The sequence below is a fragment of the Muntiacus reevesi genome, chromosome 9 (genome assembly GCF_963930625.1).
Source record: "Muntiacus reevesi chromosome 9, mMunRee1.1, whole genome shotgun sequence".
In the NCBI taxonomy this organism is placed as follows: Eukaryota; Metazoa; Chordata; class Mammalia; order Artiodactyla; family Cervidae; genus Muntiacus; species Muntiacus reevesi.
In genome coordinates this window covers 73270676-73533715 of record NC_089257.1, presented here as the reverse complement: position 1 = coordinate 73533715, position 263040 = coordinate 73270676, and the positions used below count along the sequence as shown (strand labels likewise).

The following is a 263040-nucleotide window of genomic DNA, read 5'->3' as shown; positions in this document are numbered from 1 at the left end:
AGAACTGTGCAAAAACTGTCTAAATGGCCCATATAGCAACAGTGGTGTGGTAACTGACCTAAAGCCAGACATCCTGGACATTAGGAAGCATTACTATGAATGAAGCTAATGGAGGTGACAGAATTCCAGCTAAACTATTTAAAATCCTAAAAGGTGATGCTGCACTCAATACGCCAACAAATTTGGAAAACTCTGTGGTGGCCACAGGATTGGAAAAGATTAGTTTTCATTCCATTCTCAAATAAAATGCCAAAGAATGTTCAAATTACTGTACAATTGCACTCATTTCACATGCTAGCAAGATTATGCTCAAAATCCTTCAAGCTAGACTTCAGCAGTATGTGAACCAAGAACTTTAAGATGTACAAACTAGATTCAGAAAAGGCAGAGGAACCAGAGATCAAATTGCCAACATCCACTGGATCATAGATAAAGCAAGGGAATTCCAAAAAATACCTGCTTCATTGACTACACTAAAGCCTTTGACTGTGTGGATCACAACCAAAGGAAATTCTTATAAAGAGTTGGGAATACCAGACCACCTTACCTGTCTCCTGAGAAACCTATATGCAAGTCAAGAAGCAATAGTTAGAACCTGACATGGAACAATGGACTGGTTCAAAATTGGGAAAGGAGTACATCAAGACTATATTTTCACCCTGCTTATTTAACTTATCATGCAAAATGTGGGGCTGATTGACTCACAAGCTGGAATCAAGATTGCCTAGAGAAATAACAACCTCCGATATGCAGATGATACCACTTTAATGGCAGAAAGCAAAGAGACACTAAAGAACCTCTTGATGGAGGTGAAAGAGTAAAAACTGGCTTCAAACTCAACATTCAAACAACTGAGATCATAGCATCCGGTCCCATCATTTCATGGCAAATAGATGGGGAAAAAATGGAAACTGTAACAGACATTTTCTTGGGCTCCAAAACTCTGGACAGTAACTGCAGTCATGAAATTAAAGGGCTCTTGCTCCTCAGAAGAAAAGCTGTGACAAACCCAGACAGGCTATGTTGGCAAAGGTCCATATTGTCAAAGCTGTGGTTTTTCCAGTAGTCATATACAGATGTGAGAGTTGGACCATAAAAAAGGCTGAATGCTGAAGAATTGATGCTTTCAAAATTTCGAATTTGATGCTTTTGAAGATTCTTGAGAGTCCCTTGGACAGCAAGGAAATCAGACCAGTCAATCCTTAAGGAAATCAACCCTGAATATTCATTGGAAAGACTGATGCTGAAGTTCCAATACTTTGGCCATCTGGTGCAAAGTGCCAACTCCTTGGAAAAGACTCTGATGCTGAGAGAGATTGAGGGCAAGAGAAGAAGAGAGGATGAGAGGTTGGATGGCATCCCTGACTCAATGGACATGAATTTGAGCAAACTCTGGGAGATAGTGAAGGACTGGGAAGTATGGCATACTGCAGTTCACGGGGTTGCAAAGAGTCAGACACAACTTAGAGATTGAACAACAGCAATCTAAAAGAATGACAGGAAGTTTCTAAAAGTAACTTCTCTGGGTGTACTGAGGTTTGCCATTTTCACTTAATGATAAATGAGGGGTTTTTTTTTTGTTATTGTGGTTGCTGAAACAGACTGATACTACTTACAAGTTCCTTCAACAGTGTTTGATGTTTGAAGGGTAGCAGTGGGAACTAGGAAGGCAGAGATTACAAGAGCCAACTTTCAATGAGCCAGATTTGAAAATTAACACTCCTGGTTAAGAGACTGTCATTCTCGTACCTCTAAGAAAAGGTGGGGCAAGGGACTATTTTTACAAGGCCTTTTCCTATGGCTGCTAAGTGTAATTATCCTTCCCCCTACTCTACCTTGGCTCAGTGGTAAAGAATCCGCCTGCAGTGCAGGAGACACAGGTTTGATCCCTGCATTGGGAAGACCACCTGGAAAAGAAAATGGCATCACACCCCAATATTCTTACCTGGAGAATCCCATAGGCACAGGAGCTCAGCGGGCTGCAGTGCTTGGGGTCACTAAGAGTCGGACACGACTGAGCAGCTGAGCATGCACACACCCTACCTTACCTCCTCCATTCTCAGCAGATGACTTTACTTTGAGAAAATAAGAAAAGAAAATAAGACTTTCAGACAGGCACTTTCATAACCTGCTTCTCTACCTCTAAACTTTACCTCCGGTAATGCACATCTTCATCAGCCTACCTATCTCAGAGGAAGGACTGCCTCACTTCCTACTCAAGACCAACTGTTTTTATGCTTTCACTGAAGTGCTTCTGTGTTTTGCTCCAAAATACTTAACATTTCCTATATCTTCCAAATATCCTTCTATTGATTATTTCCTCCTTAGCCTACAACAGGGGTTCTCAAAGTTTTAGTCCACAGACCAACAGCGTTATCATCACTTAAGAACTTGTTGGAAAAGCGAAGTTCTTGAGCTCCACCCCAGACCTACCATTCAGTGTATGGGGGGCCAGGGAGCAATCTGAATTTTAATAAGCCTTCCAGGTGAGAGGGTGATGCACTAAAGTTTGTGAATCATTGGCTTACAAACATGAAATTCAAGTATCCACCATCCTTAAAAAAAATTTCTCCCACTACCTTGGTCATGTTATGACCTTGTTTTCCTCCTTCCTCCATTTTCTGCTAAACGTCTTGAAAGAATAGTACGGTCTGTCTCTATTTCTTCCACTTATTACTCGTTGGCTTAGGTCCCACTGGTCCTCTTGCCAAGGTCATCAGTGATCTCCTATTGCTTAGTCAGAAGTTCATTTTCAATCTTCCTTTTACTTGATCTCCTTACAGCATATGCACCTTGAACACTCCTGGTTGTTCAATTTCTTTCATCTCTTGACTTCAAAAGATTCCATTCTCTCCTGGTCCCACATTTATCTCGCTTAGCTTTCTCATTCTCTAGCTCTTCCTGCACACCCCAGAATTTCGTTTCCATTTCTACTCTTACTGAGCTACATGCTCTTCCTGTGTGATTTTATCTACCACTGTGGCTTCAACCTCTATCTGAATGTTGATGCACCAGACTGTCCCCAATCGCTCCCAACCCATCAACATGTATTTCCAGCTGTTTCTTAAACATCTCATCATTTGTCACAGACTTGCTCCACTTAATAACTGTTCCCATCTCCCAGGTTAGCAACCATCATGTAACTGATTATTGCTTCCCTCTCTGTACCGTATTATTGGTTCTACTTATGTAGTATTTCTAGAACCTGACCTCTGTTTGTGTTCATTTCTACTGTATTCACTGAATGAATAGGAACATTTCATAGTATGTGTATACCAGGAGAAGTTAAGTGGGGACTAGCTGTTGGGTTGCTTCTTGGCCTATGTTTGGAAGTAGACTAAATGTACAGAGTATAGGTTGTGGTCAGCAAGATGGTTTGCTTTAAATCCATGGCATTTCTGGACCACTGGCCTAGGTCTAATTTTTCTCTTGAGTTCATACCTCAATGGCTGAGGCCTAAGATGCCAGCAGATATGAGTTGAGTTATTCCTTTTAGCCTATGGCTGAGGAGCCACCCCAATCTAAAACATAAAAGATTTTCATCATTTAAAAAATTTCCCACATTTTTAGTGCAGTTCCTTGTTCAATGGGTTCCTACTGCTTGTAAATTGAAAGGCTTGGGAGCCACTGTTGAGCAGACCAAACCATCCTCAAATGTGTAGGAATATGGAACAAGCTCAAAAGTCATTCTTGGGACAAGTAGGATTTCTGTCTTTAACTCATTAAGAATTTTCTAAAATATCTTATTTTGTATCTTTTTCTAAATTCCAAGATAAATCATATGAAAGTTACTTCTAGGAACTCGCTACTATTCTGCATCTTCCTATTGTAATCATTTTCTTACTCAAATACATGTCAAATGACAAAAATAAACTTAATAACAAGTTCGATATTCTTTATTCAAGAGAAAACTTGCAGTTGCTATGGATTAGGGGAGTAGAGTGCCTCACAAGCAGTGGACCACTCTTGCTGAGGGATTTGGGGCAGGAGCAAGTTCTATAGAGCTTTAGAAGTGGCAACGTGGAAACCACATGATTGGCTTGGTGGTCAGAGATCTCCCTATAAGGCTATTAGGTCAATCAGGTAATAAGGAAAGAGCATTTGACTTAATTGTCTGAGGTTGCATATCTGTTCTTACTTAGAAGAAAGAAGTTATTAAAAATTCTTGGCAATTGGGAATTTGCTGGCTTGATATACTCTATTTCTGGACAAGTGGAGCATTTATAGGGACATGAATATTATCTAAGTTTCAGTTAGCTGATTTGGCACCCAAGGCAGGAGTCCAGAGAAGGCAATGGCAACCCACTTCAGTATTCTTGCCTGGAAAATCCCATGGACAGAGGAGCCTGTTAGGCTGCAGTCCATGGGGTCACTAGGAGTCGGACACGACTGAGCAACTTCACTTTCCCTTTTCACTTTCATGCATTGGAGAAGGAAATGGCAACCCACTCCAGTGTTCTTGCCTGGAGAATCCCAGGGATGGGGGAGCCTGGTGGGCTACCATCTATGGGGTCACACAGAGTCGGACACAACTGAAGTGACTTAGCAGCAGCAGCAGCAGCAGGAATAGCCTCACACTGGGCTTAGAAAATTGTTTCAACAATGGGGTACAAACATTTCCAGAGGTCTGATGAAGCTTTTGACTCTGTCCTTGCCAGGATTTCACAAAATGTGGGTTATGGGTTATATAAATAGAAACAATAAGGGTTGGTTTCCTATGGCAGCCATAACTAAGTACCACAAACATAGTAACTTAAAACAACAGAAATGTGTTTTTTCAGAGTTCTGGAGTCTGGAAGTCTGAAATCCAGGTGTTGACAGAGGCGGCTCTTTCTGTAGGTTCTAAGGGAGAATCTATATTCCTTGCTTCTCTCCTAGCTTCTGGTGGTGGTTGGAACTCCTTGGTGTCTCACTTTTTGTAGGTGAATCACTCCAATCTGCCTCCTCCACATGGCCCTCTCATTTGTGTGTGCCCTCTCTTGTTATAAGGACATCAGTCGTTGTATTTAGGACTATGACCTCATCTTTATTACATCTGCAAAAACCTTATTTCTGAATAAAGTCATTCACAGGCAGGATTTGTGGGGGACACTGGCCAACCTAGTACAATGAGTTATTCCAACAGACTAAGTATAATAGAAGTTACTTGTTTGACTGCGCTGGGTCCTTCTTGGGCATGCAGCCTCACTAGTTGTGGCGCCTGGGGGCTCTAGAGCATGTGGGCTCAGTAGTGGTGATGCCTGGGCTTAGTTGCCGTATGTGGGATCTTAATTCCCTGACTAGGGATCTGCACTGGGAGTACAAAGTCTCAGCCACTGGGCAACTAGGAAAGTCCCAGAAGTTACTGGTTATAGAAGAATTTAATTAGAAATGAATAGCAAACATCTTTGCATTGTGAATCTAGCACTCACCTTTTTCTAAACTCTTAAATTTTTGTTACTTTCTGCTTTGTTTCCTGTTATGGATGTTTCCTGTTCTGATATTTCTAAAACTAACTTATACTTCTACAAAAGCACCCTGGATCTTATGACTATAGTTATGGATGTTTTCAAAGAGGAAGAGGCCAAAAAATTTATTTTATCAATACTGATAGTATACTTTCTAAGACATAAGTCTCCACTTAACTTTTTGGCTAGATTAACAACAGTAGTTAACTTAGAATCTAAGATGAGGTACATTTCAAAAGATGTAGCTCTTTATTAGTGACTCTCTGTCCAAACACTGTGTTATCTACTGTGACAGGAATAACTCAAAGTTCATATATGCAAAAAAAAAAAGCTTTAATTCTCTCTAAACTGAATTTCATTTTCTCTTTTAATTATCAAAAGCTTTGTTTGTTGCAAAGCAATTATCCTTCAATAAAAAATAAATTTTAAAAAAAGCTTTATTTGTGCAGTTAAGGGGTAATGCCCAATAAAAACAAACCAGGGCCTTGGCTCAAATCTTAAAACTGCAGAATGGAAAGGATTCACATTGTGCAAGCTGTATATCAGTCTGTGATTCAGAGGCTCTTACTGTGCCAAAGGCAACATCGGTGTGAAAAGTAACTTGTCCAAAGGTTACTATGGATCAAAACACAAAGAAAACCAAAGCTCCAGTCTTGAAAATTCTTGTCACTTGCCTTTCCATGTTTTATTTTGGCTTCTTTGTTATTGTTTAGTTGCCAAGTCTTGCCCAACTCTTTGTGATCCCATGGACTGTAGAGGAGGCCTCTATAGAGGACAATAGAGGAGCCCACCAGGCTCCTCTGTCCACGGAATTTCCCAGACAAGAATACTGGACTGGGTTGCCATTTCCTTCTCCATTGACTTAATTGTTTTTATTTAAGCACTTCATTTCTATCTCATGGAAGAAATGTTAGTCTAGTCATTTTCACATAAACTCAGTCAAATTCAGTTGTCTTTTAATAAATTCTAGGTTAAAGGTCGCTTTGAAGATTGTTTGCTTCACCTCTTCTATCCTGGGCATCGTACCATCCCAGTCTGTCTCATATCCAGCATGGTAATGGCTCCAGACGTGCAGGGTGAGACCCAGTTTCCCAGTAGTGGAGGCTCTTGAGGATCATCAGCTCCAGTTCAGCTAACTTCTGCACTCTTCACAGCTATAACAGAAAAATCATCCATTTAGCTGTTTGGGGGGCTTTTGGTGTCATGAGGACTTTCTGTAAGGCTACCTTAGGCTCCTCATATCCAAACACCAAAGGCAACCACCTCAGTCTTCCATTTAACCTTGAGTGCTCATGTGGGTTACTTTTTCAAATAAGCCTGTTTGGATCAGGGAACAGATCTCCTCTCCCTCATAATCCTGAATGTATCCTCTGTGTGTGTGTGTGTGTGTGTGTGTGTGTGTGTGTGTGTGTGTGTGTGTGTGTGTGTGTGTGTGTGTGTGTGTGTGTGTAGAGGGGATGGTTCTGTCGCATTCCCCAGTGTGTGTGTGTGTGTGTGTGTGTGTGTGTGTGTGTGTGTGTAGAGGGGATGGTTCTGTCGCATTCCCCAGTGGCTGGACTTTAGGAGGAGACAGGGATCATGGCCTTTTCTTGGGATACTCATCAGTGGCTGATCCTCCCTCTGACTTCCTCTCCAGCTCTAGCCTTTCTCTCCTGAATTCTACTTAACTAGTATTGGGTAGGGGTAGGAAAAATGGATTTTCAAATATTTCTTGTCTTCTACCTGAACTGTGACTTCAGAATTTTGGAATAAAAAATTTAGCATCCCGTTGTCTGTTTTCTTCCATTCTGTTTCCCCCTCAGGGCGGTTACTGCTTCACATCCAAGGTGTGAGTGAGGGATTGTCACAGGTGTGTAAAGAAGTGGACGTGGAGAGTGCAGCATGACTTAACTCACAGAGTAATCTGGTTCTCTGACACCTTTCTTTTTATAATTCTTGCTCCATCTACTCTGGTAAGTCCTCTTCCTCCACCTAAAAGTAGGTGTTCCCCAGGTTTTTTTCTCTGTAGACTCTTTGGATAATTTCATCTACCTAATACCTTCAGTAATTACCTCTCTGCCCTAAGTCCCAATTTTATGCTTTAATCCTGAATTGGTTCCCAGTGAATTTTTTTTGATTAAATAAATAAAGATCAGCATTAGTTTTTTATTTACCTAGGTTCTAAGTGTAAAGCACTCAAATGCTTACACTTGTGTTGCAGTGATTTTCCCTATTTTCTTACAAAAAATTTGACTTTTCAAAATCCTAGACTCTTAAATGAAATTGTTAACTACATTTTGGCCTTCTGCTCATATTTGTGTTGAATCTGCTCATATTTTGACGTTTGAAGGAGTTATCTACTGTAGATCAGGAGCATATTTGCTATTTTTCTCTCCCCACTGCCCCTAAGTCTCTTTGAACTGCTCTAGAAGTCATCCAGTCCAACATAGAGGCAATATTTCCTGATGGTGCTTTTGATAACAGAATTGCCAAGTCAAAGTTGACCCTCTGTGCTTCTAAGGGAATTCTCCTAAGGCACAGCTAATGTAGAGATTAAGTCTAGTCCTGGCAACCAGACAGTTTGGGTTCAGATTGTAGCTCTGTTACTAATTACTTGCTCTGTGACCTTGGACAATTTATATAACTTATCTGTTTCTTTATAGAAATGTGAGCAATAAAACTCCCTAATTAATGGAATTTTTGTGAGGATTAAGTGAATTACCTGGTGAAAGAAATGCCCCATACTTAGAAATAATAAGGAGCTATTATTATAACTAGTCATTTTTTACTATTTTTCCATGTCTACTTATCAGCCTTGGCCTTTGTTTATTAGGCCAGACTAGCTGTTTAATTTTCTGAGTTCTTTAAAAATTCAACTTTTTCAGATAAAGATCAGATAGATATATCTCGTGCATTTCACACACACACACAAACACAATTAAAGAACTGGTACACATTGTAATGATTTCAACAGGTATTAAAGCAATAGCTATGAAAATGTTTGTGCTTGGCCTAGAGTAGTGTCAGCAAGAGAGGAGACTTGAGTGTAACATTCAAAGGAAGGAAGCAGGATTTGATGGCCTATTGATACACAGAGGCATCACACCTCACTCTAAGGGACCAACCTTGGGTGATTGGGGAAGTTAGGAGTGCTGTATTTATCTATTACTATGTAAAAATGACCCCAAAATGTACTGGCTTAAAACAATAGCCATTTATTTTCTATCTTTGTTCCCGTGGATCATGAGTTCAGACAGGGCACAGGAAGGGATGGCTGGTCTCTTCTCCATGATGTCTAGGGTCTCAGCTGGGAGGCTTGGAGTCTGAGAACTGGAATCATTAGACAAACTTCTTTATCCATATTTCTGTCTAGACCTAGCCTGGAAGGAGAGAACACAGACCCCACCTCTACTTGGAGGAGTGAGCATAAGTCACATTGAAAGCAGAACTTGTAGGGTGAGCTAATTGTATGATTAAGCTACCCAAGATGGCTGCTGTCTTGCTGGCTGTACATCCCCTTCACAATCAGACCCTGCTTCAGCTACATCCTACTCACCTGACTGATCTTGCCTCTTAATCATAGAACCTGATCAGTAAAGGCCTACAGAGTTGCCCCCACCCCAGCTACTGACTGTTGTGATCTTAAAATCAGAACAACTTCACAAAGATGGTTTATCAAAGGGGCAGTGAGGGTTGTGCTCCTCTGCTGGTTTCCCTGGTAACCAATGAGCCATCCTGATATCAATTTCCTCTGTAACAATTCCCTCTTCTGACAGGGAAGACTCATGCCACGGCCAGCCTGCCATCTGCCACCCATTAGAGTATGTCTCTGTAGAACCCTCTTGCTTCTGGTGTAAGATCCCCTATCCAATAAACCATTGATGTCTCTTGCTAACTCTGTGTTCCTTGCATCTTGAGGCTGAGCAATCAAAAGGCTTGCAGCCCTGCCCGGTGCAGGTCAACCTTATCTTTAAATGTGACCAACTTTGAAAACTACAATCTCCCACTTGTTACAAAACATAGTTAAGGGTGGGGATTTTACTTTAGGAAAAATATGGGTTTGCCTTGGGGTAAGTAAAGTCCTCTTGTCACTCCTGTCTTCTGTGTAAAATAAATAATAGAGAATTCATTGGTCTGCCAATGGTTAGGACTCTGCACTTTCACTACGAAAGGTCTGACTGGCTTCAATTCCTGGTTGGTGAACAAAGATCCCACAAGAGGCACAGACCACACAGACCCCCGCCCCGAAAAAACCCCAGACAACAACAACAACAACAAAACAAAAGAAATAGAAAAAAAATTTAATAAAGAAAAATAATGTTACAAAGTTTTGCTTTCTCCAGCTGAAGATCCAAAATTAAGCAATGGGTTCCCCAAATGTCAGAATAATCATAGTTAACACTATTATCATTCTCCGGAAATATGTATAAGAAAGCAACATCACGTAATGATTCCAGTCCAGACGCCAGTTCTACCACTTTCCACGCAATCATGGACAAAAAAAATTAACTTCTTTGTATCTCAGCTATCCCATTAGTTAAAGAGTAGATAATAACATGTAGTTTATGGAGTTTTCATGAAGGTTAATATAATCTTGCTAATTGTTCAAAGTTAGTCATTCATGTTTTCTATTCCTCTTCGTCCTCCTACTAAGAAGCAATTGAAAAATTATAAGTGAAAAGCTAAACTGGATTGCTTAAAAATATTTTCATAAATTTCCTTTGAGCTTTGCGTGTATAAGTGAGAAAACCAGGCCCAGGTTACACATCAACCACTGGCCTCAGATAGTCAGAGTGGCGGGGAAGCGAGCCAGCGCCACTTCACGAGGCTTCTGCACTAGCTTCTCCGGCCGAGGGCCGCTTGGCGGCTCCGGCGCCAGGCCCCGCCCGACCCCTCCTCCGCTGCCGGCCAATGGCCGCCGGCCGTCGCGGTCCGAGGCTGCTATTGGAAGAGGCGGCGCGGTGGGAGGAGCTGAGTCGGGGCCCCGCCGCGCCGCGCCGCGCCGCGCCGCGCCGCCCCGCACTTCTAAGCCAGAGAGAGAAGTCGGAGATCATGCCTGTGTTAGCGGCCCTTCTGCGGCGCGGCGCGCGCGGGCGCGGCCCCCTGCTTCAGAGGCGGGTACAGGTGAGAGGGTTTGGGACTCGCCTCGCGAGGCCTTGGCCGCGGCCGCGCGGCCGGAAGGAGCCCTCAGTGCGGGCCTTGGGAAGACCCCCGCCCCGCGCCCAGACACGCAGGCTCCTACGCAGCGTTTCCGGTCGCCGCGGCCCTGTCGGCGTATAGCCGCCGCTTTCTAGTGTCAAAGCGGGCAGGTGTTTTGACGCGCAGAAAGGCCCGGGGCCTGGTTTCGACCTTGCCCCACGGGTAGGGAAGTCCTGTAAAACTGCTTCCCAGCTTTTCTTCGAAACACATTTGTGAACGTTACAGTCAGGAGGTTTTAATTTCATGCCGTAGGTAATCATTTTGGGCTTACAGAGTGATGATAAATCGATGTGCCAACTCGGAGCAACTTCAGACCTATTAGGGAAAATAAGTGGCTCCTCGGTTTCTTGATGCGTGGCGCTTACGTACCAAGGGCATCCAGAGCCTTGTTTGTGTTGTGAACACAGGAGCGACAGCCTTGGAAGAATCTACTATTTTCCATCCATCAGAGCGAGCTAGCTTGCACAACAGCTTTAGGGTCTGGCAAAAGCCAAGGTCGAGAGTTTCAGGGTGTGGTGGTGAGGCGTGACTTTTCTAGTTTGGGTGGAGCAATAAAATTTGAAATCTAGTTCTATTGTTAAGAGTTTAAATTTGACTTAAGTCATTGAGGACCGTTTATATTTTTGTTATTGTCATAATTAGAGGTCTAGGACGGTTGAAGTCGGGGGGAAATATCTTGCATTATGCAAGAGATTGTGAAGGAATAAATGTAGAACTTGTCAAATGCAGAGTGAGGATGGAGAACCAAGGGAAAAGGAAAAGTCTAAAATTAATCCTGGGGGACTGAGATAATAAAAGTCAGGAGGAGTGGTTTTCCAGGAATCATGAGTTCTTCGTGTATTTTTTAGTTTGTGGTAAATCACAAAAATGTGACCAGGACATCCTGAATTTCAAACCAGAGTTTACTAGGTAATTAGGTGAAAACTAGATACTTAAGTTTGTAAAAAACAAAACATAACGAAGTGCAGAACCCTCTTAATTTAGTTTAATTAACAGCTCAAAATCAAACACAAATGTTGCTGATGAGAAAAATGAAGCTGTAGATTATATAGCGTGTGATTTGTGGTGTTCGTTTGTTACTTAAATTAAGTGGTCATTTACTGAAGCATGGAGATACAGTTTGTTTTAACAGGATTTTCAGTGTTCCGTGCCCCTTTGTGGAATGAAACGTAATCTCTAGCCTATTAAACTGGCTTTTTCTCGTTTGCCTTCAGAAACACACAGGTCTCCCTTAATCAGCAACAAACTTATGGCCTTAATCAGAGCTTTTTGCTTTTCAACTGGAGTTGCTTTTTTCATATGGTCAAAAGAGTAGTCCTTGTCACCCTTGTTTACATCCATTTCTCTTGAAACCTCTGCAGTTAGATTTCTATTCTACTCAACTGAAGGCTACCAGTCCTTTTCATTTCCTGTGTTTCTTCTTCTTGACCTTTCTTTATGCTGTGTTTGATGATGTTGATGGGGCTTCCCTGGTAGTTCAGTCCATAAAGAATCTGCCTGCAGTGCAGGAGATGTGTTGAATCCCTGGGTCAGGAAGATCCCCTGGAGAAGGAAATGGCAACCTACTCAAGTATTCTTGACACTGTTGATTATTCCCTCCTTTAAACTCCTGTCTTGCTGTTTTGAAACAAGTTAATTTTCTTTTCTTTTTTTTGTAACTTTAAGCCTTTTATTTTGTATTGAGGTATAGCCAGTTAACAATGTTGTGGTAGTTTCAGGTGAAGAGCAAAGGAACTCAACATTGCATATAGGTGTATCCATTCTCCCCCAAAGCCCACTCTATCCAGGCTGGCACATAACGTTGAGCAGAGTTTCATGTACTACAAAATATGTCTTTGTTGGTTATCCATTTTAAATACAGCAGCATGTACATGACCTTCCCAAAGTCCCTATCTATCTTCTCCCACCCTCCCCTCTGCAACTGTAAGTTCATTTGCTAAGTCTCTTGAGTCTCTTTCTGTTTTGTAAGTAAGTTCATTTGTATAGTTTATTTTTGGATTCCATGTATAAGGGATGTCATATGATATTTCTCCGCCTCTGTCTGACTTACTTTTAGGTCTATCCATGTTGCTGCAAATGGCATTATTTCATTCTTTTTAATGGCTGAGTAATATTCCATTGTACCACAATGTACATTGTACATATGTACAGTGATATATGTACCACATATATGTATATGTGTACCACATCATCTTTATTCATTCCTTTATTGACAGACATTTAGTTTTCTTCCATGTCTTTACTGTTGTAAACAGTGCTTCAGTGAACATTGGAGTACGTGTATCCTTTTGGATCATGTTTTTCTCCAGATATATGCCCAGGAGTGGAATCGGAGGGGCATATGGTAGTTCTAGCTTTAGTTGTTTAAGGAACCTCCATACTATTCTCCATAGTGGCTGTACCAATTTACATTCCCACCAATAATGGAAGGAGGGGTCCCTTCTCTCCATAACCTTTCCAACATTTGTTTTTTGTGGATGTTTTGATGATAGCCATTTTGACTGGTGTGAAGTGATATCTCATTGTAGTACTGATTTGCATTTCTCTAATAACTAGCAACGTGAAACATCTTTTCATGTGCCTATTGGCCATCTTTATATCCTCTTTGGAGAAATGTTTATTCAGGTTGTATCCCATTTTTTGAGTGGGTTGTGTTTTTGAAGCTTTTAAGCGTCCTAGGCTGTTTGTAAATTTTGGAGACTAATCCCTTAAAGGTCACATCACTTGCTCATGTTTTCTCCCAGTCTGTGGGTTGTATGTTCATTTTGTTTATTGTTTCCTTTGCTGTGCAAAAGCTTTTGAGTTTAAGTAGGTCCCATTTGTTTATTTTTGTTTTTTTCCCCATTTTATGGGAGATGGATCAAAAAAGATGTTGCTGTGAATTATGTCAGACAGTGTTCTGCCTATGTTTTCCTCTAGGGGTTTTATAGTGTAAAACTATACACTCACATTTAGCTCTTCAATCCATTTTGAGCTTATTTTTGTGTATGGAGTTAAGGAATGATCTAATTTCACATTTAGCTCTTCAATCCATTTTGAGCTTATTTTTGTGTATGGAGTTAAGGAATGATCTAATTTCATTTTTTTACATGTGACTGTCCAGTTTTCCCAACATCATTTGTTGAAGAGATTCTTTCCAACATTGTGTAGAATTGTCTTTGTCATAGGTAAATTGATCACAGGTGCATGGGCTTATTTCTGGGTTTTTTATCCTGTTCCATTGATCTATATTTCTATTTTTATGCCAGTGCCATACTGTTCTGATGACTGTAACTTTGTAGTATAGTCTGATGTTATGAGTCTGAGTCCTCTAGCTCCCTTTTTCTTTTTCAACATTGCTTTGACTATTTGGGGTCTTTTATGTCTCCATACAGATTTTGAGATTTTTTTTTTTCCTAGTTCTGTGAAAAATGTCATTGGTAATTTGTTAGGGATCTCATTGAATCTGTAGATTGCCTTGGGCATTAGTCATTTTGACACTGTTGATTCTTCCTATCCTCTAAAAGGGTATATATTTCCATCTGTGTATATCTTCTTTAATTTCCTTCATCAGCATCATATAGTTTTCAGAGTACAGGTCTTTTGTCTCCTTAGGTAGCTTTATTCCTAGGTATTTTATTCTTTTTGATGCAATGGTAAATGGAATTGCTTCTTGAATTTCTATTTCTGATCTTTTGTTGTTAGTATATAGAAATGCAACAGTTTTCTGTGTATTAATTTTGTAACCTGCAATTACCAAATTCATTGATGAGTTCTAGTAGTTTTCTGGTAGCATCTGTAGGATCTTCTATGTATAGTATTCTGTCATCTGCAAGCAGTGACAGTTTAACTTCTTTTCCAGTTTGGATTCCCTTTACCTCTTTTTCTTTTCTGGTTGCTCTAGCTAGGATGTCCAAAATTATGTTGAATAAAAGTGGTCCTTTTCATGTTTGTCTTGTTCTTGGTCTTAGAGGGAATGTGTTCAGCTTTTCACCACTGAGTATGGTGCTAGCTGTAGATTTGTCATATCTGGCCTTTATTATGTTGAGGTATATAGCCTCTATGCCCACTTTCTGGAGAGTTTTTATCATAAATGGGTGGTGAATTTTATCAAAAACTTTTTCTGCATCTGCTAAATGATCATATGGTTTTCATTCTTCAATTTGTTGATGTGGTGTATCACATTTATTGATTTGGGGATGTTGAAAAATCCTTACATCTCTTGGATGTAAAATCATCAGAGATGATGATCTCTGATCATGGTGTATGACCTTTTTAATGTATTTTTGGATATGAATTGCTAGTATTTTGTTGAGGATTTTGGACTCTATGTTCATCAGTGGTCCTGGCCTCTAAATTACTTTTTTGTGGTATCTTTGTCTGGTTTTGGTTTTGGGGTGATGGTGGCCTAATAAAATGAGTTTGGAAGTTTTCCTTCCCCTGCAACTTTTTGGAACAGTTTCAGAAGGATAGGTGTTAACTTTTCTCTGAATATTTGATAAAAATTCACCTGTGAAGCTGTAGGGTCCTGGACTTTTGTTTGTTGGGAGGTTTTTAATCATCATTTCAATTTTAGTGCTTCTGATTGGCCTGTTTATATTTTCTGTTTCTTCCTGGTTCATCCTAGGGAGACTGTACCTTTCTAGGAATTTGTCCATTTCTTCCAGGTGTCCATTTTATTGGCATACAGTGTTCACAGTGGTATTTATGTGGAGTCCGCTGTAGCTTCATTTTTTTAAATATACTGATTTGAGTCCTCTCCCTTTTTTTGTTGATGAGTCTGGCTAATGGTTTATAAATTTTCTTTTTCTTTTCAAAGAACCAGCTTTTAGTTTTATTGATCTCTGAGAATTTTTTCTTTGTCTCTATTTTATTTAATTCTGCTCTGATCTTTATGATTTCCTTCTTTCTACTAACTTTATGTTTTGTTTGTTCTTCTTTCTCTAGTTGTTTTAGGTATGAGGTTAGATTGTTTAGTTGAGATTTATCTTGTTTCTTGCAGTAAGATTTTATTGCTGTAAACTTCACTCTTAGAACTGCTTTAGCTGCATCCCATAAGTTTTGGACCATTGTGCTTTCATTTTCATCTGTCTCTAGGATTTTTTCTTTCCTTCTTCTTTGATTTCTTCAATGATCCACTGGTGGTTTAGTAGCATACTGCTTAGCTGCCAGGCGTCTGTGTTTCTTAGAGTTTTTTTTTTCTTGTTTATTTTTAATCTCATCGTGTTGTCATCAGAAAAGATGCTTGATATGATTTCAGTTTTCTTAAATTTACTAAGGCTTGCCTTGTGGCCCAGCATGTGATCAATCCTCAATAATGTTCCTTGTGCACTTGAGAATGAGTAGTCTGCTGCTTTTGCATGGAATGCTGTATAAATATCCATTAAGTTTAATTCATGTAAAATATCAATTAAGGCCTGCATTTCCTTATTGATTTTCTCTGGATCATCTGTCCATTGATGAAATTGGGGTATTAAAGCCCACCCTATTATCATGTTACTGTTGGTCTGTGCCTTTATGTTTGTTTGTATTTACCTTATATATTGAGGTGCTCCTATGTTGGGTGTATATATATTTATAATTGTTATATCTTCTTCTTATATTGAACCCTTGATCATTATGTACTGTCCTTCTTTGTCTCTTGTAGCAGTCTTTGTTTGAAAGTCTGTTTTGTTGGTTATGAATATTGCTGCTCTAGCTTTCTTATTATTTCCATTTGCACAAAATACCTTCTCCCATCCCCTTACTTTCAGTCTGAAAGTGTCCATAGGCTTGAGGGGGGGTCTCTTGTAGACAGCATATATATGGGTCTTATTTTTTTAATCCACCCAGCCAGTCTATGTCTTTTGGTTGGAGCATTTAATCCATTTACACTTAAGGTAATTATTGATATGTATGATCCTACATACATAGGACTTCCCAGGTGGCTCAGTCATTAATCTGCCTGCAATATGGGAAACCTGGGTTTGATCCCTAGGTCAGGAAGATTCCCTGGAGGAGGGCATGGCAACCCACTCCAGTATTCTTGCTTGGAGAATCCCCATGGACAGAGGAGCCTGGCGGGCTGCAGCCCATAGGGTCGCAAAGTGTCAGACGTGACTGAGTGACTAAGCACACATAGCACATGATCTTGTTCAGTTCAGTCATGTCCCACTCTTTGCAACCCCATGGTCTGCGCACACCAGGCTTCCCTGTCCATCCCCAACACCCAGAGCTTGCTAAAACTCATGTCCATCGAGTCAGTGCTGCCATCCAACCATCTCATCCTCTGTCATCCCCTTCTCCTCCTGCCTTCAATCTTTCCCAGCATCAGGGTCTTTTCCAATGAGTCAGTTCTTCACACCAGGTGTCCAGAATATTGGAGCTTCAGCATCAGTCCTTCCAGTGAGTGTTCAGGACTGGTTTCCTTTAGGATTGACAGGATTAATCTCCTTGCAATTCAGGGGACTCTGAAAAGCCTTTTCAAACACTGCAGCCCAAAGGCATCAATTCTTCGGCGCACAACTTTCTTTATGGTCCAAGTCTCACATCCATACATGACTACTGGAAAAACCATAGCTTTGACTATATGGACCTTTGTTGGCAAAGTGATGTCGCTGCTTTTTAATACGCTGTAGGTTGGTCATAGCTTTTCTTCCATGTGTCTTTAATTAATTTCATGGCTGCAGTCACCATCTGCAGTGATTTTGGAGCTCAAGAAAATAAAGTCTGTCACTGTTTCCATTGTTTCCCCATCTATTTGCTATGAAGTGATGGGACAGAATGCTATGATCTTAGTTTTTTGAATGTTGAGTTTTAAGCCAACTTTTTCACTCTCTTCTTTCACTTTCATCAAGAGGCTCTTTAGTTCTTTTTTGCTTTCTGCCATTAAAGTGTTTTTGTTTGCATATCTGAGGTTATTGATATTTCTCCTGGCAACCTTGATTCCAGCTTGTGCTTCATCCAGCCTGGCATTTCACACGATGTACTCTGCATATGCATGAAAAAAGCAGGGTGACAGTATACAACCTTGATGTAAACCTTTCCCAATTTGGAACCAGTCCATTGTTCCATGTCTAGTTATAACTGTTGCTTTCTGACCTGCATACAGATTTCTCAGGAGGCAGGTAAGGTGGTCTGGTATTCCCATCTCTTGAAGAATTTTCCACAATTTGATGTGATCCACAAAGGCCTGGCGTGCTGCGGTTTATGGGGTCGCAAAGAGTCAGACACAACTGAGCGACTGAACTGAACTGAACAAAGTCAAAGGCTTTAACCTAGTCAATAAAGGAGAAGTAGATGTTTTCCTGTAAGTCCCTTGCTTTTTCTGTGATTCAGCGGATTTGGCAATTTGATCTCTGGTTCATCTGCCTTTTCTAAATCCAGCTTGAACATCTGGCATTTTTGGTTCACGTACTGTTGAAGTCTGTCTTGGATAATTTTGAGCATGACTTTGCTATCGTGTGAGATGAGTGCAATTGTGCTGTAGTTTGAGCATTCTTTGGCATTCCCCTTCTTTGGGACTGGAATAAAAACTGACTTTTTCCTGTCCTGTGGCCACTGCCGAGTTTTCCAAATTTGCTGGCACATTGAGTGCAGCACTTTAACAGCATCATCTTTTAGGATTTGAAATAGCTCAGGTGGAATTCCATGACTTCCACTAGCTTTGTTGCTAGTGATGCTTCCTAAGGCCCGCTTGATTTCACACTTTGAGATGACTCGCTCTTGGTGAGTGATCACACAGTTGTGGTTATCTGGGTCATTAAGGGATAAGGCAATGGCAGCCCCCTCCAGTACTCTTGCCTGGACAATTCCATGGATGGAGGAGCCTGGTAGGCTGCAGTCCATGGGGTCACTAGGAGTCAGACACGACTGAGCAACTTTACTTTAACTTTTCACTTTCATGCATTGGAGAAGGAAATGGCAACCCACTCCAGTGTTCTTGCCTGGAGAATCCCAGGGATGGAGGAGCCTGGTGGGCTGCCGTCTATGGGGGTCGCACAGAGTTGGACACGACTGAAGCGATTTAGCAGCAGCAGCAGCAGCAGGGTCATTAAGACCTTTTTTGTATAGTTCTTCTGTGTATTATTGCCACCTTTTTAAAATATCTTCTGCTTCTGTTAGGTCTGTACACCATTTCTGTCTTCTATGTGCCCATCTTTGCATAAAAGTTTTTCTTGGTATCTCTTAATTTTCTTGACGAGATCTCTGGTCTTTCCCATTCTACTGTTTTCCTCTATTTCTTTGCATTGTTCATTTAGGAATGCTTACTTGTATCTCTTTGCTATTCTTTGGAACTCTGTAATTAGGTCGATATATCTTTACTTTTCTCCGTTTCCTTTCACTTCTCTTTTTTTTTTTTTCAGCTATTTGTAAAGCCTCAGACAACCATTTTGCCTTTTTGCATTTCTTTTTTTGGGGTGGGTTTTGATCACTTCCTTTTGTACAGTGTCAGGAACCTCGTCCATAGTTCTTCAGGCACTCTGTCTATCAGATCTAATCCCTTGAATCTATCTGTCACTTCCACTGTATAATCGTAAGGGATTTGATTTAGGCCTTAATGGCCTAGTGGTTTTCCCTACTTTCTTCAACTAAATCTGAATTTTGCAAGAAGGAGTTTATGATCTGAGCTACAGTCAGCTCCCAGTCTTATTTTTGCTGACTGTATAGAGCTTCTTCATCTTTGACTGTAAAGAACATAATCAATCTGAATTTGGTATTGACCATCTGGTGATGTCCATGTATCGAGTTGTCTCTTGTGTTGTTGGAAGAGGGTGTTTGCTATGACCAGCACATTCTCTTGGCAAAACTCTGTTAGCCTTTGCCCTACTTCATTCTGTACTCCAAGGCCAAATTTGCCTGTTACCTTAGGTATCTCTTGACTTTGTACTTTTGTATTTAGTCCCTTATGATGTAAAGGACATCTTTTGTTATTGTTGTTATTTCTAGAAAATCTTGTAGGTTTTCGTGGAAGACCTTCAGCCTCTTCAGCATTAGTGGTTGGGGTATAGACTTGGATTACTGTGATATTGAATGTTTTGCCTTGGAAATGAACAGAGATTGTTCTGTCATTTTTGAGATTGCACCCAAGTACTACATTTAGGACTCTTGTTGACTGTGAGGGCTACTCCATTTCTTCTAATGGATTCTTGCCCACAGTAGTAGATATAATGGTCATCTGAATTAAATTCTCCCATTCTGGTTCATTTTAGTTCACTGATTCCTAAAATCTTGATGTTTGCTGTTGCCATCTCCTGTTTGACCACTTCCAGTTTACACCGATTCATGGACCCAGCGTTCCAGGTTCCTATGCAATATTGTTCTTTATAGCATCACACTTTACTTTCACCACCAGACACATCCACAACTGGGTGTTGTTTCTGCTTTGGCTCAGCCTCTTCATTCTTTCTGTGGTTATTTCTCTGCTCTTTTTCAGTAGCATTTTGGGCACCTCCCGACCTGGGGAGTTCCTCTTTCAGTGTCCTATCTTTTTGCCTTTTCATACTGTTCATGGGGTTCTCAAGGCAAGAGTGCTGTAGTGGTTTGCCATCCCTTCTCCAGTGGTCCACGTTCTGTCATATGTATGTATACGTAGACTATATCTATCCATAATAGGGCGATGCTGCTTGGGTTTGAAATCCCATGTCTGCACCTTGTTGGCTCTGGGACTCTGGGCAGGTTGCCTGACCTGCCAGTGCTTAAGTTTCTTCACCTGTAAGATAAGAATAGTGATACCCACCCATTAGCTTGTTCTAGATATAAAACATGCTCCGTATCCATCTGTTTGTATCTGCCCCACTTGCGACCTCCCTAGCGTTTGCCACGTGAGCTCTCGCCCAGTCTCCTTCCCCTTTTTACTTCTGCTCATACATTCTGTCCACTTCAGCCAGAGTGGTCTTTTTATAATAGTAAAGCCTTCAGTGGCTTCTCGTTATACAGACTAGAATCCAGACTCCTTCTCAGGCCCTATTTGGTCACTCCTTGCTTTTTTAGTCTCAGCCAGACTGTGTGTTCTCTTGAGTATGTGACTTCTGCTACACTAGTCCACTTTTTCTACTTGGCATGTGTTAAGTTTGTTCCTAATTCAAGGCCTTGTCCTAGTTCTTCCTAATGCCTCAGATGCTCTTTCCCTAGACTTTTCCCAGGCTGACTCTTAATATTAAATTTCTCAGCTCCAGTGACATCTCCAGAGAGCCCTTTTCTGAATATCCTATGTGAAACAGGCCCTCGATCTGTAACTCATTATCCCATTTTGTTGACTTCAAAATGTACTCACCCTACCTGAAATGTTTTTCAGAGGTGCTAGTAAGACCAGACTTTGTTTATTTGTTAAGTGTTCCTTGCCATCATTGGGATAAAAAAATAAAATTAGTCTCTTCTTGAAACTCACAGTCTGATAGGGAGACACTGAGGCCAGTGAGGGAATTATATGTTTTGGAAAAATAGAGCATGGATAGGTGTGCTGCAGAAGCTAAGATTGAAGTGCCTGCCTGCATTGTCAGGGGTGGTCTCTAGAGTGCTTGGAGCAGATGGGCTGTCCTTGAAAGATGATTGTGACATGCAAATAAAATTTATTGGCCATGTTCATTCATCACATGTCTTGATCCTACTATAATTTTGCCATTCCTGGCAAAATTTAATGAGCTTTAGGCATTATGCCAAGTGACAAGGATATAGCAGTGAACCAGGAAGGAGGCAGGTGAAAGAGAGGATTGCTTACAGGAAGCTTGTATTATATGGAGAGAGCATAAATATGTATACCTTGTATTTACACAGTGTGAGAGGTGCCTTGAAGGAAATAATCATGTTGAAATAGAAGCTGACTTAAAAGTAGCCACAGAGAGGTGCTGTGCGGTTGTGTTGTTTGAGCCGAATCCTGAAGAACAAAAATGAACCAGGCAAGTCAAGTTGGAGAAGGACTGTTAACTGGTAGAGGCACACAGTAAAGAGCTTGAGGTGGAAATGGGTTCAGAACAAAGAGGAGACCAGTGTGGCTGGCACAGAATAAGAGTCGTATGAATGGAAAGAAAATCAGGAGCCAGATCATACCATCCAGGTCATCAGGAGCTACAGTTCCAAGAGCCAGGAATTTGTAGGGTAAGGGATAAACTTTGGATATCATTCCAAGAGCAGTGGAAAGCCATCACAGGATTTTAACCAGGGGAGTGATACAATCTGATTTATGTTTTGCGTGCATGTGTATGTGTGTGTTTTGATTTTGTTTTTTTGGTCCGTACCATGCAGCTTATGGGATCTTAGTTCCCTTGGGATCTCAATTTCCTGATCAAGGATTGAACCTGAGCCACAGCAGTGAAAGTGCCAAATTCTAACCATTGGACCTCTAAGAAACTCCCTGATTTACGTTTTAAAAACGAGATGCACTAAAGAAGGGAAGTTGGGAAGTTGCAGGAAGTGAAGTAGAGGCTGTTACAGTGGCAAGAAACGGTGGCGGTGCAGATGAAGTAAAGTGGAAGAATTCAGGTATATTTTAGACACAGTATTTCAGTACCTATGATAGAATATCTCTGGGTATTAGGCAAAGATGGAAGGTGAGTCCTTAGATTTTTGGCTTAGCTCCTGGGCAGATTGTGATGTGATGTCCTGAGGTGGGAAATACTGGAAAGAAACTAGTGTTCTTAAAAAAAAAAGAAAGAAACTAGTGTTCTAGGGTGACAATTGAGAGCCCTGTGTTGGAGAGTAATATCAGGCTAATCAACTTGGCACTTGAATATATGAGTCTAGAGGTCAATTGAGTGGTCAAAACTAGAGATAGAAATTTGGAAATCATCAAGACATAATTGCTGTTTAAAACCATGGGGCTAGATACGATTATGGAGACAGTGAAGTTTGAAAATTAAAAGGGGCCTGGAACAAAGCTCTTTGATTTCGAGGAAAAATATCCACAATAGCTAAGTAGAAAGTGGCTTTTTTGAAGATACACACTAGGTAAGCTCTTGGACATCCAAAGTTAGGAAATAAAGTGAAGCTGGCTTTGGTGTGGAAGCCTAGCTAGAAAATTATTAACTAGGTTACCTTGTTTTGTCTCTTGTCGTATGCCATGGTCTTTCCTTCCTTTCTGAGTGTATATGTTATATTCCCTTGGTTCTCTGCTTTCTCATGGCTCTTCTCTTTGCTGTAACCTCTGCTTTTACATGACATTGCTGACTGACTCCAGCCCCTTGGCCCTTTCACTTCCAGTGCCCATCATCCAGTTGATCAGGTTTCTCAGAGTGCTAGCTTAGTTCATTCCATACTTGAAATGGGGCATAGTTCATTCCGTTTTTGGTCCATCAGGTCTGGCCACTGGGAGGAGGATGGGAGTCACCTTGTAGGTACTTAGGGCTGTCCCTCTCAGACTCTGAGTAAGGGGCATGGTTGGAAAGACAATGACTGGCATGTTTACTACAAGTAGAAACTTTTAATTCAAAGTTCGGTCACAGATAATATGCTCAAATCTTTTAGTATAAGGAGGTTATATAAGCAGCAGCCCAGTTTGGGCTTACTTAATTTAGAACTCAGAGTTAATTTAAAATTACATTTTACAAAGTTTATACTTAAAAAGGATTAGAAACTTTAAGATGATAAACTTATCAGAAGTTAAAACATGCATTTCCAATCAATAGTTAATCAGGTAAGAGTATTGCAAGAGTAGTAATATTTAAATTTCAACAGTAATATATGCTAACTGGAAAATTTAGAAATAAAGGTATAATGCAGAAAAAAGAAATTGCCATATTCCCATTGCTGAGAAATATAAAGTGATATAGATTAATATTTTTTACATATTTACACATTTACATTACACAAAAACACATTTACATCTGTTTTTACATAACAGATATTTATATTACAGGAAATAAGGTATGCGGAGCGAAGTTATGTATCAAAACCCACTTTGAATGTAAGTATAAATTTAAATGTGCTTTAAGGGAAATGTAGTCAATTAAAAACTGCATATTCTTACTGCATGTATAGGTGAGTGCCAACTTGATAGTTAATTATTGAAACATTAAGTCAAACACCCTTATTAACATAAAATTCTTTAGAGCTAGTGCCCTGCATAATTTCTGCTTCTTCCCCGATCACTGTCTACTGTAAACAGCCATCTCTAAAATTAGACAGTGTTCTTCCTTTATTCTCAGGGACCCCCGGTATATTGTACTGGTACATTCCAGAGGCCACATGGAAGATACTAGAAGAAAGAGGCTGAATGAGCTGGAGATTAGACAAGAAGAACTTTACTTGATCACCTAATGCTTTCTGAGGGATCCTGTCTTTGTTTCATAAGGATTCCTAAAAAGACTTAGTAATAGCCTCCAACCAGAGTCTACGAAATGGTTCTCTTATTATCTATGAGAAATTATGTATGTATGTATGTATTTAAGAGAAAGTAGAAAGCAAGTGTAAGGAGAAAATTGTTAAAATAGTGTTTTGCAGGGTTTAAGAGAGCTTTTATCTTTTTTTCCTTCAATTTTATGTTGTTTTATTAATAGTTTAAGAAATTATGGCTGTGAGACTTCCCTGGTAGTCCAGTGGTTAAGAATCACCTGCCAGTGCAGGGTACAAGGGTTTGATCCCTGGTCTGGGAAGATTCCACATGCCATGGGGCCACTAAGCCCGTGCGCCGAAACTACTGAAGCTCGCATGCACTGGAGTGCAAGCTCTGCAACAGGAGAAGCCGCTGCGGTGGGGAACCTGGCACCGCAGCTCGAGGGCATCCCCCATTCACCACAGCTAGAGCATGCCTGTGTGCAGCAGCAAAGACCCAGTGCGGCCAAATACAAAGAAAATAAAAAGAAATTATGGCTCTGGCTGTGTCCTAGTGAAGCGGTGTGGCCCCTACTAGCATGTAGGTTCTTGGTTCCTAGCCTAAAGTTTCCTTTCAGTAAGGAAGCCCTTTAATTAGGATTGTTTATTACGCAGTTAACAAGGGTAAAGTATTCATTTCTTAAATTTTGACTGAGGAATAGAAACTTAAGCTTCTGGTCTATGCCTATTTTAGTACTGGTTTTTCTTAGCTTTCTATTAGGTTTTAAGTCATAAAGTACTAGCATTATACTGGTTTTAGTGCTGTTCAAATACTGAGATTATTTTCACCTTTGATGAGTAATTAGTCACTTATAAAAAGTCTGTTTCTTGAATAATATATCTATGAATTATGCTTATTTATGGAAAGATGATTTTGATAAAATATTTACATGTAATAATTGTTACCGTCTTCTGTCTTGCCAGGAAGTGGTCATAGTAAGTGCTACAAGAACACCCATTGGATCCTTTCTAGGCAGTCTTTCGTCTCTGCCAGCCACTAAACTTGGTTCCATTGCGATTCAGGGAGCCATTGAAAAGGCAGGTCAGTAGTTGCTTTACTTTTTGTGTTGAGGGGATAGTGATTCATTGGAGCAAATGTTTATTTTGCACTTCCTGTATACGTAACACTTAGAAATGGATTAATGAAATGCATTTTTGAATTCTCTTGAAAAGAAGTCCTTGGACTAACAGTGTTAGTAATGAAACTCAAAACTGACAAAAACCATTCCTGCTTTATAATTAGTCAGGTACTTTACTAGGTAATTACTAATTGTTGAGTTGAATAAAATATGGAAATGTTTCTTGATTTTTTTAAAAAAGGGATTCCAAAAGAAGAAGTGAAAGAAGCATACATGGGCAATGTTCTACAAGGAGGTGAAGGACAGGCCCCTACAAGACAAGCAGTACTGGGTGCAGGTACTAGGAATGCATTTTTGCTTTTATATTTGAATGTTTGACGTGGCGAAATGGAGGTCATTTCAGCTTAAATAGAATATAAATACATAATAGACTTACATTGACTAAAGAAATGTTTCAGATTATGGTTTAACATGCTCTATTTTATTACACTTGTGTTTGAAAAGAATCTGTTTTTTTCAAAAGTATGATTTATATTGGTTTTAGGCTTACCTATTTCTACTCCGTGTACCACTATAAACAAAGTTTGTGCCTCAGGAATGAAAGCCATCATGATGGCCTCTCAGAATCTTATGTGTGGACATCAGGTAAGAAGTACCTTCTTTTCCACTTTATAATTAAAATAATATGCGGTGCTAAGAAAACACTTAAAGCCTAAACATATTCATACTTTAGAAGTGAAATTCTTTCTCGTAAGTGCAGTTTCTGTGTTGTTTCAGACACTGAGGTGTGTTTGGATTTGCCAGTTAACATTTGAAGTAGAGGTTAGAATGATAGCTGAAGTGTCTTGTATTAAAAGTAGTTTCCAGCTAGGATGTTTTAGTGCCCCTTCCACTTAGAGTTTCTGGGGGATTTAAGACATCATAAATGTTGTATTTGCTAGATTGAGAAGGGCTTTCATTATAAGTGAAAATAAGGTGCTGACCCTGGGGATCAAATCGTTGACTGAGCCCAGAATTGATGACTGATTTGTTGTGCCTCACGTCCAGATTTGGCTGTAAAAATGTGCGGCATTCTATTGGCCTTGATGATTTTGATCTTGTTTGAGACTGGGCAAGAGACAGGCTGCTCAGCAAATTATATGTTAGGAGACTAGACCTGAACTCATAGAACTAAGAGTTTATCAGATCCAAGCCCTTTTATCAGTTGAAGAAAGAGGTTGAGATGACTACAAACATACAGGGCTTAAATTAGAAAACAGGTGTCTCTGTCCCTGTGTAGTGCATTCTGGCCTATCAGGGCATAATACACCAAGATAAAAACCAGTTGTGAGGTGTTTGCAGATTATTTCTTATATATACATAAGAATCACAGTTTTGCATACCCTTGCTATTACTCGTCCCTTGCCTTGTTTCCAGGCAAGGCAAAGAGGGAAGAAAAAAAAGAGTGATACCTGATACATATGCTAAAAACTGAAACAGTATAGAAAATTATAAAATGAAAAATATTTCTTCTTACCCTGCTTTAAGTGTCTAATTTATTCATCACTTTCTTGTATATTCTGCCACCTAAGAGCAGAAAAACTTTGGGCAAGTTGCTTAACTTCTGTGCCTCATGTAATGTATTGGAGATCTTTCTGTATCAGCACCTGAGATAGTTTTCTATTGAACTGAACAAGTATAATATATTTTGGGGGTCCTTATTGAATGGATATCTAGGTTGTCTCCAGTTCTTCTCTATTTTAAAGAATGCTCCAGAGAGTACCCCTATGTGTGTATCTTTGTCTACTTATAAATGATTAAATCAACTCTTAGTTCACTATACTAAGCATTATAATGTAGTGGTTAAGAACAGAAAGTCTGGAGCCAGACTAATTTCAAATCCTAGCATTGCCTGTCATTCGCTGAGGAACTATATATGGACATTCACCAGAGACAGGTGAATAAAACATTAAAAAAATCTTACCATGTGTAGGTCTTTCTTTTGGAAAAATTTCTAAGAGGAGAATTTCAGAGTCACAGATTTAAAAATTTGGATATTTTCAAATACTTTCCATAAAAAAGTTATACCAGTTACATATTTCCCAAAGATTGTGAGACCTTGTTTGCTTATACATAAGGTAACACTGACATCAGGTATTACCAAACCAAATCCTAGTCAAACCAGTGGGTAAAAAATGGTCATGAGATCGTTAGGTGTTTGAAAACTGAATGACAAGGATAATTTTGTCTCAGTTGATTCTCTTGTGGTTCTCTATAAAATGCTTTTAGTTAATATTCTTTGATTCATGTCTGTATTTTTAAAATTATCTGACTTAGACGAATACTAGGAATTGCCTTCGGAGAAGGGAATGGCACCCCACTCCAGTATTCTTGCCTGGAAAATCCCATGAACAGAGGAGCCTGGTAGGCTACAGTCCATGGGGTCGTGAAGAGTCGGACACGACTGAGTGACTTCACTTTGACTTTTCACTTTCATGCACTGGAGAAGGAAATGGCAGCCCACTCCAGTGTTCTTGCCTGGAGAATCCCAGGGACGGGAGCCTGGTGCCATCTATGGGGTCACACACAGTTGGACACGACTGACGTGACTTAGCAGCAGGAATTGCCTTATTTTGAATATTACCTACTGATCAATTTTATTTAACACTGTAGAATTGATAATGATTTCTGTCCCTTATTTTCATCATCCCCAGGAAATACTCAGTATTTCAGGATAACAGAATAAAACTTATATAAGAACTATTTGAGACTCTCCATATTTCACAATAGGCTAAGTATTTAGGTTTCTTTGGTATGGAATTTCTCTTTGTCTTTATTCCTGATTAAAGATTGTGAGACTATAACGTTAGTTTTAATTTTGTTTACATTAATCTTTTATTTTAAACTTTGTTTCAAATTAGCCTTTATAATGCAAATGAATTTTCTCTTGTTGATCTGTAATTACAGGTTAGTTGATTAATATTTACTAAACTTCTACTATATATGCCAGGCACTAATTACATAAAAATATATATGACAAAGTTTCTGTCCTCAAAGGAGCCAGAAAGGCCTCACTAGTTCAGTGAAAAGGGTTGACATATAAATATAGCTACATTACTGTGTAATATTATTAATAAAAGGAATACACAATAATTGAGGAACACAAAAGAAGGAAGGGAGACTGTTCCAAAAACGGATAGGGGAAAAAAAAGTGATAGAAGTAGGTAGTCAGGGAAAGTGGCTGACAACCAATTTGTTGGGTTGAAGGGGCTGTGTCTCAATTAGTTTTAAAGGAAATACGGTGTTTTCCTTGTTGGTGAATAGGTCAGAAGTGCAGAGGTGTGTGAATTAGCATGGTGTCTTTGAAGACCTTGATATTTTTTTTCCTTCTTGGCCTTACGGCATGTGAGATCTTAGTTCCACAACCAGGGATTGAGCCCATTCTCCCTACCGTGGAAGTGCAGAGTCTTAAGTGCTGGACCACCAGGGAAGTCTGTTTGAAGACCTTTAAACAATTCTGTATGACCTCCACTCGTGTAGGTCCAGGCATGAGACTGCAAAGGGAGTGAAAAGCCAGATTGTAAAGAGCCTTATATACTGTGCTGGGGAGTCCTTTACGGAGTGCAATGACCAGACTTAGTCTAGCCAGAATGACTCAGATGAGTGTAGATGACACTTGGATGGAAGGAAAGGCTTTCTGTCAGATGACCAAGTTAGAAAGTTGTTATAGCTGTTTGGGAAGAGTTGATGAGGAGGATCACAATCAAGGAACTAGGATTATTTCTGAGAACTGAGATTATATTTTTGGCAGTGTCAGTGAAATGAAGGATTTAGAAGAATTTCAGAAGATGGTTTTACATTAAAGATTCCTATTACTGTCTGATTCTGATCTTAATTACCATTACACATTTCAGACCATTTCCTTTTACCAGCATCAAGAGAGTACTTCTTATATTGACTGTATAGCGATGTTTCATAAAGTTCGGGTACAATCCTTGTTGCTGTGTAAAGGGTATAATGGATTTACAACTACAGTTGACCCATGAGCATAGATTTGAAGTACCTGGGTCCACTTAATGCACAATTTTTTTTCAATAAATACGTACTACAGTTGAGTCTGTGGATCTAGAACCATGGATAGGAAGGGCCAACTGTGAAGTTGCTCCCAAATTATCAGGTGTAGAGGATTGATGTTCCTAACTATGGTGTTCAAAAGTCAGTGGTACCATTTGAATTGATGCTGGGTTTTTATGTGTTGCTGAGCAGGACGTGATGGTGGCAGGTGGGATGGAGAGCATGTCCAATGTCCCCTATGTAATGAACAGAGGAGCAACACCATATGGTGGAGTAAAGCTTGAAGATTTGATTGTAAAGGATGGACTCACTGATGTCTACAATAAAATTCATATGGTGAGTATTGCTTTTTTAATGGAGAAATGCCATCTGCTTGATTAAAAAAATATATATATTTTTTTCCAGAAACTGAAGAATATAAATGTTGATTTAGCCATTCATTTTCGGAAAATGTTTTCTATGCTCATCGTATCAGCTTGGCTCAATTTTGGAATAGATTGCCCCACACTGACATAGTGCATTTTCTGACTTCTAATAATGCATACCATAACTGTTTAATTATTTGTCCTCAAAATAGCAACTTCTGGGCTAATTCAGGTAGCTGAGATGTGAGTGAGTTACTGAGTACAGAAAGAAGTATATTTCAAGAACTAAATTTAACTGCTAACCACTGTTTTATGTTATAAAAAGCTAATATTTTATAAGTTTTGCAGAGTTACTTAGATTTTTTAAAAATTCCAACTTTTATCAGGGCAACTGTGCTGAAAATACTGCAAAGAAGCTGAGCATTGTACGAGAGGAACAGGATGCTTATGCTCTTAATTCCTACACCAGGAGTAAAGCGGCATGGGAAGCTGGAAGATTTGGAAATGAAGTTGTTCCTGTCACAATTACAGAAAAAGGTTGAAGGATTGTGTTCCAAAATAGATTTTAATTTTTAATAGACTTCACATGTTCCTAAGCTTTTTATGTTTAAGTTTTAAATTGGTACTTTTAAAATTTCAACTGAAGATGCTGACACTGTTGCTAATGGTTAGTAAAGAGAATGTTGCTAGTTCAGAGATAATTCAACCCAATTTAATATCTGATTCCAACTCAATTGCAAATTCCACTATGCGTATTCTTTTTGAGAAGTGTATTTATTAGAACTCTTTCTAATATAACTGATAGACTGTTGAACACGTTAAGTGAAAAGGGGGTGTTTACTGGAAGGCTAGTTGGGGGTTCGTCCCAGAACTGAAAGCTGTACGGCATTAGCCAGTCAGCGCCGGGAGCTGCAGGGATTGGAAGAGAATGGGCAGTGCCGTTAGGACATGCTGTCGTGGCTTCTCAGCTTCCTACACTGCTGCCGCCATCTCCAGAGTCCGTCTGTAGGGCTCTCAGTCACAGAGGAAAGACACCTTCTCACCAACTGCAGCAGAATGAATCCACAGTAAAGACTCATTAACTTGGTTTAGTTTACATTTCCATTCTAGAAATAATTACTGTAATGAGAATGATGGAATACCCGAACTTAACCAAACTTACCCAGCCTACGTCTACATTGGACATGTACCCGTGGGGTTAGAAGAATGTCTGTGATCATAGAATGAGCTCAAGAGAGAAGACAGTGGGATGTGGCTGAATAGAAGATTTAAATTGCATCACGCTACTTAATAAACTCTTCTTTAAGACACTAACAAATTATAGGTGGTAGATTCTTGAGTGGAATTTACTTGGGATGGTATAAGGTATATGGGCACACAAAGGAAAGCAGAGACTATCAGGAACCTTTTGCACTGTTTCTTACTGAGCAAGTAACTATTATCTTTACTGCAAAGATTACTTAATTTAAGATTTTTGTTTTAGGTAAACCAGATGTAGTGGTAAAGGAAGATGAAGAATATAAACGTGTTGATTTTAGCAAAATTCCAAAGCTGAAGACAGTTTTCCAAAGAGAAAATGGTTAGTATTAAGAAATGAAGCATATGAAAAAAAGACAGTCAGTATACCATATCTAGTTGTAGAACTGCCTAAGGATTTTTTTTTTCTTTTTTCTTTTCTCTCTTTTTTTTTTTTTTTTGCCTAAGGATTTTTAAAAAGTAATTCTAGAAAACATCTCGATGTTATTTAACATTTTCAGTGTATTAGGCTCAAATGAAATTAACAAAACATTTATCCAAAGTATATTTAAAATTGTATAATAATTCTTTGTTTTTGTATAAATGTGTTTGAAGTTTTTTAAAATTATTTTTTATTGGAGTATAGTTGATTTACAGTGTCGGAGTAGTTTCTGCTGTGCAGCAAAGTGAATCAGTTTTATATGTGTATATATATATATATATTCATTTTTAGATTCTATTCCCATTTAAGTCATTACAGAGTATTAGATAGAGTTTCCTGTGTAATACAGCAGGTTCTTACTAGTTATCTATTTTATATAGTTAGTACTTTTAATAATGAATATATATAGCCTCTGAAACAGATTGTAGAATGACTATATAATTCAGTTTTTCATGTGCATTTCATCTTGAAGTTTTTTTGTGATATGAAAGCCAAGTTTACATATTATGTTAAATATCTGTAAGCCTCTGGAGGACTAAGCTGATAGCTCTTTTTTTAGTGTTGTATCTCTGGTCCTCAATAAATAAATGTATCTAAATGGGGTTCCAGGGTTCTAAATCCTTTGAGGAGAAAAGATCACTTCTGCTTTTAACATTGACTGTATATAGCTGTGATAATAATCTGAAATAACCTTTTTCCCCTTTTCTGACTGAATTTCTCAATGCGAGCTATAGGAGTGGATCAATGTTTTGTTTTTTTTTTTAAATATTGTAAGGAATTTTCTTACAAGTTTATATTATAAGGAATTTTCTGGCAGTACAGTAGTTAGGACTCTGTGCTTCCACTGCAGGGGACATGGGTTCAATCCCTGGTCAGGAACTAAGATCCCGCAAGTCTCGTGGCTTGACCAAAAAAAAAAACTTATATTGCCAAAGTATATTTTTATAATTTTGACAGCAGTCTATAATAGTATCTTCATTGGTATTTATAAGGAAACAGCTTAATTAACATATGATTTGTATACCATAAAATTCTCCTGTTTAAAGTGTATAGTTTAGTGATTTTTAGTATTTATTTAACTTCATGTGATTGTAGAGAAGAAGTAGTATGATTTTGACACCGATTTGCAAAATGTATGAGTGTCTGCTCTGTTGTGGATAAGGGAAGATGTAGGGTTAGGAGAAACGTGAAGAGGTCCTTATCTTTGATGAATTATAAACCAGAATCTATCCAGTGCCATTATGCATGCATTTTGAGCTGGCTTTGAATAAACACAAAAAACTAATATAAAAAGACATACATACCTTAACTGTGTTATACACTTACACGTTGAGTTATGTATATATCCTTAGGGCAGGACTGACTTCCATCCATATTTTCATGCATCTAGCAACCCAGGCAGTCTTCTGTGGGAATTTGTTAAATTGACCCCAGTGAATTCAGTGTGAAAGAATGTTCTGATGTCATGCTCACTGACACTTTCAGGAACAGTGACAGCTGCCAATGCCAGCACGCTGAATGATGGAGCAGCCGCTGTGGTTCTGATGACCGCAGATGCAGCCAAGAGGCTCGGTGTTAAACCACTGGCAAGAATAGCAGGTAGAAAGTGTTCTGAACTGGTTTATTCCTAAACCCCTGTGAACTCTTCTTGATATTGAGATTCTTTATCAGTAATACATAGAAGTTGGTGATTTTTATCTGTCTTACATTGTGACATAATTTAGTACATGTTTTAATTGGGATAGAATCTCCTTTAATATTTTCATTATGATTTGTTTTATATAAGGGAAAGTTTTCAAACATCTTTTCCTATTCTGAATGGTGGGAGAGTACGAGGTACAGGTTTTCCTCTGGCATTGTCAGGTAGAATAGAAAGGATATGAGCTTAGGAGTATGAAAAACGTAACAGTACTGGCATTTATTATTAACTACGTGGTCTCAGAAGATCCTTCCCTGGTGGCTCAGAGGGTAAAGCATCTGCCTACAATACGGGAGACCCAGGTTTGATGCTTGGGTCGGGAAGATCCCCTGGAGAAGGAAATGGCAACCCACTCCAGTACTCTTGGCTGGAAAATCCCATAGACGGAGAAGTGTGGTAGGCTACAGTCCATGGGGTCACAAAGAGTTGGACACGACTGGGCGACTTCACTTTATGTGGTCTCAGCATTTCCTCAGTCTCCTGAAGCATATTTGTAGCTGTAAAGTCTGCCTTGCCTTCTTCATAAGGAGTTAAAACAGTTGCCGTTTTGTTTAGATCATGGTTTCTTAACCTCAGCAAAACAAATAATTGTGTTGTAGGGCCTGTTCTATGCATTGTAGGATTTTTAACAGCATCCGTGGCTTCTGTCTATTAGATACTATAATAAGTGGCATTCTACCTGTTGCAAAAACCAAAAATATTTCTAGATAATGCCATTGTCCCAGGAGGCAATTCCCTCTAACTCCCTATCTGTGAAAATCAATGGCTTAGATGATTGGTATAATTTTATAAAGTATAGAATCTTAGAAAAGGCACAAACACATTTAAATATTTTACAATTGAATTTTTGCATATCATATGAGTTGTTAGATATAGCTTTGGGTATTTGTAAAAAAGATTTTAATGATCTATTTCTTTTTTATATAAAGCATTTGCTGATGCTGCTGTAGAACCTATTGATTTTCCAATTGCACCTGCATATGCCGTTCCTAAGGTGAGAACAAAATAATATAGATCATATCTCATTCTGCCAATTTCTGGTTTTGCTTATACCAAGGTTGCATGTTTTAGATTTTAAATGTTATTCATCTGCCAAAGCATAGCAGTAGCTTAGTTTCAAATCTCACTTCTCCTGAAAACAATGAAAGCAGCAAGGATAACAGCAAAAGTAAAAGAGCAACACACAAACTGTATCTTCAGTGGAGCAGATAAAAACTGTGTAATTGAATTCCTTGTGCTGAACTCACACACAGAGAACGGTAACCACAAAGGAGGAAGTTGGTACGGCAGAGAAAGGGGAATGCTGAGAGTCCAGGGTTCCAGAATTCAAAGCAGATATGCATTACTTAGAAGGAACAGTCTTCTAACAGGGGAACTGCTGGTAGCTGGTGTTAGAGTAAAACTAAAGATGGCGAGAACTCTACTCCAAACTGTCAGTTTGAGTCTTTGTGGGAAGTAACTAAGGGGTCACATGAAAAGACACAGTGTTGTGCTGGTTTAGGGGTTTAGGGATTTCAGAAGACTGCAGCACATATTCCTTTTCAGAAGTAGAAGGCCACACCCTGAGAGAGAACTTCTGGGGGTAACATCCAGACTTAAAGAAAAAAAAACCAGAGGGGAGTAGGATAGCGAAGCATAAGGAACCGGGAGTGATGACGCTCTGTCCAGAGGTGGCAGATCTCAGAAAACAACACAGTTATACAGCTTCTGAAAGTGAACGCATCACACTGGAAAGGAGGGTGATGAACATTTCTCAGCTAGATTCTGAGAGTGAGAAAAGTGGCTACACGTAGCTACTTGTTTTATCTTGTGTTGTTGGAACTAGAGGAAGCTGTTTGAGCTTTACAGCTCAGAAAGCTACCTGAGCTTGCTGTTGAAGAAAGCAAGGGGGGAAAGTTCATGTTAATTATTCTGTTGCTCAGAACTAAAAATGTTCTAAAGATAAAGGACTCTAGCAATGTTTTATAAAGATAAAAGCTTAAAGATAACATCTGCAATAGCTGAGGAACTATCAGAACAAGAAATCATAATAAGACTTTAAATAAATCATTCACAATGAAGACACAATCACTCTGAATGGCTGTGCCCCAAATAACCCCATGGCACCTTTTATAAAGCAGAAACTCTAGGGGATGCAATGAAAACTTATTAGAGATTAATGTAATTCTTTGACAGATAAGGGCTTCACAGGTGGTACAGTGGTAAAGAATCCTCCTGCCAGTTCAGGAGACACAAGAGTCATAGGTTTGATCCCTGGGTTGGGAAGATCCCCTGGAGTAGGAAATGGCAACCCACTCCAGTATTCCTGCCCGGAGAATCCCATGGACAGAGGAGTCTGGTGGGCTGCAGTCCATGGGGCACAGAGTTGGACACGACTGGGTGACTGAGCATACACACACACACAGAGTACACCTCTTTCTTTGACAGATGAAAGAATCTAGAACTAAGCAGCATATAATCAGTAAAGTAGATCTTAAGAGTATATGTCAAGTATGTACCCCCAAATAAAGAGTATGTGTTCTTTTCCATGGAATGTTCAAGATTCATGGAATGTTCAAGAAAATCAAGTTTTCTCTTTTCAAAATAGAAATATGATAATGCAAACAAAGATGAGAAATTAAGGAATTTCCTGGTGATCCAGTGGTCAGGATTCCACACTTCTACTGCTGGGAACAGGGGAGACACAAACAAAAATTGCAGAATTTTGAGAAGATAAAGTAAGTTTTGACTTAATTATCTGAACATAATCTTTATTTTTTTTAAATTTAGGTTCTTAAAGATGCAGGTTTGAAAAAAGAAGATATTAGTATGTGGGAAGTAAATGAAGCCTTCAGTCTGGTCGTACTGGCAAACATTAAAATGCTAGAGATTGATCCCCAAAAAGTGAATATCAACGGAGGAGCTGTTTCTCTTGGACATCCGATTGGGTAGGTAAAATCATAAAGAAAAAGAAAGCTAGATTAATGGCTATCTTTGTATTTCTCTCTAAAGTTAAACTGCTTCATGATAATTCTGTTGGCCTTGTTTACCATTTTTTCTTCCTACCCGTCCTTCATAAGGCAAACACCATTTCTGATAGAATCCCCACTGAACACAGAGATCTACCACTCTAGTTACTTGAAAACTAATGTTGTTTTATGATGAAGATAATTTAAGATTCAAGTCTATGTTCGGGCTTTTGTGGGGCTTCCCTGGCTGTCCAGTGTTTAAGACTCCACTCCCACTGCAGTGGGTGGGGCTCAGTCCCTAATTGGGAAACCACGGTCCCAGATGCTGCTCAGAGTGGCCAAAAAAAAAAAAAAAAAAACTGTAACCATTCTCGAAACAAGGCTCCCCAGTTAAAGTGGTTAACTTCAGCTATAAGTCATGGCTCATTTGGTTATTCACACAGTCTATAAACCATTAAAATACCACAATGCTTTCTTGATCCTAGGATGTCTGGAGCCAGAATCGTTGTCCATTTGGCTCATGCATTGAAGCAGGGAGAATATGGTCTTGCCAGTATCTGCAATGGAGGAGGAGGCGCTTCCGCCATGCTGATCCAGAAACTGTAGACGACAGCTGTGGTCTAAGGCAACAGCCCTATGTAGCCAGAAAGGTCTGCTGTAATCAGGGTGACTTGTGTCAGAATAATCGCGTCCTCCAAAATCAGAACAATCTATTTAAATTTTTATTATTTTCAACTCTTTTTAAAAAATAAGGTAAAAAGATCAAATCCCAAAACCTTTGAGATTATAGAATTTTATTCTTCTTCTTTACATTTTTTATAATGTTGAACAGATTTTTGTTATAAAGCTATACTGTTTGAAATACCATTGTGCCTAATTATATTAGTGACTTACAAGTAGAAGCTTCCATGTTAGAGAATAAATCTTAATTTACATTTTTGAGGATTGTTAAAGATTAAGTGAATATTACCTGTCACTAATTTAGACTTAATAGACCCTTCAAAGTGAGAGTAGTTATTCTGTGCAAACTAGGAATACCTTATATTATTAGTCAAGAAGCCAAAGACATTGTGTGTAGTGTTGCTAGAAATAAGAGGAATCCATGTGCTCAGGTCTGAAGTGGGTGCAACTTCTCATAAGCTCATCATTCAGAGTTTGTTGGGGGTGAGGTTAGGGATTCTGTTTTCATGAATACAGCAGCACAGAGAGTAGGAAAGAAGGTGGAAACTAAACCGACCAACTGAATGGATTTATGAAGAGAAGAGATTGTCATATTCAGTATGCTACAATGCCTGTTCTTAAGCAGATAAAAATGCAGCATAAGTGTCCTGAGTTGCATCCTATCTAGAAAAAAAAAAAAAAAAACACATTGTAGGCAGGGTCGATGCACACCAACCTCAGCTGTAGTTCAGAGAAGGGAAAGCTTCTGTCCAAAATCATACTGACAATAGTGGGGGACTGAGGGGACAGAAATGTGGCATTACAGATCTCGTGTGGCAAGTAAGTCACAGTGAATCCTTATCTTTGAAGGAAAAAAAGGTAACATATGGAAAAAAACTGTTCTGAGGACTATGACAAAGGCTACTTTAAAAAATTTCTGTATAGTAGTTACAGCTAGCTCCCTTTTGCACAGACTGATGTTGCAGCTGGAACTCCGATACTTTGGCCACCTGCTGCGAAGAGCTGACTCATTTGAAAAGACCCTGAAGCTGGGAAAGATTGAAGGCAGGAAGAGAAGGGGCCAACAGAGGATGAGATGGTTGGATGGCATCACCGATTCAATGGACATGGGTTTGAGTGGACTCCGGGAGTTGATGATGGACAGGGAGGCCTGGCGTGCTGTGGTTCATGGGATCGCAAAGAGTTGGACATGACTGAGTGACTGAACTCAACTGAACTGATGTGCTAAGTACTGACCTAGAAGCTTTATTTGTATTAATTTCCTTAATCCTTACAAAAATTCAATAGGGTAGGTACCATTATTATCCCTCCAATATAAATAAGGAAATTGAGGCATGGAGTGGTAAAATAAATTCCCAAGGTCAACTACCTGGTAAGTAGCTGAGATGGATTCAGTTCCAAGCAGCCTTACTCCACAGCTCAAGTTCTTAATTCACTATGTTTGTCTTCTCAGTACTTTCAAATAAGTGTCTGTCCTAACTATAACAGAAACTAGGTAAAATACATGGGGGGTGGGGTGGGAGGGGAACTAATATAGAATATTTCACTGAAGATAAGCATAATTAACATTGAATCCAAAAGTCAGTCATCTGGAAAACATCTGCAAAACTCTCTAAAATCTGGGGGGAAAAAAATGAAAGAAAAAGACAAAGAACCAACAAGTAAATGGTATTTATTAAAAAGAAAAACAAATGGTACTCTAAAGCAGTAATTACAATATAAGAGAAAAACTTAAGATTTTTACTAACTGGGCAGACTTAGAAGGCTTTGTTTCGTTAAGGTCTCTTCATTAAAGAGATCAAACCAGTCAGTCCTAAAGCAAATCAACTCTGAATGTTCATTGGAAGGGCTGATGTTGAGGCTGAAGCTGTAATACTTTGGCCACTTGCTGCAAAGAGCCGACTCTTTGGAAAAGACCCTGATGATGAGAAAGATTGAAGGCCAAAGGAGAAGGGATTGGCAGAGGATGAGATAGTTAGATAGCACCACTGACTTAATGGATATGAACCTGAGCAAACTCCAGGAGATGGTGAAGGACATGGGAGCCTGGTGTGCTGCAGTCAGTGGGGTCACAAAGAGTCAGACATGACTTGGTGACTGAACAAGAACAACTTCATTAACAAAGTTAGCAGAAATGTTAATGTTCTGGGGAAACAAAGGAAAGAAAAAATTCTTCAAACATCTAGGTAGAAAAATTGGAAGGCTTACTCCTTGTTTCTGTTATATTAACTGTCAGAAGACAAGTGAACAACGTCTACATATTTTTAATGGAATAAGAATGATGAAGATGCCAGAAGGAGTATCAAGGCATGCAGTAGCTTAGAAAATATAGTACTCTGCTGTTGCCTTCAAAAATGCCAAAGGCTTATACCAGTACATGGAGAGAGTAATCATGAATTCTGGAATATGAAAGTTAAACTTTTAAAAAATGATTAAGGACTGACTAGGCAGCAAGGGAAGGTAATGGTAAAACAGGGGTAAAAAGTACGCTAGATCCAAATGCCAGTGGAAGGAAAAAAGGAGTTCCACATTTTAAATTACTGTGGACGATAAAAGCTGAAAAACCCAGTAAGTAAGAGAAGACTGGCATATATCATCAATTATTAGACAGCAATGCAGAAAGTGTTAGAATAGGACAAGAACTATTCTGTATAAGGACAATTACTCAAAATGAAGTTATGGAGAAACCGAAGATGGTCACAGAAGAATTGGCTTTTATGAAGGATGAAACGAGAATTTAGCATGCATTTAGGAGCTGATGGGAACCCTCCCTGGAGACTGGGGAAGCCAGCAGATAACATACCATCTATACCTTCTCACTTAAACCCACTCAAGTTACTGTTAGTCACTCAGTTGTGTCCAACTCTTTGTGACCCCCATGGACTGTAGCCCACTGGGTTCTTCTGTTAATGGAATTCTCCAGGCAGTAATACTGGAGTGGGTAGCCTTTCCGTCATCCAGGGATTGCACCTGAGTCTCCTGCATTGCAGGCAGATTCCTTACCATCTGAGCCATCAGGGAAGCCCTTTAGCCCACTTGTTGTTCAGTCGCTCAGTTGTGTCTGACTCTTCGCGACCCCATGGTCTGCAGTATGCCAGGCCTCCCTGTCCCTCACTAGCTCCTGGAGTTTACCCAAGTTCATGTCCTTTGCATCGGTGATGCCGTCCAGCCAGCTCATCCCCTGATGCCCTCTTCTCCTTCTGTGCTCAGTCTTTCCCAGTGTCAGGACTTCTCCAATGAGTTGTCTGCCCACTGCACATTGACAGTATCTCACTAAAAGGAGTTTACACATGTCTGCTGCTTCCACTTCTGTAGCTGCCATGGAAGGGAGAGGCCCCTGGATCACCTGGCTCTAATAGCCAGCAGGTTTTATGTTTACAGTGCCATGGATCTGTAGCAAACAATCAGTTATAAATGGGTATAGCAGTCCTGCCCACACCTCACAAGGGTCTATACCTGGGCTCAGTGTAGAGGGAACATGCAAAAAAGCCCATCACCCTGATTTCTCCTTGGGAGAGCCCTGACTACTTTCCCTGTTGCTGCCTACAGTACAGCTTTCAGTCAGCTTGTATCCAAGTACTAACTGCAGTCTTCCTCTTTAGGATGCTGACAGGTCTTACACATTCTGAACTACTGCAAGCCACTAAGAACAAAGGCAGCATGGAAAATCACAGAAGTTTAAGACAGGAAGGAGCTCTGGCCAAGCTGATGTATAAGATTCCCTTACACAAGATCACTCTGTCAAGACTGAGAGAGTAGCTCTTTCATCTAAGATACAGAAGCCAACATAAAGAGTCAGTGAAAATGAAAAATGAGGATATGTTTCAAACAAAAGAATGAGATGAAACTCCAGAAAGAGACCTTAATGAAACATAGATAAATGATTTATTTAATAAAGAATTAAAAATAATGGTCATAAAGATGCTCACTGAAATCAGGAGAACAATGTTTAAACAAAGTGAGAATTTTTTAACAAGGTAGAAACTATAAGAAAGTACCAGACAGGAATCACAGAGCTGAAGATACAATAACTGAAATGGAAAACTCAGGAGAGGAGTTTAGCAGCAGACAAGTAGAAGAATGGATCAGTGAACTCACAAGGCAGTGAAAATTCATCCAATCAGAGGAACAAAAGGAAAAAAAATGAGTAAAAACACCTTAAAGGACTTACGTGACACCATCAAGTGAACAAACATGTGCATTATACGGGGTCCCAGAAGTAGAAGAAAAAGAGAAAGGGGTAGAAAGCTTAGTCAAAGAAATATCACTGACAATTTTCCTAACCTGGTGAAAGAAACAGATACTGAAATTTAGGAAGTACAGAGAAATCCCCGAAAGATAAATCTAAACAGCCCCACATTGAGACACATTATAATTGTGAAATGTTACAGGAGAAAACCTTAAAAGCAGCAGGAGAAAACATGTTATGTACAAAGAAGCCCCCATAAGACTGTCAGCAGGTTTTTCAGCAGAAACTTTGTAGGCCAGAGGGGCGTGACGTGATACATTCAAAAGGATGGAAAGATTAAAAAAACCAAACAAAAACTGGCAATCAAGAATACCTAGCAAAGCTGTCCTTCAGAACTGAAGGAGACGATTTCCCAGACAAGCAACAGCTGGGGGAGTTCATTACCACTGGAGTAGCTTTACAAAAATGTTAAAAGGCACTTCATCCACTTGAATCAAAGGATGCTAATTAGTAACAAAGAAACCTTTGAAAGTATGTCTCACTGAAAAATATGTAGTTAAATTCTTGTAATAGTTGTGGGTAAGTCCTTGTAACTCTAGTATGAAGGTTAAAAGAGAAAAGCATATTAAAAATAAGCATAGCTTAGAATTTTTAATGTATACACAAGGTTAAAGTATGTAAATTGTGACACCAAAAACATAAAATGGAAGGAGGAATAGAGTGTAGAAATTAAGTATTTGAAGTTGTTATAGCTTAAAATACATTGTTATAAATGTGAGATATTTTTTATAAGCCTCCTGGTAACCACAAAGCAAACACCTATACTAGATACACAAAAGATAAAGGAATCTGAGCACACCCCTACCAAAAAAACCCAAAAAAACAAAACCCATCAAATCACAAAGAGAGCAAGACATGAAGGAACAAAGGAATTACAATGCAGCCAGAGAATTATGAACAAAATGGCAATAATAAGTCCATATCTATCCATAGGAACTTTAAATGAACTAAATTCTCAAAAGACAGACTGGGGGTGCAGGGGAGAAGAACTGGACTGACTTGGTAGTGCAATGGGTAGGAATCTGCCTGCCAGTGCGGAGGACATGAGTTTGATCCCTGGTCTGGGAAGATTCCACACGCACACTAAGCCCATGTGCCACGACTGCTGAACCTAGGGCCCACATCCTGCAACTGCTGAAGCCACAAGCCTAGAGCCCGTGCTCCACAAGAGACGCCCCCACAGTGAGGAGCCCACGCACCGCAGCAGAGAGTAGTCCTGCTTGCCATAACCGGAAAAAGCCTGCACAAAGCAAGTAAGACTGGGCACAGCCAGAAACAAAAGACCGGATTATATGCTGCCTGCGTGAGGCTCACTTAGGCTTTAAGGACATATACAGACTGAAAGTTGAAGGAATGGAAAAAGATATCTCATGAATGGAAACCAGAAGAAAGCAAAGTAGCTATATTTATATTGGACAAAATAGACACAGAATATAATAATCTATAAAGGTCATTATAGTTAAGGGGTCAGTCCAACAAGAGAATAAACAATTGTAAATATTTATTCACCTAACATTCAGTTCAGTTCAGTTCAGTCACTCAGTCGTGTCCGACTCTTTGCAACCCCAAGAATCGCAGCACGACAGGCCTCCCTGTCCATCACAAACTCCCGGAGTTTACTCAAACTCATGCCCATTGAGTCGGTGATGCCATCCAGCCATCTCATCCTCTGTCATCCCATTCTCCTCCTGCCCCCAATCCCTCCCAGCATCAGGGTCTTTTCCAACGAGTCAACTCTTCACATGAGGTGGCCAAAGGATTGGAGTTTCAGCTTCAGCATCAATCCTTCCAATGAACGCTCAGTACTTAATCTCCGTCAGGATGGACTGGTTGGATCTCCTTGAAGTCCAAGGGACTCTCAAGAGTCTTCTCCAACACCACAGTTCAAAAGCATCAATTTTTCAGTGCTCAGCTTTCTTCACAGTCCAACTATCACATCCATACATGACCACTGGAAAAACCATAGCCTTGACCAGACAGACCTTTGTTGGCAAAGTAATGTCTGCTTTTTAATATGCTATCTAGGTTGGTCATAACTTTCCTTCCAAGGAGTAAGCGTCTTTTAATTTCATGGCTGCAATCACCATCTGCAGTGATTTTGGAGCCCCCCCAAAATAAAGTCTGACACTCTTTCCACTGTCTCCCCGTCTGTTTCCCATGAGGTGATGGGACCAGATGCCATGATCTTAGTTTTCTGAATGTTAAGCTTTAAGCCAACTTTTTCACTCTCCTCTTTCACTTTCATCAAGAGGCTTTTTAGCTCCCCTTCACTTTCTGCCATAAGGATGGTGTCATCTGCATATCTGAGGTTATTGATGTTTCTCCCTGCAATCTTGATTCCAGCTTGTACTTCTTCCAGCCCAGCGTTTCTCATGATGTACTCTGCATAGAAGTTAAATAAGCAGGGTGACAATATACAGCCTTGATGTACTGCTTTTCCTATTTGGAACCAGTCTGTTGTTCCATGTCCAGTTCTAACTGTTGCTTCCTGACCTGCATACAGGTTTCTCAAAAGGCAGGTCAGGTGGTCTGGTATTCCCATCTCCTTCAGAATTTTCCACAGTTTATTGTGATCCACACAGTCGAAGGCTTTGGCGTAGTCAATAAAGCAGAAGTAGATGTTTTTCTGGAACTCTCTTGCTTTTTCAATGATCCAGTGGATATTGGCAATTTGATCTCTGGTTCCTCTGCCTTTTCTAAAACCAGCTTGAACATCTGGAAGTTCTAGGTTCACGTATTGCTGAAGCCTGGCTTGGAGAATTTTGAGCATTACCTTACTAGCGTGTGAGATGAGTGTAATTGTGCAGCAGTTTGACCATTCTTTGGGATTGCCTTTCTTAGGGATGGGAATGAAAACAGACCTTTTCCAGTCCTGTGGCCACTGCTGAGTTTTCCAAATTTGCTGGCATATTAAGTGCAGCACTTTGACAGCATCATCTTTTAAGATTTGAAATACCTCAACTAGAATTCCATCACATCCACTAGCTTTGTTCATAGTAATGCTTTCTAAGACCCACTTGACTTTACATTCTAGGATGTCTGGCTCTAGGTGAATGATCACACCATTGTGATTATCTGGGTAGTGAAGATCTTTTTTGTACAGTTCTTCTGTGTATTCTTGCCACCTCTTCTTAATATCTTCTGTTTCAGGAGTACCTAAATCTATAAAGCATATATTAACAGACTGAAGGGAATTCCTTGGTGTTCTAGTGGTTAGAAACAGTCGGTGCTTTTTAAGAAAAAAAAAAAACCTGGTGCTTTTAAAAAAAGTTTAGTTATTTGGCTGTCTGGGCTCTTAGTTGTGGCATGCAGGATCTTCTGTTGGGGGCACGGGCTCTCTAGCTGTGGTGCACTGACTTAGTTGCTCTGTGGCACATGGGACTCAGTTCTCTGGCCAGGGGTCGAACTTGCGTCCTCTGCATTGCAAGGCAGATTCTTAACCACTGGACCACCAGGGAAATTCCAAGGCTTGGTGCTTCACTGCTGGAGCCTGAGTTCAATCTCTGGTTGAAGAACTGAGATCCTGCAAGCTGTGTGGTGCTGGCAGGAGAAAAAACAAAAACAAGAAAAAACAGACCTAAGGAAGGAATAGATAGTAATCCAATAATAGGGGACTTCAACATCCCACTTTCAACAATAGATATTTCATCCAGATTGAAAATCAGGAAAAATTAGATTTAAATGATATGTTAGACCAGTTGGACTTAGATATATTAGAACATTCTATCCAAGGGAAACAGAATACATGTTCTTCTCAAGTGCATATGGATCACTCTCCAGGATAGAGCATACATTAGGCCACAAAAGAGGTCTTAATAAATTTAAGGAGACTGAAATTGCATCAGGCATCTCTTCTGACCACAAAGGTATGAAACTAGAAATCAATTATAAGAAAAGTGGAAAATCAACAAATATGTGGAGATTAAAAACCATGCTACTGAACAACCAATGGGTCAAAGAAAAGCAAACAAATAAAAAAATATTCTGACACAAATGAAACAGAAATGCAACGCACAAAAATATACAATGCAGCAAAGCCGCTCTAATAGGGAAGTCAAGAAAGGTCTCACACAAACAACCTACATTCACACCCCAAGGAACTAGTGAAAGAACAAACTAAGCCCAGAGTTAGCAGAAGGAAGGGAATGATAAAGATCAGATCAGAAAGAAATGAAACACAGATTGAAAAGATAATATAAAAGTGAAGAGCTGATTTTTTAAAAAAAGAAAACAAATTAGAGTTACAATGAAAAAGGAGAAGCCTCAAAATTACAAATGAGATATAACAACTGTTATTAGTACCACACAATGAATTGCAAGAGAGTATGCTGAACAGTTATACACTAAAAGACTGCACAAACTAGAAGAGATGGAAAAATTTCTAGAACCATACAGCCTAGCAAGACTAAAGCATGAAACAGAAGAACATCTGAATATACTAATTACTAGTGAGGAGATTGTATCTGTCATCAAAAACCTTCCAGTTAAGAAAAGTCTGGGACCAGATAGCTTCATTGATGGATTTAACCAAGCATTTAAAGAATTAATACCAATTCTCAAATTCTTCCAACAAATAAAAGAGGGATGAATCCTTCCAAACAATTTTATGAGAACATCATTACCCTGATACCAAAAGCAAAAAATCCACTAAACAGAAAACCACATGCCAATATCTCTGATGAATATAGATACAAATATCCTGAGCAACATATTAGCAAACCAAAATCTACAGCACACTAAAAGAATTATGCACCATAATTAAGTGGAACTTATTCCAGGGATGCGATGATGGCTCAGTATCCATAAATCAATGTTATTAACCAGTTAACAAAATGAAGGATAAAAATCATAAGATCTCTCAAGATGCAGAAAAAGCATTTCAGCCTTTGATAAAATTCAACATTCATTCATGATAAAAGAAGAAAAACTTCCAATGTATGAGGTGTAGAAAGAATGAGATTCAACATAATATATGTATGACAAGCCCACAGCTAACATCATACTGATGAAAAGCTGAAAGTTTTTCCTCTTAAGATCAGGAATATGCACTGGGAAACAAATTTGCGTGTAGTGGTTTGCTTTTTTTGCAATGTCTGGAACTGAACCTTCGGTATCTGAGCTATGCTTGTATTGAGATTTTCTGTCCTTTTTTTTTTTTTTTTTTTAAACAAATTGAAGCTTTATGGTAACACTATTGAATATTAAGCAAGTCTATCAGCATCATTTCTCCCGCAGCATTTGTTCACTGGGTGTCTCTGTGTTCCATTTTTAATTCTTACAATGTTTCAAACTTTCCATTATTGTTATATTTCTTATAGTGATCTGTGACCAGTGATCTCTGATGTTATTATTGTAATTGTTGTGGGGCACTACAAACCTCACTGATAGGAAGATCAGTGTGTGTGCTCAGTCGTGTCCAACTCTTTGGAACCCCATGGACTGTAGCCCGCCAGGCTCCTCTGTCTGTGGGATTCTCCAGGCAGTAATACTGGAGTGGGTTGCTGTGCCCGCCTCCAGGGGATCTTTCCAACCCAGGGATCAAACTCACATCTCTTTATGTCTCCTGCATTGGCAGTCTGGTTCTTTATCGCTAGTGCTACCTGGGAAGTCCTCTGATTGCTCCACCAACCAGCAAGTTTTCCATCTCTCTCCTCCCGGAGGGGAGAGAATACGCCTCCTTATTCCCTGAAACAATATTAAAAGGAAGCGAATTAATAATCCCACATGACCTCTAAGTGTTAGAGTGAAAGGAAGAGTCACATGTCTCACTTTAAATCAAAAGCTTGGAATGGTTAATCTTAGGAAGTCATGTAGAAAGCCAAGACAGTCTGACAGTCTGACAGCCTTTTGTGCCAGTTAGCAAGCACTGCTCCAGCGAACTCAGGCATGTGAAGAGTGAAATAGCCTCGTTGCTAACAAGTGGCAAGTCTGGGTAGAAGATCAAACCAGCCACAACATTCCCTTAAGCCAACTGCCAATCCAGAGCAAGGCCCTAGCTCTCTCAAGTTCTACAAAGGACGAGACAGGTCAGGAAGCGGCAGAGGAAAAGTCTGAAGCTAGCAGAGATGGATTCATGAGGTTTAAGGTAAGAAGCCATCTCTATGGCATCAAAGTACAAGGTTATTAAGTCAGTAAATGCTGATGTAGAAGCTGCAGCAAGTTATTCAAAAGATAATTCATGAAGGTGGTTCCACTAAATGACAGATTTGCAATCTAGAAGAAACAGGATTCTGTAGAAAGAAGATGCCATCCAGGACTTTTATAGCTCGAGTGGAGAAGTCAATGCCTGGATTCAAAGCTTCAAAGGACAGGCTGACCATCTTGTTAGGGGCCAGTGCAGCTGGTGACTTTAACTTGAAGTCAGTGCTCATTTACTGTTCTGAAAATTTAAGACCTTTAAGAATTATGTTAAATCTATTCTGCCTATGCTTACATATGGAACAACAAAGTCTAGATGACAGCACATCTGTTTACAACATGATTAGCCAAACATTTTAAGCCTGGTATTGAGAAATGCTCGAAAACAAAATTCCTTTCAAAATATAATTGCTCATTGACAATACACTTGGGCACCCCAAAACTCTGATGGAGATGTACATTGAGATTAATATGGTTTTAAAGTCTGCAGACAGCATCCATTCTGCAGCCCATGGTCAAAGAGTAATTTCAACTTTTAAGTCATATTTTAAAAGTATATTTTGTAAAGCTATAGCTGTCATTGTGATTCCTCTAATGAATCAGGGCAAAGTCAGTTGAAAAGCTTTTGAAAAGCATTCTCTATTCTAGATACCATTAAGAGCATTCTTGATTCATGCCTTTAGGTCAAAACATCAACATTAACAGAAATTTGGAAGAAGTTGATTTTAACTCTCATGGATGACTTGAAGAGTTCAACATGTTAGTGGAGGAAGTAACTGCAGATATGGTAGAAATAGCAAGACAGCTAAAAGTGAAGCCTTAAGATATGACTGAATTGCTACAATCGCAAGATGAAACTTGGGCAAATGATGAGTTGCTTGATACGGATGAGAAAAGGACATGGTTTCTTGAGATGGAATCTACTTCTGGTAAAGATGCTGTAAAGACTGTTAAAATACAATTAAAGATTTAGACTGTAACATAAACTTAGTTGATAAAGGAGTGCCAGGGTTTGACAGGATTGACTCCAGTTTTGAAAGAAGTTCTACTGTGGGTAAAATGCTACAGAGAAATTGTTTGTAAAAGCAAGAGTCAAGTGAGGTAGCAAACTTCACTGTTGCATTAGAAACTGTTACAGCCACCCCAGCCTTCAGCAACCATCATCCTGATCAGTTAGCAGCCATCAATATAGAGGAAAGACCCTCCACCAGCAAAAAGATTACAACTTGCTGAAGGGTCAGTTTTTTTTAAATGTATATTTATTATTTATTTTAGATTATTGGATCTACCTTTTTCCTTTTTCTTTTTTCTGGCTAAGTAGCATGGTTTGCAAGATCCCAGTTCCTCAACTAGGGACTGAACCTGGGCTATGGTAGCAAAAGCCTGGAATCCTAACTACTAGGCCACCTGTGTGTGTGACTCTTCGTGACCCTATGGACTGTAGCCTGCCAGGCTCTGTCCATGGGATTTTCAAGGCAAGAATAATGGAGTGGGTTGCCAGGGGATCTTCCCAGCCCAGGCATCGAAGCTTCATTTCTTATGTCTCTTGCATTGGCAGGTAGGTTCTTTACCACTAGCTCTACCTGAGAAGTCCTGGCCACTGGGGACTCCCAGCAAAAAAGTATTTTTATTTTTTAAGAAATATTTTGTTTACTTTGTCTTCATCGCTGCATGTGGGCTCTCTCTAGTTGCAGTGAGCAGGGACTTCTCTAAGTTGTTGCTCAGAGGCTCCAGAGCACAGGCTCAGTAGTTGTGGCACAAGGCTTAGCTGCCCTCGGGCATGTGGAATCCTCCCAGACCGGGGATCAAACCCACGTCCCCGCACTGGCAGGTAGATGCTTAACCAGTGAACCACCAAGGAGTTTCAAGTATTTTTAAATTAAGTGATGTACATTTCTTTTTTAAGACATGATATTTTGTTATAGGCTATAGTCTGAAGATAACTTTCATATGACTGGGAAACCAAAAAAATTTGTGTGATTGTGTTATTGTGATATTTGCTTAACTAGGGTCATCTGTAACTGAACCTGTAATATTCCAAGGTATGCCTGGTACAAAAACCTTTTGCATTTATATACACTAACAATGAACTATCAGAAAGAGAAATTAGGAAAACAATCTCAGTTGCAGCTGCATCAAAAATAATACATCCTAGGAATAAATTTAACCAGGGAGATGACAGATCTGTACACTGAGATGTATGACACTGATAAAATAAATTGAAAACATAAATAAATACAAAGATATTTTGTGCTCATGGGCAGGAAGATTATTGTTTAAATGTTCCTACTATTCAAAGTCACCTGTAGAGTCAATGCAGTTCCTACCAAAATGCCAATGGCACTTTCTCAAGAAGACTAATTCTAAAATTTGTATGGACACAAAAGACTCTGAATTGATAAAGTAATCCTGAGAAAGAACAAAGCTGGAGAAATCATGCTTGTTGATTTCAAATTATGTTATAAAGCTACAGTAGTTAAAACAGTATGGTATTGGCATAAAAACACAGATCAGTGAAACAGAATAGAAAGCCCAGAAATAAATCTATGCATATATGACTGACTAATTTACAACAAAGGAGCCTAGAATATACAGTGGGGGAAAGGACATGCTCTTCAACAAGTGGTGCTGGAAAAACTGGGCAGCCATTTGCAAAATAATGAAATTGGATCCCTATCTTACATGATTCACAAAATCAATTCAAAATGGATTAAACACTGAAGTTTAAGACCTGAAATCGTGAAACTTCAGAAGAATACATAGGAGGTGATGTCCTTTAGATGCATCTTCATTTTTTTTTTTTAAATATTTTACACCAAAGGCAAAAATAAGTACAACTAGATCAAACTAAAAAACTTCTACACAACCAAGGTAATCATAACAATGAAAAGGTATCCTCTGGAATGGGGAAAAATATTTGTAAACTATCTACAGACAGGAGGTTAACATCCAAAATATGTATTAGAACTGATATAATTCAATAGCAAAAAAGCAAACTGATGAGAAAATGATCAGAACATGAGAATATCTTTCCAAGGAAGACATACAAATGACCAGAAGGTACATGAACAAGCAAGTACATAAAAATTCTTTGAGCTAGGCTTCAGTGGTGTGTGACCCAAGAGCTTCCAGATGTACAAGCTGGGTTTAGAAAAGGCAGAGGAACCAGAGATCAAATTGCCAACATCTCCTGGATCATAGAAAAAGCAAAGGAATTGAAAAAAAAAATCTGCTTCAAAAGCCTTTGACGGTGTGGTCACAACAAACTGTGGAAAGTTCTTAAAGAAATGGAAATACCAGACCACCTTACCTGTCTCCTGAGAAACCTGTATGCAGGTCAAGAAGGAACAGTTAGAACTGGACATGGAACAATGGACTAGTTCAAAATTGGGAAAGGAGTACGTCAAGTCTGTATATTGTCACTCTGCTTATTTTACTTCTATGCTTCATGCCAAATGCCATGGTGGATGACTCACAAGCTGGAATCAAAATTGCTGGGAGAAATATAAAAAACCTAAGATATGCAGATGATTTCACTTTAATAGCAGAAAGCAAAGAAGAACTAAGCCTCTTGATGAATGTGAAAGAGGAGAGTGAGAAAGCTGGCTTAAAAACTCAGCATTAAAAAATGAAGATCTCAGCATCTGGTCCCATCACTTCATGGTAAATAGATGGGGGAAAAGAGGAAACAGTAACAGATTTTATTTTTTTGGACTCCAGAATCACTGTGGATGGTGACTGCAGCCACTAAATTCAAAGACTCTTGTTCCTTGGGAAAAAAGACAAGACAAACCTGAACAGCGTATTAAAAAGCAGAGACATCACTTTGCCAACAAAGGTCTGTATAGTCAAAGCTATGGTTTTTCCAGTATGTATGTATGTATGTATGTATGTGATGTATGTATGTGAGAGATGGACCATAAAGAAAGCTGAGCACTGAAGAATTGATGCTTTTGAACTGTGGTGCTGGAAAAGACTTTTGAGAGTCCCTTGGACAGCAAGGAGATCAAATCAGACAATACTAAAGGAAATCAACCCTGAATATTTATTGGAAGGACTGATGCTGAAGGTGAAACTCCAATACTTTTGGCCACCTGATGCAGAGAGTCAATCATTGGAAAAGACCCTGATGCTGAGAAAGACTGAGGGCAAGAGAAAGAGGCAACAGTGGATGAAATGGTTGGATGGCATCACTAACTCAATGGACATGAGTTTGAGCAAACTCCGGGAGATAGTGAAGGATGGGGAAGCCTAGAGTGCTGCAGTTCGGGGGGTCTCAAAGACTCAGACATGACAGCAACTGAACAACGTGAAAAGGTGTTCAACATTAGTAGTCATCAGAGAAATGCAAACCTAAACCAGAATAAGATATCACCACACACATACTAGAATTCAAAACGACAAAAGGTAAGTGTTGAAGATGTGAAAAAAGAATCCTTATGCATTGCTGGTGGAAATGTAAATTGGTGCATAAAGTAGGGAAAACAGTATGGAGATTCCTCAAAAAATGAAAAATTGAGGGATTTCCCTGGTGGTCACTGGTTAAGACTGCCTTCCATTGCAGGGGGTGGGTTTGATCCTTGGTCGGGGAGCTAAGATCCCCCCTGCTTTGAGTCCAAAAAACCAAAACATAAAACAGAAGCAATGTTGTAACAAATTCAATAAAGACTTTTAAAAAATGGTCCACATAAAAATCTTTTTTAAAAAATTGAAAAAATATGATTCAGCAATCTCAGCTCTGGGGATACAGCAAAAGAAACTTTATATATATATATATATATATATATATATATATATATATAAATCTACATGTCCATGTTCATTCCAGCATTATTTGCCATAGCCAAGATATGAGAACACTTAAGTGGTAGTCTACAGATGAATCAGTAAAAGATAGGGTAAATACATACAATAGAATATTATTTTGCCAATGAGAAAGAAGGAAATCTTGCCATTTGTGACAACATATATGGCTCTTGAACGAATGATGCTAAGTGAAATAAGCCAGGCAGAAAGACACATATTGCATGGTAATTATTTACACATGGAATCTGGGGGGAAAAAAAACCCAAAAAGAAGCCCCCAAACCAAATCAGTAGGAAAACTAGGGGATGGGGGTATACAAGAAAAATAGGAAGAGGTCAAAGTATACAAAATTTCAGTTATAACATGAATAAAGTCTGAGGATTTAATGTATATCATGGTGACTGTAGATGATAATGGGCTTCCCTGATAGTTGGTAAAAAATCCGCCTGCAATGCAGGAGACCCCGGTTCAATTCCTGGGTCATGAAGATCCTCTGGAGAAGGGATAGACTACCCACTCCACTATTCTTGGGCTTCCCTTATGGCTCAGCTGGTAAAGAATCTGTCTACAATGCAGGAGACCTGGGTTTGATCCCTGGGTTGGGAAGATCGCCTGGAGAAGGGGACGGCTACCCACTTCAGTATTCTGGCCTGGAAAATTCCAAAGAGTGGGACACGACTAAGTGATTTTCACTTTCACAGATGATAATACTGTAATATAAAACTGAAATTTGCTGAGAGTAGAACTCAAATATTATCCCCCTCCCAAAATTAAAGATGAATATGTGAGGTGACTGGATGTGACAAATACTAGATGGGCCTTTCATAATGCATATATAGATCAAATTATGATATACAGTACACTTCAAATATCTTAGAGTTTTGCCAATTATATCTCAGTAAAGGTAAAAAAAATGAAGTTATGCTACTTATAGACTACACACTAATATCAAACAACTTAAAAACTATATCCAAGATAATTATAATGGGAAATTAAATCTTTATATCGTGTTAAAAGCAAAGTTAAATGGGATTTGATAGTAAACAATTAAATATCAAACTGTGTACCTTTATAAACATAATCCTGTTTTTAAGCACCCATAAAACACTTTAACCTATCTTTTAGCCACACAATAAAAGTACTATAATGTTTAAATTAAAAAGCATGCTACCTTATTATGAGTAAAGATAGAAAAAAAATGAAAATACAATGATAGTAACTTATTTTTCAATTTTGATATATAAAGTTGAAATCAGAACTAAATTCTTAGTGTTTGTTGACTAAATGCTTAGGAAAAATAGGAAACAATAAGCAATTAGTGAATCGGAAAAATATATTATTTTTAAATGTCAAGAGGTGATTTTGTTAGAAAAAAATAACATGCAATTTATAGAGAACAAAAGCAAAAATTAGAAAATATTACTTAATTTAGTAAGAAACTCATAAGTCTGACAGACAATCAGATTGAAAAAAAATTAGGGGAAAATAAACTGAACTGAGTCTGCAAAAGCCTTCAGGCTTAGATGATTTATTGGTGATTTAGTTTCAATTTTGTATTCCATTCTAAATAAACTGTTACACCAAGATATGGAAGCAACCTAAATGTCCGTCTACAGATGGATAAAGAAAATATATATATATACATTAGTTATTAAAAAGAATGAAATCATGTTGTTTGCAGCAACATGCATGGACCTAGGAATTATTATACTAACAGAACTAAGCTGAGAAAGAGAAAGACAATTATATGATATTGTTTATATGTGAATCTAAAAAAAGAAACACTAATGAACTACAAAACAGAAATAGACCCACAGACATACAAAACAAATTTATGGTTACCATAGGGGAGATTGTGGGGGAGGGATAAATTAGGATTATAGGATTAACATATACACACAACTACTAATAAAAGAGATAACAAACAAGGATCTTCTATATAGCCCAGGGACCTATACTCAATATATTGTAATAAGCTGTAAGGGAAAAGAATCTGAAAAAAATATATATTCACACACACATATATATAATGTATATATATGACTGAATATTTTGCTGTACACCAAAACTAACATAACACAGTAAACCAACTATCCATTTAAAAAAAAAGTTGCAGAAAATAAAAATCAGCATCAGCGAGAGTAGCGGCTAGATGTTACAATGCTTATTATGTTCCAGTGACCTAAATGCTTTACATATATTGTCTTCTTTAAGTATCACATTAAAAATAGGTACTCTTTATTATTCCAATATTCAGATAAACTAGAAAGTTTCAAGTTCATGTAAATTATTGGAATAAGCTTGAAACCATCACTAAATATTTAAATAAATATTGGGCAAGTCAAATTTAGTTCTGTTTAAAGAAACACTAAGATTGCAAAGTATACAATATTAGGGTTAGAAATATAAAAAGAAATTCTGGATTTAATTTTTAGTTAATAAAAATAATTGATATTACAAGAGCATCCAGCTAGGCTGAACAGATAATCCTGATTTAATTTTTTAACTTTTTTTCTTGGCTGGTGGCTCATAGGATCTCAGTTCTCTGACCAGGGATTAAAACCAGGCCATGGCAATGAAGGCCCAAAATCATAACCACTGGGCTACTAGGGAACTCCCCTGATATAAATTCTTAAAACACTACAAACAAAAGCCAAAATTATACTCAACATTCCTATTAAAGAATAAGACAAGAAAGCCTACTTTGATCATTATTAGTTGTAACAGAAATAACTATCAGTGTTGTAAGAAGAAATTAAAACTGAAAAGAAAGGAAGCTGAAGTCGATCAGTTCTATGAAGACCTACAAGACCTCCTAGAACACCAAAAAAAGATGTCCTATTCATCACAGGGGACTGGAAGACAAAAGTAGGAAGTCAAGAGATACCTGCAGTAACAGGCAAGTTTGACCTTGGAGTACAAAATGAAGAAGGGCAAAGATTAACTGAGTTTTGTCAAAGGAACACACTGGTCGTAGCAAACACCCTCTTCCAGCAACACAAGAGATGACTGTATACATGGACATCAAAAATAGTCAATAGGGAAATCAGATTGACTACATTCATCCTTTGTAGCCAAAGATGGAGAAGCTCTATACAGTCAGCAAAAACAAGACCTGGAGCTGACTGTGGGTCAGATCATCAGCTCCTTATAGCAAAATTAAGGTTTAACCTAAAGAAAGTGGGGAAAACCACTAAGGCAGTCAGGTACGACAAATAAAATCCCCTATGGATATTAAGTAGAGGTGACAGATAGATTCAAGGGATTAGATCTAGTAAACAGAATGCCTGAAGAACTATGGACAGAGGTTCATAACATTGTACAGGAAGGTGTGAACAAAACCATCTGAAAGAAAAAGGCAAAGTGGTGGTCTGAGGAGGCTTTACAAATAGCTGAGGGAAGGAGAGAAGCAAAAAGCAAGGGAGAAAGGGAAAGGTACACCCAACTAAATGCAGAGTTCCAGAGAATAGCAAGAAGAGACAAGAAGGCCTTCTCCAATGAATAAAGCAAGGAAATAGAGGAAAACAACAGAAGGGGAAAGACTAGCCATCTCCAAGAAAACTGGAAATACTAAAGGAAAATGTCACTCAAAGATGGACACAATAAAGGAGAGAAATGGTATAGACCTAATAGAAACAGAAGAGATCAGGAAGAGATGGCAATATACAGAAATGCACAAAAAAGATTTTAATGACCCAGATAAGCAGGTGGGTCATTCACCTAGAACCAGACATTCTGCTGTATGAAGTCAAGTAGGCCTTAGGAAGCACTGCTGCCGATAAAGCTAGTGGAGGTGATGGAATTCCAGTGGAGTGGTTTAAAAATCCTAAAAGAAGATACTATTAAGGTGTTGCACTCAATACGTCAGCAAATTTGGAAAACCCAGCAGTGGTCACAGGAATGGAGAGGTCTTCAATCCAATTCCTAAGATTGCACTCATCTCCCATGCTAGTAAGGTTATGCTCAAAATCCTTCAAGCTTGGCTGGCTTCAGCAGTAATATGAACCAAGAACTTCCAGATGTTCAAGCTGGGTTTAGAAAAGGCAGAGGAACCAGAGATCAAATTGCCAACATCTGTTGGATCATACTATATATACTGACAGAATAGCATCGAAACATGTCTATTATCCAGTGTGAAACAGATCGCCAGTCCAGGTTGAATGCATGAGACAAATGCGCAAGGCTGGTGAACTGGGATGACCCAGAGGGATGGCTTGGGGAAGGAGGTGGGAGTGGGGTTCAGGATGGGGAACACATGTAAATCCATGACTGATTCATGTCAATGTATGGCAAAAACCACTACAATATTGTAAAGTAATTAGCTTCCAACTAATAAAAAAAAAAAAAAAAAGCAAGGGAGTTTCAGAAAAACTTGTACTACTGTTTCATTGACTATGGTAAAGGCTTTGATTCTATGAATCGTAATAAACTGGAAATTTTTTAGAGATGGGATACCAGACCATCTTACATGTCACCTGAGAAACCTCTATGTGGGTCAAGAAGCAACATTTAGCACCTTATATGGACCAATTGACTAGTTCAGAATTGAGAAAGGCGTACAAGGCTTTTTATTGTCACCCTGTTTATTTAACTTATACAAAGCACGTCATGTGAAATGCTGGGCTGGATGAGTTATGGGCTGGATCAAGATTTCCGGGAGAAATACCAATAACCTTAGATATGCAGATGATACCACTTTAATGGCAGAAAGGGAAGAGGAACTAAAGGGCCTCTTGATGAAGATGAAAGAGAGTGAAAAAGCTGGCTCAAAACTCAACATTCAAAAAACTAAGATCATGGCATCCAGCCCATGACTTCATGGGACATAGAAGGGGACAAGGTGGAGGCACTGACAGATCTCCTGCTCTTGGGCTCTAACGTCAATGTGGATGGTGACTGCAGCCATGAAATCACTTCTCGGCAGGAAAACTATGGCAAACCTAGACAGTATATTAAAAAGCAGGGACATCACTTTGCGGACAAAGGTCCATATAGTCAAGGCTATAGTCTTTCCAGTTGTCACGTACGGATGTGAGACCAAGACCATAAAGAAGGCAGAGCCCCAAAGAATTGATGCTTTTGAACTGTGGTGCTGGAGAAGAATTTTGAGAGTCCCTTGGACTGCAAGGAGATCCAATCAGTCAATCTAAAAGGAAATCAACCTTGAATACTCACTGGAAGAATGGATGCTGATGCTGACGCTCCAATACTTAGGTCACCTGATGTGAAGAGCTGACTCACTGGAAAAGACCCTGATGCTGGGAAAGACTGAGGGCAGGAGAAGGGGGCAACAGAGGAAGAGATAGTTGGATGGCATCACTGATTCAATGGACATGAACTTGGACAAATTTCAGGAGAAGGTGAGGGACAGGGAGGCCTGGCATGCTGCAGTCCATGGGGTTGCAGAGTTGGACACAACTTGGTGACTGAATAACAAAGAAGAGATTAGAAAATAATTATATTGAAACAATGTATCTTTAGCAAATGAAAAAATAAGCATCAGCAACATCACTTGCTCGATAAAAGTCCATTCCGTAAGGGGTGCAAATGGAAAATAAAACACAAAATAGACTTCCTATAGTACTTACGGTGTATCTTTACAAAAACAGACCAATGAAAGAGATTGGGAGTATAGAAGCAAATCCAAAGATACTCAGTTTACTAGCTTATGATAGCATAACATAGTACAACATATTTGGGAAAGGATAATCTTTCTCAGTAAATGTGCTGTATATGCTGTGTTGTTCTAAATCCTGTCTCTCGGCCACCCTATGAACTGTATCCCACCAGGTCTCCCTGTCCTTGGGATTTCCCAGGCAATGATACAGGTATGGGCTGCCATTTCCTCCTCCAGGGGATCTTCTTGACCCAGGGATCGAACCCACATCTCCTGCATCAGTAGGTGGATTCTTTACCACTGCTCCACCTGGGAATCCCTCTCAACAAATGGTAGTGTGTTAAGTGGATATTCAAATGGAAAATCCATTATAGAAGGATAATTTATGGAAATATAAAAGGTTGAATAAAAGAAGAAAAAATGGCAAAATATTCAGACTTTAGATGTCCAGTTGAAAAAGAACTTGTATCGACAGTGACTGACAACTGGAGCTTTCCTTACGCTGCTGACAGTCATATAATTCAGTACAGCCACTCTGCAGACTGAAGACTCCTGAGTAAGGTTAGACACATGCAACCATGACCCAACACTCCCCTCCTAAACATATATGTACACACAAGAGACTGTGTAATGCATTCATCAAAACACATGTACAGGGCTATTCACAGCAGTACTATTCAAAACAGCTTCAAACTGGAAATAATCCAAATGTTCAAATACACGAGAGAGTGACGGTGGTACAGTACAATGTGGATAAATACAGTGAAAAATCACTACAATGATGACAACCGAATTAGATACAACATGGATCTCGATTTTGTGCAAAAGCAGTAAAACTCAGTATATCCTGATAAATCTATTTGTGCAAATTTAGGAAGAGCTGAAACTAAAGTTTTAGAGGTCAGAAAAATCACCTGTGGAGTTAGCAGTTAGTTACTGGAAGGAATATGGGGGGATTCTAGGGTACTGATAATGTTCTAGTCTTGATCTTGGTGATCTGTGTGAATTTGTGTACTTTTAGAAAATTCACTGAACTATGTAACAATATTTTATGCATTTTTTCCCTTTTATGTTTCCATAAAAATTTTACTTAGTTAAAATACTGGAATGCAGAGTTCCCTAAAAATAGAAAAAAAACACCATAATATCCAGTTTAACAAGAAATTTATGAGAATAGGGATAACTACAAAATTATGGATATATACTATATTACTATTAGCTTCTTTCAGTATCAGTTAACTCATAGGGTTAATGTACTTCAAATGAATATTCAAGTATCATTTTAACTTGGAAAAAATACAAGTGATTCTAAAGTTAGGCTGGAAGCATAAGTGATGAATTCTTGAAAAAAAATCAGAATAGTTACAATAGACACAAAGCTATAATGCTTTCATCAATGGCACAAAATAATCTATACAATATACTATATACTGTATTTATGTGTATAAATTTATTAATAATATAGGTATAAAACCTTTATTTTATAACTCTTTGGTTAGCTTGTACCAGTATTCAGAATATTTAGGATTTTTTAGAAGTAACACAATGTATGTATCAAACACCTTTAGCTGAGTCTGAAACAGTGTACTAATTAAGCACATCACTATTTTTCCAGAAAAATATGAATATTCGTATCAAAAGAGATAAAGATTCATGTAGCCTCAGGTCAAACCAGGTCAGGTTTTGCCTTGAAATGAATTTTGATGCTAAACTTAAGGGAAAAAATTAGTTGTCAGAACAGTTTGGATTTTAGAATTGTGAATAAAAAGAGACTGGGAATCCATGTAGGATAAGAGGCACTCACTATACATGTGTGTGAGGAGAGAAACCTTATTTTAAGCAGTTATATATGAGTCAAGTGTTAAAAATTTAGGGAAAAATGTACTGATTCTCTTTTCATATCAGGTATCAAAACAAATTACATATAGATGAAGAGCTTATCCTAATTTTAACAAATCAAGAAATAAGAAGTCAATAGAAACCAATGATACAGTTGAATATTAACCTGTGGTAAGGGATACGCATATGCTATGGAAGAAATGACAATTTCCTGGCAGGAATATAAACTGAAATAAATTTTCTAAAGAATTTGGCAAAATGTATTGAGATCCTTGAAAAGATGTACACTAACTTTTTGACTTGGTAATTCCATTCTCTAAAATACTGCCTAAAGGAAATAATCGAAAACATAAATATTTATTTACAAATATGTTCACTGCTAGTTATTTTTTAATAAGAGCTAAAAACTGGATAATGCTTGATATTATTTGAAGTAAAAAAAAACTAGGAAGTTATATTTATAGTTTTAAGTTCAATTATGTAGAAAAAACAATTTAGAACAAAAGACCAGAAAGTATGCAAAAATGTTATCCAATATTTAAAAAAAGAGGAAATTCTATTAAAAGAGAAAGCATAATACTAAAGTCAAAATCTGATACATAATTTCAGTAAGTTAAGTCTGAGACTGAGAGATGGTGGCTTGAAAAATGATGAAATAGAATATATGACAACATGCTTTTAAAATTACTCCTTTGATCAAAGCTTAACCTTGGTCTTCCTACTAGTCATGACATCTAGCCTTTGGCTGAATGCTGATGGATGTTAACTTACGTACAATTTCAACCTACTTACTAAATGGTCCTAACAATATACAGGGCTAAAACAATCAAATATTTTAATCACAAGACTTCTAAGATTTGGCATACAACCGAGTACACTAAGTAATGTCCAAAGAAACAGTGGATCCTTACATGTAGTTGCAAAAATAGAGTGCCAGGTACAGCAATTAAGTCCAGTACATTTTGACTTTTAAGGTAAAATGGGAATTACGGTTTTGCTCTTGAACATAAATGAAAGCTCTGAATACAGACTGCTTTCGTACTATATCTAGTAGATCCTGGCCAACTGAACAAAGAATCCTGAAGAAAGTGAGTTTATTTTACTAGTATATGAATTCTTAGTACTTAGCATATACAAATTAACTGAATGAGAAGAAAATTTATAATCTTCAGCATTACGTAAACTTCTGAAAACAAGAACTGACTTGCAAAGGGATTTATTAAAAGTATCTAAACTAGAATAACTGCCAATATCAAAGAATTCAAACTTTTGAAGTTAATGAAAATATTTATTCAAACCTAACTGTACAGTATCAAGCTGAGTTAAATAAACATTAACTGTATTAATTATCCCTGGTTCTTTAGAAACAGACCACTTCCACATCATAAAAATTTATTACAACACAAATTTCTGCAGTAAGGTTTGGCAAGTAAGACGTGATTTCCACATTGAAAACTGCTGCGTTAAAGTAGAATGTTAAAGGCCCAGTATTAAAAAAAAATGGTTGAGGAAAATGACTCATAAATATAGACATTTTCAGAAAAAACTTTGCATATACTGATATTAAACAAAACAGAAAGCACTTAAGAGAACATACTTTAATATCTAGGCACAATTGGTCAAGTATGAATTATCATTTCTATACTCATTTAAAGGTTTAAACCAATTCTTCAACTTGGCTAATGTGTGTGAGTCTAACATACAGAAGGCACCTCTTTCATTCTCCTTAAGGACCTTTTTGAGAGTAACTCTATAATCTTTTAAGGGGTACAGAGACAATATCCTCTATCCAAGTGTAACACAGCCCATTTTAGGAGAAACTAAATTAAAATAGAAAACTATGATTTCTCTTTTTACATCTTATGATGGACATGGCTTTCTAAAAGGACAACAGAAGATAATCCTCCATACAAACTTTAACACAGAACACAAGATTTAAATTAAATGTGCATTGGTCACTACTATGTAAAAAGTTCATGAATTAGTGCAATTCTTTAAATCCCCAGTATTCAGGGGAGAAGTATATACATACCAAGAAATGTCAACTACTACATAACCAAACTTTTTATGGCTCAATAGTCTAAATGCTTAAAGTTTTGTAAAAGATCTTACAAGTTATAAATGAAAGATCAGAACACTCGAATGGTGTTCAAATGGCATTAATATTCTCTCCTTAAAACAAAGAGACCGGAACAACCAGAAGAGACAAAGTGTAAAATTTTAGGAACACAATCTTTACTGCAATTGTAAGGAGTGGCAAAGTATTCACTCTAGAAAAAAAACCCAAATTGTTAATTTCTGGTTACTTTATTACCATTTGAATTCCTTATCACTTCTGTACTAATTACTGGCTGTCTTCAGATGTCTTGTAGGACAATTACTGAAGGCAATTTATAAGGAAAAGTGTAATTTTCCCACTCAAAGTGAGCAACTATTCCAGATGAATAAGTTTCAAAATTAGAGATCATAAGAAACCAAAAAATAAAAGAACATCAGGCTGATTTAACCTCTTATTTCAACAAGATTTACACAATATTAACAAGATGCAATTGTTAAAGCTATACAGTCTTGCAGATTGGCTTTACTTACATTTCTGCAAATGTTTTTTCCACAATACCAGGTACATCTATTTACAAATTAGGAAGCTGCTTTAAAACAGCATGATTTAGAAATAAAGTGAAATTTCAATACAATGGAAGAAAGTGCAGGTCATGCTCTCAGATTCTGTCAGTATCTCATTCCCTACACTCACAGTTTAAGGAATCGTAGTTTTAAATAGCTACTGTTCTTATATGTTCAGAATATTTACTCATCATAATGCAATGATAACAAAAATTTGTCCACATCCATTCCAGCTGGAAATGAACTGGGTAGCTTCTTTTTCTGTCAAAAAAAAAAAAGAAAGAGAAAATGAAGTAAGTTAACATATCAAACTTAAACAAGGTCAAAAAGCTAGCTTTCTTATTAAGTCATGTAGAACTTAATATACTACCAAAGTTTTTGTCAAAACAGTTTAGTTCATCAGAATTTTAGTTATACAGAAAGGTAGACACAACTTTTTATAAATCCAGGTTTAATAAACTATACTTCAATGGTACCTCAACATTATTTTAGAGCACAAAACATTATACAAATTCAGAGTATATGAATGTTGAAAGAGACAAGATAGAACATGCTTTTTATATATGGTACTCATTATTGCTAAACCATAAACCTCAGTAAGCTTTACTAAGATTTTAAGAGTAACAAGTACTTTTCAAGTCCCAAATATTTAATATACTCTAGGCACTCTACAAACACTACATTTAGTCTCACAGCCATTGGGTAAGATGTGTGTAACCTCACGTCCAATGATGCAGCTAAGACTCAAGAGATGTTACAGGCTATTTAATAATGGTAATAGAACCAATATGCAGGAGATGCAGGATTCAGTTCAGGCTTAGAAACCAGGATTCTTTCCTTGATATACTTCCTTTATGACATTTTAAGTCTTTCTATTCACATTCCACTCACTAAATGGCTAAACAGGTTGAGGAGAGATGACTTTTAATTTATCAGTGATAACCCTATATTACTTTCCTCAGGTAAGCATGGTTAAAGACAGGTAAATTTAATTTTTACATTGCTCCAACATATTAACATGTGTAAGAATCTATCGAAGAGATGGCAGGACATGGGAAAGAAACCTAAGATGGAGGAGCTGCACAGCAGTGTTCAGCTGATAATTACAAATAACAGTGGTTTCCCAATTTTTCATGTTATGTCACTCTTTCCGCCACACCTTGGGTCCTACCATGACAGAAACTAAAAACACCTTTTCCCAAGGAAGATGTTTATAAATAAATGCCTTAGCAATTATTTGGAAAATGTTTCACCTAGTTAACTTCTGAGTACCACAATGGCTGAAAGATACTGCTAGAGAATGCATTTTGTCAGTCAAAACCCAAGGCTATCTTGATTAAATGTTAAGTAGCTACGGCAAAAAATGGTGAGACCTTTAACCTGAGCATTGAAAGGAGGACAACGTGTGGTTTTGAAATGAAATACTTTCAAACTTGCCTTAATTTTCTTCTTTTTCATTGGCATTGACGAATTTGCAAGATTTTTATTAGAAGTGCGGGAGTTTCGCTCATGCTCATCTAATTCCTCAATTTTCCGCTTTTTTGTGGTGCTCCTTGAAGATGCTCTAAATTGCTGGGTATTGTCTTTTAGAGGAGTAGATGAAGTAGTCCTAGAGATGGCTGCTCTGGAGAGAATCATTAATGTATGGGCAGCCATGTTCACACTGTTTTCACTCCCTGTTTCACTGGCAGGGCTGCAGGCAGGCAAGTCGGGCGTGACAGGAGGGACCATTACTTTGGGTGTGCTGTCTTCACCAAAACGCCTACCAGAAGGGACCTTGATACCATCTGAAGGTTCTTCTTTAAGTTTTTCCCCTGCTCCTGAGACAGATGTTCGGGGTACAGGTAAATCAGTACTATCTGGGGGGCGATTTACTGGGCTATGCCACTGAAGATCTTGTAACATTTCAGTGGGATGTTTGGTGAGTGGGTTAATCAAAGAACTGGTAGACCTGCTTTGTTCTTGTTTCAAATCCTTCGCAGGTGCACCTACTGAAAAGACATTTTTACTGTTTGAGGATGTGCCTTGTTTTCTGGTCAGCTCTTGAAGTGAAGTTACAGTTTTCTCATTCCTTACACCCCCATTTTGCTGCCCATTAGACAGTTTTGAAGTTTCTGGATTTTTCTGCCTTTCCACATCACTGCACAGTTCATTCTCCTTATTAGCTGTTGCTTTATGGAAAGATTCAAGTATAGTTTCTGTTGGTGAAACTTTCTTTTCTGACTGAGTTTCTTTTATGGTGGCATGTCGGCCAGTGGCAGTTTCTGATTTAGATAAAATTTTAGGCACAGAAGGTTTCTCCCGCTCTCTTTTGACAGAACTATTAGAAGAGGTTTTTAAGGTGGAGGACACAATGGGTGAGTCAAGGTTAGAAAATGAAACGTCATTCCTTTCTTTGCTTTGGGACACCAACTTTTGATTTGTCCCCTGTGTATTTGCCACAGGAGAAGCAGTGCTATCAAAACAGAGCACACGTCTGTGGCTTTCAAACGGCTTGCTAACTGGAACTGTACTTTCTACTGAGAAGGGAACTGTGGTTTCTTCCAATTTTTTCCCAAGATCTGTGCCCATAATCTTGTCAGAAACTTCAGTTCTATAAGAAAGAAAACTCTTTTTATTAGCCATATAAAGAAATTCTTTTTTAACTTGAGCATTCAAATACTCTATGACAGAAACTACTTTTATGCTCACCGCTGTGCATGACATCCAACTAAGTGACTTGATGAATCCACCAAATTATTTACCTGTTTCCCTGGAATTATAAATAAGTTAATTAGAAAAGAAAAACATTCCTGAAAGTACATTTCTCTGAAAGAAAAGATCACAGAATCTGACATCTTGAGAAAAATTTAAGCTATGGCTAATGTACAAATGAAATACTTTCACATACTGGATCTAAAAAAACAGCTTGGTAGTATATACAAAATGATCATTCATCCATTTTACTGAAGAAATATAAATATGTAAGAAATAACCTGCTTCAACTTCAGGGAAATATGAATCTAGTCTTCAATCTACAAATTACAATTATCTATGTAGCAGTTAAGGGCATTACTTAGATCCAAAAAGTTACTTAAAGAAAACACTATATTATTCCTATTTAAAAATTGTGCCTATTTAAGGTGTCATGTTTGCAAGCTATGTCACTCAGAGGACATGCTCTGGAGTTTTAATATCCATATTTTAATTTCCAAGGACTTCTGAGTTTACGTGGAAGGGCAGCAAAATATGAAGCTGGAAGGGAAAGCAAAGATGATACTGTGAAGGACTTTGTGTATTATTCAAAAGGTTTCATAGAGAATCTTTTAAGAGTTTTAACTAGAGATGATGCATGAATAGATTTGTTTTAGGAAGTCACTCTGGCGACAGTACAGAAGATGAATTAGAAATAGGAATTCTAGTTAGATGGCTATAAATATTAGAGGTAGAAGATGATGAACGTCTTACAGATGGGCACTCGCACAGATATGAAGAATAAATGAGGAATACATGTTGACACTAACCAAGAGGGAAAAGGTAAGCAGAGGAGGTTTTTGAGGAAGAAGTGAGACTTAGATCTATGTAGAGTATGTAGATCTTAAGTTACATAAAATGAGAAAGGGATGAATGCATTCATTCTAGAAGCTACCAACAGTATCAACTGTTAGAGGGAAGTAAAGTAAGGTAAGAATGGAAAACATCCAATGCATATGGCATTATTAGGAGGTCACTGGTGACTGTAAGCAGTTTTAGTAAAAATATGAGAAAGGACCTAATATGGATGAAGAAAGACTGGGAGATAAAGAGGGCTGGGGATAAAGGGTTGGCAGGTGGAAAAAACCTAGAGGAATGGTGGGAATGATCCTTGTATCCATAGTTGAACAGCCACGGAGGGAAGGAGCCAAAAAAGAAAAGATGAAGATACACAGAAGACAGAAGGTAAACTGTATTAACCTTAGAAAGAATCAAATATGTCTCTAAGAAAGAAGGAAAAAGGGAAGAATAATTTTAGATGAACAGGTACATATTAACTGGGAGTGATGTGAAAAAATGTACTATTGATAAAAATCAAAATCACTGGTTTAGAGTGAGGATAGTAGTGACTGAATAGATGTGAGAAAAACCTGTGGAAGTATGAAATAGTGTGAAGGAGAAATGGGAGAGAAAGAAGACAGGTAGACACTTAAAATGATCACTAAGTGGCAGTAAGGGTGAGAAAATTTTACATGTTACTGAATAGCATCACTTCTGCTGTTGCTGTTCAGTCATTAAGTCGTGTCTGACTTTTTGCAACCTCATGGGACTGCAGCACATCAGGCTTCCCTGGCCTTCACTATCTCCCAGAGTTTGTGCAAATTCATATCCACTGAGTCAGTGATGTTATCTAATCATCTCATCTTTTGCCACCCTCTTCTATTGCCTTCAATCTTTCCCAGCATTAGGGTCTTCTCCAATGAGTCGGCTCTTTGCATCAGGTGGCCAAAGTACTGGAGTCTCAGCTTCACTATCAGTCCTTCCAATGAATATTCAAGGGTTGATTTCCTTTAGGATTGACTGGTTTGATCTCCTTGCAGTCCAGGAGACTCTCAAGAGTCTTTCCCAGCACAATTCAAAAACATCAATTCTTTGGTGCTCAGCCTTCTTTATGGTCCAACTTTCACATCTGTACATGACTACTGGAAAAACCTTAACTTTGACTATATGGACCTTTGTCAGCAAAGTGATGCTCTAAAGCAATGCTAAGAAGCCCAAGTGTAAAGGCAGAGAAATCGTTGGCTGCATAGATCCATGACTAGAGGGTCAAGTGGACCTGTTAGAAGAATGTGAATATGAAAGTGTTTAGGAATAGTGGGAAAAGTGGCTGATGTGGTAGATTGTGGGGGTTAGCCTGGATAGGGAAGGAAATGAACCCAAGTGAAAATTCAGGTAAATGTAAGGATTCAAGTACTAAGAGCTCTCACTGGTTGAAGAGAGATTCAATGGTACATCCAAGAAAATGAGAGTATTTTGAGAGAGGTTACTGACTGTTAAAAATTACATGGGTCTTATAAAAAATTAGAGGTAAAGGTATCGGAGAGATTGGCTGAAAAAAATATTAAAAAGACTTAGAAATGAAATGAGTCAAAAGTTCTGAGGGTTAGGCATTTTGTCACCCACAAAGATTAAAAAGTCTGAGCTAGAGAAGTCTGAGGACTCAGTACAATATTCAAAAAGGTTTTGAATGAAAATCTCATGTTACTTTGCATATGCTGTCTTTTGTTGTACTAAAAATCATTAACTTTAGAGTAGTTAACATTATCAAATTTTTTCCATTTATAAATTATTCTTTTTTCATTTTTCAAAAGCAATCCTTTATTTCAGCCCTCATTAGGATTCTTCTTCTATATTTTCTTTTATTATTTGCTTTGCTGTTCACTTTTTACCTGTGAACTTTTACCTTCTTGGAATTCCTAATTTTATATATAGTGTGAGGAAGAGATTATCTTTTCTCTGTAATACATAATAGCCGGTAGATTTCATTTATTAAACAAACCATCTGACAAAATGTGGTCCACTAGAGAAGGGAATGGCAAACCACTTCAGTATTCTTGCCTTGAGAACCCCATGCTGCTGCTGCTGCTGCTAAGTCACTTCAGTCGTGTCCGACTCTATGCGACACCATAGACGGAAGCCCACTAGGCTCCTCTGTTCTTGGGATTCTTCAGGCAAGAATACTGGAGTGGGTTGCCATTTCCTTCTCCAATGCATGATAGTGAAAAGTGAAAGTGAAGTCACTCAGTCATGCCTGACTCTTAGTGACCCCATGGACTGCCGCCTACCAGGCTCCTCTGTCCATGGGATTGTCCAGGCAAGAATACTGGAGTGGGGTGCCTCCCATGAACAGTATGAAAAGACAAAAAGATACGACACTAAAAGATGGAACTCCCCAGGTCAGTAGGTGCCCAAAATGCTACTGGAGATCAGTGGAGAAATAACCCCAGAAAGAATGAAGAGATGGAGTCAAAGCAGAAACAACACCCATTTGTGGATGTGACTGGAGATAGAAGCAAGGTCCGATGCTGTAAAGAGCAATACTGATAGGAACCTGGAATGTTAGGTCTATGAATCAAGGCAAACTGGAAGTGGTCAAACAGGAGATGTGAACATTGACATTTTAGGAATCAGCAAACTAAAATGGACTGGAATGGGTGACTTGAACTCAGATGACCATTCTATCTACAACTGTGGGCAAGAATCCCTTAAAAGAAATGGAGTAGCTATCATAGTCAACAATAGAGTCCGAAATGCAGTATTTGGATGCAATCTCAAAAACGACAGAATAATCTCTGTTCGTTTCGAAGGCAAACCATTCAATATCACGGTAATCCAAGTCTATACCCCGACCAGTAATGCTGAAGAAGCTGAACGGTTCTATGAAGACCTAGAAGACCTTTTAGAGCTAAAAGATGTCCTTTACATTATGGGGACTGGAATACAAAAGTAGGAAGTCAAGAAACACCTGGAGTAACAGGCAAATTTGGCCTTGGAGTATAGAATGAAGCAGGGCAAAGGCTAAAAGAGTTTTGCCAAGAGAACGCACTGGTCATAGCAAACACCCTCTTCCAACAACACAAGAGAAGATTCTACACATGGACACCACCAGATGGCCAACACCGAAACCAGATTGATTATATTCTTTGCAGCCAAAGATGGAGAAGCTCTATACAGTCAGCAAAAACAAGACCAGGAGCTGACTGTGGCTCAGATCATGAACTCCTTATTGCCAAATTCAGACTTAAATTGAAGAAAGTGGGGAAAAACACTAGACCATTCAGGTATGACCTAAATCAAATCCCTTACGATTATATAGTGGAAGTGAGAAATAGATTTAAGAGACTAGATCTGACAGACAGAGTGCCTAATGAACTATGGACAGAAGTTCCTGACATTGTACAGGAGACAGGGATCAAGACCATCCCTAAAAAAAAGAAATGCCAAAAAAGAAAAATGGCTGTCTGAGGAGGCCTTACAAATAGCTGTGAAAAGAAGAGAAGTGAAAAGCAAAGGAGAAAAGGAAAGATATTCCCATTTGAATGCAGAGTTCCAAAAAATAGGAAAGAGAGATAAGAAAGCCTTCCTCAGTGATCCGTACAAAGAAATAGAGGAAAACAAAGGGAAAGACTAGAGATCTCTTCAAGAAAATTAGAGATACCAAGGGAACATTTTATGCAAAGATGGGCTTGATAAAGGACAGAAATGGTATGGACCTAACAGAAGCAGAAGATATTAAGAAGAGGTAGCAAGAATACACAGAAGAACTGTACAGAAAAGATCTTTATGACCCAGATAACCAGGATGGTTTGATCACTCACCTAGAGCTAGACATCCTGGAATGTGAAGTCAAGTGGGCCTTAGAAAGCATCTCTACGAACAAAGCTAGTGGAAGTGATGGAATTCCAGTTGAGCTATTTCAAATCCCAAAAGATGATGCTGTGAAAGCGCTGCACTCAATATGCCAGCAAATTTGGAAAACTCAGCAGTAGCCACAGGACTGGAAAAGGTGTTTCCATTCCAATTCCAAAGAAAGGCAATGCCAAAGAATGCTCAAACTACTGCACAATTGCACTCCTCTCACACGCTGGTAAAGAAATGCTTAAAATTCTCCAAGCCAGGCTTTAGCAATATGTGAACTGTGAACTTCCAGATGTCCAAGGTGGTTTTAGAAAAGGCAGAGGAACCAGAGATCAAATTGCCAACATCTGCTGGATCATCGAAAAAGCAAGAGAGTTCCAAAAAAACATCTATTTCTGCATTATTGACTACATTAAAGCCTTTAAGTGTGTGGATCACAATAAACTGTGGAAAATTCTTCAAGAGATGGGAATACCAGACCACCTGACCTGCCTCTTGAGAAATCTGTATGCAGGTGAGGAAGCAACAGTTAGAACTGGACATGGAACAAAAGACTGGTTCCAAATAGGAAAAGGAGTATGTCAAGGTTGTATATTGTCACACTGCTTATTTAACTTAGATGCAGAGTACATCATGAGAAACACTGGGTTGGATGAAGCACAAGCTGGAATCAAGATTGCCGGGAGTAATATCAATAACCTCAGATATGCAGATAACATCACCCTTATGGCAGAAAGTGAATAACTAAAGAGCCTCTTGATGAAAGTGAAAGAGGAGAGTGAAAAAGTTGGCTTAAAGCTTAACATTCAGAAAACTAAGATCATGGCATCCAGTCCCATCACTTCATGGCAAATAGATGGGGAAACAGTGGCTGACTTTATTTTCTTGGGCTCCAATATCACTGCAGATGGTGACCGCAGACATGAAATTAAAAAATGCTTACTTTTTGGAAGGAAAGTTATGACCAACCTAGACAGCATATTAAAAAGCAGAGACATTAGTGCCAACAAAGGTCTGTCTAGTCAAGGCTATGGTTTTTCCAGTGGTCATGTATGGATGTGAGAGGCTGGACTATAAAGAAAGCTGAGCGCCAAAGAATTGGTGCTTTTGAACTGTGGTGTTGGAGAAGACTCTTGAGAGTCCCTTGGACTTCAAGGAGATCCAACCAGTCCATCCTGACGGAGATAAGTCCTAGGTGTTCATTGGAAGGACTGATGTTGAAACTGAAACTCCAATACTTTGGCCACCTGATGCGAAGAACTGACTCATTTGAAAAGATCCTGATGCTGGGAAAGACTGAAGGTGGGAGGAGAAGGGGATGACAGAGGACGAGATGGTTGCATGGCATCACCAACTCAATGGACATGAATTTGTGTAAACTTTGGAATTTGGTGATGGACAGGGAGGCCTGGCATGCTGCAGTCCAGGGGGTCATAAAGAGTAGGACACGACTGAGTGACTGAATTGAACTGAATCCTATTTCTTCTGACTTCTGATGTTATCTCTACTACATACAAGTTCCTATAAATACATGATTTCTTTCTAAATTCTGTTCTGTTCCATTTGTCTTTTTTTCTAATTATTGCAAAAAACTTAAGCAAAGGTTGGATAATCACCTGTTAGGAAAGCTATTAGTATTAAAAAAACAAAAAACAAAAGATTACATAAAGTTGACATGAATAAAACCATACCTGTACAAGGTTTGTTTTTAAGTCCCTGACTCTTCAAAGATTTTTGAGGGATAGGGAATTGAGGGATACTTCTATTGCATACAGGTGCTGCCAGAGGCATATGAAGGACCTAGAAGAGAAGACTCCATTAATTATATCTTGTTTGAAAAGTGGTACTGAGCCATTTTCAGTTAATAAATCTTACCTGCCTAGGAGGAGCAGAAAAGCTATTTCCATTCTGTCCAACCACAGATACAGGAATCATTCCCACCATTCCTTGAAGTACCGGTTGGACTGGAGAAGCAATTATAATGGCAGATCCTTCAAAAACAACGATGACAACAAAAACAACAATTCTCAATAAAATGGGATTTTTCTCTTATAAATATAAGGCACCAAAGTAATTATTAATTTGAAATAAATTCTATACAATTATAAATTCCTTTTTATATAAATCTACTTTCCTTAAAAAATTAAATTAGGGACAACAGCAAGGCTAACAAATTGAGAAAAAGTCAATCTGAAGTAAACTATTCTACGGCATTTAGTGAAGCTAAACATCATGAGTAAGCCTAAGACTCTAGCAACCTAGAGTAATCAAGGTTACTAGATTACCTTGTAAGGTTACCTAGTAATCAAGGTTACTCTAGTAACCTTGATTCCCCTAGGGAAAACAGTGAAATTGATTGAAAAGTTGGTAGTATGGTTTCAAGTCTGAATCTTTTACCATCAAATTAGGTCCTACCTAACTGAAAACTGACTAAGACTTACTCACAAACCCAAGCTATTATTTCACTTGTATTTGTCCAAAAAGGTCCAGATAAGTGAGCAACCAGTCAAAACTGTGGGGGAAAGTACAATGTTTACATGGAAATGTCAACAATATAGTCTATGGCTATCATAATTCATTTAACCCTTTCCTGTAAATGAATCTTTTCCTAATAAGTTCATTAAGTGCTCCTACTAGCTTGATCTCCTCACCTTCATGAACACTTTCAAGTCTCTCAAATACCTATCTATCCTTGTGCTGCTTAAGATTCCCTTCCTTTTACTCCAACTACTACTTATTTCTCTAAACTTCAGCTGAAGTCCCACACGGCCTACTAATTCTGACCCTTTCTTTAACTTTAGATCCATCAGTCTTGATACTTAACTGCTGATATTTACTCTGCTTTAACTATGCCCAAATGTAAAAAAAAAAAAAAAAAAGCGGCAAGAGAAGGGAGGAGAGCTTGGGAATCTAAGAAGTGTAAATGAATGCGCCACAAAGTCCACCTTTAAAGAACATACAATCAAGAACGACCACTAAGAGAGGCATTCAATTGAACTACATATAAAATGAATGTAGTAAATGCCATAAGTCCTCCTATAAGCAAACAATTCAAAAGACAGGTGTCAATTTTCAAAGTTGGAAAACAGTGAGAAATTACAAAGGGTATTACAGAGGAAGAAATTCAAGTTCTGTCTTGGAAGTCTGTCCAAACAGGTAATAAATTTCTGGAAAACCAAGACTCTAACAGCTATTTAAGAAAAATCTCCCACAACACTGAGTTTTAGTAGGTATATAGCTTTTTGATGAATTAGCCTCCCCACTGCTCTTTTTCTTATAGCTTAGACATGGATTGAGAAGTAAGTGTGGAAAGAAAAAGAAGTGAAAAATTAAACCACTGAATTCCACAGCTGAGCAGTAGATTAAAAAAGAAGTGTGACTGAATTCTCTAAAGTAGAGACGGCATAATCACAAATTTCTGAATCTTATACTATCATCCATGGTTTATTATTACCTTCTAGCCACTCACTACACACACAAACAAAAGTTGATCCCATCCCAGAGCAATGAACTTCACTACGATGTTCTTAGTTACCTTGTGAAAAGTTGGGTGACACAGCTTGATTGACAGCAAATACACTGTTTGATCTTGGGGGTGTCTGTAATTGAGACAGTGGAGGTTGAGCAGTCATAGGTGCAGAATTTCCAGGCAACACCACAACATTTGACTGACTGACAGTTGTTCCTAAGGCTGTTGGATCAGTTACACAAGTAGCTATCAAAATATTACTTGAATTGCCAAAAGTTGTGCTCGTAGCTGGCATTAACTGTATGTATCCTCCATCCTTGGAAACACATGGTGTAACATTGGTTGAAAGAGCAATGCTGTCTTCATTCTGCATGTTGTTTACTGTACAGTCTTCAGGTTTGAGTGCTAAAAGGCTCTGTTCCATTGAGGCTGAATCTCCGGTTCCTTCAGCAGATGAGACAGCACCTGTGGTTTCTTCTAAAGACAGGCATTTAACCAATTCTGCATTTCTGGCAGGTGATTTAGCAGGAGAAGACAAAATTATAGTTGGCAAGTTTTCTCCGCTGATACTAGAAACTGCACTGTTAAGTTCGGTATCTGAGGAAACAAATGGATCATCACTGATGATAATTTTGAGAGAGACTATATTTGATGCATCTATCTCTGTAGGTTTGTCCTTAGCAGATTTATTATTAGTGTTCTGGGACTCGGGATGAGACTCCCTCACTGAAGAACACACAGATTCTGAAGGAAGAGAATGTCTATCTTCTATAGGATTACTTTCTGAAGGCATCAATGTAACTTCTTCACAGTTATTTTCACCTAAAGAGAGAAAAATACTATCTCCATCTTCTTTTACAGAAGATGAAGGCTCTTGTGAATCCAAAGCAGCTTTCTCAGACTTGGAGCACTGAGTTTCATGTATTGCATGAGTTAGCTCAACAGATGATGAATCATTAGAAGGCTGTTTAATTGAAGATACTGAATCTTCAAGGTGAATTTCTACTTTTTGTTCAGATACAGTTAAACCTGAATTTTCAATAGATGCAGGTAATATCTGAAGTGAAGAATTATCTTGGCAATCTGCAAGTTGCTGTGATGCAACCGGTAACACATTATTAATTTCAATTTTATTCTGACGGATTTCTCTAGAATCTAGTGACTTGGAATCAGGGAAATCAGCTTTAAGTCTTCTTGTATCATCAGAACTTTCACAAAACTGACCTTTTTCAGATGCCTTTCCAGCTAATGGAATATTTTGGGGTAAAAGTTGAGAAGTTTTTCCAGAAAGAATTAAGTTCTCACTGTTAGTTTCACCACCAAGGGAAACAACTGAACTTATTGGTATAGGAGACTGGTCAGGCTGTAACTGAGATTCATTCTGTACACTTGGAGACAAAGAATTCTTTTCAACTTCCAGAGCCATTTCAGCCTCAGTGGACATCTGACTGGCGTATAATTCAGCACAATGCTGATTACATTCAGCATCAGAGTTTACTCTTTCGTTAAAGTCACTCAAACTGGGCACAGACTCAAAGGTAATATCAAGGTTACACTTCTGTTCAGTAGATACAACTGTTTTAAACGTCTTTTTCTGGATGCTAGAGTCTATGTGGGAAAAATGTTCCTGGGCACATTCCTGTCTAAGCTCATCATGGTTGCTGCCATTCTTCAAAACATTTGAAGTGTCTTCATTTTGATAGGAAGTACAAAATGAGGGTTGACCAGATGGATCATCTGCAAAATATTAGGATGGCAGAAACATATGGTGAGTGTGTAGAACAGCCTGAGGTAGGCATCTTTAGTGTTAAGCCTATTTTGCCAAGGAGATAACTAATCTTTGATATGCCAGCACATGGAAATATATTAAATTCTCTCATTTTTTGAGTATCAAAAAACTTACGGATACTTTTCTTATCACTGATGCCTATTTATACACGTGTCAAATTGTTTTTCAAGCTTTTTAGAAAACAGATGACACGTGAAGAAAAAAACATATACTCTTAAGAACATTTAATATATATCAACATATAAAAATCGGCTACACAGTTTTTTCAAAACAGCTGACTTTTCAACTTCTACCATACTATTTGATATATTCATTAAGAAGATGCAATGGGGCCAAGTACATTTTGCATAACCAATATTTGATGTTACTGTGTACTGTTTAACATTTATTACACATCATATATCAATCATATGATCAGTACTGGGATATAAAGGTGAATGATCCAATTTGCCCTTGGTGATCTAGAAAGGGAGGCAGATACAGAACAGAAAGTCATAATAAAACATGCTAATAACTGTAACAGTATAGGAACAAAAGGCATCTCTTCAAGCCTATGGAATGTGAGAAAGTGTTAAAAAAGAGGTATGGCATGAGGAGACCTTGACAAATAAAAAAAGTGCAATAGTGAGGAAAAAAAGGCATTTGAGAAAATACTGATACACTGTCATACAACATTCACAGTTTAGGAAATATTAACAATATGAAATATATAATGGGAAAAATCTAGAAAAATGTATAGGAACCATCACCAAATTCTGTTAATGTGACACTGGTAACATAATAGTGGGTATGGAGTGCATGAAAATCCTTATTGTGGGGAAATCAGTAGAAATTATATCCAGGTAGTCAGTTTCAATCAAGTGGGAAGAGACCTTTTTAGAAAATAGGATTTCAAGTTTCATTTTGTGCAGGGCAGGGTACAATCTTCCACATATAATATATATGAGAAAGACATTCTACTACAATTCAAACCTAAGAAGAAATGGAGGATTGGGCTTGGATACAGGCAAAGGACTTTCAGTAGGAATATAGTCTGACATATTCCAAAACTAGGTTTTGGAAGACATAATGTGAAACTTGGGAGTCATGAGGTTTTTTGACAGAGCTGGAAGGAGTAATGGCATTTAAGAACAGATGAACAAAAAAGATTGCGTTGGCATACCTTGGTGTAGACAGAAATGGACAGAGTGGTACCAAACAGGCATAAAGTTTAGCAAGTGTGAGATGCCAGGATAACATGAGAGAAGCCAGGATAATGGTTATGAAAGGAATAGTGGTTGGGAAGGGATACGAACAGATGTTTTTGTGGTGCTGGCGGTATTCTATTTTTTGACCTGAGAGATTGTTATGTGGGTGTTTGCTTGCTGATAATTCAATGAACAAAGTACATTTTTATTGTACACTTTTGCAAGTCTTAAGGGATTCCCAGGTGGTGCTAGCGGTAAAGAACCTACTTGCCAATGCAGGAGATTTAAGAGACATGGGTCTGATTCCTGGGTGAGGAAGATCCTCTGGAGAAAGGAATGGCAACCCACTCCAGTATTCTTGCCTGGAGAATCCCATGGACAGAAGAGTTTGGCAGGTTACAGTCCATGGGTCACAAAGAGTCGGACATAACTTGAAAAGCGACTTAGCATGCATCACAAAAATGAAATTTTAAAAAACTTGGCAAAATTTTAAAAGATCTAAGACAGACATATTCCCTGCCTGTCCTCAGTTACTGTAGGACAATTATGTGCCATACTGGTATTCCATGAGAGGCAGAAACATAAAGTGACTTAGTAAAGATACAGGAATATGACCTAAAACCTCATAAAATCTATTAATTCAGGACCATCAGCAGAGTATACAATTTCCTCTAAATAAGAGGTATAGATACTGAGCACTCAGTTTTATTTGCTTACTAGGCTGGATGATTAATACCACAAACCAACCTTACATATTAGGGATTTATTCTGAATATGTGTCTCAAAAAATTATGTTTGAAGTTATAGACTTTGGTTGAATTGGTCAACACCAGTCACACCAAATTGTGCATGTCAAGTCTATTACATCATGAAGGAACATGTAATAAAAATTCATCTTTTAATCAAAGTACTAAGAGCATGGGAATAATTCAAACAATTTTCAAATTAAACAACACTTTGTGCCTTAGAGATTTTGGGATTGATATTAGACTGATATTAACAAAATCAAATTCTTACCAGATTCTTCTGTTTCAAAAGTACCTTTAACTGCTAGATGAGTTTCACCTGCTAAGACTACACTGGGATTGGTTTCCATATGCTGACTGCAGATGCCTTGGGATATATTTTTACTATTCTTTGTTTTACCTGTTAAAACAGGAATAGGGAAACAATTGGTTAAATGACCAAAATAAAAATAAGCACCAATTAATACATCTCGACAGTGGTCAGCAAATATTAAAGTTTGGTTTTAATTATAGTCCTTTGATTACAGTTTTTAACATGTTGTCTTATATATTATTGATAAGTATGATTTTTCCTCTAGACCAATAGTTCTTATACTACTGTATATCATGGTATCATAAGTATCACTTATGATACTGTATATCATAATATACAGATCCAAGAATTTGCATTTTTAACATGTTCTCAGATAATTCTGATCTGCTAGTTTGGAGACTATACTTTTAGCACTACTGCACTAGGCCGTAAGATGGAAGGCAATGCCAATATTTTTATTTCTTGTGTATTATCCAACTGTGTTTAGTATAATGTATGCATAGCAGTAGACCACAACACATTTTTGATGACTGGAAATATTGCCCACCACTCTCCCTCTCACCCACAAGACTGCTCTCTATTTTTATAGTTAAAGTATCTTTAGAAAAATAAGACTTTCCTGGTGGTCCAGTGCTTACGAATCAGCCTTCCAATGCAGGGCATGTGGGTTCGACCCCTGGTTGTGGAACTAAGATTCCACATGCCTCAGAGCAACTAAGCTTACATGCCACAACTAGAGAGCCCCACACACCACAGTGAAGACCCAGTGCAGACAAAATTAAAAAGAAAGAAAAAACTCTTTCATATGAAAAAACAGGAACTTTCTCCAGATACTCTGGGAAATGCTATTTCACTCTTTAAGCTATTTCTCTAAAGAAACTGGAGAAACATTTTTTCCAAACTATCTTGAAAGAAATGGTTTACCTACCATAGTCAAAGAGATCAAAGAGTGCCTGAAATGCTGGATCTGATTCTGTCTGCTCCAATATATCCTGTATAGCTTCTTCAGACATGTGGATCTCACTCTGCAAAAACAAAACAAACAAAAGTGATTCCAATTGAATTGATATGGTTTAATACCAGCAAAGTAAATTAGAGGACATCTATTCCCTTCCAAGAAAATTTCTTCTCATTATAACACTATTCACTTAAATTAAAACAAGACGACTAGCAAATAGAAAGTGAATGTTCCCTAATTCTACTATTTAATCACTTTGGTGACTATATTCCCAAACATTAAAATAAAATAAACATATGAATATTTATGTATACAAAGTAAAATCAAGCTGCTCTGTTATTACTTGACATACACCACTGTGTACGCTTAAGTTATACCGTGTAATGAGTTGACATACATACACTGTGAAATGATTACCAAAGGCTTAGTTAATATTCATCATCTCATATATATTTTTTATAAAGAAAACTTTTTTTTCCTTGTGAGAACTCTTAGGATATATCCTCTTAACTTTCAAATACTGTTGACCCTTGAACAACATAGGTTTGATCTGTGCAGGTCCACTTATATGCAGAATTTTTTCAATAAATATGTACTATAGTCCTACAAAATCCAATTTTGGCTGAATTTATACTTGTGGAACTGATATATGAAGGGCTGATATAACGTTTGAAGTGCGCTCTTGATTGCATATGGGGTCAGCACCCTAACCTCAAGCTGTTATAGTAGTGTTAACTGTAGTCAATGTGTTGTATATTGCATCCCCTGCACTTATAACTGAAAATTTGTACCTTTTGACCACCTTTGTCCAATTCTTCCACCTCATATCTCTTTTTCTATGAGTTTGGTTTAATAATGTTCTTTAATCAGCTTTCTTCATATTAGTTTGTTGTACACTGCTTTCTAGATCCTCTAATATAAATCTATCTCACTCTTTTTATCTGCCTGTTTTTGTCTCTTCATTTTATTTTTTAAAATTTTTGATTTTTTTTGGCTGTGCCACGAAGCATGTGGGATGTTAGTTCCTTCATCAGGGGGGAACCTGTGCCCCCTGCAGTGGAAGCAAGGAGTCTTAACTCCTGACTGCCAGCGAAGTCTCTGTATCCATATTTTAAATACTTCCTCTAAATGTTGGACAATCCCTGCTTATATGCTCATCCTTAAAAGCAGCATGCCAAAAGCTACCTTTAAATTCTGTTTAAATTCTTCAATTTTGGTGAAGCATACATTTGGATCCCAAGGGAGAGGAAATTCATGTGGAGCAAGAGATAAGGTGGAACTCTCATGAAATGATTAAAAGCTTGCATTTTTAAAATGAAAATGGCCATCAAATGAAAAGAAAAACTAAAGAACCACATAACCTTGGCAGTGAAAATGTACAGAGAACATCAATAATTCTTGATGAAATGTGACTTAGAAGAAAGCCAGGAGTTTGAACAAATATTTCTTTATCTATGAACTTGAAAATCTATCCTAGTGTAAATAATGTCAAGAGTCAACAATCCAATGTTAATCAAAGTATGAAGTGGTGCATACCCTCTTAGAAAAGTTACTGCTGAGGAAAAACATTTTTTTAGTAAATTTCTCATTACATTCAAACTTTAAAAATCATAATTGAAAGAATCCTGAAATACATGTTCCAAACTTCTCGGCCTGCCTTTTAGTTTTCATTAATGCTTTTTTAAAAATAATTTTTAAAACTTAAAAAAATTTTTATTTTTTATTTTTGGCTGTGTTGTGCTGGTGCTGCACAGGCTTTTCTCTAGTTGCAGCGGGGAGGGGGCGGGCACTACTCTCTAGCTATGGTGCACAGGCTTCTCACTGCAGCGGCTTCTCCTGTTGTGAGGCACAGTCTCTAGGCTTCAGTACTTGTGACTCATGGGCTCAGCAGTTGCAGCTTCTGGGCTCCAGAGCACAGGCTCAGCAGTTGTGGTGCACAGGTATATGGGACTGGTGGATTCTTTACCACTGAGCCACCAGGGAAGCCCCTTTAATGTTGCTTTTGACAAGCACTTTTTTTGAATTTAAGGAAGTCTTAAAAAAAAAAAAATCACAGTTAGTGATTTATATAACCCAAGATATCCTGCCTATCCCGAGGTCACAAAGATGTATAAAAATATTTTAAAAATTTACCTATTTGTACAAGTGGCTCTGTCCTCTTAGTGAAGCTGATGCATGTACTACTCCATTGCTGTTCTTTCAAACTTATTGAAATCTGAATTTTTAACTTTTCCCCAATATACAATATTAATAATACCATGAACAGAGAGCTGTGTCTCCATTTTCTTATAACCTCTCACAGTATCTAACAGTGTCTTGATTACAGTAAGCACCTGATGTATTTGTGGAGAAAATATAAGCAAGGAGTTGAAGATTATAAAAATTTAGAATAGGGGATATGTTAAATTTTAAGACAGTGGAAGATTGCTAAATAATTTAAAAAGTGAAAGTTGCTCAGTTGTGTCTGACTTTGCCACCCCATGGACTGTCCAGGGAATTCTCCAGGCCAGAATACCGGAGTGGGTAGCCTTTCCTTTCTCCAGGGAATCTTCCCAATCCATGGATCAAACTCAGGTCTCCTGAATTAGAGGCGGATTCTTTACCAGTTGAGTCACAAGGGAAGCCCAAGAATACTGGAGTGGGTAGCCTATCCCTTCTTCAGCGGATATTCCCAACCCAGGAATCAGACAGGGGTCTCCTGCATTGCAGGAGAATTCTTTTACTAACTGAGTTATCAGGGAAGCCAGGCTGCTTTCAAAAAGCTTTTTCATATTTTGTTAAAATTTATTGTATTTCACTATAGGAAAATGTATAAAAAGTTTTTTTTTAAGTATTCTGAAGGAAGTGACAGAAAGAAAAAAAAAAAAACTCAGTGGTTTTACTCGGAATTCATTATCTGAAAGTAAACTGCTATCATGAATTCATTATTATGAATTCATTTTGTGGTAGAGCAACAAAATGACTACATTATCTCAGAGTCTAAGTAAAAGCATATGCAACAACCACAATTTCAGCTGTTCTTCAAAAAGATATTTGCAAATCTTAAAACACATATTGTTAAACTCTTCCTTTACCAGCTCATCCTCTTTCATCTTCACTGGTCACTGAACAGCAAGTGACTATAGCCCCTATTTAGATTCTCTCAGCAGTAAATCTCAAGACAAATATTCATTCAGTTGGTAACTTCTTTTGAAAGTGTCTTGCTCACTTTTTGTTAAATATTACTTGGATTCTTCACGTAAGTTTAACATATCATTTCATTGTTTCTTTATATTTTTATATAGTTTGTGCCAGTGCAGAAGAAATGTAATTTATTTTATATACACTGTACAATACTGCTTAATGAGCAAAAATACATCCACTAATGATGAATCTTTAATCATTAAACATGAAATGCATGTTTATGAAATACATGATTGGTTGTTGTATGGATGCCGGAAAATCTTAGATAGCTGCAAGAACTGGTTACAATTACCAGACTGGTTAGGAATGTCTTATTCTACCATCTCAATAAAGCAATTTTAACATATTTAAATCAAATCATTGTACCGCATGCCTAAAACTTATACAGTGATGTATGCAAACTATTTTTTAATAAAACAGGAAAAAATACTGCAATTTTCATGTTGAAAATTCGATAATGAAGGAAATCTGTATTTTAATTATTATTTTAAAGCATCTTATACATATGGTTAGCAATGGTTTTGAAATGAAACCAGAATACTATCAGTTTTAATGATGAGTATATCTACTACACACACACACACACACACACACACACACACATACACACACCCCCCTCCCACCTTAACCGTACCTGAAGTCCCAGGAGTTCATCAATTGAAGTCTCTGGTTCAGTAGGGTTGCTATCTGTTTGCTTAGGTACTTGAGCAATACTATTGTCACTGTAATACACAAAGGAAAACTTTTATCATAGTTCTTAACTAGGCAAAAACAAGTAGGTATTTTAAACACAAATATTTTACCTAGTCAAAAATTTATTAATGTTTTCTGCAAGCTTTTCTTGAAGAGACTTGTTGCTTAGTATCTTTTCTCGTGCATTTTCAATAACCATTTGCTGAAAAAGAAATCAGTATTAGCAAAAGCACAGGATAGAGTATGTTATTTGTTTAAAAAGAATCAATGGAAGCTGGACAGTTTTAATAAATCTAGGTAGAAACTCACAAGTTATGGTGGTGCCTTCCATATTAACACCAGAACTACATTAACCACTTCGAAGTATTTTCACAGATCCTTCATCAACTTCTTTTTCACTTTGGAACTACACAGTTTCAAACTTTTTACCTTTTCATACAAGGTTTTAAGTAAGCTGACTCTATTCTGGGAAAATGTCCTATTATATTGCATAATCCAGCAACAGCAATGTATTTACAGTTTCTTAAACATACTTCTGTTTCTCACTTGGTGCATTTGCATGTGTTAGCTATTCTGACTGAACTGTTTCTTACTGGTAAATATCCCTACAGTCTGTTGCTGTTCTTCAGTCCCTGAAGTTGTGTACTATTCTTTGCGCCACCAAGGACTGCGGCATGCCAGGCTTCCTGGCCTTCACTATCTCCCGATAGTGAAGTTTGCTCAGATTCATGTCCATCAAGTTGGTGAGGCCATCTAATCATTTCATCCTCTACTGCCTCTTCTCTTTTTGTCTTCCATCTTTCCCAGCATCAGGGTCTTTTCTAATGAGTTGCCTCTTGACATCAGATGGACAAAGTATCGAAGTTTCAGCTTCAGCATCAGTCCTTTCAATAAATATTCAGTGTTGATTTCCTTTAGGATTGACAAGTGTGATCTCCCTGCAGTCCAAGGGACCCTCAAGAGTCTTCAACATCACAATTCGAAAGCATCAGTTCTTTGGTGCTCAGCCTTCTATATGGTCCAACACTCACATTCATTTGTACATGACTACTGGAAAAACCATAGCTTTGAATATACAGACCTTTGTGTCTGTTTTTTAACATGCCGTGTAGGCATGTCACAGCTTTCCTTCCAAGGAGCAAATGTCTTTTAATTTCATGGCTACAGTCACCATCTACAGTGATTTTGGAACCCAAGAAAATAAAACCTGTCACTGTTTCCACTTTTCCACCTTCATTTTGCCATGAAGTCATGGGCTGTATGCCATGATCTTAGTTTTTGAATGTTGAGTTTTAAGCCAGCTTTTTCACTCTCCTCTTTCACCTTCATCAAGAAGCACTTCAGTTTCTCTTCACTGTCTGCTATTATAAGTGGTATCATCTGCATATCTGTGGTTATTGATATTTCTCCCGGCAATCTTGATTCCAGTTTAAAATTCATTCAGTTTGGCATTTCGCATGATGTACTCTGCACACAAGTTAAATAAGCAGGGTGACAATATACAGCCTTATTGTACTCCATCTCCAATTTCGAACCAGTCCGTTGTTCCATGTCCAGTTCTAACTGTTGCTTCTTGACCTGCATACAGATTTCTCAGGAAGCAGGTAAGATAGTCTGGTATCCCTATTTCTTAAGAATTTCCCCCAGTTTGTTTGTGACCCTTACAGTCAAAGGCTTTCACATAGTCAATGAAACATAGTTGATGTTTTTTTGGAATTCCCTGGCTTTTTCTATGATCCAACAAATGCTGGCAATTTGACCTCTGGTTCTGCTGCCTTTTCTAAATCCAGCTTTTACATCAGCAAGTTCTCAGTTCACATACTGCTCAAGTCTAGTGTGAAGGATTTTAAACATAACCTTGCTAGCATGTGAAATGAGTGCAATTGTACAGGAGTTTGAACATTCTTTGGCATTGCCCTTCTTTGGGATTGGAATGAAAACTGACTTTTTCTAGTCTGATGGCCACTTTTGACTTTTCCAAGTTGGCTGACATATTGTGTGCAGCACTTTAACAGCATCATCTTTTAGGATTTGAAATAGCTCAGCTGGAATTCCATCACCTCCACTAACCATGCTCTTAGTAATGCTTCCTAAGGCCCACTTAACTTCACATCCCAGGATGTCTGGTTCTAGGTGAGTGACCACACCACTGGGGTCATCTGAGTCATTAAGACGTTTTCTATATAGCTCTTCTATGTGTTCCCACCAGCTGTGCTTAATCTCTACTGCCTCCGTTAGGTCCTTACCATATTTGTCCTTTATCGTGCCCATCCTTGCATGAAATGTTCCCGTGATGTCTTCAGTTTTCTTGAACAGATTTCTAGTCCTTCCCATTCTATTGTTTTCCTCTATTTCTTTTGCCTTGTACACTGAAGGCTTTCTTCTCTCTTTGCTACTCTCTGTAATACTGCATGCAGTTGGGTGTATCTTTCACTTTCTTCATTGTCTTCCACTTCTTTTTTCGCAACTATTTGTAAAGCCTCCTCAACAACTACTCTGCTTTCTTGCATTTCTTTTTCTTTGGGATGGTTTTGGTTACCACCTCCTGCATAATGTTACGAACCTCTGTCTATAGTTCTTCAGGAAGTCTGTCTCCCAGATCTAATTCCTTAATGTATTTGTCACCTCCACTGTATATTCATAAGGAATTTGATTTAGGTCATACCTGAATGGCCTAGTGGTTTCCCCCCCTTTCATTTTAAGCCTGAATTTTGCTATAAGGAGCTGATGATCTCAGCCAGTCAGCTCCTGGTCTTGTTTTTGCTGACTGTATAGAGCTTCTCCATTTCTGGTTGCAAAGAATATTATTATCTGATTTTGGTACTGACCACCTGGTGATGTCCAGGTGTAGAGTTTTCTCTTGTGCTCTTGGGAGACAGTGTTTGCTATGACCAGTGTGTTCTCTTGACAAAACTATTATCCTTTGCCCTGCTTCATTTTGTACTCCAAGGCCAAACTTGCTGTTACTCTAGGTATCTCTTAACTTCCTACTTTTTCACTCCAATCCACTGTGATGAAAATGATATCTTTTTTTGGAGTTAGTTCTAGGAGGTCTTATAAGTCTTCATAGAACCAGTCAACTTCAGCTTCTTTGGCATCAGTGGTTGGGGTATAGACTTGGATAACTGTGATATTGAATGGTTTGCCTTGGAAATGAACCAAGATCATTCTGTTATTTTTGAAAATGCACCCAAGCACTGCACTTTGGACTTTTTTGTTGATCATGAGGGCTAATCCATTTCTCCAAGGGATTCTTGCCCACAGTTATAGATAAAACAGTCATTTGAATTAAATTTGCCCATTCCCATCCATTTTAGTTCACTGATTTCTAAGATGTTAATGCTCACTTTTGTCATTTCCCAGTTGACCACATCCAATTTTCCTTGATTTACGGATGTAACATTCCAGATTCCTATGCAATACTGTTTTTTACAGCATTGGGCTTTACATTCACCACCAGGCACATCCATAACTGAGAGCTCTTCCTGCTCTGGCCCAGCCTCTTCACTCTTTCTGGAGCTATTAGTAATTCCCCTCCATTCTTCCCTAGTAGGATACTGGACACCTTCCGACCTGGGGAGCTCATCTTCTCTTTTTGCCTTTTTATACTGTTCACGTGGTTCTTGTGTTAATAAAATAACACTGATAGGCTTGCCATCCCTGCCCCCACCCCGCCAGTGGATCACAGTCCAGTTTTGTACTTACAGTCTATCCCAAAGCAATTCTACGGCAGTTTTTTTGTGTCACATCATTTGGCTTGCTGGATCTGTTTCCTGAGCAGGGATTGGACCCCTGCAGTGGTGTGGAGTCCTAAACACTGGGCTGATAGGGAATTCCCTCTACTGCAGTCTTACAGAAATACTACATTTTACACAAACACATACACACACTACATATGTGTGTGTGTGTGTGTGTATATATATATATATATATATATAAATTGTATACATATGAATAGTTATAAACTCAGGAATATCTTAAGTTGCAAAGTTTGGGAAGGTCACTTACTTTTTCTACTACAAATGCATTTGGATCCTGCAAATTTCGTACTGTTGAATGAGGCCCAGACTTCCTTTGAGATTCACTGAAACACATTTTAAAAGCTTATCTTTTAACTAGTATGAATAATCCAATGATCATTACATATAAAGACAAATCTTAATCATGCTGGAAAAGATATATTCTCTATTTGTGGTAGGAACAAAGGGCAGTAGAGTTGAAAAGCATTAATAGTCTTGAATTGAGAAATGAATTTGAGACCTAGCTTTATTACTTATTAACTATATGGTCTCTACCAGGAACCCTCTGACCTACTTTATAATGGGATAAAATTAAACCTTTACAGGGTTAATGAAAGAATTCAATAAACATAAAGTATATGTAAAGACTTTATAAAAAAGTCAAAGTTCTTATAAATGTTAGATATTGTTACAGTACTTTTATTATTTCAGGTGGTTAAGTGAGAAACCTTGCCAAAGAGGCTGAGGTCAGCCTTGAATGAAAGACAACCAACAGTAAAAATTCCAACAAAAATACCCAGGGCATGGCAATTGAGAAAACAACAAAAACATTTAAACTGTTATCTCTCTTTTCTGAAATATTCTTCAAATAAAGACACCTGGGCTAAATAGGACAGAAAGAATACTTCTCAGAGAATGTCTGAGAAGATTTTTAATTATCAGTTTAGGAGTTTAAATATGTGTTTATAGATCCTAAAGTATGCTGATAAAAAATGATTATTTCCAAAAATCTGAGTTAACATCAATTTTAATATGTTTTTCTATACTACTACAGAAAAAACACTTATAATGAAACACATTTCTAGATTATTGATTTCTGAAACAATCTGATTTCAGGGGAGGTTATAAAGTAAAAAAAAAAGTACTTTGAAACAGCTATAATAGTAGAGTCTCAAGTACTTCATGCACTTCTGTTACTTTATTCATACTGTAAGTATCCTTGTATAATTTTTTTGTAATGGTTACTGGAAACATGTCTTTTTAGAAAGCATTTACCTTTTGCGTCTACCAGGAGACATTAAACTGGCATGATTTTTTCTTTCCTGAGGACCAGTATTATTATTTAAAGCCTCTCCAGCTGTATTTCAAGAGAACAAAACAGCAAGTCAAGGAAACAGAATAGTTTTTTAAAACTTGAATTAACTGAATAAAAATAGCACTACATAGTGATTATTTCAAATTCAGTTGGTATATATTGAGTGCCTACTATGTGCAAGGCACTACAGAAGATACTGTGTGTGTTAGTTGCTCAGCTGTGTCCAACTCTGCAACCCATGGGCTGTAGCCTGCCAGGCTCCTCTGTCCACGGAATTCTCCAGGCAAGAATCCTGGAGTGGGTTGCTATTACCTTCTCCAACAAAAGATATTAAGATACATAAAATATAGTCCCCATGACTTAAAGGTTTTACAATAAAATACAAAGTAGAGTATATAGAATAGTTTCAACAAAAAATATCATGGCAGGACAATTGAACTGTAAGACGTATAAACTAAATATACTAGGTAAGTGTTTTTACCCAGAGGTGTTAAAGAGATTGGAGAAAAGATGGAAATAAGGGACAATGCAATGACTGTCAATACATTTTACCTGCACAAAGAGAAAAAAGACTGGTCTAAGAACCAAGAGAGGTGACACCTCAGTTCTAATCCCAGCTCTGTTATTAACTAGCCTTTTGCTCCTAAATATCATGTGCTTTTAATATTATCAAGTATGTAACAAACAAGAAGTACTAGACGACCTCTAAGTTTATCCTTAGCTCTAAGATTCAGCCAGGAATATGTAGGATTTTCAATATGTAGAGATGGAGGTTAATCAGAAAAACATTCCTCATTTCAGTAGGACAGATTACTATGACCAAAGGGTTGAACAAAGTGTTCAAATATAATGTGCATTCCTTTTAAAAGCAAATAAGAGGTTTTTTTTTTTCAATTAATGCAGATAAGTGAGAACTAGAAGAGAATTCAAGGCTGGACGTCAGTACAGATAAAAGAATCCCAGATTAACATGTCTCACAGATTTAATAATATGTTTATTTAATGGCAAATTGAACGAGTGAGCACACACATATTACCTAAATTCACCCACTTCTAGCCTCTTATCTACTTTTTGCTATACTTTATACCATGAATTGGAGGAGGACATGGCAACTCACTTCAGTACTCTTGCCTGGAAAATCCCATGGACAGAGGAGCCTGGTAGGCTGCAGTTCATGGGGTCGCTAAGAGTCGGACACGACTGAGCGCCTTCCCTTTCACTTTTCACTTTCATGCATTGGAGAAGGAAATGGCAGCCCACTCCAGTGTTCTTGCCTGGAGAATCCCAGGGACGGAGAAGCCTGGTGGGCTGCCGTCTACGGGGTCGCACAGAGTCGGACACGACTAAAGTGACTTAGTAGCAGCAGCATACCATGAATATAAAGATATTATCACATCATCTCATTCACACAATTTAATTAAAACAAAATTCAAAAGCACAAAATGTAAACTTACTGGTCATAGTGTCTTGTGACTGTGAATGGTTGACCACTACAAAATCTGACCTCAAAGGAGCTGATATTTGGCCAGTTGGCCTAATAACTTGTGTAGCTGTCAAAGGAGAATTGGTAAATTGTCCTAAAAGATACGGTAAAGGCTCTGAACTGACAGGAGCTGCTTGAGATGCAAGCCTTCTCTGCCGTTTGATTTCTGCAATCCCATTTCTTGTTCGGGCTGAAACACACGAGCATTTAAAAAATTAACTCAATGTCAGAGTAGTTTGGAAATTTTAAGATGTCTATACAATGTATGTTCTACTACATATTTAACAGTGAACTTAAAAAAACAGCTCCTAGAATTATCACCTGTTTATGTGATAATTTCACAAGAGAAACTAAAATTGAGTACACCGAAATTTTAAAAATCCAAGAATACATTTCTTCTGTAATAATTAAAACTGGTAACATCTCCACAATCAGGAAACAAATTTATGGAATGAGAATTAAAAGGTGTGAATACATGAGAGCCAATGAGAAAAATAAGATGTATTTAAAATGCAATTTTACAATAAATGAAAATATTATTTCCTAATATGATAATGGTACTTAGAAAAGCAGTAGTTTAAACAAAATGTTAATGCAGCTCACATGTATTGTTAACAGAAACGCTCATCTGACATTAAATTTGAGTTTAAAGTAATTCTGAACATTATTTACAGTTTAAAGTTGAATACCAACCTCTCTGATTGGCAGCAAACCCTGGGGAACTTTGCATGCTCCTAATAAACAAAAGTAGTGACATTAAAAAATTTCTGTTGCCAAGATACATTCTGATTTAGTTACAGTCAGACCTGAAGTAAATTATGAGTTAAAAGGCAAGAAATTTGTCTCAGATAAAAAAGATAAGCATTTTTTTTTCTGGTTAACCAAATATTATCTGCTTTAGGAAAAAAACAGTGGCATATTAAAATGCAAACATGCATAATTTTAATAATAAAGTTTCTATCCAATGCAATAAGCAAGAGCTTTGAAATCCCACTAAGAATACAATTTGCCTTGAATTTAGGATCTCAATATATTTAAGAAAGCTATAAATAATATTACAATTATATACAATTGATACACAATTATCAATTATCTTTTATAACTATAGAAATGCCTTCCCAGAGAAATTCTGATTTTACATATATCTGCATACATAAATACTTCGGAATCCAAGTTGATTTCAAAAGAGATCCTGCTTTCATCAAATTTATGACTATGACATTGTTTCACCAAACTTCTAGAGAAGGGACAAAGCAAACAGGTAAGAAAATTCACAATATCAACTGACTCTCCTTTTTCCATGAACTGGTTACCCACGTATTTTGTCAACAATCAGATACTGTGCCACTGTCCTTGGAAATCTGTCAAATTAGTCTCTGCCAACAAGAGCCACAAAACTTACTGAATCAAATAAGCAGTTTTTTTTTTCTTCCAAATAAGCATTTTTAACAGCACACAAACTAACCTTGGAGAACATCTGGCTAGGAGGTTTCTTTTTTTATGTAATACCTTGTCAATAAAACGTTGCAGTAACTTATAAATATCCCATAGGTGTTAAGTTGTGAATGTCTTTGAAGAATGTTTGCAAGGGATGAAAGAGGAAAGGGAAGTCAGGAAAGGGGAATAAAAGTAAGACTGCCAAATAAAATGTAGTACAGAGTCACACAAAAAGCATTTGGAGCCACTCTAGCAGTTTAAGCTGAGGAAGGAAACGAGGCCCCTGTTGAAGTGAGGTATTTACTTGTAGCTCTGGGAGAAAGTGTAAGAAAGGGACTGTTTTCATACTAGACTCAAGCTGAATAAGATCTGTTATAAAACTGATACCTATTCTAAAGATGGTGAGACTAGCATTCCAAGGCCATGACACAGTAAAATTCTAAAAGCAGAAGATTCCAGAAGTGTTATTATTTGGGTTTGTTCCTTTATAAGGGAAGAACAAAGGAGGCATGGATTACACATATCAATTTTCTGCATGTATGATGAAGATGCAACTGTATAAGGGAAGTCACATGGGGCTTGAGTTAGTAGATTTGTATCCACCAAGACTGGGACTAGATTTGTATTCAGCCAGAGATCTGCCTCTAAATTGTTATGTGAACCTGGGAATATCATTAATTTCCTCATTTCTAAATATTTTGTTAAAGTACACAATTTATTTAAAATTATCTAATCAAAGACAATTATCAATAACCTCTAGCATAATTTCAAAATTAGATCAGTGTTAAATAAATGCACAGTGTGGGTCATAAGATTTAAATGTGAAGTTATTCTTAATTGTGCTTGCATTCCAAAATTATTATGCACATTCTGATAAGCTGATTGGATAAGCCTTTTATTACCTGATCTGAGAAAGTGTATGGTCTAACTTCTTCCACAGAGATGACATAATTGCTGGGACATCATTTGATGTTTCTAAATCATAAGAGGAAATGTTTCATAAAAAATCCATCATTTAATTTGAACAGACACAGAAAATCAATAAGGAAAACTTTTCTCTCAGCTGCTGACATTATGTTGGGAACTGAGAAATAAGCCTATTTTGTAAAGACCTGTAAAGCTATCATGATGTTGCTTTTTTTGCTCAAGTCACTGAGAATCAGATACAATATGAGGGAAAAGGAAACTTGTGAAAACTATGAAGTTTTTTTAGATCAATCATCTTGTATTTTCTTTGAATTAAAAGACAAACTATTTTAAATCTTTGTTCTACTTATGTGATATCTGAAAGTCAAAATAATTTGATTTATAAATTTATACAAACTCATGTAAATATGGAAATTAGTTTTCTATATCCAATGTTTTCAGGTCCAAATCACTGTGATTTCTCAGCAACTCCTTAGTTACTCTAATTAGAATTACAGATAAAATTCTGGAGGACTAATTAGTCTTTTTCAGGATGTGTTCTAAAGCCACACTGATAGGAAATTCAAGGTATTTATATTCTTTATACTTCTAAAAAGCTCAAACAAGAGAAAGTTACCAACATAAAAGTGGGATATAAACCTTTGTACTGCAATAACATATTGTTTCTGAGGTCATTTACAATCTAAATATTCCTGTAAGATAGTTAAGATAGTCTGGGAAGAGAAAACCTTGGTAGAATGACCAAATAACCTACTGAAGAGAAAGAAATGAAATTCACACTTTGCAATTCTAGGCTTATTACTTTTTACCGTTTCTAGTTTTGTGATCTTAGAAAAGTTATCTGGCTTCTCTAATCCTTAGTTTTCTGACACTTAAGGTCTAGTGAGCGTCCCTGGTGGTCCAGTGGTTAAGCATCTACCGTGCAATGCAGGGAACTTGGGGAGGATCCCTGCTGGGGGAACTAAGATTCCACATGCTGTGGAGCAACTAAGCCTATGCACATCAAGTACTAAGCCTGCAAGCTCTGGAGGCCCTGCACCACGAGTAGGGAACTCCAGAGTCCACGCGCCACAAGTGGAGAGTTCTGTGTATTGCAGCAAAGACCCCTTCTGCTGCAACGAAGGCTTGATGCAGTCAAGTAATGAATAAATTAATAGATCGAAACAATCAATACCTCTCATTGGATTATTTTAAGGACTGAAATAAAACTTCTGAAATCACCCAGCACAATGCTGCAATAAACAGTACTCAATAAATGTGAAGCTTACATTTTAAAATGTTATCATTTGTACTAATTAATTCTTTACTGCTGAACCTTTTCTTAATATGTTGCAAACTATGGAAATAACGAATATGAAAGAATAAATTTAACTTTCCTCTACAAGACACTAATTTAGGAAAGTGTTATATTTATCACTCAATATAAACAGATTTTAATTGGCTATCTCCCAGGGAATTTTTAAAATTATTTCAAAATTTAAAAAATCACTTCTAATTAAAACAATTAGATAAATGCTGTACAAAACTGACCAAAAAAAAAAAAAATCCCTGAACCTGAATTCTTACCTTTTGCTTTCATAGCTACATATTCATTCAAAATTGTTGTCAAATTTTTTCCAAATAAAGACTGAAAAGAAAAAGATCAAGCATTACCAAAACCATATAATACTACCAATAATTTCCCACTATGAAATATTTCACCATAAAAGTTACTAAAAGATATAGATTAAAAATTAGTCAATAAAGAAATGGTAAAGAGTAGGTCATCCTTCCTCGGTGGCTTAGATGGTAAAGAACCTGCCTGCAATGTGGGAGACCTGCGTCTGATACCTGGGTTAGGAAGAACCCCTGGAGAAGGAAATGGCAACCCACTCCAGTGTTGTTACCTGGAGAATCCCCATGGACAGAGGAGCCTGGAGGACTACAGTCCACAGCGTTGCAAAGAGTCAGACACAACTGAGTAACTAAGCAAAGCACAGGTCATCAAAAATGAAAACAGTCACTCCTCAGGGACTGAATCTTCTCTGGGTAAAGAACCTTGTCTATGTGAATAAGATATTTGTGACTATGTTTCTTTAGCTGCTGCTGCTGCTGCTAAGTCGCTTCGGATGGCAGCCCACCAGGCTCCTCTGTCCCTGGGATTCTCCAGGCAAGAACACTGGAGTGGGTTGCCAATTCCTTCTCCAATGCATGAAAGTGAAAAGTGAAAGTGAAGTCACTCAGTCGTGTCCGACTCTTAGCGACCCTATAGACTGCAGCCTACCAGGCTCTGCCATCCATGGGATTTTCCAGGCAAGAGTACTAGAGTGGGTTGCCATTGCCTTCTCCGATGCTTCTTTAGCTAAGACAGTACAATAGCAGGAATGCAGTTTTCAGTTTGGGAGGTGGGGATCCAGTCACACAAATAAGGACCTACACCTTCCTGCCCTTTTAATGCTAAATGCCATCTGCCAAAGAACAAAGCAAAACAACTGAGTGTAAGAGTTATCCTTTCCAAGGATCAGTATCTTTTCTATTTTCATTTCTATCATCTCATAAAGTCACCCCATCCCCCACCACCTTTTATATCAATAATAAGGGGCAGGTTTTAATTGACTCAAGTTTGAGGTCATATAATAGAACAGGGAAGAGCAAGGATTTTTTAGAACACACAGTTTTGGATTGAGGTTCTACATTTACCGTATGTGTGAAAATTACCCAGATATTCTAAGGCTTACTTTCTTTTTTTTTTTTTAAGGCTTACTTTCATATATAAAAACAGACACATGACTTTTTAATTAATACAATTTTTTTTTTGTGGTGAAGACTGAGGATATATGTAACATATCTAAGACAATGTCTAACACATAGTAGCTAATTATTTTTCTTTCCTCTACCGAACTTTCATTGCAGATTCCTATTTTATTCTTCTGTATTATTAAAAAATTATTTTATATTGGAATATAGTTGATTAACAATGTTGTGCTAGTTTCAGATGTAAAATGATTCAGTTAAACACATACATGTAACTAACTAATCTTTTACAAATTCTTTTCCCATTCAGGTTACTAAAGAATATTGAACCAGTTTCCTGTGCTATATAGTTCCTTGCTGATAATCTATTTTAACTATAGCAATGTGCACATGTCAACCCAAAAGTCCCAATCTATCCTTCCTCCCCACCTTCCCCCTTGGTAACCATAAATTTGTTCTCTAAGACTGTGAGTCTGTTTCTGTTTTATAAGTTCACTTGTATCATTTTCTTTAGTTTCCACATATTAACTGATATCATATATCTGTTTTTCTAACTTACTTCACTTAGCATGGTAATCTTCAGGTCCATCCACATTGCTGCAAATGGCATTATTTCATTCATTTTAATGGCTGAATAATATGCCATAGTATATATGTACATCTTATTTACCCATCCATGTGTTGATGGACATTTAAGTTGCCTATGTCTTGACCATTGCAAACAGTGCTATACAAAGCATGTGATGCACCTATCCTTTTGAACCAGGTTTTTCTCCAGATATATGTTCAGGAGTGAGTTTGCTGGATGGTAGCTCTATTTTTAGCTTTTTTAAGCTCTGTTTTTAGTTTTTCTCCATAGTTACTGTACCAATTTATATCCCCATCAACACTATAGGTGGGTTCCCTTTTCTTCATACCTTTTCCAGCATTTGCTTGTAGATTTTTTGATGATGGCTAGTTTGAGGTGATATCTCATTGTAGTATTGACCTGCATTTTGTGATAATTAGCAACGTTGAGCGTGTTTTCATGTGCCTCTTAGGTATCTTGCATGTCTTCTTTGGACAAATGTCTGTTTAGATCTTCTGCCCATTTTTAGATTTAGCTGTATTATTTATTGACTGCATGAACTATTTGTAAATTCTGGAGGTTAATCTGTTATCAGTTGCATCATTTTCAAATATTTTCTTCCATTCTGGGGTTGCCTTTTCATTTTGCTTATGGTTTCCTTTGCTATGCAAAAAGCTTTTGAGTTTAAGTAGGTCTCATTTTTGTAATTATTGTTTTTATTTCCATTACTCTAGGAGATGGATCCAAAACAGAATTGCTACAATTTATGTCAAAGAGTGTTTTGCCAATGTTATCCTCTGGGAGTTTTATAGTATCTGGTGTTACATTTAGGTCTTTAATCCAGTTTATTTTTGTATATGGTGTCAGACACTGTCTAATTTCAACCCTCTACATGTAGCTGTCCAGTTTTCCCAGCACATTTATTGAAGTGATTCTCTTTTCTCCATTGTATGGTCTTGTCTCCTGTGTCATAGATTAATTGACCATTAATTGACCACAGGGTTTATTTCTGGGCTTTCAATCCCGTTCCATTGAGTTATATTTCCATTTCTGTGCCAGTACCATACTCTTTTGATGACTCCAGATGTGTAATAGAGTCAGGAAGCCTGATTTCTCCAGCTCTGTTTTTCTTTCTCAAGACTGCTAAGCTGTATTCAGGATCTTTTGTGTCTCCATAAAATTTAAAAAAAAATTTTGTTCCAGTTCTGTGAAAATGCTATTGGTGGGACTTCCTTGGTGGTTCAGTGGTTAAGACTTCACACTTTCAATACAGGGGATATGGGTTTGATACCTAACTTGTGGAAGTAAGATCCCATTTGTCCCAGGGAGGAAAAAAAAAAAAAGCCACTGGAAATCTGATAGGGATTGCATGGAATCTATATATTATATTGGGTAGTATAGTCATTTTGACAATACTCGTTCCTCCAATCCAAGAACTTGGTATATCTTTCCATATGTCTGTGTCTTCTCTTTCTTTTATCAGCAGCTTATCGCTTTCAGAATACAGGTCTTTTGCCTTTGTAGGTAGGTTTATTCCCAGGTATTTTATTATTCTTTTTGATGCAATGGTAAATGGGATTGTTTCTTTCTTTTTCTGATCTTTCATTATTAGTATATCGAAATGCAACAGATTTCTGTGTATTAACTTTGTACCCTGCACCTTTACCAAATTCATTGATGACCTCTAATAGTTCTCTGGTAGCATCTTTAAGATTTTCTATGTACAGGATCATGCCATCTGCAAACAGTGATGGTTTTACTTCTTTTCCAATTTAGATTCATTTCTTCTCTGACTGCTGTGCGTAGGCCTTCCAAAACTATGTTCAATAAAAGTGGCGAGAGGATATCCTTGTCTTTTTCTTGATCTTAGAGAAAATGCTTCCAGCTTTTCACCATTGAGTATGTTAGCTGTGGGTTTGTTGTATATGCCTTTATTAGGTTGAGATAGGTTCTCTCCATGCCTGCTTTTTGGAGAGTTTTTGTCATATTAATAAATGGGTGTTGAATTTCGTCAAAAGCCTTTTCTATATCTATTGAGATGATCATATATTCTTTAATTCTTCAATTTTGCTGACGTGGTGTATCACACTGATTGATTTGTGGATACTGGAAAATCTTTACATTCCTGGGATAATTCCCACTTGACTATGGTGTATGATCCTTTTACTGTATTGCTGGATTTGGTTTGTTAGCATTTTGTTGAGAATTTTTGCATCTGTGTTCATCAGTGATATTGGTGTGTAATTTTTCCTTTTTGCGGCATCCTTATCTGGTTTTGGTATCTGGGTCATGGTAGCCTCACAGAATGAGAATGAGAATGTTCCTTCCTCTGTGATTTTCCTGGAATAGTTTCAGAAGGATAGGTGTTAACTCTTCTCTGCGTGTTTGATAGAATTTGGCTGTGAAGCCACCTTGTCCTGGACCTTTGTGTTTTAGTCAGTTTCAATTTCAGTTCTTGTGAAATTGGTCTGTTCATATTTTCCATTTCCTCCTGGTTCAGTCTTAGGAGATTGTACCTTTCTGAGGATTTTCCCATTTCTTTTAGTTGGTTGCAGTATAGTAGCTTAAAGTCTGAGAAGTTAAGGGATTGCCTAATACTAACCTAGTCATTATAACTTGCTTTTAGTGCTAAAAAATAACTGAATGAATGCTATATAATGAATTATGTCCTCATAAACTCATATAGGGCTTCTCTGGTGGCTCAGAGGGTAAAGGATCTGCCTGCAATAGGAAACCCTGGTTTCATCCCCAGGTTGGAAAGATCCCCTGGAGAAGGGCATGGAAACCCACTCCAGTATTCTTGCCTGGAAAATTTCATGGACAGAGGAGCTTGGTGGGCTACAGACCATGGGACTACAAAGAGTCGGACATGACTGAGCGACTAACACACACAAACTCATATGAGGTCACAGCAAGAAGGAGGTTGTCTTAAGCCAGAAAGACAGCCTTCACTAGGAACTGAAACTGGAGCACTCCATCTTGGTCTTCCCAGCCTCCAGAACCATGAGAAGTAAAGATCTGGGTGGCAGATTTGCTGGTAGATACTAGGGTATCACTGCAGCTAGGCCCCTACAGCACACAGCGCTACACAAACACACACACAGGCTACTCCACATTATTTCTGAGTACATCTGTACACATATTAAGATAAACATTAATTTGTACTGATATGTCTGACTGTATAACACAACACCACAGGTCTCATGATTATTTCTGTTTTCTTTCTCACAGAGTGAGAAGCCTGGCCCCCACTATCTGTATTAACTTACTTGTTAACACTGTCTACTTAGAAGAACTGAGAAGAATTTTAAGATTCATTCATGGTATTACGTGAGTCATCAGTGCTGCTTTTTACTGCTTACTAAGAAGAACATACCAGTTTATTTACTCACTTGTTGAAAGACATCTTGGTTATTTTCAGTTTTTGACACCACAGATAAACAGTATGTTTTTGTGCGAATATAAGTTTTCCAATTCACTTGGATAAATATCTGGGTGTATGAATGCTAGGTCACATGGGACTCGGTTGTTTAACTTTAAAAACAACAGCCAAGCTGTTGAGCAAAGCAGCTGTATGATTTTGCAGCAATTTTAAAATTATTTTTTATATTAGCCATTCTAACATGTATGTATTGGTATCTGCTTGATGTAGTAATGGTCATTTTCCTAACAGCTTTTCATAGAGCAAAAATTTTTAAATTTTTAAAACTGAATTTATCAAATTTTTATTTTACAGTCAGTACTTTTGCTATCATGTCTAAAAATTCATTACCAAAACCAAGACTGCACAAATTTTGTTCGATGTTTTTTTCTGGAAGTCATGTTTTATGTTTTACATTTTTGATCTATCATCCAGACTGGTTAATTTTTTATGAGGTATGTGTAAAGGTTCTTTTTTTTCTTTTTTAAATCTGGTTGTCTAACTGTCCTATCACCATTTGTTGTTAAGATTATCCTTTTTCCAGTGAATTATCTGAACTTTTGTCAAAAATCACATTTGAAGTTTGTATTTGTTTCACTGATCCAATGCCTAACCATTTCCTAATGCCATTCAATCCTGATTACCATTGCTGGTTAGTTAAGTCTTAAGATCAAGCAATGTGAGTCCTTGAACATATCCTTTTTTAAGAACTATCTGGCTTGTCTTTCCACAATACTACTTAAGTGGTACCCGTGCTCCTCCTCCAGGGGACCAGCACTGCTCATCACAAGCCAGCAACAGTACTGGCTGGGCCGCAGGCCCCTGCCCACCACCACACCCACAGCAGTCGCAACTCAGCCACAGGGCGAGGTGCACACAGCCCACACAGTGGGTACCCTAGAGCACCTGGCTTTGGTGACAGGGGAATTGTACTACTGAGCCCACAAGACACCTTCTATGTTAGGCCACTCTTTCAAGACCAGGAAACACAGTTTATACACCTAATAATAGAAACAAATACAGAAAGTTATGCAAAATGAAGAGGCAAAGAAGTACCTTTCAAAGAGACAAAACCTCAGAAAATGACCTAATTAACAAAACAGAGATTATCAATTCACCAGATAGAGAGTTTAACGTAATAGTCAAAAAGATGCTCACTGAACTCTGGAGAAGAATGGATGAACTCAAGGGAGAACTTCAACAAAGAGAAAATATAAGAACCAATAAAGACTGAAGATCACAATAACTGGAGTGAAAAGAACACTACAGAGAATCGAAAGACTAGAGAATACCAAAGAATGGATCAGCAACCTGGAAGACAAAGTAGTGAAAATCACCCAATTAAAAATGAAAAGACTGAAAAAAATGAGGGTAGTTTAAAGTATTTCTGGGACAACATCATGCACACTAATATTCTCATAACAGGGTTTCCAGAAGCAGAAGAGAGAAAGAAAAGAAAACCTATTTAAAGACAAAATGGCTGAATACTTGCCTAACTTATCAAAGGAAAAGACATTCAAATACAGAAAGCATATACTCCCATACAAAATGAAATGAAAGAGACCCACACCAAGACACAGTATAACTGTCAAAAGTTAAACAGAGAATTTTAAAAGAATCAAGACAAAAACAACTTGTGACATATGAAGATGATCAGAGGATACTTCAGCAGAAAATTCACATGCCAGGTAAAGGAGAGATGCGGCTTCCCAGACGTTCAAAAACCAAAGGAGTTTATCACCACTAAGCTGGCCTTATAAGGAATGTTTAAAGGGACTTCCTTAAATGGAAAAGTAAAGGCCATAGCTAGAAATAAGAAAATTATTTAACAAAACAAAACAAAAACCTCACTGGTAAAGAAAAACACATAGTAAAAGTAGTGGATCATCTACTATAAAGCTAGTATGGAGGTTATATGCTGTCTACAAGACACTCAGTTCAAATCGAAAGACACATACAGATTGAAAATTAAGAGATGTAGAAAGATATTCCAGGCAAATGGAAATGAAAAGACAGCTGGGACAGCAGTACTATGATAAAGGAGACTGTAAAACAAAGACAAAGAAAGACATTACAAATAATAAAGGGAAATGTTATCTTTTATTTGGATGCTACTTAAAAAAAATCAACTACTGGCAATTAGCCAATTCAATATAAGCCAATCTGTTACTGGAATATAAGTTAATGTTAAAAATATGATTAGGACTTGTTTGGCTTTTTGGAACAATGTTTTTTGTAGTTTGACAAATAATTAGTATTGCAGGAAGGATAAATTATTTCTGGAATAAAACCTTAAAGTTTACTGAATAGTTTTCCCTGAATACTCTCATTCTTTAAAAGTTCTGTCATTAAATAAATGAAGAACCCAAGAGTATCAAGTCATTGGCAGTGAAGACCCAAAATTCCTGAAACTCTTGGGATTATATGTGTTATTTAATTTTTAAAAGCATCTAATGTTCACAAGAAAATTGAGAGGAAGGTATAGAGATTCTCCTAAACCTCTGCTTCTACATATGCAATGCCTCCCCCATTATCAGCATCACTCTTAAATGTGTTTTAAATTTCAGATTATGGACATAAACTGCATATTATGTAATAACTGTTGGAATTGGGGCAGTATCCCACAATATAATATTAATATTTCTACAACTAAATGGATAAACAGTTATACAGACCTAGATTTTTTAAAAGGGCTATGAATATCAGTTCAAATGAGGTCCTGTTGTCAAGAGTTGTTGATCTGTATGATTTATAAGATGTTATCAGTTTACCAATGATGAGTATGTTCCTGGCAGGTATTTCGTAACTTAGGAGAATCACATCCTAATTGGTATCAAAATGAAAGCTGATTACATTAAGTCTCCTACGTGTGAATGAGTTTCATTCCAAGAGCATGTTCATAAGTCCCATTTGTTTGTAAGTCCAACAAAGTCAGCCTAGGTACCCAATTAACACAATTGGCTATATGGTACTGCATTGTGATAGGTTTGTAATACTTTTCACACAAGTAGTACATAAGCAACAAACAGAAAAAAAACAGTTTTGCATTTATTTAAAAAAAAAATTTAACATTACAGTACAGTAGTACAAGAACAACAGCTGGCATGGAGTCAAAAAGCAAGAAGAGAGTTACTGACTGGAGGAGGAAGTGGGGGTGAGAGATGGTAGAGCTGAAGCATCATCAACAACAGGTGGAGTGAAAGCTGCAATTTCACTCACACCTGACTTTGAAGGCACAGGTTCTGGTTCCTTGATGGATTGAATTTTATTTGCTCTCTTGAAAAAAATGGTCCAGCGATATCTTGGTAGTAAGTGGACGCTTGCATCTTTGAAGGTTTGCAGTTTCTAGGTTTCTATGTAGAGGGGTTATTGTATTTCCCTTGTGCAGACACAAGGACTTGTGCATCACACTGTTCGCCACCCCCCTTAAGCGAATGTTTTAGATATAGTTTGTCTGTTTATTCTTGAAAAAACTGTGTGAACAGCAAAAGGATGTACATGGTACCTTGCAGATCAGATATATTCAATAAACGGCCATTTCAAAACAAAAAAAAAATTACTTGTTGGGATTTTAACTGTAATAAATGTATAGATCAAAATGTAGAGAATGGACATCTTAATAGTACTGAGTTGCTCATTCCATGAACACAGTGTATTTTTCCTTTTGTTCAAGCCTTTGATTTCTTTCATACAAATTTTAGCATACAGAGTCTATGGATACTTTGTTAGCCTTATTACACAAGTATTTTATTTTTGTTTGTTGAGTGCTACTGTAAATGATATATATATATTTTAAAAAATTGTTCATTGTAGGTATAAAGAAATATGGTGCATTTTTATACACTTTGTATCCTCTGACCTTGCTAAATCTCCAGCAATTTTATAGGTTTTTTTTTTTTAGATTTCCTCTATAGATGATCATGTTGTCTGTGACAGCTGAAATGAACCTAAGGATCTATGTTTAAAATGACAAAATACCATGTCAAATAATGTAGTTCTAGCATATATCCATCATGATCCACCAAACAATGCTCTATTGGTCTAGCGATGTTTAAAACACATGTGACAAGATATCAAAATATCTGTTTTATACTTTTCTGAAGTAAGCAACAATAGGAAAGCCAGATATAGGAAAGACTGAACTGCTATGTAATGTCATAGATCACGCGGCTTAAGTAACAGACATTTATTTCTCATTGTTCTTTCTGAAGGCTGGAAAATCCAAGATCAAGTTGCCAGATGATCTGGTTCCTGGTGAGGACCAAATTCCTGGCCTTATCCCCCTTCTTGATGTGTGTTCAAATGGCCTTTCTTTGGTGTGTGCATACAGAGATTTCTCTCTCACTTTTCAAACCACATCTTGAGGGTCCCAACTTCATGACCTAATTTAATTTAAACCTTAATACTTTCTAAAGGTCTTACTTCTAAATACCATCACACTGAGGGATGGGATTTTAATATATGAATTCTGGAGGGATACAAATATTTAGCCCATAATAGGCAATAAACAAGTAAGCGCCAGGACAAGCAGCTGTGAAACTAATTAGAAATGAGGGTGTCACTTTAAAACTGATTCTCAAAATCAAAGTTGTAATTCACCTCCCAGCTTTGACATGTGTGTGAAAAGAAGAGCTAGTCTTCTTTGGGTCTTTCCACTTATGCATGAAGACAAACAATCAAATTTCTGCCCATTTTGATTTTTGCTAATGAGCTGATTTTTAACACAATATCAATCAAACTCATATTAATATGTATTTTGTTACCTGAACACTATTGACAGGAGTGTTTCAATACTGACTTACATAACAAATCGCTGGCCAAAGGTGTTAGTTTCTGCAAAAATACTATGGTCAATAATGTTTGTTAAGACTGTGTTTATAGTGTCTTATGTTGGTCAATGATGAAATATTTCCTTAAGGAACAAATCACTCACCAGTAAGCAGGCTGGGATAAAACCTTCATCTGTACAGTGTTCTGCATATTCTTTTAAGTCTGAACTTTCCAAAATAAAAGCCTGGCAGGTAGAAGTAAGGTTCTCCTGTTGTAAGTATCCTAAATGAAAAATAAAATGTAATTCAGTAATGTCAATAAATTCTGAACTTTTGATTAAAACTGCTGTTGAAAACACTACAGCAATTTCGTATCAGAGATGCAACTTCAGGTGAACATTATGGAATTCTGCAGCCTTGCCAGAAACGCCAATTTGGGCTGAAGTACAAAGCAGAATTTGTAAAATAGCTGTTTAAAAGAAGAACTCTAGTTAGTAGGCTATAAAGTTGTAGTAAACAGAGTATTTAGTATGGTACTGGCATAAAAACAGACCAAAGGAATAGAATTGAAAATCTAAAAATAATAATCAGCATATATGGTCAACTAAATTTGACAAGGAAGCCAAGAACACTTACTGGAGAAAAGACCATCTCTTCAGTGAACTGTGCTAGGAAAACTGTATATTTACACATAAAGGAGTGAAACTAGACCCTTGTCTTACAACACTCACGAAAAGTAACTTGAAATGGACTAAAGACTTAAACATAAGACCTGAAAGCATGAAACTCCTAGAAGAATATAGGAAAAAGCTGCCTGACATGGGTCTTGGCAATGATTTTCTGGATTTGACATCTAATGCACAAGTAACAAAACAAAATAAACAAGCTAGAATATATCAAATTTAAAAGCTTCTGCACAGCAAAAGAAACCATCAACAAAATGACAAAAACAACCTATGGAATGGGAAAGTATTTGCAAATATCTGATAAGGGATTCATAACCAAAGTAAATAAAGAACTCAATACAATTCAAGAGCAAAAACCAAATTATCCAGCTAAAAAGAGGGTGAAAGACCTCAACAGACATTTTTCTGAAGAAGTGAAAGGTCAACTGATATGTGAAATGATGCTTAACATCACTAGCCGTTAGGAAATACAAATAAAAACCACAATGAGACGCATTTCATGCCTTTTATAATGGTCATCACCAAAACAGACTCACTTAATATGATAATCTCCAAGTCCAGTCATGCTGCTGCAAATAGCATTATCTCCTCCTTTTTTATGACAGAGTAATATTCCTTTGTATATATGTCCCACCAGACATCTGCCAGTGGACATGTAAGCTGTTCCCATGTCTTGGCTGTTGTGAACAGTGCTGCTATAAACAATGGGGTATGTGCTATATCTTTTTGAATTACCATTTTGTCTGGATATATGGCCAGGAGTAGGGTTTCTAGATCATATGGCAATGCTATTTTTAGTTTTCTGAGGAAACTCCATACTGTCTTCCATAGTGGCTGCACTGACCTACATTTCCACCAACCATGTAGGAGGGTTCCCTTTTCTCCACACCTTCTCCAGCATTTGTTGTTTGTGAAACTTATTAATAATGGCCATTCTGACCAGTGTGTGAGAAGGTACTTTATTATAGCTTTAATTTGTTATTTCTTAATAGTTAGTGTAGCAATGTTGAACATCTTTTTAGTAAATGAATGCCCTTACTTCAAGAACACTTTATGTGCTATTGCTTTTGTGTGGGCACCTTATCTTTTCTTAGCTTGTATGTAAATGTTAGTCACTCAGTTTTGTCTGACTCTTTGCAACCCCATGGACTGCAGCCCACTAGGCTCCTCTGTCCATGGAATTCTCCAGTCAAGAATACTGGAGTGAGTATTTGTTCCCTTCTCCAGGGAATCTTCCTGACCCAGGGATCAAACCCAGGTCTCCTGCATCACAGGCAAATTTTTTACTGTCTGAGCCACCAAGCAAGCTGAAGAGTACTAGAGTGGGTAGCCATTTTCTCCTCCAAGAGATCTTTTTGACCCAGGGATTGAACCCAGGTTTCCTTCATTGTAGGCAGATTCTTTACCATCTAAGCCACCAGGGAAGCTCCAAAGGGAGAGGCTGGTGTCGTTGTTCTTTTTAGTTGCTAAGTTGTGTCGACTCTTCTGCAACCCCATGAACTGTGCATAGGACTTACCAGGCAAGAATACTGGACTGGGTTGCCATTTCCTTCTCCAGGGGATCTTTCTGACTCAGGAATTGAACCTGCAGCTCCTGCTACATCTCCTGTAATGCAGGCAAGTCCTTTACAGCTGAGCCACTGGGGATGTTCTTTCTTAGCCAAGTTAATTTCAACTCATTCTTCAGGTCTACTGAAGTAATTGTCACTTCCTCAGAGAATTTTTTCTTTGAATTCTCTATATACCATACTCCTATTACAAGATACTAGATTCTGTTTATAGTATATTTACCTCAGTGTTAGCATAATAGTTAATAACCACTAGGCCAATTTTTGAGCTTCCTAGGTGGCAGTAACGGTAAAGAACCTGCCTGCCGATCCAGGAGACGAAAGAGACACAAGTTCAATTCCTGGGTTGGGAAGATGCCCTGGAGGAGGGCATGGGAACCTACTCCAGTATTGCTGCCTGGAGAATCTCATGGACAGAGGAGCCTGGCGGGCTACAGTCCACAGTCATACAGTCGGATTAACTAAAGTGACTAAGCATGCACGCATGCAAGGCAATTATTACTAACATCTTTCCCAACTTTAAAATTATAAAATTTACCTGGAATAGTATCTTTAACTAGGCCCGACAAGTCAAAAAATTGAGAAGGCCTGCAAAGTTATTATATATGAGCATTAAAAAAAGAAAAGGGCAAGGAAATTGTCCCATTTTAGGGAGGAGGAAATGGCAACCCACTCCAGTACTTTTGCCTGGAAAATTCCACGGTCAGAAGAGCCGGGGGCCCTACAGTCCATGGGGTTGAAAAGAGTCCCCACACACACACATGCACTGGCTGGAAGTTGGCACCCATCCACCAGTGGCTCAGCGGTAAAGAATCCACCTGAAATGTAGGAGACGCAGGAGACCCAGGTTCGATCCCTGGGTTGGGAAGATCTCCTGGAGAAGGAAATGGCAACCCTCTCCAGTATTCTTGCCTGGAGAATCCCATGGACAGAGGAGCCTGGTGGACTCAGTCCACAGGGTCACAAATAGTCAGACATGACTGAAGTGACCATGCATGCATGCATGCACCAGCTGATGAATCAGTTTTCCAACCTCTTGCTAATTAACGCTATGGAAGAAATAAAAATACCAAAGACACCGTCGTTTGGAATGTGAGAAAATGTTAGAAATGTTAGAAATGTTAGAAAATGTTAGAAATCAGAAGAAAGCTTTTATTTCAGATACTACTATTTCAATACCCCCATCACTGAAAATAAAAAATCACCTTTGATGTGAAATTAGGTGGATCAAAGATGGCTATTTCCCCCCTTTTTCTCATTTTTCACAAATAAACAATCCAATATAAACCCTTATAAAAACTATAGTCAGCTGAAATCAATTTTTATGATTGGCTTTCTGACAGTCACATTATTTAGAATAAGTTAAGTCAGCCACCACTAGGATTTCATGAATTTAGAAATTTAGACCACTATAGTCCACTATAGAAATTTAGACCACTATAGCCTATAGACCACTAGAGTCACTGTGGAAAGAGGGCAGTCAGCGATTTTTCTTTATATGCTTCAAAATTTAAATTGAAGACCCCAAACTGTTTTCTTTTATGGTAGAAAGGTTTAAAGGTACTACTCACCCCATATACACTGGTGACCACTTGGGGCTTGTAATAAGTAATGGCATGAAACCTAATTCCTTAAAGTAGATTTGCTTTTCTCTAGACCAAGTATTCTCAAAAACAGTGACACAGCCCCAAGGGGGTGACAACTGGTACTGGGGAGGAAAGAGAATGAATAAAATATGTCTTTTATGCATAAATCACAGGTATACATACAATATATAAAGTCTGTTTGCAACTTGGCTTAAAACACAACATTAAAAAAACTAAGATCATGGCATCCGGTCCCAACACTTCATGGCAAATAGATGGGGAAACAATGGAAACAATGACAAACTTTATTTTCTTGAGCTCCAAAATCACTGCAGGTGGTGACTGCAGCCATGAAATTAAAAGATGCTTGCTCCTTGGAAGAAAAGCTATGACCAACCTAGATAGCATATTAAAAAGCAGATACATTTTTTTTTGCTGACAAAGGTCCACCTAGTCAAAGCTATGGTTTTTCCAGTAGTCATGTATGGATGTGAGAGTCAGACCAAAAAGAAAGCTGAGCACTGAATTGATGCTTTTGAACTGTGGTATTGGAGAAGACTCTTCAGAGTCCCTTGGCCTGCAAGGAGATCAAACCAGTCCATCCTAAAGGAAATCAGTCTGGAATATTCATTGGAAGGACTGACGCTAAAGCTGAAACTCCAATATTTTGGCCACCTGATGTGAAGAGCTGACTCATTTGAAAAGACCCTGATGCTGGGCAAGATTGAAGGCAGGAGAACGAGACAACAGAGGATGAGATGGTTGGATGGCATCACCAACTTGATGGACGTGAGTTTGAGCAAGCTCTGGGAGTTGGTGACGGACAGGGAAGACTGGTGTGCTGCAGTCCATGGGGTCGCAAAAGTCAGATACAATTGAGCAACTGAACTGATACTAATATCTGTAACACTAAAATTTCATGCAAGGGGTAATTAGGGAAAATAGTAAAGAAAGGTTTGAGAAACACGGCCCAAGACAGAATGTAATGATATAATGGTAACTTCTCTAGAAAATATGGTGGGAATTCCCTGGTTGTCCAGTGGTTAAACTCTGTGCTTTGACTGATGAGGTCTGGGGTTCAATCCCTGTTTGGGCAACTAAGATCCTGCAAGCAGTGCGACCAGAAAAAACGAATCACCAAAGCCCAGATAGTTTTTGGCTTCTCATATTATAGTTTTGTATAAGTCTACATTTGAGTAAAGGCTTTGTTAAAAAGCTAGAATGTCTTTTAACAAGTATTTAAAAAGTTAAAATGCATCTTTAAATAGCAGTATCTGAGACATATGTCTTTTGCTGTTAAAAAAAAAAAAAAAAGCCCAACTTTGGACTATCTAGAATACCCATTTCAGGCTCGATGTATTCTTGTTTACTTTTGTACAGAAAGTTCCAAAACAACGTTACAGTGACAGATGACTGCTGTATGCTCATTTATTATTACATTTACACTGCCTACAAAAAGCTCATTTATCATCCTTAAGTACCTGATTGTACCAGTTCTCAATCAGAATAATGGCAGAAATTTTAGGTACAAATTATCTGAAATCTAAATGCTATAATGAAAACACAAAATAGAAACCAATTATCTTTTATTTAAAAAAAATTACTCTTCAATCAAAATGTTTTAATTTTTCTTTTTATATCTTTAAAAAACTTTAGAGTAAAATAACTACATCTTCTTGTAAACTTACTGACCTATGTTCAAATAGGTAACTTGAATTTCTCTTTTTCTTAATATTGTCCTGTGCCTGCTTTTCAGTGGAGGTAATGACAAAATTGACTGAAGGGAAAACATAACTGAAAAAGTAAAGACAAAATCTGAGCTATATCTAAGGTTTTGAATTCTAGAAATTCGGATGCCAAGAGTCTGCCCTCTCTTATTCCTATTTATAGAGAGGGAAAGATTAATTGTCATGCCCTCCTCCAGGGAATCTTCCCGACCCAGGGATCAAACCTGCATCTCTTATGTCTCCTGCATTGGCAGGCAGGTTCTTTATCATTAGCGCCACTTGGGAAGCCCCCAGAAATGAGTAATAAAATAGACTGAAGGGAAAACATAATTGAAAAAGGAAAGACAAAATCCTGGCAATATCTAGCGTTTTGAATTTTAGGAACTAGGATGCCGAGATTCTGCCCTCTCTTTTTTATAGAGTGGGAAAGATAAAGAGAGATGCATCTGATGAAGAAAGCAAGAGAGAGCTAATCCCCTTATCTGAAAATATTTCCTTTACATATTGTAATAGTTTCCTCAGAATACAAGTAGTTTGAGATGCCCTCCTCCATCTGGCTCCTCCACGCACCTTGTGGGATTTTAGTTCCCTGCCCAGGGATGGAACTGCGCTCCCTGCAATGGAAGGGTGGAGTCTTAACTGCTAGACTGCAGGGAAGTCCTTAAGATCTTAAGACTTAACTTCCAGTGCTTTATAGTATTAGATCCACAAATAATAAAGAAAATCTCTCTAAAAGAAACTATAATCTACAAGGACCCAGAAGATAATATATGCAAATAACTGTAATAAAATAAAAAGCAAAGGTGGTAAAACAATCAGACTTATTTTATAGGGGCTACAGAAAGTATAAACTGACTTGGGGAATATTACGAATGTTTCAAGGAAGAGATGAGTCAACAAAGCTGACGGAAAGCATATATGGAGCACGTTTGAAGGACATGCCTGGTTTGAATGAAGCACAGAATCTATGATGAAGAATAGCTGGAAATACAACTGAAAACACAGAAGGGCTGAGGATCATAAAATGCTGTAAATGTCAGCAATGAATGACATATGATTATGAATTAATAAAAGAATCTGAATAAATGAGATATTATTCCGTCGACAAAGGGGAAGGTCATGACCATAGCTGCTGCTGCTGCTAAGTCGCTTCAGTCGTGTCCGACTCTGTGAGACCCCATAGACAGCAGCCCACCAGGCTCCACCGTCCCTGGGATTCTCCAGGCAAGAATACTAGAGTGGGTTGCCATTGCCTTCTCCAATGCATGAAAGTGAAAAGTGAAAGTGAAGTCTCTTAGTCGTGTCCGACTGTTCGCAACCCCATGGACTGCAGCCTACCAGGCTCCTCCATCCATGGGATTTTCCAGGCAAGAGTACTGGAGTGGGGTGCCATTGCCTTCTCCGCATGATCATAGCTACACCTTTGTAAATATTTATTAAATATCTATGTCTTAGTGATACAGTGATGTAAAGGTGAATAGAACCAGCGGCTCTTCAACTTTCGTGGCGTATGCTGGTCCTGGTTGTTTGCCTTCAAATCTACTCTTCCTGCTTCCGCTGCTCTGTACTGTAGCACAGGAAACCTGACCCCGCTGCAGGCAATTTCCTGGGTTCCATGTCAGCTAGCTTCTGACTGGGTTCAATCAATGGGAAGCACCAGTGGGAGACTGGAGGGCAGTTACTAGGAGCCATGGTGTTTTCCTACCACTTCCTCTTTCCCCTCGTAGAATTTCCTCTACTACTGCTCCCATATCAGACAAGTCTACCTTCTAGTTTTCACATAATGAAACCAGCCTCTGGGTTTCATCTCTACTTGTCCTCCTGATTATCAGAGTGGTTTCCTGCTGTTTACTACCCTCCAGGTTGGCTCACATAAGTTGCTTGTTTTCTTAGCTCTACACCAGTGTAACCAATTCCCTCATTAAATTCCTCCATGCTAAATACTCAGATTAGTTTCAGTTTTCCGAAATGGATGCTGACTCATACAGAAAGGAACAAATTTATTTAGGAATCTAAAGTTCTGGATACTTTACCTATAAAAAATGCCCCACCTGTACATAAACTTTACAGATAGTTTGGGACCTCCCACAACTCTTGAAGCCTGTACATTAATTCTACAATAAGAATACTGAATGGAGTAGCAAATGGCAACCCACTCCAGCATTCTTGCCTGGAAAATTCCAAGGGCAGAGGAGCCTGGCAGGCTATAGTCCATGGGGTCGCAAAGAGTCGGACATGACTGAGCACACACAAACGAAGAATACTAAATAGGTCAAAAAGTAAGTTTTGGTTTGGGAAGGCAAAGTTCTACAAGTGAATGATGGTGATGGTTACAGAAAAATATGATTGTACTTAATGCCACAAAATTGTAAAAATGGCTCCAATGGTTAAATTTCATATTAAAAAAAAAAGAACAAATAAACACACAGCTACAATAAAACAAAGAAAGAGTATGTACAAGTAATCTACAACGCCACCAGAGCGTGTAAGGAGAAAGTACTAACTGTACCTGCTGGAAACAGTTTGAGATTACAACTGACCTGAACCTTAAATACAAGTGTACAAGGAAGAGAGGAAGAAAAACACTGCAGGCAGAGGGAACAAAATACATTAACAAGAGTATCTGGAGAAACTGCAAGAGGTTTGGAATGCCTGGGGCATAGGGCATATGTTGAGAACTTGAGATCAAGCAAAAGAGACTTGTAGGATCAGGTCCGCAGAATACCTTGTCTGACATACTAATAAAACCAAAACTGGTGGCCCAGAAATAACAAATGGCACTTTGATGTATATATTTTGACCTGTACAATATTTAAAGAAATTCTAGCAAGGCAATAGCTGGATATAGCTGAGTAGCAAGGCTATTCAAATGGAGCAGTGAGGTACAAAAGTCAGTGCAGTATGTTGAAGACTGAAAGTTAAGTAAGGAAATACAGTAACTAAGCAGAGCTTATTCTTTGAATGAATTTGACTTGTGAAAGGGTAACATAGAGCATTAGATAAAATAAGAGGTGGGGGTCTAGGAAAGTGTTTTGGTATGTGTGGATAAGGGTAAAAAACCTAATTATGTAAATTCTAAGGGGAAAACTCTATTTTTAGCAATTGGCACAGTGCCTGGAACATACTAAGCAACCAAAGATTTGCTGCAAGAACATGATGAAGAAAAGGGGCAACAATGAGAAGGACTGAAGGAGTACTGAGAGGGAGGGGGTACTGACAGAAGAATCATGGGCAAAGAATAAAACTCTTAATTTTTAAGCTACTAAGTTTTGTGACTCATAGATCTCCGTGGTGACATGATAATGCTAAATGAAAAAAGCAAAAGTGGTGAGATTTGCTTTTTTTGGTAGTATATACTCTTTTGTACAACTTGAAATTTTTGGTAAGTGAACAACTCTTTCAACTATTAGAACTGGAGGTGTAGTGTTAATGCTTTAGGCAGATTTTTGTAACCATAAATAAGATGAATTGCAAGACTATATGAGAAACTATGAAAATAGTCCAAAGGAGAAATAGGATGCATACTGTTAGTACTGGTGGCAATAAAAATGGAATGTGAATGACAAATAAGAATTTTAGGATAAGAAACAATGACTGCCTCCAACTAATAAAAAAAAAAAAAAGAAACAATGACTGTAATTTTTACCAGTTTTTAAAGAAGGAGGAAGTCTAGGAGAATATTCACAAGTTTGTTTAAAGTATTACAGTTAGAAAATCATACTGCTTTCTTAAGACCAGTGGTCCTTGCCCTCCAGGAAATATACTGGCAATATCTGGACACTTACTTTATTCTGACAATTGGGTGAAGGCAGGAACTGGGTCCCTGCTGGCATCTAATGGATAGAAGCCAGGGATGCTGCTAAACATCCCACAAAGCAAACAGGACAGCTACCATAATAAAGTATGTCAGTATTATTGTGAATTTTGTGAGTCTACTCCGGATCTGTTTACAAATAAGCCTAATTAATATAACAATTACAAGATAGACAGCTTTCTTCTTAGATGTAGGTTAACTGTTAATATTCAGCTCTGATAAAGTGTGCAAAAGATTAACCAAACATTAACAAAATATTAGTTTAAATTTAAGTGATTATTTTCTCCAAAAACAGATGGTAGAACCATTACCCTCTAAAGTTTCCTGCAAAATGTGCTTGTCAAGAGTCTGTGCATGAAAACTTTTTTCTTTTTTTGGACAGGGCCGAATACTTTAAAAAGGGAATAAGAAATGGATTTTTCTGACAGTAAAATAATGTTAGTAACGGCCTTTAGATACCAAGGCAAGTTTTAGAACAGATGTTTACCATTTAACCACTCACATATGATGTCTGTAAATCTGGCTCCGGTTTTGAGTTTTATGTGGCTCTCATTCCCAGCAATACAATACTCTTTATTCTTTCAGGGAACAAACAACAAAACCCGTTTCCTGCACAGACAATACACCCTGACAACTGGCAGTGTCACTCTTCAAACTGAGGAAAAACTAGGACTAGAAAACGTTCCACTGGAAGGCATTTCCAGTGAAAAGTCTTGCTAATTAAAAAAAAAAAAAAAGAATTGCTGATGTCTTAAAAGTATGCAATTGGCGTTTCAAACCTCTACATTCTACGACTTCTTGCAGGAGGCTGGGGGATAGAGGCAGGATCACTTCATTCGTTCCAAATTCGTAGCGCTAAAGGCAAGTTATGAGAAGGCCGTCAGAAAGGTCCTTCGCTAAAGCTGGGTGGCTGGGGAAGTCTTTTATTTTTCCTAATTCGGCCCCAGCTCTGACACGGGAAAGTGAGCCCAAGGTTGAAGAACACGCAGTCCATCCATCACGTAGGCAACTCCCCTGCAGGATTCTAATTGAGTGTGCAGGCCTGACTTTCCCTCCAAATCCGGGCCTCAGGTGTTCCACCCGGAGTTTCTCTTCAGCCGCCCCTCGCCACAGAGTCTCGGAAGAGTGGAGCATTCACACATAAAGAAACTTAAACCGCCCGAGCCTCCCACTGAAGAAGATTCACCGCCAGTCTGAACTTGCAGGTGGGGAGGCAAAGCCCCAAAGCTTTCCCACCCTGGGAAAAACCTCTGGCTCCAAAGGTCCTTCCGTCCGGCTTAGCCTGATCCAGTACCCCTCCCTCCCGCGCCGGCGCTTACCCAATACCAGCCGGGCTACGTCCGAAGGTAACAGCATGATCGAAGCCGCAGAAGGAACCGTAGTGAGAGACGAGACTCGGATAAAAACCAACACAGCGACAGCCCCTGCGCCGCATCTCCCGGTTCCAGTGGCGGCACTGAACCCGCGACAACTTGTCCCGCCTCTTTCGCTCCACGCCAGCCAATCGCTTCCGCCGGAGAAAGAAAGGCGCCGAAAAGAAACCCGCCTCCGTTCTACTTGGAGCTGTCGTCACATCCGCCCTCACATTTGGATAGGGGCGGGGCGGGAAGGCGGGAGGGGAGAGGCAGAGCCGGCGCTAGAGGGCGAGCGGCAGACGCAGGGCCGCTCGCCATTGGCTGACAGGGCGCACGCGCGTTTCCCTCAGCCGGGCCCTGTGTTTGGGGAGGCGGGTCTTGGGAGTGCAGAGCGTGCGTGTTGGGACAGCGTGGGCAAACGGTGCCCCGGCGCTAGTTCGCCTTAGTGCTTCCTTTGGGTAAAAGTACGCTGCGCTATCACTCCAGGTTTGATCCGGAAGCCGGAATAGTGCTGGGACAGCCTGCTCGGGCTTTTCGGGAGGCGGGTTGAGCGGGCTTCTAGGCTGCGGACATCACCGCTTACACAGATTCCACTTCGGCAAAGTCCAACGGTAGGGCCGCGGAAGAAGCTCAGTGGCTTCAGCGTTGGGGAATTCAGTCCTAGCTGAGCCGTTCAGCCCCTGCCTCCAGACGCACGCCTACAGAGCGGCCCTTTCCCCTTCTCTTTACCTCATTTAGCCTAGCCCCCTGTCCTTATGGCTTTCTTCTGCCCACCCATCGTGCTCCTGGCGTATTTAGTCTTCAGCCTTCTTGCTCATCCCCTTCCGGAGTTCAGATGTAACTGGATGGCTTGACTAATCATCTTTTTCTCTCCTCTCATAATTAGCAGTTTTAATCAGCGAGCAATTTGTAGAGGCTTAAACTGTAGTCTCCTGAGTAACGGCTTGGGCTTTGGAATCACTCTCCAGTTCAAAATTGTGACTGTCGGCTGACTGTGTACTATCTAGCCTGTGGTAATTCTATCCTGTGGTAAGTGTCGTGGTCTGTGTGGGGGTTGGAAAAGAATTTCCAGGCATGAGGCAGAATTAGAGGAGAATAAAATTTATTAGAGTGAGAGCTGCTGTTAAAACAGCTGGCCATTTCAGGGGAGAGCCAAACGCTTTTGCAGGCTTGCAGCCAGTTTCCATAACCTTAAGACAGAAACTTCCTACTGGAATGGTGGCATTAGGTGATTGGTAAGGATGCTCTTGGGTGGATAGTAGGGTGGGTATCTTACATATTAGGGGTTAGGGTACTGACTGGTTTAGATCCCGAGGGTCATAGCAACAGTTGCTATGGGGCTTAGTCAGTTCCAGGGATTTTTATCCTGTGACCTTGGTATAGGGCTCCACATTCCGCCCTTTTTTAATTTATGGGCCAAACTTTGGCCCCTTAACACCCTGCTCATGACTGCCTGTCTGCCTACCTTATCCTTGTCTTGGGCCTGGGGACCCAAGTCACTAAGGAGTGGGGCTTCTTCAAGCTGGGCAGGGACATTGTGGGGTCCTGAGTCCCAGTGCCCACTTTCTGCCAGGGTGCATTTACAGAGGGAAATGAGAGTCCACAAAATGATAAGGCAGCTTGTTCAGCGTTGTCTGGGTGTTGGCTGGGGGATATTCTAGTTGTATTACTATTTGGAGATTTATTTGTTGTATTCTAGAAGAAACAAACTTAAGAAGAAAATTAAAGAAACATGGCCCAAAGTTTAATAGAAGTAGAAAAACTGCTGAGGGGCTCACCAGGAGAACCAAGACCAGACACTGGTCCGTAACATTAGTGTTTCTCTAGGAAGATGCAGGAATTTGGGCTCATAAAAATCCTGACCTGAAAACATCTCTCTGAAGGCCTGTTCTTCCAGTTTTTCCCAGAACAGAGTGCCTTAATTCTGATCTCTACCCTGAACTTTTAGGGGCTGTTGTTGAAGGTCAGCAGCTTGCAGTCGTCATGATTTAATTTTTGTAGAGGCAGCTGGCAATTACCAATGTTCAGTCAGCAGGGCCCCTTCGTAGCCGCATTTTTGATCATACGTTGGAGGCATTTCGTGGCCACTGTGTCCCACGATGCTGGGAAGACTCATTCCCAAGTCTAGTGAAGATTCCACTGATAGGTCACTCAGTGTGCTGGTACTAGACCAGGTCTTGTGAGTAGCAAAAGTCTCTGGACCATCCATGTTTTACTAGCCTCTTGGTCCAGGAAATTACTCCCTCCTGTTACTTCTTCCCGTGTCTAGAGTTACGTTATTAAAATAGTTGATCTCATATGGAACTGCATATCAGCGTTTTATCATAGCCTTAGTCATTCATTTGGTAACATAAGAAACAAGTTTCTGAAACAGTTGACATAGAATATAATATAGCTAGCAGTTGTTAGTAAGTTCATAAGTAAGAATTTAAGTCAAGAACTTGCATAAAGTATAGCATGGTATGTGCCAAGGTCATCTGACTTAGTTGTTAAATGACTCTAGCTTGGTGTCAATCTAATTAAACCTTTTAGCAATATAACAATTATCTTAGAAGTGAGTCTTAGTAAATAGACCTTAATTAACAAAGCTAGAACTTAATATTCAGTGAAGCATAGTGTTGTGTTTTTTTTTTTCCCTTTGTGAGGGCATTAATTCTGTAGCCAGAGAAGGCTTTAATCCATCAAATAAAAATGAGGTTTGTCAGGGAGCTGGGAAAATCCAAGTGGCCATCTTGGATTTACCTTAGCCCTGACTCTGGTTAGCAGTTATTCACCCATTTTTAATTCCCCAATTTAGGAGTAGACTGAGTTCAGTTCAGTTGCTCAGTCATGTCTGACTCTTTGCGTAGACTCTTTGAGTGGAGTGGTACACTCAAAGGGTGGATTTGAGTGGACCATACTTTGAGTGGACTATTGCCATGTTTTAAATTGACAGGTTAATTTTTGTATATGTAGAATGAGCTTTGTCTACATCTACCATAATTTTTATAGATCATGGTGAAATAATGCTTATTTATTTTAACAAAGTAACAAAAGATTTTAGAAACATATAAATCACTTAAAGGCAAAGAAATTCACAATCTGTGATCAAAAGCTGTATTTTTTTCCTAGTAATCATGCTTTTATTTTTTTCATTTATCTTTATTTGTTGGAGGCTAATTACTTTACAATATTGTAGTGGTTTTTGCCATACATTGACATGAATCAGCCATGGATTTACATGTGTTCCCCATCCCGATGCCCCCTCCCGCCTCCCTCCCTATCCCATCCCTCTGGGTCTTCCCAGAGCACCAACCCTGAGCACTTGTCTCATGCATCCAAGCTGAGCTGGTGGTCTGTTTCACTCTTGATAGTATACTTGTTTCAATGCTATTCTCTCAGAACATCCCACCCTCACCTTCTCCCACAGAGTCCCAAAGTCTGTTCTGTACATCTGTGTCTCTTTTTCTGTTTTGCATATTGGGTTATTGTTACCATCTTTTTAAATTCCATATATATGCATTAGTATACTGTATTGGTCTTTATCTTTCTGGCTTACTTCACTCTGTATAATGGGCTCCAGTTTCATCCATCTCATTAGAACTGATTCAAATGAATTCTTTTTAATGGCTGAGTAACATTCCATTGTGTATATGTACCATAGCTTCCTTATCCATTCGCCTGCTGATGGGCATCTAGGTTGCTTCCATGTCCTGGCTATTATAAACAGTGCTGCAATGAACATTGGGGTGCACGTGTCTCTTTCAGATCTAGTTTCCTCAGTGTGTATGCCCAGGAGTGGTATTGGTTTTTTAAGGAATCTCCACACTGTTCTCCATAGTGACTGTACTAGTTTGCATTCCCACCAACAGTGTAAGAGGGTTCCCTTTTCTCCACACCCTCTCCAGCATTTATTGCTTATAGACTTTTGGATAGCAGCTATCCTGACTGGCGTGTAATGGTACCTCATTGTGGTTTTGATTTTCATTTCTCTGATGAGTGATATTGAGCATCTTTTCATGTGTTTGTTAGCCATCTGTATGTCTTCTTTGGAGAAATGTCTGTTTAGTTCTTTGGCCCATATTTTGATTGGGTCATTTATTTTTCTGGAATTGAGCTTCAGGAGTTGCTTGTATATTTTTGAGATTAATCCTTTGTCTGTTGCTTCGTTTGCTATTATTTTCTCCCATTCTGAGGGCTGTCTTTTCACCTTGCTTATGATTTCCTTTGTTGTGCAAAAGCTTTTAAGTTTAATTAGGTCCCATTTGTTTATTTTTGCTTTTATTTCCAATATTCTGGGAGGTGGATCATAGAGGATCCTGCTGTGATTTATGTCAGAGAGTGTTTTGCCTATGTTCTCCTCTAGGAGTTTTATAGTTTCTGGTCTTACATTTAGATCTTTAATCCATTTTGAGTTTATTTTTGTGTATGGTGTTAGGAGGTGTTCTAGTTTCATTCTTTTACAAGTGGTTGACCAGTTTTCCCAGCACCACTTGTTAAAGAGGTTGTCTTTTTTCCATTGTATATTCTTGCCTCCTTTGTCGAAGATAAGGTGTCCATAGGTATGTGGATTTATCTCTGGGCTTTCAATTCTGTTCCATTGATCTATATTTCTGTCTTTGTGCCAGTACCATACTATCTTGATGACTGTGGCTTTGTAGTCGAGCCTGAAGTCAGACAGCTTGATTCCTCCAGTTCCATTCTTCTTTCTCAAGATGGCTTTGGCTGTTCGAGGTTTTTTGTATTTCCATACAAATTGTGAAATTATTTGTTCTAGTTCAGTGAAAAATACCATTGATAGCTTGATAGGGATTGCGTTGAATCTATAGATTGCTTTGGGTAGTATAGCCATTTTCACAACATTGAGTCTTCCAATCCATGAACACGGTATATTTCTCCATCTATTTGTGTCCTCTTTGATTTCTTTCATCAGTGTTTTAATATGTAGGTCTTTTATTTCTTTAGGTAGATATACTCCTAAGTATTTTATTCTTTTTGTTGCAATAGTGAATGGTATTGTTTCCTTCATTTCTCTTTCTGGAAAACAGAAAGAGGGAAACAGAATAAACTGTATTCTAAGAAAACTTTTTCTCTTAACAGAGAAGACCAAATTCCAGTCGGGTACCAGCTTACTGTTAATAATAAAATTTGTTTATTTGGTTAACCTTAGAAAAATCTTTTCCATAAATCTTGAAGTAGCAGTATTCTTGCAAAGACATCAGAGTGAAACTACAGAAGACATGTTTAAAATCTGATTAAATTGCCATTGACAAAGAAACCTGGTCATTGCTGTGACATGTAACACTTTAACATAGTAGGTAACTAGAATTATAACTGACATTTTACCAAGACATATCAGATTTTCATGTATTTCACATAATGTTTAGGATATCTACAGTAGAAGCATCAACCAATTCTATATAACCTGAGAAGATTCATCATTCCTCCAACAGTACTTCCCATATAATTTAACATGTCAAATGAACCCAAGTAATTTAATATCTCTTTTTGGAACATCTCAGGGACCCTCTGAAGCATCCCAAAGTTAGCTAAAAGTCAAATTTGGGAAGTTTTGTCAATAAATATCAAAAGGGTTTATAACAGTCAGATAGGATCATATTGGTCACTGTGAAACAATAGTTATTCACTTAGCCAAAGGAGCAAAAAGGATTTCAAAGGAACAGATACAACAGATCAATTAAGAGGTGAAGAAACTTAAATCTTATTATTGGAAGCAGTTCAACATCTGAAGAAAGTGTGTCCTCTTAACAAAGAGAAAGGCCAAATTTAAGTTTTTGCACCAGCATTTAGATTCATTTAAAGGCAAATTTACTTAAATTTATTTTAAACTTAGTCCTAACCATGCACAAAACTTTTCTCAGGGCCCACTTTCCACAGAACTTCTTATCACTTTCTGTATCCATTACTTTGTTCTCGAATCCTGAAACAACCACCTGTAAGTCAGACTTACTTCCTTTTCCCTTCAGAAAATGCAATTTCATTCCTCATACCTTCTTTATTTAAAACATACATCCTACTTTTCTTAAGCAACCAAGAACTGACCTTTATATTAGCATTCTGTAGATTGGTGAGCGTAAATATCAGTGATAATTTCTAAAAAAACTTTGCTTTCTTATAGAAGACATCTCAGAGTAGCCCCCAAACATATTTATGAATAGTCCCAAATCTCTTTAGTTTCTCTGTAAAAGGAAGTTAGTGTTCAGTAATGAATATTTCACAATCTTATTTATTTGGAAATGATCTAGGTATTCAGTAAACTTCTGTCACTTAGTTTAGCACAACTGTAGAAATTCAGTTTACCAAGATCTGGAGAGACTATTTTAGACATACATTTCTGAAGTATATTTATTCCTAATGGAATTTATCTAAAAGCTCATATCATTTGCATATTATTTTTTAGAAGTTTCTTCACTCAAGATACTTTCCTTGTTGACAAACATGTAACAGATATAAAATACAACAGTATTTAACTTATGTTAAACCTAAGCGCAATGAAAATATCATGCTAAATGTTAATGACTGGACATGTCTATATTAGATTAGCAAACAAACATTAATACTAGATACTTAATATTGAATATTTCCCATTTCACGTGAACCTCAGATTCATTCAGTTAAGTTTCTCTTGTATTTAGAATTATTTGATTTGTAAGCAATTACTTTTCTTTAGGCCAATTAAATTAGAGCTCATTTACATCTTCATTATTATCGAAAAATAAAGATATACAGTGAAAAATACATAAATCCAGAGGGACAGATAGAGACCTCATGATTTTCCAGTTAAGATTTAAAATGTCTCTTTGATGCTTTTTTTTTCTTGGCTTGAAGTTCTAATTTGACCAAGGCTGAGGTCTCAGGCAAAGTGGACTGTGTATCAAGGACATGGCAAGGGTTAAAATCAAGCTTTTGCCTAGGCAGGCCTTTTTAACAATCTAGTTGTTTTTAATTGCATATGCAAAAAGAACTGTTTTTGCAAGTTTCCAAGAAAAAAAAATTTCATTTTAACCAGTTTTCTCCAGAGTCTAAACAATATATGGCCATCCTGTGTCAAAAAGTCATCTTTCCTTTCTGTAGTGATAATTTTATAGCTAAAATATAGACCAAATAGTGCTCAAATTGACTCTCATATCAGCGGCAGATCAGCTGATAAAATTCTTGGATTGCCTGTCTGGGAGAAGTGGGGTCTTGTTTGATCAGAAGAATCTGAAGGAGTAAGGGAATTTGCAAGGGTAGGAAAGGAAGCTTGGTCCCTCCCCACCCTGAGAGACAGGAGTAGTTAGAAGGGAATTCTCTAGAATGTTCAGGAGAGTTTTTGATCCCTAAGGCTTTTGAATATAGGAGAAAGACCTGGACCAAACGGAACCTCAGAATCCTTTCCTAGTCTCCAACAATAGATATCAAATGTGGATAGGAAAGGTTGAGTAGGAGTCGTCTAGGAAATCTGATGGAGAAGAGGGCAGAGGGGAATGGGATAGGAAAGCAACAGAAAGACACATGCAGCGTAAGCCCCTCAAATCCAGATTCTGACTAAGGGCCATGAAGGACTGAACATAAGGAAAGTCTGAGTCCTTTCCCTGATTTTGGCAAAAGAGATGAAGTTGAAGGATCATGCTACAATCTAGTGTGCCATTCAGAGGACGTTTTTTTTTTGGTCCCCTCAGTTTGTATTGGGTCCAGGCCTTTTGCAGGGTCAAATTTTTCCAGTTCCAGAGAATGTAGCCAAGGGGTGAGTCTGAGACAGAGGCTCCCAGGATGTACCAGAACCCACTGTTAGCCTACATGCCATAGAATGGGGGTAGTGAGGGTCACCAGCTGACAGAAAGGCGTCCCTTTTGTTCCAGTGATCTCTCCGTGTGACTGATGGCACAAAATGACTGACCGTCCCAATAGGTGCCTCTGACAGTGAGAGGTAACCCCTGAGAACTGTTCAACTAAGGTACCATGTGACCTGGGCAAAGAAAGAGATTCTCGGGAGTGACCAGGAATTTGGCATTCATCATTTGGCATTTCCCTGAAATGTAGAGGGCACTCTTGGAATGACTCAGAGGCAACACCTAGGCTCCTATAAATCAATCCGGACTAAAAAGGAAAGAAGTGAAAGTGACAGGGAAGATAGGCTGATGAATCCACCTTACGATCCTGTTGGGGAGGCGGTGGCCAGGGGGCGATGGGCTCTGTTTTGATTCAACCACTATGTGCCTGACATGAAGCATGGAAGTTGTCTTGCTAGGGAGTAGATGCCCTTGTGGTGTGATTCATTCTATGGCTCCCTTATCCTCACACGGGTGTGTTCATGTGGCAGTCTCCATAGTGGCTTTTAAGTGCCTGGCCTATGCCCATACAATACTGGTTGGCCTAATCCTGAGAAAGGAGTCAAAAAGGAGAGACCTTCACCTATCCGGGTGGCAGCTACTGGGATGCCATGAGCAGTGGGGCCTTTGGAATACACGAGTGGGTAACCCTGGCCAGACGACCTCAGTTGCCTCCACAGCCACTTGCCCTGTTTGCAGAGATCCCTATGAGAAATGAGAGGCCAGGAGGTGGGGGAAGAGACCCCAAGTCCCCACACAGGCAACCAAAAATGTGGTCTGTGCACAGGTTGGAAAAGAATTTCCAGACACGAGTAAGAATGAGAGGAGAATAAAATTAGAGTGGGAGAGGCCATTAGAACAGTGGGCTGGCTCAAGGGAGAGCCGAACACTTGCAGGCTTGTAGCCAGTTTTTATAGCCTCAAGACAGAAAATTCCTACTGGAATGGTGGCATTAGGTGATTGGTTAGGATACTATAGAGTGGATATTTTACAGAACTGGGGTCAGGGTGCTGGCTAGTTTAGATACAGAGGCTCATGGCAACAGTGGCTGTGGGGCTTCATCAGTTCCAGAAATTTCTATCCTGTGACTTTGGTACAGGGCTCCATACCTATGACCTCAGTTTAGGGCTCCACAGTAAGCATTCAGGAGTGTTGGCTGCTGTTTTTACCAGGTATAGATAAACAAAAAGACTATTACAATTCAGAGTGAAAATGTGATAGAAGAGTATTGTGATGGTAGAGGAGTAGATGAGTTTCTGTAGAAACTGAACCTGGGAAAATCAGTTCCATTTGTGGTGAGACCTTGGTGTTAAATTGCTCTGCAGGGTGCTAGGAGCCTTCCAGACAGAAGGGAAAGTACATGTAAAGGCAAATAGATGGGGAAACAATGGAAATAGTGACAGACTTTATTTTCTTGGGCTCCAGAATCACTGCAAATGGTGACTGCAACCGTGAAATTAAAAGACGCTTACTCCTTGGAAGAAAAGCTCTGACCAACCTAGGCAGCATATTAAAAAGAGACATTATTACTTGGCTGACAAAGGTCTGTATAGTCAAAGCTATGTTTTTCCCAGTAGTCATGTATGAATGTGAGAGTTGGACTATAAAGAAGGCTGAGCACTGAAAAATTAATGCTTTTGAACTGTGGTGTTGGAGAAGACTCTTGAGAGTCCCTTGCACTGCAAAGAGATCCAACCAGTCCATCCTAAAGGAAATCAGTCCTGAATATTCACTGGAAGGACAGATGCTGAAGCTGAAGCTCCAATAGTTTGACCACCTGATGCGAAGAGCTGATTCATTGGAAAAGACCATGATGCTGGGAAAGATTGAAGGCAGGAGGAGAAGGGGATGACAGAGGATGAGATGGTTGGATGGCATCACTGACTCAATGGACATGAGTTTGAGCAAGCTCTGGGAGATGGTGAAGGACAGGGAAACCTGTTGTGTTGCAGTCCCTGGAGTTGCAAAGAGTCGGACACAACTGAGCAACTGATCAACAGCAAGAACAACAAGGTTATGCAGCTTTTAAGTGGCAGGACCAGGATATGAACTAGTACAGTGACCCCTGAGCCCACACTTTTACCATTAAGATGAGAATGGCATGCCAAAGGCAGAATTAGATCCCGGAAGATCAGATATAAACATCATTGTCAAATTATGCAAAGGGATCAACTTGGTTGAGATCAGAAAAGGAGAATGGATTTGCCAATTCAGAAGCTATTACTTAAGAAATATGTATCATACCAGTTGCATGTTGGGAATGGAAACTAAATTGTTGTGGATTAATGTATTAATTGAATTAAACTCTATCTAGTGACGCTCTTACTCTAGCTAACTACTCTAGTTCCTCCAGTCATCTTAAGTTACTCCAACATTCTTTGCCTTTCCATCTTAGAAACCTTTGGCTAGGCTAGTCTCCTCTAAGATGTTGGTTCTCTTAACTCTTTCTGTGATTGGCACCGGTTCGTTCAGATCTTGGCTTTATTGTAAACTCCTCTGATACATTTTTCTTGGTAGTCTATGAAAAATAAATTCTTTTTTTTATTGTTGTTTTCAGTCATTAAGTCATGTTTGATTCTTTGCGACCCCATGAACTGCAGCACGCCAGGCTTCCCTGTCCTTCACTATCTGCTGAGTTTGCTCAAACTCAATTTCTGTTGAGTCTATGATGCCATCCAATTATCTTATCCTTGTTGTCCCCTTCTCCTCTTGCCCTCAGTCTTTCCCAGCATCAGGGTCTTTTTCAGTGAGTTAGATCTTCTCTTCAGGTGGCCATAAATAGTATTTACTTCCTCTGTGACATACAAATATGTCACAGTTTGGAATTATGCATTGATTTATCAATTTATTGTTACTCTCCCCAACTGGTTATGACTCCATGAAGGTAGGATTTGTTCTTCAAGTTTCTACCCCTAGCGTAGTGCCTTGAACACAGTAGTTGCTAAATAAGTATTGTTGCTTGTATCAGTGAAGGAACATTTCCTATTTATATAGATAATACTGGACTGTTTTGTTTTCTTGAGAATAATCAATCTCTGAGAGATGGATAGGGAGGAAAGCAAAGTCAACACAGCTTAAAAAAATAACTTTAGAGCTACCATTTCTTGAAAGTGTCACATGTTCAGTAAGCAGGCATTTTTTTCACATTACAAATAACATATTAGGAATATAGGTGCCTGCCTTTATGGTTCTTTGGATGTTGCTAAGGTGTTTTCATTGGTTAGAATCCCAATTTTATTTTCCTTATTGACTCAAGAGGGGTTAAACTAAAATTGAGCAAGAAGGGAGAGTTCGTGATAAAACTGTAAGGGAAAAATGAAAACAACAGTTCTTGTCTTCAAGAAGTATAGAGTCAAATGAAAAAGGCTATCAAGTAATCAATCGCCTGTATTATACAGCACAGTAAAAGATATTGTAAAAGTAAAAGAGGATGAGATGGTTGGATGGCATCACAGACTCGATGGACATGAGCCTGAGCAAGCTCCGGGAGTTGGTGATGATCAGGGATGCCTGGTGTGCTACAGTCCATGGGGTCGCAGAGTGTTGGACATGACCGAGAGACTGAACTGAACTGAGACTGAAAGGAGGTTGTAATAGGGGTAAAGGAATCAAAACAACTGTTGAATATAAATGGAGAAGACAACTAGAGCTATCTGCCAATAGAGGTAGTTTGTTCTAAGTGTCTAAAGAGAGGGTAGTAATTTTGTTGGAGAAATTTCTTCCTTCATAGGAAGACTGGACTCTCAGTTCCTCCCAATTTTAAGATTCTGTGAGATTAAGCTAGGGGAGAAAAACATGCTTGATCTTGAAAGATTGAGAACTTAGCTGAAAAGATGGGGAAAGGACTCAGCCCTCCTTTTTTCCTCTTGAGATGTATGTGTAGTGTAGATATAATAGACAGACATAGCGACATTACTTTTTTTGTTTATAAACGTTTCTAGTAGCAATAATGAAGCTTCTTTGTAAAAAGGCTCAGAAATACTAAAACAATGCTTTTCTTGAAAGATTTTTTAAGTTTATCAAAGAAAGGTTTGATTATATCAAAAAATCTGAAAGGAAGTCTACTGCAATGGCATTAAGGCATAGTAAGCTATAGTTGACCTTTGACATTTACAAGGTTGTCACTATAGCATGTAATTTCCTTCATTTCCTTGTGTAACAATAGTATAATTTTCCTCTATTTTTATGTATTAAATGAGAACCGTGAATCCAGTTGAGATGTAAGTGTTTGGCAGGGTTTACTAGCTCTGAGAACCTCTTAACATATCAGTTCAAAAACATAATTTGAGCTTTTGGTTCAGCAAAATGGCAAGTCACTATAAGAAAGGGTGCTTTTGAATAGTTCAGTTAGCGTTAAATCCTTAAGTGCTCTTTTCCTTATTCTTTGCCTGACAGTCTTTTTTATTCATCTTTTATATTTTAATATAAATGTTATGTTTCTTAGAAGAGGTCTCAGAACAATAAAATAAAATAGACATTTCTTATTTTTATCCTGCTGCACCTTCAACACATTTGCATGTTAAGTCTTTGTTTTGATATATTCTAAGAAAATCATTTAAATATGGAAATATTAAGAAAAATCATTATGCTTTGTAATATGTAATAGTTATACAGTTAGATCTAACTATATAATACCACAATCTGAAATAATTTTACATATATATTTATTTTTTTACAGATATGTTTTCTGAATCATGAGTCTAGCTCTTAATGAACTGCTTATTTGCTGCCGTCAACTAGAACTTGATAGAGCTACAGAGCGAAAGGTAGTAAGTTACTTAAATTTAATCTTTCCTTGAAACAGATGTGTGATTGGTAACTCATTATTTTGTTCTTTTTCATTTTCAGAGAGAGATTGAGAAATTTAGGCGCCTGATTCAGGATCCTGAAACTGTTCGACATTTAGATCAGCATTCAGATTCCAAACAAGGGAAATATTTGAATTGGGATGCTGTTTTTAGGTATTTGATTCTAATTCTTTTTTCTGTCTTTATTTTTCTCTTTCATTTTTATTTCTGTTGTGATATTTTTGTGTGTGTATAGGTCAGCTTATCTTTGCTCCCTGTATTTCATTGTGCCTTGCATAGGAAATTGATGCTCAGTATTTATCTGAAACATAATTTTTAAAGGACATTCATATAAAAAAGTTAGGATTTTTGAATTATATGTTCAATAAAATGTCTTTGACATATCTCACTCAAGATGACAGAGAATTTCTTTCATATTACTTCATTCGTAAGACTTTATTTCAAATTAGAGTAAAATTAAGTTCTATTAAGTCCTTTATAACTTTGGCATCTTTAAATATTGCTCTAAGTAACTGCCATATGTAAATATAATAAAAAATAAAAAGGAATTTTAGAAAAATTCCATATGAATGCAGGTAACAAACACAAAACTCATGCTTTGGAAAGATACAATTCATTACTTGACTGGAGTGGCAAACAGAATTGATGCTTTTATATAAAAGGCATAATTTTCAATTATGAAATCCATTCATAACTAGAAATAGGTGGTAAGACTTAGGAAAGATAAAGTATTTTAAAGTAACGTAGAATACTGATAAACTTGAAAGAACATTTTCAGTCTAGGAAAATAGGAGTATATATTCATTCTTGAGTGTTTAGAATAGATAATCTGTTTTATTTTTTAGGTCTTATTTGGCACTAGACAGACCATTGTCCTCAATGGCCTTCATTGTAGATAACATGAAAAATACATACTTCTTTTCCTGTTGTTCCTTACTTTATTTCAGATACCACAAATAATTTTTGTTGTTTTAGTCACTTATTCCTGTCTCTTTTGTGACCCCATGGACTCTAACCCACCAGGCTCCTCCGTCCATGGGATTTCCCAGGCAGGAATACTGGAGTGGGTTGCCATTTCCTCTGCAGGAGATCTTCTTGGCCCGGGTTTTGAATCCACGTCTCCTGCATTGGCAGGCAGATTCTTTTCCACTGAGTCCCCAGAAAAGCCTAACAAATATAACAAATATAGTTATTATCTAAAGATGAATATTTTGCATAAGATGATCATGTAGGCCATCTGAGTACCTAACACTCCCGGCTAATCATGAATATCTTATAGGCAGACTTCATTTAAATTAAGGCTAGAAACCTTACCAACTCCTTAGGAAGGAGGTTCCTATTTTGCTGAAAGTTTTACTTTTGTCTTAGGTTCAAAGGATTTGTTAACAAAAGAAATCACTGTAACAAATAAATAAGTTCAACTTTTAATAGATGATTATTTAACTTAATTTTAGTTCAGTTCAGTCACTCAGTTGTGTCCGACTCTTTACAACCCCATGAACTGCAGCACACCAGGCCTCCCCGTCCATCACCAACTCCCAGAGTTTACCCAAACTCATGTCCATTGAGTCTGTGATGGCATCTAATCATCTCATCCTCCATCGTCCCCTTCTCCTCCTGCCTTCCATCTTTCACAGCATCAGAGTCTTTTCAAATGAGTCAGCTCTTCGCATGAGGTGGCCAAAATATTGGAGTTTCAGCTTCAACATCAGACCTTCCAGTGAACACTCAGGACTGATCTCCTTTAGGATGGACTGGTTGGATCTCCTTGGAGTTATTAAAAGAACAGAAATAGAAATAATAGAGAAGAGTAATAGCACATGCATCACCAAATTGGGCCAACCAACATTCAGACTTAAACAGTGCTGGGAAGTCCCTTGTTAATAGCAATCTGGAGTCCCAGTTGGGAAAAGGTCCTGGGCTATACATCCACCCCATGGGTGAGACTTCAAATTGCTAGTTTAGGGGCTCCCGCTTATAATCCCAGGCCACAAGCTGATACCATCTTCAGTTTGCATGTGCAAATGAAACCCTGATTTAATTTTTACAATGTGGTTTCACCTTGTGAGTCATAAAACTTTGTAGACCCTGGGGGACTGGCCAGGTCCTCAGGGGCGTAAGAGATTCCAAGACCCGCTCCTTTCTTATCTAAAGTGCCCCCTGGCTTGTTGTAATTGCAGACAGGTAGGAAACCAAGGCAGTGTCCAGGCAGATCAGAAGCAGGTGACAGGCCTACTCTGTTGCTGCTGAAGCTTAGACAAGACTTCCTCCATTTTAATTTCCTTAATAGTAGGTCATGTAATAACACACACACACACATGTCATGTACTAAATAGCAGAAAGAGGTGAGAAAGAATTGAGAGCCCTTAATTGTTTTGCAAGCTTTTAATGATAAATGGGAAAGCAAACAGGAAAGCAGTAGAAAATCATGGAAGTTAACAGATTAAGAACTTTGTAGACCAGACTTTAAATTGGTGTTGAGGGCTTGGCCTTGGAAATGTAATTGTTTTGGTTAGTGTACATTGTTTGAAGAAGTGTGATTTAAAAATGCTCTTTATGATGGCATGAAGAACATTTTGAAACTTTTAAAATAATGTTAGTATTTAACAAGTTTCTGGAATTCCATTTCATGTTTTTGAAGGTTTTTACAGAAATATATTCAGAAAGAAACAGAATGTCTGAGAACAGCAAGACAAAATGTATCAGCCTCAACACAAGCCACCAGGCAGAAAAAGATGCAAGAAATCAGTAGCTTGGTCAAATTCTTCATCAAATGTGCAAATAAAAGTAAGTGCTGTTACGTGGCTTAATGGGCTATTGTTTCATGAGTTGGGTCTGAATAGGATGAGATAAAAGTTGAGTACTAACTCTGATTTCTAGTACATATAATGATTTTTATTATTATAGCTTCAAATATTTGGAGGAATTTATACAAGCATAGTGAAAAAGTGAATTTGAAAGTCGCTCAGTCATGTCTGACTCTTTGCAGTCCCATGGACTATACAATATTCTGCAGGCCAGAATACTGGAGTAGATAGCCTTTTCCTTCTCCAGGAGATCTTCCCAACCCAGGGATTGAACCCAGGACTCCTTTATTGCAGGTGGATTCTTTACCAGCTGAGCCACAAGGGAAGCCTGTTATTCAAGCATAGAATGATAGGATCTCAGGGTTGAAAGAATTAAAAAATATCATTTCTGGAGAAGGAAATGGCAACCCACTCCAGTATTCTTGCTTGGGAAGTCCCATGGACAGAAGAGCCTGGCCGTCTACAGTCCATGACTGAGCGACTAAATTAACAATTTTTTTTTTACTCTAAAAGATAATGTCATGGTTTTCAAAGGTGCTTTTGTAGCTTGAAGGATGGTTTGATCAGCCTTTTAAATCTGAACACTTAACGCACCTCTCAGCTCCTTCTGGATCCCCATCCTTTCGTCACATGCAGGTGTCTAGGCTGCTGGCGGCCACTGGGTCTGAAATGCGATCTCCATTGCCTCTGCTTCCGCTGGCAGACAGAATTACATCCTTCTTTTTTTCTGTATCAGCTGCAGTTTAGAAAGAAATGAGTTTCCAGAGGCTTCTGTAACAGGAACTCAGTTATGGACTTGGCGTGGCAGGAGTCTACTCGTTATAGCTTGGGAAAAAAAATTATTTCATCTACCCATTTTTCTTGAATCCCATCTATATATCCCTGGCACTTAGATGGTCTCAATGATTAAACATACCTTTTGAGACTTTCTTTTCTATCTTAGAGTAGTTCTCATAGTTGGGAAAACTTGTCTGTTTGTTACTGCTTCTATTTTCTGAGATAATACAAAAAATACTGATCTTTTTAATATGACGTCCTTTGAGATATTTGAAGTTAGACATGATATTTTCTGAGTCCTCTTCTATAAGCTAAACAGACCTGCTTCCTTTAGTTCATATGGCCTACTTTTGTATCACTTTTCTAAATCTTCTTCAGTTTAATTCTCTCTCTTAAAATGTATGGGACTCAGTGTTATAGGCATATTCTGATTGGTATGGAGTGGAACAGGGCTTGGATATATTTTATTCTATACTTTAACAAATTCATTCTAAGATCAATTAACTTTTTTGGCAGTCAGAACCCATACTCAAGTAGCCCTGTGCTTATTATAAATAAAAAAAAAAGAAGACAAGTTCTTTTTTGCTCCTGATGAGCTGCATGGCTCTTATTTTATACTTACACGGTTAATGTTTTGAAAAGCTGATATTTTTGAACCAGAATACAGAAATTGCTTTCTGTAAGGAAATGGTTGTCATACAATGCTAAAAAGCTAGAAGCAGAAATATTTGTTTAGGAACTTGGACTCAAACTGTTTACTCTTCACAAATAAGAAAGTGACTTTGTGATGCCAGGTTTAGTTTAAGAATCAGAAAAGCTGATTACGGGTAAACATTATTAAGTAGAAGGTTATAGAATTGTTAGTAATGGTAGGATGAAAGTTGAGTCTAAAGACAATGGCTTTAACAAAAATTTAGTTTTCTATCTCCTTTGAGATGCCATTTCATGTGGATAGCTCCAAGTCCTGAGAAGAGACTCCAGTGCAGACAAAAGAAAACCACACTGAAATGTTTTTGCACCTGCTTTTTTCTGCATCTATTAAACTTTGTATTCTTGGCTACTACTGCTGGGCTCTTAATAGATCTTAATCTGGTCTTACAGAGTTTATGATTGAATGAAAGATACTTGTAGCTCATTTATAGCCCATCAGAAAAGTATGCAGCTTAGAATTTTGCTTTAAAGTGAAAAAAACCCTTCTATTGCAAAATTAACAATGGGGATCACATTTTAAAGTGTATTTTTTTTTAATTGCTTCTCGGCCTTTTGGCTAAGATCAAGTATAAAGTGTCTTTTTATTTAAGGCTTTTTTTTCTTTCGAGTTTCACTTTGTAACTTAAACATTGTTAAACTCAGAACAAGACCAGGCTGCTACTGTCATGTTGTCTCACTTCTTAAATTTTTTTTTCAAATGGTTTGAGGGTTGATGGGAATTTAACACATGTCTAAATTTTGCCAGACTTGCTTAACATCTAAGATTTGATGAAAGAAACAGAGATGAGAAAAAAAGAGGTAGCTGGAAAGGAACCAGTAAGCAAATATTGTTCAACTATGACAGAAGTTATAGTTAAGAAAATGTTACAAAGACTATAAGAGAGAAATGCACAGGGTGTTACAGCAGAGGATATTATGATTGTGCATTTCATCACTAGCCAGATTTCTAAAATTATAATACAAGTCATTAGTAAAAATAATATTTTAGCCAAAAGGCCAAGGAGCAATGATTTTTTTAGTTGTACCAGTGTATTTTTATTTACCACACTTATATACTGAATACAACTAGTCTTATGATAAAAAAACCCTAAACTAGTATATATTCAGATGTACATAATGACTTGCTCGTAGCTTACAACAAAAAATATGTATGCAATTTTAAGGTTGTTAATAGTGAAATATGAAAAATTTCAGCTGTGACACTAGCATGATTTACTGTAACAAAAATAACTAAGTAATTTTTAAATGTATTTTGTTACCTTTAAAAATATATCCATTATATATGTATATTATATAAAATGTATATATGTGTATATATATACAAAGCTTTCAGGACCTCTAATAAACAAAACTAAAAATTATAGCCTTATATATTTGTATGCAATAAATGCTATTATAGGACTTTAATTTTGCTTTTCAAAGTAAATAGTAGTCTCCTTAATGTCTTATTCTAATAAATTCAGATTTTTATTAAAAACACCAAGAAACGTTGAATCATTTTAGGTCTAATGTCAGAAATTGTGAATTATTAAGGATAGAGTGAATGATTGTTTTTGTTATATAATCCTACTGATTTGGCAGAATAGCAGATTGGCAAAGGGACCAGATAGAAATGTTTTTGAGTTTTGCAGGCTATGTCGTCTCTGTCTCAACTGCTCAACTTTGCCATTTTAGCATGAAAGTAGCCATAAACAATATGTAAGTTAATAGATATGTCTGTGGTCTGATAAAACTTTGTTTTAAAAAACAGATGGTTGGCTGAATTTTGCCCCAAGGGCCATAATTTTCTAATCACTCTTTTATGAGAAGGAGGTTCATACAATTGCTGTTCCAAGCGTCCTTAACATATTTTCCTTGAGGTTTATGTTTCTACTTGTTTATTTTTAAATAGGAGCACCCAGGCTGAAATGTCAGGAACTGTTGAATTATATCATGGATACAGTGAAAGATTCATCCCATGGTGCTATTTATGGATCTGATTGTAGCAATATATTGCTGAAGGACATTCTTTCGGTGAGGAAATACTGGTGTGAAATATCTCAGCAACAGTGGCTTGGTATGTTTTGAAGTTTGTTGTTTGTGACTTTTTTCCTTGTGAAATGAAATTTCACCAAAAGAACATTGAGAGACTATATATATCTCCCAAATGACCTCACAGTTTAACAGTACCTTGGTAAAATTAAATGGTTATAGATTTTAACAGTTTTTATATATTATGTACTTCCTAAATTGTTGTCACTAATAATGTATTTGGTGCCTGCTATCAGAACTTAAATTGCAGAATTGAAAGATGCCATACCTTTCCTCAAAGACTTGGCAGTCAAATGACAGAAAAAAACAAAGTAAACCAAAAGTTAGAAGGAAGTGAGTTCACAGATCAGTGACACCTAAACTCAACAATGATTAGAGTAGAAAGAAGAAAACCAAGAGAGAGAGGCGTCATAAAAGGGAAAGCAAGAGAGTTTCACGTTGGAAGAGGTGTGGCGTTTCAAGTGTTGTAGAGGTAGTAAGAGACAGAAGCATCCATTGGATTACGCAGTTAGCAGGTCACTGGTAAGGTGCTGTGCGGTGCTTAGTCACTCAGTTGTGTCTGACTCTTTGCGATCGCATGGACTGTAGCCCGCCAGGCTCCTCTGTCAATTGGGATTCTTCAGACAAGAATACTGGAGTGGGTTTCCATGCCCTGCTCCAGGGGATCTTCCCAACTGAGGGACTGAACCCAGGTCTCCTGCATTGCAGGTGGATTCTTTACCGAAAAATACTATAATAGATTATATAGGACTCAGTGACTTAGAAGGTAGGTAGAGTGGGATGGATGCCAGCGAGGTATTGTTGACAGTTTCTAGGTGAGAAGTACTATGTGACCACAAAGGAAATTTGGTCAGAGACCGAAGTATTTGAGTTTATTGATTTCAGAGGTAGAGTATTTCTGGCTCGGGGTGGGCTAAGTGGGTGGATATGGTATTTGGCTTTAACGAGGTGACTTTAAGCCAGGTGTCAAAGTCTTCTAATATAGTTGCCTCTGAAAATTTAGAAACTCGGTATTTTTCATTGAGAAGTGAAAGTTGTGATAACTTAATAAACATTTATCTGTATTTTTTTTTTACTGTCAATTTATCATTTCAAAATAAGATGTTTATGGACTCTAAAGCCATGACCTAATCAGTGCCCTGCACTGTATTCTACTGTTCCTACATGAATAAATGTCTTCTCAGCTATTGCTTAATTTCTTATATATCTGGGGCCTTTGCTGTTTTTCTGAACACAGAGGAAGTTGTGTCTCAAACAGGGCCTCAGAAAGCCTTTGGAGAATAGGCCAGTGATGTCTAGGATACTTCAACACATCTGTCACCAAAATAGTTCAGCCTAAATATTTAGGATATTAGTACATTTTAGATTATTACTTGTAATGATGAGTCTCTCTGAAAAATAGGCAATAATTCCTCTAGTCTCTATATAATGATTCCATCCTCTGGCACGTTCTCTGAAATTCTCTCTATTTTTAAGGAAACTACTTCCACTTGTAATAATCAGTTGTTTTGATTGATTGTTTTGAATTTTTCTAGTTAGTTACCTTCTCTGAAATTTACTTCTCTAATGAAACTCTGCTCAAGAGGTGTTTACATTCAAAATATATTTGGTAGAGGTGGCTATTGAAGCCATTGTTATGGATGAAATTGTCTAGGTAGGGAGTTTAATATGAGATGAGAAGATGGTCTAAGACTAAACCAACATTTCTGTATATATTTTGGAATCAGCATGTTAATTTCTACAAAAAGTCCTGCTGCTGGTGCCAAGTTGCTTCAGTCGTGTCCGACTCTGTGTGATCCCATAGACAGCAGCCCACCAGGCTCCCCCGTCCCTGGGATTCTCCAGGCAAGAATACTGGAGTGGGTTGTCATTTCCTTCTCCAATGCATGAAAGGGAAAAGTGAAAGTGAAGTCACTCAGTTGTGTCCAACCCATAGTGACCCCATGGAGTGCAGCCTACCAGGCTCCTCCGTCCATGGGATTTTCCAGACAAGAGTACTGGAGTGGGTTGCCATTGCCTTCTCCACAAAAAGTCCTGCAGGAGTTTTATTTGGATTGTTTTGACCCTGTTGAACAATTTAGGAGAGCTAGACATCTTAACAACATAGACTCTTCCAGTCCATGAGCATGATATATCTCTCCATTTATTTAGGTCGTTTTTGATTTGTCAGCATTTGCAGAATTTGTATAGTTTTGTTAGATTTATACTGCTGTAGTTGGTAAATTTTACTGTCTTTTAAAAGCATTTTCTTTTCCATATTGTTCATAAATACCATACCGATCTGGAACCTTGCTAAAATCACTCACTTATTAGGTCTAACTCCTCTTTTACTTTTTTTTTTCTTTCTTCTTTTTTTTTTTTGGTTCTTTTGTTTTACTGAGCCATGTGGCCTGATTTCTTTTTTTGCCTTATATTGGCTAGGACCTCAGTATTTTTTAATGATAAGATATGCATAACATAAAATTTACTATTTTAACCATTTTTATGTATACAATTCAGTGGTATTAAGGATATTCATTGTTGTGCAACCGTCACCACTCATTTCTAGAACTTTTTTCTTCTTCCTAAACTGAAAGTGTATCCACTAAATAAGAACCTGCCCTACTTCCTCCTCCAGCTCTTGGCAACTATTCTACTTTCTGTCTCTGTGAATTTGACTACTCTCGCTCCTATAAATGAAATTCTACAATATTTGTCTTTTTCTGAATGACTTATTTCACTTAGCATAATGTTCACATGTTGTAGCATTCATCAGAGTTTTCTTCCTTTTAAAGTCTTAGTGATATTCCATCATTTATGTATACTACATTTTCTTTACCCATTCATCTGTCATTGGACACTTGGGTTGTTAGTATGTTAGGCTACTGTGAATAATGCTGTTATAAACATGGGTGTACAAATAGCTCTTTGTGTCCTTGCTTTCATTTCTTTTGGGTATATATTCAGAAGTGAAATTGCTGCATCATGTGGTGATTCTATGTTTAATTTTTTAACTACTCACCATACTGTTTCCCACAAGGGCTACACCATTTTATATATTCACGAGCAATGGACAGGTGTTTCAGTTTCTCCACACCCTCACCAGCACTTCATTTTCTTTCTTTTTTTTGATAATAGCCATCCTAATGTAAGGTAAATATATGGGAAGTGGTATCTCATTGTAATTTTGGTTTATCTTTCTTTAATGGCTAGTGATGTCAAACTTTTCATATGCTTATTTGGCTATTTGTATATCATTTCTAGACAAAAGTCTATTCAAATATTTTGGCCAGTTTTTATAAGGTTGGTTGTTGTTGGATTGTAGGAGTTCTTTATATACTTTGAATATTAATCCCTAATCAGATACATAGTTTGGAAATATTTTCTCCCATTCTGTTGCAGGAAGGGGGACCCCTTCCAGGGCCTGAAAGTGGGCTCTTGTCTTAACACTTGGAAATGAATTGTTGAAGGAGACACATGTGCTGAAAAAGCAAGATATTTTATTGGGAAGAGGCGCTCAGGCAGAGAGCAGTAGGGTTAGGGAACCCAGGAGAACTGCTCTGCCATGTGGCTTGCAGTCTCGGAGTTTATGGTGATGGGGTTAGTTTCCAGGTTGTCTTTGGTCAGTCATTCTGACTCAGAGTCCTTCCTGGCGGTGCAACCATTGCTTGTCCAAGATGGATGTCAGCGAGAAGGATTCTGGGAGGTGGTTAGACACATGGTGTCACCTTTTGACCTTTCCCGAACTCTTCCAGTTCAGTTCAGTTCAGTCGCTCAGTCATGTCCAACTCTTTGCGACCCCATGGACTGCAGCACACCAGGCTTCCCTGTCCATCACCAACTCCTGGAGCTTGCTCAAAAACTCATGTCCATCGAGTCGGTGATGCCATCCAACCATCTCGTCCTCTGTCGTCCCCGTCTCCAATGGACTCTTCCAGTTGGTGGTGGCTTAATAGCTCTGTGTTCCTTACCAGGCCCTCCTTCATAAAACAACTCATGCAAATGGTTACTGTGGTGTCTGGCCAGGGTGGGTGGTTTCAGTCAGTGTGCTTCCTGCAATAATTCCTTGTTGTTGTTTAGTTGCTAAGTCACATCTGACTCTTTGCAACCCCACAGACTGCAGAACACCAGGCTTCTCTGGCCTTCACTCCTGGAGTGAAGTTTGTTCAAACTCATGTCCGTTGAGTCAGTGATGCCATCTAATCAGCTCATCCTCTGTCGTCCTCTTCTCCTCCCGCCTTCAGTCTTTCCCAACATCAGGGTCTTTTCCGATGAGTCAGTTCTTCACATCAGGTGGACAGACTATTGGAGCTTCAGCTTCAGCATCAGTCTTTTCCGTGATTATTCAGAGTTGATTTCCTTTAAGATTGACTGGTTTGATCTTCTTGCTGAAGAAGGAATGCTCAAGAGGCTTCTCCATCACCATAATTCGAAAGCATTAATTTTTTGGCACTCAGCCTTCTTTATGGTCCACCTCTCACATCTGTACATGACCACTGGAAAAATCATAGCTTAGACTATACAGACTTTTGTGGATTGCCTTTAATTCTGATGGTAGTGTCCTTTGATGCACGAAAGGTTTTGATTTGATGAATACAGTTTATCTATTTTTTCTTTCGTTGCCTGTGCTTTGGGGGTCTTTTCCAAGAACTCATTGCCAAATCCAATGTCATGAAACTTTCCCCCTCTATTTTCTTCTAAGAGTTTAAATAGTTTTTCCTCCAATATGATTTTGATTAGGAGTGGTGAGAACAGACATCCTTTCTTGTCCTTTTCCTGGTTTTAGGTGGAACAATTCAGTGTTTGCTCATTAGCATGTTAGCTGTTGATACAGGCTGAGGACATTTCCTTCTATTCTGGTTGCTCATTTTTATCATGAATGGTTATTGAATTAGGTTAAATTTTTTCCTGCATATATTGAGATAATTATAGAGCTTTTTGTCTTAGTTTATTGATAATGGTGAGTTATGTTGATTAGTTTTTCATAGGTTGACTCAAACCTTGTGTTCCTGCTATATACCCTACTAGGGCATGATGTATTATCTATTTTATATATTATTGGGTTGAATTTGGAGGTCGTGGTTGTTGTAAGGTTTTTAACTATGAACTTGGTTTCTTTAATAGATGCAAGATTTAGGTTATGCAATATATTTAGGATAAATATTTCAGTGATATTTGATTATTTGTTTCTTTAAGAATTTGTTCATTTCATGTAAGTTGTTGAAAGTATGAGTGTAAAGTTCTTAAATATTGTCTTATCATCCTTTTAATATGCTTAGGCTCTGTTGTGATATTGCCTCTTTCACTACAGATTCTGATCTTACCATTTTTGGTTCCTTCTGTTTGTTTTGGGTTTCATTTCTTCTCTAGTTTCTTAAACTTAGATCATTGATTTGAGACCTTCTTTCCCAATACATGCATTTAATATAATAAATTTTTCTCTAAACACTACTTTAGTCACATCTCACAAATGTTGACAATGTTGAGAGAGCAGTTTATAGCATAAAATGCCTACATTAGAAAAGAAGAAATGATATCAAGTATGTGTGTATGTATTTATATATATATATATATATACCTTGAATTCCAAGTATAAATATATCAATATATACCTTAGATTCCATCTCAAGAACTAGAAAAAGAAAAATCCAAAGATTTCAAGCAGAATAACAGAAATCAATGAATACAGAAGACAATAAAGAAAAATTATAGAAACAAAAAGCTGATTCTGGACATCCCTAGTGGCTCAGTGGTAGAAAATCAGCCTGCCAATGCAGGATACATGGGTTCGATCCCTGAGCTGGGAGTGTCCCACATGCCACAGAACAGCTGAGAGTATGCACCACAATTGTTGAGCCTGTGCTCTAGAGCCCGGAAGCTGCAACTCCTGAAATCCACACGCCCTAGAGCCCGTGCTTTGCAACAAGAGAAGCTACTTCAGTGGGAAGCCCGCTCACTGGAACTAGAGAGTCTCCCCTGCTCGCATCAGTGAAGATGCAGCACAGCTAAAAATAAATTAAAAAAAAAAAATAAAGATATTCTGGCTACTCATCAGCTACTCTACTCATTCTGGCTACTCTGGATACCCATCATTGCTGTGAGAAATTGTCCTTTTTCTCTGATTAGGAATCTCATGTCTTCTGTCAGTATCCATATAACTGGTATTCTATTTTTTTTTTTTTTTACATTTATCTGACTTCACCAGGTCTTAACTGTGGTACATGGGATCTTCTGTCTTCTTTGTGGCGTGTAGGATCTTTTAGTTGTGGCATGTGGGATCTTTTTAGCTGGAGCATGTAATATCTTTTTAGTTGTAGCATGCCAACTCCTAGTTGCAGCATATGGGATCTAGTCCCCTGACCAGGGATTGAACCTGGACCCCCTGCATTTGGAGTGTGGAGTCTTGGCCACTGGATCACTGGGGAAGTCCCCTGGTATTTTAATTTGTTAGATTGAAAATAGCATAAAGTGTCATTCCTTTCACACTTCCTGACACACTTTACACACATTATTAGGCAACTAGCATAGAACAGTATAAAACTGTGGAAAACACACTGTCTCAAGTGCTTTGTTGGGCCTACCCAAAGAAATTTAGGAATAGAGAATTAAGTCTGAGGTCTGGCTCTTAAACTTGTTCAGATACTTTGCTGCCTATAGTTATTCTGGTCTTTTTTTTTTTTTTTAAATGATTTTTATTTATTTATTTATTTTTGGTTGTGCTGGGTCCTTGTTGCTGGGGGACTTTTCACTAGTCGTGGCGAACAGGGGATGCTTTTTAGTTGTGGTGCCTGGGCTTCTCTCTGCAGTGGCTTCTCTTGCTGCAGAGGACAGGTTCCAGGGCACGTGGGCCTCAGTAGTTGGGGCACATAGGCTCAGCTGCTCTGCAGCACGTGGGGTCTTCCTGGTTCAGGGATCAAACCTGTGTCTCCTGCACTGGCAGGCAGAGTCTCTACCACTGATCCACCGAGGAAGCCCTGTTCCTGTATTGGAGAGAGGTTAATTTATAAAGTTAAATATTGATGGGATTCTTTAACTGTATTAAATATAAATTAGTATAATTTTTAATGTTTTGTTTATGGGATTACTGAAATTTGAATTGTGGCATTTAATTAAGTTAAATGTTTTGATAGTTTTCTTTTTAAAAACATAACTAATACTTTTTTTTTTTTTTTTTTTTTTAAGAATTGTTCTCTGTGTATTGCAGTCTATATCTTAAACCTTCACAAGACATTAATAGAGTTTTGGTGGCAAGAATAATTCAAGTTGTGACCAAAGGATGCTGTTCGCAGACGGATGGATTAAATCCCAAATTTTTGGATTTTTTTTCTAAGGCTATTCAGCAGGCACGGTAATCTAATCTATTTTTGTTTTGTATTGGAAATCCATCTGATCCTTTTACAGGACTGTGTTTTATATTCAGTAACTACAATTTTTTACCAATCATAAGGAAATATTGGACCTGTTATAGTAGAACTAGTGGATTCCCTAAGAAAGTGTTAGGTCCAGTACTTCCTGAGTATTCAATATGCAGAACATGAAGTAATGTTCTTGAGTGGGGAGATGTCTTGCTTTTTTAATAACAGAGAAAGCTTTATGGCCTCTAAGTATTTTTATTTTCCCCATTTTTGAAGATAGGTATAATGTGCTAAGAATAAAATGAAATGGGGATGTGTTTTGGAAATATCAATATCTTACTATCTGGCATTACCCAGCTTATAATGTGAACTATTTTGTAAGTGGTAGGTATTATGAATTAGTTTATTTTTAGACAGTGTTTTAGCAGCAGGGAGAGGGAACAGATCTCTTAGTGCCAATTAAGAACTGTTTTTTGCTGTTGCTATGCAATGCTGCTATGATTTTTTTTTTCTTCTGAACAAGTCTGAAAGTAGGGTTATTATTTGGATATCAAATTTTTTCTTTCAGTGTGCAGCTTCATAACTGTCTTCAGTTTGTGCATTTTCCCCTGTTGTAGTAAGTCTTTTTATTTTATGTTACAGACAAGAAAAGAGCCCTGCAGGTCTAAATCATATCTTAGCAGCATTTATTATCTTCCTCAAGACTTTGTCTGTTAACTTTCGAATTCGAGTGTGTGAATTAGGAGATGAAATTCTTCCTACCTTACTTTATATTTGGACTCAACAGAGACTTAATAATTCCTTAAAAGAAGTAATTATTGAATTATTTCAGCTACAAATTTATATTCATCATCCAAAGGGAGCCAAAACTCAAGATAAAGGTATAAAGAAAGTTTTTGCTATTTTGAATTTGTTTCTTTATTGATACACAAAGGGTTAAGTATAAAATCTGTATAATTAGGAGGTTATGACCTTCCTCTGGATTGTTATGCATGGTAATAGAATTAGTCATGAGGATATTTTTCACTTTCTTAAAAAAAAAAATGGAAACTATGGTAACAAATCTTATCATGCATTGCCATTTGTTTAGTACAGTTCTGCATTTTATGAGTACAAAGATGAGACACTGTTTCCTCTAGGAGCTGATTATGTAGTAATAATTAGGTGCTAAGAGGTGTGGCACAGAGAAGGCAAGATCTTGTTTATCTACATATGTATTGCTTTTATTAGAAAAATAAAATAGATAAATATGGACTGAACCAACTAGATGTCAGTTCCCAATGAAGATAAATACATATTGCCTCAAACCTCATAGTTATTCCAGGCTTCTGTTTGCTAGGGAAACTGAAAATAAATGACTTATCCTCCCTTCATTTCTTTAGGTTAATCTATCATCAAGAGAGTATTGTTTGGATGGTGTAGTTCCATTCAGTAGACAAGAATTTTAGTGGGTATAACCGGAATTGAATGAGTTCACTCATGCTTAGGCTATGTTTTGACTGGCTTGTACTAGCTTTTAACCCAATTCATCATGGTTAGTGTAATGACCTTGAAAGTGAAAGTGAAGTCGCTCAGTCGTGTCCAACTCTTTGCCATCCCATGGACTGTAGCCTACCAGGTTCCACCGCCCATGGGATTTTCCAGGCAAGAGTACCAGAGTGGGTTGCTATTTCCTTCTCCAGGAGATCTTCCCGACCCAGGGATTGAACCCGGGTCTCCCACATTTTAGGCAGAAGCTTTACCATCTGAGCCACCAGGGTAATGACCTTATCACAATCAGCTGTGTGTGTTTTGTGGTTCTTCTAGTATACATAGTTAGATGTGTTTATAGCCCATGAAATGACTATAGGTCAAAGAATAGTGACTTTTTTCAGTTTTTCATCTTTCATATAGCTCTCACCAGAAGGAAAATTAGGCTTATTAGGGCAAGGTGTGATATGTTTAGGGTTTTAGTTAAATGCATGTTTAGGATGAATTGAAAATTGGCAGATGATAAGGCTGTCAGAAATGCTTATACAGTTTTAGACTACATTAATGGATTGTATTAAGTTCTTAAATAGCTTAAATTAAATTCATTAGTAGAATTTAAATAGGTTCTTTGTTTGTGGAAAGTAATTGCCCCACTGTTTGTTCCTCATACTTGTTAGATCAGAATTGTGAGTATTCTGGTACACTCATGAGATTTTGTAGAGTAAGCATTTTTTTAAGAGACATAAGTTGACTGGAGTGTGTCTAGGGAAAGAGGAGAGATGACGATGAGGTGTCTGGATAACATGTTATTTGTACACTTGTTGAAGATATTGGTAATGTTTTTCTGTTAAACAAAGGCATGCAGAGAAGTTGGTTCTCATATAAGAGAGGGGATTATTAATTGTATTTTTTTAAATTCTTCCATATTCTTATCAAACTTTCACCAATTAAATCAAAATCTCAATCAAACTTTCTTTTATTTCTTCTCTCCCCAAAGCATATACAGTTAACTGAGTGTGAGGTGGACATCATTAGGACGTAGAACTTGTCAAGGATACAGTCAGAGGAGCCATTAGTAGTAAATAGACTGCACCAGATGTCTTATAATGTTTCCACCTTAACAACTGAGTGGTTTTGTGGGAGTTGGCAGTACAAATGGGTTGTATATATAGATTATATTTTAATTTAATTATTTTTTAACATTACAGGTGCTTATGAATCAAGAAAGTGGAGAAGTATTTTATACAACTTGTATGATTTGCTAGTTAATGAAATAAATCATATAGGAAGCAGAGGGAAATATACTTCAGGATCTCGTAATATTGCTGTTAAGGACAACTTGATTGAATTGATGGCAGATATTTGTCACCAGGTATAGTAGATCTTGTCACATTTTGAAATTTCCTATTCATTTTCCTTTTATTAGGCCTGTAAAAAACCTATAAAATTACTCTGTACATGTTGATTCCTTTCGAAACACCATAAATATTTAGAATTGCCCTTTTAACTTACAAGATAACTATCTTGCAAATATAAACTTAGTAAAAACTGATGATGAACTTTTCCATTCTTAAAAAAGTTATGTACAGGAAATAAGGTTATCCTAACCCTATGTGTTTCTTTTTTTCCCCTACTGATTTAAAAATCACATGGCATAAAATTCATTATTTTAAACAGTATATATAATTCAGTGTTTTTTAACATTTTCACTGTGTTGTGCAACCATCACCACTAATTCCAGACCTTTCCATCACTGCCAAAATAAACTTTGTACCTATTAGCAGTCAGTTTCAATTCCCTGCTTCTTCCAGTTCCTAGCAGCCAGCCACTAATCTACTTTCTGCCTCTGTCAATTTGCCTGTTTTGGTCATTTCGTATAAATGGGATCATATAATGTGCAGTCTTTTGTGTCTGGCTTCTTTCACTAAGCATAGTGTATTCAAGGTTCTTCCATGTTGTACCATGAATCAGTGTTTCATTATCGCTGAATAATATTCAGTTGTAAGGATATATTACATTTTATTTACCAGCTCATCAGGTGATGGCTGAGTGTTTTTTTCCTCTATAGAAGAAATTTAAAAATTTCTTTTATTTTCAATACAGTTTTTAAAGGTTATATTCCATTTACTGTTACTTCACAATATTAGCTGTATTTCCTGTGTTACACAATATGTCCTTACAATAAACTCCCACTCGGTAGCTGGTACACCCTTACCTGGTGGCTCAGATAGTAAAGAATCCTCCCGCAATGAAGGAAACGTGGGTTCAGTCCCTGAGTTGGGAAGATCCCCTGGAGAAGGGAATGGCTACCTACTCCAATATTCTTGCCTGGAAAATTACATGGGCAGAGGAGCCTGGCGGGCTACAGTCCATGAGGTTACAAAGAGTTGGACACAACTGAGCAACTAAGACACCCTACTCGTAACCACTAGTTTGTATCTGTGCATCTGCAACTTTTTTGCTATATTCATTAGTTTGTTGTGTTTTTAGATTCCACATGTACTTGATATCATACAGTATTTGTCTTTCTCTGACTTATTTCATTTAAATGCCTTCCAAGTCTATCTGTGTTGCTGCAAATGGCAGACCTTTCTTTTTTATGACTGAGAAGTGTTCTTTTGTGTGTGTGGGTATGTATCCATTCATTTCTTGATGGACACTGAAGTTGCTTGCATATCTTGGCAGTTGTAAGTAATGCTGCTATAAACATTGGTTGCAAAAATCTTTTCAAATTGGTACTTTTGTTTTTTATAGCTATATACCCAGGAGAGTTTTACTGGGTTGTAGGGTAATTCTGATTTCAGTGTTTTGAGTAACCATCAAACTGTTTTCCACATTAGCTGCCCCAATTTACATCCCACCACCAGTGTATAAGGGGCCCCTTTCCCCATGTCCTTGCCAGCATTTGTTATTTGTGTTCTTTTTGATGATGACGATGATACACATTGTGGCAGCTGTGAGTGATGTGGTTTTGATTTGCATTTCCCTGATAATTAGTGATGCTGAGCATCTTTTCTCCTGCCTGTAGGTCATCTGCATTTCCTCTTTAAAAAATTGTCTGTTCAGGTCTTCTGCCCATTTTTTAAAACTTATTATTTATTTATTTTATTTTTGGTTGCACTGGGTCTTTGTTGCTGCACATGGGCCCTCTCTAGTTGTGGTGAGCAGGGGCTTCTCTTCATTGCAGTACACTGGCTTCTCACCGTGGTGGCTTCTCTTGTTACGGAGTACGGACTCTAGGTGCATGGGTTTCAGTCGTTGCAGCACACAAGCTCAGTGAGTTGTCGAGCACGGCCTTGGTTGCTCTGTGGCATGTGGAATCTTCCCATACTAGGGATTGAACCCATGTCTCCTGCATTGGCAGGCAGATACCTATTCCCTGTACCACCAGGGAATTTCCCCTTACGCCCATTTTTTAATCAGGTTGTTTGTTTGATAAGTTGTATGAGTTGTTTATATATGTTAGCTATTAACCCCTTACTAGTCATATCATTTGCTAACATTTTCTCCCATTCAGTAGGTTGTATTTTTATTTTGTGGGTTCTTTTCTTTGGTGTTCAAAACTTGTGTTTAATTAGGTCTCATTTGTTTATTTTGTTTTTGTTTCCTTTTCTTTAAGAGACAGATAAAAAAAAAGTATTGCTATGATCTATATCAAAGGGTGTTCTGCCTATTTTTTCCTCTAGGAGTTTCTTAGTATTCAGTCTTTTAGGTCTTTAATCCAATTTTTTTTTTAATATGGTGTTGGAGAATGTTCTAATTTGATTCTTTTACATGTAGCTGTCCAGTTTCCCCAGCCCCACTTATTGAAGAGACTGTCTTTTCTCCATTGTATATTCTTGTCTCCTTTGTCACAGATTAACTGACCATGAGTACAGCGGTTTATTCTGGACTATACGCTGTTCCTTTGATCTGTGTATCTGTTTTTGTGCCAGTTCCGTACTCCTTGATTATCATAACCTTTGTAGTCTGTGTAGTCTGAGGGCAGGGAGTGTGTTTCCTTCAGCTCTGTTCTGTTTTCTCAAGGCTGTTTTGGCTATTTGAGGTCTTTTGTGTTTCCATACAAATTTTAAAGTTATTTGTTCTGGTTCTGGGAAAAATATCATTAGTGTCATTTTGTTTTGGCCACAGACAGCATGCAGGAATCTTAGTTCCCCAACCAGGGATTGAAACCATTCCTCCCTCCCGCCCCCACCCCTAGAGGAGAAACACGGAGTCCTAATCACTAGAGTACCAGGGAAGTCCATCTTTGGCATTTTGATAAGGATTTTGTTGAATCTATAGATTGCCTTGGGTAATATGGTCATTTTAATAATATAAGTTTCTCCAATCCAAAAATACAGCATATCTTTCTATCTGTTTGTGTTGTGTGTGGTTTCTTTTATCAGTCTTACAGTTTTCTGAGGACAGGCTTTTTGCCTCCTGTAGGCAAAAGGTTTATTCCTAGGTATTTTATTCTTTTTAAGGCAGTGGTAAATGGACTTATTCCTTAATTTCACTTTCTGGTAGTTTGTTGTTGGTGTATACAATTGTAACAGATATCTGTATATTAATTTTATATCCTACATCTTTACCCAGTTTATTGATGAGCTCTTGTAGTTTTTCTGGTGACATCTTTAGGATTTTCCATATATAGTATCCTGTCATCCACAAAAACAGTGACAGTTTTACTTCTTCCTTTCCAATTTAGATTCCTTTAGTCTTTTTTTTTTTCTCTGATTGCCATGCCTAGGACTTTCAAAGTCATGTTATATAAAAGTGGTGAGAGTGGACATTCTTTTCTTTCCTGATCTCAGAGGAATGCTTTCAGCCTCTATGTCTGCTTTCTAGGAAGTTTTCACTATAAATGGATGTTGAGTTTTATCCAAAGTTTTTTTATATTCTATCTATTGAGATGATCATATGGTTTTTATTTTTCATCTTGTTAATGGGGTATAACATATTACTGATTTTCAAATATTGAGAAATTCTTGCATTTCTGGGATAAATCCCACTTGATCATAGGGTATGATCTTTTTAACCTATTGTTGGATGTTTTTTGCTAGTATTTTGTTGTGGATTTTTGCACCTGTTCATCAGTAATATTGGTCTGTAGTTTTCCTTTTTATGATATATTTGTCTGGTTTTGCTATCAGGGTGATATTGGCCTCACAGAATGTGTTCAGAATTGTTCCTGGCTCCACAGTTTTTTGAAATAGTTTCAGGATAGTTGTTAAGTCTGTAAATGTTTATAGAATTCACTTGTTAAGGCATCTGTTGCTGGACTTTTGCTTGTTAGGAGTTTTAAAATTACTGATTCAACTTCATTACTGTTTATTGGTCTGTTCACATTTTCTGTTTCTCCCCAGTTCTGTCTTGGGAGATTGTACCTTTCTAAGAATTTGTTTTTTCTAGGTTGTCCATTTTATTGGCATATAGTTGCCTATAGTAGTCTCTAATGATCCTTTACATTTCTCTGGTGTTAGCTGTAACTTCTTTTTAATTTCTGATTGTATTGATTTGGGCCCTCTCCCGTTTTTTTTCTTTTTTTCCCCCCATCCTCCCTTTTTTTGCTTGATGAGTCTGGCTAAAGGTTTATCAATTTTATTTTTTCAAGAACCATCTTTTAGTTTCAATAATGTTTTCTATTGTTTTTTTAGTCTCTATTTCGTTTATCTAAAACCTATTGGAGGACTTTCCTGGTGGTCCAGTTAAGGTGGTTATGAATCCACCTACTGGTGCAGGGGGCACAGGTTTGATCTCTGGTTCAGGAAGATTCCACATGCCATGGGGCAACTAAGCCCATTGGCTAAAACAGCTGAGCCCACACACTGTAGAGCCCATGCTTTTCAAAAAGAAAAGTCATCACCATAAGAAGCTCTCATACCTCACCTAGAAGAAGCTCTGACACCTCAACTAGAAAGTAGCCCCTGGTTGCCATCACTAGAGAAAGCCTGAGCATAGTAACAAAGACCCAGCACAGCCAAAAGTAAATAAATAAAATTTGAAAAATAAATAAAACTGGGCTTCCATTTCAAGATGGCAGAGTAGAAGTACGTGTGCTCAACTCCTCCTGTGAGAGCACCAAAATTGCAACTAAGTATTGAACAATCATGGATAGGAGTGTGCTGGAACCCTCCACGAAAAGATATCCCATGTCTAAAGACAAAGAAGAAGCCCCAGGGAGACGGTAGGTGGGGTTCAATCATGATAAAATCAAATCCCACACCTGCTGGGTGGATCACCCACAGACTGGAGAACAGTAAAACCAAAGTTGTTCTTGCACTATTGTGAAGGTTCTGAACCACAACTAAGGCTTCCCATTGTGGGGATCTGACAAAGGAACTGGGAATTCCCAGCGAATCTGGCCTTGAGGGCCAGCAGGATTTGATTATAGGCCTTCCAGAGGAATGAGGGAAACAGAGACTCCAGTCTTGGAGGGCACAAACAAAATTTTGTGCTCACTAAGACCCATAGAACAGGAGCAGTGACCCCATAGGAGACTCAACCAAAACTACCTGATGGTGTTGGAGGGCCTTGTGGGTTGGCAGGGACTCACTGCAAGGACAAGGGCACTGGAAGGTTCCCCCTTGGCATCAACCCTCTACCATACCCATACCATAGGGCCCATAGACCCTAGGACTGGCTCCCTCAGGCTGAGCAACTACCAGGTAGGGAATGCAGCCCCGCCCATTGGCAGATAATTGGATTAAAGCTGCAAGGCCCTACCCACAAGAGCAAGACCCAGTTTTTCCCATCACCAGTCCCTCTCATCAGGAAGCTTACACAAGCCTCTTAGCTTTATCCATCAGAGGGCAGACAGAAGAAGCACGAAGCACAGTCTCATAGCAGCTAAAACAAAAACCATATTACAGAAAGTTAATCATGATGATAAAGCAGAAAGTTATGTCTGAGAATTAGGGACAAGATAAAATCCCTGAAAAACAACTAAATGAATTGGAGATAGGCAACCTTCCAGAAAAAGGATTTGGAATAATGATAGTGAAGGTGATCCAGGATCTTGGGAAAAGAATGGAAGAAAAGATTGAGAAGATGTGAGAAATGTTTACCAAAGACCTAGAAGAGCTAAAGAACAAACAAATAGAAATGAATAACACACTAGAAGGAATCAAGAGCAGAATAACTATGGCAGAAGAATGGATAAATGACCTGGAGGACAGAATGGTGGAAATCAATGCCACAGAACCGAAAATAGGGGGGAAAATCAAAAGAAATGAAGACAGCCTAAGAGAACTCTTGGACAACATTAAATGCACCAACATTCATATTATAGGGGTCCCAGAAGGAGAACAGAGAGAGAAAGGACCTAAGAAAATATTTGAAGAGAATAGCTGAACACTTCCTGAACATGGGAAAGGAAGTCAACCAAGTCCAGGAAGCACAGAGAGTCCCAGGAAGGATAAACCCAGGGAGGAACACACCGAGACAGTAATCAAACTGACAAAAATTAAAGGCAGAGATAAAATACTAAAAGCAAGGGAAAACAGCAAATAATATACAAGGAACTCCCATCAGGCTGTCAACTGATTTCTCAGTAAAAACTCTACAAGCCTGAAGGGAATGGCATGACGATGAAAGGGAAGAAAGGGAAGAACCTACAACCAAGAATACTCTACTCAGCATGATGCTCCTTCACATTTTATGGTGATATCAACGGCTTTCCAGACAAGCATAAATCAAGAGAACTCAGCACCTCCAAACTAGCTTTACAACAAATGCTAAAGGAGTTTCTCTAGGCAGGAAACACAAGCGAAGGAAAAGACCTACAGAAAATAAACCCCAAACAATTAAGAAAATGGTAATAGGATTATACATATTGGTGGTTGTGGTGGTGGTTTAGTTGCTAAGTCTGACTCTTGAGATCCCATGGACTGTAACCTGCCAGGTTCCTCTGTTGATAATTACCTTAAATGTAAATGGATTAAATGCACCAACCAAAAGATATAGACTGACTGAGTGGATAAAAGCATGTGCATGTGCCTGACTCCCCGCAAATTGTGTAATTATTTTATATTGTTAAGTTAATCACATTCCCGTATGGCTTGCAATTGTAATTATCTTTAATTTTTTGTCTGACTGTTAATTGTGAAAACTGATAAACATTCTTTACTATTGTGATTATGTAACTATTATTCACTTAATACCATTGTATCATGATTGGTCCACAGAAAAGTAATAGGATTCTGTATTATCAAAACTAGGATCTAGTAGAAAAACCTGTTATTCCTTTTTAAAATCCAGTTGCATATCAGAATTATCTTCAAATGTTTTGAAAAATACAAATGCTCAGATATTGCTTTTTTTCCTCCAGAGCTCCAAATATGTTTATAAGAGCAGTCATGTTTAAAAGCAACTGAACTATTCAATGATCTTTTATCTAGTTTGTTTCACTTTTTCTATTTCATAGTCAGTGTTCCCACTTCATTTAGTTTATGTTCTCCAACTCCATTTTTTAATGTTCTTTCTGAAGCCTTTATCAATGTAGTAGAAAAGCTTTTGTATACATACATATAAATATTTATAAAATTTTTATAAAATTATAAAATAATTATATATATACTTTTAAATATTTATAAATATAAAAATTTTAGAAAACATGCATCTTTGCCTGACTAAAAAAATTGTGAAAATTTGATTCCATTTGTTTGACTTAATATGATTAGAATGGTAGATTTCTAATTAAAAAGTAGATATGTAGCAAGCAAGAAAGGTTTACTGTATAGCATAGGGAACTATAGTCAATATCTTGTAATAACCCATGATGGAAAGTAATTTCAAAAATAATATATGTGTATTTGTATAACTGAATCACTTTGCTGTGCTCTTGAAACATTGTTAAGTCAATTATACTTCAATAAAATGTATTTATTAAAAAAATAATGAAAACAAATAAAACCTATGAGACACATCTAAGTTTATAGCAATACAAGCTTACCTCAGAAAATAAGAAAAATCTCAAATAAATAGCCTAACCTTACATCTAAAGGAGGTAGAGAAAGAAGAATAAACAAAACCCGAAGTTAGTAGAAAGAAAGAATTCGTAAAAATTAGAGCAGAAATAAATGAAATAGAGACTTAATGTTTCTTAAGTAAAGATTTTCCCCAGAGATTTGGGTACCATGCAAGAAGATTTCACTTGTCAAATATTTTCTTAACACTAAATTTGTGACTTAATCCCTTTGAAAATTGGAATTTTTTATTTACTCTTAGATGTTTTGGTGCTTTTAGTAAATTTTCCCAAACAGCATAGCTAATATTTTACTTGGTAATATCTGCTTTCTAGAGAGCCATTATTATCTGCAAAATGTTTATTTCTATATGTCATATCCATATATTTCAGTAATTTGTTACTCTTTATGACTAACCTTATCATCAGCTGAGGAGGAAGATTTTTTTCCTATTGAACTATTAGAAATAATAGCAATATTAAATATATTTTCCTTTTGTTATTTTTCAGGTTTTTAATGAAGATTCCAGATCCTTGGAGATTTCTCAGTCTTGCACAACCACACAAAGAGAACTTACTGATCACAGTGTACCTTGCAAAAAGAGGAAAATAGAATTAGGCTGGGAAGTAATAAAAGATCACCTTCAGAAGTCACAGAATGATTTTGATATTGTACCTTGGTAAGTGTTCTTTTTTTCTCTTTCAGTATCATTTAGTCTCATTAATTTTTCTCACAAGACCTCCTGTAGATTCCTTTACCTCATTGACCTGGCCAGAACCAGGTCACACTTGTCCACTCCCAAAGCAGTTGCTGGCTAAAAGGGAATGTCATGCTGAGATAACCACCTGCTGAGATAACCAGGACGTGCTGAGATAACCACCTTCATGACTCATCTCCTGGGGCCAGAAGAGGACCTCTCCTCTCCTGTTTCCGTAGCGAGGAGAAAGGGAGAGATGGCTGATTGGTAGGCAAGCTGTACCGCGTGCCTCTTGGAATTCACTGAGTTGTATACCTCAACACAAAGAGTTTTTACCATCCACAGCACCTTCTAATATAATTAAATCAGGAAGAAATTAAAGAGAGCATTCAGAATTTAGAGAATAATTTGAACCTTATGCCATGATAAAGGCACTTTTTATTATTTGCTCTGTTCTTTAGTCTTATATAGCATTCACAGTTATTTAAGTGATAACATAAATTGTGGAATTCTGTGAAATCACAAAGTCTTAGGTCTAGTAGGAATTTGTAGAACTCTTTACAGTTCAGCCTTTTTTGCTTTACCAAGAAAACTGCAACTGAGAAAGGTTAAGCAGCTTGCCTAAGAACAGTTACAAATTCATAGATTAGTCATACTTTTGTGAATGATGTTCTTTAATTTTTCTCATGTCAATGTAATGTTTAAAATGTTGAGTTGTTGGGGGGGTATATATTGACTTTGATACTTATTGCTAAATTCTTGTTTATTTCCTATAGTTAATGGTACCTATTTCATATTCTTTAATTTGTTCATTTAGTGAAGTCATTTATTGAATACCTACTATGTGCCAGGCATAAGGGGTAGACAGTGAATAAGTTGCAGTTCCTATTCTTGAGTCACATACATTCTAGGGAACTCTCAGCAAATACTTACTGAATTAAGTGAATTAATGTCAGCGGAAACAGTTTGTTTGGGGTTTTTGTTCTAAAGGTATATTGTTGGTGGCTGAAGGGCAAGGAACTGTGCAGCAAATAAGAAGTAAAATATTGGTAATTTAGTTATTTATAAGCAAATTTAGTTATTTGTAAGCAAAATATGATCGCTTACCCAGCTAGCCACAATGCTGTCAATCTTCTTGCCACTTTAGGAAGTAGGACCAAGTAATTACTAAGAGCCAGTTTATTTTGAGGGTAGTCTGGAAAATGATGGCAGTGTTCTAATTAGGATATTGTATGAGTACTATGTCTATATATTTATTTTCTTTTAGCCTCTTAATGGAGTAGAATAATTTTAAAATTATTTGTACTTTTTTTAGGTTACAAATCACAACTCAATTAATATCAAAATATCCTGCAAGTTTACCTAACTGTGAGTTGTCACCATTACTAATGATACTATACCAGCTTCTACCTCAACAGCGACGTGGGGAACGCACGCCATATGTGTTACGATGTCTTATGGAAGTTGCATTGTGTCAAGGCAAGAGGTCAAACCTAGAAGGCTCCCAAAAGTCAGATTTATTGAAAATCTGGATTAAAATTTGGTCTATTACTTTTCGTGGTATAAGTTCTGAACAAATACAAACTGAAAACTTTGGCTTACTTGGGGCCATAATTCAAGGCAGTTTAGTTGAGGTTGACAGAGAATTCTGGAAGTTATTTACTGGGTCAGCCTGTAGACCTTCATGGTAAGTTGACTATTAATTATATTTTGCAGCATATATATTTCCTGATTTTTGTAATTTCTAACTTCAGTTAAAAATATGTTAAATTCTGTTTCAGATTCTTAAGTCTTAATAAATAAGTTTGAAATATGAAGAGATTACTAAACCCAGTTTTAAAGATTAAGTATTTAAATTTCTTTTATTTGTAATTAGCAATTATTTGTTTGCTCATAAATAGAATAAACTTTATTTCTCTTAGTACTGCATACTGTTACAATAAGATAGTACTTAGTCACGAATTTTCTCAAATGTAGTCAAATTTTTTGTGCTCATTTAGTCCATAGAAGTTTATATATCTACCATGTGCCAGGACATGTCCTAAAAATTGACCACAGAGTAGTAAAAAGATACACATGGTCTCTGTCCCTCTAAGAGCCTAAATGTTTTAAAATTGAAGTAGAGTTGATTTACAGTATTGTGTTAGTTTCTGGTATATAAGCAAAGTGATTCAGTTTTTTCTATATATGTGTGTGTGTGTGTGTGTGTGTGTGTATATATTTTGTTTCATATTCTTTTCCATTATGGTTTATTACAGAATATTGAGTATAGTTCCTTGTGTATACAGTAGGACCTTACCGTATATCTATTTTACACATAGTAATTTATGTCTGCTAATCCCAATTTCTTACTATATCCCTCTCCCACCTCCTTTTCCCTTTGGTAACCATAAGTTTGTATTCTATGCAAAAAGTTCACTTTTAATATTAATTGTCTTTTGTTTTGCGACAGTCCTGCAGTATGCTGTTTGACTTTGGCACTGACAATCTGTGTAGTTCCAGAAACAGTAAAAATAGGAATTGAGAAAAATATATGTGATGTAGGCAGAAATTCTTTAAAAGAATTGATAATGAAATGGCTCTTATTCTGTCAGTTAGAGGATGACTTTGAAGACAGTACAGAACTACCTCCAGTTCTTTGCAGGTAATTTGAGTCCATTAGCACGCTGCTGCTTTTTTAATTTATTTTGCAAGGTGCTATCCATTTCTTATTTGATACTAGATGGCTTTATTTTGCAGTGATATTCCAGGATTTTCCAGAATTAGTCCTAACTACTAAACAGTCCCTTTGTTTTTATAGTGTTCTGTTTCTTTGTACCTGAATCTTTGCCCAAGTTCTTTTACTTTGTTTTCTCTCACTGCCTAGACAGTGAGAGTTACATGTTTGTGATTGTCCCTAAATAGGTCCATCTGAACATATATCCACTCAGGTATATCGTGGAATCATAAGAAGAATGCTTTCTGGGCTAAATATGTTAAATTAACAAGGGAAAGAAATGAAAAAAGACAAACTGGGACTTAAGCACTAAAACGAGGAGCAACTTGCCCACTTAACCTTTCCTCAGTCAGTAATTGGAACTGAGTGACTTAAGGGCCTCCTCTGGACCCTAGTGATTTGACTTGAATTTCATAGTTGTTTTGGCTCTTTGAAAATTGAATATGGTCCTACATCTAGAAGTGCTGAAAATGATAGTAACATAAAATTTATGTTCCTTAAGTACTTTTTCAGTTGTTAAGAAATTTAGTACAGATGGAAACAGTTTTAATTTTGGATCCAAATTTTAGAGATCAATTTTTTTAGTTAAGTGTGGGCATTTAAGTTTAAGGAATGCTTTAAATGGCTTTGGTCTTTTAAATAAAGATCTCTATTTTTACTTCATAGTAATTTTCCTCATCTTACCCTGGAGAAAATTCTCGTGAGTCTCACTATGAAAAACTGTACAGCAGCAATGAATTTTTTCCAAAGTGTGCCAGAATGGTATGTTTCCTAATGGAGTTCTGTGTTGTTTCAATTAACAGAGATAATAATTTTAGCAGAGTGGTAGCTACATCTTAAAAATTGTGAACCAAATTGGTCAATTAAAAAAATTATAACTGTTAACAAGGGAAAAGTTTCTTTTAATTCAATAATTATAATTTATGTTCTGTAATGTGTTTATGATGGGATATTAAGAACCTAAACATCATGTGGAAAATATTTTTTTTATATGTCAAATAAAATCTGAATGACTACTTTAAAAACTAATGATAATTTAGTATAGGGAAAACAAAAATCTAAAAACTATATTTTAGTCGATTGACTCCAGAGGCTTATGTTTATCACTGTGACTGAAAATGATTCACTGGAATGAAGTTTTCTAGTCTTTCTCAAGAGGGCATAATAAAAAAATATATACATTTTGGAGAAATGTGAAAAAAAGGGGAAAGTTTTCAGACAATTTGTTTTTCATTTTCTTTTCTTTATTTATTTGGGTCCCTCGAGTCTGAGTTGCGGCACGTGGGATCTTTCACTGTAGCATGCAGACTCTGAGTTTGGCATGTGGGCGCAGTAGTTGAGCTCTCTAGCTGTGACATGCAGGCTTTGGAGCGCACAGGCTTAGTGCTTGCAGCCTGAAAGCTTAGTTGCTCCACTGCATGTGGGATCTGACCAGGAATCAAACCTGTGTCCCATGCATTGTAAGGCAGATTCTTAACCACTGGCCCACCAGAGAGTCCCTCAGATAATGCTATTCTTAATGTTTATATCCATTGTTAATTAATGTTTTTTTAAGTACTTCCTGAATTTGCCTTTTAGATTAAATCTTTTATTTCTCATGTCCATTTGTTAGTGAAATTGCTACTGAATAATGAAATTCAGCATAAGTAGTTATCAAAATCCAAAGAAGAAAAGCATTTAAAAGAATAATTCACTAATTACATGAGCAGTCTTTGAATAACATAGATTCAATGTTAATGCTAAGTTAATATTTTATTTGTAATAGATTGATGCTATATGAAGGTAAAATAATAGACAATTTGATCTTATAAATTGAAAATCTTACTTCTTTGAAGTGAGCAACACCAAAAAGATACAGAAGAACCTTCATTCTCAGAAGCTGAAGATCTGTTTCTTCAGACAACTTTTGACAAGATGGATTTTTTAACCATTGTGAAAGAACATACGCTAGAAAAGCACCAATCCAGTGTAGGTTTTTCTGTCCACCAAAACCTCAAGGAGTCACTGGATCGCTATCTTTTGAGACTGTCAGAACAGCTTCTAAATAACTACTCATCTGAGGTGAGATTTTCTAGAAGAGCTAAAGCCTGTGTTTGATTCTATTTTGGTAGACTGTTAGGAAGGAGAAATAGTGTCAGGAAAGGCCCTAAGGACTTTAAATTAAGCTTAATTAAATTAAATTAAGCTTAATTTTAAAAGCAGCAATAGCACATGTCTACAAATTGGGAAAAAACTTAGAATGAAAAAAAGTAAAACTGAAGAGAAATAATTACTTTTTTAACCAGAAATTCTTACAGACATTAAAGAAGTAGATTTCTTTGGGTAGGTTAATGGGCAGTAATAATGGTTTTGAGCATATGAATTATTTGATGAAAAAGAACCTTAATTCAGAGGAGGGAAATTTTACGATAACAGAAAAGGACATAATTTAAACTAATCTAATAGATTTTGGTTGCACTTGAAAAGGGAGAGAAGTCATTGATAAATGAACTAACAGTCACCCATATTTAAGCAGTCATTTAGTGATGTCTTACATATCATTTCCATTGTCCTCTTAAAATAAAAAAGTTCTCATTGTGTGTGCTGTTCTCTTACCAAAACTCCTATGTCTTTCCATGCATTTCTATGTTTTCAGATAATTCACATGTCAAAATCCTCACTAAAGCCTTTTTTGATAATCTCAGCCATGTATCTTTTAATTTTCATGTTGTTGTTGTTCGGTCACTAAGTCGTGTCTGAGTCTTTGCAGCCCCATGGAGTTGCATGCCAGGCTTTGCTATCCTCCACTGTCTCCCAGAGTTTGCTCAGATTCATGTACATTGACTCAGTGATGCTGTCTATCTGATCGTCTGCCACTCCCTTCTCCTTTTGCCTTCAGTCTTTTCCAGTGAATCAGCTCTTTACAACAGGATTGGCCAAAGGATTGGAGTTTCAGCTTTAGCATCGGTTCTTATAATGAATATTCAGGACTGATTTCCTTTAGGATTGACTGGTTGATCTTGTTGTCCAGTGGACTCTCAAGAATCTTCTCCAGCACCACAATTCAAAAGCATCAGTTCTTCGGCACTCTATGGTTCAGCCTTTACTCTGCACATGACTCTTGGAAAAGCTGTAGCTTTGACTATACAGACTTTTGTTAGCAAAGTGATATGTCTGCTTTTAATATGCTGTCTAGGTTTGTCATAGGAGCAAACGTCTTTTAATTTCATGGGTGCAGTCACCATCTGCAGTGATTTTGGAGCCCAAGAAAATAAAATCTGTCACTGCTTCCACTTTTTTCCCTTCTATTTACCATGGAATGATGGGACCAGATGCCATTACCTTCATCTTTTGAATGCTGAGTTTCAAGCCAGCATTTTCACTCTTCTCTTTCACTTTTATCAAGAGGCTCTTTAGTCCTTCTTCACCTTATTTGCCATTGGAGTGGTATCATCCACATATCTGAGACTGCTGGCATTTCTCCCAGCAGTCTCGATTCCAGCTTGTGATTCATCTGGACCAGCATTTTGTATGATGAACTCTGCTTATGACTCAAACAAGCAGAGGGACAGTGTACAGCCTTGCCATACTCCTTTCTCAATTTTGAACCACTCAGTTTTCCATGTTTAGTTCTAAATTTGCTTCTTGATCTACATACAGGTTTCTCAGGAGATAGGTAATGTGGTCTCGTATTTACATCTCTTGAAGGATTTACCACAATTTGTAATCCATACTGTCAAATAGCTGAGAAAAGAAGAGAAAGTGAAAGGCAAAGGAGAAAAGGACAGATATACCCATCTCAATGCAGAGTTCCAAAAAATAGCAGGAGAGATAAGAAAGCCTTCCTAAGTGAACAATGCAAAAAAAAAAAAAGGAAAACAATAGAATAAGAAAGACTAGAGATCTCTTCAAGAAAATTGGAGATACCAAGGGAGAGTTTCATATAAAGATGGGCACAATAACAGATAGAAATGGTATAGGCCTAACAGAGGCAGAAGATATTAAGAACAGGTGACAAGAATACACAGAGTTACACAAAAAAGGTATTAATGACGTGGATAACCATGATGATGTGATCACTCACCTAAGCCATACATCCTGGAGTGCGAAGTCAAGTGGTCCTTAGGAAGCAAGCATCACTGTGAACAAAGCTAGTGGAGGTGATGGAATTCCAGCTGAGCTACTTCACAGCCTAAAAGATGCTGTTAAAGTGCTGCACCCAATATGCCAGCAAATTTGGAAAATTCAACAGTGGCCACAGAACTGGAAAAGGTCAGTTTTCATTACAATCCCAAAGAAGGGCAATGCCAAAGAATGCTCAAACTACCACACAGTTGTACTCACTTCACATCCTAGGAAAGTAATGGTCAATATCATCCTCCAAACTAGCCTTCAACACTCTAACTGAGAACTTCCAGATGTTTAAGCTGGATTTAGAAAAGGCAGAGGAACCAGAGATCAAATTGCCAACATCTGTTGAATCATAGAAAAAAGCAAGAGAGTTCCAGAAAAGCACCTACTTCTGCTTTATTGACTACTTCTGCTTTAATGAGAGTTGGACCATAAAAAAGGCTGAGCATGAAGAATTGATGGTTTTGTACTGTGGTGTTGGTGAAGACTCTTGACAGTCCCTTGGACTGCATGGAGATCAAACTAGTCAATCCTAAAAGAAGTTAATCATGAATATTCATCAGAAAAGACTGATGCTGAAGCTGCAGTGTTCAGTACTTTCACCACCCGATGAGAAGAGCTGAGTCATTGAAAAGACACTGATGCTGGGAAAGATTGAAGGCAGAAGGATAAGGGGATGACACAGGATGAGATCGTTGGGTGGCATCACCAGCTCAGTGGACATGGATTTGAGCAAGCTCTGGGAAATGGTGGAAGACAGGGAAGCCTGGTGTGCTGTACTCTATAGGGTCATGAAGAGTTGGACCCAACTGAGCAACTGACCTTAACTGAACTGAATACTGTCGCAGGCTTTAGCATAGTTAATGAAGCAGAAGCAGATGTTTTTCTGGAACTCCCTTGCTTTCTCCACGATCCAACGAATGTTGGCAGTTGAACCTCTGATCCTTCTGCCTCTTCAAAGCTCAGGTTTTACACCTGAAAGTTTCCAATTCACATGATGTTAAAGCCTAACTTGAAGGATTTTGAGCATAACCTTGCTAGCATGTGAAATGAGTGCAGTTGTATGGTAGTTCAAACACCATTTGGCATTGCCTTCTTTGGGATTGGAATGAAGACTGACCTTTTCCAGTCCTATGGCCACTGGTGAAATTTCTCAATTTACTGACAGTGAGTGCAGCATTTTAACAGTATCATCTTTTAGGATTGTAGCTTAGCTGGAATTGCTGGAGAAGGCAATGGCACCCCACTCCAGTACTCTTGCCTGGAAAATCCCATGGACAGAGGAGCCTGGTAGGCTGTGGTGCATGGAGTCGCTAAGAGTTGGGCATCACTGAGCAACTTCACTTTCACTTTTCACTTTCATGCATTGGAGAAGGAAATGGCAACCCACTCCAGTATTCTTACCTGGAGAATCCAGAGACAGAGGAGCCTAGTGGGCTTCCATCTGTGGGGTCACACAGAGTCAGACACGACTGAAGCGACTTAGCAGCAGCAGCAGCTGGAATTGCATCACCTCTACTAGCTTTGTTTTATAGAATGCTTCCTAATGATATCCAGCTGTAGGTGAGGGATCACACCATCATGGTTATCCAAGTCAATAAGACCTTTTTGTATAGTTCTTCTGTCTGTTCTTGTATAGTTATTCTGTTTATCCTTGGACAAGAAAATGGCAACCCATTCCGGTATTCTTGATTGGAGAATTAATGGGCAAAGGAGCCTGGCAGTCCATAGTGTCACAAAGTGTCTGACATGACTGAGCAACTATTACTCACTCACTCGTATTCTTGCTGCCTCTTCGTAATCTCTTCTTCTTCTGTTAGGTCCTGACAGACAGTATCGTGCCCATACTTGCATGAACTGTTCCCCTGATATCTCCAATTTTGTGCCATATGTACAAATATCTCTTAAACTATGCTAGAAGCTCATTAAAAGGCATGTGTAATTTCTCTTGATCTTTGTATCTTCTTCAATACCTTATTATATGATAAATGTTAAAAGTATTTGTTGACTAAAATAAAACCTACAAGCTACTATGGCTAGATTCAGTAGCCATAACTTATGATCCAAAGAACCAGAGAGAGGACAACGTGCCTATTTATCTATCTTGGTCTTAATTACTGTCTTTCTTCTGGATTATAGTTATAACTACTTTCATTACAGAGTAATGAGATCTCCTGTTTTTTCCTAAAATGCCATTTCATATAATATAGGAACAGAAAAATCTGAAAGTCTTTTTTTTTTGTTTGTAACGTTTACACATTTCTTACATAATTCTATAAAATTGATTGACAGTAGCTTTTGGTAAAATATCTTGTACTTGTCTGTAGAGTTTAAAAAGCTGAGTAAATCAAGGACCTTATTTCTTAGAAACTGAAAATGTCATTTTAATGTCTCTTTTTATGAATAAATCTGATTTCTGCTCATGTTCTAAGAATTATAGACAGTTATTTGCCTATCAGTTTTTTCTTTCTTTCCTCCTTACCTCAGATATTTAAGGACGTATATGTGCATACACTGAGCCACTTTTGAAAAAGATGTGCTACTTGGCCATCAGGACATATTTCTCCTGTGTTTCCTGAGAACCCTGGTTATTACAGCTCTGCAGGGATCTCTTAGATGTTTTTTAGAGATGATCAGAATTATGGCATTATTAATTTAGCTATAGTTTTTTAATGTGAAGACAAAATTTGCTCTCGCAAAAAACAATAGTACTCCAAGTGATTTATGAAATATGTAAAAACTTTTTATTCTGTATACTTAAACTTTTTATATTTTAAGACTTCAAATTCAGAGATGTTTGTCCGGTGTTCAAGTCTTTTGGTGGGTGTTCTTGGCTGCTATTGTTACCTGGGTGTCATAGCTGAAGAGGAAGCATACAAATCAGAATTATTCCAGAAAGCCAAGGTAGGAAGATTTATATCAATAGTGTTTTGGATTAATTTGAATGGAATATATTCCTGGGAAAATTGGTATATTTGTTTGGAAAAAAAACTGTTATATAGGTTAACTGTTTCATTTATGTAGTCTGAGAGGAGATAATACTGTGTCTCTTTTCTTAAGATTTGTAGTTATTTTAAGCCAATACAAATGCAGCAATTGAAATAATATGTTGAAAGTTAATGTCATTAACAAAAATAAGGATTTTTATCTATCCTTTTAAAAAGTTTTTCCTGGAGCAGTTATCCTAAAGAATGCTTAATTAAGCATTAATCAAATAGTCTTTCTAAGCATGAAATTAACTTCTGTCTCTGGGTGTTGTTTTGTCAGTTGTGTGATTTGTAAAGATAACGATATAAAATTTGTTGTTTTTAAAAAATTGTTCATTTTTAATTATGTAACCAACGTAACTTCTTGAAAGGATTAATTTTACCTGTTAAGTAAAACAAAATAAAGCCTTAAATAAGCTACGATTTTACCTAAAGTTTTGATTTTTCCTTTTTTTTTTAATAGTCTCTAATGCAGTGTGCCGGAGAAAGTATCACTTTGTTTAAAAATAAGACAAGTGAAGAATCTAGAATTTTTTCTTTGAGAAATATGATACATCTATGTACAAGTTGCTTACATAACTGTTCTAAGGTAAGATGTTCTTCCTACTTGACCGTGTAGCCTCACCAGGAGGTTGATAGCTGGTTGATGTCATTAATGTTTTTAGGGTCCATTCATAAATTGATATACTGATTTTAAATTAAATTGATAAAGTAGTATTCAGATGAATAAAGTAACAGATAATCTGAGTTTCTCATGAAACTAACTTCACAAAACTAATATTCTCAGGAAAGTTTCTGAGATTGTCTTACTCCTTTTATATAACAGCTAATTGATAACTTATTGCCAGTGTACTTTCATTCATTTAATAAAAACTTTTTGACTACCAGGTATGTGGTATGCATACCACTACCCAAGGGCTTGTGGACACTGCAAAGATAAGCTATTCAAGCATATATGTTACTCTCTTCTGCCCAGATAGACTTACATGAAATTTGGTGGAAAGATTGCTGCTATGTGTAATCTTTGTTTTGATTTGAAGGAGGCCTGAGGGGTAGTCAGGCCAGAGTATTGATAATAACCGGAAACATCTTTTAAAGCTAATGTTAAGTACATGTCCATGTATCAGTATTATCAGCATGTATTTTTAGAAGTGTTTTTTTGGGGAGATAAGATTGAAAGGAGAGGGTGGAAGAATATACTGTAAGCTATGATTATTGCCTGTGTATGTTTAGGGACAGTAGCTAGTATTTTACTTTAATGTTGTTCATGTCCAATAAAAGATATTTGCTACAGTTATTATTACTGTAAGAAAAGAGATTAGTATTTTTGAAGCAATTTATGTCTTGTTCCTAATAGTAACCTGTTTATCCATGCTTATTCTGATAGAGAATTTCCAGTGTAAAAGAAAATCTACATTTTACTCACTACAGAGAAAATATTATCTGCGAAGAATAATTGTTTTTATATCTTTGCTTGCTGTTTTGTCTTAATTACAGCACAGTCCAAATAAGATTGCATCTGGCTTCTTCTTACGATTATTAACATCAAAGCTAATGAATGACATTGCAGATATTTGTAAAAGTTTAGTAAGTATGCTTCCTGTTTTACTATCATATTTCATTGACTCTAACATACTTTTTATAACTTTGAAATTTCTTTGAAAAGGGATGTATCTCACAGTATATGGCATCATATGCTTTAAAAATGTGGAAATTTAATAAAGTTATTTGGTTTGCTGAGCAGAATATATATGCTTCTTAATATCAATAGCACTTGTTAATTAGTGGTTGGAAATTAATCATTCAGACTCAGTACCTTTTTCTGTATAACGTCAGTTCAGTTACTCAGTTGTGTTCAACTCTTTGAGACCCCATGAACTGCAACATGCCAGGCCTCCCTGTCCATCACCAACTCCCAGAGTCCACCCAAGCCCATGTCCATTGAGGTGGTGATGCCATCCAACTATCTCATCCTCTGTTATCCCCTTCTCCTCCTGCCCTCAATCTTTGCCAGCATCAGGGTCTTTTCCAATGAGTCAGCTCTTCGCATCAGGTGGGCAAAGTATTGGAGTTTCAGCTTCAACATCAATCCTTCCAGTGAACACCCAGGACTGATCTCCTTAAGGATGGATGCCATGATCTTAGTTTTCTGATTGTTGAGCTTTAAGCCAACTTTTTCACTCTCCTCTTTCACTTTCATCAGGAGGCTCTTTAGTTCTTCTTCACTTTCTGCCATAAGGGTGGTGTCATCTACATATCTGGGGTTATTGATATTTCTGCTGGCAATCTTGATTCCAGCTTGTGCTTCCTCCAGCCCAGCGTTTCTCGTGATGTACTCTGCATATAAGTTAAATAAACAGGGTGACAATATACAGCCTTGACGTACTCCTTTTCCTATTTGGAACAAGTCTGTTGTTCATGTCTAGTTCTAACTGTTGCTTCCTGACCTGCATACAGGTTTCTCAAGAGGCACGTCTCTTGAGATATGGTATTCCCATATCTTTCAAAATTTTCCACAGTTTATTGTGATCCACACAGTCAAAGGCTGTGGCATAGTCAATAAAGTAGAAATAGATGTTTTTCTGGGGCTCTCTTGCTTTATTGATGATCCAGCAGATGTTGGCAATTTGATCTCTCGTTCCTCTGCCTTTTCTAAAACCAGCTTGAACATCTGGAAGTTCATGGTTCATGTATTGTTGAAGCCTGGCTTGGAGAATTTTGAGCATTACTTTACTAGTGTATAACATACCAAAATTTAAAATAATTCTCTATTCATAAAAATAAAAACAAAAACCTTACTAGACAAGCAACATATATTTTTCTTTTTCATATCAATGGATTGCATACTTTTTTGTCTGGAACAGTGCCTGGCACATAGTAGATACTCAAATATTTAATGAGTAAAAGAATTTTCTTTAACTTGATTGTTTTCATTTAGTAATAAATCTTGGTCATCTTTCCATGCTGCTTTATAGGGCTATACCTTACTGCCTTACTTGTTTTCTTGTTTTGCAGCAACGTGGTGTTTCATTATATATGGGAATAACATATGTATTTTAACCTAACTGATCCTAATTAAAATTGTAAATGTTTTTTTTTTTCTCCAAAGAGTTCTGCAGTAAATTTCTTACAGTTTTTTTCTACTTCTTTTTGTGCCTCTGAGGAATGTAGGAAAATTCTAAAAATAGAATTGCTTGTTCACATGGAATATGAATTGTATTGATACTTTTTGATAGATATTATCATTGTCCTACAAAATAGTCATACTGTTCTCCATATAGTCAAGTTATAATCTTGTCTACACTCTCATCAGTTTGCAGTAGTATGAAGTTTCTTAATGTAAGAAGTCATTTGTAAAGTTTGTGTTTTATTCTGTTATATAGACAGTACAGATTATATATCCATTTTATACACCAGATTCTTAAATTGTTTGATTAATTCAATTTTAACTGCAGAATGCTTCTGAAAGAAACCAACTTGAAACATCTTTCTTTTGTTTGAAGGCATTCATGATCAAAAAGCCTTTTGACTTTAGAGAAGTAGAACCAATGGAAGAAGATACTGATGAAAGTCTAATGAGGATGGAGGATCAGTCATCCATGAGTCTATTTAATGATTACCCTGCTAGCAGTGTTACTGATGCAAATGAATCTGGAAAGAGCCAAATTACTATTGGTAAATACATTTTATTGCATGAGATTTTTTTTTAACCTTCTAGTATTATTTGATATTATAAAAGACTTCATATATACTATTTTGTGCTCATTTAATTTCCTTTTTGTGTAGTCATTTAGGATTGTTCCCTTCCATACAGTTTAGAATTCTCTCATTTTTAATTAAATTTATCATCAGTTTCGTATTTTATTCTTCATGGGCAAATTTAAAAATAATTGCTAAAGAAATAAAAACATTTTTGGATAACTAAACATATTGGTTATTTGGAAATAAGCAGGATAGTGCACCCATAATGCAATTGTTGTTTACCTTTTTTCTGTTACTTCTACATAGACCCATATATTTCAAAATTATAATCAGCATCAACATTCAGATGCCTTTTTATACCTTTGTCTGTTTTCTTTTAACATTAACTAGAAGCAGTTTTTTCATTTAGGTACTTGTGCTGTTGATAATCATAATTTTTAATGGCCCTATAATATTGTATTTAACATTGATACTGTAATTTACTAGACCACTTTTTTTATTGTCAGAAATTTAGATCCCTTTCTAATAGTACTGCAGTGAATACTTGCCTATGTAGATTTTTCCACAGATTATTTTTTGATGACAGAATCCTAGAGTAACCTTTTATAAAGAATTTTGAAGCTTTTAGTGTGTGATCAAATTTATTATATTTTTGCTTTCCATATATTTTTATTTCTTTTTCTGTTATTCGGGGGAAGATACTTGTGTTAATGTTCAATGTATATGGTTATTTTACACCTTTGTTAGTCTTTTTTTTTTCCCCATCTCTATTAGTCGTAATAAGTGCTTTTTATTTTTAGGTGCCATGAATCCTTTAGCTGAAGAACATCTATCAAAGCAAGATCTACTTTCTTTAGACATGCTCAAGTTCTTGTGTATGTGTGTAACCACTGCTCAGACTAACATTGTGTCATTTAGGGCAGCTGATATTCGGAGGGAATTATTAATGTTAATTGATTCTAGCATGCTAGACCCTACCAGATCTCTTCATTTACACATGGTGAGTTCAGTGAAAGAAGTGCTTTGAGTGTACTTGATCTTGCTAGCTAAATGTAATGGATTGACATATAAGAATCAAATTGTACCTTTGAAGAATTGAAATTGCTTCCTTGAGAAATGAATCTAAGACTGTTATAAAATACATCTTTAATGTACTGTGAAAGCATTTAAGTGGATACAGTAACATTAAGACTTGAATGGACTTTGGATAGATTCCTTTTCTTTGGGTATAATTTTTATAAATTATTTTAAACCAGGCCAAGAAGTACAGACTCTGAATGTAAAAATAATAAAGAACATTGTTATTGAAGTCTGAATCTTTCCTTGACCTTGGTTTATGTGCTTTAAAATGTTTTAATGTAATTTCAAAGTGGCTATAATGTTAAAATACTACAGAATGTCCTAAATTTCATTCCTAAGCCTCCATAGTTAACATTTTGCTACATTTGACTTATCCTTCTCTGCATGCTATACCCACACACACACACACACACACACACACTTTTTTTCTGTACCATTTTGAGATTAAATATTCAAATATGATGCCCATTTACTTCAGTGTATATGTCCTACAAACAGTGATGCTCTTCTATATAGCTATAGTATCATCATCAAGAAATTAACACTGTATCATGTTAACTAATAAATATGATAATTTACTAGTTCTCAGGTCTGTTCAGTTTCTTTCAGTATGAAAGAGTTCTTACTCTTTCCTTATCTTTCATGACTATTTTTGAATAGTATAGCCACTTGCTATATAGAATCCTACTGTTTGAATTTGTCTCATGTTTCCTCATTAGATTTAGACTTAACAAAAGTAATTGCTCTCCTTTGCTTCCTTCATCAGTCTACTCATCTACTGATAGATATCTCCAATTCCAGTCCAGCATTGTAGAATTTATTTTTCTCTGTCCATATGTAGAGCTCCCTTTCCAACAGTAAGAAATCTGGCTTTCCACTTAACCTTGATGCATTTATTTGTTTACTTAATATTATTGCATGTAACTTATCTCCTGACCATGGGTGCTATACGCTTAGCCCAGTGCTGGTGAACATGTTGGGGGAGCTCCTGTCTCAGTGAGTATGCTGGATGAATCTATGGTCATATCCCTAGTCACAGGCAGCAAGTTGGCAAACATGTCTGGTGATTTCCCCAGCCATGGGAAACATGCCAGTTAGAATCCCTTGGAAATATTGAGGCTGAATCCCTGATAGAATTTCTTGTCATATTCTAGCTTTGGTGAACATCCTGGCTTATCGCCTAGCTCTGGCAAATATGCTTAGTTGAGTCCTGTTTGATCCCTTGGTTTCAAACCTGGCAATACTCTAGTATAAAGTCTCTAGCCCCAACCAGTTGGGAGGGCTGTATGCTTTTCTAGGGCTTTGATGTTAAAAGTCATTTCAAGACACTCAATAATATCACTCATGACTCTCATGGCAAATATTTAAAATGGTTCAACTTAATGTTCTTTTTATAATATCAGAAGGAGTACGAAACATTTTTCTACATATAGATGATGAGGGGGGAGCCTTCTGATTCTTAATACAGCAAGAAAATTATTTGACATGTCAGAAACTGACTGCCTAGTTATAACTTACCATTATTCTAGTAGTTGCTGAGTAGCCCTTTATATTGTACCATACATAGAGAGCCTACAGGAAGATAAGTCAGGGTATTTGGATTATTCACTGCACATATTTATCTCTGCTTTCTAAAATTCATTAATAGAATAGTTTTTAACCATTGAAGTTTTAAACCTCAAGTACTGTTTTCAGAGAGTGATGGCATAGTTTTAGACTCTTGCTCAGGCACTTAATCCCAACAGTGATAACAACTGTCATTCACTGAATGCTGTCAAAAAGTTTTAGACCTTTACATGCATTTCCTTTCATTCACAGTAATCTGGCCAGGTAAGTGCTATATCCTTATTTTACAGCTGAGAATACAAAGACACCGATGACAAGGCAAGTTTTAAAACCACACAAGTAGTAACAGATTGTGGTGCTAGGATTTGTATCCCACTCTCTTTGACTTCAAACTCTCTTGCTATTGCCTGGTAAAAAAATTCACTGCTCAAGCGTGTATGTGTAGGCACGTGTGTTTACATATATGAATTTATGGTTTACATATATGTATGTATTTAAATGAATGATAAATAAATATCACTTGAAAAAAAAAACTAATTCTCCCCCTCCCCGCCCCCCATCTTAGTATCTAGTGCTTTTAAAGGCACTTCCTGGAGAAGAGTATCCCTTGCCAATGGAAGATGTTGCAAAACTTCTAAAACCACTACCGTAAGACTTTAAAACCATATAGAATATTCACTCTAAATTTATAAACCAAACTGGTGTGCTCTGTTATGCTGATAAAGTTAAATTTTTTCCACCACAGCAATGTGTGTTCATCTTATCACCGTGACCAAGATGTTTGTAAAACCGTCTTAAACCATGTCCTTCACGTAGTGATGAACCTATGTCACAGAAATATGGATGATGAGAACACAAGGGATGCTCAAGGACAGTTTCTAACAGTGATTGGAGCATTTTGGTGGGTATAGATTATTTCATGGAGTTCTTGTTTTTCTTTTGCCACTTTTGTATACAAATGCAAACTTTGCATTTCTATTTTAGTGATTTCTTCTAATTCTTGAATGTAGCTATATACATTTTTTAACAATAATGAAATGTAACTTGTATTTCCTTTCTTGATTGCTTGAAGAACTACATTGTTTTCTGCTTAAGGCTTGGCTTCCTAAAGTGAGCTTAGTGTATTTCTTGAATTCTGAATCACTTAATAGTTCGACAAGTATGATGAATTAAAGCAAAGTGCAACAAGTCTAATAAATCAGTTGAGTAGTTTATATTCCTAAAGTGAACAGGTTAGCCTTGTTGTTTCTGGCTGTTTCATGCACAGAGTCACAGTTTGAGATAATACTAAGATACTTATAGAGGAGCATATATATGTCATTCAGAACCCTCATACCATTTGGTGGGTAAGGATTTCTGAATCAGTACAGAATATGGTTTTTTAAGTCTTTGATATACAACACTAAAAATGTTTCCCTTTTCAAGCAAGTTTTCAATAACATGGTTAACTGAAGTGTGATAGCCCCCAAATGAGGCATAATCATATGACACAAATACGTTAAAATGAGCTGCTTTTCAAACCAATTTATTTTAGCCGGAAATTTTGGAAGGTGAGAATATTGGCATGTACTGCATAGTGAGAATCAAATTTATCATGGAAAGTAATTTTGGAAGCAGCCTAGAATAATCTTAATGTCCAGTGATTTTTTTTTTACTATGCTTTTATTGGAATAATTACTTGATATTAAGACATGTACTTTATTTCAGGCACTTAACAAAGGAGGGAAAAAGTACATTCTCTGTAAGAATGGCACTAGTAAAATGCCTTAAAACTTTGCTTGAGGTGAGTTATTCCACTTTAATTATTAGTAAGGTTTCCAGTGACGTTTTAAAAGCAGTCTTTATTTCTGTTTGTTAATGGGTGGTTTTTCTCTTAGTATTTCACATTTAACCTCAATTGATCTTTTCCCATAGGCTGATCCTTATTCAGAATGGTCTATTCTGAATGTAAAGGGAAAAGATCTTCCTGTAAATGAAGTATTTCCACAGTTTCTTGCTGATAATCATCACCAAGTTCGCATGTTGGCTGCAGAGTCAATAAATAGGTAATGGGTCCAGTATTCATGAAGTATCTGGAGTGCTGCAGATAGCAGTTCAGTGTCTAGCACAGTAATAGCTCACTAGGGGTGATATTAAAAGTAATGATTACTAAGCATAGACTGTATGCTGGCATTTTTATTTTCTCTTAATTCTGACAACTCTTTCACTTAGATATGATTGTTTTATCAAATTTAGTAACGAAAACTCCATGGCTTAGACGGATAAAGTGAGTTGCTAAGTGCTATACATCTAGTAAGTGGTTGAGATGAATGAGGTGTGTCTACTCCCAATTAGAGATACGGGGCTTTTAGGTATTAGAGAGATTTTACATGAGTTTATAAAATGAAGATTAGCACATTTTACATTTGGCTAATTACAATCATGTTTATTCAAGTGAACATAAAATTAGGCATTGGAGTGATTCTCTCACAAGAATGTGTTTTATGTTTGAGTACCTAAAGAAGCCTTTGACTCTGTGGATTACAACAAGCTGTAGAAAGGGATGAGAATACCAGACCACCTCACCTGCCTCCTGAGAAACCTGTCTGCAAGTCAGGAAACAGCAGTTAGAACCAGACATGGAACGACAGACTGGTTCAAAATTGGGAAAAGTGTACGTCAAGGCTGATTATTGTCACCCTTCTTATTGAACTTATGTGAAGAGTGCATCATGAGAAATTCTGGGCTGGATGAAGCACAAGGGGGCAAGATTGCCAGGAGAAATATCAACAACCTCAGATATGCAGATCGCACCACTCTAATGGCAGAAAGTGAAGAGGAACTAAACAGTCTCTTGATGAAAGTGAAAGAGGAGAGTGAAAAATCTGGCTTAAAACTCAGCATTCAAAAAACTAAGATCATGGCATCTGGTCCCATCACTTCCTGCAAATAGGTGGGGGAAAAAATGGAAACAGTGACACATTTCATTATCTTGGGCTCCAGAATCATTGCAGGCAGTGACTGTGGCCATGAAATTAAAAGATGCATGCTCCTTGGAAGAAAAGCTATGACAAACCTAAACAGCATATTAAAAAGCATAGACATCACTTTGCCTACAAAGGTCCGTCTAGTCAAAGCTATGGTTTTTCCATTTGTCATGTATACATGTGAGAGTTGGACCATAAAGAAGGCTGAGTGCCAAAGAATTGGTGCTTTCAAACTGTGGTGTTGGAGAAGACTCTTGAGAGTACCTTGGACAGCAAGGAGATTTCTAAAGGAAATCAACACTGAATATTCATTGGAAGAACTGATGCTGAAGCTGCTTTGGCCACCTCATACCAAGAGCTGACTCATTGGAAAAGAGCCTGATATTGGGAAAGACTGAGGGAAATAGGAGAAGGAGACGATAGAGGATGAAGTGTTTGGATGGTATCACTGACTCAATGGACATCAGTTTGAGCAAACTTAGGGAGATAGCTAAGGACAGGAAGCCTGATGTGCTGCATTTCATGGGTTCACAAAGATTCGCACATGACTTAGCGACTGAACAACAGTAACAACCTGAAGAAGCAAATATTAAATGTTAGCAACTGCATGTTTAATGGATTATTAAGTGGATTTTAAAACTCTAGATTGTAACCTACCACTGCCTTTCCCACCTCACTCTCCTATAAGCAAAACATCTCTGCTTTATTTTTCTCTATAGCATTTATCACCAGTTGAAATATTATATTTTAACACATTTATCTAGGATATGAGCTCCTAAAGAGTGTTTGTCTTTGTTTCTTTTCCTAAAATAACACTTGGAATGTGTCAGGTGTTTAATAATTTGTAAAATCAATGAATATTTGAAAAAATTACATTATGCTTAAAACATCAAAGCTAAAAATCATTTGAGCAGTTTTTCTGTTCAACTGTAGATGACCAATAATTAAAGAACACTGAAGAAAGTGCCACGCAGTCACATAAATACACGTTAGAGAACATGATGCATCCAAAATTTTGATATTCTGAAAGTAACGTTTTCATAGGTCAGAATCATGTCTTAATTCCTCAGGTTTAGGACTATTTTTAGTAAAACCACAGTGCATTGTAACATTTGCTAATGGATGTGTGCTTTATTTCAAATACTTAAGAAAGAAAATATATACAGAAATTAAAGATCTGGGGTTGCAGAGGATAACAAGTTGAATATAATAAAGCAGTGTAGTGCTGACATTTAAAAAATTTCTTAGGATTCAAAAATGCATAAATTCATGAATGGCATGAACATATTTATTTATTTATTGGTTGTTTACTTGTTAGATATGTAATATTAAGCTGCTGAAGAGAGATTGTAGAAACTGAGGAATCAGAGAAATACCAAAAAGTTGATACTTTCATAAGTTTTGATTAGTATAAAAGGATAAAAGAAAAAATTGGCTAAAGAGTTGTCCTTAAATATGATGGTACATTATGTAAAAAAGCACTGATCAGCTCTCCTCTACCACATAAAAATAATTTTAATAGAGCATCAAGACATTAAAGCTAATAACTTTTAGAAAGTGAAAATTGCTCAGTCGTGTCCAACTCTTTGTAACCTCATGGACTGTACAGGCCAGAATACTAGAGTGGGTAGCCTTTCCCTTCTCTAGGGGACCTTCCCTACCCAGGGATTGAACCCAGGACTCCTGCATTGCAGGCGGATTCTTTACCAGCTGAGCCAGCAGGGAAGCCCAAGAATACTGGGTAGCCTATCCCTTCTCCAGCAGATCATCCCAACCCAGGAATCAAACCAAGGTCTCCTGCGTTGCAGGCAAATTCTTTACCAACTGAGCTATCAGTGAAGCAGTAACTTTTAAGTTGTGATTAAATGTTAGAGCAAGTTGATATAAGAGCCTGTGGCTTCTTCTTGTTGGTATTTTACCAGAGAACAAATTTTTTTTCTGATTAGTTTGCATTCAAAGATATTCAAGTTTGAGCAATAAGCTAAGAGGTCTTTTGAGACACTTTTCAGTTCTAGGAGAAAATGGGATGTTTGGTAAAGATCCTAATATTAGTAGCTTTGAACCTACTAGATTTAGCATTTCCTTGGTCTTTTGAAAGAAGACCTAGTATGTTAGTGTGTCTCACAGAGTGATTTATTTTTGCCCTGTAAATATGCTTTGGAAAGTAGAGTTTAAGATTAAAAATCATTTCACTTTTTGCTTTTTTTTTTAAAGATTGTTTCAGCATATAAAACGAGGTTCTTCCACATTGAAAGCACTTCCTTTGAAGCTTCAGCAAACAGCTTTTGAAAATGCATACTTGAAAGCTCAGGAAGGAATGAGAGCATTGGTAATTTTAGTAATGTATATTTGCTGATACTATACTTTCTATAAGTATGCCTTATGTTATTTTACCAAGTTTGGCCTGAGACAGTTTATATCTAATTGTTCACAGTTAGACTAGAACAGCTGTATGAATCAATTGAAATTACTTCATTTATAGGTCAAAACTGGTTTAATAATGTGGTTTCTTTTGGTTCAACTTATATGCAGCATTTTTGTAGGAAAAACAGAATTTACTGAGTTTTTATGGGAGTATAAATGGCTTATTTTTGAATCTAAAATTTTATTTCATAAGATCTGATTAAAAGCTAATTCACAACAGGTGACAATAGAAAGAAATGGATTGAGAAAAAAATGTTGAAGATCAAATTATCTTTGTGCTCTTTAATGAGCCTTGTTATTTTCATGATTTTCTGTAGAATAATATCTTTTCTTAAAATGGCAGAAGTTGTCTTAGTGGTAAAATTTATTCATTCTTATATGCTGTGATTGGTTCATGAAAAGTATGTGAAGCAGTTACTCAAATGACTGTATATTCTATAACAGCACAAAACTGAAAAAAGAAAATTGTGTGAAAAAAAGGTGAAATTTGAAAGATTTCAAGAGATTACAAAAATGAGTATAAAATAAAATTTACTAGAGATAACGTGTATTATATATTTTACCATCAGCATGTCATGTGCAAAAAGAGAAAACACTGACCTGACAGCAGTTTATTTGGAGAAAGACCTTAGAAACTTTATATCTGGAGAGCATAATATGAATCAACATTGTAATGGTTATCAAAAAATGCAAGTTCCATCTTAGATGTCATTAATAGAAGCAGACTGTAATGAGCTAGTTTATAAAAAGAACTTGAATCTTCTATTGATTTTAGAGGGCAGCTGGTTTGTTCCCAGTAAAAGTAAATTTTTAACTAAAATGTTAGAGAGTCTCTAGACCTATCTCTCATACAGAATAGGTAAAGGAGTTGACTTCCTGGGAACATCATAACTATTTTCAAACATGTTGATGATTGCCATTTAGTAAAGGAATTAGGTCCTTACTTTTTCTTGTACCAAAAATAGAAATAGGATCAGTGACTGACAGTTTTTTCTGAAAGTGAAAATAAACTTGTATCAACTATAGTAAGTCAAAAAATGTATATGTCTGTTGGAAGAGTTTAATGATTGATTGTTAAGCTAGAAGCATGTATTATTTTATCTAGTAGTATGACTTTATTAGGTTTTTTAGTGATATCTATGATATTTTTAAAGGATAAAGAGCTATATATATTAAGTTATAATGGTAATAAGATGGTAATATATATTAGAAGGTAATACTTGATAGTTGATGAGATTTTAGTCTTTCTCACATTCCTGCAGTTACCTTTTTTCTCTTCTTTTTTCTTCAAAGTGCTTTATACCTCATTGAAATGTTTGACAATTCTTATTCTATGAGCTCTTATCAACAGCAGTCTTTCTCACTGTAGCAACTTTGGTCCTTTCTCATAATCTCTTTAACTCCATAACTATAGGATTTAAAACTGTTCACTGCCTGTTTAGATGTTCTTGTGGTATTCTTTGTTGTTAGCCTGGTTGGTTTATTTGGAACATTTAAATATTTACATTACATATTGTTTTAAAATTTTTTCTAAAGTCCCACAGAACTGAAAACTCTGAAATTTTAGATGAACTTTGTAATAGAAAAGCCACTTTACTGATGATGATAGCTGTGGTGTTATACTGTAGCCCTGTCTGTGAAAAGCAGGCTTTATTTGCCCTATGCAAGTCTGTGAAAGAGAATGGACTAGAGCCTCACCTTGTTAAAAAGGTATGTATGTATGAATATTTTTATTATAATCATCCTTGGATAACTTTTAAACAATTAAAGCTAGATTTTAAATGTGGCATTTATTAAAGAGTTGGAGATGGTTTTATTTTTTAGATTTGGAGTATTGGAAAGCAGTGACTTGTAAGAAAGTTTATTTATTTGTATACAGCGTCACTTTTTACGTTCAGTTTAAGAGCATTTCACAAGACTGTCATTGAACTAGTAAGAGTGAGTGACCTGTCATTCAGACCAGGCCCTCTCGAATACTATTTTTGGGGAGAAATACATGGAGAAAAAAAAAAGTAGTACGTATTTTGCCTGGTGGATTCTGGAGCAAGACCTTGGAATCTAGCAGGGTGAGAAGTCAAAGTTTAGATGTGGAAGGCTTTTAAGTTACATGATTAGAGAGACCAGGGTCCAGTGTTGTAGAACGTTTACTCTCGCCCCTGGTCCAACACCTCAGCATTCATGGTTTGAGAAATTCCAGACCTTTCCATCCTGTATTTTTACATGATAAACCAATGATTGATCATGACTTGATGTAACTAGTGTGGTTTCCAGTGGAACTTTTTCCCCAGGTTTGATCCATGGGTGGGGAAGATCCCCTGGAGAAGGACAGGGGAGTCTGGTGAGCTACAGTCCATGGGGTTACAAAAGAACCAGACATGACTTTGTGATTAAATAACAACAAACAACAACAGCATAGATAAGTTAATCAAGGGATAGAAAAGTTACATGAATGCTCAAAGCCATACTGTAAATAATATCAAGGATGTAAATGATTTATTATTTCATTATTAAAACATTGACTTCTTTTTTGATTTGTACAGGTTTTAAAGAAAGTTTCTGAAACTTCTGGATATAGATGTTTAGAAGATTTCATGGCTTCTCATTTGGATTATCTGGTATTGGAATGGCTAAATCTTCAAGATCCTGAATACAGTGTATCTTCTTTTCCTTTTATTTTATTAAATTACACAAACATTGAAGATTTCTATAGGTAGGTTTGCATATGGCACATGTGAAATATATTTAAAATTAGTTATTAGTAATATTGTGAGAATCAGGACAGCTTTTATAAATGAAAGCGTATTAAAGGTTATCAGTTAACTTAGGATCTGGTCCTAGCTGTGCTGGTAAGCCAGCTACATGACTTTAGGCAAGCCACATGAACACCCACGGGGTCTTCGTTTCTTATTGTAAAGTTTCTTACTGGAATTATTGGAGTAGGAAATGTCAGCCCACTCCAGTATTCTTGCCTGGAAATTCCCATGGACAGAGGAGCCTGACAGGCTATAGTCTGTGGGGTCACAAAGAGTTGGACATGACTGTGTGCACACACAAGGATGTATAGAGATCTTTGAGGTCCATTTCAGCTTTAATATTTAATAATTTTCCCTGTGAAAAATCAAAAATAAATTATTGATGGCTGATTATTTTTGCCCTGTTTTTCTTTTTCCTGTTTGAATGTGGGCCATTTAGTTGTTTCTATATGACTTAAAGTTTAATATACAGGTATTTATTTTGCTAGCTTCCAAGTCTGGAGAACGGAATTTTGAAAATGGAGAGGTTTGAAACAACTAAATAATAATGTTTAAATATCAGGGTATGGGAAGGCAATTTGTAATTATTTAATAGTCCTTATTTGTTCATTTTGCCAAATCTACATTTATTTTTTGAATTTATAAATTGCATTCACCTTTCACTATATAATTTGCATAAAGATTATACAAAAGAAACAAATATAAATTCATTTTCACTTGTTTTTGATCATGCCTTTAGGGTGATAATACGCTTAAGATCTCTGTTTTTTTTAGTGTGACTATTTAGAATTTACTTAACTTCATGTCTTAATTTATAGAGTAAGAATGCTTAATGATCTAGATAAAGTAGCTCTAAGCTTATTAAACTGTTTTATTTATTTTATTTATTTTTTTGCCCACACCACATGACTCAAGGAATCTTTATTTTCCTGACCAGGAATTGAACCCATGGTGGAAGCATTTGAGTCCACTGGAACACCAGGAATTTCCAAAACCATTCTGTTATTTTAAGGACCATATTAAAAAGTTTTACTTTGAAAAGTTATATTTTTAATGTATGTTTTTAATTTTTATATTTTTAGGTCTTGTTATAAAATTTTGATTCCACCTCTAGTGATTAGAAGTCATTTTGATGAAGTAAAGTTAATTGCTAATCAGATTCAAGAGGATTGGAAAAGTCTTCTGACAGACTGCTTTCCAAAGATTCTTGTAAATATTCTTCCATACTTTGCTTATGAGGGTACAGGAGACAGTGGGATGGCCCAGCAAAGAGAGACTGCTACCAAAGTCTATGATATGCTTAAAGATGAAAATTTATTAGGAAAACAGGTATGACTTCAATATTTACAATACCTTTTAACCCATAATTGATCTGAGGTGTAACTTTAGGCTATTCATCATTTAATTATGCAATTAAATTTAATATTTTATAGTAATCACTATCTAACATAGGCAATCCATTAATTTTTTTGTTATTGTACAGTGTTATCTCCTTTTGATTGACTTTTAAATGTTTTTAATCAGGAATTTTCTTTTTAACTTTGGAATAATTTTACCACCTTTTCCTTGTAAAGTATCGATTTATTTGGCAGTAATACATGAATACAAGCTGGTTATTAAATTCAAGCAATGCTGAACAAGGTATAGAAAATCTTCACTTTCTCTTGACTATCATTAAGCCCTTCATTTTTCAAGGAAAAGTACAATCCCATGTTCCCATTCTCTGCTTTTTCCATGGCATTACTACCTTCTAATATAGATGTAGCTTACTTACGAATTATGTTCATCGGTTCTTATCAACTTTCTCCACTATAAGTACTTGTAAAAGTCGGATTTTTCTTTCTTCTTTTTTCTGATGTATCCTGACTATCTAGTATATATTAAGTACTCATTATTTGATGAAAGATGGAGTCAGGTTAAAAAGGATCTAACAACTTGTTTCTTTTATAGTAATTTATACATATCTAAGTGAAGGAGGAGAGTGAAAAATTGGCTTAAAGCTCAACATTAAGAAAACTAAGATCATGACATCTGGTCCCATCACTTCATGGGAAATAGATGGGGACACAGTGGGAACAGTGTCAGACTTAATTTTTGGGGGCTCCAAAATCACTGCAGATGGTGATTGCAGCCATGAAATTAAAAGACGCTTACTCCTTGGAAGGAAAGTTATAACCAACCTAGATAGCATATTTAAAAGCAGAGACATTACTTTGCCAACAAAGGTCCTTTTAGTCAAGGCTATGGTTTTTTCAGTGGTCACGTATGGATGTGAGAGTTGGACTGTAAAGAAAGCTGAGTGGGGAAGAATTGATGCTTTTGAATTGTGGTGCTGGAGAAGACTCTTGGACAATAAAGAAAGCTGAGTGCAGAAGAATTGATGCTTTTGAATTGTGGTGCTGGAGAAGGGACTCTTGGATTGCAAGAAGATCCAACCAGTCCATCCTAAAGGAGATCAGTCCTGGGTGTTCATTGGAAGGACTGATGTTGAAGCTGAAACTCCAAAATTTTGGCCACCTGATGCAAAGAGTTGACTCATTGGAAAAGACCCTAATGCTGGGAAGGATTGGGGGCAGGAGAAGAAGGGGACGACAGAGGATGAGATGGTTGAATGGCATCACCACCTTGATGGACATGGGTTTGGGTGGACTCCGGGAGTTGGTGATGGACAGGGAGGTCTGGCATGCTACAATTCATGGGGTTGCAAAGTGTCGGACATAACTGAGTGACTGAATTGAACTGAGCTGATATATATCTAAAATTATCTGAGGCAATTTATATTCAGTTAATCAGATTGATTATATTCTTTGTAGCCAAAGATGGAGAACCTCTATACAGTCAGCAAAAACAAGACCGGGAGCTGACTGTGGCTCAGATCATGAACTCCTTATTGCCAAATTCAGACTTAAACTAAAGAAAGTAGGGAAAACCACTAGACCATTCAGCTATGACCTAAATCAAATCCCTTATGACTATACAGTGGAAGTGAGAAATAGTTTTAAGGGACTAGATCTGATAGAGAACCTGATTAACTAAGGACGGAGGTTCGTGACATTGTTCAGGAGACAGGGATTAAGACCATCCCCATGGAAAAGAAATGCAAAAAGGAAAAATGGTTATCTGAGAAGGCCTTACAAATAGCTGTGAAAAGAAGAGAAGCGAAAAGCAAAGGAGAAAAGGAAAGACATTCCCATTTGAATGTAGAGTTCCAAAGAATAACCAGGATAGATAAGAAAGCCTTCCTCAGTGATGAATGCAAAGAAATAGAGGAAAACAACAGAATGGAAAAGACTAGAGATCTCTTCAAGAAAATTAGAGATACCAAGGGAACATTTCATGCAAAGATGAGTTCGATAAAGGACAAAAATGGTATGGACCTAACAGAAGCAGAAGATATTAAGAAGAGGTGGCAAGAATACACAGAAGAACTGTACAGAAAAGATCTTCACGAGCCAGATAATCACGATGGTGTGATCACTCATCTAGAGCCAGACATCCTGGAATGTGAAGTCAGATGGGCCTTAGAAAGCATCACTACGAACAAAGCTAGTGGATGTGATGGAATTCCAGTTGAGCTATTTCACATCCTGAAAGATGATGCTGTGAAAGTGCTGCACTCAATATGCCAGCAAATTTGGAAAACTCAGCAGTGGCCACAGGACTTGAAAAGGTCAGTTTTCATTCCAATCTCTTAAGAAAGACAATCCCAAAGAATGTTCAAGCTACCGCACAATTGCACTCATCTCACACGCTAGTAAAGTGATGCTCTAAATTCTCCAAGCCAGGCTTCAGCAATACGTGAACTGTGAACTTCCAGATGTTCAGGCTGGTTTTAGAAAAGGCAGAGGGACCAGAGATCAAATTGCCAACATCCGCTGGATCTTCAAAATAGCAAGAGTTCCAAAAAAACATCTGTTTCTGCTTTATTGACTTTGCCAAAGCCTTTGACTGTGTTGATCACAATAAACTGTGGAAAATTCTAAAAGAGATGGGAATAACAGATCACCTGACCTTTCTCTTGAGAAACCTGTATGCAGGTCAGGAAGCAACAGTTAGAACTGGGCATGGACCAACAGACTGGTTCCAAATAGGAAAAGGAGTATGTCAAGCCTGTAGATTGTCACCCTGCTTATTTAACTTATATGCAGAGTACATCATGAGAAACCTTGGGCTGGAGGAGGCACAAGCTGGAATCAAGATTGCCGGGAGAAATATCAAAAATCTCACATATGCAGATGACACCATCCTTATGGCAGAGAGTGAAGAAGAACTAAAGAGCATCCTGATGAAAGTGAAAGAGGAGAGTGAAAAAGTTGGCTTAAAGCTCAACATTTTGAAAACTAAGATCATGGCATCTGGTCCCATCTCTTCATAGCAAATAGATGGGGAAACAGTGGCTGACTTTATTTTTCTGGGCTCCAAAATCACTGCTGATGGTGACTGTAGCCATGAAATTAAAAGATGCTTACTCCTTGGAAGGAAAGGTATGACCAACCTAGGCAGCATATTAAAAAGCAGAGACATTACTTTGCCAACAAAGGTCCGTCTAGTCAAGGCTATGGTTTTCCCAGTGGTCACGTATGGATGTGAGAGTTGGACTATAAAGAAAGCTGAGCGCCGAAGAATTGATGCTTTTGAACTGTGGTGTTGGAGAAGACTCTTGAGAGTACCTTGGACTGCAGGGAGATCCAACCAGTCCATCCTAAAGGAGATCAGTCCTGGGTGTTCATTGGAAGGACTGATGTTGAAGCTGAAACTCCAATACTTTGCCCACCTGATGTGAAGAGCTGACTCATTGGAAAAGACCCTGATGCTGGGATAGATTGAGGGCAGGAGGAGAAGGGGAGGACAGAGGATGAGATGGTTTAATGGCATCACGAACTCGATGGACATGGGTTTGGGTGGGCTCTGGTAGTTGGTGACGAACAAGGAGGCCTGGCGTGCTGCGGCTCATGGGGTCGCAAAGAGTCAGGTGCAACTGAGCGACTGAACTGAAGTCTAGATGGGAAATGTGATTACATTAAACCCTGATTAAAATGCTAGTCTCAGGAGCAAAGAGAGATAAAAATTAAAAATAATTTCTTAGCTTCTTTGTTAAAGACATAAATTTTTATTTGTCTGTTTCATTTAGCATCATCATTTTAAGTTAATGTTTTTCTCTTTTTCTCTGATAGGCAGTTTATCTAAATCAATCAAGATTCTTTTTTCTGTGGAAAAGTGATGGTACCACTATTATCAATCTTTCAGTCTTCTATAATGTCAGTGGTTGAATATCTAAAATATATAGTTATAGGATTGTTTAGGCATACCTAGATATCTGAATTTTTTAAAAATTATTTTTATGTACCTTTAGCTAAACATTAGAGATTTGCTTGTAAGAAAATTATATAAAATTAAGGAAGTCAGTTGTCATCTATGTGCAGGGAAACTGACTAATTTTTCCTCTGATATTAAGCAGACTCAGCCAGCTTGTCTTACTGATTCCAGATATACTGGAAATAGGCTGGATTTTTAAAAGGGCTGAAACCTTGGAATTGATATGATGTAACTAATGTTACATTACAGGGAAAGGCTAAGATCTTTACATTAGATTTCTGTTGTGCCACATTCCAGAATATTTTTGCTGTTAGAAAGTGTTTCCAAATCTCTGTGTGGAAGAGGTAAAGATGGTAAGTGAGCCCATTTGCATTTTGGTTTAAAGTACTGTAATTCATTACTTGGAGACTAACAAAAACACCTTTTAAGACTTTATAGTTCTCATTCATTTGGCTGAGGTGTAATGTAGTACACCCACTCTTTTTATTTAGAGAACTTATGCCTTTTGTGAGGCTGCCTGTAGCAAGAAATGGGTGATGAAGAGTCTCCTCCTGTCCAGGAGGATTTTTATCTAGTATTAATGACATGTGGGTAGCAGCTAGTTTGGAAGATCAATCAAGTTGAAATCTGGGGGAAAGATATGCAGGGAACAAAAGGTTGATAATTGCCTGTCACTGTGAATCCTTACTAGTAAAGTTCTCTAAGATAGTGTTCTCAAATAAAGGTAAAATGCAGACTGATGAACAGTGTAGATCAGCGGGAAATTTGGTTGACTGTAAAGTTAGGTTGAGGAATTTCAAGATAGACCTGAAGCTTTACTCGTTAAAGTGATTCTTTAAAATTAAATGAAAAAGTTGAATTAAGAGAGTTGTGTTTGATATGATTTCCCTCTTTTCCTTTGAGTCTGTAGACCGGCTGCATAGCAGAGAAAGTGGTGCTAGTTGGATGTCTTGCAGATCTTAGATCTTTGATAACTATTTCCTTCTGTAATCACTGAATAATTTTGGAAATGAGGCAATAACATGAGCCCCTTAAAAGTAGCTGACTTAAAGATCACAGACAGGAAAACTTAAATATATTTTAATTTTGTATCCTTGCAGATTGATCATTTATTCATTAGTAATTTACCAGAGATTGTAGTGGAGTTATTGATGACGTTACATGAACCAGCAGCTTCTGGTGCCAGCCAAAGCACTGACCCCTGTGACTTCTCAGGGTATGGATATTTTTAATTTAGAGAATTATCTGCAATTTCAGAAGGTCCTTGGAAAGTTTATTGGTTGACACCTTCAAATGTTTATTTCAATTGTTAGACATGTATTGTACTTTTAAATTCTGTTTCTTTCAAAATAATTACCTTTGAATTGAAGTATCTGCTGTACTGTAGCCTCTTCATAGTAACTGCTCTTTTAATTACCACTTTGTTTGCAAAGTCAGGAACCTTTTTCTTCTCAGTCTTTTTGTAATATTTGAGCATTGGGCCATCTATCTCATGAAATTTTCTTCTTCATGACCCATTATTCTTTGTTCTCTTCTCCTTATCTATGACTTGACTTTCTGTATCACCTTTTTTTTAAAAAGCATTCTCCTTTGCTAGTGGAATCTTACTATATTGCAATTTCATTTGCGTGTAAAACCTACTTGATTGTATATGAACGATAGTTACTCATATACATTGTTATTCATTTTCCTTGACTGTGAGGTACTTGAAAACATCCTTAACTTTTTTTATATTCTGTGCAATACTAAGCATGTAAAGCAGTAATAATATCTATTAAAATAATTTTGCATGTGTAATTTCATTTGGTGTAGTATTTGATTGCTGTCTTGATATGTTATTGTGTTTATGTGTGTACCCATGGCTGATTCATGTCAATGTATGGCAAAAACCATCACAATATTGTAAAGTAATTATCCTCTAATTAAAATAAATAAATTAATTTTAAAAAATATTATTGAGTTTAAAGTACTAGCATAGAGCTTTAATTCATACCTTAAGTAAAGTGATACTAGGTCTCTTTTTTATAACTGCTGTTAACTTTATAAATGATTTTTAAAGCAAATTATTGACTAAGTCCTAGAAAGTTATTTAGGTATTCTGATTGATGTAATATAGACTGTAATATGTCACTTGTGATTTTATTAAAAGTCTTAATTTTCACCTAGAATATAACTAAAATTTGGGGTTAGTATAATCTACATTTTTCTTTTGAATTTTCACTGATCTATCAAGAAAATGTTTTTTCTTGATAGTTTTATTCTGAAAATGATGACTGTAATTTTTTCTATAACTCTTAGGGATTTGGATCCTGCTCCTAATCCACCTCATTTTCCATCACATGTGATTAAAGCGACATTTGCCTATATCAGCAATTGCCATAAAACCAAGCTTAAAAGCATTTTAGAAATTCTTTCCAAAAGCCCTGTAAGTATACTTTACTAGTATAATAACTGAAGAGAGAATTCCATATTTTTCAGCTTAGAAAATCTATTTATGTACATTTTATTTTGATTTTTTCATAAGTACATTAAAAAAAAAAGTAAACAAATGGAAAATTAACTTGAATAAATTAAGAGAAACACTCATTTACAAGCTTATATCTTGGTATTTATCAGTATTAATTGAAATATGTCACATATGAGGGCTGAATTTCCTGACATTTTAGGTTGACTCAGGAAGTGTATATATATGTACTTTTTAAAGAATATACTACTAAATATTGTTTACTATCTGATAACTACATAAATTGGCAATATTTTTTTTAAATTTAGGATAGCAATTTTCTTAATGTGATATTTTGCATTTGATATCAAAATCCCAAGCAAAATTTGGAAATTTAGAATTCTGTAATTTGAATATAAAATGTATGTATTAAAAAAAATAAAATGTATGTATTATGGCTGAGTATATGTGGTTAGGCAAGGTTTTACTAAATGTATCTTTATTTTCTAGGATTCCTATCAGAAAATTCTTCTAGCCATATGTGAGCAAGCAGCTGAGACAAATAATGTTTATAAAAGGCACAGAATTATTAAAATATATCACCTGTTTGTTAGTTTATTAATGAATGATATAAAGAGTGGCTTAGGAGGAGCTTGGGCCTTTGTTCTTCGAGATGTTATTTATACTTTGATTCACTATATCAACCAAAGGTAAATAATATATTTAGACCAATATATAAGAAGTTTTTTTACCCTCATCTTAATTGAAAAATTATATGCTTTACAGGGTAGAAGCCAGAGTATTATATTCTGAATTTTGCTTTTTTAATATATATATAGATAGATATTATATTTTACAAAATGAATCACTACTTCTCCAGCTCTAGAAATCTTTAAATATTAAAGGTCTTCTCTTCAACATTTTAAATATGCTAATTTTACATGGCCATAAATACATGTTACCATAGCAGTTCTGCTCACCACTTCCAGTGTGTGGGAAGGGGAAGGGGGATTCCCAGTGCACACCCAGGGTATTCTTCAGACATCAGCTGGTACCTGCCTGTAGACAGTGTCAGATCTCACAGGTTAAGAGCTGAGTCCTACAAGACTACCCTCTCTCCAATCTCATCAGACTCCAGTTGAAAACTATAGATTGGAGGTTTCAATAACCCCCTTCCTTGGGTTTGATTATTTTGTTAGAATGGCTCACAGAACTTATTAGAAACCTGTTTACTCACTAGATTGCTGGTTTATTACAAAAAGAAATAACTCAGGAACAGCCAAATGGAAGAGATACATAGGGCAAAGTACGGGAACGGGCATGGAGCTCCAGTCACTTCACTCTCCTCATACCTGCAAATATTCAGCAACCCAGAAGCTCCTTAAACCCCATCCCCATTGGGTGTTAACAGAGGAATCATCAACCATTGGTGACTGATTGAAGGGAAGGCCCTTTTTGATCAGAGAGGTGGGACAGAAAGTTCCAACCTTCTAATTATTGGGTTGGTTCTCTTGGCAACCAGCCCACATCCTTAGAGGCTTCCCCAAAGATACTTCATCAACATAACGAAAGACTCCTTTATTGCTCTCATCACAGGAAATTCCAGAAGTTTTAGGGACTCTGCCAGGAATGGGGACAAAGACCAAATATATATTTCTTATTATAAATCACAGTGTCACAATTACTATAGATTTGGGGATGTATGTTCTTTTTAGCATCTCTATCCTTTCCATTGGTTTTAATAATGATTCTATTGTTTTCTTATTAGTAGGTAACATTGTAATAAACTTAAGCCCTCAAAGCATATGAAGATATCTATTTCCATTTTGTTTTCTCATATTCTTTTTTGCTTTTTAAAAATATAATTTTAATTTTAAGTCATATGTATGTGTATGTACTTTAAGTCATTCAGTCTTTTTCCTTCATTTTTTAAAAAATGTTTTATTATAGTGTTAAAATATATAACAAAATTTCTCATTTTTAGCAATATTTTCCAATTTAGTGCTATTATGTTCATGATATGCTATTAATTTTTATTTCTGTCATTGCTGTTTCCAAATCCAACTTTTTTATTACCTCATATAGAACCTCTCTACTCATTAAACAATAACCACACAGTTCCTCTTCCCTATAGCCCTTAGAGCTTTTAATCTACTTCCTGTCTTTTTTAATTTCCTTGTTCTAGGTATTTCATTAAGCAGAACCATAATTTCTTTGCCCTTTCCTATTGGCTTGTTTCACTTAGCGTGTCTTCAGTGTTTATCCAGCATCATGCTTTTTTATGGCTAAAGAACATTCCATTTGGCATCCCTGGTGGCTCAGATGGTAAAGAATCCTCCTTCTATGCGGGAGACCTGGGTTTGATCCCTGGGTTGGGAAGATCCCCTGGAGGAGGACATGGCAACCCCCTCCAGTATTCTTGCCTGGAGAATCCCCAGGGACAGAGGAGCCTGGTGGGCTACAGTCCATGGGATTGCAAAGAGTTGGACACAACTGAGCAACTAAACACAGCAACATTCCATTGGATATATACCACATTTTTTTTATTCGTTCATCTCATGATGAACATTTGGGTTGTTTCATAGGCATGAAGTGGTATCTCATTGGGGTTTTGATTTTGCATTTTCCTACTAACTGCTCATGAATATCTTTTCATGAGCTTATTGATGATTTGTATGTCTTCTTTGGAGAAATGTCTATTTAAATCCTTTGCCCATTTTAAAAATTGGATTGTCTCTCAAATAAAAAATGGATTTGGGATAATAGCATTGAAACATGTATATTACCATCTGTGAAATAGATCACCAGTCCAAGTTCGATGCGTGCAACAGGCACTCAAAGCCAGTGCACCAGGACAACCCAGGGGGATGGGATGGGAAGGGAAGTGGGAGAGGGCTTTGGGATGAGGGACAATACAATAAAAATAGAGGAAAAAAATTTGGATTGTCTTTTTGTTGTTGAGATGTAGGAGTTCTTTATATATTCTGGGACTGAACTCAGTATGTGATTTGCAAATATATTCTGGATATTGAATTCATATGTGACTTGCAAATAGTTTTTTCCATCCTATAAAATTTTCACTTTCCTGATAATGTCTTTTGATGAGCAAATGTGTTTAATTTTGGTAAGGTCCGATTTATCTTATTTTTCTTTTGTTTCATGTGGTTTTCGTATTGTAGGTAAGAATGCACTGTCAAATCTAAGGTCATGGAGATTTACCCTTCAAGTTTATTCTAAGAGTATTATGATTTTAGCTCTTATATTTAGGTTGCTGATCCATTTTAATTTTTATAAATAGTGTGAGTTAAGGGTTCAATTTCGTTCTTTTGCATGTAGAAATCTAGTTGTCCCAGCACTATTTATTAAAGACTGTTCTTTCACCCTTGTCAAAAATCAGTTAGCCATTGATGTATGGGTTTGTTTCTGGATTCTCAGTTCTATTCCATTGGTCTTTGCTTATGCCATGCTGTGTTGCTTGTTGTTCAGTCGCTAAGTCATGTCCAATTGTTTTCAGCCTCAGGGACTATAGCACACCAGGCTTCCCTGTCCTTCGCTATCTCCCAGAGTTTGCTCAGACTCATGTCCATTGAGTCAGTGATGCTATCCAAATATCTCATCCTCTGTCACCCCCTTCTCCTGCCTTCAATCTTTCCCAGCATCGGGTTCTTCTCCAGTGGGTCGGCTCTTCACATCAGGTGGCCAAAGTACTGGAGCTTCAGCTTCAGCATCAGTCCTTCCAATGAATATTCAGGGTTGATTTCCTTCAGGAAAGACTGTGTTGCTAACTGTTGTTCTATAGTAACTTTTGAAATCAGGAAGTGTGAGTCCTCCAATTTTCTTCTTCTTTTTCAAATTGTTTTGACTGTTTGGATACCTTGCAATTCCATATGAATTTGTCGACCAGTTTTTCCATTTATGCAAAAAAAGTGCTGGAATTTAGATGGATATTGCATTCAATATGCCACTGTTTTACATAGTGTTAAAATTTGTCTTCCAGTCCATGAATACAGAATGTTTTTCCCTTAAGTTGGGTTTAATTTCTTTCATCCATGCTATGTAATTTTCAGTGTACAGGTGATTCACATCCTTGGTTAAATTTATTCCTAGATGTTTAATTCTTTTAGGTGCTATTGCAAGTGGAGTTTTTAAATCAGTTTTCATTTTAGATTGTCATTGCTGGTGCATAGAAACACAGATAATTTTGTATGTGATTTTGTGATTTGCAGCTTTGCTAAATTTGTTACCACTAGTAGATTTCTTGTGGATTCTTTTAGGAGTTTCTTATAAAGAAATCATGTCATCTGAATATCATTTTACTTATTCCTCTCTGATTTGGATGCCCTTTCTTTTTCTTATTTAATTGCTCTGGCTGGAAGTTCGGTACTGTGTTGGGTAGCAGTGGTGAAAGTGTACATCTTTGTCTTATTCCTAATCTTAGTGGGAAAGCTTTTTAGTCTTTCAATACTGATTATGTTGTTAGTTTTGGGTTTTCATAGGTTACCTTTATTTTGTTGAGAAAGTTTTTATTCTAATATTTTTCTGAGTGTTTTTCTCATGAAAGGGTGTTGGATTTTGTCACATGCCTTTTCATTGTTTGCCGAGAAGGTACTGTGTTATATTCTTTTATTCTGTTAATGTGATGTATTTCTTGGATTGACTTTCTTATGATATGCTCTTGCATTTCTGAGATAAATCCCAGTTGCTCATGATGTATATTCTTTTAATGTGCTATGAGATTCAGTTTTCCAATATTTTGTTGAGGGGTTTTGCACATATATATTCATAAGAGTTTTAGATATTATAATTTTCCTGTGTTGTCTTTATCTTACTTTGATATCAGAGAAATGCTGGCCCCATAAAATGAATTAGGAAGTGTTTCCTGCTATTTTGTTTTGGGGAAGAATTTGAGGTGTTAATTCTTAAGTGTTTGGTAGTGTTCTTCAAGTCTTTCTTCTTTTTCAGTGTAGGTGTTAACTGCAACATATTGTTCTCTCAGTACTGCTTATGCTGAATCTCATTAGTTTTGGCATGCTGTATCTTCATTTTCGTTTGTCTCTAAGCTCTTTTAGCATGTTTAAAACAGTTGTCTGATAAAGTTATTGTCTAGTAATTCTGATATCAGAGCTTCCTTGTGAGCTCTTTCAGCCAATATAGTTTATTCCTTTGAATGACATATACTTTCCTATTGTTTTGAATTCCTTGTGATTTTTTTTTTAATTGAAACGGGGCATTTTACTATTATATTACCCGTGGAAATTAGATTTTCCCCTTCCCCAAGGTTTGACTTTTTTTTTTTGTTTAATTGTTGAAGGCTGTAGTGGTACATTTGTTTCATAGATATACTCAACTGTATTTCCAGAGAGTGTATTCCTTGCTATTGTAGTCACTGAAGACTGTTCCTTAACTTGTGTTCAGGTAGCATTTTGACAGAGATTTCCCTGAATACAGGGAGCCAGAGAAAGAGAAAAGCTTTCCTAGTCTTTGCAGATTGGCTCTGTGTTAGGAATCTCCTTCACCACTTAGCTTGACTTCCACCAAGCCTAACCATCTGCCCAAAGAGAAAGATTATGATCTTCTCAGGTAGTTTTTGAGTAAGCACCTTACCCTGGGCATGTGAAGTTCCATGAATTATGGGTGATTTTGTGTGTTCTAATTTCCAAAGAAACTGTCTCCCTAGCTTTTCATCCTGGGCTTTAGGCAATCTCTTATCCCAGGCAGCTGTGGGTTGTTGGTCAGCCTTACAGTGCCCTCAGCTTTTTCAGCCTGTCAGAGACACAAGTTAAGAAAACAGAGCCAAGTCTACGGCCATACCACCCTGAACGCGCCCGATCTCGTCTGATCTTGGAAGCTTAGCAGGGTCAGGCCTGGTTAGTACTTGGATGGGAAAACAGAGCCAAGCACCTTACATTAGTCCCCAGATAAGTTTAGAACAGAAATACACAATAATTTGTGAATAAAGTCTGCTCTGCTCCATCCAAAACTAAGGACCAGGATTCCACGTTAAGAAACGGGGTCTGAAGTTTTCATGAATACTGCCAGGCTGGGGATGATGTAGGGCACGGACAAGTAAAATCACCACAAAGCTTTCCTAGTTTTTAAGTTTCCTTTTTCTTGATTCCGTGATTGCTTGATTGTTGCTATTTTACAGAGTTCTAACACAGTTCATACAGTTTGCTCATTTTTCAGTATTTCTGTTAGGGAAGCTTGGAACTGCCTACTCTGTCATTTTCTTGATTTCACTTCTGTTTTTGGCTTTTAAACATCTAATTTTAAAGAATTAGATGTGAAAGTAACTTTTATGTCATGCCACATCAGAATTAGAGCTGTTGGATAATAATGACTTTTGAACAAGTTGATATCAAGGTAGTGTCCTGTAACTTATTGTTTTTTCCCCCACATTAGGCCTTCTCGTTTCATGGATGTGTCACTACGTAGCTTCTCCCTTTGTTGTGACCTATTAAGCCGGGTTTGCCACACAGCGGTAACTTACTGTAAGGATGCTTTAGAAAGTCATCTTCATGTTATTGTTGGTACACTTATACCCCTTGTGGATGATCAGATGGAAGTTCAGGAGCAGGTAATTTCTCAAATCATGTTCAAAATGATATTTGAAATATACTGATAAAAGTATTCTTGGAAAGAACTGGTTGTTTTATGTTTACTTCGTGTAATCAGTAATTTTAGTGAATAGTCTTTGAAAAATGACAGGGAAAACATTCTCAATGATTTAACCCTTGTAATCTTTTTGTTATAGAGCACCTAGTAATTTTGACCTAGTAAATAACCTGATTTCTTACTTTCTTATACTAAAATGTAGAGGTAGTCAAAACTAGGGTTTCAGTTCACACTACTCTGATGGTGTATAAGATATTATATAAAATGCTTCAGTAATATTGACAACCGTCTTCCTCAGTATCCATCCTATAGTAAAGGCCCTACATGTTTGTTGAATTATTTGAAAACCCAGAAACAGTAGTAGCTAGGTGCCTTAGTAGTAATTAGAACATTTTATCTAAACTAGGTTAATAGACTTTTTACCATTTATTACAGTGGGTTTATTTGTTTTATTTTAAAATAGAATTAATCCATTTCTCTTAATTTTTTCTTTTTTAATTGTGTTTAGGTATTGGACTTGTTGAAATTCTTAGTGATTGATAACAAGGATAATGAAAATCTGTATATCACAATTAAACTTTTAGATCCTTTTCCTGACCACGTTGTCTTTAAGGATTTGCGTATTACTCAGCAGAAAATCAAATACAGTAAAGGACCCTTTTCACTTTTGGAGGTAATAATTATTCTATCATCTTGCTATTTTGTATTAGAGAGGGTAGTAGTACTTTCTGGAAGCCTCTAATCCTCTCAGAGTAAAAACTGGTCTTTTTAAAAAATTGTGATTAAAAAAGTTTAACCTGAAATCTGTCCTCTTAACAGATAAAAAACTGAAGTTTTAAATATACTCTTGCCTTGCAGTAAAAGTATAAATTATCAAAGTTTCTTGGTAAAGATGTGAATTTAAATATTAAAGAAGTATAACATAAAATATGCTTGATGAAATATACACTTAAGATTCATTAATATCTCAAAATTACCATCTGATCCTCTGAAGGAAAATATAATGCTTGAATTAGAGATGGTATGTAACTTTGTAAAGAGTTTTTCAGGTTTTAATCTTGTTTAACCCTTATAAATTTCAAAACTATGATCAGATGTTTTCCTTATAAATCTTACTCTAATTTTACTCTACAATTGACTAATCAATATGAGAATATAGTTAAATATATTGAGACATAAAACTAGAATTGTAGTGATAAAAAAATAACAAGTTTAAGTTTTTCTCTCTAATTGAGTATGCTATAACAATCTTAAACTCTAAATACTTTATCATGAGAGAGTCTATTAGAATTTAAATGATTAAAACACTGTAAGATTTGAAGTGAAATAAGTAACTTATTTCCACCTTATTTGGTAATAACAGTGATAGGAATCAATGTCTGTAGAAGGCATTAACTGATTTTTAGAAATTTTATTTTACAGACTCAACCAATATATGTCAAGAGCAAGTTACATTTTTAGCTGATTTTCTCTTTTAGGAAATTAACCATTTTCTCTCAGTAAGTGCTTATGACGCACTTCCATTGACAAGGCTTGAAGGATTGAAGGATCTTCGAAGACAACTAGAGCAGCATAAAGATCAGATGATGGATCTTATGAGAGCATCTCAGGGTACTCATTTTAATAACTTGGGTTATTTGTATCTGTTTCTTTTTGAAAGAATCTTTTTAAATTCTTGCTCTTGGTTTAATTGCCACATATTTAGTTCAGACCCTAATCATTTCTCATCTAGTTATGAAAGACTTTCTAAGTTGTATCCTCACCTTGAATTACTCCCATTTTATTCATACTTTGGACCTGTGCCAGAATGTCCAAATTTATTCTGCCACTTAAAAAAATGTTAACAATTTGCTGCTGCCCAAAAGAAAAATTTGAATTTTTAAAAGGGAGGCATACAAGGTAATCTCTCTCTGCCTACTACCCCAGTTTATTTATTTATTTATTTATCCCCGAGTTTATTTAAATAAAAGAAACATTTCATTTTAAGCATCTTAGCCATGTATGTGTTCTGTTTGTATGTATGTATGTGTCTGTTTTGTATCTACACACATATTTGTATATGTGTTTCTAGCTTTTTTTTTTAACTTAAGAAAACTTCCATTTTTAAGTTGATTTGATTTTAGGTTTTAGGTTACTGTAGTACTGCGCTTGGTGGAAACATTTTCTACTTATGTTGTGATTTTCTTCATCCTGTGCTGATTAACTTCATATTTCTATTTTGTGATTTTTATCCTCAGTACTTTTAAAAATTAATTTTGTTTTGACCATCTGAATTCTGAATTTCTAGAATATTTGTTCTTGAGGTATATGTATGTATATACATGTATATATATATGAAACATGAACTTTCTCTTTGTATTTCTAATTCTTGTGTATTTGGGTATTTTATTGATTAATACCAATATAGCCAATAGATGTTTGTAGCTATTTAAATTTAAATGACTTAAAATTCAGTAAAATTTAAAGTTCAACTTCTTTGTTGTACTAGCACATGTCAAGTTCTCAGTAGTAACATGTGGCTTGTGGCTGTCATTGGATAGCTTGGATTATAGACCATTATCATCATTGCAGAAAATTCTGTTGGACAGGGCTGGTCTATTCTAAATGCAAGAGGTTAAAAAACCAGGCATTTTCCCAAGGTTCCTTCTAATTTAATGCTGAATAATTTTTGTGTTTCTAAGTGTGATTTTGCTAAAGGTATTGATTTCTCTGCACAACTTGTTAAGACATTTTTCTCTCTCTGTATGCCAAATATTGCTGCCAAACATTTTTACATGATTCTATTGAAGAAAGGAAGTTTGGATACTTTCATTTACTTTGTATTTTTAAAGCTACCACAATTTAAAATCTTTATTAACATTTTCTAGTCACACAATTTAATATATAAGCATATTATAAAGAAAAGTGTTGTTTCCACCATAGCTTAAACTAATTTTTTTAAAACTGCTTCTAGATAACCCTCAGGATGGCATAATGGTGAAGCTAGTTGTCAGCTTGTTGCAGTTATCCAAGATGGCAGTAAACCACACTGGTGAAAGAGAAGTTTTAGGTAAACTATTTGGCTTAGTGAATATGAGTTTTCTTTGTTTAAGTGGTCATCTTCGTAGCATTTTAAAAATCCGTAAAATTTGTTGTCTGAAATACTGGGGAAATCTGAGGTGCTAGTTAGATTTCTGTTTAGTTCAAGTATCCTTAAGCAGCCCTCCTTTCATATTTTCCTTCCTTAGACATTCATATAAAGTAAAAAGTTAGTAATTAATACATGTGCATAGCTATTAATTTGAAAATGACTTGTATGTATTTATTGGAGAGTGGAATGGCAAGCACTTTATTATTCTTGACTTGAGAACCCAATGAACAGTATGAAAAAGCAAAAAGGTATGACACTAAGAGATGGACTTCCCAGGTCAGCAAGTGCCCAGTATGCTACTAGACAATATTGGAGAACTAGCTCCAGAAAGAATGAAGAGGCTGAGCCAAAGCGAAAATAGCACCCAGTTATGGATGTGACTGGTGATGGAAGTAAAGTCTGATGCTGTAAAGAACAATACTGCATAGGAATCTGGAATGTTAGGTCCATGAATCAAGGTAAATTGGAAGTGGTCAAACAGGAGATGGCAACAGTGAACATTGGTATTTTAAGAATCAGTAAACTAAAATGGACCGGAATGGGCGAATTTAATTTGGATGACCATTATATCTACTACCGTGGGCAAGAATCCCTTAGAAGAAATGGAGTAGCTCTCATAGTCAACAGGGCTTCCCGGGTGGCTCAGCTGGTAAAGAATCCACCTGCAATGCGGGAGGCCTGGGTTCATTCTCTGGGTTGGGAAGATCCCCTGGAGAAGGGAGAGGCTACCCACTGCAGTATTCTGCCCTGGAGAATTCCATGGACTGTACAGTCCATGGGGTTGCAAAGAATCAGACACGACTGGGCAACTTTCACTTTCACTCATAATCAACAAAGAGTCTGAAATGCTGTACTCGGGTGCAGTCTCAAAAGTGGCAGAATGATCTCTGTTCATTTCCAAGGAAAACCGTTCCATATCACAGTAATCCAAGTCTATGCCCCAACCACTAATACCAAAGAAGCTGAGGTTGAATGGTTCTATGAAGGTCTAGAAGACTTTCTAGAACTAACACCCAAAAAAGATGTCCTTTTCATCATAGGGGACTGGAATGCAAAAGTAGGAAGTCACAAGATACCTGGAGTAACAGGAAATTTGGCCTTGGAGTACAAAATGAAGCAGGGCAAAGGCTAACAGAGTTTTGTGAAGATAATGCAATGATCATAGCAAGTACCGTCTTCCAACAACACAAGAGATGACTCTACACATGGACATCACCAAATGGTCAATACTGAAATCAGATTGATTATATTCTTTGCAGCAGAAGATGGAGAAGCTCTATACAGTCATCAAAAAGAACACCAGGAGCTGACTGTGGCTCAGATCATGAACTCCTTATTGCAAAATTCAGACTTAAATTGAAAATCTATAGGAAAGCTACTATCAGAAAGATAATAAGTGGATTCAGCAAAATTGCACTATACAAGATCAACATGCAGAATTCATTTGTGTTTTCATACACCATCAGTGAACAATCTAAAATGGAAATTCCGTTCCATTTACAGTTCCGTTTATAATAGCACTTAAGAAAGTGACATACCTAGGGTAATTTTAGTTAAGGAGGTGAAAGACTTATACACATTCTGTTTTTTAGAAGTAAGTCACTAAGTACAGGCAACACACAAGAGAGGAATAGGCTCCACTTTTGAAAGGAGAACTATGAATAATTTTGTAACATTTTATTAAATACTATAATGACAGGGGAAGAACATGAGGCAACCCTCTGGCATCCTGAAAACATCTGTCTTCATTTGGGTATTGATAATATAGGTGGAAAGAAAATATATGTGCCTGCATGTATATGTGAATTTTCACTGAACTGAGGGTATAAGATTTATGGACTTTATGTAATACCTCAAGAAAAAGTGGATACATACAGTGGCTATTGGAGAAGGAAATGGCAACCCATTCCAGTATTCTTGCCTGGAGAATCCCCTGGGCAGAGGACCCGGCTGGCTGCTGTCCGTGGGGTGACACAGAGTCAGACACAACTGAAGCGACTTAGCATGCATGCATGCATTGGAAAAGGATATGGCAACCCACTCCAGTCTTCTTACCTGGAGAATCCCTTGGACAGAGGAGCCTGGTGGGCTGCTGTCTATGGCTTCGCACAGAGTCGGACACGACTGAAGCTACTTAGCATGCATGCGTGCACAGTGGCTATATTTAGACTTTCCTTAATATCTACATTTTACTAGTTAATCTATCTCTTGGATATGATTTTATAGGGGAAAATATTACCCACATGGATGATATGTAAAGGAAATGATACAGTATTTTGTAGCTCCTTTAATCTATTCAACATCTATGAGGAAGCACTTAATGTCAAAGGATGACAAAAACATTTTTGAAATTAGAAAATTTCCGTTTTATATGTGATCTCTTAGCTATAACTTTACTGAATTGGAATTTCTGTATGTAGAGGCTGTTGGAAGCTGCTTGGGAGAAGTTGGTCCTATAGATTTCTCTACAATAGCTATACAACATAGTAAAGATACATCTTATACCAAGGCTCTTGAATTATTTGAAGATAAAGAACTTCAGTGGACCTTCATAGTGCTGACTTACCTGAATAATACTCTGGTAGAAGATTGGTGAGTATTTAATGATACCTTGTGTCTGATAGCACTCCTCAATTTGACTTTCAAGATTGATACCTCATATAAATTAACATTTCCAGTAACTAAAGCTTTCTCCTTTAAGTTGCCATACTTTTGGTCTTAAATATTTAGTCAAAATCATTGTATTTTTATTAATTCACATAATAACTAAAACCCTATGTGCCAGGTGCTTGTTATCATGATATATATACCAGACAAGGTCCATGTTAAATTTTAGTGAGAGTGAAATTGAAAGTCGCTCAGTCCTGTCTGACTGTTTGCAATTCCATGGAATAGGCCATGGAATTCTCCAGGCCAGAATACTGGAGTGGGTAGCTGTTCCCTTTTCCAGGGGATCTTCCCAACCGAGGGATTGAACCCAGGTCTCCTGCACTGCAGGCAGATTCTTTACCAGCTGAGCCACCAGGGAAGAGTAGACTAGACAAACAATGCAAAACTATCCAGTGTTTCCACGGAAAGCATTAAGATAGGGGATATAAATGGGGATATTTTGGGCACTTGTCAAAATCAAAGGTACCACTCACCTGTCAACTAGACATTTTGATCCTTTTTTAAAAAATAGTTTTATTTTATATGGAAGTATAATGGATTAACAATGTTGTGATAGTTTCAGGTGGACAGCAAAGGGGCTCGGCTCTGCTATATCCATCCTCTCCCAAACTCACCTTCCATCCAGGCTGCCACATGGCATTGAGCAGAGCTCCCCGTGCTATGTGTACATAGATCCTTGTTGGTTATCCACTTTAAATGTAGTAGTGTGTATGTGTCAATCCCAAACTCCCTACCTCTCTCCTTCAGCCTTCCCCCTTGACAGCCATAAATTCCTACTCCAAGGCTGAGAGTCTGTTTCTCTTTTATAAACAAGTTCATTTGTATCCTTTTACAATAAGTCATAGAGTGGGAATTACAACTCCAAAAGTTCTAAGCTAATCAGACAGGGCTTTCTTTTTCCCACTAATGCTCAATACAGAACAAAATGACAACAGTATAATTTCAGCTTGCTGTTTATGAGATTATTTTTGCTTTCTCATCCCCTCCCCATTTATCTATTTGAAGTTATCTATTTATTATTTACAGACCTTTGAACAATGTGAGCGTAAGGATGCTTTGCTTAGTGGAAAATTCATGTGTACTTACAGTTGGGGCTCTCTATCCATGGTTCTGTATCTGAGGAGTCAACCATCTGCAGATGGTATATTACCGTAGTATTTACTATTGAAAAAACTCTGTGTATAAGTGGATCTATACAGTTCAAACCCTTGTTGTTCAAAGGTCAAACGGATTTATTTTTTATATATTTGAGCACTTCATCACCACCATTTTTGGGGACTGGGTTCAAACAATTTTTGCCCACAATTGGGCATGCTTCTAAGGTGAATAGCATTTCCTGGGTGGCCCAGTGGTAAAGAATCCGCCTGCCAATGTAGGAGAAGCAAGAGACGCAGGTTTGATCCCTTGGTCAGGAAGATCCCCTGAAGAAGGAAAGGACAACCCACTCCAGTCTTCCTGCCTGGGAAGTCCTGTGGACAGAGGAGCCTGGTGGGCTACAATCCATGGAATTGCAAAGAGTTGGACATGACTGAGCAGGCATGTACTCCCACAGTATGGTAAAAAGGTATTTTGCATCTGTTTCCCTGTAACACCCTCTCCTTCTCTTGGGGAGTAAATGACTGGCAATAGTGTCTACTTGCTATGTTTTCATTGTTGATTTTAAGGATGTGTATCTTTCTCTCTCTCTTTTTTTTCTTTATCTCTTTTATTGTTGTTGTTACAGTGAAAGGGCTGGCATGGTTTCCTTCCCAACATTTTGTTAGAAAAATTTGCAAGCATGCAGCAAAATTGAAAGAATTTTGCAGTAAATACCCATATAATTGCCACCTAGATTTTTACTATATTCTACCATTATTATCCTTATTTTATCACATTTAGCCATTCTTCTATTCATTTTTTAATTCATCTCATTCTAAAAAATGTATTTCAAAGTGTATCTGATACAGATTTTGAAGAGATTTTCCACAGAAAATTTGCAAGCTTTGTGTTTCACTTATTACACAGTAATTTGCAATTGATTTTTCAGAAAAAGGTGCACAAAAATACTAGTGTGACTTAAACTTGAGAGCTGCAAGGAATAGGTACAGTTTGTTTTTCCTGTCTTTTTTGTAAGAGGGGAAAAATCATTACATGTTTGAGGGACCTCAGGTATAAAAGGGATGTTGACCAAGGAATTCATAGAATCATGGAAGGCTTCTGTGAGGAAATGTCATTCAGTGGATCTGGGTGTTCAGGAATTAACTGAAAGGTGATTAGGAATAAAACATTCCAGGCAGGGAATAGCTAGAGTAGAATAAGCTTCATGTGTTTGAGGATCATAGAAAACCTGGTGTGGAAGATGACATAAAATGAAATTAGAAAGATCAGACTAATTCTGATTAATAAATTTGAATTTTATTTGAAATACATAAGGAAGCTATGGAGTTTTAAGCAGAGTAGTCATGATACAACTAATCCTTTCACTGTGACTTTTATATGGCAAATGGCTTGTGATAGGGCAAAAATGGAAATAGGAAGCCTGATTATGAAACTGTTGCAGTAGTCCAGAGGAAGGGTGGCAGAAGGCAGGCTTCGCCGCTGGCTCAAAGGGTAAAGAATTTGCCTGCAATGTGAGAGACCTAGGTTCGATCCCTGGGTCAGGAAGATCCCCTGGAGAAGGAAATGGCAACCCACTCCAGTATCTTTGCCAGGAGAATTCCATGGACAGAGGAGCCTGATGGGCTGCGGTCCATGGGGATCACAAAGATTTGGATAAGACTTTCACTTTCAGTGAAGATGAAATGGAACCTGGGGATATTTTTAACACAGAGGCAGCAGGACCTGCTGGTGAATTGAATTTGGAGAAGACAGGGAAAGACAGCAGAATGAAGGATGAATTCAAGTTTAGGGTTTATGCTTCTATGTCTTAAATTGAGACTCCTAAAATGACTGAAGCCTTTACTTGATAGCTCATTATCATATATAGTATCAGGCTTTGTGACATTTTATGTCAGCTATTAAATTTTCAGTACTGTTGTATTGCAGTCCCCTTTTTCTTAGTTTTTTGAAAAAGAGAAGGACTTTTAATTTTTTATTAGAGATTATAGATGTCTTACCTAATAATTTCAACTAGCTTTTCACTTACTATTTGTTTAAAATTGTTCTAGACAATAATTTTATCATTTGTAGGGAAATTCCATTCTCTGTTATCCCAAATTATTTGTTCCTCATAGAGAAAATGTTATCAAATTTTTTTTTTGTGGGTGATTAGTATTCTGTCATTCTCATTCCTCATTAGTCAGTGTTATTTTCAAGTATTTCTTTTTATGAGACTTTTTAATTTATAGTAAGTCATAAACATTCTTATAGTGAATGAAAGGAATTGCTGTTATAGTGATCAGTAACTCAGGTTTACTAAAAGAATATTAAAAAGTGCTTTGGTAATTGTTGTTTGATGTTACACAATTTTATAGATATAAAATTTCTTAATAAATGCAAAAGTTTCCTAATATAATTTAAGGTTTTAATTTTTTCTTAAAGAGTTGCTTCACATTCATCAAGATTAATATTGATATACTTTGTGGCATTTGAATTATATGTGTTTTTCAGTGTCAAAGTGCGAGCAGCAGCTGTTACCTGTTTGAAAAGCATTTTAACCACAAAAACTGGACATAGTTTCTGGGAGATTTATAAGTCAACAGCTGATCCCATGCTGATCTATCTACAGCCTTTTAGAACATCAAGAAAAAAGGTCTCTCAAGTAATGAGTGTTATTGAATACCCACTATAACAGTTCTAGTTGCTGTGGGCTATGAACGTTATATTGCTTAATTATGCTAACACTTAACGTTTTTTGGAAATAATTTCAGCTATAATTTGAATCTATATTTTTAGTTATGGCAGTGTGGAAAAGCTGAGAGAGGTAGCCTAGAGAAATTACGGTTGATTTGGGGGCGCATATGAAGAGTTCTTAATGACAGGCTTTTTTTTCAAGGAGTGGAAAACTCCTTTCTTTGATCAGACACACACCATTGCTCCTGGTGTGGTTTATAGGTATTGTGATAATAAGTTAATGTGAAATTTAAGATGACGTATAGATTTCTCCCTTTTTCATGTTGATGTCAGACATAACAAGGTTCCACTGAAAGGACTCTATGAAAGATACTTAAGAACTCTAACTTCTTTTTTAACCTAAGCATCATTAATATTTTCTTTTCATAAAGCAACTGAGAAATATGCTGCTGAGTTCTCACCAATTTAACTTCAGTAACATGATGTATCATAAATATAATTTTGGTCTTAATGAAATTATTGGCAGTATAAACTTATTAATCAGTCCTGAATATTATAAATTATAAAATCATAAGTAATATTATAAATTATAAACTATTATAAAGGAAATCAGTCCTGAATATTCATTGAAAGAACTGATGCTGAAGCTGAAGCTCCAGTACTTTGATGTGAAGAACTGACTCATTGGAAAAGACCGCAATGCTGGGAAAGATTGAAGGCAGGAGGATGAGGTTGAGATGGTTGAGATGGTTGGATGGCATCACCAACTCAATGGACATGAGTTTGGGCAAGCTCCAGGAGTTGGTGATGGACAGGGAGGTCTGGCGTGCTGCAGTCCGTGGGGTCGCAAAAAGCCAGACACGACTGAGGAACTGAACTGAACTGAATATTGTAACCTGTAAAACATTGCAGTTTTAAGATTTTAAAATTTCATTTCATCCTGAAATCAGTTCTGTATGGTAGATTTGGACTGGTTCCGTACATGAGGCAGAGAGTCTGTGATTTAACATACCGCTGATAAACTGAGAGCAGAAGTTTCCTCCTGTTTAGATCAGTAAATTTTCACCAGATTCTGCCTTTCATAAGCATAATTGTATTTTAATTTTAAAAAGCAACTGATGCCTCTAGATTTAGTTTTAACTATACTTAGTTTTATTTGGAAACATGTTTATTTATGCCTAGATATTTGTTTGACCTAGGAAAGATAAAATGTGTTTCTGGTTACCGTATTTACGTTTTCTGATCACCTTTTTTTAGTTTTTAGAAGTACCAAGACTTGACAAAGAAAGTCCTTTAGAAGGCTTGGATGATATAAGCCTGTGGATTCCTCAAAGTGAAAATCATGACATTTGGTTAAAGACACTGACTTGTGCTTTTTTGAATAGTGGTGGCACAAAAAGTGAAGTTCTTCAGTTATTAAAGCCAATGTGTGAGGTAAGAAGATTAGTCTGACTCATACCATTTCTACTTCTGTTTTTTTAATTTGAGCTTTCTCATCATAATTTTCTTTGCTTGTCCCATTCCATTTTGCTTTTTTGTTCATGTTCGTGGCCTATATATAAAAAAAAAGTTCTGTGTACTGCACATCACCTTCATGCAGAATAACTTATACTCAGCTGTTGTGAAACCATTCAACAGAGCATCTTTTTATATAGCACTTTTCAGCTGTGAGGTAGCTACATTTTAACTGAGTTCTAAGGTGGTGTCGTGAATAACATGTTACTGATGATAGTTAAAATACAGATGATTAAAAATTATTTGTGTTAACCAAAGTTCTGTTCTAACTTTAAATTTACTTCTATTGAGGTCATTGTCATTAACTTTCTGTGATGGTTGTTTTTTTTTTTTAATTGAATATAATTGGTTTACAATGTTAAGTTGATTTATGCTGTACAGCAAAGTGAACCAGTTATACATGTACCCACTCTTTTTTAGATTCTTTTCCCATGTGGATCTTTAAAGAGTATGAAGAAGAGTTCCCTGTGCTGTACAATAGGTCCTTATTAATTATCTATTTTATATATAGTACTGTGTGTATGTAGTCCCAGTTTCCCATTTTATACCCACCCCCTGTCCTGGAACTGTACTTTATAGTCTACATCTGTGACTCTGTGACTCTGTTTCTATTTTGTAAATAAGTTCATGTGTGCTATTTTTTTAGATTCTACATAAGAGCTATGTTGTATGATATTTACCTTTCTCTGACTTAAGTCACTTTGGGTCCATCCAGGTTGCTGCAGATATCATTATTTTGTTCTTTTTATGGTCAAGTAAAATTCTGTTGTATATATATGTGCCACACATTCTTTATCTGTTCCTCTGTTGATAGACATTTAGGTTGCTTCCATGTCCTGGCTGTTGTAAATAATGCTGCAGTGAACGTTGGGGTGCATGTCTTGTTTCTAATTATGGTTTCTCTGGATATATATGTCCAGGAGTGGGATTGCAGTATCATATGGTAGCTCTATTTTTAGTTTTTTAAGGAACCTCCATACTATTCTCCATGTTGACTGTACCACTATATTCCCCCCCAATAGTGTAGGAGGCTGTGCTTACTGTTTGTACATTTTTTGTACAAACTGCCGCACTTATTGTTTGTACATTTTTTGATGATGGCCATCCTGACTGGTTGAGGTGATACCTCATTAGTTTTGATTTGTATTTCTCTAATAATTAGTGATGTTGAGCATCTTTTCATCTGCTTTTTGGCATGTCTTGCGACCCCATGGACTGTAGCCTATCAGGCTTCTCTGTCCATGGGATTTTCCAGGCAAGAGTACTGGAGTGGGTTGCCATTTCCTTCTCCAAGGGATCTTCCTGTCCCATGGATCAAACCCAGGCCTCCCAAGTTGCAGGCAGACACTTTGCTCTCTGAGCCACCAGGGAAGCCCCAACAATTAGTGATGTTGAGCATCTTTTCATCTGCTTTTTGGCGTGTCTTTGGTATGTCTTTGGAGAAATGTCTATTTAGATCTTCCATCCAACTTTTTAATTTATTTATTTATTTTTCTTTTTTGATACTGAGTTGCGTGAGCTGTTTGTATATTTTGGAGAGTAGTCCCTTGTCTCTTGTTTGATTTGCAAAGATTTTCTCCCATTATGTGGGTTTGTCTTTCCATTTCGTTTATGGTTTCTTTTGCTGTGCAAAAGCTTCTAAGTTTAATTTGGTCCCCTTTGTTTATTTTTATTTTCATTGATTTAGCAGGTGAATCAAAAAATACTTTTCTGTGATTTATGTCAGAGTGTTCTGCCTATATTTTCCTCTACAGTTTTATAGTACCTGGCCTTACATTTAGGTCTTTAATCCATTTTGAGTTTATTTTTGTGGATGGTGTTAACAAGTGTTCCAATTTCATTCTTTTACATGTAGTTGTCCAGTTTTCCCAGTACCACTTATTGCAGAGACTGTCTTTTCTCCATTGTATATTCTTGCCTCCTTGTCATAGATTAGGTGGCCGTTTGTGCATGGCATTGTCTCTGGGTTTTCCATCCTGTACCGTTGATGTATATTTCTGTTTCTGCCAGTATTGAATTGTCTTGACTACTGTAGCTTTGTAGTATATTATGAAGTCAGGAATCCCGTTTCCTCCAGCTCCATTTTTCTTTCTCAAGATTGCCTTGGCTGTTCAGGGTCTTTTTTCTCTCCATAGAAACTGTAAAATTCTTTCTTCTAGATCTGGTTAAATGACATTGGTCGTTTAATAGAGTTGTACTGAATCTGTAGATTGCATTGGGTAGATACAGTGATTTTCACAACATTGATTCTTCCAATCCAGGAGTGTGGTATATCTTTCCATCTATTTGTTTCATCTTTGATTTCTTTCATCAGTGTTTTATAGTTTACTGAGTACAGGCCTTTTGCCTCCTGGGTAGGTATATTCCTAGGTATTCTATTCTTTTTTTTTTTCCCTTGGTCACTCTATGAGGCTTGTGAGTTCCCCAACTAGGGTTTGAACCCATGCCCCCTGCGTTGGGAGGCATTGGACAACCAGGGAAATCGTATTTTAATTTTTTAATGCAGTGGCACATGGGACTTTTTTGATTTCTCTTTCTGGTCTTTCATTGTTAGTGTATAGGAATGCAAGAGATTTCTGTGTATTAACTTTGTATCTTGAAACTTGACCAAGTTCATTGAATAACTCTAGAAGTTTCTGGTAGCACATTTAGGGTTTTCTATGTATAGTATCATGTCATCTCCAAACAATGACTGTTTCACCTCTTCTTTTCCAATTTGGATTTCTTTTATTTCTTTTTTTTTTTCTCTGATTGCCATGGCTAGGACTTCCAAAACTATGCTGAATAAAAATGGTGAGAGTGGACATCCTTGTCTTGTTTCTGATCTTAGAGAAAATGTTTTCAGTTTTTCACTGTTGAGTGTAATGTTAGTTTTGGCTTTGTCTTACATGGCCTTTATTAGGTTGAGGTAGGTTCCCTCTATTCCTGCTTTCTGGAGAGTTTTTTTTTTTTCCTTAAATCATAAATGGATGTCAAAAGCATTTTCTGCATAAAATCTGTGACATGCTTTCTTTGTTATCGTTGTTCAGTCACTGAGTCAGTTCTTTGCAACCCCATGAACTGCAACATGCCAGTCTTCTCTGTTCTTCAGTTTCTCCTGCAGTTTGCTCAGACTCATGTCCATTGAGTTGATGATCCATCCAACCATCTCATCCTTTGTCCCGCCTTCTCCTCCTGCCTTCAGTCTTTCCCGGTAACAAGGTCTTTTCTAATGGGTTGACTCTTCACATCAGATGGCCATAGTATTGTTGCTTCATCTTTAGCATCAGTATTTCAAATCAATATTCAGGGTTGATTTCCTTTAGGTTTGACTGTTTTAATCTCCTTGCTGTCTAAGGGCCTCTCCAGAGACTACTCCAGCATCACAATTCGAAAACATCAATTTTTTGGTGTTGAGACTTCCTTATGGTCCAACTCTTGCTTTGATTATATGGACCTTTGTCAGCAAAGTGATATCTCTGCTTTTTAATATGCTGTCTAGGTTTTTCATAGCTTTTCTTTCAAGGGGCAGCCATCTTTTAATTTCACGACTGCAATCACTGTTTGCAGTGGGAGCCAAAGAAAATAAGTCTGTCACAGTTTCCATTTTTTTGCCATCTGTTTGCCATGAAGTGATGGGACTGGATGCCATGATTTTTTCCCATTCTATTGTTTTCCTCTATTTCTTTGCATTGATCACTGAGGAAGGCTTTCTTATCTCTTCTTGTGGTTCTTGAAATTCTTCATTCAGATGGTATATCTTTCCTTTTCTCCTTTGCCTTTTGCTTGTCTTCTTTTCTCAGCTGTTTGTAAGACCTCCTCAGATAACCATTTTGCCTGTTTGCATTTCTTTTTCTTGGAGGTGGTTTTGATCACTGCCTCCTGTACAATGTTATGAACCTCTGTCCATAGTTCTTCAGGCACAGTGTCTATCAGATCTAATCTCTTGAATCTGTTTGTCACTCCCACTGTATAATCACAATGCATTTGATTTAGGTCATACCTGAATGGCCTAGTGTTTTTCCCTACCCTTTTCAATTTAAGTCTGAGTTTTGCAATAAGGAGTTCATGATCTGAGCCACAGTCAGCTCCAAAATTAGTGTTTATTAAAACTGTAAACTTTTAAACATGACTGTTAGAGCTCTTCATTCTATGTAGAAAAAGTGCTAAAATCCTATTTTCAGCTTTTTTTCCTTAAATTTTGATCCTCATTTTCCCCTTTGTCAAATCTGTTATTAGTAACACTTTTCACATATCAAATATTTTTTACAATACTCACATAGTAATTTTATTTGTAAGCAATATCCTATTTCATTATATGCAAATAGCCTCGACTGGAAATGAACTATTTCAGTGTAAGATATATGTTCCATATAGATATTTTAGGTTAGTTTGATTAAAAAAAACCAACACTATCTGGTACATATGTTTTTTTGTAAATTTTTTAGTAGTATATAGAGTTTGTGACTTATGTCATTAACAGAGAATGAATATTTTAAGTAAAATGTTTTTACTCAAAACTGTTGACTGAATGTGTTTGTATATTTTAGGTGAAAACTGACTTTTGTCAGACTGTGCTTCCATACTTGATTCATGATATTTTACTACAAGATACAGATGAATCATGGAGAAATCTCCTTTCTGCACACATTCAGGGATTTTTCACTAGCTGTTTCAAACACTCTTCACAAACAAGCCGATCCACAACCCCTGCAAATTTGGATTCAGGTATTCTTTTAAATTTCTCAACTTTATACTGTTAAAGTCTCAGTTCTAGAGAAAGATATTGTTTGAGTCCCATCAAGGCACTTTGTAGGCTTAATCTCATAACCTCTAAACATCTATTCTGCCATCTGTAAAATGGAGATAAAAATTGTAACAAGTTTTTGACGAAATATTGTGTGTAAAACACCTAGAATAATACTTAATGCATAGTACCCTCTCATTAAATATAGACTGATATTAATGGAGCAACTGATTGAGTATTTAGTGCATATTAAACACTGTGCTTGTTGCTGGCAGAATTACTCATAATTCTGTGATCTGAGATTACTACAATTAACATTTCACATATACATTAGTTTTTTAAAAGAAAAATTGGACTATGTTTTACTTAAACTTTTATAACTTACCCTCCTTCCATGCTCTTGTATAAGAAGTATTTCCCATGCTGAGAGCTTATTGCAGGAGAAGTTAAACCAAGAATTGAATACACATGGGCTTACTTGGTGGCTCAGTGGTAAAGAATCTGCCTGCCAATGCAGGAGATATGAATTCGATCCCTGGGTTGGGAAGATTCCCTGGAAAAGCAAATGGCAACCCACTCCAGTATTCTTGACTGGTAAATTTTATGGAGAGAGGAGCCTGGTGGGCTGTAGTTCACGGTGTCACAAAAGAGTCAGACATGATTTAGCAACTAAACAATAACATCAATACATTGTTGAGGGCTCATTGTTGGTCAGTTTTTCAAACCTAAATTTGAGTAAAGGAAAAGATTTATAGATATGTGATGTTAACTTACAGATTAATATGTCCTGAATATGTATTATTAATGTATTTTATGTACGAACATAAACCTAGGCACAAATTCACATACTGTACTTCAAGACCAGTACAGTTGACTAAGACTTTTTTTCATCTTTATCAGTTGTTTATGCATATTTGTGCTATAGGCTTTCAAACATAAAACCAGCGAGTTTTATTTTATGCCAGTATTTTTATTGTTGTAAATGAAAGTTTAAATTTCACATGTAAAATCTACTATTGAAAAGGAAAGTATATAGATGTCTATCAAATGGTTTCTTTTCTGATGTCTATAAGTCTCACTGCCTTCATTTGAATGTCCTATGTACATCTCAAATTCAGCTGTCCAAAGGTAAATTTATCATCTTCACCTCCATCCTCTAGCCTCCTCCTTTCAATAAGGAGCATGCAGTAGTTTAAGCCTGAAGCCTTTCTCACATGTCTCATTTGATCACCAAATCCTGGGAGTCTTGTGTTATAAGTAACATTAGTCCGTCTATTTTTCTCTGTCTACAGCTGCTTTCCAGCACTGTGGTTTAGTACAGTGAAATCTTTCAGTAAATTCTCCATGTTCATTCTTGTTTCAGCCATCTTACTGTTGTCTGGAACAGTATTCTTTCTTCCTCTTCAAATGAAACATTAGTTTTTCGGATACCATTCTCTTCTGTGAAGCTCTTCTTGTTCAGAATTCTTTTTTTATATGCCTCTCTGATATTTTAAACTTTCTCTATCATAGCACACATCACACTGTGTTGAGTCTCTTAGGCTAGTCATTGAATTCCATTTGGTCAGAAATAGTCTTTTTTATACCATTGTATACTGAGCACCTACCTAGTACATTAAAAAGTCCTATGTAAATAGTTACTAAATCAATGAATTAATCCTCTTCAGAAATAAAATATAAATTACAGTTAAATTCTTAATTTTATTAAGCATAATAGTTTCTTTTAAAAGAAAAAGAAATGTTATTAAATTCCATTTGTTGATTCATATTTATTAAGAGCCTGTTTTGTACTAGAACCTTATAGTGTAGAGGAAGACAAACCCAGACAACAGGAAGAGGACTCCTAAGTACATCTGTCTGGGACTGATAGGACATTTCTTTCTTTGTTAGAGTCAGAGCACTTATTACGATGCCATGTGGACAAAAAATCACAAAGAACGATGCTTGCTGTTGTGGACTACTTGAGGAGACAAAAGAGGTAATGTGACTACTGGTTCTTGAGTTTGGGTATTTAGAAGTGTAACTTGTTATTGCTGACTGAATTTTAACATGATTATTTGAGGTAATGCTGTTGCAAGGTGCTGTATTTAATATGTGTGATACTTATATCTCCTTGAAATAATCCATATTCAGGGTGGAGCTTTGGTGAAATCAATGTCAGGAACTCTCAATACTTTTTTTAAGTGAAGTATAGTTTATTTATAATATTGTGCTAGTTTCTGTTGTTCAGCAGAGTGATTCAGTGTTATATATGTGGTTTTTTTTTTTCAGATTATTTTCCATTATAGGTTATTACAAGATAAATTACAAGACTTTGAATACTGTAGGAACTCTGAATTCTTGGAGAAGGAAATGGCAACCCTCTCCAGTATTCTTGCCTGGAGAATCCCATGGACAGAGGAGCCTGGCAGGCTACTGTCCTTGTGGTCACAAAGAGTCAGACACAGCTGAGCGACTGAGCACTGAATTTTAGCCCTAACTATGATAGTAACAGTGTTATCTTTGCTAAATCATTCAGTCTTTGGGGGCTTTAGTTAATTTCATTTATATTAATGGAAAAGGAATAGTGATTTTCCAGGTTACTTTTAGTTGCCTTGCTCCTCTTTTAACTCTTTACTTTTGTCTCAGAAGTAGTTAGAGTTATGGAAAAAAGTTCCTTTATTTATCTTATTTGAAGTACAAGTTTCTTTACTTTGTAACATGGTCCTCAAAATCTGTGGTTCTATATAGTGATACTGTCTATAGCAATGTTTATTTTCTTGATTCTGAAAAATTGCTTTATAATTCAGTATTTTTGTTCCTATTATTTTTTTTGAGATGTTTAACAGTGAGTACAGGAATTGATAGAGAGGACAGATTTGTACTGCTCCAGAGTTGACCAGAACTTTAAAGAAATTATATAGTAGGCCTAGAACTTGAATAGGTAGGCATTGATGTCTCATTGGTTTGTACGGTGGTAGTGGCAGTGACTAATAAAGAATGGGAGGGAATGGTGGGAGAAAAATAAAAAATTGGTAGTGGAATTTGGAAAAATTTTTTGACCTAAATGCGTTTACATCTTAAAAATTTACTCCTCTGTATCCTCATTCTTTGCATCTCATGCTTAGAAAAAGAAGTGTTAGGCCTTTCGGTGTCTGTGTTTCTGGTTAGAAAGTTACTGATTCACTATATTGTTTTATATTGAAGCCTCTTGTGAGAAACCCCATTCAAAACTGTAACTGGCAGCATATCTTTTCTCAGTGTTGGGAGGCAGTTTCACCTCTGAATTACTCATTTTTTGTTTACCATTGAGTTACAGTATCGTTTACTTTGGTTAGCCTTCAAGAAGATAAAATATCTCAATATTAAATTTTTATTCTAAATAAGGCCTTAAAGAAGATTCCTTGAGATAATATGGCTGGGACATAGAATAAAGAGTAAGAACTTGAGTTCAGGTTCATGTTTTTCAGAATCAGTTCAGTTCAGTCGCTCAGTCATGTCCGACTCTTTGAGACCCCATGGACTATAGCATGCCAGGCCTCCCTGTCCGTCACCAACTCCCAGAGTTTACTCAAACTCATGTCCATTGAATAGGTGATGCCATCCAACTGTCTCATCCTCTGTCATCTCCTTCTCCTCTCACCTTCAATCTTTCCCAGCATCGGGGTCTTTTCAAATGAGTCAGCTCTTCGCATCAGGTGGCCAAAGTATTGGAGTTTCAGCTTCAACATCAATCCTTCCAGTGAACACTCAGGACTGATTTCCTTTAGGATGGACTGGTTTCTCAGAATAGCTATAGTTAAGTCTTGGCTATGTGATAGGCACTTTATTCATCAGCTTTGTAAGTATTATTTACTCAGTACAGCTGTTCTCTGAGGTATATATTGTTATCTGTTTTTGCAAATGAAGAAACTGAGGCTTAAGAAGTTAAGTTGCCAAAATTCATACAGCTTGTAGAAGGTAATCCAGCTGGATTTGAACTTAGCTAGAGTTTCCTACTTTAATACCAATTTTCTTAACTACTGCCTTGTCACATCTCTATAAAATTGTCTTGAGAAAGATAATGTCGTCCCTTCCAGTTACGGCCTACTGTTATCACAGTGGAAGATTTTTGTTAAATAACCTCAATCTAGGCAATTAGCTCAGAAGAAAATTAACTGCAATAGGAAAAACATGTAAATGTGTCTTAGAAGAAACACTATTTTCGTTAAATTGATCATTTAAAAACACTTGTGTATGTATTTTTAGTTATTCTCTATAGCCTATTCATAGTCTGTGGTCCATGGATCCCTTGGTGGGGGGCAAGTATGAACCTCAGATTTTTATGGGATGATGGTCCATAGCTTTTATCAGATTTTCTAATAGGTATGTGATCCAAAAAGAGTGCTGGAACTCTTTAGCTATGTTATCTTAGGTGTTTATTGTTATATATTGGGGATATATGGTTTTTGGTTATTTGAATGTAATTTTCTTTTTAACTAGCACTGGCTACCATTGTATGCTATATCAATATACTTTTGGTATGTAAGTTAAAGAAGTGGACGTAAAAAAAATTTTTTTTTTAATTAAGAAAAAAAAGAAATGGACGTAACTAGATTTAAATGTTTTCTTTAGACCCTCTTCAGGAACAGTTTTTGATGATGCTTTCTGGCTGGAGTTGAATTACCTAGAGGTTGCCAAAGTAGCTCAGTCTTGTGCCGCTCATTTTACAGCATTGCTCTATGCAGAAATCTATGCAGATAAGAAGAACTTGGATGATCAAGAGAAAAGGTAACAGGATTTGGAAGTTCTGGTTTGTAAAATTGGTGTCGACATTGTTTCATTAAAGGTATATATTAAAGATGTGTTTTGCTTCCACTCTCCCATTTAAAAGGTATTTTAAATAAACACTTTCTACCTTTTAAGGAGAAACGATAATAAACGTATGTTAAAGAAATAAGCAATTCTACCCTGAACTAGAGATGTTTATTACCCAATAATTATAAAAATTTTACAGATAACAAACTTCTGGAGGAAAGAGATCATCCTTATTTTTCTCTGTATTCCCCATAGTAACTAGCATTGGGAACTTTATATAAGTGATCAATAATTATTTTTCAGATGGTTGAATGAGTCCCTAATTTTAAATTAAGTTTACCCTTGTTCCCTCAGTTTATTCAAGATCCATTTTACTTATTGACTAGAAGTTATATAACCTGATTGCTTTCTGTGACTAAATCGCTTTCATTGTTTTGGTGTCTACCTGGATTCCTACTTTAGTCTGCTTTTCCTCTGAGTTAGAACTCTCATAAGAGTTTAACTGGTGTAATCTTAGATAATAGAGAAAAAGAAAAAATAGCCAAGAAAGTTGAAGAGTGAAAAATACAGTTTACTGTCCCAATGGCCTTCCTGAAATCTTTGTTCATTTGAAATAGCTTAGTGTTTATTTTTTAATTAATTAATTAGCTTCTAATTGGAGATTAATTGCTCTACAGTAAATATTTATTTTTATAGTTAGCCTCACTTTCCAACCATGAAATCACTCATACTACAAAATTGAAATAGCAAAGAAGTGTTATATTGATGCATTTCTTATGCTTGCTACCTATAATTTCTACTTTGGATTATCATTAAGCTGAAAGTAGTATGGTTTTTGGATTGTGGAAAACCAGGCACCAGAGTTCGGATCCTAGTTCAGATATGATTAATTTAGTAGACTTTGGACTAGTTCGCTTAATGCTCTCATTTGTTTTAATTTCTCCTTTTCAATTAAAACCTGTTAAAAATCTACAGTGTAGTCAGTATACCCTTATGTATCAGTATACTTACCAACTATAGCTTAATAGCATTGGAATGTAATTTCTAGATTTTATTAAAATACACCCCAAAATCGACAGTGTGTAGATCATGTGTATAATGTGTAATTGACATGTTTGTGAACACTTAAGACTTTACTTTGTACAAAGACAAGTAAAATGACTAAGAAATTGATTTTTGACTACTTTAGGTCTTAAAAATTTGGTAGAAACCCTGCTTACTTTGTAGTAATTTTAATCTGAGTGCACCTCAGTATCTTGGTTCCATAGAATAATATATTTTACTAATCAGTGGTGAGTAACAGTTCTTATCTGAGTATAAATAAAAGCTCTTTTAATTTGAGAATAAGTGATTATATAGAATGTGGCAAATTTTTGCAGAATTGCTTGTTTAACAATCAAAAGTGCCTGGATTTTATTTTGGTTAGCTTTAGGGGAGAAGTGCTTCATAAATGGGACTTGCTGTTTGCTTTGACAATCCGATTTTTTTTTTCAAATGCCTAATGGACAGGGGAGAGCAAACAGACATGAGGTGTATAGAAAGGGTGGTGGTGGTTTAGTCGCTAAGTCGTGTCCAACTCCTGCAACCCCATGGACTGTAGCCTTCCAGTCTCCTCTGTCCATGGGATTCTCCAGGCAAGAATACTGGAGTGGGTTGCCGTAGAAAGGGTAGGGAATGCTGATTTTCTTCAGTAACTCAGGTGAACTGAGACTTTGGTAAATCTAAAGTGATCAGGAAAAGTATAAAAGCAAAATACAAATCAACAGTTTACAAACACTATCAGATCAAAAAAATGAATTGTTCTCTTAGGTTTCCTATTCAAGTTATTTAATATCAAAATGTAGACAAATCTGAATTCTAATTCTGTCACTTATTACCTGTGGTCCTACCGGTCCACTTCCTTTTCAACACTTAATATTAGATTTCTTAATTTTGCCAAATTATCAAATGTTAAGTGGTATCTCAGGTGTGGTCTTAATTTGCATGCCTGTGTTATTATTAATGAGGTTAAGTAAGTAAGTGTTAAGTCGCTCCTTTGTGTCTGACTCTTTTGAACTTCGTGGACTATAGCCTGCTAGGCTCCTCAGTCTATGGAATTTTCCAGGCAAGAATACTTGTGTGTGTAGTCATTCTCTTCTCCAGGAGGTCTTCCCGACCCAGGGATCAAAACCCAGGTCTCCCACATTGCTAGCAGATTCTCCCCTCTGAGCCACTAGGGAAGCCCCAGTGAGGTTAAACTTCAGGTAAAATCACTGACAGACCATTTAGGAATTGAACTGAAAGGGCTTCTGCTCTATTTTTAAGCTCTGTAAAAATAAGCATATTTTGGCATATAGCTTTTCCATAAGTGAGATTGTGGTTAAAATGCAATTCTCATTCAAAGACCTAATACTCTCAAATTCCTTTTCTGTTCTAGGCTTGGTATTGTTTTCAAGTATAAATGGTTCATTATATTTTATTTGTAACCTTTGTTAGTTTTTTCTTTCAAAGTTTATGGTATACATATTAGCAAGCCTCAAAATAGTATATTCCCGTTAAAAGACATGCTCTTGTGACAAACAGAAGTCTTACATTTGAAGAAGAGAGCCAAAGTACAACTATTTCCAGTTTGAGTGAAAAAAGTAAGGAAGAAACTGGGATAAGTTTACAGGTATATATTATAGACTTTATTATCAATGTTAATATTTGTTTTACACTTTGGACTATTGTTTTGTTATAAAGACTATATAGTTTTGAATTGTCATTTGATTTTCAAACTGAAGTTACTTTTTGGACTGTCATATACGTTAAATTCGTGGTTTGAAGCTTAGGCCTTGGATTAGGCAAATGAGTTCTATCCTTATTCAACCACTTAGTTGTATAATCTTCCAGAAATTACTTAATCGTTTCAACTTTGAGTTCCTTTATCAGAAAGATGAAAGTACAACCACCTGTCTCATAGGGTGAATTATACCATATATTTTTCTGCTACAGTACTCTGTTTATTTTCTTCATAGCACTTAACATGTATATTTTTATTTGTTTACTTGTTTATTGTATACCACATCTCAGGGCAGATTGCTTCTTCTATAAATTTTTAAATTTAAAAGTTTAAATTTGACCCATTAAATCTGACTCTTAATTTGACCCATTCTTCCTTTAAAATGAGTTTGGTCGTCTTCAGTTAGCTTACACCTTTGATGTTCTCTTCCCTGCTTTCAGTGTGACTCCTACTTCTTAGACAAAATAGGGGACATAGATAGGAAGTGCCACCATATGACACTGTCAAACATAGAAATCTTCCTGCATCTGCTCCCATTGTAATCTTTCCTTTTGTTAAAGTAGAGGAACAGTTTCTCCTGCAGTCCTTTTTTCTGTGCTTTGTTTTTCAACTGTCAAGAACTTAATTTTTTTATTGTGCCATGTTTCTTCTCAATATATTCAAACATTTCAGACTCTTCTTACTAAAAACATTCTCCTTCAAACAAACACAAAATCATTTCCCTTTTCCTTATGTTCTCTTTAAGGTGACACCCTTTTTTCTCCCTTCCCATCACAGCCAAACCTTGTGAAAGAATTTCCACTGAATAGCACCTGCTAATGTCACTCATAAACTTGATGTTACTGAGTCTAGCCCTCACCTTTCATTCAACCTCTTCCTTAATGTTTCATCAACACTTAACACCATCAACTATGCCTTACTTGAAATACGTTCTGTCTGCCTTTTTGGTACTGTTTTCCTGATTTTCTCCTTCCCTATTTTGCTAATTTATAGTTTTATCCTCTTTTCTGAGTTTATGGAGTATCTCTGGTGCTCCAGGTACTGTGCTAGCTTCAGGACTAAATGTTCCAATACTTGAGGGCTTGATTTCATCCTTATGAATAGAAACAGCTTGATTAGAATGATAAACTTATGCCAATATCAGTTTGTGTTTAGAAAATGTTTCCTGGGGCAACTACCATTAAGATAACTCAAGTGCTTGATCAGTTTTCCATGCAGTGCCATTTCTCATTATTCTCTTTTTCCTTTGTTTCTTTCTGTTTTGTTTTCTGTTTTCATTTTTATTTTACTGAGATTATTTTAAACAGAATCAATTCTTCCCTGAGTAAATGTTATTGCAAAGTTTGAATCATCAAACCAATTCTTGATATCACATTTTGCTAATTATTACATAGTGCAACTTTGAGTTTTCTTTCAAAGAAAACCTTACAACCTTTTTTTTTTTTTTACCAAGTTCACTTTTGAAGAGTAAGACTTTACAGAACTTCATTTACCCATGTACAGTTTTAGCTGTTGACAGGATTGTTTGCTTTTGTTTTTATGGGTTTTTTTGCATGTGTTAGAAGCATCATAGGTTGGGGTTTATATCTTATCTAATTCATTAAATTGTGAACAATTCTTTTCAAGTATTCCATAGTCATTCTGTTGTCTCACTCAGATCAGTTTGTTGTGTTGGTAATCTATAGCTTTAGTATACATTTCAATATCATTATATTTTACCTTTATAACATGTTATATAATTTAAACTTGCTAAATTCATAAACCAATATTTTTTCCCTTCAATTTAAAAAAAAATTTTTTTCTGTTTTTAGGATCTTCTTTTAGAAATCTATAGAAGTATAGGAGAGCCAGATAGTCTTTATGGCTGTGGTGGAGGGAAAATGTTACAACCCCTTACTAGGTAAGTTGCTTTTTCATAGATAATGCTATAGTAATTCTGTTATGAAAGAAGTTACATGCATACAGAACTCAAAGGCATTTAAAAACTCTTTTCTTATAGACTACGAACATATGAACATGAAGCAATGTGGGGGAAAGCCCTAGCAACATATGACCTCGAGACAGCAATCTCCTCATCAACTCGTCAGGCAGGAATAATTCAGGTACTTTTTTTTTCTGCTTTAGTAAAGCACTGCTTGTGTAGTACTCAGATTATTTCAGTATATCAGTGGACTATCTACACAGCCAGATAAACTCTAGGGCTAAGACTGAAGGTTATTTTTCTTTCACCGGGATTAAAACTCAGAAGGATACACAGGTAAATTGGACAGATGACTGACCTGAAAGATAATATAGATTTGTTGGTCATAATCTTCTTAGCTAACAATAGAAGACATTTCTTGAACTGTATACAATGTGCCTGGTTATGTACTAATTCCTTTGTATGGAAAATCTCATGTAAATTATTTCTCATAGTTTGCACTAGAGTTTGTCCCAGAGGTTATCATTTCTGTTACTAATATTCCTGGCTAATATTCCTTAACCATTCTTTTATCAAATATCACAGCCCTTTGAGCTCTGTCTTGATGTTTTAGGAGGAACACACAAACAATATTTTGGGATTTTAAGTGATATTGCGAACTACTAAAATTTTGAAAGTTACTTTTTATGTTTGATTGCTGTTTTTTGTTTCTCTAGTATTGTTATTTTTGAACTTTTTTTTTTTAAACTCCTGCTCAGGCCTTGCAGAATTTGGGACTCTGCCATATTCTTTCTATCTATTTAAGAGGATTAGATCATGAAAATAAAGAGTGGTGTGCTGAACTACAGGAACTTCATTACCAAGTAGCATGGAGAAATATGCAGTGGGACCACTGCATTTCTGTCAAGTAAGAAGAATTTAGACATTTAAAATTGCCGTTTCTCTAGTTATGAACAATTAACTGTTTTTATGGTGGGAGTTGTGTTTTTATGTTTTGTAGATACTGTTAAGCTAAATGCTTGAATAGCATAGCAGTAAGCAGTTGGTGTACATAGGCTTGTATTTCATTCTCTTCTCTTTCCACCTCTACCCTCATGATATTTTTGAAGAGAAATATAGAAGTTATTTTCTCATGAGAATCTTCTCACATATTGTTTATAGATCCAAAGAGAAAATCAGGCATTTCCCTTCCCATTACCTGCTGCAAACATTTTATTTATTCAGCTGGCACTTTTATTGGCTGGATGGTACACAAAAGACTGTTTATTTGTGAAATAATTTATATAAGAAACTGCTAAATCAATAGCATAGGAAGATGATGACTTTTGCCTACATGTAAGGTCCCCATGTGTTCTGAATGAAAAGCCAAGCACCTAATCTAATAAAAGATTGTGTATTTATGTAGAAGTCTTTTGATGATATAAACCAAAGAATAATTAAATCACATTAATTATATGTTTAATCACTTTCATAGAAAAAAATTTCATTAATTAGAATGTCTTTCAAATTTAGAACTGTTAGATTGCTGTAAAATCAGAGGTATGCATTCATATTTTAGAAACAGTTTACTCTGTGAGCCGATTCCTACTTGCCTCTGAATCTCCGTATGCTGTTTTTCTCCTTGCATACTATATTTCAGCCACACAGTCTTCCTTTTTTTTTTTTTTCCAATTAGGCCAGACTGTTTGTAACTAAAAGCCTTAAATATATATCTTCTTTTTTCCTCTCTTACCATGAAGGTGGCTACTTGTCAGACTGTAATTTAATAATGTGACATATTCAGAGAGATCTTTTCTGACCTTCCATTCTAAAGTACCCACTCAGTCATTTGTTTTGTTACCCTGTTTTACTTTTCTACATGTCCTTTGTCCTGGTATTTTTCTTCTTTATTGTCCATCTCCAAACCGGAATGTAAACTCCTTGAGAATGGGGGCCTGATCTGACTTGTTTGCCAATGGACTCACTGCATCTAGAACCTGGTGACTAGTACCTGGCACATAGTAGGTGTTCATCTAATAGATAAATGGGAATATAACATGTTTAGAGCCTGGAAAAAAAAATCTGAGAAATTTGCTTTTTTTTCTGCTTGAAGAATTGAAAGATCCATAGGATTCTTCATGATTCTTACCAAATTTTCTAGAAATGCATTTTTTTTAATGGAGATAATTCTAATTGTAGTTTAAAATTTTGCCTCTTGGTGAAGCTGTTTATACACACACCAGGGTTCTCTGTTTTTAAATATATTTTTTCTCTAATTTTTTAATTATTTCACAGCAAAGGAGTGGAAAGAACCAGTTACCATGAGTTGTTGTATAATGCTCTGCAGTCTCTAAGAGACAGAGAATTCTCCACTTTTTATGAAAGTCTCAAACATGCCAGGTATTGTAAAAAGAAAGTTATTGTGTTTTAACATTGCTTCTTTTCTGAAAACCTGAAGAATAATTTCAGTGCAAAGATTTGCACTAGTGAAAGGATAAGGATCTGATAGGTGTGGTCAGGTTGTTTTTTGTCATTCCCTTTTCTCCCTTAAAAAAAATCCCTTGTATAATTCATAATTCATATGAATCAGTGTTGAAACTCAGAATTGCAAAAGTGGGAGGAAATACTCAGCAGTTAACAATTTCATAGCTTCTCCACATCTGAGAAATAAGTGCTCAGATGAATTTTATCTTTTGCAAACATGTTTGCATAAGAATTACAAGTGTTCCTGTCTTAACAATTGTTTTCTGTATCTTCATATTTTGAATGGTTTATATGAAAGAATTCTTTAACATACACTTGTCAAAATATATATATACATATATATATATATACACACACACATGTGTGTACACACAAATATATATATATATATATATAAAAAACCATTGTTACCTTTAAATTTTTTGTTTTAAATGTAAGAGCATTCTCATATGTTAGGTACTTATGTAAGCTTTTTTTTTTCTTATATAATACATTTTTCTTTGCTTATGTGGTTCAAATATATGCTATCTTTAAAAATAGAATTTCCTTTTGGAACCATGATCAATTATTTATGCTGAACCCTGAAAAGTCTTACTGTTTCCCATCCCTTGGTTCTCTTCCTGGACAGATGTACTGAGAATTTTAATCTTGTCTCTAGTGGCTGTATGTCATTTACCTCTCTTAGCATTTAATGTTCTTTTTGTAAGATGGTGATTAATGGTTAGTACTTAAAGGCTTGTTCTGAGGCACAAATGAGATAATACACAAAAAAGAGCTTAACTATAACAGGCTAAATGAATGTAACAGTTTTTTGGTTAACAGTAGTTGTGACCTAATAAATCCTGTATTTTTTTTACAGAAGTAATGCTTACTACCATTTAAGTGCTTATCATGTGGTGGCTACTTTGTTAGACTTTTTCTGTATGTGTTCTCTAACCTTCAAAATAATTCTGGAAGTGAAGAAAATTTTGTTTCAGAGGAATCCAGTAATGTGCCCAAAGTTATACAGTCATTACTGGCAAAACTGGGATTTAGATCTCAGTCCATACAATTCCAAGGCTTACTTTGTTTCCACTACCTTATGCTGGTGCTTCTGAATATTGCTATTATTAAATCAACACAGAGGTCTATAATGAGAACTCAACTTTAATCTTCTGTAAAAAAATTTTATCTTAGTTTTCAAATGTCTTGTCTTTTCTGCTACTAGAGTTAAAGAAGTGGAAGAGTTGTGTAAGGGCAGTCTTGAGTCTGTGTATTCCCTCTACCCTACACTTAGCAGATTGCAGGCCATTGGAGAGCTTGAAAACATTGGAGAACTTTTCTCAAGGTATGTGATTCAAGTGACTATGTATCCCAAAGCACAGCCTGTTACTGAAGTGAATTTTTTTTTTCCCCAAGTGAATTTAAAAAATAAAAACTATATAGAAACCAGCCATAGGTTCCTTTCTTTTTATCACAGTGTAAGTAAGTTGACCTAATGAACTGTGACCTTGTTAAAATAAAGATTTTCAAAAATATTCACTGTAAAAATTCAAGTTTTTAAATTTAACTTTGTGTTTTTCTCTTTACAACTTTTCCCCTGTTCCACCCTAGATGAAATTATTTCCTCATGTTTTTTATCATAGCATATTATATATACTCCACTGTTTTAGTACTATATTGCATTAGTGTTACTTTCTGTATACTCTGCCATGTTGTACTAGAAGATCCCTGAAAGTGGGACTTATTTGTTCTTGTATCCCTAGTGCTATTTCCTGGTGACCAATTCTTAGTCAACAGTCCATGTTAATGAATATGGAGTGTTTATGGGAGATTGCCCCTTATAATGGTGGAAAGGAAGTCATCTCACTTTGCAGTATTTCTGGATCTTTCTCTGCTAGGGAATTTTAAGGAAGAAAAATTTGACAAATTGGTAACAAATACCTATGTTCTAGGATAGCAGTTCACAAAATGTAGTGTAGAGATCCTGCAGGCCCTAAGATCCATTCAGGGGTTCATGAAATTAAAACTATTGTTAAAATTATAGCAAAATCTTATTATTATTACTATTTTTTTTTTTTGCTTTCATTCTTTCATGAGGTATAGTGATGTTTTGCTGAGGTATCAGAGAATAACTACAATTATTTGAAAAGACTGTTACTGTATTCCTGCTTTTCCTGTATCTGTATGAGGCTAGATTTTCTTCACATTCTCCAACCAAACATAATAGCACAGCAAACTAAATGCAGAATCTGAGATGAGAATTCAAGTGTCTCCATTAAGCCAGACATCAAAGAGATTCATAGAAATGTGAAATAGTGCTCTTCTCACTAAATCAATACATAGTTGATTTATTATTATTTTAAAACAAAATTTAATACATGTTAGATTTTTCTCAGTTTTAGTTTCTAAAAAGGTAAATATTAATAATGAAAATGTTTAGTCACTCAGCTGTGTCTGACTCTTTGTGACCCCTTGGTCTGTAGCCTGCCAGGCTCCTCTGTCCATGTAATTCTCCAGGCAAGAGTTCTGGAGTGGGTATCCATTCCCTTCTCCAGAGAATCTTTCTAACGCAGGGATCGAACTCAGGTCTCCTGCATTGCAGGCAGATTTTTTACCATCTGAGCCACTATGGAAGCCCAAATATTAATAAGTATAATCCTGTAAATGAAAGCTCTTTAGGAGTCTTCCATAATTTGTAAGAGTGTAAAGCAGGGGTCCCCAAACCCCGAGCTATGGCTTGTTAGGAACCAGGCCACACAGCAGGAGGTGAGCCGGCAGGCAAGCAAGTGAAGCTTCATCTGTATTTACAACCTTTCCCCAAGGTTCGCATGCAGCAGCCTTAGATTCTCATAGGAGCACGGACCCTACTGAACTGCACATGCAAGATATTTAGGTTGTGAGCTCTTATGAGAATCAACCCCAAAACATCCACCCCACCACCTCCCCAGTTTGTGGGAAAATTATCTTCCACAAAACCCATCCCTGGTACCAAAAAGGGGACCTCTCGTATAAAGGATTTCCTGAGATTTGAAAATTTGAGACCTGCTGCTCTTAAGATCATTTTGGGAGGAATTAAAGTTTTGGTTCCTGTGAATTGTGTTACTGTTTCCTTCTTTAGCAAGCAACTAAAAGAACTTTCATTTCATAGTCATCACCTTAAGGTCATCTTCTTAGTTTACCTGCTTCATTCGTCTTGATTTCTCCCCATATAGTACTCCTGAAGGATTGGACAGTATTGCTTAATTTGAACATCTGGGAAACACTCAGCTCATATGAGCTAATTGTGCGAGATGTATTTTCTCTTCCTTTATTAAAAAATATTGGTATGTGAAACCTTTGCCAGATGCCAACATTTCCTTCATTGGATTGTGCTTTCTTTAACAGCTACAGTTTTGCAGAGTCATGCCCTGTGCCTGATGGGTACGGTAGATAGTGAGTTTATTTCATTTCCTTGCTGACTGTCCTCTTTGAAGGATCATTGAAATTGGACTAGAGGTGTAGATGTTCTGAATGAGAGGCCGGAGAAATGTGTTCTCATTTCAGAAGAATATTAATTTAGAAGTGCTACTTTTTGTGAGGTTGAAGAGTGTTTTTAAGAATATCTTGAAAGTAGCATCTATAAAAATATTGGATCACTCTCCTGTATACCTGAAACTACTATAATATTGTAAATCAATTATACTTCAATTTTTAAAAAAGAAAGAAAATTTTAAAATGTTTATCATCTGTTGGGTTCTCTGCTGAACTGACCCTCAGAGATCTGACCATAATGTAGGTTCCTCAACTTTGATCCTTATTTTGGTGACTTCCCTGGTGGCTCAGATGGTAAAGCGTCTGCCAACAACGCAGAAGACCTGGGTTCAATCCCTGGGTTGGGAAGATCTCCTGGAGAAGGAAATGGCAACCCACTCCAGTACTCTTGCCTGGAAAATCCCATGGACAGGATCCTGGTAGGCTACAGTCCATGGGGTTGCAAAGAGTTGGACACGACTGAGTGACTTCACTTCACTAAACTTTGATCCTTATTTTGGTTTATTTTAGAAGTTCCAGTCATCTTGCTGCAAAAATTCCTTTAGTGTTTATTAAATCTTAAGTTTTAGAACCTGCATAATAGCACCTTTTTTTTTTCATTTCTGTTGCTAATGAAACCTGTGGTTTGGCTTTCAGATCAGTAACAGATAGGCAGCCCTCTGAAGTGTACATGAAGTGGTGGAAACATTCCCAGCTTCTCAAAGACAGTGATTTTAGTTTTCAGGAGCCTATAATGGCTCTACGCACAGTCATTTTGGAGATCTTGATGGAAAAAGAAATGGAAAACTCCCAAAGAGAGTGTTTTAAGGACATTCTCACCAAGCATCTTGTAGAACTCTCTGTATTAGCCCGAACTTTCAAGAACACTCAGGTAATCAGATTTAAAACTAAGTCATCTCACTCGTTGACCTCGCCTTTTTATTACCTAGAAAATAGAAAGCATAAGTAAAAAGAAATGTCATTGAGAGACACATTGCTATTATAACATTGTATAGCATAGTTCTTTAAGATTTCCCCTTTTGGAATTAGACCTGAATTTGAGTCTTGGACAAGTCTTTCTCTAACCCTCAATTTCCTGGTTAAATAATGAGAAACTACCTAACTTGCTATGTGTATAACATTTCAGTGATTGTATATACTGTGTATAAATGCACACATAATTATATATGTCTTTATATAAAGAAAAACAGATAGGCAGATATGGGGGCTGGGGAAGGCAGTCAGAAATGCACTTAAGATAATCTTAAAAATTGTCAAGTCTTTAGTGAATGGTAGTGACTGCTTTTATTTGTAGTAGTAGTAGTTATAGTAAAAATATTTATTTTTGTTTGTTATTTTCATTTCAGCTCCCTGAAAGGGCAATATTTCAAATTAAACAGTATAATTCAGCTAGTAGTGGAGTCTCTGAGTGGCAACTGGAGGAAGCACAAGTATTCTGGGCAAAAAAGGAACAGAGTCTTGCCCTGAGTATTCTCAAGCAAATGATCAAGAAGCTGGATGCCAGTTGCACAGAGGTTCACTTTTTTTCTATTGGTTGAATTAGTATTTACTGAAATAAGAAAGATTACTGTGCTTTATAATATCTTAAATAAATCTTAATATAATTACTAATTTTATTAAAGCTTTGAAATTACTGATCCATGAACAAGAAATTTTAAAATGGAGTCTTGAAAATTAGTATTTGTAAAAGTTTAGACAGTGTTCATTTTTCCTTTTTACAACATTTCTATCAGTCCATCTCATCATAGATTAATTTATCCCAATGATAAGCCTTATTTTTTTTAAAACTTTCTACAGTATTCAAGGAGGGTGTGTGGGAAACAAAGATGAAATAGCTACTATAGATTTGAAATAACAAAAAAAGCAAGAGGAAATGCATAAGAGAATAAAACTTTTTTTTAAAAGGCAAGTTGAAATAATTGGGTTGTCAATCCAAAGACCCTGAAAACATCACATCTGATATTTTATCTACCATTACCTTTAATGTACATATATATTTTATATTAGTTATTATAAACTTGATTACTTCTTCAACTCTGTCTCCAGCATAAGATGGACAAATTTAGCAGCATTTGTAGGAATCATGAAGTATTTTAAAGATTTGGCCTCAATGATGTCCCTCTGACATACACCTACTAGGTGAATATCAACATTTTGTACTTTTGGATAATGGAAACTTGTATAACATCCTCCGTTATTAGAGAATTTATCATTATACCAAGCCCAGGGAGCTCACATGGTATGATTGTTTAAGTATTGCTTAACAGTATGGCCCCTGAAAACGAAGATCATGGCATCCAGTTCCATCACTTCATGGCAAATAGATGTGGAAACAGTGACTGACTTTGTTTTTGGGGGCTCCAAAATCACTGCAGATGGTGATTGCAGCTATGAAATTAAAAGATGCTTACTCCTTGGAAGGAAACTTATGACCAACCTAGACAGCATTATTAAAAAGCAGAGACGTTAGTTTGCCAACAAAGGTCCATCTAGTCAAGGCTATGGTTTTTCCAGTAATCATGTATGGATGTGAGAGTTGGACTATAAAGAAAGCTGAGCACCAAAGAATCGATGCTTTTGAACTGTGGTGTTGGAGAAGACTCTTGAGAGTCCCTTGGACTGCAAGGAGATCCAACCAGTCCATCCTAAAGGAGATCAGTCCTGGGTGTTCATTGGAAGGACTGATGTTGAAGCTGAAACTCTTAATACTTTGGCCATCTGGTGCAAAGAACTGACTCATTGGAAAAGACCCTGATGCTGGGAAAGATTGAAGACAGGAGGAGAAGGGGACGACAGAGGATGAGATGGTTGGATGGCATCACCAACTCAATGGACAGGGCTTTGAGTAAACTCCGGGAGTTGGTGATGGACAGGGAGGCCTAGCGTGCTGCAGTCCATGGGGTCGTGAAAAGTTTGACATAACTAAGCGACTGAACTGAACTGATGGACCCTGAAGTTACCTACCCTCTTTGTTCTTCAGTTATAGTTTTTGAATTAAGGATAATAATTGTTCTTACTTCATAGGATTCTTGTGAGGATTAAATGAATTATTATATTATTATATATAGTAATAATGCTAAGCATATAAAAGTACTCAATAAATGTGAGTTGTTTCAATAATAGTAATAGTAGTAGAGAATGATTATTTTATAAACGTAAATATTTGGAATTATTAAAATAGTTGTAAGGTGAAAGCAAATGAGGAAATACATTTTTAACCTGTTTTTTTCTACATAGAAGATATTTTTGTACAGTCATGATAATGAATTACATTTTAAGACTTTGCTTTCCTTTACAGAATGATCCCAACTTAAAACTTATATACACAGAATGTCTAAGGGTTTGTGGCACGTGGTTAGCAGAAACTTGCTTAGAAAATCCTGCAGTCATCATGCAGACCTATCTAGAAAAGGTAAGATTTTTGAGGAACCCTAATAGAGTTGCTTAGCATGAGTACATTTCATTGAAGTGAAGTGAAGTGAAAGTTGCTCAGTGGTGTCCAAGTCTTTACAACTCCATGGATTGTAGCCCACCAGGCTCTTCTGTCCATGGGATTCTCCAGGCAAGAATACTGGAGTGGGTTGCCATGCCCTCCTCCAGGGGATCTTCCCAACCCAGTGCTACTGCCACCTTTGAGCTTCCTGTTTCTCCCTCTTATTCATATAGTTTAATTTTAAAAATAGTTACTTCACTAATAAATGAACATGAAAAGCCTAATATGTTTTTTTAGTTTTATAGAACTTTTTGTTTTTGTACCATTCTTTACACATATTAGCTATTTCAGTTGTTTTCTGCTCTGTCAAAATTGTTTTGAAAACTCAAAGGAATACTGTATTTTGTATAATTTAGCTTATATCCATATATATATATATATATATATATATATAAGTTAAACTTTACCGTGGATATTTCTTTGATCTGAGTAATTCTTTAGATGCATTTAGTATCTGTAAATATAAATGGATTGTTTTTTTCTTGAAGGCTGTGGAAGTTGCTGGAAATTATGATGGAGAAAGCAATGATGGGCTCAGAAATGGAAAAATGAAGGCATTTCTCTCATTAGCACGGTTCTCAGATACTCAGTACCAAAGAATTGAAAACTACATGAAATCATCAGAATTTGAAAACAAGCAAGCTCTCCTGAAAAGAGCCAAAGAGGAAGTTGGCCTACTTAGGGAACATAAAATCCAGACAAACAGGTAACTGGGGGTCAACAAGTAACAAGATATACAGTGTTTATACAGGTATACAGAACCGATAGAAATTCATGCTGTGGCTCTATACTAATTGTGGAATATACTGGTGTTAACTTTCTGTTTTGCTTTTTAAGTTTGTTTGTTGGTATCATAGTTGAAAAAGATAGGTGTTGAAATTAGAGAGGAGTTACTTAGTTTGATGTAATTAAATCCTTTATTCAAACCTGCTTTTGGTGTATGTATTTTAGTGTAAGTAGAAAATAAAGTTAATGAAATAACTTGGATAGAGTCCACTTTGGTTGCCTAAAATAGCTTTTGAATTGCAGAAAGTTAAAGACAAAAGTAAGTTTGTTCTCTTATAATTCTTAGAATTTTTTATATTTTATGTCTTATTTGATTTTGTAATTCTATAAAATTTAACAACTTTTGTGTTTTATTTTAATTATCCAATGTAAGGTACACAGTAAAGGTTCAGCGAGAGCTGGAGTTGGATGAATGTGCACTCCGTGCATTGAAAGAGGATCGTAAACGTTTCTTATGTAAAGCAGTTGAAAATTACATCAATTGCTTATTAAGTGGTGAAGGGCATGATATGTGGATATTTCGTCTTTGTTCTCTCTGGCTTGAAAATTCTGGAGTTTCTGAAGTCAATGGCATGATGAAGGCAAGTTTTCTTTTTCAACCTAGTATTTTAATTCTAGCCTGTGCTTTAAAAGTTAAGCCATTAGCCCTTCAAATGTCATGCATTTTGTATACTGTGTATCCTTGGCAGTTGGTTTAGGGCTCTACACATAGGTACTTAACTAACTCTAATGATGTAGGTTTATGTGGATATGAGAGAATTTAGGGCAGTCTTTTCCCATAGCATTGCACGGGAAAGTACCCAGAATGCTAGATTGGGAGATTTGGAAAGCCGTTAAAGATGATGTGATCACAGGTGGTGTTTGTTTTTTCCCTGCTTTATTATTTTCTGGGTTTTTTTTTTTTTTACAATAAATTATTTTTGTAAATGGAAAAAAAAGATTTTAAGAAAACATTAAGGCAGTAGAATTTTATAAATTTCTATTTAAAAATCTTGGATTTTCTTAATGACACCTAAATATTATGTCCTATCATCCCCTGTCATTTATTAATGATACTTAAATGACACCTAAAGTTATGTTGCCAATCAGTTTGAAGCTTAAAAGTAAAATAGCTCTTCTGGCTGAAGAGAATGTTAATATTCATAATAGATACAACAAATTTCTGCTACTAGTGTACATTAAATCCTGTTTCTTTTAGAATGTAGGGGAAAATAGTTATTCCATTTTATTCACACTGACTTCTCAGGAGTCAAGATTACAATAATCCTTAGATCAACATTTGTCCTCCTTGGATTCACTGGAATATAAGCAGTACCAAGTATTCCACTTCTGAATGCAATCTGATACAGGTTCAAACATGATTTACCAGTGAGTTAATCTAAACTTTTAGATAAATGATAAGGAAAAAATGTGTCTACTTGATGATTGCACTAGTAGAGGAGCATTTTGTGTTTGTTTAGCTGTGAGGGCTAGTTGAAATGCATTGCTTTTTAATTTTGTGTTTTTTAATGGCAGAGAGATGGAATGAAGATTCCATCATACAAATTTTTGCCTCTTATGTACCAATTGGCTGCTAGAATGGGGACCAAGATGATGGGAGGCCTAGGATTTCATGAAGTCCTCAATAATGTAAGTAAACATGAAAATCAAACCACAATAGCTTTTCTTTTATATTATTGTATATTACTGTTCCACTCTAGAAAGTGGCAACACAAAAAAGTTTAGTTGGTCATATTTACTGTGTTACATAAGGGCAAGAATATTCTCTTTGTCTCCTTTCATACTCCACTTGTTACTCACTTTCTCTTTCTTTTTCCTCATATACTTCTCTGTCCCATACATACCCACACCACCACTCCCACCCCACACACAGTCCACCCACTTCAGCATCTAGCACAGTAAAATGTATCTTAATGTTAAGCAAAATTTAAAAGGTTATGGATTTTTAATTTTTTTCTTTCCATAAAATTAACAGTTCTTAATTTTCTGACAGCTCATCTCTAGAATTTCAATGGATCATCCTCATCACACTTTGTTTATTATATTGGCCTTAGCAAATGCAAACAAAGATGAATTTTTGACCAAACCAGAGGCAGCCAGAAGGAGTAGAATAACTAAAAATGCACCTAAACAAAGCTCTCAGCTTGATGAGGTATTTGGATTGAACATGCATACCTTTTTGAATTGTGATATTCATTTTTTCCCAAAATATTTCTTTCTTAAGTCTCAGGAATTCAAAGAGTATGTATTGTTGACAATATTCAATTTGTAAATCCTTTGTTATTATGATGCTACCTAAAATTGGTTCAAAATTGCTGAATATTTCTCAAAGCATGAAAGATACCAAAGGTATTTTACCATTTTTCCTCAGAGTAATGAGCAAAGAAAAAACAGGTTCTACAAGGCATCCAAGTCATTTACTCTTGAGATTATTATACCTTTGATACATTTCATTCATAATATAGTGACTGCTTTGTTTCAGGGATTATAGTCCTTCCATTGTCTAGATATGTGCATAAATTCCATTTTTTTGTTTTTATAACTCTAACAAGTTTTAATGTTGCATGTTTGCCTTTGTAATAATTTTTGTTTGTATTTTATTAATAGGATCGAACCGAGGCTGCTAACAAAATAATACGTACTCTCCGAAGTAGGAGACCTCAGATGGTCAGAAGTGTTGAGGCACTTTGTGATGCTTATATTATACTAGCAAATTTAGATGTCACTCAGTGGAGGACTCAGAGAAGTATGCAATTTGAAAGAATGAATGTTGCATTCTTGCTATGTTAATCTCTGTTGTTGTTTTTAGGTGCTAAGTCATGTCTGAGTCTTGTGACCCCATGGCCTATAGCCCGCCAGGCTTTTCTGTCCATGAGATTTCCCATTTTCCCAGCAAGAATACTGGAGTGGGTTGCCATTTCCTTTTCCAGGAGATCTTCGCAACCCAGGGACTGAACCTGTGTCTCCTGCATTGCAGGCAGATTCTATACCATTGAGCCACCAGGGGCGCCCACTTATTCTCTGTAGGGATATTTTAATTACAGAGCAGAATGTAAATCTGCTCAACTCACACACATTAATTATAGATATGAAAGTTCTGATGATTACAACTCACACATGATTCAAAACTTAATTTTTATCTAAAAAGCTTCAATACCCCTCCAGTTACTTTTTCACTTAATATCTTATTGTGAAACTGATAATAGATAACTGCACTCTAGGACTTAAAAATGAAAAGACCTTATCATTTTCTCCATCACTCTTCTTGCTGTGTCTCTTTAAATAATTATAAGCTGCTATAATATTTGGTTGTGTGTATCTGTCTACCCATACTTTAATAATTATGTTCTTTTTTTCTGTTCAGAATCATATCTTCATATTTAAATTCTTACTATTTTAAAAAATGAGGCTCCTCATAGTGTTCCTCTAAGCAAACAAAGAATACTGTCATGTTGTTTAGTCACATTTAATAGTAATGTGTATAGCATTATCTATGTGCCATTCATACTGTTATATAATTATCTTAAGTTGTCCAACTTGGCACCTCAGGTGGAGTCTGGCCTAATTACCAGTGCCAGGCAACCTGCAAATTCATCTGTAAGCCACGTTACCCTTTGCTATGCCCTGACCCTGAGCGGCATTGTGTCCCAAGTCTTTGGTCTTCATTTCTAAATCAGAACCACAGGTTAGCCATAGTTTGGGTTTATGGTATCTGCTGAATTCTCCTGCTTTGCAACTTCAGTACTGTTGCTCAGTTTGCAGTTGTCACTGAAACTTCTTTATTTTAAATACAGAAGGCATAAATATTCCGGCAGACCAGCCTATTATCAAACTTAAAAATTTAGAAGATGTTGTTGTCCCTACTATGGAAATTAAGGTAATTTACCATTAACTGTTTTGATTTTTTAATTAAACCAAATTACTTTTTAGCAAGTTAAACCATTGGAAATAGCCTTTTTTTGTAGGTCAATATTGGTTAATTATTGGCAATTCCATTTGTTTCAACCAGTAGTTCGTTCTTTATTGGATTCCCTTTGACCAAGACTTAAAATACTTAAATATCTCTCCTGCTTTCTTTTCTATTGCCTTCAGTTTTACAGTTGTCATCTTTCTTATGAAGAAGTCTGTAGACTGTTATTGATATTTTCATTGGCCAGAAGAAGGAAATATTTTGTATGTTTATGTCAATATTAATTTTTAACTGAGCAAGAAAGTCTCTAATTGTTTTATATTGTTTTTTAAAATTCTGTACATGTTAAAATGTAATGACTTGATGTATTACAACATTAAATAATACAATATGTATTAAGTATTAAATTGACTGTAATATACATGACACTTTCAGTCATGTGCTAATGGTTTTTTATTGCTAGAAGTACGATGTGGGCAGGGATAAATATAATAATAAAGGTTGTTGTTTGGTCACTAAGTCATGTTCATCTCTTTTGTGACCCCATGGACTGCAGCACTTCAGGCTTCTGTCCATTAAATTTTCCAGGCAAGAATATTGGAGTGGGTTGCCATTTCCTTCTCTAGGGGATCTTCCCAACCCAGGATCTAACCCACGTCTCCTGCATTGACAGGTGGATTCTTTACAACCAAGCCACCAGGGAAGCTATAAAGCTATAAAGCTATATAGCTATAAAGCTATAAAGATTATAGTTTATAAAATGATCATTTTAACTGCATTGTAAAATCTCTCCTTTGAGTTTGCAGTTTACTGTTCAATATGTATGGTTATTTGATTTGAAATGTAGCTTCATCGTGTGGATTAACCTATCAGGAAAGTTACTTATTTAAATATTTTGTGAAATTGCCAAATTTAGCAATTAAAACCTAGAAAACTCCTCTGCATACTTTTCTAAAATTTACCTTATTGTTTTTGTGAGGAGATGACTTAATTTATACTGATGACTTAACATATACAGATCAATGGTAACTCCTGAACCAGGGTTATTGAATAGTTTTTTCAGCAACACTCATCTAACTTCTTTTATTAGGGTATATTTAAGGAGGTAAATTGTGTTACCTATATTGCTTTTTGAAGCCTCTCCAATGTCAAATCTCCTTTCTTTCATTTATAAAGTTACTACTTCTGTTCTTAACCAACAGCACATTGTCATTCATTCCTTTGCTTAGTATTAAAATTGTCATTTAAAATTCATTTTTCTTTAAATGCAAATTGAGTACTAAGGTATTGTCATATTTATATACTTTATTAGGTGGACCCCACAGGAGAATATGGGAATCTGGTGACTATAAAGTCATTTAAAGCAGAATTTCGTTTAGCAGGAGGTTTAAATTTACCAAAAATAATAGATTGTTTGGGCTCTGATGGAAAGGAAAGGAGACAACTTGTCAAGGTGAGACTTTGCTTTTGTGGTGTGGTTCCTAGTGGATTAATGAAAAACATCAGAGAAAAACTAATAGATATTTTCTTCTTATTTTGGCTCTTTGGTTTTGTTCTTAATAATTACAGGTGAGGAAAACAAAGTAGAAATAAGTTGTTCTCTAGAAGCAGAATGCTTTTCCTCATGGTTGGTTGAAGTGAAAGAATACTTTTTAAATGTGTAGATATGGTGAGGTTTAACCATCAGCCTACTTGTTGTGAAAAAAAATTTTTGTTGAGTGTTGCTTATTTTCTTGAATAGTTCAAGTTGAAGGCCCATGCTTCAGTATCCTGGGTCTGACATTGTGCTAAGTGCTATTTTAAATGCACGCAAAAGGGATAGCACTCCTCTCTTACTCTGCTTTTAAGCTCTTTGGGCCTTGCTGGGAAGTAGCAGAGAGACAACAGTGCTCCTCCACCTTGGCATTTTGCAGTGTGCCCTTAAGTGGAGGCATTCCAGTTATTTTAGTTACAGAAGCAGCTGTGATGGGGAGTGGGGACAGGTACTTCTTTTTTCTAAACTGGTCTACAGTGGTGTAGCTTATTCTAACTATCCCTTTGTTTGTGTGTTTGTGTGTTACACTCACAAACAAAAGAGTAGTATTAGGTCTTAATTACTTAAGAGATTGTTAAGGGGAGCACAGATCCTCTGATTTCCAAGTGCCCTTTGGCTGTCCTCAGATGACTTTGTGTGATTCTATAGTAAAGAAAATGAACTGTGCTTAGTTATTTGTGTTTTGATTATTCTGAAGGGCCGCGATGACCTGAGACAAGATGCCGTCATGCAGCAGGTTTTCCAGATGTGTAATACATTACTGCAGAGAAATACTGAAACCAGGAAGAGGAAATTGACTATTTGCACTTATAAGGTAGCTTATATTTCTGCTGCTTCATAAAGGGCTTATGAAAATGAGGTAGGGGTCAGCAAATATTTTCCTGAAGGATAACATTTTAGACTTTGTGGGCCACATAGGTCTCTGTTGCATATTCTTTATTTATTTTTTTCCTTGATAGCTCTTTAAACCTGAAAGACCATTCTTAGCTCACAGGCTATACATAAATATTTTGGGACTGGGGTTTGGTCCAAAGACCATATATTGCTAAGCTCTGATTTAAACAGTGTTTTTCTTTTGTAAAAGTATACATTAATGTTAATTGCAGCAATTTTTTTGTTTCAAGAAATCTTGTTCCTGTAATCAGCTAAAAGTATTTTCCCTTTATGTTTGACCATTTGGCCTATTTCTGGTATAAAAGTGCTCTTTAGAAGAGAAGTGATGTTAAAAAGAAAATACTGATTCAGTGAAGAATACTTTATATAATGTAGGGTTTTAAAATTTTAAATATGCTAGTTTTTGACTAGGTAATACATTTGCATGGTTCAAAGGTCCAATAATAGAAACAGGTATAAAAAGGGAAGCCTTCTCTCACCCTTTTCCCTTTACCTGTCAACCTCATGCCCCACCATCTCTTACCCTTATAAGTGCCGTTTTCATTTGTTTCCAGTGTTATACGAATAGAATATATGACTGCTGCTGCTGCTGCTGCTGCTAAGTCGCCTCAGTCGTGTCAGACTCTGTGCGACCCCATAGACGGCAGCCCACCGGGCTCCCCCGTCCCTGTGATTCTCCAGGCAAGAACACTGGAGTGGGTTGCCATTTCCTTCTCCAGAATATGTGACTATAATTCCTTATTTCCCCCCTTTCCTAGAGTAGAGACAACAATATTTTTTTAGCTCAGCAGTATATTATAGAAAGTTTTTGCTTTTTTAACAACTGCTGTGTGCATTAGTACATAATTATCACACAAGTCCTTATCATATAAAATAGGCACTTGGGTCATATAGTCCTTTCCTGTAGAAAGCAGTGCTGTGCTGCAGTAAATGACATTGAGCGTATTTCATATATCCACCGGTAAATCTGTGAGGTAGATTTCCTCAAGTTGGATTGATGGGTAACAGTAAATGCACCTGTAATTTGGTAGATATTGTCAGATTACCTTTAATAGAGGGATGTCCGGTCCCAATTGCATTTCCTCCAGCATTTTGCGTGAGAAGATAATTCTTAAGTCACATTATTCTATTAATTTAATCATCTTTGACCCTTACATGAATGCTCATCTAGCACATTTGCATTTTTAAAAATTGCAATATACCTTCATTTTGAAGGACTTGTTTTCTATAGGTGTTCCTTTCTGGTTTCATTCCTGTATGTCCTATTTGCCCTTGATTCTTCTGTCACTGCTGTAGCAAGGCTTATTTATTTATTCGTTGTTTCTATTTCTATGAAGATATAAACAAATTAAGATAATTACTGTGTATTAGTAGAGAAGCAGTCTTTCAGAGACACTTAGGATCGTCCCATATCTGTTTCTTAAACCTGCACAATGGTATATAAACAAGTGTTTATTTTCTCCAGCAAGTTAACCCTACTTAAACTCGAGGTATCCCAACCATCAACTAAGATTAGTTTAAAAATATAATTAAAAAATACAATAATGTTTATAATGTGAATAAGCTGCTTAGGTGGAGAAGGCAATGGCAACCCACTCCAGTACTCTTGCCTGGAAAATCCCATGGACGGAGGAGCCTGGTAGGCTGCAGTCCATGGGGTCGCTAAGAGTTGGACACGACTAAGCGACTTCACTTTCACTTTTCACTCACGCATTGGAGAAGGCAATGGCAACCCACTCCAGTGTTCTTGCCTGGAGAATCCCAGGGATGGGGGAGCCTGGTGGGCTGCCGTCTACGGGGTCACACGGGGTTGGACACGACTGAAGCGACTTAGCAGCAGCAGCTGCAGCTGCTTAGGATTAATAATAATAAGAAAGATGCAAGACTGAAAAAATTATACAAATGTAACAAGAAAGAAAAAAGGAAAATTAGGATAAGGTAAAAGTACCACATCATAAATGGGAAGACACTGAAAAATGTCAGCTGATTTCAAATTAGCATAGATAATGAAATGAAATTCCAGTAAAAATTTTGGAATGTGGAAACATGATGTAAAAGTTTATCTTGAAAAATATATTGGTGAGAATGACTAAAATGTCTTTGGTAAAAGCAATGCATGAAAGTGGACTCTGTCCAGTCATATGAAACCAAAGTAGCCTTGACAGATGTTTATATATACATGTGTAAGAAATCAGTATATAACTTTGACATAAAGTTCCTTAAATGCTATTAACTCTGGGCATGATGGGATTATGGGTAGTACCTGTTTTTTAAATATAGTTTGAATTGCCCTCAATGAACATTTTTTTAATTATAAAAATAATTGTTAAATTAAAAACCAAATAACTAGGGGAGCAGAGAAAAAGAAATTAGATCTACCCACCAAAATTCTGATTGAGTCAGGCTATTGTAACTGAAAACTGAGATTTTTTTAGAGCTTCTTAACTGCCTATAGAAATAAAAATATAAAACTCACTTATTAGTTGGATAAAGTTGAAAAGTGGAAAAGCATTTAAAAAAAGCACACTTTTTTTCTTACTTTCAAATTTGTGAGAAATTTGTCACCTGAAACTTTATTGTTAACTTGATGCTTTCTAGTACCAGTTAACAAAAAGCGAGTTCTCATGAAATGCTAAGAGCAAAAGTTAAAATTAAAGATCTGTGAAATCTATTCTTTGATGTGGTTTAGATCAGTGCTACTCAAATTTAGCAGGCATTCTAGTCCCTGGAAGGGTCTGTTAAAACACAGATGGCTGAGCCCCTAAAATTTCTAATTCCAGGATGGAGCCTGAGAATATGCATTTCTAGCCAGGTACCAAGTGATGCTGATGCATCTGCAGTTTAGGAACCACACTTTGAGACCCAACAGTCTAGTTAATTTGCTATCTATTGATTTCGCTTCATTGTAGGACAAAGTTGATGAGCTTTTAACTGTCTCCTCTGATTGCTCAGACATTTTTAGAGAGCAGATATTCAATAACATGAATGAAAGGGAAGTTTTATGCTCTAAATGCTAGACTTTTAGATAGCAAAGGTGATGACTAAAGAGCTGGGATCAAATATGTTGCAACATATTTGGGCTATAAGTGCTCAATCACTTCAGTTTTGTCTGACTCTTTGCATCCCTGTGGACTGTAACCCGCCAGGCTCCCCTGTCCGTGGGGTTTTCTTGGCAAGAATGCTGAAGTGGGGTGTCATGCCATCCTCCAGAGGATCTTCCTGACCCAGGGATCGAACCTACATCTCCTAAATTGCAGGTAGATTCTTTACCACTGAGCCACCCTTGGTCTATAGGGTCACCTGGTTTTCTCAGAAAGCAGCTCAGGCTTCCAAGCAAATAACACAGTTTAGCTTCCAGAGTTCATTGCTGTAAAGCATGAGACAAGACCTTGAGCTAAAATATTTTGAAGGCAAACCTTGTAACTTTTTAAATATCTTATTTTCACAGATAACTGTTTTACCAGTTAAATAGTGGAATTATTTAATGTTATATATTTGAATATTAAAAAATGACCTCTTGGAAGACTGCATGCTCCCAAGGCAGGGGGCATGGGTTTAAGCTCTCTCAGGGAACTGGATCCCACAAACCACAGCTAAGAGGGCATCCACATGTCACAGCTAAGAGTTTTAACATGTTGCAACTAAAGATCCTACTTGCCATAATGAAGATCAAAGATCCCATGTGCTGCAGCTAAGACCTGCACAGCTAAGTAAATTAAAAAATAATAATAATAAAAATTTTAAATGACCCCTAAATATGAGAGTTTAGGTTTGACCTTTTTTGTTTAATTGTACTATTGGGCCAATAGATCTATATTATTTTGAGACTACTCCAAAAATGTGAAAGCTGTGTTGTAGCTTTGTTGCTAGTTGTTCTTGATTTCAGTTAAAGGTTCCTGGAAGTACTGTATGGTATGTAGTGAAGCAGTCTACCTAGTCTTCTGTGGAGTCATTCCCAATCTGTCATTCAGTCTTCTTGTGATCATTGTGACAAAAGCAGGGTCATTGACTGCCTGGAATTAACTCTTGGCACCCAAATGTGGCTCAGTGGTAAGGAATCTGCCTGCCAATGCAGGCAGATATGGGTTTGATCCTTGAGTCAGGAAGATTCCCTGGAGAAAGAAACGGCAACCCCCCTCCAGTATTCTTGCCTGGGAAATCCCATGGACAGAGGAACCTGGCAGGCTATAGTCCACTGGGTGGCAAAGAGTCAGACACGACTTAGTGACTGAACGACAACAACAAAGACAACAACCCAAATGTCAACACGCAGCCTCAAAGGAGAGACCTGTATATTGAGGAACACAAGATATCAGAGAGAATCACGTGGGGATGAAGGAAGACAAAGTTCGTATTGTTTTTGCTGGCACTGAGACATGGCCCTCCAATAACCAGAATTTGTGTGACTGGGCTAATTTATCTTTACCAAAACTACAGTTTTAGAAAGTATGTTGAACAACTAGCCTAAAATCTTAGATATGAAAGGATTCATTTTTTAAAATCAGTGTCTTATAAACAACATTTAAATGCTGAAAGAAGCTTTGTACTTAATACTTCATTATGCCTTGTGAAAAACATTGCCATTTGCCTTCTGAAACTTGAGTTCGATGTTTTTTTACGTCAGCCAGCATCACAGTTGAACTCTGAAATGAGGCAGAAAAAAGCCAACCTACTCATTTCTCCATCAGTCTCTTAACAAAAGACAAGGGTTTGATTTTTTTTCCCTTACAACTAGATACTAATAGAGAGTGATTTTAGAAAAGAGATCTTTGATGGAATATATTAGGAGGTAAGGATGTGATCAAGCATTAGGGCCGCAGCTAGCTCAAAGTCAAAGATAAAGCTGAATTTTCTGGGAGGAAGGCATTTAGAGGTACTTAAGCAGGAAGGAAAATAAGTTGGAAAGACTATGAGATCTGTTTGTTCATTTGTTCAGTAATTGTTTATTTACTTGTCTAGTGGTGTATTAGATACTCTACCAGGTGCTGGGGATATAAAAGTCATAAAACATAGTCTTAGTTCCTAAGAAGCTCATAGTCTACCAGGGGAAACAGACAGACAATTGCAATGCAGAGTGTTAAGTGCATTTTTGGAGAATGAAAAGAGCTGAAGATAAGGAATCATGCTTATCTTTAAGACCACTGGGGAAGACCCAGGCTGAGGGCAGGAACAGGCTCCAATGTTGCCTGGGGAGAGAAAAGGGAGAGACTTGGCCACCAACTCCCAGTGGACCCTCAATACAAGGCCGTCACCCCAGGGTCACTGTGACTTACTGGAGCAAGTGGAGCCTCCTGGGCCAGGGTTCTTCCAGCTCCTTTTTCATTGTACCCAAGTAGGAGACCTTACCACACTAACAGGCAGCCAGAATCTGTTCAGTTGTTGCCTACCAAAATGCCTGTGATCTAGCACTGCTCCCGAGATTACGGCCCTGCCCCTAAAGAGAGGGCCTTGTTTTGGGAGCTTCTCGGCCCTGAGAGTGAGCACAGGCTCAGGAAGGATACACAGCATGGGACTCACAATCACTGGCCTCCTCCTGCCTGGAGACAGTTTAACATCTGAGGGAGGATGGGGAGAAAGGAGGGACCAGCCCTCTCTGCCCTGCCTCATTTGCTCCTATAAGAAAAGTGATGAGTAGCCTGAGACCCTTGGTACCAGGGCCTATTCTGTGCCCATGATCCTTGGCAAACCCTTCCACTCACCCCTTTAACCAGGGTGGGTGGGTACAGGGCAAAAGGAAGCCTGAAGCCCTGAAAAAGGCTTTAAAACACAAATCTTTTGCAAAGGCTCCTCTTAGGAACTTCAGGACATGGCTCCTATTCTGCCAGACTCCAGGGCTTAGGCCTGTCAACATCTGGGAGCTTAGGGTCTTAGGATCTGAGCAGCAGTGTTTTCCTAAGGCTGAGCCCCACCAACTAGCTCATCCAGAACTAGCCTCATTTTGGTATCTTTGAGACAGGGTGCTAGCCCTGAGCCTGCTCATCTAGAGAGGACAGTCATAAAGGGTTCAAGGCCCAGACTCTGTAAAAACTGAGGGGGAGCCCACACGGGAGGGGCATACACCCTGCTGTGGGATCGCAGCTGCTGGGGACCGCTTCAGGGGGAGGACAGGGGGGCAGGAGACAGTAGGGGTATGCGCAGGTAAGGGGTGGGGAGTGGTGGTTTAGGACTGAAGCACTGAATGCCGATTTTGTTTCACTGCAGGGCTTTTCACTTCCCTCTGCCTGTAATACTCTTTCTTCAGATCTCTGCATGAACTTTTCCCTTAGGTTATTATTCTTTCAGGCTTTTCTCCAATGTCACCTCTTCGGAGATGCCTTCTCTGACCATATAAAGAAGTATCAGTTACTTTTTTAAACATCTGTTTTGTTCTGTTATACTTGTTATCTGGCATCATTAAATGCCTATTAGTGTGTGTGTTCCCACACCAGAACGAAGCTTTGTAAGGACATGTTCTTCATCTGCCTCATTGCCGTTCTCAGTGCCCTAGCATCATGTGTAAGACATAATAGAGTCTCAGAAAACATAGTTAATAAATTAATGAAATCTCTTCCATGTTAAGACACAACAGAAAATAATAAAACATATTTGAGTATATTAAAATTTAAAATGTATGGAATTAAAGATACTATAAAGGCAGGTGGCTGAGAAAACAAATTTCTAAATGTTGATAACAAAAAGAGTTGTTATGAATAATAACAAGGGATTTATGTACAGAATATGGATATACCTATTACAGACCAGTAATAAAAAGACAAGCCATGAAAGAGAAAAAAAGGGTGATGAATACAAACAGGCAGTTCACAAGAAGAAAACATTTGAATAGCCAATGAGCCTATTAAATTGTACTCAGCTTTCCTGGGAATCTGGAAAATACAAATGAAAACCACAATAAGATGCTATTACACACCTCTTGGATTGGCAAAATGTGGAAGTCTTGATAAATACTACATGTTAGGAGGTTATAGAATAGACTCTGCTAATGGGTATATAATTGGTAAAACTACTTTGGATAGTTATTTGCCAGTATATGTTAACTAAGTTGAAGATGCATGTCCCAAATGACCCAGCTCTTCAATTTCCAGGTACATGTATACTAGAAAAACTGAAATATATTCATTATTAGACTAATTCATAGCAGCATTGGGGAAATCTGGAAACAATGTAAATGTTAATCAGTATTCCAATTGTATAAATTGGATAATTATGGTATATTTATACAATGCAGAGTTGTTAAAACGAATGACTTAGGGTTAAATGTACTAACATAGTTAAAGGTATTAATAAAATAGTGTTGATTGAGAAAAAAGCAATTGCAAAACATACATGTAGTATAAATATCTTTATTTAAAGCTTACAGTTACATATACATACATGCTGTGCTGTGCTGAATTGCTTCAGTCGTTTCTGACTCTGTGCAACCCTATGGACTGCAACCTTCCGGGTTCCTCTGTCCATGGAATTCTCCAGGCAAGAATACTGGAGTGAGTTGCCATGACGTCCTCCAGGGGACCTTCCCTAGCCAGGGATTCTAACCACAGCTCCTGTGCCTCCTGCGTTGCAGGCAGTTTCTTTACTGCTGAGCCACCAGGGAAGCCCTACATATATATATATATATATATACACACATGTATGTATGTATATATAAAGCTTTGAATAAAAGTACTGTATACCCCAAAATATGTGAACATGATAAGCAAGGTAGCAGTCATCTTGTTGGTATGGAGGGCCACAGGGTCAGTGAGGAGTACAAAGGGAGTTTTGTCTCTTTCCCAGCAAATATGAAAAATCTTAGATTTCATAAAGCTGTTTAGTAGGTAAAAGGGTGTTTATATTATTTTCTACTTTTATGTATATTTATAATGTCATAATTTTTAATCATTTTAATCTTTCTAGTAGAAGTGCTCATTTTACAGTATGTTTAAGAATACATTTCCTCTTGGTGTAGCTAATGAGACTACAAAGCAAGAATACATACACTTTCAATTATTAAAGTATACCCAAATTAAGACTACATTTGATGTCTTCCAAAGTGAAATTCTTTGAATTTGATATTAAAGTTGTAAGGAAAACAAAGTGCTAGAAGGAGTAACCTTAGTATGGCTTGGTCAGTCACAGATGATGAGTACAATTAACAGGATTGACCCCTCAGAGAATCCTGAAAATGGAGAGAAGAGCAGGTTCTTAGAAGTCCAAGCATCAGGCTAGAAAATCTTACTGTTTGAGCTCGTTTATTTTCAGTTGCTTTCTTCCTATGGACAGAAAAGTAGTAATGCAACTTGAAAAAATGCTTCACGCTGACTCTGATAATTAAATAATCTTCACATGCTCTTTAACGCCTATCCATAATCAAAAGGTATTTAATCTGTAATTTCAGGTGGTTCCCCTTTCTCAGCGAAGTGGTGTTCTTGAATGGTGCACAGGAACTGTCCCTATTGGTGAATTTCTTGTTAACAATGAGAATGGTGCTCATAAAAGATACAGGCCGAAGGATTTCAGTGCCAATCACTGCCAAAAGAAAATGATGGTGAGTAACATTCAAACACATATGTTATTGCAAGATTATCTGGTAGCTTGTTAAAATTGACAGTTATCAAATATTTTGGAGTGTAAAAAGTTTTAATTTCATCAGGTAATTGTATAAGACAGTATGCTTACTAGAATGAAAGTTTGTGTGAATGAAAAAGGAAAGTTTTTAAACTATGTTGTACCAACCCTTGTCGGATGAGAGTGTTTGCCAGTTTGCTTCCAATTTGGGGCAAGGTAATTCTTAACAAACAAAATACTAACTAAAACCAAAAAAGAAAAAGTTATGAAAGAGAGAGAGACCTTCCAAGACTTTTGCCACATCACATCACACTGGCCATCTGATGTGACATTCATTGACCTAATCAGTGACATTTATTGAATGTCTCCTCTTTATTGGGTTCTATGGTAGGACTTCACAAATATGAGTAATTACTATCATACTTATCCCATTTTAAGATGAAAAGAAGTTCTGAGAATTTAGCTTCCTCCAGGTCAGTGAACTAATAAATAATGGAACAAAGATTTAAACCTTGTCTGTCCAACTCTAAAATCTATTTACTTTTTCTTTTGTTGTGCTTTCTGTTACACATTTTTAAAAAATGTATGGTAAAGCACTATAGGGATTGTGATGGAAGGGTTTGTGTAGGGACAGAGGGCGAAGTGATCAGTTCTACCTGGGACAGGAAAGAGTGGAGAGAATCAGATTCAAGACTTGGTGGTCCAGTGGTTAAGAACCGATCTTCTAAAGCAAGGGATGTGGATTTGATCCCTGGTCTGCCCTCTAAAAATGTCTGAGCAATCAGAGGAGACAGTTAAAAGCTCATCAACTTTGTCCTACATGCTGATGGGCAACTAAGCCTATGTGCCGCAGCTAGAGGGAAGCCCTCTTGCTACAATGAAAGATCCTGTGTACTGCAACTAAGAGCTAACCCGCCAAATAAATAATAGACAAATATTTATTTAAAAAAAAGACTTCATAGAGGAGATGATGTTTGAGGTGAGTTTTATAAATGAATTGGTTTTCCAGGAAGAAGGAACATAGAAGCAAAAGGGAAGGAGGCATGAACAGGCAGGTAAAGATGGCATAGGCTTAGTTTTTGAGGAGGGATAGATGAGACTGAAGCAGTAGTCATTAGTCAAAAAGTGGAGGGTTGCTTCATGAAATGTTAAGAAATTTGCACTTTATCCTGTAAGCAATAGAGAACCCTTGAGAAATTTGTTATTAATTGCTGCTCTGACCAAACTTGTAGCTTCGTGTGTGTGTGTGCTTAGTCACTTAGTCACTTCATGACTTTTATTTGCATTTATTTTCTGCAGCATTTATTCCCGGGCCATAAGTTTTTGTTTCTTCAGTTTCTTCTGGGATATCTTTTTCTTCTGTGCAACCTCCTCTTCTGGTTTAGGAACAATCTGTTCTTTTTCAGTAAGGATCATCTCAGTGTGGCAGGGAGAGCTCATGTAGGGATTGATCCGACCGTGAGCTCTGTAAGTCCTGCGCCGCATCCTGGGGGCTTTGTTCACTTGGATGTGCTCAATGACCAGAGAATCTACATCTAAGCCTTTAAGTTCAGCATTACTCTCTGCATTTTTGAGCATGTGTAGTAAATATTCAGCACTCTTTTTGGGCCACCGACCCTGCATCCAGCCCCACTGTTTGGCCTGTGCACACCTACCAACTCCACCGTTGTAATGACGGAATGGCACACACTGTTTCTTTAAAGTGACATCCTTCAGATACTTGGTGGCTTTTTGGATATGCATAACCTTTATGGCCTGGGCAGTCTCACGAGTGTTCTTAAAGTAAACACGAATATTTGAACCTCTTGATTTGCATGATTTTGTGGCGCTTTCTGGGTCGAGTGCCTAGTATGTATTAGTTGAACACAATACTGAGAAAATAATTTTATATTTTATCTATTAAAGGATGTGCAGAAAAAGTCTTTTGAAGAGAAATATGAAGCTTTCATGGAGATTTGCCAAAATTTTCAACCAGTTTTCCGTTACTTCTGCATGGAAAAATTCTTGGATCCAGCAGTGTGGTTTGAGAAACGATTGGCTTATACTCGGAGTGTGGCTACTTCTTCTATTGGTAATCTTCTTATACATTTTAGTAGATTCAGCACTTCCTACATTCTGTGTTACAGGGAGATGATGATGGTGATCGTGGTTTTCACCAAGCCACCATCATTAGATCAGTGTGTTTCTTGTTGATCCTGATTCTTAGCTTCTAAATATAGCTCTTCTTATTTTGGCAGGAAAGAATTTCTTTTTTTCCAGGAAGAGAAATAAGACTGATTATTTTTCTTCTTTAATTTATAAGGAATATGTCTTATTTTCTCTTCCTTCAATGTATTATTTTCTGGGATTTTCTTTCGAAAATAATAAAACTCATGATAATTCCATTTAAGTTATTTCCTTTAATTGTTACTGGTCTTTTGCATACAGCCTTTATAATACTATGATATTAACACCCAATGATTGATTCTGTTTAATAGGAATAGGAATAATGATATATATTTAAATATTCTGTGTACGATATATATTCTGACTTTTTAATTTCTAAGAGTTTGGAATTAACAGTTAATTAGCAGTTAATAACATCTCAGAGTATAGAAACTAACAGGAATATCAGTGATCTATTGTTTTTAATAAAAGAACACTTTTCATCACTTAGATACAGTATATCAGGAAGGCAGGACGTGTATGTTTTGAAAAGTTTCTAGGTAATAATGAAGCCCTCTTTTTTTCTACATTGAGAATCGTTAATCTGATTCTGCTAATTTAGTTTATGAACAGGAAAGTAGACCCAGTTAATGACAGAGCTAGCCATGCATCCCAGGCATCCTGACACTCTGTTCACTATTTTTTCTGTAACATATCTCATGGTGTTTTTCATTAGGTTACATTTCAAAGCATGCTATCATCTGTCTTAAAAAGAGAAATGTAGTTTTTCCTGTATATATACCTGATTAAATTAATTAATGATTAATTTGTGTTAAATATAATTCATCAAGCAGAAGAAAGTTTCACTGAAGAATGAAGAACTTACCCATAGGCATCTCAATTTAAAAGTATACTTAATAAATATTTGAGTATATATAATGCACTGCTTTGGTAAATAATAGGTCTCAATTTTAACCACACTTATTTTTATAAGTACAAATATTTTAATATATGTACGTATTAGTAAAGAGAAAATCTTTTTATTTTTTTAATTTATTTAAAAAATTTTTTTAGTTGTGATACATGGACTCAGTTGCTCCACAGCATAGGGCATATGGGATCTTCCCAGATCAGGGATTGAACTCGTGTCTCCTGCGTTGGCAGGGAGATTTTTTACCGCTGAGCCAGCAGGGAAGCCAGCAGGGGAAAATTTTTTTAAACAAATCATCTAGGATTTGTAAAATGCTGTATAAATTAAAATAGCTGGCAAGATTTGACTTAAACTGAGCATGGCCAAAAGGAAATGTACAAAATGTACAAAATTTCCTTTAGTAGGCAAAAAAGCCTAATAGTCAATAGTATTAGTTCAAATCATGGCTAATTGTATTGTAGAAATAGATGATATCAGTGATTTCAGGTGTTTTTTTTTTTTTTTCTAGTTGGTTACATACTTGGACTTGGTGATAGACATGTACAGAATATCTTGATAAATGAGCAGTCAGCAGAACTTGTACATATAGATTTAGGTAAGTAACCAAAGATATATTTCTTTGTTCAGTAAATATTTGGTCATCAAGAAATTTTTGTTGTTGTTTGCCTACCAGGATTGCAAGTATGAAAGAGAAATGGATATATCAAAACTTTAAAAAAAAAAGCTTAAACACAGTGATACTGGAGGGAGTAGCTACTTCTGCTTCAGATAATGAGTGACATTTAAGCCAAGTCAAAGAGAAAGAAAGGATAATCTAGAGAGAAGATAGAGCAGATAATGAAGGGAAGGATATTGAAGATATAGCATGTTGTAGGAATGGTGAGAAATTAAGTGTGGCTGGAGTGAAGTTTGTATGTAGTTGAGTAGCTTGAGATATAGACTGGTTTATAAAAAACCAGGCCAAGAAGTTTCAACTTAATCTTTTAAACAATGGAAAGTGAACGAAGATATATTTGATCAGGACATAATCCTGTTTATTGGAAAGATAATTTGGAGAACAGTATTAGCAGTAGGAATACAAGTTAGGGGAGATTATAATAGTTTAGACAAGAGATGATTTGGACTAAAGTTGTATAGACCAGTGAGATTGGATTTAGGGACATTTTTGTAGTAATTTTGCACCAGTGATATAAGATGTGGAAACAATGGGAGAGAGGACTCCAAGATAATTGAAGCTTCTAAATAAGGAAAACAGCGGGTTTTGTGGAAAATAAGAAACTGGTGAGCTTAGTTTTGTGTGTAGTTTTGAGGTATTAATGGCATTTCCAGGATAAGTAGGCAGTTTAATATATAGGAAAGTAAAGATGTTGAAAATAGTAAGAGATATAGAACTTTAAGCAAATAGATTACAGTTAGTCACTGGACTAGAGGAGGTTCTAATCTGATACATCATTCTTGATGAAGAGGACTAAGGATAGAATTGTAAGGAATACCAGCATTCAAAAGCCTGAGTCTTGGATATTCCCCAGTGGTCCAGTGGTTAGGACTCAGTGCTCTCACTGTCCAGGGCCCAGGCTCATTTCCTGGTTGGGGAACAAAGATCCCACAAGCTGCACAGCACGGCCCAAAAGAAAGAAGGGGAAGAAAAAGGCTGAGTCAGAAAAAAAACGAGGAATAATCAGCAAGTAATAGAATCACAGAAACTAGAAGTAGGGCTATCTTGGTAGCCAAGAGAGAATAAAGTTTCATGGAGGAAGAAGCACTGTGCTCAGTAGTATCTGATGCAGAAAGGTCAAATAAGATGAATGCTGAAAATAGGCCATTGAACTTAATTAATCAATCTTAGTAAACTTTGGATAGAATGGAGGAAGTGAGGTTGTGAAAAGGCAAGGATTGAATGGAAGTTAAGGACATGTAGGCTAATAATGTGGAACTGTTCTGCAAGTTTAGAAGTAAGAGAAGAATGAAGAGAAATTTGCTACAGAGATGGGAGGTACTTATTTGGTCCCCTCCCCCACCCATTTTTGGGATTTTGACGTGTTTTTGTTCTTATTCATTTGCTCTCTTTCTTTTTTTGGCCACACTGCATGACTTGTAGGACCTTAATTCTCTGACCAGAGACCAAACCTGGGCCCTTGGCAGTGAGTGTGTGGGGTCCTAACCACTGGACTGCCAGAGAACTTGCTCATTTGCTTTCTTAAGTAATGGGAGGTACTTATAGGAGAGAGTCAAAGATAATTAAAATAGCAAGGGAAATCACAAAGTATGAGTGTGGAGAGTTGGCTTTATACTGGAAGCATGTAGAAGAAGAAAGGATGAGCACATTATCATTAGGAAAGTCTTTAGCCAGAGGGGAAAGAATTTGAGAAATTATATTTGCTATTCCATTTTCTCTGAGAACTGAAAAACATGTTTATTTGCTAAGAATTGGAGGTATAGTAATTGACCCTAAAAGAACAATAAAAATTTTTAAATGCGTACTGTGGAAATGAGACCATGAATTGACTAGAAAGGGATATGTAAGACTTCCCAAGTATTTTAATGGATGCTTTCCTAAGATAATAATCCTAAATTTGTAGTGTCATCATATGATTTCTTCCAGCAGTCCTCAATATCCTTAGAGTTAAGTTCTTCTTTTTTTTCCACTTATTTTATTAGTTGGAGGCTAATTACTTTACAATATTGTAGTGGTTTTTCCCTTACATTGACATGAATCAGCCATGAATTTACATGTGTTTCCCATCCCGATCCCCCCTCCTGCCTCCCTCTCCATCCCATCCCTCTGGGTCTTCCCAGTGCACCAGCCCCAAGCACTTGTCTCATGCATCCAGCCTGGGCTGGTGATCTGTTTCACCCTTGATAGTATACTTGTTTCAATGCTATTCTATCAGAACATCCCACCCTCGCCTTCTCCCACAGAATCTAAAAGTCTGTTCTGTACATCTGTGTCTCTTTTTCTGTTTTGCATATTCGTTACCATCTTTCTAAATTCCATACATATGTGTTAGTATACTGTATTGGTCTTTATCTTTCTGGCTTACTTCACTCTGTATAATGGGAACTGATTCAAATGAATTCTTTATAACGGCTGAATAATATTCAATGGTGTATATGTACCACAGCTTCCTTATCCATTCGCCTGCTGATGGGCATCTAGGTTGCTTCCATGTCCTGGCTATTATAAACAGTACTGCGATGAACATTGGGGTGCACGTGTCTCTTTCAGATCTGGTTTCCTCGGTGTGTATGCCCAGGAGTGGTATTGCTGGGTCATATGGCAGTTCTATTTCCAGTTTTTTAAGGAATCTCCACACAGCTGTCCATAGTGGGCTGTACTAGTTTGCATTCCCACCAACAGTGTAAGAGGGTTCCCTTTTCTCCACACCCTCTCCAGCATTTATTGCTTGTAGACTTTTGGATAGCAGCCATTCTGACTGGTTAGAGTTAAGTTCTACTTTGAAATGGTGAGTATAGAGGAACAAAGGGCCAGGAAAATTTAAAGTACTAGCAAGAGTAATCAACTTTGTAGGGTATACCCTGAGCTGCGTAGGGAAAGAAGAGAGACTAATAAACTAGAAATCTTGATGAGTTTGAAGATTATTTAATAAGAATAAAGGGGTAGACGGAGAAGAGGTTTTGATCAGAATGTAGAATTTAAGATTACTTAGGAAGTACTGTTTTAGGAGAAGATAAGTTTTATAGTCCAGATGTTCCAGCTAGATTTAGAAAAGGCAGAGGAACAAGAAATCAAATTGCCAACATCCATTGGGTCACAGAAAAAGCAAGAGAATTCCAGAAAAACATCTACTTCTGCTTCATTGACTATGATAAAAGCCTTTTACTGTGTGGATCACAACAAACTGGCAAATTTTTAAAGAGATGGGAATACAAGACCACCTTACCTGCCTCCTGAGAAATCTGTATGCAGGTCAAGAAGCAACAGTTAGAACTGGACATGGGACAATGGACTGGTTCCTAATTGGGAAAGGAGTACCTTAAGGCTGTATATTGTCACCCTACTTATTTAACTTATAGACAGAGTACATCATGGAAAATGCCAGGTTGGATGAAGCACAAGCTGGAATCCAGATTGCTGGGAGAAATATCAATAACCTCAGATATCCAGATGACACCACCCTTATGGCAGAAAGTGAAGAGGAACTAAAGAGCCTCTTGAAAGTGAAAGAGAAGAGTGAAAAAACTGGCTTAAAACTCAGCATTCAAAAAATGAAGATCATGGCATCCAGTCCCATCACTTCATGGCAAATAGATGGGGAAACGATGGAAACAGAGACAGATTTTATCTTCTTGGGCTCCAAAATCACTGCAGATGGTGACTGCAGCCATGAAATTAAAAGATGCTTGCTCCTTGGAAGAAAAGCTTTAACCAGCCTAGACAGCATATTAAAAAACAGAGATATTACTTTGCCAGCAAAGATCCATCTGGTCAAAGCTATGGTTTTTCCAGTTCTCACATCTCCAGGATGTGAGAGTTGGACCATAAAGAAAGCTGAGTGCTGAAGAATTGATGTTTTTGAACTGTTGTGTTAGAGAAGACTCTTGAAAGTCCCTTAGACTTCAAGGAGATTAAACCAGTCAATCTAAAGGAAATCAACCCTGAATATTCATTGGAAGGACTGATACTGAAGCTCCAGTACTTTGGCCACCTGATGCGAAGAGCTGACTCGTTGGAAGATACCCTGATGCTGGGAAAGATTGAAGGCAGGAGGAGAAGGGGACGACAGAGGATGTGATGGTTGGATGGCATCACTGACTCGATGGACATGAGTATGAGCAAGCTCCAGGAGTTGGTGATGGACAGGGAAGCCTGGCATGCTGCAATCCATGGCGTCGCAGAGAGTTGACATGACTGAACTGAACTGAACTGAAGTTTTATAGTATAAGTTTTTGCTTAGCGGTTTGCTAAGAGAGAGTAAAACGGAATTTCATTAGAACAGATAAGTTCAAGGATATTGTATGATTTTCCCCAGAATGAATTCCAGAGTTAGGACAGAGAGGAAGATCGTGAGCTAGATCCATGTCAACGTTCAATGAATTTGAGAGTAATTCTTAGAAGCTGGGGGATAGTAAATATGAGAATGAGTGGAGTTGTTAGAGCCTGAATGTGGGAATTCAGTAGAGGAGTGAAATTTTGCATGAGAATGAAAGAACAGTGGTCTGGAAGGGGCAAAGTAGAGATAGTAGTATGCCAACCTATGTTCAGGCCGTGCTAAAGGCATCTATAAATGAGAAAGGTAAATTGGTATAGCTACTTTGTGATACTGTTCAGCATTATCTGCTAAAGCTGGGAGTTGTGACCCAGCAATTCCGCTGCAGTAGAAATGCACACCATGTGTATAAGAATGTTCATAGTAGTACTATTCATAATACCCCAGACTGGAGATAGCCCTAACCCCCATCACAAATAGAGTGAATGAATGGTCTATAACCACACCACCCTGAATGCATCCAGTCTTGTCTGATCTTGAAAGCTAAGCAGGCTTGGGCCTGGTTAGTACTTGGATAGGAAAATGGACGAATGAATTTTATTGTATTCATAAAATGAAATACTATATAATAATGAATTAGAATGAATGAACTAGAGCCATACACAACATGGAAAACTCACAAATACAATATTAAGTGAAAGAATCTAAGTACAAAAGAATATATACTGTATAATACTGATAAAATTAATCTACAGTATTAGAAGTCAGGATAGTGGTAACCCTTTGAAGAGGTGGTTCATGATTGTTAGGGAGATGGGATGGGTCTTCTGGAATGCTGGTTACATAGGTTTGTTTTGTAAAATCTCAATATCCATACACTTGAATGACTTTGTTAATTGATTCACTTTTCTGTGTGTCTCTCTTTGACTATCCATTGCTGCATAAGAAACCACCCTATATTTAGTAGCTTAAAACTACTATTATTATCTCTCATCGTCTATGGGTTGACTGGACTCAGCTGGACAGTTCTCACTTAGGATCTTTCATGCTATTGTAGTCAGAACCTGGGGCTGAATTTGCCTTAGGGTTAAACTGGGCCAGTGTCTAGGATGGCTTCTTACACATCTGATGCTTCATTGCTCCTCCATGTGGCCTCTCTGTATAGCAGAGTAACCTGAACTTTTTTTGTGTATGTGATTAAAAGTACATTAGTTTATTATTTTTTTAAAGTAGTTCTCCCTAAGATTTGTTCATCTTTGCCTGGGGTCTTTTTTTTTTTTAATTGAAGGATAATTACCTTACAGTGTTAACGTTGGTTTCTACCAAACATCAACATGAATCAGCCATATAACCTGAATTTCTTATAACACATCTCAGGGCTCTAAGAGGAAGGAAGTGGAAGTTAAGGGCTAGCATGCAACTGGCACAGTGTCACTTCTGCTGTATTCTCAGTCATAGTAATGTCATAGTACCCATCCACATTCTCCCTTCTCTTTCTGGGACTCCAATAACAATATATTCGACCATCGCACTGTAACATATATTCTGTTTACCTCCTTGTCTGTATTTTTCAAACCTTGTTTTTCCTCCAACTCACCCATGGTGTCAGTGGAAACCATGCAGGAAGCCTGGACTTCAGTCTCACCCAGCTATAGCAAGGAAACCCCTCTCCTCTTGGATGTCAGAGGAGGCCAAGTGAGGAATCTGGTCTTCTATCATCACTTAGCAGTTACTTCTGTGTGGTTACTTCAAAAGCCAGCAAAAGCAGAAATATAAATCCAGAGTCTCATTATGTAATATACAAAAAAGTCGATTTCAATTGAAAATCATTTGTCAGGAAAATCATAGTTTGAATGAGAAACAATAAATATCAGCACTAAGATGACAAAGGATTATCTGAAAAAGATTTTAAAGCAACCATCATAAAAATGCTTCAAGGAGCAATTGCAAACATTTTTAAAACAAATGAAAAGGTAGTAAGTCTCAGCGTGGAAGCAGTCTCAGCATAAAAATAGGACATATGAAAGAACCAGGTGAAAATTTTAGAACAGTAAAATGCAATACTTAAAATTTTAACTCAGTGGTTAAGCTCAAGAAGCAGAAGGAAGGATCAGTGAACATGAAGACAGAAGAGTAGAAATCATCCAGTATGACAACAGAGAAAGAAAAGGAGAAAATCTTCAGCAACTTGGGCTAGACAAAGAGTCCTTAGACTTGACATCTAAAGCATAGCCCCTAAGAACTCTCAAAGTTCACCAATATAAACAAAACAAAAACAGTTATTAAATGGGTAAAAGGCATGAATAGACATTTCATCAAACAAGATATGCAGTTAGTAAACTCAGCACATAAAAGGATACTTACCTATACCACAAATTATAGCAGATTTCTTCATAATAGCCCCAGATTGGAAGCAATCCAGATGTCCTTTAAATGGGCAAATGCTTAAGCAAAATGGTACATCTCTACCATGGAATACAACTCAGTATAGATGACAATTTGGATAATTCTCTTGAGAATTATGTTGAGTGAAAAACCAATCCCAAAAGGTTAGATACTGTTTAACTCCATTTATATAACATGCATGAAATTACAAAATTATAAAAATGGAAAACAGATCAGTGATTACTAGAAGAGAGAGTAGGGATAGGCCTTGGGAGGTATATAGATGTGCCTAATATAGCATAAGCTAATATAGCAGAGCCCAAAGAATTGATGCTTTCAAACTGTGGTGCTGGAGAATACTCTTGAGAGTCCCTCGGACAGCAAGGAGATCAAACCAGTCAATCTTGAAGAAAGTTAACCCTGAATATTCATTGGAAGGACAGGTGCTAAAGCTGAAGTTCTGATACTTTGGCCTCCTGATACGAACAACTGACTCATTGGAAAAGACCCTGATGTTGGGAAACATTGAAGGCAGAAGGAGAAGGGGGTAACAGAGGATGAGATGGTTGGATGTCATCATCAATTCAATGGACATGAACTTGGGCAAACTCTGGGAGATGGTGAGGGACAGGGAAGCCTAGTATGCTGCAGTACATGGGGTCATCAAGAGTCAGACAGCTTGGCGACTGAACAACAATAATATAGCACGAGAGATCCTTATAGTGATGGAAATATTCTATATCTTAATTGTATCAGTGTCAACATCCTGGTTGTAATATTGTACTATAGTTTTTTGCAAGATGTTACCATTGGGGAAAAATGGGTAAAAGATATATATACATATCTTCTGCATTTTAAATTCTACCCTTCACTACCTTATTCTTAAAAGTCACCCTTTAATATAGATTTCTCTGATTGTATGTTAATAAATAATTTTTTAACTTGTTTTTTAAAATTTGAGGTTGATTTTTCTGGAGCATGTTGAAGATAAAGAAGGCAGGCAGAGCATAGAATAAATGACTGTATTCTAGTACTGATTGACTATTGGTGATTAATTATTTGGTGCCTCTGCAAAGTTCACAGGCCAGTTTAGAGGAAAGTAAATTAGCTATGTGATCTCCTAACCTCACTTTATTTTTTAATTTAGGAGTTGCTTTTGAACAGGGCAAAATCCTTCCTACTCCTGAAACAGTTCCTTTTAGACTTACCAGAGATATTGTGGATGGGATGGGCATTACTGGTGTTGAAGGTGTTTTCAGAAGGTAAGCCAAATAAGGTAAGGTAGGGTAGATGATTTTTGGTGTCAAATTATTCAGATTATTGATTTCTAAAGATTGTAGAATGCATTGCTAGAATTACATTCCAGTGCTTTACTACTACTAAGGAAAAGACTGGATAGAAACAGTAATTTCCTTCCTTCAAACGACCTAGGATGTCACTCAATATAATATAAATACTGTTCTCCCTTACTGCCTCTGAACACAGCCTGCCTTTACTTTTCATACCTTTGTCCTAGCTAAATCTTTTTTTTTTTTTTGATCAGAACTTCTATTGGGTGCTCATTCTTGGGTGCATAATTTATCTTAAAGAAGTTTATGGTCTGATACCAATTCCTGCCAACTTTACAGTTCCCTGTAGCTTTCCCAGCATAGGTCTACATACTCAATATTCTTTCTTTAGTCTACACCCTCAACTTTTAACTTGGCAGATTCTAGTGAAAGTAAACTATTGATTACCATAATAATCATCTGAAAGAAATGTTTCATAGTAGTACTATGTTATTCTTATAAATGCTAAGCTTATATTCTTTTCAGAAACATCTACTGAAAACTCACTCTACCAAGCACTGTGTTCTTTGAGATGTTAGTTTGGGAATTATTAACAAAAATAGTTTCAGCACACTAGACAGGAATATATAGGAGATAAAGATATGTTGAAAATGTTGGTATAAAATTCATATTTACAATGTTTTTGTAGATGCTGTGAGAAAACCATGGAGGTAATGAGAAATTCTAAGGAAACGCTGTTAACCATTGTAGAGGTAAAGTATATTATAAGGAAATTTTTATTTCTCTACCTAATAGACTACTATCTTGTTAGGAGGGCACTGATTTGAGGTTCAGTTCTTTGTTTTAAAGATGTGGGATGATACTGGCAGCAGGAGAGTTAATAGTGGTTTAGAAATGCCTTCAGTCCCCTCAGGTTTCTTGGAATGTACAGCACTGTAAGTAACCTCTAGTCTTCAATATATACATCAGCGCTGACAACTTAGTTATCTTGTATTATTTCCAGAATGGTTTCCTTTGGAGTTTTAAGAGAAATCAGTAAATTTTATCTCCTTTCCCTGCCCAGGTTCATAACCATGTAGTGAGACAGATGGAGATCAGAGTGTCAGCACTGTTACTGCGGGAACACGACCGAGGAGTGAGGGCCAGTCTGGCTTGCTCCTGGCGCCACTTCAGTGCCTCTCTAATTTCTTAGCCTGGGGACAGACCACTGAGTGGGGTTTGGGCCTACAGGGTCTAAACACTCCATCAGGGTTGCTGCTTCATGTTGATCAGGGCAGAAAGGGAAGGAAGTCCAGCGAATTTCCAGTACTTATGACATTAATTCTACCCAAGTGAGAACTGAGTACCCGAGGCAGTCCTTTTCTCTCCTAGTACAGGGTATGGGGGGCAAGAGACCAGGAGAGTATCTCCGCAGAGAAGCTTGGAAGTAGAATTGTTTTAAACAACACTTGTTGACCAAATTTGAATGTCTAGGGATGAGACAAGAACACTTGTATTTTATAAAAAACTCTTCTACTGGCAGCCAAGGTTGAGAATCTCTGTTAATTCACTGGCATTAACCATTAAACCTGTGATCAACAATGGGTGGAACTATATGCCAAGGAGGGTGAAATTAATAGTCTTTTAGGGTGGTCCTATGTCTGCAACCTTTAATAAACCAAAGTCTTCTTTATAGATCTTTCAACTACTGGTGGCAATATACATTTTTGGTACAAAGAGGGTTAAAATAGGTCCCAACGCTATGTTCATAAAATTAATTCCAAGGATGTGCTGTTCTCAAGGCTGGAAAAGCTTTCCTTTTTCCCATATTATGTTTATACATGATATCATTTATTACAGTTTGCCGTTGGTTCTGCAGCAAGAATAAACGATAACATGGATGTGTCAATAATGTAGAAGTCAAGATATAAAATTAAATTATCTTGCTTTTTTGCACTTAAGCCAAAAAAATCTAAAATTTTCAAATTGATTTAAGATCCAAAGAAATTTAATATATTCCCCAGTATTTTATTCTGCTCAGTCTCAATCAAAAGGTTTTTTGTGCCTGAGTAGATTTAGGGGTTCCTTTGGTATTTGAATCCTGAGTTACCACTTGGTGGAAGAGGGTAATTTCCTCAATGCCTCAGAAGTTTTACTGGTTGAGTGCCAAATTGCTCAGGAACCTCATTGTTTAAAGAGTAGCAGAATATAAAATTAGATAGGTAAGAGTGGACAGATTATCTAGGGGTTCCTACATGAGTGTGAGTACTTTAGATTTTAGTGAGTAAGATGGAAACTTGGGGAGTTTCAGACTTGAGAAGTGATCTGCATCTCCACCTGCAATAACTGTGTAACATAAGCCTTATAAGCTTTGTATATTTTACACTGATCTGCCTGTTCTTTCCTCTATAAATCTGTCTGAATTTCCTCAAATTATTTGGTGTGGCTGTTCCAGTCTTCAAGAGTAGTTTCCCAATTGACCTCACTATGGACTTTGTATCTTCATCTTTATCAGGGTACTTCTCAAGAGTTTTGCTGGATCCCAGTCCTCTGGAATGTTATTTTAGTCTACTCTTCTGTCATTATGTTTGCAAATTATTTTGGTATTCAAATACTGCTCCATATATAGATTTCCGAATGCCAACCATAGCACTAGACCTTTGGTTCTGAGGAGTTTTCAATAAATTATACCTTTTTTCTCCTACCCAAATTTGGAACTGAGTGAAAAAGAAAGAACCTTAAGAATAATATATAGAATATGGCAGAGGAATAGGACAGGGAGATAGATCACTTTCTCCCCACAAATACATCAAAAGATCATTTGAATGTGGAGTAACTTCCACAAAACAACTTCTGAACACTCGTGGAGGACACCAAACACCCAGAAAGGCAACCTAAAAGGAGATAGAACAAAAGATAAAAGACAAAAAGAGAGACAAAGGATTTAGGGACAGAGACCTGTCCTGGGGAGGGAGTTGTAAAGGAGAAGATTCCACACAATAACAGGAGGGATCAGTGGGGAGCTTTGGAATCTCAGAGGGCAACATGACCAGAAAATAAAACACCAAGAATACGCACCTAACCGCAATTACCACAGAGAAACAGTTCAGATGCTTGTGTCTGCCCGTAGCAAGCAGGGGCTGGGCATGGAGGTGTGGGCTGGGTGTGGGCTGCATCGTCGGTCCTTAGGATAAGGACTGGGTTTAAATGGCCTGAGGACAATCTGAGGGGGCTGAAGGGGCATAGCAACCCTAACCATGGGAATGCCAGATAGACAAAAAAAAAAATGGACCTTTCCTGCAGGTAGGCTGTAACTGGCATGGTGACACTTGGCGTGCTCACAGAACAAAGGGTTGTGCCCTAGAGAATACCAAAGGAGAACAGGCCTGCTGCTGTTTACGACCCTCCCTTCCTGGTGGCAGAGAGGCAGCAGTGTGACAGCCAGAGGCAGAAGGCAAGGGGCCACTGCAGTCTCGGCCCCGAGATCACATCTCCCGCTAAACTGTGAACAGGCTGCCAGTCACAAACCACATCTTGCTGGGGTCCTGGACAGATCACATCGGCCTGGAGCATCACAGCCTGAGACCGACTTTCCAGAAGAGACACATAGCACACCCGGGACTGTGCCCTGGTGGTGCACCTGGGAAACCAGGCGGCCAGGACCGGGCGGGTGCGTAAGACTCATGGTCTACCTGGGACGTTGTGCTCACTGAGCGCCCGGTCACCTGAGCAGCTCGGACCTGGGAAGTCCTCAAAATGCAGCGTCCACTTGGGACAGTGCCCTCGCAGAGCACCTGGGAGCGTGAGCAGTGTGGACCCGGGAAGTACATGCCACTTTGGGCTGCAGCAGACGCAGTGTGGTCCATCCACTGCGAGGACTCCCCACACATACCCACATATCAGCCAATTTTGTTTGCAGTGTCCCTTCCTCTCCACAGCACAACTGAGTGAGTGAGCGTGAATAAGTGGTCACCTTCACTTCCTCGTGTCAGGGCAGAGATTAGACACTGAAGAGACTTGCAAACAGAGGAAGCCAAGATAAGCAAAGAAGCCCTGTGGGTGGAGCAATCTCGAGGCTACTAAGAGGGGAACCAAAACCCAAAGGCAGAAGGCTCAACTCCAGAACTTTAGACCATCATAGAACTCCTGATGCCAGGGAACGTTAATAGAGAAAAGCCCACCCAAAAGTTTCCATACCTACACTGAAACCAAGTTCCACCCAAGAGCCAGCAAGTTCCAGTGTGAGACACCTGATGCTAATTCTCTAACAAAACAGGAACACAACTCTGAACATTAGGGGTCAGGCTGCCCAAAGCCATACCAAACCCATAGATATCACAAAACTCACTACTAGACACTTAATTGCACTCCAGAGAGAAGAGATCCACCTCCATCCGCCAGAGCACAGACAAGTTTCCCCAACCAGGAAACCCTGACAAGCCACTGGTCCAGCCCCACCCACAGGGAGCAGACACCACAATTAAGAGGAGTCACGACCCTTCAGCCTGCAGAAAGGGGACCCCAATCAGCAATCTAAACAAAATAAAAAGGTAGAGAAATACCCAGCAGGTGGAGGAACATGATAAAAACCCACCAAACCAAACCAAAGAGGAGGAGATAGGGAGTCTGCCTCGAAAAGAATTCAGAATAATGATAGCAAAGATGATCTAAAATCTTGAAAACAAAATGGAGTTACAGATAAATAGACTGGAGACATGAATTGAGAAGATGCAAGGAATGTTTAACAAGAACCTAGAAGAAATGAGTCACTCAATAATGAACAGTGCAATAACTGAGATTAAAAACACTATGGAGGGAACCAGCAGTACAGTAACTGAGACAGAAGGAAAGGATAAGTGAGGTGTAAGATAAAATGGTGGAAATAAATGAAGCTGAGTGGAAAAAAGAATAAAAGGAAATGAGGACAACCTGAGAGACCTTTGGGACAATGTTAAACACCCCAACATTCAAATCAGAGGTGTCCCAGAGGAAGAATACTAAAAGAAAGGGCATGAGAAAATACTTAAGGAGATAATAGTCAAAAACTTCCCTAAAATGGGAAAGGAAATAGCCACCCAAGTCCAAGAAACCCAGAGAGTCCCAAACAGGATAAACCCAAGGCAAAAAACCTCAAACCACATGTTAATCAAACTAACAAAAACACAAACAGCAAATATTAAAAACAGCAAGGGGAAAGCAACAAATAAAATACAAGGGGATCCCCATTAGTATAACTGCTGGTCTTTCAATAGAAACTCTTCAGGACAGAAGGACATACTTAAGTGCCCATGCTCACCACCAGTGTTGAACATAGTTTTGGAAGTCCTAGCCACAGCAATCAGAGAAGAAAAAGAAATAAAAGGAATCCAGATTGGAAAAGAAGTAAAACTCTCACAGATGACATGATCCTCAACATAGAAAAACCTAAAGATGCCACCAGAAAATTACCAGAGCTAATCAATGAAGATAGTAAAGTTGTAGGATATAAAGTTAATATACAGAAATCCTTTGCATTCCTATACACTAGCAATGAAAAATCAGAAAAAGAAATTAAGGAAACAATCCCATTCACCATTGCAAAGAGAAGAGTAAAATACTTAGGAATAAATTTACCTAAAGAAATAAAAGACCTATATATAGAAAACTATAAAATACTGATGAAAGAAGTGAAAGATTACACAAATAGATGGAGAAATATACCATGTCCGTGGATTGGAAGAATCATTATAGTGAAAATGAGTATACTACTGAAAGCAATCTATAATCCCCATCAAATTGCCAACAGTGTCATTCACAGAACCAGGACAAATAATTTCACAGTTTTTATCGAAACACACAAAACCTCACATAGCCAAAGCAATCTAGAGAAAGAAGAATGGAAGTGGAGGAGTGAACTTTCCTGACTTCAGACTCTACTACAAAGCCACAGTCATCAGGACGGTATGGCACTGGCTTTGTGTCAGAAGTGTAGATCAGTGGAGCAAAATAGAAAGTCCAGAGATAAATCCACACACCTATGGACACCTTATCTTTGACAAAAGAGGCAAAAATGCACAATGGAGAAAAGACAGTCTCTTCAATAAGTGGTGCTGGGGAAACTGGTCAACCACATTTAAAAGAATGAAACTAGAACACTTTCTAACACCATACACAGAAATTAACTCAAAAATGGATTTAAAGACTTAAATGTAACACCCTAAAGTATAAAACTCTTGGAGGAAAACAGGCAGAACACTCTCTGATCCACCTCCCAGAATAATGGAAATAAAAACAAAAATAAACAAGTGGGACCTAATTAAGCTTAAAAGTTTCTGCACAACGATGGAAACAATGAGCATGGTAAAAAGACAACCTTCAGAATGGGAGAAGATAATAGCAAATGAAGCAACTGACAAAGAATTAATCTCCAAAATATACAAGCAGCTCATGAAGCTCAACACCAGAAAAACGAACAACCCAATCAAAAAATAGGTAAGAAAACTGAACAGACATTTCTCCAAAGAAGACATACAGATGGCTAATAAACACATGAAGAGACGCTCAAGATCACTCATTATTAAGGAAATGTAAATCAAAACCACAATTATGTATCATCTCATGCTGGTCAAAATGGCCATCATCAAAAAGCCTACAAATAAATGCTGCAGACGTTGTGGGAAAAAGGGAACCCTCTTACACTGTTGGTGGCAATGCAAACTTGTACCTCCACTATGGAGAATGGTGTGGCGATTCCTTAAAAAACTGGGAATAGAACTGCCATATGACCCAGCAATCCCACTGCTGGGCAGAAACCCCAAGGGAAACAGAATTGAAAGAGACACATGTACTCCACTTTTCATTGCAGCACTATTTTACAATAGCCAGGACATGGAAGCAGCCTAGATGTCCATCGGCAGATGAATGGATAAGGAAGTTGTGGTCCATATACACAATGGAATATTACTTAGCTACAAAAAGGAATGCAGTCGAGTCAGTTCTAATGAGATGGGTGAAAGTGGAGCCTGTTATATGAATGAAGTTGAATCAGAAAGAGAAACACAGATACTGTATATTAATGCATATATATATACATACATATATATGGAATTTGGAAACACAGTAATGATAATCCCACATGCAGGACAGCAGAAGAGACCAAATGTAAAGAACAGACTTTTAGACTCTCTGGGAGAAGGCAAGGGTGGAATAATTTGAGAGAATAGCATTGAAACATATATATTACCATATGTAAAACAGATGACAAGTGCAAGTTCGATGCATGAAGCAGGACACCCAAAGTCAGTGCTCTCTCTGGGCCAACCTAGAGGGCTAGGGTGTGGAGGGAGGTGGGAAAAGGGTTCATGATAGGGGGACTCATGTATACCTGTGGTTGACTCATGTTGATGTATGGCATAAACCATCATAATATTGTAATTATCCTCCAATTAAAATAAATAAAAAAATTTTTTAAAGAGTATAGTCTGAACTTAGAGTAAAGAATAGCTTTATACTGTAGAAATATAATAAATTAGATTAAATAATACTAAAAAAAGTAAGAGATCAGAATGTCTGGTTTATCACTGATATAACTGTTAGAGAATATGGCTTAGGAGTAAGGTCCAAATAGACTTGCTTCTGCTGTCCACCGTCCACAACCTAATCTATCCCTTGGTCCACCCCACTTGGAGAATTGGGGCCCACAAGCAAATGTTCTTACCTAGGACCACACTCATCAAGAGGTGAGAGAGAAGGAAAGAACGTGACTAGTGCTTATGCCCTTTTAATTGATTAGTTTCAGTCAGGAACCATGGGTCAGACAATGTCAGCCTCCAGTTGGGAGTAAGAATGGATTCAGATGGGAGGAGAAGCCCAGAGCATTGTGTTAGTGCAGTTTTCTCCACAAGGAAGCATGAAGCACATGTGATAAGTTTGCCCCTCCATCCCAGTCAACTGCCATGTGATTGGTCTCTATTATAATACTGGTCAAAGTGCGCATTGTTCTTCTAATGCATATGTTCTCTATCTAGGTCCTCCTCTATGATCCTCTCTTTGACTGGACCATGAATCCTTTAAAAGCTTTATATTTACAACAGAGGCCAGATGATGAAAGTGAGCTCCACTCCACTCCAAATGCAGATGATCAGGAATGCAAACGAAATCTCAGGTGAGCAGGATCTGTTGACAGTTGTTCTTGATTCTACTGTTCCCAAGACCCTTTAAACTGTTCCACCTCATTAAAACTTTTGTGTTTTTGTCATTAGTGATATTGACCAGAGTTTCAATAAAGTAGCTGAACGTGTCTTGATGAGACTGCAAGAGAAACTGAAAGGAGTAGAGGAGGGAACCGTGCTCAGCATTGGTGGACAGGTGAATTTGCTCATACAGCAGGCCATGGACCCGAAAAATCTCAGCCGACTTTTCCCAGGATGGAAAGCTTGGGTGTGATATTAAGCATGTGACTGCCTTGGATTCAGCCTTTATAAACTGTATTTTTGCCTTCATTGTTAACCCACCCACATACTTTGAATAAGTATTAATATTGAACTAAGTGAATTACTGTTGTTTTTTAAAAAATGTTTAATACTTGCTTCAATTCCCTAAAGTGTCAAGCAACAGTTTTCTCACACTTTAGACATAACTGTCAGTCATGCTGTAATTCTAGGCTAAATATTTGTTTTTTCTTCTCAAGTATATACTTGTATCACTTTCAGTAGAATCACTGAATCAGTAAAATCACTCTTATAGTCAGAAGAAATAAATACACTGCTAACTTTGATGTAGCTTTTAATTAAAACTTGTTTCCCAGGTATTATATATGAATGATAAAGTAGTTAATATTAGTCTATAAAAGGAGGGAGAAACTTTAAAATTGTAACCATCTATATACTATGATAAGTAAATATGTTGGATTTTCAATAGTAAGGTCACTCAGTGCTGCTCAATAATGAAAGTGTTATGGAGAACAAATTTCACAGATACAGTATGGTTACATTTTTTTTAGAAATGTTTATTAGACTTTCTCATTCTCTTCTCTTTATCTTTTAAGCCCTCTGTGTTTCTAGTACTTTATCTTTCTATAATGCCTTCATATCTGTCTTCTAGTTCATGAATTCTCTTGTCGCTATATAATCTCCTTTCTAAATTATTCATTGGATTTCTCCTTTTAAGTTGCTATTCATTTCTAGGTATGTACCTTCAGATTTGCCTATATTTGTTTCATGATGTCCAGTTTTTTGGTTTTGCTTTTTTAACTTTAGGTTCTGTTTGTATTTATTGGGTCTTTGGTGGACTTTTTATCCATGTATTCTGTGATTTTATAAGGTGAGCTTATTTTCAGTAGGACCTCATGGGAATCTTGAGTGACCTGGGTTAAGAATAATTCCTTCCAGAAAAGTTTCATGTCTGGTTATGTCATAGTTCCAGGGCTGTCCCTGACAGAGGACTACTCTTTAATTTCTTGGCTTCAGGGTTTCCTGACCTGGTGAGAACCATGCAATTACTGAGAGAAGACTAGCAGGCCAAAACAGACATTTTTCCTCATCGCCTCCCTGTGCTAGGGGGCTGGTGTGAACTTACGTGTCTCCCAGCTATACTGTGGACACAAGGGGAGGTGCATCTGTTATTGCCCACTGCCCTTTCAAAGTCCTCTCACAGATGTTACAGCTGAAATTCATAGATGAGCGAAATTGGCAAGTTTGCTCTGGTTTTTAGTTTCCTTCTGAAACTGAAAATTTTTGACCATAAGAATTTCCTCTTTTTTATAACTTCTGCTATGCATTTAAAAAGCACTTCTTGTATCTCAGCTAGCATTTCTGTGTGTTTTGTTGGAGGGGAGGGGTTTAGGTGTCAAGTTTGTTATATGGTTAGAAACGGAACCTTTCTGTCCGCATACTGTCATTAGACAAACAAGTAAAACTACTGACTTGTCTGTTGGTGAATATAGTCCTTCATCCTTAGGAAACTGTTTGTGTCTGCAGAGATTAAGAAATGGGTGGTTGAACTTTCTTTTTATCTGTAGCTTAGGTGGTTATGTAAGCAGTTTTTTCTAATGACAGGTTGGTATTTGTTTCTGTTGCCAGTGTCAGGTTCTCACTCATCTGATCTCTCCACCTTCTCTTCTCTCCAAAAACAATCTCCAGAACTTTATGTACTATAAATTTCTTAGTTTGGTTTCTGGAAAACTGTTTTTAAATTTTCTATTTTACATTTCAAATTATAAGCTTATTGTGATATGTATTTTTTCTTATACAACTCCTAAATGAATATTTAATACATATTGGTAGTTTTATTACCATAGTGAATCAAGGCAATACAGTAAACTTAGAATGTCTTTAAGAAAGCCTTGAAAAGTAAAAAGACTTTTAAAAATTAGAAAAAAAATACCTTGAAATATTGATGGGTGGAATAAGAAGTGATCAGCTAGATGATAGTATAAGTAAGTGAATTCATCACTGATTCTTACTAATTGATGTATCCAGATAGTTTTGAGTAACATTATTAATCTACTCTTCAACCTTGAATGATATGCTGTAAAACTCCTCTCTTAATCAGGCTATGAAAAGGTTGCCAGATAACAACTAGAGGGAATAGCTAATTCACAGGTAATAGAATTAAGATTCTAAAGATTATCACATCTGGAACACTATTTGGAAATGAATAAGATAGAAATTTACTGGGAATAAATAAGGAGTGGTTAAATTTCTTAAACATTTATGATAGAATATTTATTGTATGCTGAGTACCTGACATACCTTATATGCAGCATCTTTGGCAAGATTAGTGATATCATCTCAGCTTACAGCTGGGGAAATAAAGTAGCTTGTCCAAGACCCAAATATCATAAACTGAAGAAGGTACAGGTTTAATATGGATAGTCTTTAACATGGAAATCTTTCAAGTGAAAAGAATTTAGGCTTCACCAGTCACTTGCTCATAAGGTCACTGGAAACCAAGGAGAGAAGCTACTAGGAAAGCAAATAAATGATAGACTTGACAGTTGTGTTCAGATTAAGGGAGATAATATCCCTTCCACTATTCTCTGTGTTGATCATACCACCCCAAAGTATCTTCCTAATTAGTAGGTAAAATAAATCCATGGTCATTATAGTATATACTTAAATATATACACTTAGAAATGGCTAAAAATTTAAATATGTCCTAAAGCAAATAAACACAAAGAGGAAAATTTTTGGTCTTTTTAAAGATTAAAGTAGGCTAGTCTTTAAATACCTAGAAGCTAGTATACTGGCTTGAAATATGGACATATGTGCCACATTAAGTATTTTAATTGCATCTTGATGAAATTGTATATTTTATGTAGATTTATTTCAGTACTGTTGAATGTATATCTTTATTATTCTGTACTGTTCAGTTCAGTTCAGTCACTCAATCATGTCAAACTCTTTGCAACCCCATGGACTGCCGTGCACCAGACTTCCCTGTCCATCACCAACTCCCGGAGCTTACTCACATGCCCATTGAGTCGGTGATGCCATCCAACCAACTCATCCTCTGTCATCCCCTCCTCCTCCTGCCTTCAATCATTCCCAGCATCAGGGTCTTTTCCAATGAGTCAGTTCTTTACCTCAGATGGCCAAAGTATTGGAATTTCAGCTTCAGCATCAGTCCTTCCAATGAATATTCAGGACTGATTTCCTTTAGGTTGGACTGGTTGAATCTTCTTGCTGTCCAAGGAACTCTCAAGAGTCTTCTCCAACACTGCAGTTCAAAAGCATCAATTCTTCAGTGCTAAACTTTCTTTATAGTCCAACTCTCACATACATACATGACTGCTGGGAAAAACCAAAGCTTTGACTAGATGAACATTTGTTGGCAAAGTAATGTCTCTGCTTTTTAATATGCTGTCTAGGTTGGTCATAACTTTTCTTCCAAGGAGCAAGCGTCTTTTAATTTCATGGCTGCAGTTATTCTGTTACTTTTTTTAAAATAAATCTTTAAAAAAGGATATGCTGACTCATTCATTGTATTCAAATATTTTGAGTGTTTTGTGTGCCAAGCATAGTGCTGTTTCATAGGGGGACAACAGTTAGCTGCTGCTGCTGCGAAGTCGCTTCAGTCATGTCCAACTCTGTGCGACCCCATAGACGGCAGCCCACCAGGCTCCCCCATCCCTGGGATTCTCCAGGCAAGAACACTGGAGTGGGTTGCCATTGCCTTCTCCAATGCATGAAAGTGAAAAGTGAAAGTGAAGTCACTCAGTCGTGTCCAACTCTTACTGACCCCATGGACTGCAGCCTACCAGGCCCCTCTGTCCATGGGATTCTCCAGACGAGTACTGGAGTGGGGTGCCATTGCCTCCTCCGCAACAGTAAGCTAGAAGGGCATAACCATCCCTGTAGAACTCATCAGTTCAGTTCAGTTCAGTTCAGTCGCTCAGTCGT

At 37.0% G+C, this 263040-nt stretch overlaps 3 protein-coding genes across 6 annotated transcripts; 2 read left to right on the top strand and 1 right to left on the bottom strand.

Annotated features, from left to right (window-relative positions):
• The first annotated feature begins 10407 nt into the window (after nucleotides 1–10407).
• ACAT1 (acetyl-CoA acetyltransferase 1) lies at nucleotides 10408–36653 on the top strand. 2 transcript variants are annotated; one of them, XM_065944272.1, is made up of 13 exons: nucleotides 10462–10550; nucleotides 21828–22064; nucleotides 23437–23484; nucleotides 24816–24933; nucleotides 25212–25307; nucleotides 25515–25615; nucleotides 29216–29359; nucleotides 29775–29925; nucleotides 30872–30967; nucleotides 32552–32665; nucleotides 33695–33759; nucleotides 35535–35692; nucleotides 36199–36653. In XM_065944272.1, exons 5-13 carry the CDS (start codon nucleotides 25244–25246, stop codon nucleotides 36317–36319), a joined length of 1014 nt encoding a protein of 337 aa, XP_065800344.1. In that variant the 5' UTR covers nucleotides 10462–10550; nucleotides 21828–22064; nucleotides 23437–23484; nucleotides 24816–24933; nucleotides 25212–25243; the 3' UTR covers nucleotides 36320–36653. The 2 variants fall into 2 exon arrangements, with proteins under 2 accessions (XP_065800342.1, XP_065800344.1); XM_065944270.1 differs by lacking the exon at nucleotides 21828–22064 and having other exon boundaries at nucleotides 10408–10550.
• Nucleotides 36654–61256: 24603 nt separating this feature from the next.
• On the bottom strand, nucleotides 61257–112609 carry NPAT (nuclear protein, coactivator of histone transcription). Its single transcript, XM_065943955.1, has 18 exons — nucleotides 112468–112609; nucleotides 101932–102050; nucleotides 91843–91903; nucleotides 90252–90324; nucleotides 88606–88646; nucleotides 87884–88102; nucleotides 86390–86471; nucleotides 85383–85458; nucleotides 81485–81576; nucleotides 81316–81403; nucleotides 77469–77565; nucleotides 76499–76627; nucleotides 72572–74242; nucleotides 70912–71027; nucleotides 70728–70836; nucleotides 64357–64417; nucleotides 63103–64258; nucleotides 61257–61926 (listed from the first exon to the last, which is right to left on the bottom strand). The coding sequence occupies exons 1-18, from the start codon at nucleotides 112502–112504 to the stop codon at nucleotides 61849–61851; spliced, it is 4305 nt and encodes a 1434-aa protein (XP_065800027.1). The 5' UTR covers nucleotides 112505–112609; the 3' UTR covers nucleotides 61257–61848.
• Nucleotides 112610–125005: 12396 nt separating this feature from the next.
• Nucleotides 125006–261164, top strand: ATM (ATM serine/threonine kinase). 3 transcript variants are annotated; one of them, XM_065944050.1, is made up of 62 exons: nucleotides 125006–125080; nucleotides 125163–125275; nucleotides 127764–127909; nucleotides 131309–131473; nucleotides 138610–138775; nucleotides 139425–139663; nucleotides 141461–141624; nucleotides 149710–149879; nucleotides 151213–151584; nucleotides 152350–152541; nucleotides 153280–153375; nucleotides 154449–154674; nucleotides 159502–159627; nucleotides 160174–160299; nucleotides 161208–161297; nucleotides 163214–163385; nucleotides 164213–164412; nucleotides 166624–166706; nucleotides 166804–166959; nucleotides 167766–167841; nucleotides 167973–168103; nucleotides 171239–171353; nucleotides 172985–173158; nucleotides 173989–174158; nucleotides 175284–175530; nucleotides 180618–180733; nucleotides 181816–181942; nucleotides 182471–182670; nucleotides 188363–188537; nucleotides 189084–189248; nucleotides 190054–190186; nucleotides 191529–191624; nucleotides 194126–194297; nucleotides 197964–198105; nucleotides 199404–199580; nucleotides 204191–204368; nucleotides 206278–206365; nucleotides 208981–209136; nucleotides 211726–211813; nucleotides 213736–213824; nucleotides 213924–214026; nucleotides 214604–214752; nucleotides 216120–216224; nucleotides 217516–217635; nucleotides 220458–220692; nucleotides 221168–221335; nucleotides 223120–223233; nucleotides 223803–224020; nucleotides 224474–224681; nucleotides 225616–225729; nucleotides 226094–226252; nucleotides 226708–226846; nucleotides 227895–227977; nucleotides 229323–229463; nucleotides 230242–230358; nucleotides 238813–238962; nucleotides 240888–241053; nucleotides 242567–242653; nucleotides 250540–250654; nucleotides 251370–251433; nucleotides 258667–258803; nucleotides 258901–261164. In XM_065944050.1, exons 1-62 carry the CDS (start codon nucleotides 125009–125011, stop codon nucleotides 259082–259084), a joined length of 9165 nt encoding a protein of 3054 aa, XP_065800122.1. In that variant the 5' UTR covers nucleotides 125006–125008; the 3' UTR covers nucleotides 259085–261164. The 3 variants fall into 3 exon arrangements, with proteins under 3 accessions (XP_065800122.1, XP_065800120.1, XP_065800121.1); XM_065944048.1 differs by having other exon boundaries at nucleotides 211705–211813; XM_065944049.1 differs by having other exon boundaries at nucleotides 197964–198114.
• The last annotated feature ends 1876 nt before the right edge of the window (nucleotides 261165–263040 follow it).

What these genes read in the sequence shown, in the direction of transcription:
- ATM (XM_065944048.1), top strand. Translation starts at nt 125,009, where the DNA reads ATGAGTCTAGCTCTTAATGAACTGCTTATTTGCTGCCGTCAACTAGAA. An exon ending in AATTATTCCAGAAAGCCAAG is followed by an intron (nt 159,628 to 160,173) that starts GTAGGAAGATTT and finishes TTTTTTTAATAG; the next exon opens with TCTCTAATGCAGTGTGCCGG. An exon ending in GTCAGGCAGGAATAATTCAG is followed by an intron (nt 214,027 to 214,603) that starts GTACTTTTTTTT and finishes ACTCCTGCTCAG; the next exon opens with GCCTTGCAGAATTTGGGACT.
- ACAT1 (XM_065944270.1), top strand. Translation starts at nt 10,479, where the DNA reads ATGCCTGTGTTAGCGGCCCTTCTGCGGCGCGGCGCGCGCGGGCGCGGC. An exon ending in TGCTTCAGAGGCGGGTACAG is followed by an intron (nt 10,551 to 23,436) that starts GTGAGAGGGTTT and finishes TTTATATTACAG; the next exon opens with GAAATAAGGTATGCGGAGCG. An exon ending in ATCTTATGTGTGGACATCAG is followed by an intron (nt 25,616 to 29,215) that starts GTAAGAAGTACC and finishes GTTGCTGAGCAG; the next exon opens with GACGTGATGGTGGCAGGTGG.
- NPAT (XM_065943955.1), bottom strand. Translation starts at nt 112,504, where the DNA reads ATGCTGTTACCTTCGGACGTAGCCCGGCTGGTATTGG. An exon ending in TTTTGAAACAGAAGAATCTG is followed by an intron (nt 74,243 to 76,498) that starts GTAAGAATTTGA and finishes AATATTTTGCAG; the next exon opens with ATGATCCATCTGGTCAACCC. An exon ending in TGAAAAAGAAGAAAATTAAG is followed by an intron (nt 61,927 to 63,102) that starts GCAAGTTTGAAA and finishes TTTTTTTGACAG; the next exon opens with AAAAAGAAGCTACCCAGTTC.